Source organism: Lepisosteus platostomus, chromosome 9 (assembly GCF_059453375.1).
Source record: "Lepisosteus platostomus isolate fLepPlt1 chromosome 9, fLepPlt1.hap1, whole genome shotgun sequence".
In the NCBI taxonomy this organism is placed as follows: Eukaryota; Metazoa; Chordata; class Actinopteri; order Semionotiformes; family Lepisosteidae; genus Lepisosteus; species Lepisosteus platostomus.
Window position 1 is genome coordinate 19655409 of NC_142619.1, and position 288358 is coordinate 19943766.

At 36.5% G+C, this 288358-nt stretch overlaps 8 protein-coding genes across 15 annotated transcripts; 4 read left to right on the forward strand and 4 right to left on the reverse strand.

Annotated features, from left to right (window-relative positions):
* Nucleotides 1-1306: 1306 nt before the first annotated feature.
* cdnf (cerebral dopamine neurotrophic factor) lies at nt 1307-9423 on the reverse strand. Its single transcript, XM_088647151.1, has 4 exons — nt 9221-9423; nt 5680-5807; nt 4743-4884; nt 1307-4314 (listed from the first exon to the last, which is right to left on the reverse strand). Exons 1-4 carry the CDS (start codon nt 9297-9299, stop codon nt 4133-4135), a joined length of 531 nt encoding a protein of 176 aa, XP_088503277.1. The 5' UTR covers nt 9300-9423; the 3' UTR covers nt 1307-4132.
* A 142-nt stretch (nt 9424-9565) lies between these two features.
* Nucleotides 9566-16894, forward strand: hspa14 (heat shock protein family A (Hsp70) member 14). 3 transcript variants are annotated; one of them, XM_088647149.1, is made up of 15 exons: nt 9566-9707; nt 10164-10244; nt 10350-10432; nt 10585-10633; nt 10743-10848; nt 11158-11248; nt 11395-11499; nt 12082-12243; nt 12701-12856; nt 12941-13043; nt 13796-14011; nt 14105-14275; nt 15270-15337; nt 15775-15886; nt 16438-16894. In XM_088647149.1, the coding sequence occupies exons 1-14, from the start codon at nt 9651-9653 to the stop codon at nt 15851-15853; spliced, it is 1527 nt and encodes a 508-aa protein (XP_088503275.1). In that variant the 5' UTR covers nt 9566-9650; the 3' UTR covers nt 15854-15886; nt 16438-16894. The 3 variants fall into 3 exon arrangements, with proteins under 3 accessions (XP_088503275.1, XP_088503276.1, XP_088503274.1); XM_088647150.1 differs by having other exon boundaries at nt 16443-16894; XM_088647148.1 differs by lacking the exon at nt 16438-16894 and having other exon boundaries at nt 15775-16139.
* An 800-nt stretch (nt 16895-17694) lies between these two features.
* Nucleotides 17695-28094, reverse strand: dclre1c (DNA cross-link repair 1C, PSO2 homolog (S. cerevisiae)). The gene is made up of 14 exons (XM_088647147.1): nt 27721-28094; nt 27575-27626; nt 27172-27256; nt 25501-25560; nt 24431-24486; nt 24037-24138; nt 23661-23733; nt 22848-22988; nt 22404-22505; nt 21475-21611; nt 21157-21211; nt 20472-20560; nt 20030-20127; nt 17695-19748 (listed from the first exon to the last, which is right to left on the reverse strand). Exons 1-14 carry the CDS (start codon nt 27827-27829, stop codon nt 18730-18732), a joined length of 2178 nt encoding a protein of 725 aa, XP_088503273.1. The 5' UTR covers nt 27830-28094; the 3' UTR covers nt 17695-18729.
* A 119-nt stretch (nt 28095-28213) lies between these two features.
* On the forward strand, nt 28214-31775 carry meig1 (meiosis/spermiogenesis associated 1). Of its 2 annotated transcripts, none has more exons than XM_088647155.1 (3): nt 28214-28318; nt 28771-28937; nt 31258-31775. In XM_088647155.1, exons 2-3 carry the CDS (start codon nt 28785-28787, stop codon nt 31384-31386), a joined length of 282 nt encoding a protein of 93 aa, XP_088503281.1. In that variant the 5' UTR covers nt 28214-28318; nt 28771-28784; the 3' UTR covers nt 31387-31775. The 2 variants fall into 2 exon arrangements, with proteins under 2 accessions (XP_088503281.1, XP_088503282.1); XM_088647156.1 differs by lacking the exon at nt 28214-28318 and adding an exon at nt 28360-28523.
* A 148-nt stretch (nt 31776-31923) lies between these two features.
* LOC148654619 (transmembrane protein 243) lies at nt 31924-41157 on the forward strand. 2 transcript variants are annotated; one of them, XM_088647153.1, is made up of 5 exons: nt 31924-33279; nt 37927-38209; nt 38910-38960; nt 39249-39353; nt 40146-41157. In XM_088647153.1, exons 2-5 carry the CDS (start codon nt 38132-38134, stop codon nt 40266-40268), a joined length of 357 nt encoding a protein of 118 aa, XP_088503279.1. In that variant the 5' UTR covers nt 31924-33279; nt 37927-38131; the 3' UTR covers nt 40269-41157. The 2 variants fall into 2 exon arrangements, with proteins under 2 accessions (XP_088503279.1, XP_088503280.1); XM_088647154.1 differs by lacking the exon at nt 31924-33279 and adding an exon at nt 35119-36370.
* Nucleotides 41158-45266: 4109 nt separating this feature from the next.
* dmtf1 (cyclin D binding myb-like transcription factor 1) lies at nt 45267-65530 on the reverse strand. 2 transcript variants are annotated; one of them, XM_088647145.1, is made up of 17 exons: nt 65195-65403; nt 62769-62884; nt 61908-62030; nt 61494-61588; nt 60112-60220; nt 58950-59026; nt 56479-56636; nt 55764-55796; nt 54164-54273; nt 53528-53756; nt 52706-52857; nt 52040-52249; nt 51020-51105; nt 48698-48856; nt 47753-48133; nt 46710-46857; nt 45267-46219 (listed from the first exon to the last, which is right to left on the reverse strand). In XM_088647145.1, the coding sequence occupies exons 2-17, from the start codon at nt 62875-62877 to the stop codon at nt 46131-46133; spliced, it is 2268 nt and encodes a 755-aa protein (XP_088503271.1). In that variant the 5' UTR covers nt 62878-62884; nt 65195-65403; the 3' UTR covers nt 45267-46130. The 2 variants fall into 2 exon arrangements, with proteins under 2 accessions (XP_088503271.1, XP_088503272.1); XM_088647146.1 differs by lacking the exon at nt 52040-52249 and having other exon boundaries at nt 65195-65530.
* A 9032-nt stretch (nt 65531-74562) lies between these two features.
* Nucleotides 74563-125706, forward strand: elapor2b (endosome-lysosome associated apoptosis and autophagy regulator family member 2b). Its single transcript, XM_088647157.1, has 22 exons — nt 74563-74880; nt 90815-90935; nt 94144-94333; nt 94761-94908; nt 99501-99587; nt 100132-100237; nt 101414-101566; nt 104104-104192; nt 105117-105297; nt 106137-106265; nt 108830-108920; nt 109202-109304; nt 109906-110043; nt 110491-110754; nt 112211-112384; nt 113082-113271; nt 113959-114055; nt 114249-114350; nt 117300-117426; nt 118336-118514; nt 120802-120964; nt 121561-125706. Exons 1-22 carry the CDS (start codon nt 74731-74733, stop codon nt 121627-121629), a joined length of 3051 nt encoding a protein of 1016 aa, XP_088503283.1. The 5' UTR covers nt 74563-74730; the 3' UTR covers nt 121630-125706.
* Nucleotides 125707-126015: 309 nt separating this feature from the next.
* On the reverse strand, nt 126016-198343 carry grm3 (glutamate receptor, metabotropic 3). Of its 3 annotated transcripts, none has more exons than XM_088647159.1 (8): nt 198121-198343; nt 196005-196122; nt 175278-175877; nt 172481-173336; nt 160752-160805; nt 131637-132700; nt 129660-129834; nt 126016-126708 (listed from the first exon to the last, which is right to left on the reverse strand). In XM_088647159.1, exons 3-8 carry the CDS (start codon nt 175737-175739, stop codon nt 126632-126634), a joined length of 2688 nt encoding a protein of 895 aa, XP_088503285.1. In that variant the 5' UTR covers nt 175740-175877; nt 196005-196122; nt 198121-198343; the 3' UTR covers nt 126016-126631. The 3 variants fall into 3 exon arrangements, with proteins under 3 accessions (XP_088503285.1, XP_088503284.1, XP_088503286.1); XM_088647158.1 differs by having other exon boundaries at nt 196005-196160; XM_088647160.1 differs by lacking the exon at nt 160752-160805 and having other exon boundaries at nt 196005-196160; nt 198121-198340.
* Nucleotides 198344-288358: the final 90015 nt, after the last annotated feature.

Sequence of the window (288358 nt, forward strand, 5' to 3'; positions counted from 1 at the left end):
AAAATATAATCTGAGTTTAGATAATTTCGATTAACAAGCCAAAAACAGCCCAAACAGTCATCAAACCCACTCTATTATATACAGTATGTTGCAGGAACCTCAGTAACTGATAAGTATCACAGAGTCTCAAGACAGAGTCTCAAGAAGCTCATAGGCATAACTTCATTACAAAAGTTTCATCATGTTCTTTGGATCCTACTGCAGAAGGCACCATTATGTATTTCTTATCTGAAGAAAAGGTAAAATAATTTCCTGTTCTCAAAATAAATTCGAATTTAATTGTATAATCCATGGTTTATGTGAACAATATTCTTATTGACTGTGAATTGTGGGAATGTGAAGATTAATTTGCTCTGACCTTACTCAGACTGGAATCAAGTACCATGAGATGGTCACTTATTTTTCAAAATCCCATAATCACAGCAACATCTGTTTCATACCGCAGATAAGTTAAGGAACGTCCTCTATGGGATGATAGCAAAGATAAATGTTTCTTTTTTGACTGCACTGGCAAAATGTAAGCACTGCTTACATTGATGAAATGGATTGAGCGATCATTTACTCTAATCATGTAATGCATAACTTATTTAATCAATTTGTGGAAAACATTTAATAACACATATCAGGGAAGACCCTGAAAATAAGACAAAATATGGTGAAGCAATAAAAAAAAAAAATCTTGGGACAAATAGTTAAAAGCCTGGAATGTTAAAATTCTATAATGCACTGGTAATGCCTTGTTAGAATATTCTCTAATATATTGGAAAATATATTAGAGCAGCCAGATATTTTCTGGGGTTGCCCAAGAAGAGCAACCAGATATTTAGCCTACACGGACAGGCTAAAAAACTCAACATTTGTAGTCTTAAACAGAGAAGACTATGAGGGAACATTAAATAATTATTCACAATCCTCAAGTGAAATGACAAAGTCAATGTAGTGGAATTCTTCAGAATCAACAATGAAATGCAAACCAGAGAACACAAGTTGAAAGTATGTGGGAGTGCATTTAAAACTGAGAGCAGGAGGCGGCACGCCTTTGCACAAAAAGTAGTGGGAGTCTGGAACAAGCTACCCAGTCATGATGTCAAAGCCACGACCCTTGTTTCTTTCAAAACACAGCTGGATAAGATCCTTGATCATTTGGCTAGTGCCAAATAGGTTAGAATGGCTCTAATTAATAATATCTCATGTTCTCAAATAATTGAATGAATAATCTCATCCACCCCTTTCTAGCATTCAAGGTAAGTCTGAATTATGTAGTAATACCAGTAGCTGGGTGTAACAAAGGCACTCTCATGGACAGTAACAGTCAGCAGTCTCCAGTTTATTGAAAAGAAATTAAAAAACACACTTAAAATTGTTAAGAAGTAAATTACATGAATTGACACTGGATGACTGAACAATATGTCTTCTAGGCCACTAACTATGAGAAGAAATCTTAATGGGCAATATGCATGCAGAAGGGACTGGCAATTGATACAGAGATGCAGAACATTCAATAAACTCTTTGCTGCAAACTAAATTTAATCACCCAGATACATATACAAATGGTAGTTTGTGTAATTTGCAAATTATTTTAAACACTTCTAATGATTTAAAGTGCACACCAATTACTTGATTTAAATAAACTGTAAATTACAAAATGTAGTGAATATCATACTAATATTAGTTACATTGCTGTGTTTTTATACAAGGCAAACATTTGCAAAACCAATGGAGAGAGGCTGCAAATTTCTGGTCCAAAACAAATTGGAGTCTCCTTTTCAAATCTAAATTGACACATTACCTGCAGTGCTTCCATGCATCAAGCAAACTGAATAAAGCCTCGTGGATAAAATATTAATACAGTCTATTGTAAGGGAATCTGTATTGTTCTATAAAGTTTCCATATCTTTCCCAGGGTGCTTTGCACAAAGCATTTTTTTGTTTTCCATGGAAGGAAAGAGGGAATTTATTTTTTTCACAGCCTTTGCATCAAACCTTCCTTAATTTCTATGTGATCATCATCATCATCATCATCATCATCATTATAGTTTCACCTTTTTTGGCATTTTTGGCATTTCAAAATGGACTAATTTTATAAGGATGTTTATACTCAAATACAGTCTTTACATTTAAATGCAAATTATTTTATTATTTTAGATATTAAAAGTGTGTCATTACAACACTTTCTTTTTAAAAACGTGATCAACATTTTGTGGTGTAAACAAAAGTATCAAATTTTCCTCAGAAACTGTTGTGCACATAGTAATTACTATAGCAGTATACTAATTATATCACAAAGCAACAGAGATGAATGGAGATAATAAGAGGTACAGTAAATACTTAATTATAGTCAATTACTAATGTAGTTTTATTTTTAATTTACAGTAAGCTGTAAGTAATTGTGAACATGATTAATCAACTTTTATTTATGACCTGGATTAGTGAGAGACAGTAAAGATTAAATGTTTTTTATGGTGCTTTTAAAAAATATATATTATACACCCGTACTTGATGTTTCATAAAAAGATGTTGAACTCATTTGAAAGACAAGTTGGAACTCTTCAATAAATGTTTACATTAGCAATGAAATAACATGTTATCTGAGAACTATTCTTAAGTACATAGCCATGTAAACCTGATAGCCTTGTAGTTCAACTGACTGAAATTGGTAGGCTGTTAATTTTCAGTTCAGTTGCCCTTATCTTCTAAGAAGTAGTGAGTGCAGTACTTTGTTTGAAAACATTGATCCTATTGTTATAGTATTGCTACAATCTATTGGCAAAATAGCCTCTATAAAGCTGTAATAAGTAATAAAGTAAGTTGTAAAGTAATATAAATTCCTTATTTGGTAATTTAAACTGGGCCTTCTTTGTGTGTGCAAACCGACTTTACAAAATAAACAGAAACAACAAATTAAACAAAACAGATGCCTAAGAAGCAAAGAATATGACATAATTTTACCTTTACATGAATGCACACTGAGTGCAAAGCAAGATTTATGGCTTAGACCCTGTAATGAAAGCGTTCTTTCAGGACCCTATGCAGATGACACAATCTGGGGATGAGTGAGGAAAACACGGGGAAAAAAGCATGCAGGGGTCAGGAATGAAAACAGGGGGCTTGTCCATGGTGCGCAGGTGTTCTGGGGGGTAAATCCGAGGCAAACAGTCCAAAAGGGAGTCCAAAGGGAAATCCAAGACGAGGCAAATGTCCAAATTTGGGCAGTCCATCCGAGACGAAGACAAACAGGATTAAAAACCAGAGGGGGATCCAGTGAAGGGTCGGTGGGAAAAGGGGGGGAACGGGACCAGGCGCTCCAGGTCCCGGACTCGCCTGGCACAGGAACCAATGCAGAGCCCGGAACAGAGTGAGTGTCTGGCTTTTAAGGTTGGCTGAATAGAAGGCAGGAACAGGGGACAGATGCACAAAATCAACTCAGAAGTGAAAGAGCCAGAGTGCCCTTAAGGGGGAGGGACTACAACCGTGACAGACCCATAAATATTAGATGGTCTTGATAAAGAGTGGAAAGGGGGAAAGTATCTAGCCTTTCGCGACTGCGCTACTGTTCCACCCTATATATAGTATTATTTATTATTTAATCAAGGATAATGTAGCATAAAGCCATTAATTCAGTGCTACCATTAATTCAGGTGCTACCAAAGTAAGCGAATGCTGTGGAAAGTAACTATCTGTGACCCGTAACATTAGATAATATGTACTACATGTAGCTAAAAGAGTACCCATACCAAAATGTTAAAAGACTTTATCTCACCTGGCCCAGGTAGCTCCAAATAATATATAACAGGATTTGCCTTTTCTGTGTCATTTTATCCCCTTCATTACTTACAGAATCTTCAAAATTCATTTTTAGTACATTTTGTATAAAGACTGGCATTATACCAACAACCCATAAAATGTATTGTACCAACTGACCCAGTCATATTGTTGAAGTCGATGCCCTGACGTCTATCAGGAAATGGCCGGATAAATTCTTTGGATCAGCTAACTACCAAACAGGTGAGATGGATCAAATGGCCACCTCTCGCTTGTAAACTTTTTTGTTGAATTGAAAGGAGCGTCATGTAAAAATGTTACTCAGTAATATGTTTGGAGATACTGCAGTTAGACAACACTGTGTATGAAATCACAGATCTGATCTGTGCCCCTGGTGTTTTGTGTGTTTTGGAGCAAGCTCTTGGATGAGGTTAACAAAATCTGTTTTCTCGATGCACGCTCTGCACACTTCACCCCAGGAATTCAGTATGTTCTTCAGCTCTGCTACCCTCAGTTTGGACAAGTCCACAGAGTTGAGTTCAAGCTGTGTCTCTGAAAAACATAATCCCATTAAAATTAATAATAGCAGAAAATTAAAGTGAAATTCCTGTGCATCTGAAGTTTGCTGTTGGGGTAACTTGCTTACATTACATGCAAGATAATGTAAGGACTTACTACCCATTTTTAATTCTCTTCTCATTAGTATGTAAAACACAATTAAATAAACAAATAAAAAGTAATGTTCCAGCAAGATAAAATAGACTAACTTCTTGCAACTGAATGTTTATCTTTTAAAAGATGTAGAGCGATCATATTTATCCAGAAACTAGAATGGTTGGGGAAAAAATTGGAATGTATTTTCTACAGTTAAGCATTACAGTGTTTTCATGTTTAAATTATTTTAATATTTTGACACTTTAAATAAGAATCTACATTTGCAATATATGCCAGTCCATTTGTTATGAGGTTTCTCAACCTACCATATTTCAGTTCACATATCTGACTGTCCATTTTCTTGAGCTTTTCACAGATTTTCTGTACTGGTACATGGAAGCTCATTGGACGGGTAACTTCACTGGTCATCTTTGTGGCTGCATCGGCTGTTGCTCCCAAATAGTAACACTGAAAGAAACGGACATTGTGTGGTTTAAAGGGATTTAATTCAATCCTTTGTGAGTTTTATTTTTTTATTTCCTTTTGGTTGCCCGTCTGAGGATTACAGCTGACAAAGAACGGGAAGGTTAGAAAGTTTGACAATCTGAGTTTCTGTATGTCTGTAAGTCACAATATTTCCCCCACTGTCTTCACATTTGCTTGATGCCATCTTAGTACCCTGGGAAGCTCAAGCACATGGGATGAATGGCTTTAGAAATATTCTTCTTAGAGGAGAAAGCAAAACTTCATAATTATCAACGTTACTTCCACGGCTTTTATTTGTACGGAATTGAAGCATTTTATCTTAGGGAAATGTTTATACAAGTAGAAAGTAGACACAACATAGTAAAAAGAGTGGTTGTCTGAAATGTTGGCTATGGCTTTGTCAACAACAACTCTCCCTCAGAAAGAATGTTTGAAATCTCCATGAAACAAATGCAAACTGATAACACCCCCCTCCCCAACAGCCCTCAGAAGATCACTATCATTACACTTCAAGGAGTAAAGTTTTCCGTCAATTAGTGTCTTAAAAGGAAAAGTCCTTAAGAAGGCCTAAACCCACGTCCTCAAATAACTATCAGCTGAACTTGCATCATATTATTATCTTTTCTGGTAAGCCATCAGAGAATAAGGGTTTGAGAATGAAGATGATATTCTTAATCAAACAAGCCTGCCTTTAACGTAACCTCAGGCAACTCCGCCATGTAATTACTGTAGGCAAGGAGTTTTTAACGTCGACAAGCTAACGGATGCTTAGCTCACCAGTCTGTTTTCTTTCCCCTCGGCATCCATGCAGGTCACAAGCAGCTCTTCCTCCACCCTGGCCGGAGTCAGTTCTGCGTACTTTGAGCTCAGGTATTGGTAAAATTTCCCCAAAAATCCAGTACATACTACAATTAAAACAGCAATAATGATGATACAATTTTAAACAAAATTCTGCAATATAGATTAGTTAAGGGCTTAAAACAACTCAGTTCTCCAGCTATTAATGACAACAGGCCTAGTTTAGTTTAGATATAAGACATAGACATTACAAAGTGTATATGCAGACCTATTGTGTGATACATGGAAAAATAGATACTACAAATGGTAATGTGCACAAAAATAATGTCATGTTAAAATTAATATATATAAAGATGCAAGAGTCATATTAGAAAACAATCACTTACCAAAATTGAAGACGTGTTAGTTTTTAAAAGACCCAATTGTAAATGTTTATAAAATTAAATGATTGTCTAATGCTAGATGGAATTGCTACTTGCTATTTACTCCTGATTACCCTGATAGCCCTGATTAGAACATTATCCTTTGCTTTTGTTTGCACCAGTGAAACTGTTCTCAAAGTATAAACTCCAAAAATCTTTCGGACTCCTTCTCACTGACAGAAATAATTCAGGAAACAGCAAGCAAACCTGCTGTGAAGTAAAAGACATGACATTATTCTAAAGCCACAATGTAGGGATCTGTCTAGAATGCAGGGTCGATGTAGTACACCTCTTGTAAGCGGATTAGCTCAGGATGAATTTTGACTTCTGCGCCTCCCACCCCCAATGTGTCACTCCAGAATAAAGCATCAAAAGAAATCTAGGACTGTATTTAGGCATGATATATTAAGAAATACTTGGATTTCTGAGGGTGATGAAATGTTGTAGGCAATATTTAGATTAATTTATCATTCATTCCTATATGTGCTACACTTGAGTAAATTCAATTATTATATAAGTACTAAATCACCTTATTAATAAAAGTGTTGATTGAGCAATGAGAGAAGTCATGAGAATTTAACCTGTTGAAAGACAAACACAAAAAGGAACCACCGTTCTCTGCGTATCAAGAAAACTGAAGTCTTGTGCTATCAGTTTGTTGGAAACTGCACTGGGTCAACTCAGCTGCACTCACCAGCTGTGGAGTCAAGTTCTGTTTAGCCCCGGATATACTGTAGGTTTCATGTAGAGCAGCCTAACTGATGTCCATGAGTGTCCATGAGTATTCAGTGTGAGTGAGATGTGCAGAACAATACATTAACAGTTGTTTATATCAATCAATAGAGAGAGGTCCAAGTGTGAGTGTGACTCTCAGGGCAGGTTTGTCTATATGCTACAGAACTCAACTGCGTGACACTACATTGATCAAGTTTTGGGTCCTCACTTGCTGCCCTTCCTGTGGACTCATGCTACTTGTATAACAACAGCTTTCTTAAGAGATGACACTTGGACAATTATGCTATGGATGCCCTGCCTGCCGGACTTGAACCTCATTGAATGATTTGCAGGGCAAGCAGAGATGGCATGTGGCATCTGCCGTTGACAGACCTGTGAGGGGGCGCCTGTTTCTACAGGCTCTAGAGAGGAATGGAACAGAATTCCCACTGGTGACATCTGCAAAGGATGTGCTGCAGATGAACAGCTTATATTGCTTTCAGCGATGGCCACACAAACGACTAAACTGTGACTTTCACAGTAGACCCCCTACTGCTCTATTTGTTGATGACCAATGTTAATCAGCATGATACTGTACGTGTAGCTATGTCACATCTGCTCAATAAAATGTTGGTGCAGCTGCCAGGAAGAGATTTTGTCATTTTGCTGACATGTTTGTGAAATTATTGCCGCTATAAGTGATGTTTCTTGTGGTGAACCTCATGCATATTTACTCCTGCTATCCTGATTCATTAATTCATTAATATGTTATTTTTAATTCAAAATTATTTCAATTTTGTTTACTTATGACTATGCATTTCTATTTGTTAAAATGAGTTAGAATTTGTGCTGAAATCAAGAGACAACAGTAGAGGATTTTTATTAATTGATTGATGTTTTTTTAACGTAAAGTGACTTAATTACCTATTTTTAGATAATTGAAATACAATTACAATTACCTATTTACCACCCGTTTGTGAAGCTGGATGGAGCCCTAACTACGTCTGCACACTGCCACCTAAAGGTGAGTATACCAATAGACACTGAATTTGTTATTCTACCGGAATGCAAGTGTAAAGAATTAGGATGGGCATAAAACACATTACATAAAAAATGTAATAACTTCCCATGGTTTGCTTTATTACCTTTGTTTTATGTAAACTGTAAAAATATACATAACGTTATTTTTAAAAAAAAATACGAAGATCAAAATATGCAGTCATTATAATTTTGCAACAAATTTTTAGTGCTCAAATCGCAAGTTATAAAATATAATTTGAGACAATTTTCTTCTTTTGTTGGTATTTTCAATACTGAAACGTGATGATAAGGAGTTTCTCTGATAATAAATGTGAGAAACAAAGCCCTTTTTAATTTAAACTGGGAACATCTGAGATCTGGAGGAAACCTGGAAATGATTGGCACAAACAAAAATGCTGAACTTGCTTAACTGGACAATATGTTTATATTAATGTTTGAAAATGATGTTTGGAAATATAATGCTTCTTTATGATACCGTATCTGGGCACACTCTTGTGATTTAAAGGGGGTTCAACTTTGATTTCTAATATTTGTATTAATAATAATAATCTATCTTTATTTTCATAAAGCTAGATTTCAAAGATAAATAGTTATGTAAGCAGAATATAGAACATAATATGCATAAATAAAAACAAATCATAATTATATATCATACTACCCATTTACAGTGCTCTGAAAATCAAGATATAAAAGTACTATTTCATTCATCTTTAAAGGAGCAACAGAGAGCGTTCCTTAAATGGAGGCATTCCAGTTTTGTTTCTTCTAAGCGAACGTATAATAAACACAACAAAGCAAAGAAAACCTACAATTATACAGGAGTTAATCTAGATGACTATGATTTTGTAGATGAGCAACAAAAAGTAGGGTTTTGCCTTTTTTTTTTACCAAAGCTAAGAATGTATTTTAACTGTTCGAATTGGGAGACATAGATAGGGTAAAAAAGTACAGTACATATCTAAATAAGTAAAATTAAACAAATGTATAATTATGTGCACTACTGACGCGAGTTTATTCTTTTAGTTACAGTACCTTTTTTAGTAATATTTTAATCTCCCCTAGGCTGTACGTAAAACCGCGCAAATATAATAATTCATGGGAAACACTTTTTACCTTCTTATAGTTTTTTAAAATATGGTATCTAGTGTTCTATATTATGAAATGCGGCATGGACTGTGAAAATGTTATTTCTTTTAAGATAGTTAAACTCGTGTTCTAACTAGGATACCATGCACATGCCTTCTTAGTTATCCACCTTTTCAGTTTTGCTCTATCGCCAGGCAGGGTCTATTTTTACATGCAGTCTCCAAACACACACTGCAATGCAAGCATTTACGTCTCACCTTCACAATCGCTAGCACTGGTTGTATTTAGGAAAATGAGCACGAATGTTGCAGTTGTAAAAATGCTTGTAAACTGCATGATATTGTTGGAAAAACAATCTTATTGAGATAAGTACCCTACTCTAAAGACAAATCAATTCACTCCACTACACACCACACGCGAAAAGTTTTTAGTTGACAACTTCCAGTACGTCTTAAATATAACGATTTTATTGGCTTGTAAATTATATGCTTTTTCTATTGGCTTTTATTGTATATTTCGTATTGGATAGCTTTAAAATCTAAGTTTTAATTGGGTACTTGTTAGCTCTAGCGGCGTAGTCTCTTAATTGCTATTGGATAGAGTATGAGAAGCGCTGTTTTGATTGGTAAATCAACGTCACTCCGTTTTACCCGGCTTCCGGTTGTGTGCTAGTGGTTGTTAACAAGCATGGCTGCTATAGGAGTGCATTTCGGTTACACATGTGCTTGTGTTGCAGTTTTTAAGGTAAGTCTTAGGGTATTTGATGTATTAATATATTTTGGTAGGGCAAAAACTCGTTCAGTATTCGTGGATATCAACAGTTTTATCTTGCTTTTTAATTATCTTTGAAGCCATTGTGTACAGTAAACGGCTTCGCTCGCTTGAGTGGTTTGTTACCACAAAAGCAGTTAAAAACTATTAGCATTTCATTTTATATATTGTAAATGAAAGTCTATTGTCAAAACTTTGCATTTCCATTTCAGAAATGCTTTTAAAACGCAACGTAATTAATCCCAACTGATTGTACTTTAATGTTTCTTTTGGGAAATCGTTGAGGCCGGTATACTACTTTCCTTTAAAATATAACATGTAACCGAAATTATGTTGCATCTTAATGCTGACACATAGCCTATCTGAAAGTTGTGAGAGCGGATGTGAAGCAAAAGGATTGTTTTGAATTATTGTTTTTAATTGAACTAGGACGGCAGAGCAGACGTAGTTGCAAACGATGCCGGCGACCGAGTCACACCAGCTGTGGTGGCGTACAGAGATACCGAACAGGTAAGTCTCGCCGCGAATGCAGTGTTGTGCTTTTTGTCCATCATCACGTATTGCTCGTGTCAGTGCTTGCTATCTCCAGTTCTCCTTACTCTGCTTCTTTTTCAGATTGCAGGACTGGCAGCGAAGCAAGGCAGAATACGAAATGCTGGGAATACTGTGGTAAAAGTAAAACAGATCTTAGGCAGAAGGTAAGTCTGTGAACTTTGTTTAATAAATGCACACAGGTTCGTGTTAGGGCTGAGTGATTTGTAGTCATAATGGTAATCCGTTGAATTAGTAATGAATCTTTAATGTTTTTTAATTCATTCCTAATATAATTTTAATCTCTTTTAATGTTTAGTTTTGATGATCCAGAAGTACAGAAGCATAAAGCAGACAGTAAATGCTCAGTAAGTATAGTTTTATTAGAAATGCAGACATATTTTGTGGACTTTTGATCGTGATTTTTTTGTATTGTAGTTATTAAATTGATTAAACTTGTTTTTCATTTATTTGAAGGTGGTCAATAAGAATGATAAGCCTAGGTATGAGATTGATACTGGGGAGGTCACAAAATATGTATCTCCTGAAGAAGTAGCCAAATTAATTTTTCACAAAATGAAAGGTAGGTGCTGCTTTAATATTAGTTGTTGTGATGCGGTTTCTAATTATCATTGCTGTCTGTGCTGCTCTCTTCTGATTTCAGTTTCAAATTAAAGTATGTTTTGTGAGAATGTTTAAGTGGGAGCAAATAACATTAATTAATAGAGAGCCTTAGATTTAATCCATCAGCTATCAAACTGACAGGGTAAAACCACAGCATCTAGTTTGCAGGTGTATTCATGAGTGAATCAAAATGAAACCACAGGAAACTTCTTGCAAATTGCCTTTGGTTTTGAATGGCTTATTTTGCGTATTTTAAAACACTTTTCAGAAACTGCTCAGTCAGCCTTGGGCTCAGATGTGAACGATGCAGTCATTACAGTGCCATTTGAATTTGGGGAGAACCAGAAGAATGCTCTAAGGTAAAGGTTTCAAAGACTATTTAAACAGGATAAGGAAAGGGTTGTCCTTGAATCCAGTTTCATAAACACTGTTTTAACAGAAATTGCATTACATTAAATCTGCTTAAAAAGTAGAAATAAAATGCTTTCCATTTTTTGTTGTAAAGGCAAGCAGCAGAGGCAGCTGGTTTCAATGTGCTGAGACTAATTCATGAGCCTTCTGCAGCGCTTCTAGCCTATGGAATTGGCCAGGACTCGCCATCTGGAAAAAGGTGAGAACTTGTCACTGCTCAGTGACTCCTGTACCTTTTTGGATCAGTCATTAAAAGCACTGACCTCTTGAGCAGACATTTGTTTGCTCTCAGTACAAGTGTTTGGTGGCTCCGTATGCTTCTGCTGAAGTCCGAGCAACCACCTAAGATAATTGGTAAGATTGGTAAGATAATTCCACATATCAGACGTGATGAGCTCCACTGACTGGTTTCACACTTGTTACAAATCCAAAGACGCACTTGTCATGAGTAGGTGGCTCTGAAATTGTAAAAGTCTGCATATTTCATCCAGAAATTATGTGAATTGCAAGTTTACAGAAATGTAAGGTCATATCATAAAATGAATAAGCATTTATGTTTGTTTTGTATAGTTCAGGTGTCACTTTAGTAGTATAGAACCACAGTCCTGCACATTAAATAACTCTTAACCATAGATCTATATTATATAACCTGTTGGAGTTTGATTCTTCATGATGGGGCTTTGCCATCCCTAGTGCATTCAAGAGAGCTATGAAAGTCCGAGTTAACTTATGGGAGGAGAAAGTGGCTTTGATTTCTAACTATTTTTTTTTAAATCTGCAGCTATGTCCTTGTTTATAAGCTTGGAGGAACATCCCTTTCAGTGACTGTAATGGAGGTGAACAGTGGGCTATATCGAGTTCTTGCTACACAATCTGATGATAGCACAGGTGGAGAATGTTTTACAGAGGCTCTTGCCCAGTATTTAGCATCTGAGTTTAAAAGGTGAGCACGCAATGTTTTGATTTTCTAGCATAAAATATGTGAAAAGGAAATAAAATTGTGAACATCAGTTGCATCCACATCCACATCCGTGGCAGGGGTAGAGCCTATCCTGGCAAAAGGTGCAAGGCAAGGTATCCGCTGGATGGGATACCAGTCCACTCAGACACAAACACACACACACCAGGGGCAAGCCAGTATGTCTTATCTACCAGTATGTCTTCGGTAAGTGGAGGACTCCCCATGTTCATGTGGGTTAACATACAAACTCCACACGGATAGCAAACCCTGGGCCCTGCATCGGCATATCACCCTTTTCCATCCATTTCAACGGAAAAACTTTTTTTTGGCACACAACCGCAAAATGAGTGTTGCTGTAAATTAATTGGTGCTGACCTGATGCATGTATTGAAATACGGCTGGAATATCTGTAATCATGTCACTGTTTTTGGTAACGCAGGTCCTTTAAACATGACGTAACAGGAAATCCTAGAGCAATGATGAAACTGATGAATAGTGCAGATGTTGCAAAGCACACCTTGTCTACTTTGGGGAGTTCGAACTGTTTTGTAGATTCTTTGTATGATGGAATGGACTTTGACTGTAATGTGTCCAGGTAAGTGAGAATTTTTTACAGTGTGGTTAAGTAGTTAAGAGTAGTACGTTCTGTTGCTTGATGATCTTTTTTGCTCCATTGCAGGGCCAGGTTTGAACTTGTGTGTTCCTCCCTTTTCAACAAGAGTATACAGCCAATCAAAGGTCTTTTAGAACAAGTCGGCCTTTCAACTACTGACATCAGTAAGGTATGGTGCAAAGTAGTGCTGTTGAATTATCCAAGATATTTGCTTTAGAAAGAAGAGAAAATATCTGATTTAATGTTTGAGCCCTGAAAAAATAGTCTAAGGGTCCTCATGAAGTTAGTCAGCTCGCTGTGCTGTGTACGTTCATTGTTAACACGCTAGAATACAAGGCACTAACATCACTAATGACCACCAGAGGGCACACAGTATGTTCTTATTAGCATAGTACCTTCTAGTGTGTGCTTTTAATGTCCATGAGAATGTTCCCCTGTGTTCATATTTGATTATGTGCCTAATCTCTTTGAACTACGGTGCAAATTCCATGCAGATATTCAAATAAACAACTTTTGTGAGCAAGCATTATGTAACTTGTTTTCTCAAATTTCTGTAACGCACCTCACCTTTTACTGTATATGGCTTCTCTGCCATTGGTTTCTGTTCATTTTCTGCGTGAATACAGTGTGAATGGTCAGTATGTGTCTGATTTGAAATAATTAGGAGCATACCATCATGCTTAGAAATACACTACTGAATGTGCTTCCTCTGCAATTTTTTATCAGCTTTCAAATGTTGTTCCCAATAGATGTGTCGGACAGAAATTCTTAAGTGGTAGTTCTCGTTTAAAACCATAAAGGACTGAGGTGTTATGCTTTGGTGTAGTTAAATGTACACTTACATCTGAAATGATGCATTTGATTAATAAGATGTTTCTCATGGAAGTTGTGGTTTCTGATGGCTTGTATTTGTGCTGATAGGTTGTACTGTCTGGGGGTTCTGCCCGAATCCCTAAGCTTCAGCAGATGATCCGGGATCTTTTTCCAGATGTGGAGCTTTTGAATTCCATCCCCCCGGATGAAGTTATTCCTATTGGTGCTGCCATAGAGGCTGGAATACTGCTTGGGAGGGATACCACCACCCTGGATGAGGATTGCATTACAGTGGAATGCTGTGGGAAGGATATTCTGGTGAAGGTAAGGAGGAGGATAGAGATGTTGTTCGGTAGTCTCACGTTTGTTAAAAATTTGATGTCTGTGCTCAAGCCTGAGATTTTGTCTTTCTGCTAGGAGGCGGGAGAATCCGGAGCTGATATCTACACAGTTTTGTTACCGTCTGGCACCCCTTTACCAGCAAGGCGACAGCACACTCTCCAGAGCCCAGGGAATGCAGCTTCTGTCTGCTTGGAGCTGTACCAGTCCCTGGGACAGACCTGCACCACGGAGGAAAAAGTCGCACAAGTAAGATTCTTGGATGGTAGCCTCTGCATGACCCTGACAAAATGGGGAAGAAAAACCTCACGATTTACAGATCAGATAATGTCTTGCTCAAAAATTCTAAAAATGCTATAATGTAATTTTAATAGCGTTGCGCAGAGTAAAGCCAATTCTCAGAATTAAGTGAAGTCTTAAACACGTGGCCTACATTTTTCACTCTAGTAGTCACAAATTGGAGAAGTGAATAAATGTGCTGCAGTATATTTTTAAACATTCAGCAAGACATGATCCAATTCTTTGTTTTTATCTTATTTTATTTCTAAGTATGAATTAATCTGTAATTCCTAAAAGCATCTTAAATTTAGTGATTTAAAAAGCTATTTAGAAAATAAACCCTCAGTTTTGTGTTCTTAGAAACATAGAGCTGCTCATGTCATTTGGGTAATTTTAGTTTAGCACAAAAAAAAACAAAGGATGTCTGACTCACACTTGGCAGCTGGGAAAATATGCTCATGATGGCAAAAGCAGCTTTTAGTAAAGCTTTTATAGTATTGATGAGTCCATCATTCTGGTTTGGGTAGATAAAGCACCTCACATGGCTGGCTATACAGAAGGGTTGTAAGGAAATCAGGACAGGGTTTTAGGTGTTGCATGCTTGATATCACATGCATTGCATTCCCTTTCTTGAAAAAGCCAAGAGTAAATTCAGTGGGATAATGGCAAGAAGTAGCAACTGGAGGAGCCAAGTAATAGCTAAATTATTTTTGAGGGCTGCTAAAAGAAGCACCATTTAATTACTGTACAGGCTGTGGTTTGTGATAAGATTGCAAGCACGCTGCGTGTAGTAATAACTGAGAATCAATTTTTTTACTAAGCTTATGTTTTACGATGCTTGATAACGGAGCAAAAACCATGAGTGGGTGTACTTTTTTTAAAAAGTCCATCTAAAGAATAACATTGGGTTTTAATTGCCACAGAACATTACTTTCCCTTTCTCCTGGTTTTCTTTGCTTTTCAGATTGTTCTTAAAGATTTAGAATTGAAAGAGGAGGATCATGACATCGTAACTGTCCTTACAATGAAAAGGTAATGCTATATTCTGTAAACTGATTGTAAATATTTAAGTTATGAATTCAGAAATCCGACAATATAAAATAAATCTCAAAATAGCTTTAAAGGCCTGCCGATGTCTCTAGAAAAAGAAGCTTAGAGGAGGTTTGCCTTTTACAATGAGTATGAGTGCTACGTCATATGTGTGACTCTGGACACAGTAGAGTATTTGCTAAGGTTCCTCAGATCTTTCAGCTCCACACCCTGAACCACTACACACAAACCTGATAAGCCCCTGGTCAAAAGTAGTTTCTGCCATAATTTGAGTATGATCTTTATTATTAGGGAATATTAAAAGGGAAGCTTTGACTGACGGTTCTGAGTGAGAATATTCTGTTCTTCAGCTATACTAATCATTTTCTCTACCATTCTTCGGTGAACGTAAGGCGAGTTTATTTTAATGTTTTTTTCAGGGATGGCTCCTTACATGTCACTTGCACGGATCAAGGAAGTGGGAAGTCGGAAGCAGTCACGATAGAAGTTGCATCCTAAATCCATTTCACTGTCTGCAAAAGTCAGAATAAGGTCCAAAAAGACATGGTTTTCCTTTTAAAAATAAGTATATGAATAATATTAAAAAAGGTTTAGAAAATAAACTGATAACTGTTCTTTAGAGTTCATTTTATCTTCTAAACATACCTGAAGCTTCAATATGGATGCTGTATTACACACTATCCAAGATTCTCTGTGATGTCATTGTACTTCTGTTGGGCAGATCATCTATTCCATGTTGTTGTTAATACTAACAAGTTGAAAAAAATAAATATTTATCATCTCAGTTGTGTTTTTAGTATGGAAAAGGCTGTTTTCAGTTTAGATTTGGATTCTTACAATGCATGCCAAAATTTCCACTATGCATTGAGACAGTGGTAGAAAGTAAAATTAATTACTACAATATTTATAGTATGAAAAATGGCTACAGCGCTTATTTATACTGATTTGGTATAGTTGATACTAAATGAAGAAGCCAAGGATCTAATACTCATTGTACATCTCCCATCCTGTTACTAGTCAAACGTAGTTCTTTAACTTCAGGTTGCTGAGTTCCTTATCCATCCATCTTCTGGTTTATCCAGTACAGGAAACATATCCTGACAAGCAATGGGCAGAAGGCATGATACACCCTGGAGGGACTCCAGTCCATTGCAGGCACATGCACACTCACAGCAGGGCCAGTTTTTCCCGAAGGCATTTAACTTCCCTGTATATCTTTGGACTATGGGAGTATGAGTTCCTTATTTTTCCATTATTGGCTTGATTTAAAACATTAATTTTTTGGAACTGGTTTAGTTTGTGATTATACTTGTATTTGATTAAACATTATGAAATATAAATGAGTGTTCACCAGTAGAATTATGTTGTGCTCATTTGTACGGGACTTCATGTTTGAGAATATGCATTTAGCTTATATAGATGAACTTCTCATTTTTGAAATTATGTATATAAAGGCACATTTCTCCTTATTTTGTATTCAGATACAGTGACATGACTTGTTTTTTGCCACTCGTACTTAAAGCCTTCTCTCTTTCTTGATGTTGTCTGCAGCTTCCATTCGTGTTTCTATGCTTCTCCCATTATCAGACTATAGGAACAAGTAAAAGGTTTGTTCTATTTCTATTTTCTATGAAAAGCATGGAATAAATCTATTACTTGTTCCTTTGCAGCCTACGCATGCTGACACAGCTACCCACCTGAACTTATTAGGATATAGATGTCCATCCCTATTTCTACAAACCAGATAGGAACTTAGTAGAATAATTCACCTGAAGTACTTTCTTCCCTAATTTAAGACTGCAAATAGTTATAGATTGGAGAGAGAGTCTCAAAACCATTTCTTTTGATTAAAACCTGAAAACCATGTTTAGTTTACTTTCACTATTGTTTCCCCAGTGAGACCACCTGCACTGCCTTTCATACGGCTATAAGCACGTGTACTGTGGCTAAACGCTTGTGAGAGGAAATGTCAGTTGCAGTTAAACAGAAATTGTACTGCAGCTATACACTTTTATGTTAATCTCTTGTGTTAATGCTTCTTTGGTAATTTTGTTGAAAAAAAAACTACATTTGCTAACACAAAAGTTAAAAATGTGCATTCTAACAATATCTACTGCATATGTGTGTGTATATATTCCTAGCTTCTTTGCATCTTAGCATTCCTTAAAGAATTATAAAGGTAGATACAAATGCATGCAAAATATAATGAAGTTACACTTTGGACAGCTATAAAAAAAGCATAAATTCAAGCTTTTTTCAGCATGGTATTCCATAAAAATATTAAGTTGGTCCCTGTGGTACATAGACAACAGAACAAGGCCAATACAAACCTCAAACAATTTCTAATTTAAAAATTAAGAATAATATTAAGGAAGAAATATTTTCAACATACAATTACTCAGAAAAGACAAATATGAGCAGTTTATACAGACAACAGAGATTCTTAATATTTCTGAATGTTTTTTTAAAAGCAATACAATGCCTTAAAACAAAGATTTGAGGTAACCTAAAAAACTTTGTGATCATACTATGCCTAGTAATATACCCCAAGCTCTACAGCATCATGACATATGCAAAAGGATAAAGGAAGTTGTGAGGTAGGTATATTCTTTGAGCATATATTAATATTATAGATCAGGATTAATCAGCCTACAGCCCCTAGGATCCAGTCTTATTACAAAATTGTGCTCCTACTTCATAATTGGCATCAAAATAGAAACTGAGGAGCTGGCTTTATCTAAGCAATGAAGGAAGGGATAGACAAAACCAACTTGGATAGTCCTTTTCTAGATTGTACAGACTAATAAGCTGTGACATTTTATTGAATACAAAATGTACTGGTTTTGAGCTGCCAATTCCACTATGGAATTTCAAGAATCGTCAAACAAAAACCCTTCACAAAGTGATGTGAAATCTTATTTTGGCAGGTGGCTTAAAGTTTTGCTTAGGTGTTGGCCACTGTCTGATAAATATTTCAACATGACACTGTACCAGCATTCTCTTTGAACAATAATGCAAGACAGTCATTTCAGTCTTTAAAAAGAAAATTATATCCTGTCCTGTGCCTCTACTGTGGATTTTCTGACATCCCATGTGGACCTGAAAACTGTAAACAGGCAATGTGAATTATTTAAGGTACTGCATGGGCAGTGTCAAATCATACTGATATTTTATGGTTATAATGATGAGAATTCTACGCCCAGGAGAATGCTTAACTAATTTCGGATCTAGTGAATAGGCAGCAATAAGATAGCATTTTAAGGGGAGGTAGGTCACTGTTGAAACATGATACATATGGAACACAACAGGTCACTCCATTTTCAACATCTTATTAAATGTGAAGAAAAGTATTTTCCACCTTTCATATAAAATGTTCACTTGATTGCCTGGCTACCTTTCTTGACAAATATTGGTTCCCCAGCAGCTAGTTTCATGTACAGCTCCTTCAGCTCTTCCTCATGAGGGACCTCTGAGTCAGGTGTTGGAGGTATTTCAAAATCAGAAGACGACTGAGATTCCGATTTCACTTCTGAGAGCCCAGTTGTGGGCCCTTGGTTGTTTTTTTCTGCACTAGGATCTGTGTTATGCAAGATCTCATCTGGTGCCAGGAACCTGCACACATTTCCACACGGCACTCCAAGGTTCTCCACATCTGTAGATTTTTGTACGTCTTTATCTAAAGACTTCAAATATTCTACTTTTTGCTCCTGAGATAAAAGCAGCACTGTCTCGGCCTGGCTTCCCCAACCTTCACTGTATGGCTCAGAGATGTGAGTTGACTGAGAAGAGTTCTGAGAAGAGATGTGAGTGGATGCCTCATTATCCGAGTCACTGAAGAGGTCTGGGGACTGAGATCCAGCATTTTCTGTTGACCGCGTCTGACTGTTCTCAAATTCAGAACCTTCGTCCGTCATCACTGGGTCTGGTTTGAAAAATGCATCCCATTTTGGAAGTTCAGATGCAGAACCATTTAAACCCACGAAAGTGTCTTTATTTGTTTGACTGTCATTGATTCCTCCTTCAATGAAAGGTGTTTCATCTTTTTTGTGAATGTACGTTGATGTGGCACAGGATTTGGAGCTGCAGTTTTTACCATGGTTACAAGAAGATGAGCTGTCCATGGTCTTTCCAGTTGCTTCCTCTGGTTCCTCTTCCTCGTCCTCCTCATCATCATTAGATTCCTCACAGTCAACATAATCCACCTTTATTTTAGAGGAGTTTCTTTCATTGCAAGAATGAGGTACCTCTTTCCGGCAGCTAACGGAAGATCCTTTTTGAATATCGCTCAGCTTCAAATCCAAAGGCAAAGATTTCTGATGTTCTTTTCTAGGTAATTTTCTTCTCCAGGGAGTCAGCTGTTCTTCATCAAAAAGCTCCTCCTCACTACCAGAATCTAGAAAATATAAAATGAGGCATCACAAGGAGTTGATGTCAGTCATGCACTCCCTTCACTGCAATATCCAAAATACTTGTTTTTTGGGGAGGATTTTTCACTATAGAAAAATATTTTATTAAATGATCATTTATATCTTTAGAAATATCTGAATTAGTACAGTAAAAACTGTTATCTACAAACTTCTACCTCATGTCAAAAGCTTAAAGAAGGCATCGTACTGCTTTTTTAAAGCTGTATCTAGACATGCACTCTTTAATATTACTTTTATTTGTTCATACCTATAGATGTGCAATTAAGCTTTGCTCTCTTGAGTGTCCCCAATGGTTTGTAAACAATTTCTCCTCTTCCAGAATTTTCCCTACACATGGGCATCAGTCTGCAGAGACAAAAACATGCATAAAGCTGGAAAAACAGCCCCCATAATTGTATGGCACACCTCACTTCAAGCAATAAGAATGACTACTACTATTTTTGCTGCATTCACAAAAACGTCCACTTTTGTTTATATCTTTTACATTTCCCCTGTTACATTCAATTTAAAAATAACACTAATTTTCAGATGCATTTAAAAGTAGTAGGCTAACAATGATATCCAAAGACAAATAAAACACTAGAAGCTCTCCCAGCCCTTCAAGCCATACTTCAGTCAGTTAAGCTAAACAACACAATGCTATATTGTAAAAGAGGAAAAACATTATTAAAGTGGTTAAGTATACTTACATTTCTTTCACATCTTCTATAGTTCTGCCCATTGGGATAACATTGGGATACACACTGACAGGACAAATATAGGAAAGAAATGCTTTGATCTATGAAAGAGGAAAAACAAAACTATTCATATTAATTAAAGCAACCAAATGTCCTTTGAAGTCAATTTGTTTACTTCTACCAAATAAGTTTATGAATAATTTTAATAAAATTCCACTTAATGAACAGGGTACAAACATTTTTTAATTTTGTTTCCATGGTTTAATAGCTGAAGATAACTAGGCTGAGCCTAAAAGAAGGACACATTTAATAGTTAAAAATGTTCAAAGTATGTATTGCATTCACTGACTCAAAAGATAGCATATACCTGACACTCTCTGAGCTGCTTGTTGCTATGAAATCAAACACTATTAGCATCCAAAAGCTATGAATGAGAAACAGAAATGACTCCTTATTTTTTATAGTCTGTGATGCATCATATGATTGCTCAATTTACCTTTTACTGTGCATTTAATCAAGACAGACATTAATGTCATACATATGATTTTACACTTCATAAGTGAATGTGTAACTGCAGTATATTCTTAACAATGCCCACTGTATTAACTACAGTAAAGTCACATTTTCTCAGTCAAAAATAATTTGGCTGGGCACTATTTCATTTTCATTGCTTGTATGAACAATAAATAAAACACACCTCTGAATAGGATGAATGGAAGGAGAAACAGGCTCTATATGAACTTGATCCTGTTCTGAAAAAAGGATCAAGAATAAGTTCAGTGCATTTATCCTGCATTTTTGTAATGACATTAATCAATCCACAGTACTGGTAATACATGAACAAGGGTGCACAGTTGATCCATTGTTTCAACAGAAAATCTCTTTTTTCAAGCATACTTTTAATATAATAATTTAAATTACTTTAAAAAACTGGAACTATGTACATCTGTTTTCGCCAGCTGTAAGCAGTAATTAGATATTACACAGGTCACAAATGTAATGCTAGCACTCTCACCTCACAATGACATTTGTTTTTCTGGTTCTCTCTCCAAACCACATGGTCGAAGGTTTGATGCTGATTATGCGCAGTGGAGTTCCATCTTTAGCTGTAATGCCACATGGCAGCCTATTTGCTCTGAAGAATTCATCATCCTGAAGAAACAAAAAGGGAAAATAACATGTCCTCTTTGAAGTTTCCACAAAAGCAAGACAGTAATAAAACAACACATTAAAACAAATGTATGAAATCTTCACACCAAAGAATTATAGACACTGTACTGAATCAATGTAGAATGTATTACCTCAAAAGTGATTTAGTATAAATCGTTTCATTCAGAAAATACATTTGAGAAAAATAAGTGAACACTCAATCTAAAGGTTTGATCTTCATAATGCTAAGGATAAAGTTGTAGAATTAGAAAACATATACGCTTCTTTATCATCTTATGAAGCAAACTTAACTCTTCTTTTCATTGCTCATACCTTAACACGTTTTTAAACACGTACAGTAAGTTGAGTACAATATCTCTAAAGTATCCTCATGAGACTGTGCAGTAGGCTTGTGTCTTTGAGGCTGCTATCTGCCAACACCAAGGCACCCCTTACAGGTTTGGAAAAAGATGATTCTGTATCATTAGACCAGCTGCAGCCCAGATATAAACTAGCATGTTCACAGACAGGGAGCACAACAGATGAAGGTTCTGGTCCCAGCTGTTATACCACAATAGCCAGAAGATATGGATATTTTTAATCTTAAATATCAAGTTAGAATACACTGTGCTAGTTCCTCTTGGGTAAACTTAACAAGATTTTGTATTCTTATAAACAACAGTAAACCTTCTCCAACTTCTTTAGTGTTCAATACAACCCATTAAAAATCTAATTATACAACGTTGCAACACAGAACATAAAAATCAAAAGCTTAGAGAAACAAGACCATTTTACCCTGGGATGTCTGCACGCGTGTATTTGAGTCGCCCTGTTAGTGGTTACATGGCACAGAATTTCAGGCATCTTTCTGAACATGTCTAGGTTTTTCACGTGGACCTGAAACATCAATACAGCTGTAAGAATTACATAATCAATTATTACATATTGTTTACATATTTGTACATATATTTATTACATATTTCCTTCAACATCACAGATTTTCTTCAAGCTGATTCTATTCAGGTGTGCACACATAGTATATGAATGAAACATTAACACTATCACTCATGGCCATCTCAGCATCTCTCGGAGTCTTGCAACAAAAATAAATATAAATATCTTTAATAATATAATTTAATGATATTTCAAAGTGCCGTTTACCAGCATTTAATTACATGCTTAAAGCTATAGTGAAAAGACAGGTCTTAAATTAAAGCCACAGCTGATGGTTTTACTCACCGGAGAACCAAACTCCTCACTGAGGTTGGTGAAGAGGTACTCATAGCCATAGGCAGCTTTACAGTTCAACCACACAACATGATAAGGACTGAGTGTAATCCAGCTTCTCACCAACTCCTTTATTCCATTTAAACACTCCTCCTGCAATAGGGTAGCATCAGGAAAATAATTAATGACCTGTGTCTAATTAATAGCTTATGCCTAAAATGTTAGCAGAGACTGCATTAATGGTATGCTGCTTTCTGACTTGAGGTTCTCTTTACATTATCATACATTTCCTCTGGTGATTGATAATACTTTCTTATTTGACATTTCCAGAAAGAGCTCTAATGGCGTTCTGTTACTTTCATAATGTACCATTAAAATTATGTTAGTAGATTAAAAATAATACATTTTCCGTAATAATAGTTACTTTAGGGTTACTTTAAAGGGTTACTTTAAAGTGATACAAGCAGTTCTTGATTTCTGTGCATTTCTGGTTTGCATATATTGTCCCCCTGAGCACCCTCTTGCTAGTCATGCACAAGAACGTTAAACTAGAACCTAATTCTTTTTAAATTAAGGAGTGGGTATGTATTCATGACATGTGCTAAACCAAAAATGCACAAATTTAAAGTTAAAAATAATTTACAATTTATATGAGTTTGTTTTATGTTACATTTTTCAGGAACAAATCTACCACATAAAGGTTGAACTACCTACAGTATTTCCTAATCCTCACCTACTAAAGGGATCTTTTTATTGAGCGTAGGCATTGTATTAGAACAAAGAGTTCTGTACTGTCTATTATAATGGTATTTTTAAAGAGCTCACCCTGCTTGGTATCTGGTAGAATCTGGGGTCATAGAATGTTGTGTCCAGATAAACACTCTTAATGTCTTTCACCCTTTGAAGAAAAAAGAACAATGTATGGATAGCTGTAGTTTCTAAGAGTTTGAAATTCACTACAGTTGATACTCCTTAAAATGTGACCAGAACTATTTCAATACGATTTGTCATAAAATGTATTTTATTAACAATTTTCAATTCTGAAAAGAAATCTATTCCTGCAAAAAATCCAGCTATTACTTACTATGATGATTTTTTCAGCATATCAAATTTGTATTTTAATGGAAGACAAAGAACTTTCTGCTACAACAGTAACAGCAGCATAACAACAGATTTTTAAATTTGGTGTACAGTACTGTACCTGTTTCCTGAGTGCAATAATTCCATACGGGTGGCCTCTCCTTCAGGCAATCTGAAATCTCCCGTATAGAGAACTATTCCATTGCTGCCTTCAAACAAAAACCTACACAACACAAAGGAATTGAGTCTTGTGAGAGCTGACAAACAAAACCACCCAAGAGCAAAAGTGAAAACAAATACTTTAATAAATAAATGTTTCTATATGGTGTATAATAGCTTGTGTTCTGTTTCAGTCATAATATCAAGGCATATGAAAAATGCATAAACATTATTGTAGGTCCACAAAAGATACCCTCTGGTGCAACATTTTTTATTTGTTGCTGCACCTTGTAGTTAAAGCAACTAGACTCTGAGGACGGTGATAGCAGTTTGATAAGGCAGGTGTTCATACTCACATGACTGACCCAGGACAGTGACCAGCAGGAAGAAGTGTCACCACAACATCTTCTTTCTGAAGAAATAAAGCAGGTTGAGGACCAACCTTAACTTGGGTAACTGACAGCCATAGAAAAATAACACAATTGTGCTTTTTACAGAAAGATGCTGTTAAGGAATGCTGACAAAAGTAACCATCATAGTAGTTAGGAGTATTACTTACATATAGTCAATGTGTTATACAGACAGTTGCAAGAAAAAGTTTGTGAACCCTTTGGAATTACCCGGATTTCTGCATTGCTTACTCAGAAAAATGTGGTCTGATTGTACAACTGTACTTCTTCTTGTCAATATTGAACACATCGTTTAAACATTCACAGTCCAGGCTGGAAAAAGTATGTAAACCCTTGTATTAAGTAAGTGGTAGAACCTCCTAGACTGTGAATGTTTAAACTGTGAATGTCAGTACTGACAAGAAGAAGTACAATTGTTTGTGTGTTATTAGTTTAAGCAGATTGTCTTTGTCCATTATTGTGACTTAGTTGAAGATCAGACCACATTTTTATGAGTAATTAATCCAGACATCCAGGTAATTCCAAAGGGTTCACAACCTTTTTCTTGCAACTGTAGGACTTTTGTGTACACTTTATTATCCAGTACAAGGTTGAGGCATAGATGGAGCCTATCCGGGCAAGCAATGGGCTTAAGACAGGATACACCCTGGACAGGATGCCAATCCATTGCAGGGCACACTCACACACACTTACCAAGGCAATCTTTTTTTCAGAAATCAATTAGCCCACCAACATGACTTTGGACTGTGGGAGGAAACCAGAACAACTGGAGGAAACCCACCCGAATACTGGGAGAATATAAACAACATACTGGATATTTACTGGATTTACTTTAAGAAATTAGTCATTATGATTTTTCAATATATATAATACAGTATATAACACTGCAGGTTTGGTTTAGAAACAGTAGTGACACGGCTCCTATACACATTGTCTCGCTTGATAGAGTTATAATTTCTTAATAGTTTTTAGAACAGCTTTTGCGTAAAAATGTTTAAAAAAACAGTTCCTTTTACCTCTCCAGATGCTTCATCAATTAGTGATATTTGAGTTGGAGTTTCTACTTCAAGAGCAACCTATTGAAAACAGTAATCACAACCAAATATGACTTAACACACAAATGTTGATGTTCATTATATTTCACTTTCCAGAAAAACACAAGCATTTAACAGCTGATAAATGTAATGTCTACAACTTACTGTACCATCACCATATTTCTTACACTTAACTAAATAAGTGTCAAAATTCGTTACTTTTCTTTTCTAACAGAACGTCAACTTTATAATTAAGGTGATGCCTCTTTAAAAGCCAATGGACTAGTTCCTCAATTCACCTGCTAATTAGGGTATCTGCCTTTAACAGTATAAATTCTGTCTGACTTTAGCAAAATAGGAAAGTAGAAGCAGAAAAGAAAGAAAATGCAAAATGGAAAGAGCTTATTAAATGTGTGTGTTCTAGCAGGTACAGTATGCCTTAATGTCTAGCCCATTTTGAACTAAATTACAAGTATTTCCCAGTCAAATTTAGCAATAGTCTGGATTTAATCTTTAAGGACACAGTATTCACTGACCACTGATTATACAAGAAAATCCAGGACTGACTGTCTATATACCTGTTAATTCCATGCTTGACCATCACCAAACAGAATAGCAACCTCAAGCATGATCTAATTACTTGGCTGCTGGGATAAGACCTTTTCCATATGGTGTCCAGAAAGTTGTTCAGAACAGCTATCATAACTTTGGACTCTAAATTTGGTTTCACAGTTCAATGTTGGTGGACAGGTTGTGTGTGTGTGTGTGTGTGTGTGTGTGTGTGTGTGTGTGTGTGTGTGTGTTTTGCTGTGATGTTTATTCATTATTCTTAATTTTCTAGTAGTACTGTATTAAGTGTTTCCAGCTACTGTTACACATGGATACCCTTGATAAAGATATGCAAAAAAGAAATCAAAATACTGTAACTGGAGATCAGCCTCTGAGTACATTCTCTAGATCAGTTTGGCCAGCCCTGGTCCTAGAGAGTGAGAGAATGTCAGTCACTCTTTTAAATGTCAATCTTAAACCATCCACATAAAGATAAAGAAACGTAAACTACATTTGATCAATTTAGTTAATTGGTTCAATTAAGTTAAGAAAAGCCATCAGTTGTACTATAGAGATACAATGTATTCCTAATTTCATAGCAAATGATTGTCTCTGAACAAAGCACTTGCTCATATGAAATAATTCATTTTCACTAAGTGTTTAGCTCTGTAGCATCCAGTGAAAAATGCCATTTACTATGCATTGTGGCTTGTTACCTCATGGTGAGGAAGCTTAAGAAGTGAGAAAAAGTGAGTTTAAAAAAAAATTCAAAATGTGGGGGGAGTGCTCTTCACGGACTTGGAGAGAAGCCCATTGTATATCCCTGTGCTCTTCCATTATCCTTCTAATAAATATTCCTAATATAAAATAATGAAAGGTGCCAGATTTCGCAGAGGGAACAAACACTGATAAACTTGCTGGATTAGAGCACTCCAAAACCAGAAGAAGGCACCCCTGACATAGAGGATGGAAATATAGAGTATATAACAACAATATTGTAGCTACTTAAAATATGAACATGCAATACTAATATCATGGGAAAGCAAGTCTGAGAGCCTTCTTTCTGAAAAAAAAAAACAACAGTATGAGCTGTTTGCTACTTACAATGTGATTTTCCCAGAAACTGTATCGCGGATTGCTCAGTAAAAGCTCCTTTGTCACGGGCGAGCAGTACAGTCGGACTGTTAGACTGAATCAAACAAACACAAATTCCCGTAAGACACCAGTTTAACAGACCACTAATTAATAAACGCAGACTATTAAATCATTTTTTTTATTTTAAATAACTCCCTCTGCTTTCCACAACAACACCTTACTAAACACATGCCTGACAAATTCTAAGAACCGAGGATTGAAAAAATAAAATGAAACGCCAGAAGTACTCTTTAGATTTTACACATATAGTATGTGGACGTTAATAATCGTAATTCGTGGTAGCAACGACATTGAAAAGTAATGTTGTAATTAAATCATACTACATTCAATAAAAGTCAGCTTCTGACCCTACCTGCATTTTAACCTTCTTTTTAGTGCTGGCCCCTTCAGTCCTTTCATATGGTCTGAAAAAAAACGAGAAATTATTACTTATCCCTCATATATTTACTGCACAAATATGTAAACAGAAGTCATGTCATGTATAGACACAGAACCTACCTTTATGACAGTGAGACAAAAAATATGCTCTTGCATTTAAATTATCTTTGTCAAAACGGTCTAATGATATGGTAGGATATTCTTTCATACGACCTTCAAACGAGCTCATAATTCAAATTACTCGGCAAATATACACTATACAGACTACAACTACTGTTTGAAACATAACACCAATTTCCCCCTGCAACCGAGGAAATTAAAAGTAACAGAGTTCAAATGTAACTAGTACCCTCTAGTGTCTGGAGGTATGTAGTTCTTTTTGTCGTTAGAAGACGTGGTTTTTCAGGAGAAAGTCATGATAAAATTCCCTTAACACGTCCTTTTTGAAAGTAGTATGCTTTTTTAAATATTTAATGGTTATAATCATAAATAACGATGATCAGACATCCATGAAAAATATAAATTGCAAGGCTTAGAATGTTTCTTAAACTCCGTATGTATTTTCTTTTGACCATCAAGTGACGAAAGCTGGTAAAGATTATTCAACTCTGGGTAAACACTTAGTAAACCAGCCAATATGCCGGTTTGTTTTATTTTAGCGTCAATAGTTGCCGGGATACCAGTGAGCAACTGCAATTGTGTCAGGACTCTTTCTGCAGTAAGTCGCATCGTTTAAAATATACCGGGGCTTTTTATGTAAAAATGGTAGTAGATTGAATTTTTCAAAAGTCTCGCTTTGATTTTCTGTGAATACGCCGTTTATGAAATTTCAGATAAAATATGTCACATTAATAATTCGTTCTAATACACTTTTATAATAGGAAGAATAAAGCAGGACATTTTCAGATCTGTTCTGGTGAAAGGTAACGGCTGTTTTAATCCAACAGTGACGAAAAATTATACTTAACGAGTAATGTGGACAAATAATTTGCTCTTGATAATATCCAATGTGTGTTTTCTACTTTAGCTTTTTGTTGCTTACGATTATTTCGCTTTTATAAGTTTTCAAGACCACTGCGTTAGTGATGATTTTAATAGTGTTTATATGAATATACACCTTGATCTGACTTGATATACGTTTTACAAATATTCTTTTGTTATTGCCGTCAGAACCAGTAAGCAAAATGTCCTGTGCAGCCGAAATGGGAGCCATCTCAAAACCAAAATCTATGAGCCGTGCCAAGCAGTGGACTGATGAGGTGGAAAATCTGTACAGATTTCAGCAGGCTGGATACAGAGACGAATTTGAATACAAACAAGTCAAGCAAGTTGATTTGGTAAATAAATTCATTCTTTTGAAGCAAGCCTATAATTCTAGGATAGGAGTCAAGAATGTCTTATTGGTTATTCAGTTAGGTTTGACTTCACATTTTACTAGAACTTAACTCAATCAGATTCTTTACTAAAATGTGAATAAAGGATCAGAATGAGGAATTGTATTCTTAGTTCTTGCCATTTTCAAAATCATAATGCATTTGTTAAAATAGTCAAGTTAACTTTTACCATAATGCCAAATTAACACTGGTTTCCTTTTAAGTCGGAGTGTGTTCATATTTTGGTGAATTATTTGTAAAAAAAAAAAATGAAAGCAAGAATGTGGAAATTGTTACTGTGAGAGTTTGCATACGTTTTTTAATTTGTTAGTCAAAATAGCAGAACATTGTGTGATTTTGCTATGGTAAAAGCAGATAATGAAAAACAAATTTAATTTCACTTAGTTCAAACACAAAGCAGTAGACAAACCCAGAATTTGCAATGTACTGTATTATCTGCAGGATTGGAATTCAGGCCAGTACACCCATCCCTTGATTTATGAACACCCAGTTTATGAATTGGCGCAGTAACTGAGCATGCATTTTCATATCTGATTTTGCAGTTGTGAAGAGATTTGTATTAAAATGAAGGCAGGTCCTTTGTAGCCAAACAGAAGATGCCATCCTCATAGCATAAGAACACAGTTACTGTAGTTCCTCAGTGTTGTCTAGTTAGCTTTTAACTATTGTACTGCTGGCAATTAACTATCATAAACAGGCAATAATGTTCTCACTATATTATGTTAGAAAAATATTTTCAATTCCTTGAAAATCACCTAACATTATTTATGTTTACCCTAACAATCATTCTGGGCTCCGTTAGGGTAAACATAAATAATGTCAGATATCGAAGAAATTTGATTTTCATTTACAAATGTCCAATTTTTTAACAGGTCTCAAGGAACAAATTATGTTAAAAAATCAAGGAATGGCTATTCAACTATGAATGGCATTCTTATTTAATCTCCGACTAGAATTTTGAGACCACACTCACTTTAAATTTCCCCTGATGTAAAAGTAAGGGAAGGCCAGTAAGTAATGAGGTCTTTAATGAATATCAGATTGTTGCTGTAAGTTGTACTGGTGGATCAGTAAGTGGCACTGTTCCCTTTGGGCCAAAATTTCCAAACTGATTCATAGTTTGGTTTTCACAGGATAGTGTGCTATAGTATACCCTAATCTGTTCTTCAGGGGAGATGTTAAGATATTGTTCTGACTGCTTGGTTTCTGTGTCCTGGTTAAATTTTACTCCAGTCTTCCTCCTGTCTTCCCTTTTTAATTCAAATGTATTTTATAAAGAATCTTTGCCATAACGAGTAAAATAGTGTGACGCAAAATCTTTATTTAACCTATGCATGTACATATATAATGAACGCAACAGAAGAGTAATTTAGGAAAGAGACCTAAGAATGTTGCTTTCTTCCTGAGAATTTTCTCATCTGATAAACTGAGTGCATACTGTATGGTCTCTTTGAAAATTTCTGCACATATTGTGCTTTTTTTTCAGGACACCATTGTCCTTTTTTAGTCACAGGAGAAAAGCAAGCTGGAGGACTTGCTCTGTTATTTGCCCCTAAAAGAATTGTATAATAGATGTATAATGCAATGACTGTTGTGCTGCTAGTATTATATAATGATTTTTTTACGAATTAAATTCTTCACTTGTTGCATTTGAGATATGTTGATATTTCCTTTCATCTTATCTTTGATTTTGTTATAATTCCTGCTGCTACAGAGTTTTAAAATGTCTTCTGGGAGCAGAACAATATGAAGCAACTCAAGGAAGGACATCATCGTTTCATAATCCTTCATTCTGTGGGCATCAGACTATTGAGCAATGCAAATTTGCTTGTACTGCGTGACTTGTCAAACTCTGTTTAGAAAAAAAACTGAATTTGTATTTTTTTTCCTCTGGGATAGTTTTATCAGGACAAATCAATGTACTTTACCTTGAGAGATGTGCCAGTCACCCATGTCGTGGGCTTGTGGAATTACACAGGGAGTAGGTAGAGTGCTCTTGAAAGAGACCCCACGGTTTACTGTTTTGAAGAATGCTCATAAACGCATTATTTGTGGGTAGAGCTACTTTTGAAGGTCTTACTAAATATCTCCGATCTGGAGACTTCATTATTTATATGTTGCCTCTCGGGCAAATTATTTGCCATCCGAGGTGATGAAAGTCTGATTGACTGGGAGACCAATAACAAACATACTGTATAGGTCCTGTGGTCAAATGTGGTCTCTTTTAGGATGAAACCCAACTTTTGTTCTTTGATCTTCCTAGATCGATCGATGGCCTGAAACTGGGTTTGTGAAGAAACTGCAGCGACGAGATAACACCTTCTACTACTACAACAGAAAGCGAGAGTGTGAAGACAAAGAAGTGCATAAAGTTAAAGTATATGCTTACTAAGTATTGTCATTTGAGCAATCGCGGTGTTCATTATTGAATTACATTTTTTAAAGATATGGACAGTTTTGGAAGCAACTGCATGAATATGAAAATTAAATCCAATTATATGAAATCCTACATTCTTACAAACTAGATATACTGTACTAAAACCAAACAAGAAATTTGTTGAAATACGTAAAGTGTTAAATTCAATAATAAATAATAATAAAACATAAAACTAAACTTTTATCATTTAACATGATTAATATATTCAAATAGGGCACAAGTGTTGAAGCTTCCTGAAAAAAAGTGCTGACACTGAATGTTATTCAGAAATCGGTAAATGTATCGTCTTGCAAAATGTAGCTTTATTATTTATAAGGTTACATTAATAAAAATAGTTTAAACACGATACTGTTGGAATACAAATATAATATATGCTGCTGCAGTGCTGTGGATTTCTTTCTATTGTAAATGGTGTTTTAAAACACCACTTGTACTTTTACCTTGTAATTCTCATTCATACAGGAAAAGAGGCAAATGCAAAATGTTGAAGTCACTGGACATCCAGAAAGAATATGCTGTCTGTTTGTCTTTGCTCCTATAAACAGTCATCGCATTCATAACACTGACGTACAGTAGCCATGAATTCCATATATAGCTATGTTACATGCAATGAGTTTTCGTAGATCATCAAGATAAGGTGTAACATTTGAAATACATCAGAATTTAGTCTGAAGTTAGGCATGTACTGTATGAATTTTGTCAGCATATTACTCAGCTACAGGTCTGAGAGGAAGTTTAAAGGGACTGGCTGGTGCTTTAAAAAGCAACATTTGCATGTTCAGAACAGACAACAGTTCTTTCCTTACAGTTTACTCATTTCTGTAAAAATAAAAACGTCAGTGAACTACCAATAAGAAATGATAGCTTTCTATACTACATACTTATGCTGAATGTCCATTATATGTATTTAAGAAACTGTAAATTACATTATTGTAAAAGGTGGATTCTAAACGTCTCTAATTTTCAACATATTACACATTTGTGCACTTAGGTAGGTTAATTGTACATTACATCGATTTGTGATTGCCCTAGTTGTCAGTTCTCCATGGAAATCTTTTACCTTTTAAGTCAGTATACACATTGTGGTTAAAGGTACCGAGTTTTTGAAGAGCTAAACTGAGGGCAACCTGTTTATGGTCCATGTGCAGTCTCTCAGTTTTACATAAAATATAATACATTCTAAATTAAATAAGGAACAATAATTACTGTACAAATAACTTATACTGTTACAATTGAATTCATTTCTTTTACATCACATCAGTGAGCACTATTGAATGGTTAATATGCAATCAAATATCAAAGCCTTTTTATAACCTTCTTCTGTTCGTTAATATCTTTTTTAACATAATGTGTAGAAATACGCTTGGAAAAGTATTTTCTTATTTTTGAACAGGTGTATCATTAAAGTATTTTTTATTAAACCAAATGGAAGTAGAAAACATTTTTTTTATCTATGTAAACATAATCTTAATTTCATTTTCTGAAGATCAATAAAATAATTCAGGAAGCTCGGTTTCCCGTAACTATTGGAAAAGAAATGAAAGTTCCACACATGCCATGCCAAAGGTACTTAAAATATTATTTCTGCGTATATGGGTGTACAAGAATATTAGGCCATTCTATAGGTATACGTTTCTTCTGTCTGAAGAAATTAGCTCCCTTTTCTCACTTTGCAATTCATATTCCTGTTAAGTTTTTTTGTCGCCAAGAATAAATTCTCTAAAGTGCTCATCTCGCCTTTAAGAGCACTTACCTTTAATCTCCCCGCTGACCCGATTCAGTGTTAAGTTGAGTGGTTGCGGCAGCTGGAGCAAAGAAACAATAAGATTTTTTTTTCCTTTCCGGCAGGTGAGTTACTTGTTACCAACATACCCTGTGTTTTTAAATTGTGTTTTTTTTTCTTTAATAAAGAGTACACGACATGCATGTGATCTTCGACGAGGCTGTTTTATTATGGTTACATTTCTCACACGTTACTGTTAAATGTCACTAACAAAACAAAACATGTACTAAGTCTATTTTCCTCCGTTTTTATTGTCTTTGAAGTCATGTTTCATGTTGAAATGCATTAACGAGTTCTATTTTATTGATTATCTCGGCCTAAGTAGTTTTAAATTGTTTAAATGAAATGGAGTTTGTGGAGTACTTGTGAAATGATTATTTTTCAATCAAGCCTCGTTTTTTACTCAGCGTCTGTCAATGAGTTTCATGTGTCCTACTCTATTTTTTTAAAGTACTGAGTCATGATATTTTTGCATGGCTGTGTTGTTGAGGTACATGTGTACGGACTGCACGGTAGATTCTTGTCAGTAGCCTATATTTATAAACTACTGTTGTATAAAAATGTATTTTATATTTCTAAAGTAGAGTTTGTGATTTTTTTTAATGACTAAAGATATACAGTAGCTAATGAACGTGCAAAAACAGCGATCCATAAGACACATTGTTACGGTTCTGACTAGCGTCTCATTTGTGTATCATGAGTTTTAAGTGGCTGAATTGCTGGGTAGTTGAGTAATGCTCATTACTTCCAGATTTCAAACAAGGCCTTCAAATTGAAGAGATGTACCCGACAGAAAAAAACAAGGTAAAATCATTACGTGTTTTATCATTAATTACCGTTATGATTTATTTGTAATTTCATCTGTTGTGCCTACGACTGGCGATGAATGTAAGGGACTAAGAAAACCGATTAGCATTATAAATATCTAACCAGGACAGCGTGCACTGGTGTTACCATTTATCCTCTTGTAGCCAGGACAACATAATCCTAATTGTTAAGGGGGCATGATTACAACGTAGTCCACACTGAAACAAGTTATTATATCAATGCCAAGGGTGCAGTAGTAAAAACTGAATACTTCCTTCATGTACAGTCGTGGTACACTGTTTCTGCACTCTGCAAATTGGCAATTGAAAAGGCTTCAACAAAAACAGATTGAATTCATGAATACTGTTAGAGATGTAGACCTCAAAAATGATTAATTAACGTAAATGCAAGGTTTTTTTAATCAACCATTGCATAAATGAACTATGTTCCAGTAAAGAAAATTAAGGCCACATTTTCTTTTTCTTGGCACTTCCATATGCCTCACCTTTCTGGGTGAATTTGTTATTGATCGTAGCATTTTTTAATGAACACACAGGTGTTTTTGTTCACAATACATCCTTCGGTTTCATTAAGACTTACGGGTGGTGCTTCATTTCTTTATATTTGGTGGAAGCATCCTGATCGGATCAAGCCCAGGGATTGGGAAAGCTAGATTGTTTTTTGTTGCTTTTTCTCAGATCTTTATTTTTATATGCAATTGTCTGCATTTACTAGCTGATCATTAGTAAAAGCATGCATTTTCCTTTTGCTTTGCACTTTAAAGCAATCGTTATGGACCCACATCTCTGATTGAAATAAGGAATTCAGCCTCAGCCAAATACAGTATATTATGGGATGGACAACATACAGTAAAAAGCTCTATTTTGATTTAATCAGATCATAGAATTTATTGTGCAGCTTGTGGTTTACTATAGCTGTTAAGACTGCTTGCTTGAAGGCATTATCTTTTATTGGTGGTTTTTAACAAAGTCTTCAACCACAGAATTGTTCATTAAGTAATGTTTCACTTAGTTTTAATACACTAATTCCAGAATCTTTTTCCTTTGAATCCTTACATTTTCTTTGTGGGTTTCTTTTGCACTGTACTCTGTATCTTTTAACATTTTCAACAGGGAAGTTTGAAATATCGATGTGTAATAACGCTGCTTTGTATCTATCTATTCATTGTTTATAGTGGCTTTGTTTTATAGAGGGTTATGGCCAGCCTTACACGTAAGCATGGGCATCTAGTCCCAACCAGTGACACGATGCCACTTCATTACGGGGCACACACATAAACAAAGGCAAACTAGAGACACAAATTAATCTAACCAGCATGGTTTTGGAATGTGGGTGGTAGAAATCCCATGTGAACAGTACAAACTCCACCCAGAACGGATCTAGGCCCAGAATCAAAGCCAGCAGTGTGGATGGCCACACCAATATGCCAATCGTGTACGTTTTTATTTGTGTAATATTTCCACCCTTATTTGTGTTCTCATTCTTTTGTATATAGTCGTCTGCATTGAGTGCCAACAGCAAATATTCAGCGATTATACTGTATGTATTCCAGCTCTGATTTAACGTGTATGGTAACTTCTGTAATTAGTTACTATTCCTGAGCAGTTAGATGGTTAAGTTTTAAAAATAGTCTTACATAATTGCATTTGTTCCCCTCTTAATATTATATTTAAATAAAACATAAAGTTTTATTGCACAGTTTTACGTACCAGTCTTTATTTAAGAATAAAACCATTTTAATTTTACCATTTGCTTTTCAGAGAGTGTGCACAGTAAGCAGGTGTTCACTAATGCTAAAATATCTTGCTGTACAGGCAGACAGCTGCCAGCTTGTTAGTCAAGATATGCTTGTTGCTTGGTATGCAGTAGTTTAATCTGTATTATCATCCATTTGATATAATCTTTGTAGTTGAACCAAAACAAAAATCAAAATAGAAAGCAGTTTGTATGTATTGTTTTAAAATTGTCCCAAAACAGTGTCAGCAGTTGTAAGAAAATAGGTTTCTTTGTTTTAAAAAAAATGTGCCTTTTTCTTTAAATAAAATTTGGTTGGCTAACCCACGTCTTGTTTTGCATATTTGACGTTTTTAGCTACTATCACAAGGTTTAGTTGTGATGTAGCCTCTGGCCTAATGTCTTTAATGTAGTACTTGTTCTGTTTTGTGCAGTGTGCTTTTTTTTTGTGCTGAAACAACACAGTGGAACACTTTTTTTCCAGTCCTTGTAAGAAGGAAGCCATATGCAGCTCATGTGACCCTAGAATGCAGGTGTTTTGCATTTTGAGAGGAAGTGGTATAGCCATATGACAGGCAGGCAACTTCATATAGGGTATGTAGGATTTAGAAAAATGTTTTATTTTACAGTAGTAAATAAAATTATCCTTAGCAGCATGTGATTGATCTAGCAATGAAAACCACAGTGGTTAAATCATATCTCCAGAATGGGCAAATTCTTGTGCCCTCGGAGTATAGTATTCTTCTTGAAGAGCTGGATTGTTTTTTTTTTGTTGTAATTGTTAAACATAATCTCATTTCTTCCAGCTGTTATCCTTTATTTGTAGGAGGGATTTGGGGGTACACTGAGAAATTGAACTCACATTAGTTCATTATCTGTTCTTTACAAGTATAATATAGTGGCTGTTGTTTACATGGTTGCATATACATATAAGAATGTACGGTAAAAACAGAGATAAGGGATGTGAGAGGCAGAGTCTAAGAAAAAGATGTCAAGAAAAACTTGACAATGGATTAGATACTGTCATTTCCCATGTAATTATACATCTGGTGATTGATGTGAACATGAAAACAGTTAAAAGATACCCTGTGCTTGTATTTCTAAAACAGGTAGCCTGTATTACTTATGTCTACAGTAGAACTGTTATTGTAATTGAGTCAGATTTTCCCTTTCTCCACTCTGGCTTAATTGATGACATCTGTCATTTAGGTCTGGGTTGCGCGATACATATGTACATGTATAGTTATAGCATATTTTCCATAGGTGGTGCCATCATAAAAATGATGACCATGAGAAATTAAAATATGACAAATGTTTGAGCTTTTGTTTCTTTTTCAGCTCAGTCACTTGCTTCACAGTTAATTTAATACAGTATATAAAGTTAGACATTCTCGCATTACTATTTGAACTTTAATCCCAAGAAATAAAAATATGCAGGGCCCTGGATGAAAAACAAAAGGAAACATGATTGGTGGTATAAACTCATAAATTTGGAGTCAATTTAAAACAGTTAAAAACAGTTTTTGAATTTGTACGCATTAAACACAGAGAATGGAAAATCTCATTTTCACCTAATTGAGGTAGACTTACATAGTTGCTCAAATGTGGGCACTGACTTGACTGAAATAGGTAACTTGACTTCAGTGTAATGTTCTCTACAAATTGTGGCAAACTAACATTTCAAGCAATACTTGAAATGCTTGTGATTGTCTTTTGTTGCGGGGTGGCATGGGGATACAATGGTTAGCATTGCCACTTTTCATCTCTGGGTTCAATTCCGGACCACGGGTGCTATCTGCACACAGTTTGTATGTTCTCCTTGTGTTTGTGTGGGTTTATTGTGGGTTCTCCAGTTTCCTCCCACAAATTGGTTTTTGGTAAAACTGGCCCTGGTGTGAGTGTGTGTCTGTGTCTGTCTGCCCTACAATGGATTGGTGTCCTGTACAGGGTGTGCCCTGTCTAGCTCCTGTTGCTTTTCAGGATAGAATGCAGCGCCCCTGCGATGGTGATGTACAGTAGATGAAGCGATTAGAAGATGGCTGTCTTTTTGTTGCTTTTTACCGTTAACTGTTAACTGTAAAAAATTAGGCTTTAACTTTATTTCATTAGTGAATCCTTATTCTAATACCTTTTCCTAAAATTGCCCACAGAAAGTCCATCCATGGGAGTGATGTGCAAACTTTAAGAACCTCACCAGCTTGAAGAACAAAGACGGCTTACTCTCTGCTCAGAAGGAAGCTTGTTTACCGGAACCAATGTTTCCAGTGAAAATGTACTGTAGGGACACTTGTGTAGGAGTGTGTTTATTGAGAGATTAAGAAGGTCTCTTGTATAGGAATTGCACAGCTATAAGCCATGGATGATTATACAACCAGAACATATGGAACCAGTGGACTGGACAACAGACCCTTATTTGGAGAAACATCTGCCAGGGTAAAATATTTTTATATTTATTTTGACTGCATGTGTAATGAAACTACTTGTTACTAGTCAAATGCATTAGAGACATTGAATTTGAACCACAATGAATGCAATTATAATGACAATGATTGAGTTGACAAAGAGTTTCTACTGTATACAAGGGTGGATTAAAAATTAATGAGCCTTAGAGGGAAATAGTGGACACCATTGATGTGGCAGTATAGTAAAAGCAGTAAATATTCCAACAGTTGTATTGATTGCTTTGCTCCGAGTACATTTGAAAATAGCAATGAAACTGAATTTCTGAGTGTCCATTATCATCTATAAAAACATGAGGAGCAAAGAACCTGTTATGATTGGAAACTGATTGTTTGAAAATGTGCATCGTTAAATAACAGCAGCTACAAAATAACAATTTCTGATGTTTCCTTCTACGCTACGTTTCAAACCATCCACAAAAGAAAGAAAATCGGTTTGGTCTGTTTTGAGACACTGTTCTCTCGAATCTATTCTACATAATACTACTTAATAACTCTTGCCCAAAACCTGTGTGTTGGAGGTCACTACTTGGTCACTCCAAAAGTGAACACAATGAAGATTGATAGGTGGCTTCTGCTATTTCAGTACCCCCAATTCAACAGAAGCTCAGCATAAGCAAATGTTTTTAGAAACTTGTGCTCCATATTGCATTTTTTTCTTTCTTTTTTTTCAGGATCGAATCATCAACTTAATAGTTGGTGGCCTCACATCTTTACTAGTTATAGTAAGTAATAACATTTCCATTTGACATTGATAACCATTTAAATATTCCTTTATGGTGTAACAGTATTTACTGTGTTTAAAAGAAAAAAAAATGTTTCAGATCATTTAGCTTTCTTGCTAGAAATTGGATAAACCATTTTGTGGTAAATATGTTGGATACATTTAAATGTAGAACTGACATTTTTACAGGTTTTCCCAACCTTTTCTTGCCGGTTTTAGTTTTATGACTTTTATCTGAAAGCAAAAGGATTTCATGTTTCTTTTATCTTTCTTGTATTTCTCTATGCAGGTTACAATTATTAGTGCTTTTGTCTTCCCTCATTTACCTCCAAAACCTGTGAATGTCTTCTTCGCCATTTGTATCATTATGAGTTGCGCCTCAGTTATAGTACTTGTAAGTATGATTGTGGGGAACAACCACATAACCTAGTATTTATGTGTGTGTGGCCTCCTCAATCCATCAATCTCAATCCTTTTGGAGTTTCAGTTTCTCAACCCTGTCTTCATAATTCCTGTGTACTACCATACACACAGTGTATGTGGTACTTAATTAATGATGCAGCTGTTAGCGGGGCATTTGTTTTTAAAACAGAATGAATTTGGGGAAAAAAAAACTCAAGGATGGGTTTCTGCCACAATTTTAAGATCAGTGATTTAGATCAGTGTAGGCATGGTTTATAACAAGGCGTGAAAGCAGTAGGTTTAGCTGTTTTCAAAATGATGCTACAGTTTAGTATGCTGAATCACATTTTAGAAAATAATTTAATGTTTGTATATACTGTATTACACAGATAATGAAAAAATGCAGAGAAATGGCTTTAACATGGAATTTGTTTCCAGCTCAGAGTAGAATGCTGTTATACAATGGCCTTCAATGTTATGTCATGCCAGGGAACTGTAAATGTGTAGACAATTAATGTACAACCCTGTACATTAGCCTGTTGAATTAATTAATAACCTTCTGGTATTTCAGTACCCCAAATTCAGTATTTTTATTGGTGAATTGTTGGAAAGCTGACCAAAACACCCCCATCACAGTACAACCTATACAAAAAATAAATCTATATTCTCAAAGGGTGAAAAAATGGCTAATGCTCTCTTGTATGGTAAGCTAACACTAATGGCACAAGCCTTAAACCAAGTGAAATTGTTGATGTGCTAAAAAAGAATTTCTTGTCTCCCACAGATTTTCTGGTATCGCCAAGGAGACCTGGAACCTAAATTCCGAAATCTGATTTATTATGTCTTATTTTCAATAGTAATGCTTTGCATATGTGCCAATTTATACTTCCATGATGTGGGGAAATGAGAGACAACAAAATGCCTTATAGACATTGTACTGACATAACAAGGAGCTGTTCTACGTGGAGATCTTGTACCTTACAAAAGCACAAAGAATGTAATCTCTGTACAAGAAGCAGTAGTATTATATAATGTAATCATAAAAGAATGGATTAATTGTGAATATATATTTAAAGATCATTTAAATTGAGTCTTTAAGAGTGTCACTGTGTACTGTACAGAGGGATAGAAAGGACATTTTCATCATACTTCTCAGGCATGTTGCAAAACTAGCCTGACAAGAGTATACTGAGGCAAGCACGTGATCTTAAACAGTCAAGACTTTTTAATTGGTACATTCTGAAGTTACAAAATATCTGTTGGGAATCTACATAATTGCATTAGCAATTAAAATACTTTTCAAATCATTTCTTCAGCTTTTAGTAACTTTACAACAACTTTTGTAAACTAATGTAATCCACATTGGCAGATTTGGAATGCTGCGTTTCAGGAGGAATTTAATCAGTTTTATTTCTTCGAGACAATTTTTTTTTGTTAAAACTGCCAACAAGCTGTATGAGCTCTTGAGCTCTGAGAAAAGCCATTATTACTAAAGGATGACGTTTTTATAATTGTATATAAAAGATAAGTATACATTCCAAACTTTTCCATAGTTTTGCAATGGCATTTTTATTATTTTTGGTAAAGTTTACATTCCTTGTAATAAAGCTCTTATGAAGACATTTGATACTTTCTGATAACGGAAAGACCAATTTTCTTAGTTAAAATATTAATTATTGCACTCAGAACCAAGAAAAAAAAACAGGTTCATATAATCAAAATGCTAATAAAACTGTGACAAAAATCTCCCATTTTAAATCTGAAGTCGTAAAGAAATAAAATGCGTCAATACACTACCCCAGAGGTGTGTCTGTGTTTTGTGGATATCAGTTTTTCATTTGAATTAAAGCAAATAGTTGTAGAGAAAGACTAACCAGAGTCTTACTGTAGCAGTATTCAAGTTCATTGACCTAATTATTACCCATGATTGTTTTAATTATTGACTTGTATTGTGTTAATAATAATTTTTCTATCAGAAAGATCCACTGTGTCTAGAAGATTAGTTGTGCAACTAAATCCTAACATATTAGCAAGAAAATGTGTTACCGAATTGTGTTGGTATCCTTATCAAATTCTATTGTTGTCAACAAAGTGAGTGAAATGACTGCAGTTTTCATAATACTTTTATTCTACCAAAAGTATTGGAGGATTTGATTCAAGGATGAAAACAAGCATTATGATAGGTATTATAATAATATAATAATATTATAATTATAATAATATTTCCACTGTGCTTGTTTTACCTTGTGAAGATAATATCCAGGTAACAGAAGAAAATTATCACTAAGAATCATTCAATAGTATGATGTATGCATCATATATTGTAAAATGATGTGGCTGTTTGCAATTTACTATAAAAAGTTACTGCCAAATTTAAAAACAATTACAGTCCTGACACCATCTTGAGGATGAGCAATTTCTAAAAATCAAATAAACTAAGACATGATTTTAATTAATCATTAATCCAAAACAATTTGGAGGTGTAGAAATAAACTTGATATTTCTCTTAAACTACCACACAACTAACACAGGAAATACCTAAAGCTAACATTTTTAAATTACTATTTACATTAGGAGTGAGTTCTGTAATTCCAACACAATACATCCCACCTTTGTCATTTAATCCCTAACACTGGCTATCCTCATGCACCAGAGGTGGGCATACTGTAAATCTTTATCAGGGTAAATTGCTTTCAATATTCATCCACTGGTGTTCCCTCTAAATGGATTTTGCAAGGAGACAAACTGGTCTAAAAATACAAAAAAAAATGCCTGAGAATAAACAGAAGACATACTATGCTAAAAATTAAAAAGGACCCCCCACATACAGTCCATTTCCATTTAACCTTTAAAGAATCATCAATGTTCCTCGACTCCACAAGAAAAGAAATAAAGCAGTTCACACAAGACTCAAAGTGCTGTATAAAGTCTCATTTAATAAATAAACATGACAAAACATAAAAGACAACTTCTTCGATAAATAAATGCACTTGTCTACACGGACATTTGGAAGTAGCTGACAAAATCCTGTAACTACCAAGACAGGACCAGTGCAAAATCTGAATACCTGATAAGGTACATACTGTATTAACCATTAAGGACCACATTCAAGAAATGCAGTTTTAACTAGTTATGTTCTACCTAAATTAAAAATAAATCCAAAATGTGGTAGTTACTTAGAAACTGAACATGTTTGTTAACTGTAGGGCAGTTTAAATACTTCACTTAATCCACACCTGATATTTTAAAGAATGCTTTTATTTTTAGACTTCTCAAATTTTTTGACTTGTGACAAACAAGTACATATATCAGGCATTCTGCATGAAAACATTGGTTTCTGTTTAACTCGAAATACAAATCTGTATTTTTAATATATTTAAGGCCAAATGGACTTCATTTGACAAATTTCTGTTTTTTAAGAATTGTGAAAAACATTTGCCGAGAACCCAACATTTGTCAAAATTGGCACATTACCGTGATTATTAATATGTGCATTTGGGTGTAACAGACTGGAAAAGGCTAAACAGACAGGTATGAGTGGGGATGCAAGTTGTACCATCCCAGCAATTAAAAAAACAAATGTAACTGTGTCATATTCATTGCTCAACAGCAGCACCTACTGCTCAGTAAGGACAGTTGACACTTTTCAGACTGTGCTTAGTCCTGCCAGACAAAACACTAGCAGCTTCCACTAAATTGTGTAAATAAAAAGATTTTGAAGATATAATCACCTAACCTTACCCACTTTCAAGCTACATTAATAAGGCTGAGATGGAATTTAGAATTCCAATCCAGGGTAGAATCAGATCTAAGCACCTTAAAAATGGTTATTGTATTGCATATTATTGTATTGGAGCAGCCAATTACACATAACCCTGTTTAAGTTTTTCATTTGAGATACAAGAAAGTTTTCCACTGAAAATCAATACCCATTGTATTTCATAACCAAAAACTGATTTAAACTGAAATAACTTATTGTATGCTTTTACAACAACTAAAAAAACAGTTAAAACAAAACTAAATTAATATATATGTCCTACCATGTAAGCAATAGAAAACTAAATGAATTCTATTGATGGGGGCAATGACAGGTCTCAAACAGGTCATATCTTTTTGGCTAGGGTCTAAGACTCAAATCATGGTCAGCTTAATGTTAATGTGTTGTTTTTTCAGCTCTCAGTTACACAGCTGTTATAATCATTTAATAAACAGCATGACTGTAAAATACAAAATTTCTCACTAGGCTGGTGATTCATAGGTCACTCTACCTTTTGTGAGTATGCTGGGTAAACAACAATAAATAACCATTAAATAAATCCTACATATGTCTAAGAAAATAATTAGATTAATTGTTTGACTACTCAGAACAAAACAAAAGTTAAAGATACCCATGTTTTACAACATGAGTATATCAGGCACAGCATTGATGGCTGTAATGCAAACTGACTGAAGGTCAATGTAGAAGCCAACGATCCCCATATTAAAAGAAGTGAGTAGGATAATAAAGATGTGAGTGAAATAAACATTTTCGGTTTTGCAAATGTTTCAAATGCTTCTTTCACATGGGGAAAAACTCAAGTCTATTAATAAAATCTTATTTACAAATATTGTGCCATTCTAGTACAAAAAACTCCTAGTAGTATTTTACAACCCACACAATCAAGATATGTGCAAAAATCTATGTTTAAAAGGAAAAAGGAACATGAAAAGACATTGTTGTTGTTGACAAAGTTGCTGAACTAGAACTGACTCTCATAACTGCTATTCAAGTCTGCCCAAAGAAAGAATCAAAAGTAGCAATCGAAAGCTGAAATGAGAGTGATGCAGATTACAGGAATTTTCTGTCTGTCTGGCTAATCTCATATTCACTAAGCAAAACAAAAATGCTTAATAACCCTGCAAAGGGTAAAACACAGGTTAACCTGAAATAAAAATCTAGTAATAATAATAGTAAATAACAAAAATGTCTTGAGGCGTGTTGTGCTTCTTATCCAATTTTTACAATAGTGTATCTGTTAGATGCTAAACCATGACGATCTTATGAAACACTAACAATAATGATTTGTTGGAATGGAAGCACAGACCTGTTCAAGGATGAGACACACCTGCACATACCAAACCAGCTCAATAGCATGGACCTGTTGTTGAGATCAATTCAGACAATACACAGAGTAATTGTTTTCTACTATTCAGTGTAAGTAACAAAAGCAATACTAATCTTGTAACCCTTAAAGGGCACCTGTGGTGGTTCTGCAAAGATACAGAAAAACACTGTGCCAAATCAGATGTGATAATAGACTATTACACAGAGTGTCCATAATGTAATTTTCAATAAATGTGCGTGATGAAAAATACAATTCAAGAAAAAGTGCAAATGTACAGTTTTGAAATAGATCATGTCAAGCCATTTCAGAAAATCAGCATAATAACACTAATCAGAGGAATGCTCCCATTCAAGACTTACACTTTTGTGACCATTTTGACAGACAAGACATTATATTTGGATGTTCCCTACTAGCTAATCCATTAATTAAAAATATGAGTATAACAAAAAAAATTGTGCTGAATTTCAAATGAAATTCATGGAAGGTCTTGGGACTTTCTGTTCCCATCTGAGTAGTCAATTAAATAATTACCCCAATTATTAGTCATACAGTGTTTTACTGTTGACTACTCAAAACATTCACTTCATTAAAGGTACAGTTTCCTGTAAAAAAAAAGTTTGTAGCCTGGCCTCGTAAGAAAGATTACAAATTGTGATTTTAAATAATCAGACCAGCTGTGTAACTGAGAGAAAACTGCAGAGTCTCTAGGAATAGAGTTTGAGACTGCTGTAGATTAAGTCTTGCACCTATAGCTTTTAAAAACAAAATAAAGAAATAATTTATTGCAAACAAAGAGCAAATCATAGGATTTATCCTTATGAATGCCAGGATTTCATTAATAAATACATCAAAAGTCTGTTGCCAGGCAAATACTATCCTTACTGTAAAGATAAGGTTTGAATTGAGGGATAGAATTCCAATAAAGGGGAAAATATTGCATATCAGTGGATAAAGAAAGGGTTAATCATGTTTGTATTTTTCGTATGCTGTACATACAAAACATTTGTGAAGATCACATGTATTTGCAAAATTTTCTATGTGATCATAAATAATTATGCATGAATTATAATAATTGTGTCAAAGTAATACAGCTTCAATGAAGATTATTATTGAGAAAACAAGAGAAGCTTCTGCAAAAACAAGTCTTGTATTTAAACCCTTTAATTTGCTGTGGTTTAATCAATTGGGTTTGTACTGTATCTAATCAAAATTTTCTATTTACTATTTTCTATTTACTATTCATTATGCAAATACTCACTGGAAGCATAGGAAGATAACTCCTCACCTGGAAGCTAATATTTATCATGAAATTAGTAAATATGATATTTACACATTTAAGGACAGACTACATGTTGCAGAACCTTTTTTGTGTTACTGTGTCCTGTTAAACTGTGTTGCAAGAGGATATCATGTGTTAAACCTTAACAATTGCATTTATTGACTGGCAGGGATGAGAAGCAGTGTTTAAAAGCTATGTCTCCTCAACCGAAATGCCAACTTCTGCAGTGCTTTTGACAAAATATGATCTTTACATAATAAAGATACATGTTAACCACAACAGGTACCCTTCACAGAATTAGGTCAGTCAAAATATTACAAAAATTGTAATGTAGATAATACAGAAGACTTAAGCATATTAGAAAACTTAGTGACTTCAGACACTTTCAGTCAACTAATCCATCCATATCTTTTGAATCCACTGGATCATGGCTAATGACATCTGTGCCTTCTTCTTGATGTTCAAGTATTGGATCTAAAAGAAAACAGAAGGCTTAAGCATATGGCTTGTTTTCTCATATCAGTAACATTCAAAGTTAATGGAATACATTAAAAAAAACATAAGTACAAAAAGCCATCTTGTGCCATACAAGTGTATTATTGACTGCACAGTGTAATACTTAAGAGGGCACTACGTGATTTGTGTTTTGATTATTTTATATGACAGGAACATTGTGTTTTGCTTGACAGATAACAGGTGATGTCAGTGTCTTCTTTGTTTTCGGTATTAGTGGGAACATCTTTATATGGAGGTGTACCGAATTTCATGACTCCACAGAGCACAAAAAGCCAGCTAATTTCATGAGCGCCATACACTTCCTATTACTAGGTAGACAGTGTTACAATACTGCCACAGCTACAGCAGAAGCACAGAATGAGCTTTCAAGGTACCTAAGGGACTACATTTTAATATTTAAGATTTCAACATTTTGACATTTTTTTTATATTATAGCCAGCATTTTCACCTGTCAGTGTTGTTAAGGGCAGCACAGAGTCACTGTCGATGTCGTCAGCAGGCTGCATAAATCCGTTAGGCGACGGGACGATAAGAACAGTTCCTTCCCCAATAGCTGATTCACCCACTTGCTCTTCCATTGTTGAAGACCCCAGAGTCTGTGAAAACAACATAGAAAGCAAAAATCAATTGGCAAAATGTTCTCCAGACATTTTGTACAGACTTGTTGGTACATTATTTAAACACAACACATTTCTAACCAAACTTCAGACAAGATTTGTGCGTGTGCTTTACACCTGGCAAATCTATAAATATTTTATAGATAATAATTTTATTTGATAATTTTATAGGTATTTCTAGATTATAATTATAAAAATTAAAATTATGCCCTCCAGAGGTCCTTAATATTATCTTAATAAACAACTTTACCAGTTAAATTACAGGGGGAAATTTTGGTAGGTCAGATTTTGCAGTGGAATTTAACCAGGACACCAGGTTTCTGCATCCCTATTCTTACAAACAGTGTCATGTGATCTTTTAAGTATGCTAAAACCTTAGTTTAATGTCTCATCTAAAGAATGGTATCTTCCTGGTCATCATAACTGGGCATCCATTTCTGTAAATTCTTGTCTTGAGGTGAGAGTAACATCCATTTGTCCAACAACACCACATTCTGCAATAGCTTGATTTTCTTCTGAGATCTGATGAGGTCAGGCTAGAATATGGTAACACTGCTAGCTGATCTGCAAATCTTTCAGGCCAGTAACACAGGGTCAAAAAAGAATGGAAATCAAAGCATAAATACCTCACTTTACAGACTAAAAACCACAGAGTTAAGAGTGAGCCAGAGAAACCAAAGACTTAAATAAATATACCTCATTCAGAAAATTTGCCCAACACCACATCATGTTGAAATTCCTGTGCTTTTGAATGTTTGCCTTGAATCTATTTGAAAGTTCAAAGTTCACAGCATAAACAGCTCTTGAAAAAGATGAGACAATTACTCACTCAAATGTAAGCATCCTGATGAGAAGGTGTGACTGAGACATTTACCTGGGCTGTGTATGTGCCTGTCAGGTCGTCGTGCACCTCGTCTGCCTTGAGCCCAGTCTCTGCTATACCTTCTTGATGTTCTTCCGTACTGCTCTCCAAGTATTTCGCCCTGTGTGAACAGCTGAGCTCTGCCTGGTTTCCAACCGCTGTCTGAGAAATCTCTTTGTCAATCCCTGGCTTCTCCAGAGAGATATGAGAGCTGAAGGAGTCCACTTCAGGAGTTTCCTGAGGGTTGGCCAAGACAGACTGTTCTACAGTCAAATCCGATTGGGTTATGGATTCTGGGGAAGCAATATCATCCGAAGAAACTGCCCTGATTATGACACTGGGGTGGGACATCTGCACGGTGACGTTTTCATTTGGGTTAAGCAAACTGTCGGGCTAGGGTAAGAAACAGAAACATTATATTGTTTTTTCAAGAGTTTCAGTGAATTAGGCCTTTTTCTATGACGTCACTAATTTATCACTCACCTATTTTTAGAACACACCATCAGAGTACTAAAGGAGAAAAGGTTAAACCTTGTGTAAAACATTCCATAAATAAACTAATATAATATTGCTATCTATTTATAGTTCAATATAAAAAGTAATAATATTGATCCATTTAGAAAAGAGCTGGGAGGAAAAAATGAGATTATTTTACTGTATAATATTGCTCAACCAACAATATAACCCATGTTTTAAAAATACGTAGGTATGAAAAACCTTATAACATTTTAAATGAAAACATGACTCTATTAAAATACTGAAACCTTTTATTAATAAAATGTGGTGACTACCTTAAAGCTGAAACTCAATGTTGTTTGATTAACTAGCAAAATATTAAAAAGGTTTCAGGGAATTTGTAAAGTTTGTTAAAAAAACAACAACCACGTGAAACATTTTCAGAAAAGCTCATCACTGAAACACAGCGAAATATCAGAGAAGGCCAGCAAGCAAACTTACCGACAAAGCATGTACAATGATCTGCTCTGGGGATGATGGTGATGCTGCTGCAGTGAGTGTAACTGTGGGGCTGGCTGAGAGTGTTAAAGGGAGGCCTTGGTTTGATCCAGTCTGGATGAAATATGTCCCAGGAGTTCCTGTCGGCTGTAGGTGGAATGACTGAAGAAAGAAAATATAATAATCATGTACTACACAACGTTTTAGACAACAATATACCAACTCACCAACACAGCTACAGAATCAATTATTGAAAACTTTAACTTTGTTTCTTCACATTTTGCCTCCCTTTAACTGATTGCTGATTCACATGTAACATAATTAATTAGTGCTGCAACTATTTCTTCATAGAATAACCATTTGAGGAAAGTAGCTATTTGGGAACCTGTACACACCACAAAATGTTTGGCACTTTTTAGATAACTATTACCCACCTTGTCTCAGTGACTTCTAAAGAGCTTTTCAGAGAACAAAAGCAGGTAAAAATCTGCTACAAATAAAAGCTGGGCATTCAAAAATCAACAATTGTAAGTAAAATGGTATAATTACCAACCAGCCACGAGTGGGCAAGTCAAGAAAACATGACAACTGTTCAGAGAAAACATATCAGAGATATAAGGGAAAACCCTAAAACAAATGTCTGTGAAATCACCAACAGCCTTGAGAGTACATACTGTAGGTGACGGTATAAAGATCCACAGTGCTCAGAAGACTAAGACAGCAGAATTACGGAGACTGCACTGCAAAATTTGAACATCTCATCAGCACTAATAACAGAAAAGACAGATTAAAAGTATGCTGAAGTACAAAGATGAGGCAGGTGAGTTTGGGAACTCTCCTAACTTTTGGATAGATGAGACCAAAATGATGGAAAGGTGAAAAGGGAACTGCAGTCCCAGTTTCTAAGACTGGTAATTAAATCTCAGTCACAATGTAAATTAATTTATCGTATTGCAAAAATGTACACATTTCGAATTAAGTGCATAATCCTGACTTTGTGAAAGTACTTGTATGATTGACACTGCTGCAGGCAGACGAGAAACAGGTGAGAGTGAGAGTTTGCCAGAACTGTGACCTGAAAGCAGCCCTTCCTGCTCACTAGTCACTGTAAGCAAATGAGAAACACAGTCTCCTGATAAAGTTAATTATAATGAGTGTATTTTAGTTGGTTGGCAGGTAGCTCTTTTTTTTGCAAAACTTAAAAGTATCTAAGACGCATATTCCCTTGTATGTGTTTTGTTTCATTAAAATATTTCCTTGGTCTAAAGCATGTTTACAATGTAATAAGGTATTTTTTCATTGTGGTTTTAAAAACACTCATCACTGCCAATTCATTATAATCCCGAACTGTAAAAATAGCATTGCAGTTCCCCTTTAAAGTATGAAGAAGGAAAGGAACTACAGATGCTCTAAAGACTACCACCTCATATGTGAAGGTAGTATCATAACCTGAGCATGCATGACTGCCTCTGACTCAATCATTTTTATTGAACATGTGATTAACAATAATTATGTCTTCAATAAGAATTTAAGAATGAATCATTATGCTTACAAAAACAAATTTTGTTGGGTGCTTACATAGAAGAAAATGCTGCATTGTTGGGTGGTGCTTCACTGTGCAGATTGACTATTCTATATGTATCCTGACAGGCTGAAAGAACTGAACCTTTTATCCCTAGAACAGAGGAGACTACAAGAGTACTGACAAAGTCTACGCACACAGAGGACATCTTTAGAATATACAGTTAAATGTGAACTAGAGGCCACAAGTAGAAACTATGTGGAAGTGCATTTAAAACTGAGAGCAGGAGGTTTGTGAAAAACACACAACTGAAGATTCCAAATTGGGTGGTTATAACAAAGAAAATAACTGGAAATTCTAAATAAAAATAGCTCCAGAGTGTTTCACAATTAATAAATTATCTAAATAAACATTTGGTATAGACATTTGGCATACAAATGTGATGTTCAGAGTTGAAATTAGTATGCCTCATGATGTGCACTATAGATTTGCTTCCAAAACCCTACACATGACAATTTCACACTGTTGGCAATTATGTATTTCCTTCCAAATTGAGTTGGATATTCATTTATTACATTGTATACAGTTATCATAATATTCTGCAAAAAGGTTTATTTAAACCATTTTTTTACTTTGCACTTATTGCTGTTTATAATGTCTACCTTACATTAACAGAAGGTCTTGCATCTCTAACAGAAGCGGCCATGTTCACACTTTTACAGTTCTACAGTTGCGTCAGGACAGTAGTACCACAAATGAGCTGGCATTTTTATACCTTCTCATAAAAGCACACCAATACTTACTGGCAAGATTTCAAAAGTCTGTAGTGTTCCTGTGTTTAGTGTTATTGTCTCCGTTTCATTAGCAGCAACCGAGGTATCTGAAGAAGCTTTATAGAAAGAGGGGAAAAAAAGAGTTGAACAACACCATCATGCTCCACCAAGATTCACAAACTAACATAAAATGTTTATCCTAACAAAGTGCTAAATTAGACATACATGCAGTAAAAGCATAATATTGTAATTCATGTATCGTAATTCAAAAAAGGACCTCTAAAACTCTTCAGTTAAAAGATGTTAAATGAACCATGTACAAAAATGAATAAACAAAGAGGATTTAAGTATATTTGACCAGAAAATAGATATTTTCCTTTTCTCTAAGACAAAGGTATCTAATGACAACTAAGAAGTCTACCACTTATTTTGAGCCACAGAGAAGACTTCAAAATTCCAGTGAAATGAAAGGTACAATATTTGCATTGTAGCTTGAGTGATTGAGGTCAACACCGTGATGTACAAAGAAAGAACTTTAAATGCCCCTTTAAAGTACAGAAGGGGCTTTTTCTTAAGCAAACCGGTCACTTAAAAATAAAGAAAAATAGTGCAGGAGAGTCTTTTTAGCCGTCAGTCAGTTCTGGCGTGAACACACACAGTTCACTGTGTTTCCTTAAGATCCCCTTTGGTCCACAGGCAACTGTACACTTCCCCCCACTCCTCCTGAAGATATAAACAGCCCTACCCCCAGGGTGCCTCCCTGCCAAATCCCAGGCAAGGAAATGGCAACTGCTATAGTATCAAATCAGATTAAAAAATGCATACTAAGGTGTAAATGACAACGGACAGTTTTGTGATCTTTATTTCAGATCACACAATCACAAAACTCATTTAGGTTTGCAAGCGTTACTGCAGTTCCCTCCCCAAATCATCTGATTAGTCACATGCAGATAAATTTCACGTGTGAAACTCTAGATACAGAGGCACAAGCCTGAACATCATTTTTAAACCCAAACCGCTAGAATTGTATCCGCAACAAACCAAACCTACAGACATGAGTGATCTGCACAGGAATCTGCACTGGTATCTGCAGGGCTGTCATGGGGTTTGGAGGGACTGTGTTGCTCTCCTCCAGGCGAGCCACTCGGATCTGAACCTGCTGGACTGGAGAAGGGGAGGAACTGCCTGTGCGTGATCCCACTCCAAATTTACTGTATGGCTGCTGGTTTTCCACCAGATCCTGAAGTCCTTTGAGAAGCACTTGGAGGAAATTTGAAAAATGAGTCGATTCAATGCGATTTGTTTCATAGGTAACAGCAGCATATTTTCTTTCTTTTTTACTTGCATTTACAGCTACATTCTCTCTGCAAGCAAAATTTAAACAAATCACCTACGTGATTGCTTTAGGGTGTAATGAATATCAAAAATGTGATGATGCTCAAATGTATGAAACATGATTACGTGATCGTCTGTTCTGCCTTCAGGATTTTTTAATTCTGAAATCAGGAACAAGGGAAATTAAACCAGCTCTTAGCTCACAGCAAAGAAAATAAAAGTAGGGTCAATATTAGCAGCACCAAGCTAAATGACAAAGCACAGGCTCAGTCAGTCAAACTGCATAACAAAATTCAACAATACATAATGCAATGCACACCGTACAACATGTTGCAGTTTTGTGCACATTCTTGCTTTCATAATTCAGAGGAACAACCGTACCAGGGAAGGGGAGCTCCTTGTGGTTGGAGACTTGTCTTTTAATCGTCCACCATTTACTGCGCAGCCACTGAGGGGAGCGAACACTGCTCCAGCCCCCTGCCAAGATGTCCCAGTTGATGTCATTTTCATCACCCACCCCCATTTCCGTAATCCTGAAAACAAACATGCCATTAACATCCTTTCCTTGGGAGCAGCACGATATCCCCTTAATCACTGGGGATATGTTCCTGAAATGTTGGTGGATATAGAAAAATGCATACAGTTTACTAGGAAAAATCTCTTATCCTATAAATCATGCATCATTTAGTGTACCTAATATACAGTGCAAATCAACAAATATACCAAATAACTAAAGGACATTACAGAAAATAAATAGGGTACTGGATAGTTATCTACTATATAAATATTATAAAAATGAACATAACAGCACTCAATAACTGAAAAGGTATGTGGTTTATCTTCAGGAAGATGTGAAGGTTTTGTGCCCTCTTAACCACTTTTATCCTTTTCCCTGTGATTTCACACAGGAAAAGTTTTCAAACACTAAAGTGCAGAGCAAAAAAAAGGAGTGACCTCTGAGAATGTTCTAGAAGTATGGCTCTCTGGCCAGGCTTGGTCTTACACTGTGTGCATGCGAAACCACAGATGAGGATGAGGAGGAAGGAATGTACACATCATAATCCATAAAGCATCTTCTAAGAAAAACAAATGGCTTCCTTATTACAGGTTCTGCAATTCTATTCTGAATCGAGTAGAAATTGTTTAAGGCCATTGTATAAATTATTTAATCATACGAAATGACAAAAACATTGGCTAGTGTACCGTTTTACTAAATTCATGTCATCCTCCTTTGTCCATTCTGTGCCACCACTCTGCTTCCAGTTGAGGTAGTTCAGCCACTTGGAGCGGCACTGTTTCTCAGAGCGTGTACCCACCAGCTCTGCCACAGCGGCCCAGGAGACCCCCTGGGTAACAGTGTGACCTGGCTCTGTGCCAGTGAGCTCATGGACCACCTCCGCCAACCTGTGCTCCTCTTCTTCTGTCCACTTGCCTAAGCCCAAAAAACAAATACCCTTTTTTTTGGTGGACATGGACGTTATTATCCTGTAGATCCCTGAACAGCTGAGGGCTTGAATATCTCACTTTCTAGCCTTCCACACACGGTATCAAGTCATCTCTGATGATCAGCATGAAATCCACTAATTTCCTCATGCACACATATACAAAATTATTGTCTTGTAACTGGATTTACAGTGATCTCAGCACTGATATGAGACAGCAATTACTCAGAGAATGAAGCGTTTTAGCACACTGTGTTGTGTTGGCAGATTTAGAGGGAGCTTTAATTTTTGGATCAGGATGGGCAGAATGTGCTGAACACGTTCTTGATATTTTCTAGGATGTATATTTTTTCAATCTGAAACACTGAGTTTTTTTCAGTCTGAATAGAGGACTTACCTGTATTGCAGGTATCTTTCATCAACCTACATCTGTCCTTTACAGATGATGCACTTCTTCCAAGAGCTGCACCAATGGTAGCCCAGTCATTACCATGTTTATCTCTTAGTCTGCATATAAACACACAAAAAAATGTGGCAGTACTGATATAACATTTATTTAATTTATTTTTTTAAACTGACTTGGAATATCACATACTACTTTGGCCCTGAACCTCAGTATAAATTTTGCACATATATGTTTAAATTGAACTAGATCACTTACATAAATAATGTATTAATACTATATTAGTTTAAGGAATTAATTATAAAACTCCACTACATTTTAAACAAATGTAAAATCTACATTTCTTACTTCATATACTAAATTAAAAAAAAATCTAAATTCAAAAACATTTTTTAAACTGTAAACAAGCATCATGAGCAAATAGATGGCAAATAGATCATTTTGGATACACACTGACTCAGACTTTTCCGCATCTGGAGTTTCATATGAATTTGCCTGCTTATTTCTTGTTACACATTTCTTTGAATTGATTTTCAAAGCAATACATATTTCACCACGGTGTACACCAAAGAAGAAATAGACAACATGTCTCAGACTAAGAGAAAGGACTAAATCCTATATTAAATTGTATTAGCATGGAAAAAAACAGCCGTGTTGCAGGTGTAAAAAAATACTTAAGACAATGTCCAAGACCTGATGCTATTCTAACAGCTCTACTTAAGGAAACCATGAGATGCCTCTGAAGTTATTCAAAGACATATATTACTTACTGACTGGAAAAATACTAATGTACTGTACTACAACAGAAAGTATAGATGAGGTGGGACTGCTCAGACTGGGGTGATGTAATTAGACACATACCAAAAGGACCAGTGGTATTAGGACCACTGCCTTGCATAATTTATATCAATAATACAGACTCTGATATAGTTAGTGCACTACTCAAGTTCACAGCACCTGGCAGATGATAAGTGGGTGTTAAATGCAGGCAGCCCAAACATTAATTTTATATAGGAATTTTATATAATCCCGAGAACAGGAGGAACGTTTTTATACAAAGTTTTATAGGAATCTGGAACAAGCTGCAGAGCCATGTTGTTGAAGCTGATACGCTAGTGTCTTCCATGAAATAGCACATTGGATCACTTAGCTATGAGCAACCAAAGAAGACAGACTGAACAAATGGCCTCTTCCCATTTGCAGCCATTCCTATGGTCTCTCTAAAGGTTACTAGTTGTTTAAGATCACTTTATGGCCATATACAATTTCTTGCATTAGGAATTTATCTTTTCGCATACCCCAGCTTGCTCTCCATGAGACACACAGGCACACAGACAGGGAGAGAGAAGCTTGGGGTCAGAGCGCAGGGTCAGCCATTTATATGGCACCCCTGGAGCAGCTGGGGTTAAGGGCCTTGGTCAGGGGCCCAACGGAGTAGGATTCCTCTGCCAGCTGTGGGATTTGAACTGGCAACCTTCCAGCCACAGGTGCACATCCTTAGCCACAGTGCCACTGCTCCACCCTTTTTTTTAAGTTTAGCTGCTGTTGTCATACAGTTTACTATAAGTTTTAACAAACAGATTTTAATACTTACTCTTTTAGCTTATCAATTTCCTCTGGGGTATACCTGTGTAACAATAATAAGAAGGGCATTACAATCACATAAAAAAAGCTAAATTCTTTTTACCTAATTTATCTAGAATTAGGTATCTATTGTCCCTTTCTTTGCATGTAACAGATAATTATTTTTATTTTTTCTGCCAATTGCTCTAACAATATGTTAACTAGCTTATTCAGATTAAAGATATATTTATTTCAACAGGAATAAATTCTTACAGTATACATCTGATTCCAAGGCTGTACAGTATGTTTATCAGCCGATATCAGATATAAGTTACCATATAAACATAAACTATTTATCAGCAGGCGATAAACATTATTTAAAAAGTCATTGGTAAAAAAAAACATAAACAATGCAGGAAAAACATGACACATCAAAGCTACAATCTGTGTTAATGAAATGGTCATAAATTGCTGTTTGAAGGCTTTACAATATAATATGAATATTCACAGAATGGTTTAAAAGGACACAGGGGAATTATCCTCCTAACAAGGATGGCAATGAACATCCAGAAGTTAGTCCAACAGAGCCATTTCACTCCATTCCAAACAGTGTAAAACTTAAAGGCCTTAAAGCCTTGTCACACTCAGTTATGAGCAACAGGACAAAGACAAAACTGGACTGGAAATATCAGCTGATCTCAAGAGTTTACTGAATTTAGGCAGAGTACCTTTAAAAATTCACCTACTTTCCAACATGGTTCCTGTTATCATACATGCGCAGCACTCGTCTATAAACAGCAAAGAGTGGACGGTTGAGACCCCAGGCAATGCTCCTGTAGAAGTCCTTCCTCTCGTCCTTAGACATCTCAAAGATAATCTCTGTGGGGTCCTGGATTCCCCGATTCTAGAAATAAAGGTGAGAAGTGTGAGAGGTTATGGGCAAACTTGTAAAATTCTATTCATTGGTTGTAAGTAAATGATAATATTTACCAAAGTTCAATGCAGAAATCCTGCTTTAGGGACACAGTATATTTCTTAATATAATAATAATATTTTATGAAGACAAACACTAAACCAGCTCACCCCAAAGTTTTTCTATGACTTTAGATAATTAACTATATACAGTATCTTTGTAAAAATCTAGAAACAGACTCACATGGTTAGAGTGCTTATATATATATCCCATTATCCATTCCTGTGTGTGGTTCTGCTTGTAACTTACAATGCTAATGTTCTGTCTTCTAGTTTTTATCATGATATTTTTTTGCTACTGTATGTAACCTCAGCACTGTTAATTTCTATTCTTGAGCTGTATAAAGGCATCAGCTAAATATCATGATAATATTTTGACTGTGTGGAAAATATGGGTTGTTAAGCAAGTGGCATAATGTGTATTTTGCATTATTTATAAGGTTTAATGTGTATTAGTTAAGCACCTATGGTTATGGTCTTTGAAAAGTGAGTTTGAGAACAAAAAACAAAATGTTTCCATTGCACGTCTTGATTACCTTACACCACACCTGCATTTGTGAAAAAAATGTTAAACAATAGCATTGTTGTACATCTAACACAGGAAATAACGGTGGAAACAAAGGGAAAAACAAAGGGAAATTGATTATTAGGTAAATTACACAAAGTAATATATTTTGAGTAAAAGATAAATGTTACCTAATACAATGACATTATGATATCATAATGACATTATACAATGTGACTCAGACTAATCACAAAGCACCACACAAGCACATGGGGCCTGTGTAGGTACATCAATAATGCTGTATGATTTTAAATATGTAGTGAGAATTATGGCTTGTTGGAAGAAAATCTTACATTTCAAAAGCATAGAAATCAATGTGTTTTTAAAATAAAGGCTCATCCCATTGGTCAATGAGAAGCCCTTTGTATTTCCCTGTGGGTAACTTAGGGTATTCTTGAAATTAGTAGTGTTGGCAACAGAAATGGTTAGAAAGACCCAGATTCTCCAAAAAGCTCATAAGCTTAAATTCCCTACATTGCATATAACCAGGAATGTTTGTAACCTTGCAGAAATGGTACTGTAAAATGCACTTCAGCACAAAAAGATCTGTAGATCTATAAGATGTGTAGCTGTTTGGAAATCATAAGTAAGGAGGGGCACAAAATAAAAAAAGCGATTCTGCTTCAACAGAAATGAAGCAATGGGATGATCAAACCCAGGTCAAGTTTCATTTGACAGATATGTCTAGAAATAATCAGCATTAGTTCTAATGTCAACTGGAGAGCACTAAATCAGTTAAGCATGGGGAGTGACCAATACAATTGTGGTCCTGTATCTCAGCCAACAGTGATGGGGATTTACAGTAAATCAAGGATGCCTTAACTAACAGCTGATACAGGCAGGTGTATAACCACCATGACTTTTTTCAGCAACAGATCATGTTTGGCAGATTAATCAATCTACATGACCATAACCCCAAGTGTACAATTAATATGGTGAAAAAACATTTGGAATGTGAAGAGGAGAATGGAACATTAACAAAGATGAGACGGTGTATATAAAGTCTTGATTTATATAAATTATAAGTAACCGTGCATAAGTCTTTTCATATTGACTGTAACAGTTGAGCTCGTCCTAAGGTTGCCATCTGTTCTGTATTATAAGAGACATTTCTAATCTGCCTGTCCCTTATTGAATCAATTTTGTCCCATATTTCCAGATCTTAAATATATTAATTTGTGGCATGCCTAACAGACTCATTAAACAACTCTAACATTAACAGTAAAAGTGCTATTTTAGTGGTATAAAATTCCAGCCAACAGTTTTGTGAAGACTTTTCTTCAATCTGCTGTATACTCTCAAACCAGCAGCAAAATTAATTTTCAGAAATATGAAACCAACATATGCCCAGGAAAATCCAAAAAATTAAAAGGCTGTGTTGCTAAAAACATTTGTGGAAAGAGCTAAAAAGTGAGCTTAAGATACACACAAATTTGAGCTGTAAAGATTTCTGTGGAGAGTTACAAAATTCCATGTAGTAAATACCGTACTGCTATTTTACTTTTTTCCTTCTCTATAATAATGTTGAATTGTACTGCATTGCCCCTTACAGTAATCTAAACTGAAGATTCTTATGACTGAAATACATTGCTGTATTTTTAAAACGGTGTTGGCAACTCTTGATGAGACAGCTCTAATTATACACTGTGTGACAGACACACAATATCCACACACATTCACCTTTAAATATTGATCAATGTTGCTCATGAGGATGTCTATCTCTTCTTTGGACCACATCCCCTGCTTCCATTTATGACCTAAACAAATATAATTGGAAATGTTTTAGGTCAGGCCTAGGTCATTGAATTATATAATTATATAGTATGTAAAAATAACTTTCAAAGTAGTATTCTTAGTATCCTTGTGTATGTTTGAATAAGGCTTCTTTATTCTCCATAGTAACCAGACACTTCCAAATTTCAACTAAATTGAAAACTGTAAATATGCATACATAAGTAACTAACTTATTTTCAAGATGTCCTACCTGAAATGTGACATCCAATTTAGTTTGTTTCCTGCAAATAACTGTACACTTTTGCGGATACAGTAAAACATTTTACATCTTTAATATCTCAACCAAGAAAACCATGACATTTTCAAGAAAAGTGGCATGAACACTAAAGAAAAAACATGACCTTCACTAACCATGCAGCTGTTTTTATTAAAAAAAACCCAAAAACAACAGTTGATACCAGAAATGTTTCTGCTAAAGATTGCCCTGTAGTGGACAAAGACTTGGTCCACTACAGGGCAACTGAAATATTTGATTATATATTTAGTTCCACTTGCAATATTCAGGAATCATTAACAGAAAAGTATAAGCAATTATCATATTAAATGCCTGGGTGAACTGCAGTCAAAAAGAAGATGACTATTGTACTGTGAATTTTAAAATTAGCAGCAAATATACAGTATGTCTAGCAGTTGAAAAAAAATGCAAAGACTGTATAAGTGATTAAAGGCTATTTGTCTGCTTTAAAAACATTTTGTTTAACGGTAAAATAAATCTAGAATATGATGTGCTAAGTAATGAAAGAAAGAATGATGTTTCTTGTGAAAAAATACAGCCTTCTGCATAAGAAATAAGTATTTTTAGAGAAAGGTCTCCAGGGTAGTACGCAGACAAATATATTCACTATTATCTGGGCTGTTACATTTTGTTCTACATTTTGTTTCCTGTATTTTTAAAACATTTGTTCAATCTAGGTTTAATGCTGTTTACCAAATGCAAAGGACTGTCTGGAATGTCACCCATTCTTCAATTCATAGTGGATGCATTTGTCCTTAATTTGTCACATTACAATAGAGCACAAATGTCTGTTTAAAAAAAATTATACAGTACCTTTATTCACAAGGGAATCCTTATCTTCTTTTGTAGTGAACCAAGCTTGGCTGACTGGAGACATATCGTCGTTCTTTTGGGGAGATAGTGACCCATCATTCTGAAGAATCTGTATGTCAGAATTATGTAAACCAAGTGAAATGTTAATAATATAAAAATACCACAATCAACGTAATGTAATGAAATTAAAAAAACCAGAATCATTACATGAACATCTCATGTACTTTTTCCTGAACATTCAAACAGCTTCATCAGTACATAGATGTGACATACAGTACCACAGACAATGAGTGCCTCTTTTGAGCAAGAGTCTCCATTCTGACTAAGGTACAGTAGGGACAGCAGTTGGTTTGAAACTTTTTTTCAACCTGAATGACTGAAATCAGGAAACACATGTGGCTTCACAATCTTCATGAGTGTTCCACTTGAAGATACCATACCTTGGTTTCTAACACTTTTCTATTTGTAGCTTAATTATCTGTGAAAACGTACATTCTAAAACACTGGTCCAATCATCCCGCTACCCCTGATACACAACCATCGCATTATTATATTTCTCAGCAAAAAGTAAAAATCTGCTAGTTTCAAACAATGGACACTGCTTGAATGTTATAACACTTCTCGTCTTGTTTGATCATCTCACTGAGGTCATTAAGCTAGCCTTTATGAGGACAGGGTATAGTCAAACTAGGGTCAAGGCAGGATAAACAGAACTCGAACAGTAAACAGGGAGGAATCAGAGCAGAACAAGGAAGAGAAAAGAGAATCCTCCTTCAATAGTCAAAGAGACCACAATCTGTCCATGTAATTTGATCTCTGAGAGTAGAGAGCTTTAAGGTTTAAGAAAGGGACATGTTGTCTTACATATGTTAAAATTAATGATTTTCTAGTTATGGAATCCCCATATTAAAGACATACTGTATCTCCATTGATCAGTGGTGCACTGTGTGGAATAAGGAAATATGTTTCCAATCATCTAGCACATCTTTCCTATTTTACCCTTTTCATCATCTCACTCTGTTTTCCCTGATTACAAGAGGTGCAGGGTATAATCAATGTTAACATTGATAAATGTGCTTACACAGTTGGCTAGTGTCAAGAACAATGTTTGTATAAAATACTATACTATGTTATACTATAAAAATGCAACTGTAAAAATAATGTATCTATTCAATAGCAATTTCAATATTACAATATTAGTAATGAAGAGAATCATGTGGATTTCAGCAAAAAGGATCTCACTATTCAGGTTTGTTATGAGAAATGCTAAAGAATTTCTGACAAATACATAAATGTAATTTTAAACTGATATAAGTTGTCCCGTGAAGGAGTTTGTCAATATAATAGTTATCACGTAAAAGAAGGAGTTTTTGGATTTGTACCTGAATCTGTGCCACAGCCCCTTCACTGATGTCAGTCTCTGTCATTTCAGTGGTGGCTGTCATGGTCACCTCAAAACTCTCATCATTCTCTGAAACTTAAGATCATCAAAGGCTAATCAGCAGTTTTCAAAGAAATATCTATCTTGTGCATTGAATAGAAAACCAGTGATCTACAGGAAACATCAGACACAAGGAAGCTGGAATACATAAACTAAAAACTCTCAAGAGGGCATTTGAATATTTAAACAAATATTATATTATAAAATATAAACCAATTCATGTATTTTAATATTTTATACGCTTGTAGCTATCCAAGATGCATTTGGATTCAGAATGTAAAAGTTTTTGCAAACTTAGAGTAACTGTAACTGAGATGAACCACAGTAAGAAAATCAATCCTAAAAAGTGTCTTACTGGGAAGTGTAACAACAGAAATCCGTGGTGTGGATCCAGGCAGATGCTGGTCATCTTCTGTGGACAAGCGTAGTCTCTTGTGGGAAGGTTCTAAGCTTTCATCTGCCCCTAAGTCTTCAGTATCTGTAAATGGAGTTGCAGATGAGACCAAACACAAAAGAACATAAGAAAAGCAACAAATGACAGGAAGCATTCAGCTAAGTGATGAAAGGATCTTCTCCCACTATTTAATGAAGGAAGACAGAATATCAGCTTATGCCTGGATCAATAGCTTGTTCTACAATCTTGAAATGCTGTGTGTAAAAAATTGCTTTCCAATTTCAGTTTTAAATGGATTTACTGTAAATGTATACACTATATAATGTACATGTTCTATCAGATTAAGCTTCCATCAGGCAAAACATTGCTTTCCTAATTTTCATAATAAAAGAATGACTGGCATCTGTTATCGGTACAGGCACAGTGTTGTCTCTTCAGGATCCCACCTGGATTTACCACTAATATGAGTAGTGTTGTAGATGTATACGTATACACAATTTGTAAAGCAAACTCATCTTTCATATAAAGAACAGGCCATCCAAGTGTTACATACGTATACGTGACAGAATTGTTTTAAACGTTTTTAAAGAGTGAAGACAGTGTTCCCAGTGCATTGAGAACTAATAATAATTAATTCTTTTGGAACACATAAGCTACTGTGTCACTGCAATGTCCTTTTGCAATTTTCTCAACAATCTATGCCAACATGAGTAATTGTAATTTGTTTTGCTCTAAAGTTTCACCATTTGGGTTTTACCATCTGTATTATTTTTTTCTCCCAGTGTTACCAGACAATCTGGCCCAGTTTACAGATTAACTCACCATTCTGTGGGCAGTGAAGTATGATGCTCCCATCAGTGTCCTGAGTTAATGTCACTGAGCTTACGGTTTCCAAAGTCACTGTGCCTGACTCATCCTCAATTGTGTTCATACTCAGCCTAAAATAAAACAAGGTTTATTTGATCTTTTCTATTATCAATTTATTTTCTGACTGTTCATTTAAGAAGCAAAACCACTCACTGACTGGCAATAGTGATTTTGATTAAATGGATAGAGCCCAGTATGTGATTCCCCTATCATCATCACTTAATATCGCTTAATATCACTACAGTTAATACAGTCAGATATTTACTGTATCATGTAGAACTTACTTCTAAAGTGACTTACTCTTTATCCAGGAAATAACAAAAAATGTAAATCATATTTATTGTGGCAAGTACACATTTAAGGCAATGATTTGTATTCACTGAACAAAAGTTACTTTTCAAAAATACAGGTACTCAAAACTCAAGTCTACTGCATAGTGCTTTTTTTATTTACAATCATTAATTGCATGGTGTTTTTATAAAAGTGTTCTCCAGTTAACAAAACAAATGAATGAATTTTCCACTTAAACCTCAAATTGCAGCTTTAGAATGAAGAATATTGAGTTCACGATTCAAAATACCAACTTAAAAAGATACAAATACACAGTGATACCTGCTGTACTATACATCTTTACTTTCACACAAATAATTGCCTTCTGCAGTAGAGATGACATCTAATCTACAGTATCTATCTACTTTTTAGAAATCCGCTTTATCGACTGCAACACACTGCTCTCTAAATGTAATGCTGTATTCTAATAGACTAACTTTCAAACCACATAAGGTTACTATTTTTAATGGATAAGCTATTGTACATGAACCCCTACATATGTCCAGTTAAACCAATTAAAAAATGCAAAAGTCATATATTGGATATTTCAGTCACATATTCAGATAAATAATGCTTGTTTCACACAACAGCTATGTAATACTGAACAAGCAAGATGTCATACATATGCATAAGCTTACCCTAAAGTGTATAAAGTTGAATCACAGTCAGAATGCATAGGATCCCATTTCACAAAGCACACTTTTGTGTCTCATTCCTTTAGCAAGTTGAGAAAACATGTTCCTCAACACCCCAACACCTCAACACTTTAGCTTTTGTGATGTGATTCTTTAAACTGGAGACAACCCTGCTTACATTTAGGGTGTTTGCAGAAAGAACCTAATTCCAGCAAAATTAGACGAAGAAGTGTATTTTTGGTTAGAACAAAATTAAAATTCTGTATCTCAAAGTTTAAGATTTGGCCTTGTCCCTGTTATTTCTTCCCACAGCCCCTGGGGTCTTTCATATTTTTATTATGATCTGCATTCTTCCTATATATTCTCCTGCATAAAACAAGGTTTTACCAACTTTGAATATAACCAATAAAAAGCATTTTATTCACTAATTGTATTTTAAAAAAAGTATTTAATGAGAGGAAAGACTCCCCTGCCACAGTATAGTATATGGAGTGAAAGAGAACATATTTAGTCTTTTTTTATATACACTATACAGAAGATAAAGACCATGGTGCTTTGCATGAAAGGTTAGTGGAGATATTTAAGATTCTTTATTGAAGGTTGGTGGAAATATTTAAACTTCTTTATTGTTTTGGAGTAGGGGAATGAAAGTGTATTGAGGAATAAATTAAGTTCTGTATATCAAAATAAAAAAAGTCCAATAACAAAACAGGGAAACTATAATGAATGAAACGAGTTTGAATTAAAATTAGAATTAGATACACTTTCTTTAGTCTGTAGTTCAAACTAGTAGTATTTCTTGCTGGCACTTTTGGAAACTAAGAATGTAAATCAAGTAAAATTTTGGAGAAGCAAAACATATGGAAATACACAGATTATTAAACCACGTCTGTTGCACAATAGTTTAAATTACAAGTTATATATTTTATTACGTTATTACAAAACGAATCAGACGGTCAAAAACAAATACAATGATCGTTTTTCTCCTACTGATCTGCAAATATCTCTAGCCTTCAACCTTTATCACGCTTTAGATCTGCAACTAGATCTGAAAATGATACAATAACCGAACTGAAGGTTATCCAGCATCTTCACGTGGATTTGAAGATTAACTACTAAATTACCTAAGCATGTTATATACATATCTTGAACACTTCTAATAAAACATACACAAACAAAAAGCGTTTTCCGATTTGTAGTCGCCATGTTCAAAATTTCTACAAATGTAAGAGGAAAAATATCAGACGCCATATTCATCTTGAGGCTTTAGATACTGTTCTCTAGGTAAGAAGCGTCAGTAGTTATATTTCATATTTTGAACTGCATTTGCCAAGCTTTTAGTTTCCCCGGGGTTCACCGTTTCCACTGTGTGTCCCCATGGAGACGCTGAAATTTGGGTTTGATTTTGTTACTTACTTCCTGTTTTGGGTCCGGGCACTTTGGAGAGACCAGGATGAAGAGTTTAAATACCAGGATGGAGGAATACAAGAGCCCTCTTTACCAGCCAGCGGAAATGACAAGACGCCATGGTTTAGTCACTTCCTCTTGAAGGGAATTGTTGTTAGTGGGTGTGCATGAAGTTGTCCAGCAATAGTATCAAGGCTTTTTTTTTATTTACAAAAATTGAAAACGATTTAAAAATCACGAGGAATATCCTGTTCACAATGCATCACTTCATGTTTCACTTTTCGTTTCGTTTTTTTAAGATCGTGCTTATTTCGTTTTGAGTTTTGTGAGGATGTGCTTTTGTCTCTGTGGCGCTGGAACTCTCATGGTCCGTATCTGTTTTTGATTAACAGCCTCGGTGTGTGTCAAGACGATATTCTCTATCTCCTGACTCCTTTTGGAGCATCTGTAGTGGTAGTGGGGCTCCTTCCCCAGAATCTATGGTTGAGATCGGAAAGGTCAGAAGTCAGAATGACTCCCCCTCAGGATAGGAGATGGTCTATTGCAGTGATTACTCACCAGATACGCACCTGGGTACAACAGCAGCATCTGCAGTGGGATGTTGTACCCTCAATTTGTCAATTTTGAGTCCAAAGGCTTATTCAATATACTATTCCATCCCCTTATATGTAAGTGATATAATTGAATTTCTACACATACAGTATGGATTATGTTTTGGATTTAGTTTACGTTAAGGGACGGCATGGTGGCACAGTGGTTAGCATTGCTGCCTTGTAGTGTTGGGGTCCTGGCTTCAATTCCAGACCTGGGGAGCTATATGTGTGGAGCTTGTATGTTCTCCCAGTGTTTGTGTGGGTTTCTTTGGTCTTGGGATACTGGCCCTGGTGTGAGTGTGTGGGTTTATGTCAGTGTGTTCCCTGTGGTGGAGTGGTATTCCATCCATGGTGTATCCTGCCTTGTGCCTGTTTCTTGGCAGGACAGCCTTCAGCTTCTTAACACAGCCCTGAAATGGATAAAGCATTTAGAAAATGAATGGTTTGATGGAATTAGTTTATAACCATTGAACATCTGTGATTAGCTTTGTTTCCTGAATGTATTTAGTTTCTTTTTTTGATCTTACTGGAAAAAAAAATCAAACTAGCCTTAATTTTCAGTTAGAGCATAAGAAAGCTTTGATTACCATGAGCTACTGTTTACATTTCTCAGTAGAAAGCATCAAATGTCCAAGGTTGTGAATAAAACCTGATTAACATGTTAATCTAGTTTAGCAGTAATTCGCTGTAGATCAGGCATGTGACCCCTCCCCCTGTCAGATTGCTTTCTCAAACAAAGCTACCGTACCTGCCTTGTACAATATGTACAGTCTGTAGGAATACTGGATTAAGTAAATAGAAACTCATAGTCACATAATATGGAAATTTGCTATGTATAAATATAGATTCAGGACCCAGAAAACCTCACTCCATATAGAACTACTGTGTGATAAAAATGGGATGTTATACAAATGTGAGGATTTTGACATTCATTTCAAAAACTGTTGTGAAATGACAGTGTGGTTCGGCAGCTGCTGATTGTCTGACTGAAAGGCATTACTGGGGGTGATCAGGTTTACAATTTATTGTCTCAGGACGGCTGGGAGTATTGCTAAGGATAACAATCATCCTTGTTTCTCACTTTTCTCTCCCCTGCTCTCTGATAAGCACATGAAGGCATGTATCTCCAGATATAGAAACAGCTTCTTCCCACAAGCTGTCAGAGTAATGAATTCTACCTCTACTACTGACTCACACTGATGACTTTTTTTTTTGCACAGTGCTTGTGCTGTCTTCTGTTTAAATTGTATGTTATATAAATTTGTTGTTGCTGCTGTTCTGTGTTTAGGTTTGTTTTTTTTCCTTGATGTCTTTGTATTGAAGCATACATGCAAATAATCATTTTTGACACCTGAAGAAGGCTCCACGACCGAAACGTTGTGTTTTTTCTCTCTTTTTTTCAGCATGGAATAAACCTATTACTTGTTCCTTTGCAGCCTATGCATGCTGACGCAGCTACCCACCTGATTTTATTGCACTTGTGCATATGACAAATTAACTGAACTGAACTATTATTTTGAAATTAAATCCCCACACAGGTTAGTGACAAACTGTTAAAGGGTCTTTAATCTCAAAACAAGCTACAGGGCAATTATTTATGTTTACTAGAATCCAAAACCAGAAGCTCAGCTGCGCATTTAGAAAACAAGATCAGGTCTCCATATGAACCACCAACCATTGTAGTCTAAATTAGAGAAGCAAGAATAAAGGCGCTCTCCACCCCACACAGTCAATTGTTAAATGTAATTAGCAATTTCTTCTTTTTGAGCACACAGTCATCTGCTCAAAGAAGGAAGTATTTCCTGGAAGGCACTCCATGCAGAAGAAAAAAATCACAATCACACAGTGGAATGTGTTTCCCTTTGAAATAATTTCATTTGTATTGGTTTTTAACTTCAAGGCAAGAAAATAGTATGTTAGAGAATTTAGGTTCCCCCTTGAGGTGCTTGGCAATAACAAATACATTAATAAAATATATATCTCAGAGATGTTAGGTTTAATTGCAGTTGACGTCTGGATTATAACGTACATATAAACCTACAGTACCTGAAAGTCATATTTTGCCAAGCAGCATGTACTTCAAAAGTACTGAATTGATATTTATGCTTATTGTATCTTAGTGAGAAAGAAACAGCAAATAAAATAATGAAAGAAAACCAGAGGTTTTAGAGATTAATTTTAAAGCCGAATGTAGAGTTCAGAATTTTCAATCAATCCATTTGTTTTCTAAGAGCTTTATTGAATACGGTGCCATGGAGGAGCCAGAACCTGTCCCAAGAAGTAACAGATACAGCCTGGATGGGACGCCAGTCCATCACAGGGCACACACAGACACAAACACACACACTCACCTATGGACAGTATCCCAGGATTCAATTAACCTTCCAGTATGTCTTTGGGCTGTGGGAGGAAACCAGAGCCCACATGAACACAGGGAGAAAGCTCTAAGCAGATAGCAACCCAGGTCTAGAACTGAGCCCCGATGCTGAAATGCAGTCACAGCCCCATAGTGCCACCCAGAATTTTCATCCAAAATATATCATTCATTTCACATATCATTTTAAAAAATAGATTCTCTCATTCTTTTATAAGTATCCATTGAAAGTCCTGACAGAGTTCAAACATAGAAATGTGTTAACATCACTCCCTAAGATTCTTACAATGCTGTTATCAGTTTTAATAGGGTGGAGCCCAAATCCAAACACAGATTCAAGCTGATCAAACAACTACTCAACTTTTGCTTTCTATACACAGCTTACTTTATGTTAAAATACAAAGTGTGGGCAACATCTACAGTCATCTAGAGTGGTAACAAGTTATTTAATCACAATGTTCTTAGGGTTTCGTAAAGAAAAAAGTTTCATTTGAGGTATTTTACTTGTTGAACTATGATAAAAATAGAAGGCCTGGATTTATTAGAGCATTATGTTGTTTCGGAATTTAGAAGAATAAACAGACTGTCACCAAAAAAATAAATTTATGTTAAAGTTCTTCAACACTACAGGAAATATTTAGTTCGACATATTTGATAAAGAAATCAAATTGCCATGATTATTTCCCTCATCATTTGAAACAAAGTGATTTGCTGTTTTGTATGTCAACATGAAGGGACATTTCCAGAAATAATCAATAACAAAAGTCTCTATTAAATAAATTTAATGTTAAAAGCCCTTGTTTCTAGGAGTTGACATATGCTAACCATGCCATTTGGATTTAAAAGCATTTGGTTTAATTCTTATCATATGGATACATTTAATTCAGAGCTAGTTATAGTGATTAAAATGGTGCTTAACTGTTTTAGATGTACATACAACATACACTATGTAACTAGAAACAGCTGTGTTAATTCCCTTTGATTCAAAAAAGATAGCCATGCTATGTGATTTTGATGCAAATTAGTAAGTATAAGAGCGTACATTTTCCTAAATCATCTCTGTAGAGAATTGGTTTGAATGTCAGGGAATAAACCTTTCTCGATCATTCCACGTGTAGTGTTATCACTATTAAAGAAAAAACCTTGCTATTCCAACCGTCTATACAGCTTCTTTCAGTTCTTACATTTTTCTAGCTATCATTAAGATATCCTTAAAATATATTAGCTTTTTTAATAGTTGGATCACATTCAGGTTATTGAATGTATAAAGTGTTTCATTGCAGACAACATCGCTGTATGCTGTACTGTTCGAGCACTGATTGTAAGAATATTTTTTTATGAGGGCATATGTCTGTGTGTGCACTACGATGATATGGCTTCCTGTCTGGGAGTTTCCAGCCTTGTACCCATTGTTTTCTAGGATAGGTTTCGGCTCTCCTGCGCCTGTGTACTGGCAATGTTTTTAGTTGTTTTTGCTTCTTATACTGATGCTCTCTTTAGCCTATAGTTGTATTAACTAATGCTGTCGGCCAGAAATTGATGTCATCAGATGGAACCCAGTTTTTATCAGGTGTTTCAACCCTTATCCATAATGCTGTTCCGCTGGTGGGTGAGCAGTGATAACCAGTCACTGCTCATCTCCTCCTGGCCTGCAGCTTATCTCCTCTCTCCTGCTTCAGAACCAGCATGAGAATATCTCCGCTATCTGTCCCAACCTTCAAACTGCTGCTAGGTCAAATGTAGCACAGGTGTGTTCATTGGTGTTGATGTAGAGCAAGATTGCCTGGTGTATTTTTGCTCAGCCCATAGGTGTTCACCTTTTCATCAGCTGACTGTGAAATGCCCCTTGTGCTAATGTTTGCCAAATGTGACTTGCCCTGTCTTATAAATGATTTTACAGGTAGAAGTGATCATATGACTGGCATGGCTAATTTAAATATCTCTGGGTGTGTTTCCTTATGTCAGATATCACTACACATATACAAGGCTTTCTTGAAAAGCGTGCATTTTGATTTAGTAGAGAAAGATTTCTAATTTTCAGGTTCCGTGGAGTTGCGTTTACATATACCAATAGCCAGTGATGTGAGTTATGACTCACGTGACTGATAAAAAAATTGTCTTCATTGATCTCAAAATATTTTCTTCTGGTTTGTTCATAAAAGAAGCATGAAACTTAGCTTACGATACCAGCAATAACTTTAATCTGCATTGCAGAGATCTGCTGGTGGCTACTTTGCAGTTTTAGCAGGAATATGAGAACATTTGCGACCAAGTTATGTTTGTAGTAGTTCAGGTGAGTAGCTGCGTCAGCATGCGTAGGCTGCAAAGGAACAAGTAATAGGTTTATTCCATGCTGAAAAGAGACGAAAGAAAACACAACGTTTCAGCCGTGGAGCCTTCTTCAGGTGTGAGAAAGACAGGGCAGTAAGCAAAGGTAATTAAAGGTGATTAATTTTAATTAATATTAATTAAAGGTAATATTACTTTTTCCAAGTTATATTTGGTAAAGCCACATTCATTCATATAGAAAATTTCTAGTTCTGCTACTACACTTCAGAATTGTCTAAATATTTTCAATATAATTCTGATGTAGGGTGGCATGGTGATGTGGTGGTTAACATTGCTGCATTGCAGTGCTGAATCTGGGTTCAGTTCTGAATCTGGGGTGCTATCTGCAAGGAGTTAGCATGTTCTCCCCTTGTCTGTGTGGGTTTCCCCTGGGCACTCCCATAGTACATCGACATACTGACAGGTTAATTGGCTTCTGGGAAACCTAGCCCTGGTGTGAGTGTGCGTGTGTCTGTGTGTCCTGTGATGGACTGGCATGTACCCTGCCTTGCGTCTGTTGGTTACTGAGGTAGACTCCGGCTCCCCTGTGACCCTGAATTGGAGGAAGTGGTCAGAAAACAGAATGATTATACATTTCTGCAGGAAAATCAATGTATTCCATTGTTTTAATGGTATGTACACCACATGTTTGAGAGCAAAGCACAAAATCTCTGCCACACTAAACAAACCTATGCTTCATGAACATGAACATTTCTTTTCCAGTGTCCATTGTATTGACCCCCTTACATTTATATTGTATCCTCCCCCCCACAAGAACCTTTGCAGTAGCTCCTTGGCTTATTCCATATAGTAAGGGGTTTCCAAAACCTTTCGACTCATGACCAGGATGCCATTTTCTCAGCCAGTCAAGCTAAAGTCAAGTCTGTATGTTACACTGCTTACCCAGCCCATCACTCCATTTACAGTATTATTGTTAGTCTGAAGCTATTGAACGTTTATTTGACTTGATTTGGCTCTAAAATCAAGACGGTAATCTAATCTTTTACGTTTACTAAAGTAGTGAACATAAGAAGACAAATATTATGTGCCATGTGTCCAGTGCTTCATGCAATTCAGTTTTATGGGTTAGCTGGAGCCTATCACTACAAGCAACAGGCACAGGGCGGGGTACTCATTGCATGGGATGCCAGTCCATCACAGGGCACACACAGACACGTACTCTCTGAAGCCAATTAGCCTACCATTATGTATTTTGATTGTGGGAGGAAACCCATGCGAACACATGGAGAACATAGAAACTTCACATGGATAGCATCCCAGATCCGGAACTGAACTCAAGGCTGCAGCACTGCGAGGCAGCAACACAAACCACTGTATCACTGTGCCTCCCACTATGTGACATGTAACTCATATATGCAATAAGCTGTGTATAATTCATTGTTAATAAAACAAAAATAGAGCACAATGAGAGATTCTACAAAGGTTATGTAACAGGATATTCTCTGTAAGAAATTAATCCACACAAATCAGTACATCAAGAACTCCTACTGTGAACATGGTTTACAGCTATCACTTCAGTTTAGCTGAAGATCAAAGGCTATCAAGTAATTTATGTAGATTTGTACAGAATAATAAGCAGTTTGCCCACTGGCTTTCACAAATAATCTAAAATTATGCACACACCGTGCAAACATAAATATTTGTTGATTTTGCCTTGGGGTGTTTTTTTCTTCTCTTATTTTGTTGATGTATGAGTAATGGCTCATCGGTTGTTTGGGAAGGTATTTGTTCTGAGTGCTCCCTCTGTCTTGGCAGCAGCAGTAAGATGGATACTGGCAATGATTTCAGTTGCTGAGAAAATGGTCAACCTGAGCAATCGCCATGCCTCCATTACTTCACGTTGCACAGGGTACATCTAGCACTGGCACATCTAAGACTAGCACTCGTTAATTTAAACAAAATGTATTTGCCACAGATTTAATGCTTTTGTCAAACTGTACTTCCTTCTGACAAGACAAGTTGAAATAACTGAGTGCCCTTACTTATGTGTGCAGCACCGTAGTTATCTTTTGGTATCCCCTGTATGACATTTAAGCCATCTGTCTGAACTTATAAATGCCATATGTCTATAAACATTCCCTTAAACCGTAGAACTCACATACTTTTCACAGCAACCACTTGCTCATAAAATACACTAGAAATCGGAAAGGCGTTCCTGATATGAACATGGATTTATGGATATACAGTAACCTCGTAGGATACATGTAAATGTATATCTACATGTTTATGTTTTTGTAAACGTTGAAATGTCTTGTAAAAGATAAAAATTCTGATCATGGGTAACCATGTCAAATATCTTTCAGCTGTGCACATTCTTGTAAGTGCTCTTGTTAAATACATACTAAATAAAAATTTCTGTGCATAATGTGGGGTGGCATGGAGTGTGGTATTTAATGGTGTCTCCTGGGTCCTGGGTGTGATTCTGGACTGGAATCTTCTGTGTGAAATTTGTTTGTGAGTTTTTACAAGACACACTAGTTTCCTTTCCAGTTTCTTTTCCAGATGTCCAGGCGTATTGTCTAACACAATGCTATTGCTCTTTAAAAAATCTCTGGATCTGATCTTCAGATGAATTAATTACTAGTAACTAAGTGACCTAGATGGACCAAATGATTTTCTCTTATTTATAAACTATGTTCTTATATTGTCTAGGTTTATTTTTTTTCTATCAAAATAAACTTTATGTCACAAAACAAAATGTTTCACAGAAAGTACACACTAACAAATTATCAAACTCACTTCAAAAGTTGTCAAAAATTGTTTGTGCATGCATGCCCTGCTATGGGCTGTCATTCTATCTAAGGTATAGTATAGTCCTGCCTTGTACCTTATGGTTCTGGGATAAAATCTGGGTTGCAATGACTCTTACAAAGAAAATTGAGCTTTCTGTTACTGGGTGAGGTTATAATCTGGAGTTATTTGGTTTATTTTTCATTAATTGCAGAAAACTGTAAGAAGCAACCCCTTTCTTGTGTTCTAAGTTGTCCAAGAAGCATGACACTGTCTTGTATTCTGAATTTATATTTTATGAACCACTAAAGGACATTTACAATGCAGAAAGAGAAATCATACTGTCACTATTGAATAGATGTGAAGATGTTTGTGTTAGATGTACAGTATGATAATTAGCGACTAAGATGCTATATATTCTGCCAGACAGGAACAAGGATTTCTTTCCTTATTGAAGTAGTATAGTACTCCTATAGAGATGCTCCTATATAGAGATACATTATATGGGAACAGAATCTACTTTCTTTCTTCAAGGAAGAAAATGGGCATTCGTAAGAGAAATGAAGAAAATGTTATAAGGAATTCTGTGACTCTCCATAATTTCCAGCTTCTCTTTCGTCACTGCATTCTTAAGTAAGCTGAAGGAAAGTCGAAAAACACTAAGTTTACTGAATGGCGAGCACGTTAGCTCGGTAGGAATTAAATAAATCCTTAGAAATAAAAAAAACACACCATTAATCATTTCAGCTTGTTTTTTTCAGTCTAATGAAAGAATGTCATTTTGGTGCTGTATATACTATTTATTAGAGTTATTGGGTGACTGATTTAGAGAAGAACCCAATGCCAAAGTAAACCATTTAAACTTCACTGTGCTAAATCATTTCATTAAAAGGATCTTTCCAAAGTTTTAACTCGCTTTCTCTTAACTTTTTAACATCAACGTTTCTATTGAACTACGGTATTTTAGATATTTTAAGACGTGCTCATTTTAATGTGGCGCTTCTGTGTTAATCATTAGCAAAAGCATGCATATACTGCGAGCTGAACTTATTGCTAATCTTCGTAATGTTTAATGCTTTGTAGTATAATGTTCATACATGTGTACTCTATATTTGTATACCGGAAAATAAAAAAAAGACACATTCAGTGATTAAATATTCAAATCTATAATTTTAACCATAAACCTAACACTTTTAAGTAGAAGAAAGTCCACTTTATATGTGTATGTGTGTGGATTGATGTATGCATTCGTTGTTTATTATATGCGGAATTAATTGGGAGTTGCGCTTCTCCTAGCCAAGCCCGGTGACGTCACAATCGGTGTGTCTATCTAAAGCCGGTGGATGTAATTCCAAGCGGAGGAACAGGGCTGAGCTGAGCAGTGGGGTTGGAGGAAGGAAGGTGCGTGTAAAACAGTCAGCACTGTAATCTGAAATAGACTCATATAAACATACGTTCTTGATGCTCCTGTAGAAGGGCCTCAGTGGGTCATAAATGAAATGGAACTGAAGGGATATATGAAACGGCAGGTTTTTTTCTCAGCGTTTTATTTAACGCCTTGTTCCGTCCGGATTCCCTGCGCTCTCATCTGCACTCTGCTGCTCCATTGGGTAACTGTGGAAGCAAAGGACCTGCCTCAATGCACAGAGGTAAGCCTTTATAATACTGGGAATTGCAGCCTGTCAGCATTGTTTATTTTGATGCGTTAAATTGCTTCCAGTATTTTCTCTCTAAATTAGAAGCTTGCTCGGTGATGGTACCTTGAGACCCATAGGCGGTGTAAAGCATTGTTATATTAGTAGGAGGTTAGTCAAATACGAAAATGAAAATATTTTGTTACGTATATTTGAACGATTGATTTAATATCGCGATATAATTTATGGCCCGATTTTAAGGCTGTTACTCTTTCTGAGTGGCAGACACAAAGACAAGACCAGTAACCAGTAACCGAATCCTAATATTCATTCCATAAAATATTTTTTTTCACATAATTGAATTCAGTATAAAGACAACAGTAATTGCTGTAACAGAAATGTTTCTCTACATCAATTTGTTTCAAAACAGCGGGGGTGAAAAAGTTACATAGTAATTCTACGTAATGTGCATACTGATCGAGACAAGGCTTTGCCAGAACAGAGTGACAGAGTATTTGCCACCCAGAAATTCGGGTGTCAGGAATCCCGTAGGATTTTGTCCGTGGTGGTTTATAAACCATGATGGGGATAAAAAGAAGATAGGCTTTTGTTTTGTTGATCTCGCTACTTGCTCCATATAATGTAATATTATGAGATTCGGGAAGATTGGTCAATGTACAGCTCTCATATTATAGTGGCGTGATCCTGTGGGTTTTTCATTTTTCGTTTATGAACACTTGAAAAGTTTGAATCATATCAGTCTTGAATCGAACATCTAGAGGAATGGTAATACGCTTTCTGTGTGTTGTTTTTAAAAACTTGTTTTGTATTATACCAACATTAAAATATGTGAATTGTATTTTAGAAAATGGCTTTAGAAATATATATACAAATAAAAGCTTTTACTGGATAAAGGATATCATATTAAAAACTCTACAATGACAAAAGAGAGACGCCTCCCGGATTTAGAAAATTCTCGGGTAATTCTGTTCCTTGAGGGTTGTTAGTGAATTTAACTGTATTCGTCAGCTGACGGTAACTGTCAAGTCGGCTGTCTACTGCCATTGTTCTCCTCCAGTAGAGTACTTCTGGGTATAGTATTGGGAGCAACCCCGGCCCATTGTAGGTGTTGCTATGGCACACAGAGACAAATCCATCCCTGTGGATTTTTAGTCCAAGCCTGTAGGAGCTCTGATGTAGAAGACTCCCTGCAATAAAGAGTAAATCTCTTGAATCATGTCCTCTGAACATGTTTGTTATCATAGGTACTTATTATAAAGTCCGTGTTGATGTATTTCTTCACACTGCTAAACAGGTACAATATGCATCTGGCCTAACAATTAATAACTGGAAATGAAGAACACCCGGCGTTGTTATATTATATAGCACAAACCCAGAAACTATCAAAAATGAAAGACAATCAGAATTGTCATCGGAGTTTTTGCTGAGGTTGACTTTAGAGATGTTCATCACTTCTTGTGTAATTTTGTTTTTATGTTAGGTCGTTTTTTTGTAAAGAAATATTGAACATTATTTTTTCAGGTCAAATGGCAGAAATAAAATAAAGTTTGTCTTTAGTTTGTACCTGCAAACCAGACAAAGAAAGAAAATACACAGTTTTCTCTTTGTTAGGTGCCTTATGTCTTTTGAAGTCATCGTAAGTTTAGTTTTCTTCTATGATCTGTTTTATCCTACGGTATAATAGATATGACATTTTTATCAGATTGATTGTCATTGGAAGTCCTAATAAACGTATTGTCTATTGAGCACAGTTTTGTCTTTTGTATGCTTCTACTTAAAGATGGAACAGCTGGATTAATTGCTGAAACAATTGTCTTGCCATTGTCTCACATTGTTCAAAGTTGAAGTTTTCCACTATTGCATGGGGGAAACATGCAGCGAGCTTACGAAATGGTATTTCAACCTTCTAGCTGGTTTTCTTTTCTCGTTATTGGGAGATGGTGTGATCTGATAAGGGCAGTATTTGTACACAGATGTTCATGCACAAAAAATCTTGAATTTCTTTGTGCAAACATTCACTCCTTTCTTCCCTGTTATTATTGTTTGTATTAAGGAAAGGCTTGTGTGTGGTGGGTAGGAAAGCAGAAAGGGCACACCTGTTTGTCAAGGGGCGGACTACCTTCTCTTTCATTCATAATGTCATGTAGAACAGTTATTTGTGATATGAGAAAGCTGTTTCATTGTACCTGATTCTTAAAGATAGTGCTGTTTACCCACTGTCTTGGTAAGCATTCTTGGATTGTTCAGAATATCCCATAGCTACAAAACTGTAAAATGCTTTAGTCTGAGGGCTGATACAATTGGGAACTAAAAAAGTAGTTTTTTTAAGCACTGTATTTCAGCGCAAACATACCTACAGTTTCATTTTGATTCTGAATTTGTCTTTAACACATTTTAATGAATCCTGTTAAAAACTTTATTTTAAACCCACAACTACAGTATCTGTCCTTTGATATCCCCATTTGATGAAATTGTTGGCTTGTGATAAACCTTGATCCTAGCCACAATCTAAAGGGATCTAGAAGTTGCACATGTCTTCTGAATCATTCAATGGCAAGCTGTCCTCTTCATTTGCATTGTGGACCCATACTGGTAGCACTTGTGCCTCACAGGTGATTACTGTAAGAAAAAGTAATCTCTTGCCCATTTTCATGCCAATTGGAGAACTTGACCATTTTTCCATTTGTCCCACTCGGGAGACCCTATATGGAAAATGTAAGGAAATCAAGATTAAAAATAAAGTTTTCAGTCTCATGAATTCACTTTCTTTAATGTCTGTTTTACTCCATGCATTTATAGTGTTTGCTTTGCTGTTTATGTGAAAGTTTAGGGTTATTCTATAGTTTTAAGCTCCCTGTTGTAAGGTTATTTACTCTGAAAACCATGTTTTCCAGCTGAAAAAGTGGGTGTTTCAATGGGTGTTGTGCTGTAGCTGACAGCTGTCTATTGTCATTGCCAAAAGAAGGAAGATCATTTGAAACTTTGCATGAATCAAACAGAAACAAATATTTATCTATGTTGGTAAGTTGTATCTTGTATATCACCTATTCATGGTGATAAGAAACTACCATTATTTGGTTTATAGCACAAGAATAATATACAATTAAACTAAATAAGATTAACATACAATCACGGCAAATTGTAAAAGTCCCTTGGTACTTTAGCCACATGAGTAAAAGTTGAAACTAGAATTATACTTACCAAGTTTGGAGTTCAAATATTAATTATACAGCAGGAATTAGTGTTATGGGCCACAATATCAACCATCATAAAAGATGTGGTGGCCAATGAACTGTCTTGATTTATGTAGGTACCCCATCTTCACACATACTCATCCTAACAGTATGAGTGTTATACTGTAGGTATAACCTTTGGATTTAATTGGCCAATTAGCTTTTGTATCAGAGGAGCTTGTGTTTTGGAGCTGGTTTTATCAAACAACCTGTTATAAGTATATAAAATATTGCTGCAAGCTATATTTTAACCTGCAAGCAGGTTAGGGGTAGTGAAACTTGCAATGGTAGTATGAATGTTGCAAACAAAATGGTGGTCAAACGGCAATTGTGGTCAGTTTGTGTTTAATTGTCCAAACTGTCCTGAAATAAAGAGCAGTTTGCAAAAGAGTCTGCATTTTGCCTAGCAGTTGGTATGAACTGGAAATTGATCACTATAACAAGTGAGATGCAAATAAGAAACAGATTTGTTAATTAAATCTACCATGTTTTCATTCAGTTGGTGTAGTGGTTGCCAAGATGCAGCTTGAGGTGTAAGAACCAAATGGCAGCTTCATGTTCATCTTGATACTGTATTTGCTGGATTGACAGCATGCCAGGTATTTGCTAAACTATATTAGTGTTTGGAATTAATTATAGGAAGAGGAATTTATTGCCATATGTATGTGTACTGTACATTAGAATTCTTATTTGCTAAGGTCTTTTGACATGGTACGAAAGACAACACCACACAATGTAGAAAGTACAATACAAAAAAGTACACAATAAATTGTAACAACCAGAACAATTAATATGTGGTAGTGAAACAAAAATGGTAGTCCAAGTCAAAGGTGTATAGTGCAGCAGTGCATCGAGTTCTGAGGCATTGCACAATTGTTAAAAGTAAGTTTTAAACTGCAGAAGGTAGTGTTGTGGCTCATTGAAAGCTGAACAAATAAATGGTGGTTTGGTGGCCATTTTAGTTTACTTAGAAACCCTTTTTAACTTGTAATTATACAAATAAAGTTTGGGTTTTAGCAGTTTGGTTGATAATGTTTCTCCAAGTTGTTACAATCCATTGCAGATGTAAAAACATCATGTAGTAAAGTTTATATAGAAGCTTCTGGGAAAAACTGGCCATGGTGTGAGTGTGTGCATGTTTGTGTTTGTGTTTGTGTCTGTGTGTGCCCTGTGAGAGAAGCATCCCGTCCAGTGTGGATCCCGCCTTGCGCCTGTTGCTTGACGCATTGGTTGGGATAAACCTATGTGGATGCTTGGATAGGCTCCAGTTTCCCAGTGGTCCTATATTGGATCAGGTGGGCAGAATATGGATGGATGGATTTTACAAAGCTTTGATTGTTGAATCTGGCCATTTTAGATTTAATCTGCATAACGCGCTAACAAAGTTTGACTTAGAACGTGAATTTTCTTATAAATTTAAAGACTGTCCCAGTTCCAATATACTGTACCTGTGTATTATGAAGTTCTAAGATTACTTAATCTCTGTGCATCTTTTCTTTTTCAATCACTAATGTGTTGAACAGTTTGAATTAATTTAATGTAAAAATGTGGACAAGTAAACTAGAAGTTTCTTAAGTTCCCTCACTTATATTTTTTTCTTGATTTGAGAAAATAAGATACAGTAGGTATTTCTGTGCACAGTTTACCTTTATGGTTTGTAATTCAACTCCCTAGTGATCCTTTGGATCCCCGAGTTACTACAAAGTCTGCTCTTTCTGGCACAGTGTTGAGTGAAAAGCTTTATATATGTTTTATTATTTAGAAACTATGAGTGGCACAATAATTTAAGATTGATTTAAATCAGTATTACTTGTAGGAGATGATACTTTTTTCTGTTATAGACCATTATATTAAATCTTCAAAACAAAGTTTATATTTGTGATTCAAAAAAGTTATTAGTGCAGGTATTTACTATACAGGTATGTATAGTTACTATACTGTATATACTGTATTCACCCCTTTGTAATTTTTCATAATCTGTCACCATATGGAATCATAATGTATTTCATTTAGATTTTTGGCCATAGATCAACACAAAACACTCTATAATGTCAAAATGAAAACAAAATTCCACAGATCCCCCTCAATTTAATTACAGATATACACCAGAAAATAATTGATTGAAGTATTCTTCCCCTGCCACTGCATTTATGGGTAGCACATTGGTTAGCATTGCAGCACTGGGGCTCTGGATCCAGTTCTGTTTGGAGTTTGTATGTTCTCCCAGGTTTGCATGGGTTTCCTGTGGAAAATGGTAGATTAATTGGCATCTTGGAAAATTAGACACAGAAACTCATACCAGGGCCGTGTTTGTTATTAGTTCTCTCTTGACCCTGTATCGGATAAAGAGGTTAGAAAATGGAAATGGATAGATGCATATTTATGCAAGACTCCAGAAATTGCTCAAATCATTAAGCTTGTCTGGGCAAGATGGGCCTTCTTTTTCAGTAACTTAAATCCTTGATTTAAGGATTCAAATTATTATAACAAGGTATAAATCAGCAGTATTATTGTACTTATAGGTTATACCAGTATTATATAGTGGGATTTATTTTTTTACTGCATTGGAAGCTGATGTCTGAATACCACAATTCTACAATTAATTTAACAATGTACATTTCACATTCAATGACAATTTCTCCATTCTAGAGTTTTCATGCTTCTTTTAGAAAAATTCACTCTAGATTTTCCCCATTCAGTACCATGTTTGCATGATTTTTTGTTGTTGTGCTTCACTTGCTGCTGTTTGAACTACTGTAACTCTATGGAGCTGAAGGCAAAAGAGTGCTTCCTCCGTCTCCACCAAGATCTCAGCTGACAACCAGTCATTGGAGTTGTACTTCATTCTTTTCAAAAAGTTATGTACACTTCAGTTACAACAGGGCAAGAAGGTAGTAGAGCGCAAAAAACTAACAAGGAATTGGACTCAAATTTGGTTAACACTTTAGTTTATTACTTTATGCATGTTTCGTGCTGGGCACATAATGCAGCAAATACTGGTTTTCCCTTCATCCAGTCCCGTTGCCTTTCACTCTTTGTCTGAGCTTGGAGCTTTTGGTAACATTCAGTGAAAGAGCACAGCAAGGACTGGCTAGGGTAATCCCCTTAATGGTAAGACTCATCCTACATTCTAGACATTGGCTTCACCAGATAAACAATTTAAAGCTCCGCTTGTTCAGTTGTTCAGTGTGTTACTTAGGTTTATAGCATGTGACAGCCATTTTGAATGACTGGAAATACTTGCCTTTTATTAAGAATAAATGTTAATAATTTTACATAGCAGATGTGTGACCTGCAGTGCCCTTTTAAACATTCTGGTTTGCTGTAAAGCAGTGGCACTGTAAGGCAGGGATGATGTGGGATAGTTATTAAGTGATTTTATTAATCTTTATCCTCTTGTCTTTTAAAGGATAAAAGAATTGGAAATTTGGGGAAAAAACTGAAAGGAGATGGACTTGTCCCTTTGATTTTGAAGTGTAATCTTGATGAGACTGACTATAAAGACACCTTGGAGTGACTATGGTTTTATGTCACAATAGAAGAGGGAGTTTGTTGTTCATGCTTCTCCTTAAAGAGTTCATTTTGTTGCCATATGTTCCACGTATTCTCATGTGCCACCTATATGTGATGTGATAAGCCCTGGTCTTTCTAGGATCACAAGTGTACACTGTTGTCTGGGGGTTTTCTGATTCTGTTGATTAAAACGCTTGTCATGCTAAACCGGATTGGTACAGCTAGTGTTGTCAAGATGATAATCCAGTTCTTACATATACATGCCTAACATTTTTGCCTGTTCGGAGTTGGAACACTAGAAATTTTGCATTTTAAAGTAACCATTTCCTAGATGTTTTGAGTTATACATCTTAAGATTTTTCTGACTTTAGTTACAGTAAGTGGCCATTCTATAGTTAGACCTTTTTATGTTTTTAGAGTTTTAGCATTTTTAATTCTTATAATTATATATAATATAATTATAAAATTATAATATAATCTATTGCATTTGTAATTTCAAATCCCCTATTTTGATAACGTCCCCTGCTTTAATTTTAATTTTATTTCACACTACTAGCAAAAATTCCATGGAAAGCTGAAATCATTTAAAAACCTAAGCATCTGAGTTTTATTGTTCATAGTAATAAACTTTAGTTTATAAGTAAGAAACATTTTGCACACTATTTACTGACTGGGAAAGACTTGACCTTAAACATGCCTTTTCTTTGTGTAAAGCTCATAAAGACAACCAACTCAACTTGGTGTTTTCTTTTTAAAGCATTTTATTAGTCAGACTTCCCTGAGCTGTGTAATATTGTTATTTCCTCTTTACACATGGTTGTCTTTTCATATATACTGGCTCGTCACTCTGTATTTCTTATTGATTCGACAATGTGAGGTAAGCTGTTGCTGTTGCTCACACCCTCTGTACAAAAAATAGCACGCCTTTGTTGTTTCATTCTCTCTACAATCATTTGTCCTTCTTTTTTAGAAAAAAGTAAGTTGTTGACCAATGTTGGTTAAATGTCATTGCTTACCTGGGGAAGCCCATTTTAAAAATGCCGAACAAGCTCTCAATGTATTATTGAAGATGCAGGCTAGATAGCAGATGTCTTGTTTTGTATTACATTATTTTGTGTTTGGTGTTGCAGATGTCCTTTAATATGCTAGTTTATTTGATATTTAGACATCAGACCTAACCAAGTGTACAGTGAAGGAATCATACCAACAGATTATATCCTCAATGAATTCTTCTTTATTCCACCTTCAGGACTTTGAGCTGCTTCCTGCCATTGTTTTGAGCTGATTGATAGCTTGTAGTTTATATTGCCAGGCCCCTTTCAGAGAATGTTTGAAGTATTGTAGTTCGGGAATTCCATTTTTGTTGTTTTTCATTGGTGGCATTCCAAATTGAATGTGGTCTAGATGCCATATCGGAGAACAATGTTTATTTAAATGAATGATTTCTAACAAATTTTATACGATACCTAGTTTGTGTCAGTAGTACAGTGCATGGAGTATCCTGGAGTTGGTCTGATTGAAAATGCACTTTTTTTTTTTACAGTTTGGTGTTCATACATGTTGTAAAATTTAATAAGCTCCATTGAAAAGGAAACATGGATTTTATATAGACTTCCTTGTCAGCAGTTGTACTGTTCATACTTGTTAAAGGGTCAGGAATTGCAGTTCTCTAAAGGCTTTGTGTTTGTCAGTTTTCTTTTCTGCATATAATATTTAGAGTGTTACAGTTTACTAAATCTTAATACTATTCCTCTTTTCTATTTGACTATTTGTATAATGTGTAGCAGAAGCTGTGCTTTATCTTGCACGTTTCAAAAAAGTGGACACTGGACAGATCTCATATTCATGAAATCAGCTCACCCAGCAGATTAGCTTCAGGGCTTACATGTACTTTTTCATTTAAATCTTGTGCATGGGATAGCCTCTCTTTTCACTACACTGTAAGATATTCCTGCACACTGTAGAGCACATGACTCTGTCAATGCAATGCAATACATTAGATTGTAACAGGACGCATACTGTACGTCACAGTCTTTAATGTGCCTCTCATCATTTCTGTTAATAAATATTTACAGTGACTTTGCTTTACGATTAATTTGTAATTTTGGAATGCCATCATTTGATTTTTTTCATGATTTGTGTTCACAATTCCTAGTATTTTGGAATACTATTTGGGCAATGTTTAATGCGAGATCTGCTGAAGATCTGCTCTCATTCTATTCTATTACTAGTTCTCCAGGACTAGACTGCAGTATTATCTGTTTCCTCCATAACTTCCAGTTTCCTTCCTTTTTGCTAACCCTCATCAAATCTGAATTCAGGATAAAATGTCACTCTTTACTTTCAAAGGACACATAAATGTTGATGAGCAATTCTCTCCTCTTCAGATATACAATAAAAAGAAGTGGTCAAAGAGTATTTCTAAAGTAATGACAGAAAATCTACAGTTTTCTTGTTTTTAGAGTAGTTTACATAGAATAAAACCAGAATTAAGGGTTTTAGGTGTGGGGCAGACATCCTAGGAAATTTCTCATTCGTTAATGTGAACTTGCTTGTGAGATTAAGCTGTGGAACATGGAAAAACATGTACAGTAGATAGGTTTTCTCCCTACACTGCACTTAGAAAAGTGGCAGAAAAACGGCTCGGAAATTTATATTTACAGTATGTACTTAAATGATATGTCTGAAAATATTCCTATTTTTACAAAGGAATTTGAATACAATAGTGTGGGTAAGCGTAATACTTTGCAGTGCAAAGAATGATTTGTACAAAAACAAAGGGCTGCAGCAGATAAGTGGTTTTAATGATGTTTTTCTTTCTCGCTTCCCAATTTTTTAAATTAGGGTAATCCAACATCTGCAGTCCTTTTAAGCTGAATGAACCTGTATACAAACTAGACCTACTGTATGCATTTTGTGGTCATATCTTATTTTGATCTAAAAAAAAAACCTTTTGGATAAAGGCTTTAGAAAATGACACAAGCATTTATGGGTAAAATTGAAATTTTAAGATTGAAAAAGTATGCCTTTCTTTTTGCACTTTGTTCAACAGTTAATCATAGAGAAATGGTATTTCAAATGCTGGCTCATCTTTGGCTGTACAGGTTCTTTAAACAGCATTAAATACCCGTAAAAGAGTATTTTATATGCTTTTTAATGCCTTTTTTTCATCCTCGGCTTAGAATTAAATAATGGTTAGGGTCAAACTATTTTTTACAAATGTGAAAAGCTAGGAGGGAATTAACTCTCAAAGGGTTGCATTTGACCTCAAGTATTTTCTCATTGTGTAACCTTCCTTTGCCAACATTTCATTTAATAGAGCTCTTCCAATAATATTGTATGTGCTTGCCAGTAAATGCATGAGACAAGAAGATATAACATAATGCTGAAATTTAGTTTAAAGTTCAAAGGAAGCAACAGTGGTGGGGCAGTGGTTAGTACTGCTGCCTTACCATTCTGGGACCTTGGGGTCAGTTCTGGACCTGGGGTGCTATCTGCGTGGAGTTTGTTTTGGTCTCCCATGTTCTTGAGGTTTTCCTCCCACAGTCCAATGACACATTGGAGGTAAATAAGCCTTAGGGGTTTGAGTGCATGCGTGTTTGCCCTGCGATGAACTGGCTTCCCATTCAGGGAATGGCTTGCCGAGATAGGCTCCAGCTCCCCCCATGACCCTGTTTTGGCAGAAGCGATTAGAAAGTGGATGGATAGCTCCAACCAGTTGACAGCAACATCATCCTTATCCTCAGTACTTGTGGTGTAGTATTTGATTTAAAAAGAACGAACTTTCATAAATAGTAAAAACTATTACTCCAAGAGATATGTAAAAAAAAATAAGTGGCTTGATTCCTCGTCAGACCTGGGGGCGAGCTATTCCCAATCTGTGTTGAGGGCTGTGCAAATGGTTTTGGCTGACTAGCTTCTCTCAGTGTCTCATGGCAGTGAGCCAATTATGCATGATGGAGTGGAACTAACTGTGAATAAGATAAGTCATTGGAATAGAAAGCATCAAATGTGCCCTGGGTTTCATGGTTTGTTGTTTTAGTTATGATGTTATTAGTCAGTGGGTGCCTTAGTAAAACAAAAAAGGTCTTAAACATAAAACTTTATACATCAAAAGCATTGCAAATGACACACTATAATAGTTCCCAGGGACTTTTTAAAAAAACATTTATTAAAAATCCCCTGCCTAAATATTAAAGTTTTGTGGATGAATTGAATGTTTTTCTGCTAAAATTATTTAACAGTTTTGATGGGAATACAAATGAAAAAAGAGGTTAAATAAGTAATATTTTTAATGGAAGTTAACTTCCTGCTTCTCATTACAAAAGTAATGGTTTAGAACTGTTAAGCAGTATTGGTTAAAAAAAAGTTAGTAGACTTAAAGTTAAAAATTAACTTTATTCTGGTCACAGTTTATTGAGTACAGCCAATTTAGTGGCTGTGTATTGTCCATGGAAACAGATTGTTGTTAAGATAATTTTAGCAGCCGTCATTACAAAGTGATATAATTGGTGAAATTTCACATGGAGAAATTTATGTGAATTGAGCTTTTTCTTGGGCTTCAGGAGCCTCAATAAAGATTTCTTTTTTATTCCAACAAAGACAAGATGTAGCTAAAACTGTATTTAACTGCAAACCACTGGTTTGTTTAGATCTATAAAGTGGTGCTTGTATACTGCAAGACCTGAAGGAGTTCTAATGATTGGAAGATGGAATTGTGGGAGTTCTCCACCACATGCTGGTATTGACCTGTACAACCCACAAAACTTGGTTTTCCACTCTGGAAGTCTAGTTACCCAGGTTGTACTTGTTTGGATCATATTAAAATATCATGCCTGTGTTATTCCTGGGTAAGCCAGAGGTCATCAGAAACCGGGCGCATTTTCATGAGTACTTACTGTAAGTTCTAGCTTGGGCTGTTTGGACGTGTTTAGGCCAGGAGTCCCAACCTTCTCCCTCCAATTAACAGATATTAATTCCTTCATGTTTAGGATATGTAAACCTCGATCTGCCACTGATCCGGTGCTCAGTAATTGAGCTGCCTTCCTTCCCTACTGGGTAATAGCTGGTGTCTCAGAAGGATACTCAACCTGATGTCCTGCCCAAAAGATTTCCTGTCTGTCCTGAACCTGCTCTGCTTGTCTGTAGCCTATTGTTTTAAGGGATGACTGGACCAATGGCATCTACAATTATAGCCCATAATCCTGCAAGGCAACGCAGGTACTCAGCCTGGATCAGCCTTGACGCTGCATTCACTATCTTCCCCAGATCTGCAGCCCCATCTGCAGCCACTCTTTCATCGGCCTTTGCCTCTCATTCTACTTTGCCAGTCCCTGTCGGTCCTTGTCAGTGTACAAGCTTTCTCTGGGTTCTGCTCTTGAATTCCTCAGCCTGTTGGTCAAATGCAGCTTTTGGTTCATCTTAGCACTGCAGGCTAACACTCTGCTTCTTTAATTATCTCTTGACGGGTTGCTAATGTATTTCCTTTCTTTTAAGCGTTCATGGTACAGGCGTTTTAAGCAGATGTTGATTTATTTTTTTAGGGGGTTTTCTGTAGTGTAAATGGTTTATTTTACACTGTAGACCAGGGGAGAATCAATATGCACCTGTTTTATTATTTTGTAGTCATCTGTATTGGATATTATTTAATGTTAAAATTGTTGCGCATTGGATCTAAAAGATTTACTTAAAGACTGGTGAAAAAATAAACATCTGTATACCATCATTATAAAGGTAAATTGCAGAAGGACTTTCAATGTCTGATTTTGGATGGAATAGTGTTCTGTGATAAATCTTATACAGTACAGCTGGTGTACTGTGTGTATATGAACAGCTATGCTTGCCAGATCCATATTTAAATTGCACATGTAAAGCTATCCTCAATTTCGTCTAGATGGCTTAAGGCTTAACCATTAGATATAGTTTTGTGTAAAGTTGATTTATAACAAGTAATTTACTGTACTTTGTTGTGTACCATATGAACGTCAGACATTGGTAAAAATCTGTCACTATGTGTTGAACATCTATAAAATCATTTCACAACAGGATATTGGTTACCTGCATTTTCAGGGTTTTTCTTTCACAGCATTTTCTTGTAACACTTTGCATACCAGATTCGGTATCTCTTGTGAATCCTTACTGTATGTCTAAATCGAGTATTTACTTTCTTTCTGCATCATTGGCATGTTCACTTTTCTAGTAACTTAAGTAGCTTCAGACTCTGCATGTCTACAAAGATCCAACAGGAAGGAATCTGAAATGATAGAAGCTTAATATAGTAAGTGAAAATGTTAGTGCAGTTTTGTCCTCTGTACTGATGAAAGCAGATATTTCCAATTTTTGATTAGTTATTTTAATCCATTCACTGCTGTTTGATTAGTCTGAGTCCATTAACAATAAATATTTTTTTATATTAAGAATGAGTATGTCCTTAACACGGTAAAAGTACCTTTATGTTGCTTTGCAAAATATATATTTTAAGGATGAAAACAATCTCCTTCTCACCTACCATTTACAATTTTAATGTAAGTTAACAGATGTGAAAAACCTAATTCATGTTGCCATATGGAATGTGTAGCAGGAGAGATAAAAAAGTACAGCTTTTCAGAAGAATAATTTAACCGCCTGATCAGTCTTGGGGATGTAGCCTGCACAGATATTGCTAATGATTGTAATAAGCCATTAGCCACGATTTCTGTCCTGAAAATACTAATTGTATTGACACTTAAACCTGTGCATTGGCTGTGCTAGCACAGCTTTCCTCCAAAGTGATAGTAGCAAGCATCCTTCTCGATAAAGCTGAGCATTTTATTTTAGGGATCCTGTGTATTTTTTATATGATTTTGGAAAATGTTATGTATATTCTCCTTGGAATAATTTTAAGTAGTATTCCTAATTTAAGTATAGGTGTTCAAATATCTGATTAAGAAAAAAATAGACCGCGATTATTCAGGTTTGGGGTCACAAAAATAGTCTTACTAGGAGATACAGTATAGAATAGGAGACCATTATCAAACTTTAACTGTTAATTAAAGATTTACTTACTAAAAATGCCTTAGTGATCATAATGTCCAATACAGTCTTGTCATGTAAATGAGACATTTCTATTTATCAAACTCCTGAATTGTTGGCTAAATTTCTGACATTCTCAGTATTAAAAAATATTCTTGTTATGTTTTAAAACAAACTCTAAAAATGTAATTCTCTAAAAGCCAGTAGGGTTTTTGAAAAATCATTTGCATAAAATGATTATATCTGCATAAAGGCTACAGGACATGAATGCAAATGATTGCAATTATTGATATGTTCTTTGTATTGGTTATGTAAATTAAGATGGGAATAACAATCACCTGCAGTAACTACTTTAGACAGATGTACTGGTGAGTTTATGTAGCATCCTTTTATCATGTAAAATGATCTGAAAATAAATCAGCTGACAGGATAAATTTCAAACTTTTGAAATGTGCAAGCATTTGAATAAATAATGGAAACATGATATTTAAGAAATGTAGCTACAGTAAATTGTTGTCAAATTTCATTTTGTTCTAATTCGGAGGTGTTTCATGTGGTAAAGGATCATTTAAGCACACTTTAGAGAAGACGGTTAGGGTTTGGAGCAACAATAAATGCAGTCTTTACAAATAGTTTATTATGTTTGGGTATTAAATTGAATATTTAACAGAAGATGTGCCTGATGATGTTTTGTGACTAATCTACAGTATGTACTAATTCTCAAATTTCAGGCAGTAGCTTTTCTAGGTAATGTATGGATTACAAATTGCTTAATGGACTGGAAACGTAGGGTGCCAGTAAGATCTGTGTACTTGTATAATTAACAGCTAATTGAATTTTGAATGTTACCAACCTCACAGGACAAGCACCTTAAGAAACTTTAAAACAAATCAATACAAGTTAGACCTAATTCAGCACTGAGGAAATACATGAATGGCCGAGAGATCTTCCAGGTATGATGTTTCAAAAGTTTTTCTTTGGGGCTGGGAATCTGGGAAAGTTCTACATTTTCTTTTCAGGTTGAAAAGTGGGAAACAATCAGTCTGAAACTTGATGCTAAATGTGTGGGGGACATGTCCCTTTCCTTGCCTCTTTAGTCTCAGTGCAGGAGTGCGGCTTCCTGTCCTGTTCAGTGACTCAAATAATAATAATTAATAATTGCTTACACTTACTGTATATACCTGTAGCGCTTTTCTGGACACTCCACTCAAAGCTCTTTACAGGTATTGGGACTCCCCTCCACCACCACCACCACCAATGTGCAGCCCAACCTGGATAATGCGACAGCAGCCATAGTGCGCCAGAACGCTCACCACACATCAGCTATCAGTGGTAATGAAGCCAATTCATAGAAGGGGATTATTAGGAGGCCATGATTGGTAAAGGCCAAGGGGAATTTTGGCCAGGACACCAGGGTACCACCCCTACTCCTTTCGAGAAACGGCCTGGGATTTTTAATGACCATAGAGAGTCAGGACCTCGGTTTTACATCTCATCCGAAGGACGGCACCTGTTTACAGTATAGTGTCCCCGTCGCTATACTGGGGCATTAGGGCTTTTCCAGCAGCAACCTCAGTTTTTCCCAGGAGGTCTCCCATCCAGGTACTGACCAGGCTCACACCTGCTTAGCTTTAGTGGGTTGCCAGTTGTGAGCTGCAGAGTGAAATTGCTGCTGGCGAAGTAAAAAGTAAAGGAGGAGTAACTTGAGCTTTAATGCCTGGAAAAGGGGCTGACTGCATCAACACTTCTGTTTCTTATGGAGAAAATCGTTACCTTTCTTGTGGCCAGTGGTTTAATACTTCATCCCACGGGGGATAAGGGCTGTGTTACACCCAGAGTATTTAATTAAACATTTAACCTAATTATTTTCTTTGCCACATATGGAATTTTTTTTCTTTAGGTCTTAATCAGTTCAAGATGAGTCAAATAAGATTTGGTTCTAGAACAACTAGAACCTGGAAAAAACAACTGTGCTGGCCATCCAGACAACAAACATGTACATAATTGCTACGATATCCTTAAACCAATGCAATTTTGGACTTTTAAGTGTATTGAAAGACATTTGTCAAGCAAAAGGCAATGTGAATGAAACATGGAGCCTCATGCATGTGTTTCATGGTAATAACCAGTGTACTGGAACTTGAGTGTCTTTCTCTTGTTTGTTTTTGCAGCGTGATTACTATTTCGAGTACACAGAATGTGACAGCACAGGGTCTCGATGGCGGGTGGCCATACCCAACAAGGAGGGAAGCTGTACAGGATTACCTGATCCTGTTAGTGGCACAGAATGTAGTAAGTTTCATTTTCTTATGTTGACATAAGATTAACAAAAGTCTGATTTATTTTGTTTGTTTTGCTTGGATGTACGGCACTTGGAGAATTGATGTCAATGCTAATGCACTATAGAAATAAACGTTTTAAGTCATTTTCTCTGAATGCAAAACTTTAATAATTTAACTAATAGATAGCATTAATTCAGATGTTATATAAAGATTTACCCTTAATGGAAACATTATATACTCTGTACAGTCTGTGTTTTAATTTAGTGGCCTTAAAACATAAATGAAAATTGGAAGCAATAGTGTTTGTTCTTACTGACTCTCTATCTTATGCTGTTTTGTTTTTAGAATAAGAATGATCCTTCTCCATAGGCAGTTTTAATTGATATTTGGATGTAAAGGAGATGAACAAGGAAGCCAGTTGTAGAAAAGAACTGCACACTTTCACACAAAAGCATGGCACCACTGTGTAGAAGGAGATAAGTACACAATGATAGGAAATGGCTTAAAGCTGAGCTCAATATGAATGTATTTTTCTAGCATTTTCAACTTTGTTTTAAGTCTTAAGTTTCAAGAGATATTTCAAGAGATTGGCTCAGTTTGGTTTAGACCATGACCTGCTTCATTTGTACTCTTTTTGAATTTAAGAATTCCACTTAATGTGTGCCATGTCTTTGGTAATATTATTATTATTATTATATCTGCCTGGTCTTCAGATGGACTGCTTAGTTCAAAGTTTCCCAGATTGAACTCTTAGTAGCATAAACTGCTTTGCTGATAGAAACCATTTAGACCTTGCACATCATTTTATTCATACTTCAATCCAGCTGATCTGTAGGTCCTATGCATATAAAGACAGCAGCTCTTTGTATTTTGTTCTGGTGTGCTTATATTGGGCTTAGCTAAAAGACCATAAACAATAAAACCTTTTTGTGTTTCCATTTGAAAGTTATCTGAATGAAGTGCACCATAAAGAAAACAAAGGAGAAGATAAAATTGTGGGACACATTTTCTCATCTGAATTGTATTGGAGACTAAGAAGAGTGGTTATCTGTAGAGGGCATATGTAAAATATTCAACAGTAACATTCAATTGCAGTGCTTTTCTCTAGCACTAATAGCTTGAGAGAAATCTCGCTTCCAAAATGATCTGCAGGTATTAAGAAATGTTGTTCTTTGCAGTTTAGTATACATTAGATATAGGTATGATTATGCTCACTGTTTGACCATGTACTTTTTATAGGAATGTGTGTATTCATATGCAGTGCCTTGCAAATGTATTTAGAATTTTGTACAGTTTTCATTTTTTTTCTTCATTATTTTAAAAGCTTGCTGTCTTGATACTTTGGAATAACAATTCATCTGTTGTGTATATACAACCTAATTAAAACAGAAAACCCCCAAAAAAACATCTGGTTTTCTTTCGTAAGTATTCTAACCCTTTGTTGTGGAAAACCTCAATAAATTTGCACAACATTCCCTTAATGAGTTCTACAATTAGCTGAGTGGACTGTCTGTGTTCAAAATGAGCAACACAGTGGTGCAGTGATAAGTATTGCTGCCTGCAGCACTGGGGTCCTGGGTTCAATTCTGGACCTGGGGTGCATCTGCATGGTGTTTCTGTTCTCCTGTGTTTGCGTGGATTTCCTCTGGTTTCCTCCCCACAGTCAGCAGACATACTGTACAGACATACTAACAATACAGAACTGCTATAAGCATGTCTGTAAAAATACCCTGCAATGGACTGGTGTCCCTTCCAGGGTGTACACCACTTTGGCCCGTAGCTGGACAGATAAGGTTCTGGCTGTCTTGTGACCCTGTATGGGTTAGAGTGGCTTTTAGGAAAATAAATGGATGATTTCTGAATAAAAACCTCTGTGAGGTTCCTTTGTCAATTAGTCAAAGAATGAAGGAATTGACCATGATAACTAAGGACCTCTGAAAGCAAGTTAAGGGGTATGTCACGATCGCTACTCCTCCTCTTAAGGGCGCTCCAGCCCTTCCTTGTTCTGCCCCATTACCTGCACCTGTTTCTGATTTCCGTTCCCCCTTAAATGCCAGACACAGACGTCACCAGAGGTTCCTCATTGAATCCCGTTTCGTGAGAACCCAGGGTCCTGCTGCGTCTTGCTCTGTTATGGTTTTAACTTTCTGTTCCTGATTCCCCGTCCCGCCGGTCCTGATCCAGTTCATGGTTTTATTCTCTGGATGGATCCCCTGGCCTTGGACTCTACCTTCTGTTTTGGATTCCCCGTCTTGGATTTCGTCTTTGATTGTTCGCCCTGGACTCACTTTCCCCCGGACACCTGCTCACCTTGGACACGCCCCTCTGTCTCCATACCCTTTTCCTGCATGATTTTCTCCCTACTGTTTCCTCACCAACCGGATCGTGTCGTCTGCATAGGGCCAAGAAAGAACCATTCATGACAGGGTAAAGATTCCATCACAGATGGTAATACTGTATGCTGCTATTACTTTCTTTGGCATTATTACGGATGGTTTAAATAAGTTTATATTTTGAAATGCAGGATCTCAAAACTCTTTCCCAAACAAGCCATTAGCAAACAAGCAAGATGAGTGGAATTGTATCCACTTTGAAGTATCTATTATCAGAAAACTTCTTATTCCTGGTAAGAGATGTGGGGGGGCAGCACAGTGGCAGGAATGTTTAGTTTTGTTGCCTAACAGTGCTAGGGCCCTTGTTCAATTCCTGGCATTCTGTCTCCCTGTGTTTTACCTACAGTAAGTAGGTAAGTCATACTAGTAGATTAATTGGTTTTGGGGAAAACTGGCCCTGGTGTGCGTGTATGTCTATGAGCCCTATGATAGACTGGCTTCCCATCCAGTATGTATCATGCCTTTCGCTCATTGCTTCTGGTGTGACCCTGTATTGGATAAAGCAGTTTGGAAAATGGCTGGATGGTTCTGTATTATACACAATCATTCATCGAGGAATATTTCAACAAAAAAACAAATCATCATGCGTTTCGATAGAACTGATCCTTGCAGGTTTGTGTCGGCATGCAAACATGTGCAGCCTGCAGACCAGCTCTTTTATCTGACCTAGTTAATGTTGCTTTTTCCCCCACATTAAATTCTTCAAATATATATATATTTTTTTACATATGGCAAGTAGTACTGGGACTAATAAAAATTTATATTGGAATTGCTTTGGCTTTTCACCTATGCCTTACTTGAAACATGAATGTTCTTTGTTTTCAGCCTTTTCATGTGCAGCCGGAGAGTTTTTGGAAATGTCCTCGCAGCAGTGCACTCAGTGTGCTGCAGGAACCTACTCCTTGGGCAGTGGGATCCGCTTCGATGAGTGGGATGACATACCTGCTGGATTCACCAGTTTAGCTACGTACATGGACAGTGGCCCAGGGGGGGATGAGGCCTTGTCCTGTAACAAGTAGGTGTCTACATGACGACATCTTTCTAATGCGATAAAATATTGACCACCGAAGTGCTACAGATTGTAAGTGCCTCTACATGGAAGCAGAATGATAATTCCAGCTTCTGTAAAGCAGGATAAATGTGTTTGGATAGTTTTTCTTATATATATTTTTAGTGAAGAAAAGAGGAAATGCTTGTAAAAGGAGTAATTTGTTGTTTTTTTAAATGCCTGCTTGTTATTGTGAAGTGACTGAGGTACTGTATGATTTTTTTTTTACTCTGTTCTCCATTTAAAGTTTTCAAGGGAATCCAGGAAAATGTAAGAGTTGATTAGTTTAACTCCTGCACTTTGTTACTGATCTTAAATCTTAATTACTAATTCTAAAATTAGGTTTTGTGTATGTCCTAGAATGTTTTCTCTGATGACTTGTATTTTCTTCAAGCTCAACCTGGGTTCCTCAAGGGAATTACTTGGAATCCAATCGAGATGAGTGCACTGTGTCCTTGATCTACGCAGTGCACCTAAAGAAACAAGGTTCCGTGTCCTTTGAGTACCAATATGTGGACAACAACGTTTTCTTTGAGTTTTTTGTAAGTTTGCATTTGACTTATATGTTGAAAAAACTAAAGATCTTATTTTTAGACTTGTGATTTTTTTTTACTGCTTTGCTTGTCAAGCTTAGGCCTGGTTCTGCATAATTTGACGTGATAAAAGTGCTTCAGATTATAAATGCCTCTACATGGAATGCAGAGTGACAATTTCTCACTGCAGCTGGCAGTATCCCTGAATTAATCCTCTGTTGTGCTTGGCTTTATACAGTCCAATGGAGTATTTGACTTTATTTTAGGCCTACTCTTAAAATGAACCATACAGTACAGGTCACAACCAACAAAATGAAAATTATGATAACTGGTTATTACAAATGGTAAAGTGCACAAAATAATGATGTTATTTTTATTAAATTATCAGAAGTTGCCAGAGTCACTTTAGAAAACAATCACTTAAGAAGTTCAATGACATATAAGTCATTAATAGAAAGAAGATTTATTTGCTTTAGGCCATGATTTCACTTCATTTTTAAATGTTTTAAAATTAGATGTTTGTCTAACTATAGTAGATGGTATTGTATTCAGGAAGCAGGATGCTCTAACTGAAAATGCTGACTTTCCAAATTCAATGGTTCTATACTGCACCAGTCACCTCTAATAGAGGCTCTTGTGTTTCTAAATTTGTCAGAGCAGAGTGATATAAAACATTCTGTTCTCATCGTGCTGCCTGGCACTGAGGCAGGTTACAGTTCCATCACTGGAGGAATCGATGTCGGAAGTTGTAACTGTATTGGTCCTCCAGCAGCCATGCAAGTTGTATTGCATGCATTTCAGCCTGATGACATGGTCTAATAGCATCTTTTTTCTGAGCAACTTTCCATTAGATTGATTTTTTTTCAGTAATGGAACAAAACAAGACCAGTCCTTGTTTCATTCTTTACTGACTGTATAAGTACAAAAAGGAATTGACAACTTTTCACAGCCACTCTGTGTGCCTCCAGTGTTTCTATGCCAGGCAGCATACTTGTGAGCAGTGGAGAACTCTTTGTAAATCACATACTTAAATTCTTTTCCTGGAGGACTTGGTCAGATTGGAAAAAAATCAGAAGAGACCATTAACCTAATTATTTTCTAAATTAGACATGGTATACTTCTTACTCTCCCTTCACGGTTGATTACACAAGACAATCACCACATTAAAAGCAAAAATACCTATAAATAACCTCAGGGTCTAGTTAGGAGTAAATGCAGTTAATGAAATAAATGGACCAACTTTGTCACCAAGAACATGAGTACAACAAGAATCAGAAGACAGCAGGGACTCCAGGAAGTAAGTTTGAGACCCGTGATGGAAATCATTTTAAAATCCCTTCAATTTTGAATTCAAAACTGGGCAAACACCTGGTTGAGGATTTCTAATGTAGACAAGTACAAATGGATGCTTACATGCTTGAAGATGATGCTTTATGGAAAAACACTTAGGTTTTTTGGTTGACAATTTACATCAGAAAATTGTTTAGAAGATGTAATAGTTAAAAGCAAGAATTTAAACTATGGTTAAAATTACATTTCTAAGAATGTAATTGGAATACTGTGTACAGTATTGGTCACCAAAAGGCTTTGTCACTCTTCTCTGGACCAGTTCCAGAGCAACTAGATACCTTCCTAGGCTTGAAGGAATGCCCTCTGCTGACAGGCTGAACCTTTTTAGTCTTGAACACGGAAGATGAAAAGAGGACCAGGTTAAATTATTCAAAGTCAAAGTCAACCCAGTGGACTTAAGAATTAACTTTGAACAGGAGATGCTATCGAGCCATGTTATTGGAGCAAATATACTGGCTTTTTATATGTTTGGATTGGCTAACTCCTGACTGCCACACGGGCTTAATCACATTCTCCTCTCTTATTTTCTTAAGAAACCTGATTATTAAATGGAAGCACATCCAGACCACCCATCCTTGAGCACTGGCATTGTACCAACGGTCCTCAAGACTGCTGCCATTAGTTCCGTGTCAAAAAAGCCTAACATGGCTCTCGACAATCTTAATTTTCACCCCATCTTTAACTTAGCCTTTCTTGCAAAAATTCTAGAACGTGCTGTCACACTTCAGTTACATAACCACCTCATGACAAACAACCTTTTTGAACCCCTCCAATCTGGCTTCCGTCAACTTCACAGCACGGAAACTGCCCTGGTCAAAGTCACTTACGATCTTCTAATAGCTTCTGATTCTGGTTCTCTTTCTATACTCATCCTTCTTGATCTCCGTGTTGTTTTTGACACTGTTGACCATGACATCCTACTTTCTCGTCTTGAGACTGTGTTTGGAGTTTCTGACACTGTTCTCAAATGGTTCAAGTCTTACCTCACTGATCTCTGTCACTTTGTCTCTCTTAATGGGTATAGGTCAGAAATTGGTCTTGTTAAGTCTGGTGTTCCTCAGGGCTCAAAACATTTACATGTTTCCACTTGTTCACCTTTTAAGATCACATGGCCTCAGCTATCATTTCTACACTGATGATACTCATACCATACCTGACAGGGATGTGGCTGTCTCTATTCTATCTAATTGCATCTCTGACATAAAAACTTGGATGGCTCAAAATTTTCCTTCTTCTTAACTGTAACAAGACTGAAGTCATGCTTATTGGCACCCCCCATCAACTTCGTAAAGCCAATTCTGTAACCCTATCTGTAGATGGTACTGTACTTGAGCTTCAGTCTAAATTGAAAAACCTTGGAGTGATATTCGATTCTGGATTAACATTCAACACACATGTGCAGCATATTGTCAAAACATCTTTTTTTCACCTCAATAATATCGCTCGACTTCGTCCTATGCTATCACTAACTGGCTGAAAAGCTGATCAACACATTTGTGTTCTCTCGAATTGACTACTGTAATGCTCTACTCGCTGGGGTATCTAAATCTACTCTGAACAAACTGCAGTATGTCCAAAATTCAGCAGCCAGAATCCTGACCAGGTCTAGTGCAAGTGATTACATTACTCCTATCCTGGAGTCCTTGCACTGGCTTCCTGTCAAATTCTGTGTTGACTTTAAAATCCTTATGCTCACCTATAAGGCTCTGCATGGCTTGGCTCCTCATCACCTGTCTGAACTATTATCGCCCTACTCCCCACCTCGCAACCTTTGCTCTTCAAATTCTGGTCTCCTTACTGTCCCCCAAGCCTGTCTACATTGTATGGGTGACAGGGCCTTCTCCTGTGGAACAGGTTCCTCTGGAACTCTCTGCCCAAGGATATCAGAGAGTCACCTTCTCTAAACCCATTCAAATCCAGACTCAAAACCTTCTTTAGCCTTTACTTAACTGGTTCCATTCTTCACCCCTCTGCTTTTCTTAGTACCACCATCCATGGTCTCCTCTGTATATTGTAATTGTTTTATCTTATGTATTCTTTTTATTTATTATTGTTGACATTCTATGAAGCGCTTTGAGAAGCCACCTTTAAAGGAGCTATACAAAATAAAGTTTATTATTATTATTGTATCCAGACACTCACAAAACTTGTTAAAGGGTGCCCACAGGTTTGCAACTTGATCTAATAGTTGTATTTTTGTCCTCCTTTTAAGCTTAAACCTTTTTTTTCTCTAAAGTAACATGATGTGGAAATAAGAGCTGTCCAATTAATATACCATTAATACTAAGTCAAAAGAAAATGCACAAAAAGGTTATTTTCTTAAGTGGGGGGTTATACTCACATGCATTTACTCAGTTTATTGTCCCAGATGAGAAATTTGCATTGCAGGCAGGTATAAGACGCACATCAATAAGAAACCTACATGCATAAGATGAGAAAAGCAAGTCAGCTTCAGGATCTCATGGACTGTATATGGTTTAGGGCAACATTCATGTCTGCACCTAGAATCACCATGAACAAAACCCAATAGCAGCTCTGAAAATGAAAATGGGGGGAGGGGAAATGTTCTACTAATTTAAATTTTGTCCAGTGAAAGTTTTAATTTGCTTAGTAAATTAACCTGTAAGTATAATAGAAAATGCAGAGACCTGGATTCAGTTCCAAACTCTGTGTGATGTTTCAAGTTTCTTGGGGTTGAAGACGTGCTGGTAAGGTTTTGTTGCCTGCATTGCCTCATGGCCCTGCTGTTGGGCATCCCTTCCAAGAGGACAGCAGGGATGTGTACCTGTACTCTTCCAATATAGGCTAGGGCTTGTTGCCACTCCCACTGGGATATGTGGATTACTGGTATTGGATAGAAGGATTTAAAAATGCTCCCTGTAGGAACCATACATTTCTGCCTTTATGGTATATATCATAGCACTTACATAAACCAATGAAATATTTACTGCATGACAGTTACAAGTACAGGCAGATCTATAGTAAAACTGCAGTGATCATAGTATTTAAACAGTAGGACCAACTGATGACATTGTATGTTCATTTGCTCTCATCTTTCTCATAAAATGTCCAGTTTGTAATAAATGTCATGGTAGGTATGTATATGATGCACAAACATACATGCATCTTGATCATTTTTGCATATTTCTTTTTTTTTCATTTTTGTAAGAAGGACAATTTAAGATAGGCAACCTTAAAGGAAAAGGCAATAATGAAATAATGAGCTTTAAATTGATTTAATTGCCTCATAGATTCAGAATGACCAGTGTCAGGAAATGGACACATCCGATCAAAAGTGGATCAAACTAACAAGCAATGGAGAATGGGGAACTCATACTGTGAGTGGTTTTCTTATAGATTTTTAACTGTTGGGATAAACTCAGTGTTATGCATATGGAGCAAAATGAGATAGGAGTTAATCTAGCTGAAAGTAAAGAAAACTTGGACAGAAACTAAATGCATGAAGTTTATGTGAAAACCTTAGCAAATATACAGTAACAAGATCTTTATAGAGCCTGACAGGTGATTGTTTTTTTTTAATTAACTTCCATTTGATATTTCATATTCCTTCATGAAGAGGTTTTGTTTAGTTATGTGAATCACAAATAAATGCTGTTCAAAGAATTGCTGGTCTTGTATGTTTCTCCTGAAGGGACCCTAAAATTTCCATTTTAAGACTAATTGTTCCCTCTAGTGCTGCTCAAGTGTAAATGCATTGTGTGACATTTGTCTTACCACAGAACATCTAATGAATAATTTATAAAACTGGAACAGTGAAGGAATTGTTTACTTTGGGAAACAAAAATAAGTCATTACAAGTTCAGCTTGGTTCAAGTTTGTTTTTTAATATTTCAATTTGACATGTTTTTGGCTGTCTTGTAGGTAAATCTGAAGTCTGGCACAAATATCTTGTACTGGAGAACCACTGGAATTTTACTTGGTTCAAAAATCGTCAAGCCAGTGCTACTGAAAAACATTCAGATTGAAGGTAAAAATGACCATGTATTGTCTTTTGTGTACGTATGGCTTCTGTTTTAAAAAAAAGTAGAACACTAGACCAGGATAGTGTCATCTGAATATGTATTATCCAAGGTTTGATAGCATATTCAGATACCTGTGCCATGAATAATAATTCATTGCATTGTTATAGTGATTTTTATCTCAACATACTTTGTATAAAACATTACACATTTCATCCAGAACTGGAGTACACAACCAACTAACGTGCGACAGCAAGTGAGAATTGCTTCACCAATTGAATTAAGTGGAACTTGATATAGGCTGCTAGATTAACAAAATCTGAAAGTGGAATTTAGTCAGGACGCTGGGGATAACAACCCTAGTCTTACAAATATTGGGGATCTTTCCTCACAAAGCAGTCAGGACCTTGGCCTGAAGCTTGGTACTGTACAGTACCTCCTACAGCACGGTGTCTGGTATCTGCAGGCTGGGGTATAATAGGTTTTTGGAAATTCTGGTTTTCCTTGGTCATCCGAGTATTGTCCAGAATCAGCCTTGCTTAGCTTCTGAGGTCTGATGCAACCAGGCCACAAGGTAATATAAACTGTTTATAGTGGAGCACAGGCACAGTGGGTCATGGCAGAACTTACCACAAGCCATTAAGTTCACCTTGGGGTCTTCAAGAGTATTCACATGCATTTTAGAAGGGAACAAAAACAACAAGGTGTGTTCACAGTCTTGTGTGTATACATTTCACATTGTCTCATCTATAAGTATAAGAAGTTCAGATTTTTCATAATGCACAATTTTCAAGTTTCAATGTTTGAATAAGAAAAGTCTAGAGTAATCATTTTCTTTGGTAAATGCCAGAATGGACTCTTGGAAAAAGCATGCTGTTAATATACTGGATTTTGAAGTTCAGGAAAGACACTGAAATTTAAACCCTGTAAGCACGTTTTAAGATCTAATGTCTGATGTCCAACTCCTATATTTTTTGCTTCATTTAAATGTTAAATATTTGCTTTTAAATTAGGTACCCTTACTGGTGTGGATACTTTGCAAAGGAGAATCTGTAATCCAATAATCTGGATACCGACTGATGACAAGGGCCTTTTGGCCAAAGGTGTCATAAGATAAAAACTCAGATATGATTTCTCCTTCTGCCATTTTAACTGATCTTCTTGTTCTGGTTGCTCATTTTTAGGAGTTGCTTACACATCCGAGTGCTTTCCTTGCAAACCTGGGACCTTCAGTAAAAAACCAGGATCGTCGTCTTGTGATATTTGTCCAAGGAACACCTACTCTGGCAAAGGTGCTAGCTCCTGTACACCATGCAATGAGGAGAATGAGTATTCATGTAAGTTTTATTAACATTGCTACAAATGTGAGGTACTTTAGGTACTGACACCTCAGTTTATAAACTTGAAATTTTCTGTTCTTCTTTAACATAATTCAGAATTCTAACTTCATTCACTTCAGCAATTTTTAGCTTTGACAAGATCACATTTATATTGCTTTTTTTAACAATTTGAAAGTAGCACATTTTGGATTTATCTGAAATTGTCCCTTCTGAACACCAGTTAATTACTACAGTATTCTTTAAGAAATACATCCCATTTGCTCTAGAGTTCATGATTATTTATTTGAAAAAAACATATGCAATCATTTTTCAAACCCTACGTTAATTTAGGTGCACAAAATGGCTGTAACAAGACATGATGAATTAGGTGGTTTCTGTCTGTGTACAATAACAGTTGCAGTTTTAAAATAAATACAACCATCACTGTAAGGACCCCCAGTGAATTTGAAACCAATATTCAATGGAGATCAGGGAGCTTTCGTAACAACTTGGCTATGGCACAGATCAGGCTTAAATACAGTTCAAAGATCCTTAGGAGCTTGATGAAGTTGATCATTAATAAGTTCAAGGCTCTTAGACCATGCTTAGATCGAGCTGTCTCTCCAAACTTCTGTGTATGACAGAATAGAAAACTACTCCGTCTCAAACCCTGCATTTATAGTAAGTGGTACTGCAAACGTGGCAAAATGTTTTTGTGGTCAAGCAAGACAAAATTGAAACTTTTTGGTGTAAATGCAAACCAATACATCCGACACACATCCAACATAGTGCATCACTCAGTTAATACCATCCCTACTGTCGCGCATTGCAGTGGCAGCATTATTTTCTAGTTCTGCTTCTCAGCAGCAGGGACTGGGACGCTTGTCAAGATGAGATGAGAACAAACCCTTAAGGAAAACCTCTTTTGGACCTAAAACTGACAAAAAATCATCATGTAGCAGAATAATGATCCAAAGCACAAGGCCAAAATAACAGTGGGGGTGGCAGCTTAATAAGAAAGTAATTGTGCTTTGGCCCAGTCAAAGTCCTGACTTGAATTCTATTGAGAATCTGTGGAAAGACTTAAACTCCTGTTCCTAGGCAATCCCCCAAGCAACTTCAGAGAGCTTGAATCTTCTAAACTTGCATCATGGTGGTGAGAGAAATTGGTAGACTTATCCATAAAGACTTGGCTGTAATTGCTGCTAAAGGTGCTTCCATGGCATATTGATCTCATGGTTCTGAAAACATATGCAATCAACATTTCATTTTTTTTCCTCTTTAGTAACTCGAGAAGCAATGTGACTGTGTATGTCACACTTCAGAATCTTCAGCTATGATTTAAGATGTGTTACATATGATCAAGTCAATGGATGCAAGTTTAATCGGTCACAGTGCCTGTTCTGTCAAACTCTTATTTGCTCATCTGTTTTTCTTTTCAATATTTTCCAGTGCAACAAAGAGCACTGCTCCTTGACCCAAATTCAGAGAACTATATGAAAAGCTGATGTTCATTAATAAAAATATTATCAGTAAAACCAACACAAACTGAAAATGGGACATGGTTGTGTAAGATGTTCTAATGAGCTTATTTTTTAGAACAAATTCTTCTTCTGCACATTCTGAATGTGGGTCATGTATTGACTAGATTTTTTTAAAATCAACATTTACATCTTTAATGTGTTTCAGGATATATAGCATATAAAAATGCAGTAAATCAAGTTTCAGACTAAACTGAACTTTGTTTTATAAGATGTTTTTAATTGAGAATAGTAGAACTCCATGGAGTTGTACCTTAATAAAGGTGCACTGTCCAGCTCATTGTACCAGCATTAAATACCTTAAATTTCCACATTAATGTAACATGCATCCACACTACCTTGTGACAACTTATCAACCTTGCCTGTTACTGCTGAGTCTGAATAAAGACTCAGCAGTAACTGCAGTTACTGCAGTAAAAAAGACTTTTTTCATTTAAATAAAGCAAATGTTCGTTGTTCATATATAATTATTCACTAGCTTGTATAAAGTTTCATACAATTAAGGAGCAACTCTGATGCATGAGAGACTGTGGAGTGATTTACAAACGGATTCTGCGGTATTAATTAAAACTTAAATTTCAGTGACATGTTTGCAAACTGCATTGGAATCCGCACAATGAGAACTTGTCTCCCACAAGACCAATAACAGTGTAAATCCTTCTAAGAGGTTGACCTGTGGAACACTGTAGTGTACTGGGCTTTTGCTATTGGCTTATCTGATGTTTTCCATCTGTGAACCTAACGCTAAAACATATTGAATTGCTTTGTGGAAAGAGGTACTAAACAGAATATGGGTACACTTAAATTCTAGTAACTGCAGTGGGTACCATAGCTATTAACATGGGTCTTTTTTGCAATTGTAATATTTAACCCGATTTTAATTATAGATCCAGGATATATTCTAAACTGGTCAGAGGTGGTACACAGTGCATTATTTAGAAATAGGGGATTGAGTGTAAGGTTTCTTATTGTTTTATAAGTGCTTATTGTTAACATTTTTTTTGTTTTCTGCAGCAGAGGGATCGGCAGAGTGTAAAGAAAAAACATTTTGTACAGAAAAGGATTACTTCCAAATTCACACACCGTGTGACAGTAATGGAAAAGTAAGATATTCATTGTTTCACCATTTTTTTTTGTCCGTGACAAAGTATCAATTCATAATGCTTCAAAATTCATTTTAATTTTTCTTTTCTTTTAATATTTACATTTTCAAGTATTTTGACCGTCTGCATTTTGCTCCTTACTTACAAGAACCTGTACCAAACAAGTCCTTGTCACTAACACATAAGAAAGAAATGTGCTTTGAAGACGGTTGTGTTTCTAATACGTCTGAAGAACTGTAATAAGCGCTGTTGGCTAGTATCTGTATTATGGAAACGGCACCTTCTTGTAAAAGAATTATCCTTTTTTCTTTAAATTAGATAGTGGGGTAAATTTCAATACAGTATGTGCACCACTGCAATGTGTGGATAAAACAGTAAATGAAAATAGATTTTACTTTACATAAAACCAAACTTAATTAAGAAATTATAAAACAAACAAAATATGTCGTTACTGGTATGCGTTATTTTAACTTTAAATTGATTTATTTATGATTTAACCGATTCTTTTTTTTGTCTCCACTATAATGCTACGTGGAAATCGATCTATCCTGAAAAATGGCTTTTGGAGATTATTTAAGAGGCACTGAAATGGTGAAAAGCTTAATGGCGTTTCTCAGGTTTAATGCACAGTGTTTTAGAAGATTGTGCAAAGCTGATTAGCTTTCCGTTTACAGTTTCCATTAATATTTTAATAGCGGTTCGCAGGACAAATAAAAATTGGGGGCAGACTTAACGCAGAGATTCTATGACCTGGCTAACAACACAAAATCTGCATCTAAAGTCGATTTGAAGCTGATCTGTTTAAAAGAATATTGGTCTTATGTTTGCCGTACAGGAATTATGACAGGAAATTAATTAACAGAAAGAAATAAAATCACAGTATTTTGAATATGATTGGAGTATATGTAATTTGTTTTTCGGCAGACCCAGATCATGTACAGGTGGATTGAGCCGAAGATCTGCATGGAGAATGTGACGGGCGCGGTGACACTGCCACCCTCTGGAGAGAAGAAGCCATGTCCTCCCTGTAACCCAGGCTTTTACAACAATGATACGGCTACCTGCTCTCCCTGTCCCCCTGACACTTACTCTGACGGAACTAAAGGTTGATATATACTTTATACTCGCATTTATGCAATAATCAGGTGCTGTAAGATTAAGAACGACTGTCTCCTTTCAAACTGTTAATTATCAGTTCAGAACATATGTAAAAATCAAAATAGTTAATGGAACTACCGAAAAAACACCGGTTTCAGTTTAGAATAGGCTTTCTGGAGAAACTGTAAAGCTTGAGGAAATATTTCTGGAACTGCATTGCGTTTTTTAAATGTGATAAATAGCTGCATTTCTGTATGTTTGGCGTTAAATTATTTTTAATGTATTGTAATGTAATGTGGTCATTGTTTGCACGCAAGACCGCTATGCTTTCTTGTAATGGTACTAATTTCCGTACTGTGATGTACTGTATTTGGTAAACATCTTGCTGATGCATCCCGTAAATCTTTTGTTAAAAATTATCATGTTTAGTTGTTCCCCTTCAGTTTATTATTATTTATCTACTTTGGTAATCAAAAATTGCTCATCAAAAGAAATATCTGAGAATAGTTGTGCAACAGTTGCACAGTATAAATGAAATTCAGACAGTGATTAAACCGGGATAAAAGACATGCTTAAATATTTGAACATATTCCAAAATACCTTAAGCAGAATCTTTATGAAGTCCAAACTTGGTTATTAAAAGGTGAAAGTCTATTTTGAGGGTGTAGCACCATCCAAAAACCTTTCTTAGATTGGACCTAGATGTTGCTCAGAAACCTTAAATCCTTCAAATTCTGTGATCTCAAGGGATTGAATAAAAATCCATTCAAAAAAAAAAACCTAGGGTGTACTTAAATTGTATTCGTAATCTTCGTTCACGAGTCCCTTTTCTGCCTTTTTCTCAAGCCTGTCAGGAGTGCCCTGCAGGGACAGAACCAGCTCTGGGATATGAATACAAGTGGTGGAATGTCCTGCCTGCAAACATGAAAACCTCCTGCTTTAATGTTGGCAACTCGAAGTGTGATGGGATGAATGGTAAGGGCATTGAAGAGAAAAAGAGAAACTAGATGGCGCTGCTGTATTGTACAAAAAAAATCACTGAAATGAAATATTTGCAAGAAATGGATGCTTTCATTGATGCTATTTTTTCCCTAAAATGACTTTTTTTTGTGTGCTGATGTCAGCTAATGGAGAGAGAGATGCTGGATGGACAGGGAGCACAAAGAAGCAGGTCTTAAAAGAACAGGTCTTCAGGCAGGGTGTTACAGAGCTCGGTGAAATCTCTTTTCACTGGGGTTAATGGGTTTTGCATTGTAGAGAGAAGCACATTTTTAGTTTTCAGATGTAGACCTCAGGACTTCCACATGCCTCTTGCATATTAGTTTATTTTAAAAGTAAAAATGTAGCCACAGGGCATTCTTTTGATGCAGAAAAATAGTGTTTACTTTAAAAGCTTAATTGATTTACTGCACCATATCAAAATGCACAGAACTAGGAAATAATAATAATAATAATGATAATAAACTTTATTTTATAAAGCACTTTTAAAGGTGGCTTCTCAAAGCACTTTACAGAATGACAACAACAATAAAAAAGAATACACAAGATAAAACACAATTACAATGTATAGAGGAGACCATGGATGGTGGTACTAAGAAAAGCAGAGGGGTGAAGAATCAAACCAGTTAAGTAAAGGCTTTTCTAAAGAAGAGGGTTTTGAGTCTGGATTTGAAGGAGTTTAGAGAAGGTGACTCTCTGATATCCTTGGGCAGAGAGTTCCAGAGCTTGGGGGCATAACAGGAGAAGGCCCTGTCACCCATACAATGTAGACGGGCTTGGGGGACAGTAAGGAGACCAGAATTAGAAGAGCGAAGGTTGTGAGATGGGGAGTAGGGAGATAATAGTTCAGACAGGTATTGAGGTGCCAACCCATGCAGAGCCTTATAGGTGAGCATGAGGATTTTTAAATCAACACGGAATTTGACAGGAAGCCAGTGCAAGGACTCCAGGATAGGAGTAACGTGATCACTTGCACTAGACCTGGTCAGGATTCTGGCTGCTGAATTTTGGACATACTGCAGTTTGTTCAAAGTAGATTTAGATACCCCGGCGAGTAGAGCATTACAGTAGTCAATGCGAGAGAACACAAATGTGTTGATCAGCTTTTCAGCCACAGTTAATGATAGCATAGGGCGTAGTCTTGCGATATTTCTAAGGTGAAAAAAAAATGTTTTGACAGTATGCTGCACATGTGGGTCGAATGTTAATCCAGAATCGAATATCACTCCAAGGTTTTTCAATTTAGATTAAAGCTCAAGTACAGAACCATCTACAGATAGGGTTACAGGACTGGCTTTACGAAGTTGATGGGGGATGCCAATAAGCATGACTTCAGTCTTGTCGCAGTTAAGATGAAGGAAGTTTTGAGTCATCCAAATTTATATGTCAGAGATGTAATTAGATAGAATAGAGACAGCCACATCAGTGTCAGGTTTGGTATGGATGTATATTTGAGTATCATCAGCGTAAAAATGAAAGCTGAGGCCATGTGATCTTAAAAGCTGACCAAGTGGAAACATGTAAATGCTGAAGAGCAAGGGACCAAGTATTGAGCACTGAGGAACACCAGACTTAACAAGACCAATTTCAGACCTATACCCATTAAGAGAGACAAAGTGACAGCGATCAGTGAGGTAAGATTTGAATCATTTGAGAGCAATGTCAAAAACTCCAAACAGTCTCAAGACGAGAAAGTAGGATGTTATGTTCAAAAGTGTCGAAAGCAGCACTGAGATCAAGAAAGATGAGTATAGAAAGAGAACCAGAATCAGAAGCTATTAGAAGATCGTTAGTGACTAATGAGGGCAATCGTGTGAATTAGTGGCTAGGAACCTTTATTAGTAATAAAGAAGGTCCTGGGTTGACATCCCAGGTGGAGCATTAATCAAAATTACTAGAGGACACAAGTGGACTCTATATGAAATGCATTTAAAATGGAGAACAGGAAGCACATATCTACACAAACAGTTGTGGGGGTGTGGAACAAGTTTCCCAAAAATGTGGTTTTGCTGATTTTTCAGAGAAATGATGGTTGAATGAGATCTTAGAATTAACCAAATATGCTAGAAGTGCCAATGGCCTCCTCCAATTTGTAATTTTTCTTATGTTCACTAGAAAAAGTCTTGCACAATTTTGGCTGGTTAACAGGATCTGACCAGTCTCCTTCTGAGCCTGAGACCTTCTGTGGGACAAACCAAAGAAACCAATATAAAAGTAATGATCCAGTTAAAATAAGATTTAACTCACATGGACTGAAATGTCCTATTGGGTGAAGTGGTAACATTTGTCTTTTCAATGAGAAAATGGTATAGGAGAGATAACACAAGCCTGAAATTAAAGTTTCTGGTTTGCTAGCACGTTTTAATCAGTCTTTCTATCTTTGATGTAAACCTTAAAATTTATGAAAGGAATAAAGTATGATATTGGGAACTACAAAAAAAATTGCATCAACTACTGGCTAACCAAGACATCCCTGATTTTTCATACACTTCTGTGTAGTAATGCATCTTTTTGGTTATTTCTCTCCTGTTCTTTTCCAGGCTGGGAAGTAGCTGGGGACCATATTCGCAGTGGTGCAGGTGGCTCTGACAATGACTACCTCATTTTAAACCTTCATGTACCTGGATTCAAGTAAGTCTTCCTTCTGGAAGTGGACCAATAAGACAGATAATTTCATTGCTTTGTAACTGACAATGCATGCTTTAAAACACTAAACTGCATTTTTAAGAATTAAAGCAGAATTGGGTCTGATTGATCCACATTTAAAATTTAAAAAGCAATTCAGGTTTGCTTTGCACAAAAAAGTTTTGCATTATTGGTACAGTAATGGTTAACACCAGATAGTGGGGTATTAAGTTTCAAGTTTAGATTGTCATTTTAATATTTCAGACACAATTGTGGCTTTTCTTTAGGCTTCCAACTTCAGTAACTGGGACTACAGGCAGTGAATTTGGCCGCATTACCTTTGTCTTTGAGACCATCTGTTCTGCTGACTGCGAGCTCTACTTCATGATGGTAAGCAGTTTGAAGGATTCTACCTTTTTAAAATTCCCATTAATACCTATGGTTTATGATATTAAATGGGCTCTACAAGAAGATGAATGCCTTAAAGGTGTTCTGTGGCCCATTTATATACAGTAGCTGTATAAAGAGTACTGGATACAACGTCTGATTCAGCCTTCTTACTTTATAATTATGCAAAATCTCATTTTCGAGGTTGTGAGCGAAACAAAATTGTGAGCTGTGTCATTAAGTAAAACAAAGCATCATTTGACTTTCATATGTCCTGTAACCTTTCTAATACAAAAGACTGTCCCAATACACTATCTCTGTTGAACCCCTAATGAGCCTCTTTGACTGAGCTTTGCAGAGGGAATCTTCATCAGAATAATTCCTTTGCCAGCTAAATGCCATTTGTCCAAAACTGTGTACTGTACATGTGAATCTTTCTTAAGTATTGCTAAAGTTGTGACCTAATAAAATTTGGAGGCCATAAAGGGAAGTTGAATTATATTTACTTTCTGACAAAAATCAACGAATGCCATAGAAAAATCAATCAATTAATGATAATGGCATACTGTGCAGTGCAGCCCACAAATCTCCCTGCTTTTCACAGGATGTGAACCGGAAGAGCACCAATGTGGTAGAGTCTTGGGAAGGGACCAAAGAGAAGCAGTCCTACACCCACATAATGACCAAAAATGCCTCTGTGTCATACACTTGGGCATTCCAGAGGACCAACCAGGCCCAGGATGTGAGTGCAGTGCTAATATAGGACGTTAAATAGTGCAGTCTAATTCTATTATTTCTTCTATAATGGACTTTTTTTAATTTACTGTTTAGTGGCTCATATATTGAAATGTGTTCAGAGTTGTTCCCTCAACTGTTTGTTTTTTTAATGGAAAAGAAAAACATTAACACAGTTGTTAAATTTTCTAAATGTTAGCTGTTATACAGTTGATTTGGAGTGATTTATTTTCTCTTACTAAAAAGTCCAACCCCAGTAATAATTCTGTCACTCTTCTTTGAAACAAAATCTGGGAGCTTTTGGATGTGTGAGTTTCAGTTTAGGAATTGGAGAGCTTTGGATGAGGTATTTTTGAATTGGAATGGACTGTATCCTTGCTTGGGGATAGCCAAGATAATATGGATTTAGTACCTTCGCAATTGACCTGCTGCTCTGCATAATTTGTCTCCTCAGACCAGAAAGTTCGTTAATGACATTGTGAAGATCTACTCGATCACCGTCACCAATGCCCAGGATGGTGTGGCCTCTTCCTGCCATGCCTGTGCTCTCATGTCTCAGCAATCCGGATCCTCCTGCATCCCATGTCCTGCGGGGCACTACATTGACAAAGACACGAACCAGTGCAAAGAATGCCCTCCAGGCACATATCTCTCCATGCACCAGATTTATGGCAAGGAAGCTTGCATTCCTTGTGGGCCAGGCAGCAAAAGCAATAAGGTAGCTTTTAACTGTTCATCAGATGTCTTTACGTCAGCAGTGTCATTGTCCATTCTGCAGACAGTGGCAAGGTGATCTATAGCCATTGAGCTGTGTACATTGAGTGACGTACTAAGAAATTGTACGGTACTACTGCATGCTACATTTCTGTATGCTTCTTAGTCAGAAAGCTGGACTACAGGGGCTGGAACAGTTTCCAAACGCCTAATGTGTGTAAATATATATCGATGTAGACAAACAGAGGCACTGATAAACACACATAGTTCTTACAAACCCTTAAACCAGAACAAGTGTTGCTTCAAGCATTTTGAAAGCTTACAATGGTATCCTGACTGCTAAAATAAGATTATTGGTCCGGACCTCATATACGTCGTTCTTTTGAAGCTAAAAATCACTTTTTAAAATGAAGCAGACTAGCACTTTATGGGGAAAAGGGGGAAAAAAGGCACTCTCTTCCTTTTAAGAACAAGGTTTATTCCATGCTGAAAAGAGAAGAAAGAAAACACAATGTTTCGGCCGTGGATCCTTCTTCAGGTGTTTGTTCCTTTGCAGCCTATGCATGCTGACGCAGCTACCCACCTGAACTACTCTTCCTTTTAGATCATGTTTGTGTTCTTGAGGTGCTTATTCTTCAGTTAGGGTGGTAGCCTATCAGAGCCTTTGAGAAATCAGTATGTTTTCTGGTGGATAAATCTTTTTCAAAAATTTTCTATGTAGTTGCAGACAGAAGGATGGCATAAGTACAATTTTGACATGTTGTGTTTTAAATCAGCCCATCCACTAAAAACTTTTAGCTACTTTTGTTTGGCCAAGTGTTTTCTACACATAAAAAAGTCTTTGACAATTTAGTTTAACAAAAAGTATTTATTGCACACAATCAATATGGAGGCAACCTTGTTCCAAATTGAATATTACAGGACTTCTGTAACGCAGCCAGATTTTTGAAGTGAGGAAGCTATTATAAATATTAATGTAGTCTTTAGTGCCTTAATCTGAAGTACAGTTTGCTCACCACCGACATTGAATTGCAATGTCTTTTCTTATGTCCAAGTATGAAAATAGGTGTCCACTTTTCGTGAGAAGTTTTATTCTTGATTTTATATAACTCCTTTTACTGTACTACACAAACTTTCAGAGCTATACCTGATGCCATTTTTAAGATTATCCATGACAATATAAGCAGAATAAAAGAATTTGACTAACTACATTCCTGTTAAGTTGCTTAACAGAACCAAGGGAGAGCAGCTCTGTTCTGGGAGCTGGAGCTCAGCATTTAGATGGATGATTGAACAATGCTTCCTTTCATCTCGGATACTTTTCAGTTGAATGACATCAGTCTGCCAAAGCAAGCTTGGTTGCTTTCAGCTCCCAGGCAGTCCTGATTTTAGGTACCTTTGCAATTGGTTGGTATTGTTGTCCTCAAAGTGAATGTATTCATGCTTTTGTTTTCTTGAAGGATCACACAGTTTGCTTCAGTGATTGCACCTTCACCCACACAGTTGAAAATCAGACGCTGACATATGATTTCAGCCAGCTTAGCCCTGTCGGATCAATAATGAATGGGCCAAGCTTCACATCTAAAGGAACCAAGTACTACCATTTCTTCAATATAAGCCTGTGTGGATATGAGGTAAGGCTCTCTGTCTCTGTGGCTAAGCTGTTCAATATATTCAAATAAAATGCTGTGATCAAAATTTTAGCCTGAAGGCTCTGGTACACAACTGATGCAGATGAACTTTTCTCTGTTTAAGCTGTTAATAGTTGTAGTGAGACCTTTACAGAAATATTAAAAGCATTCACGGGGGATACTTGGATGGTTTTTGTAGGATTGGGTAATGATATTTTGTCAAATCCTGCAAAGTGTAGGAAAAGCCAGCATTACCTTAGCTCTGTGCTTGGATATGAGGAGACTTAACTGAGATGGAAGTTACCAATTGTAATGTGATGTAGTATAAAGAATTATTCTTCCTGTCAAGATCTGATGTAGTCACCTGTACTAGACCTCAAAAAGAAATTGATCCAATTCAATTTCTTGAATTGAAATTGAAATTGAAATTGATTTCAATTTCAATTTACCAAGTAGGTAAAAAATGAATAGTGACTAATGGCTTGTAATCTGGATTTGTAATCGTGTCAATGTTTCGATTTGGTCAGCCATTAGGTGCCTACCTAAAACCATTCAGGCATTTCATTGCTTCCCCTTATGTTTTCATTAACTCTCTTTTTTTTTTCTAGGGTTCTACCAAACATTTTGTGGGTGACTATTTTCCTACAGTTTAACCTTCACCATATACAGTACTTCTTTCTGTTTCTTTCTTTTGTCCTAGGGTAAAAAGGTGGCTGTTTGTACTGACAATGTGACAGATTTGTCATCCAAGGACCTGCAAAATGAATCGGTTGATTTTGTCAACTTTGTGGAAACCTTTATCTGCCAGTCAACCATCATCCCTTCTGATGGACGTGGGTTCAGAACTGCCTTGTCTTCTCAGTCGATCAGCCTTGCAGATACATTTTTGGGTGAGGCCATGAACATCTACCCATCAGCGAATCAGCCAGTGACTTGGAACAAAGTCATGAATGACCGAGTTCAACATAAGAAATATAAGGCCTGCATCTGAAATTCAGGGTCTTCACACACTCTGACAGATGCTGTTAACAATCAAAGTCGTACTGTACAACTTTGACTCATCCAAGTTCTCCTTTACATTTGGTTGAAGGCGATGTTCAGCTGCATTCCTCATGCAGTGGTTTTGTAAGTCTTCTGGTCTTCAAGGCATTGAAACATGGCCAATTATCATGCACAGTATGGTTGTAAAATGCCATCAGCGGCAGTTTTTGCTGAACACAACCCCAGCCTTTAATAGCAAATTGTATCGTGGGCACTGTAGTGTGAAATTGCTTTCTTATTTTCCATTACTTCATCAAGTTTATTATTCTTTTACGTAGCAAAGGCCTTCTGTTAAGCAGAAATAATTTAGAACAGATATAATATGGATAATAGTTGAAACTTGTTGTAACACCTCTTTAATCTGTCTCCAGTATGTTTTTATATTTGTGTTACATACAGTATATGAACTGCTGAAATAATTTCTTGAGTATTGTGAATATGTATCCATGCAGTTCTTGACCTTCTTGAACCTGACTTGTCACATAGTGATCTTCGTTTTCCTAATGTTCACCTTTGTGTAATAATGTCCTTTGTAGGAGCTACCATTGAAACTACACTTAATGGAGTCAGTATAAAGACAGACTTGTTCCCTGAACCTCCAAAGAAAATACCAGATGTCAATTTCTTCTATCGGTATGTGCAAACAGCTGCAATTATTTTCCATTTTGAGGAGAGGATTGACCTAGGCAGTATTCTGAATAATGTGACCTTTTAAATCTTTAACATGTAACTTAAATTCTTTTATGAAGTAGAAGGCTTTTTAGCCATTTGTTAAGTGCATCCTATTTAAAATTAGGCCTATTTCAGTTGCCCTTTGTTTTCCCAGGTCTCCACAGGCCACTTCCTCTTGTGAGAAGGGCAGAAATGGCATTATTTCCTTGCGATGCAACCCTAAGAAGAGTGGCCAAGGAGAGCTTTCTGTACCAAGGTATACCTGTTAGTGACCAGCCTTTTATTAGTAATCTGTTTTTTTTCAGACCGACATCTGTAAAATTTAGACCTGGTGATGAGACTAGTATCTACATGGAATGACATAAAAACTTTGTTAATTACATTGCAAGACATTAAGGTATTAAGTCACTGTGGCACAGGTACAGTATATGTAGGAATATTGTGTAATAACAGACATGTAATTTGGGATCTGTAATCTTCATTTGGATAGTCATGTTACAGCTTGAGCCTATTATTTCACCAGCTGTCTGTGACAGCAATTTCCCCAAGCAGTTATACAGTTGGCCAAACGGTACGGAGAGTAGACGAGAGCAGTCAGTCACTGACACCTCTGTTACCCTTTCACCATTACCCCTGTAATTTGCTTGTAGGCACGTGGCGAGAAATTGTGGTGAGAAGGTACCTCTCCTCCAATCGGTGTTGAACAACCTGTATGGGGCTGCGGTGCCTCTCGCATCACAAAGGGTGAAAGACTCAAAGGCAGGCTGACAGTTCCTCGTTCTTCCCATGTGTGGGTTTCATTGCTCCAATCTGAGATGCAAAAAACTCATAGCTTGCTATTTGAAATTTGATGGGTACAACAAAAATAATTGCGTTCTCGTTACTTTTTGTACAGTCTGTTTTTGATCACTGGATCGGACGCCAAATGAGGAAGCTTCAGTGTCGCAAAGAGTAGAGAGGTCTGAAAGGGTAGCAGAGCTTCCTCTGTGTTGACCGGGGGACTGGGTTTTAGTATTGAAATCACTTGTGCTAGCTGCTGCTTCTGAAATTTCTCACGGCACAAAAAGCCAGATTGTTTTAAAGTTGAGGATGTCCTACGGTTGGTAAAACAGCTACTGCTTTAAAATAGATTATTTCCTGTACTTTTTTAGAAATGTTACAGTTTGACTTGGAGACCTTTGCCTTAGGATATGGAAGTACTTTGTGGGAATATCTGTTTCCATGTAAACCGACTGAAGGTTATAACTGATTTGGAAGTGCAGTTGAAAATAGTGGTTAAAACACTGCATAAACAACTTTCAGTAGTATATATTTTCACCCTGAATACACTATTCATTCCCTCACTTCATATGAAAATATATTAGGAAAGGGGAGATATGGGGCTGTTCGAAATGTAATTTTCCTTAAGATGAATTCAGCCACAGGACAATTTTGACTTCCTGCTATTATATTGGAGAAAAACTTTCACATTTATCCTTTTGAATGATTTAGATGTGCAGAAAAAAGGAAGATTTGTAGCCATCCACACCTGGGGTGCTATTTGCATGGAGTTTGTATGTTCTCCCTGTATTGGCATGGTATCATTTTTGATACCAGCTTTTTTATGTTCCAAAGCTCTAGAACTCTATCCCTAAGGATATCGGAGAGTCACCTTCCCTAAACTCCTTCAAAACCTTCTTTAGAAGGGCTTTTACTTAACTGGTTATGTTATTTACCCCTCTGCTGCTACCTCATTCAGTGCCTCCATCTGCTGTTTCCTTTCATTGTGTATTTTCCATGTGTGCATACCATGTGTGTTTTTTCTTGTTGTTGTCGTTCTGTAATGTGCTTTGAGAAGCCACCTTTTAAAGTCACTATATATATATAAAAAAAAAGGTTTTTTATTTTTATTATCATTTTTGATTAATCATGACTGACCACGAATCACTTGAGTGACATTGACCACTGTATCAACTGATTAATGAGAGAGTTGGTTGGGAAAAAGTAAGAAGCAATTTTAACCTGTTGAATGTCTAGCGTGCTGAACATCAAGAAAGGGAAACCTGGAAAGGATCCAATATGCCCTACATGTCAAAAGAAATTCTTCTTTGTTTGGAACCAGTAGGCCTTGATCTGGCAGATGAGTCTTGAGCACGTCGCCCAGTTCAATGTGGAGGTCTATGAATAATAAAGGAGTGTCTAGCTGCTACAAACTTCAATTGTAATGATTGATGGCCACCTGCCTGTATGAGTCAGGTAAAGGGACAGTAATCCTAGGTCCTCTCTTAATGCCCTTCCTATTGGTTCATTCCAGCAGAACAACACGCGTCCTCATACAACTTGTGTAACGATAACAAAAAAGTCTAGATTTTCAAACCTTAAGTAAATAATAAGGGCTCTCAAGGTACTTCTAGAGCAGATTGTTTGCAACCACATAGACCTTAAATCTTGTGGGGTTTTTTTGTCTGCATACAGTACCTATAAAAACACAGTTTTATGTCCACCACAGTTTAGGGTTTAAATCCAGCATTTCCAACAAGAGAGCATTCAAACATTATATTGCCTCGTCTTCATATTCTCCTGAAGAACTAGACTCATCGTCTGTTTGATAACCAGTAGAATTAAAACAGCTTCTGAACAGTTGTTCTATCTTTCTTATCGTTTAATCATTGCACTTAATTTATGAATGTTTTAACTCCTGGTAGATCAACCGGCAACATTGGGTAATTAAAAGGTGAAGGAATATTCTGTGTTGTATTACAGTATAATCAATGCAAGATGAAGTAGATGAATGTAGTAATGCAGGTTTGGAGAGGATTAGCTAAGTGAAAGGTTGTTTGTTTGCTCAGTGACATTTGGGCTTGAGAGTAGTGCATCCTCCAGATAGAACATTAAAACACATCTTCAGGTTCTCACTAAAAAAATCATGAAACATGTTAACTTGCACTGATTTTGATATTTCCTTGGATTATCGAAACATATTTTAATTTAGAAATACACACATTTGCATCTCTTCATCTTTTGTTCTCAAAATTTCTTTGCTGTCAGGGGTCTCCTCCTTAACACATGGTAGCTGCCACTCAGTTTAATTATGTTAACATATGTTAAAGTATGTATAGAGAGATGAGCTGTTGCTGAAGTGCAAGCAAGCAGAATAATACAAGCCCAGACTCCAGCACTGACCCCATTATAGCTCCACTAATCCTTGCCTTTCTTTTTCTTTTAGTAAATGTCCTGCAGGAACCTGTGACGGTTGTACTTTCAACTTCCTGTGGGAAAGTGCAGAAGCCTGTCCAATGTGTACAGAAATGGACTACCATGAAATCGAGGGAGCGTGCAAGGGTGGAGTTCAAGTAATCAGAAAACATTTTTACGTCATAACTGATGCATTTTTTTGTGTAAAAAATACTCATATTGCTGGCTAATGTTCCTATTTGGCCTCTGGAAGACCAACCTTGGCCAACACCACTTCAGTTCTGCACTTTTAAGTCTTTTCTCACTGAAAATCTTAACTTCCTCTTCTTCAAAGCCCAGTGTCAGAGCTTATATTTATTCTGCTGGGACTTTCAAATCCTGACAAGCCATGAAGAGTTTATGAAACCGGAAATGTAGTAGTAACAAATAAATATTACAGGGTCAGCGCAGTGGTTAGCATTGCTGCATCACAGTGCAGGGGCCCCTTGGGTTCAATTTTTTGAGGCGCTATCTGCGAGGCATTTAAATTTCCTGTGTTAACATAGGTTTTTGCTGGGTGCACTGGTTTCCTCTCACAGTCCAAAGATATATATATATACTTGTAGATTAATTAGCTTATGGGAAAATTGGCTCTGCTCCGTGTATCTGTGTGCGAGCTGAGATGGACTGGTATCCTGCCCAGGGTGTATCCTGCTTTCTGCCTGTTGCTTGCTGGGATAGGTTCCGGCTGCCCCACAACCCTATATTGGATGAAAAACAGATGGATAACATGGATAATATTGCAGGTCAAACTGAATCTTTGTTTTTGTTTCTCAGCGAAATGCTAACGAAATTGTAATGAAAGTGTCGAAAAGAATCAAACTCTTACGCATAAATGTGCATCCTAATGTGATTTCACAAACTGGGTCACCATTATAGGATCTGAATAGTTTTGAAAGGCACTAGAATACAGATGTTGGAAAGTCTATTAAATTAGAAATCTCCATTGTCTGATTCTCCTGTTTTTTTTAATCATATCCAATCATAAGTGTGAGAAGGAATAATAAAGGGTTTGTTTTTACTCCAAGGACACCGAATATGTATGGAATGAACCAAAGCTTTGTACTAAGGGAGTCTCCCTCCCAGGTACAAAGACCTCACCTTGTGAGGCTATTGACTTCTGGCTAAAAGTTGGAGCTGGAATTGGTGCTTTCACAGCAGTGCTGCTAATATCCCTGACCTGCTACTTCTGGAAGAAGAACAAAAAGTGAGTTGAACTAACTACGTATGAGAATAACATTTTAGTTGTACAACTGCGCCTCTTAAAATGCAAGAATATTGAAAATACGGTACGTTCTGTCTTGTGTTTGCTTGTTTGTTGTTCAAGTGAGTTTTTGCAACAGCATAATTTTCATTAGGTTTTATAGACATTGGTCCGGAAGGGCATTGCTGCCACCAAGGGAAAAAAAAAAATCACAGCTCATTCTTGTGTACTGTATGCGATCAAGCGTTAGCACAATTGTCATACGATACCTGCATAATCAATATCTGACTTTCAGTTTTAAGCAGTGGAATCGATTTCAGGGCACACTTGCTCTTGTTCAAGGATATGCACGATTGTCTTCATGGCTAAAACTGTGTTTACACTAGGTGCAAACTGTAATATTCCATTATGAATAAACCCGATGGGAAGGTAAGTTCATGTGCATTTTGCATCATTGCACATTGTCAGGAACACTAAACCCACAGCTTCAACAAACTTATCGATAGGTTGTAGGTACTGTCATCACAGAATGTAATGAGAGGTTCATACAGTAAAATGACCGCTGCTCAGGAATTTTTTTTCCTCGGTGATAGCAATGTGCTTCCATACATTGGTCCTTTGTCATCAGGTAATTGATGTTCATGTTCTTTTAGAATGGTTGATCTATTTATAGCTACAGTGGCATACATTAATTTATATAACTGACTTAATTTTTTAAATACCTCATGGCTATGTACACTCTGTACATTTTTGCTAGGGACGGGATCAGGAATTTTATACACTTCTATATTAATATATAATTTTATGTGGATCACCCCAAAGGATGTCTTAATTTTTTCTGACAGATTTTCAAAAGCTTATGAAAGTAGGTGGAAAGTCTATGACGGACCACAAATTGGCTCCAGTAGTGCCCTCAATACCATCGCAAACATTTCATCTTGTTGATGCACCCTGTGACTAGATTGTCATGTTCAGATCATGCAGTTGCAAATAAGATTCCCCCGAAGCAAGAGGCCTGAACAAATGATAATCAGGAGGGTTGAGGTCTGGACTGTATGCTGGATAAGAAAGTACACCCCATCCCATCTTTGCAATAACTCTCAGTGTTTGAAATCTTGTGTGAGGCCAGACATTCCTGCCATAACATCACTTGCATGTTTGTGTAAGGTCTTATGTTGGATTTGGTAACCCACCTTCTTACCGTATGCACACTGACAGTATTTCCTTCATACACATTTGAGATGACTGCACATCCCCCTGTATAGTCACAAATTCAATCACAGCTTGAGCAGCTCAGAGTGCATAGGGTGCAGAGCAATGAAACTTCACCAGCCTTGGCAGGGAACACTTGGGTCATTGCTGGTGATTGACAGGTATTTTGTGTTTGTATTTTGACAGTAATTTGCTTCATTGAAAGAGAAAGTATCTTTTAATTAGAACATGCAATGCCCTATCCCTGTGCAGATTTAAATAATCATTCGCTTTAGTGTTCCCCCCATTTATACAGTACACTTTAAGGATTTAAAAAAAAAAAATTATGCTAAGGACTGTTGAACTGGTCATAAAACTTTTTAAATGTTAAATTTAATCTCTTATAGTCCTAATTATAATTCATATCCTGTTAGTTTTATCCAGTTATGGAGTGCAGATTTTTTTTACAATAAGAATACTATCAGCCTAAAGACAGCAATTTGCTTTGCCTTTGGGAAGGAGTGTTTGTGGCGTGACATGACCTTGGCCTGTTTTCCCATCATTCCCCTGCAACACCTCTTGGCTGCGAGACGTGAACATTTCAAAAGAAATGAGCAAATGAAAAGGGCAGGAAGGCTTGTATGAAAGGTGAAGGTCTTCAGCTGCACTTATAAGTAATGTTGCTTGATAAAACAAAGGAGTATGGCAGGATAGTACATGGCACCCTTTCAGTTTGTTTCAAAATATTTCTTTTGATTAAGAACATTCCACTGTGCATCTTTGCCTTTTGAATATTTACAAAGCTTTGGAGACTTTTTTGTTCTGTCACATTTTGACATTAGGGGTCCATTACTGTGCCACTGGCCACAAAAATAAACATAGTGGAAAAAAACAAGCTTTTTAAAATAAACTCATAGATAGTTTTCAACTATGATAGTGAACTTTCATTGTGCTTCTGACAGAAGTGTTTTTAGCTGATTTGCCATCAGTATAAGTAGCAGTTTACAATTCAGCAATTGTTGCTGTAGCTTAGGCGGCTAGTGCTCTTTGTGCTGGGTGGATGGAGGGCTTTCACTATTTTTGTTTTTGTTGGTGGCAGGTTGGAATATAAATATTCACGTTTAGTGATGACTGCTAACAAGGAATGTGAACTGCCTGCTGCAGACAGCTGTGCCATAATGGAAGGTGAGGATAATGAGGAGGAGGTGGTTTATTCCAATAAGCCCTCCTTGCTGGGAAAGCTGAAGTCAATAGCCACAAAGGTAAGTTGTCGCTGAGAATTTTGTAATGATTACCCACATAAGTGATGCATCTTGAAAATTTAAAAATGTGGCAAAGGCATGACAATAGTTCTGTCCTTATTTCCCAAGGTGTGATGTTAAAACTTGTCACGTTGGAATTGCACATTTTTAAAGGAATGTTCCAAGTCCATCTAAATCCTTTTGTAGCTACTCATTAGCTTTCTTTCTAGTGACTAGCATGTGTCTAATCACACAGTCTGTGCCAGGATCTGCATAAAGAACCTAATTTGATGCCATTGCCATGAAGCCATGGACACAAAACAAAGTATAATCACAACAGTATTTTTAAGCATATTAAAGTTTTCTTCTGATCTACTGCAGTATTAAGTATTAAAAAACCAGAGCAATTACTGTTATTTTATTGCCTCATAAATTACATTTTGTGTGAATTGTTCATTTTTTTCAAGCTAAGAATGTGAAAACTTCATATCGGCTTTCAAAACATATTCGGAATGTTTGACATTATGAAAATGATATGTTGGTCTGAATTACTATACTTCTTATTATGTCAGGTTTTGACATTGCTTATGTCTGTTTTATTTTATTTTTTTGTACAGGGAAATGGGGACAACTGTGAGTCAGTCCAGCTAAAATCATCCAAAAATGAGAGATGGGTTTGGGGATAAAAACAAATGCTGTTAAATATATGATGAGAGAAGAAAAAAAACTATAATTAAGAATAATCTGGATGATCTGTGGACCAGGAACTTGGTTGGTGAAGATACTCATGTTTGGTTGCCTTATTACTGGGATAACATACCTTGCCAAAGGGGATTCAGACATTAAATTGATAGTCCAGCTCAGGAAGGGATACACATTTCGTTTGCTTTCTTATTTTGCTTTTTGTGACTGTTTGAAGGTTCAAATAGTACTGCTTGTGTGTAATGAGATCCACTAGGTCTCTCTACTTTGAAATTACAGTAGCTAATTCAAAACTAAATCATTCCCTGTGTGTTAGATACAATGGGCAAGAGCTTTACAGACCACAAAGTAACATGGCTCACTTACTGTACCTGGCTGGAATTGCTTTACAGCTCATTACTCTGCTTCTATTTTTATTCTTCATCAGAACATGCAGTTGTGGCAAAAAGGCGAGTCCTAAAACTCAAGTTTTTTTTTCTCTCTGCCATTTCAGGAGATCAGGCTGTTTATGTGGCATTTAATACTCATATTTGGTTTATGGCTTTTGTCCCCCTTATATAAATAGAACTATCAGTGTATCCGCTGTATACTACCGGTGATGAAGGAAACATTGAATTTATAGTGTTTAAAACCTGTTTTATGTGTGCTTTTTGAATTTTAATTTTGTACATATTACTTTTGTTGAATTTGGATGCTTTTATGTTATTTTTTTTTATCTGTAGTTTTCCCATATAAAATCATTGGTATTTGCAAATCTTAAATATTGTCAAACATGATGTGCAGTAATGATCTTGGATAGTATTACATTTGAATATTAACAGAGAAAAGACCCATTGTTTTGCATTTTTAATTGAAATGTGATTAGACATGAGATCCCATAAGGAAAGAAATGAAACAAGAATGCATTGAGGCTCCTTATCCTTAATAAAATACAGTAAAACCTCTGTTCTAGGCATATTTGTTTAAGGAGGTTTTCTGCATAGAAAATAAAATTATTCATTGTGATGAATATTTCAACAATGGATAAAGGTACTAGAGTCTCCAACCCCACACATATACACACTTGCATAGTGAACAGAGGAAAACGAGCCTGTTAAATGTATTTTTAGGCAGAATGCTTTAAAATGCTGACAGAAAGCTTTTTTCACGTATGTAGAAATGACTTTCCAATTGTGCAATTAATAGGGATTTTGTTTTGTTTGACTGTGAGGCAACTAATCATTCCAATTACTACCATGTGGTACTTGGTAATCCTTAACGATGGATTCCAGTAAATAAAATCTTCTGATGAAAGAATTGGTGAAGATGCCAGTGTTTGTAATGGCTGTTTTATTTTAATATTTTTAATGCAGTATTTGGACAAATTGTTCATAATGGGTTTTTTTCTCCTCCAAATAAATGTTTTTTGTAACGGACAACACAGTCAGCCCCTGGGAATAAATGCAAAACTACAAAGAAAGTACTGCTGAGATGTCAGTTTTCCTTTAAAGCAGGGCTTCGAGCCCATTATAACTCCACAGAGGCTGAAAGCAGTGAGATGTGTACAATTTACCAAAAATGTCATCCTAGAAAAAAAAAATTAATTTAGAACCTGAAAGGCACTCAGATTCACCTATCCTTCCAAACAGAAATAGCAGGAGGTAACACTATTTTGAAATGGGGCTTGTTTTATTATCATGGGAAATGGTGTTATTTGTATGATATTTCTTTTCCCACACATTGACAAATTGTGTTTTTTTGAAATTGCACTTCTTCCATTACTCATGCTGCTTTGAAATGGAGTGTAAGGCAACTTTGAAGTCAACTCCAGATATGTTTGAGGGCTAAAACTCTACAAATATATATTAATTATTTGTATTGTAATGCTTTACGATCCTTTTAACAACGTATCCTTTGAATATACTGGTGAACTTCTTGTGGTCCCAAAACGCATTACTCAACAGGGGATAGTTATTCATTTAATAACTGATTTATGTTTAATGACTTGACGGTTAGGGTCAAAGCTGGTACCGTGAATCCATGTAAATGTTTGACAGAAACCTCTTAAAAGGAAGTGTCAAAAAAATTAGAGGCTGGATAATGTAAGATTCCAGTAACTCATTTGTAGTTGGACAATATGAAGAACCATAACAAAATGAGATGGCATTTTTTCCATTCCTCCACCCATCCATCAATTTTCTAACCGGTTTTTCCAATAAAGGGTCATGTGAGACCCAGAGCCCACTCCGGCAAGCAATGGGCATGAGACAGGATAAACCCTGGAAGGGACGCCAGTCCGTCACAGGGGACACACAGACACAAACACGCACACCAGGGTCAGTTTTTTTCTCAGAAATCAGTTAACCTACAAGTACTCTAAAGAGTACTGGACTGTTGCACTGTGGGAGGAAACATGAGCACCTGGAGGAAACCTACATGCACACAGGGGGAGCATACCAACTTCATACCGATAGCACCCCAGGTCCCCAGTGCTGCGAGGCAGCAAGGCTAACCACTGTGCCACTGTGCTGTCCATTTTATATTCATTTATTCAATTTGGTTAATTTGAATGGCTTTATCCCTGTTTTAAAAGGTGTCATTAGATTTTTCTTGTGTAAAAAAGCTGTAAAAATGGCCGCAGTACCTTTGTGGCCAAACTGACAAAATTCACTTTTGCTAAAGTCACAACACTCCAAGGGTTATATAACTATCACTTTTGAATTTTACAAAATAATTGAAAGAGTGTTTTCTCTCAGCAGCAGACAACAAGGGGAATACTTAATGCTAGTTAAGACAGTTGTTGAAGAGTAGAAGGTGGTCAGTGCTGAAGGAAAGTGAGGAAAAGACTCCACCCCCCTCCTCTCTACAGTACAAACACATCCCTTTTGTTAGCTGTATGCATGTGTGGTCACAGCAGGAGAAAGCCGCCCACGTTTCAGTTCAGCTACTTATTACCCCTTACGTTGTTGTTGGGCCCGTCCTGCCCATGAATGACCTCAATGGAGAAAAAGAAAAGAGAAGCACACAAGAAAAGTGAATGATTTTTTTTATTATGATGCCATCACCTTGCTATTGCACTCATTATTTGAACTATACTGTTACTTGCTGTCCAATCATTCTACGCCAAGTTCCAGGTTGGCCAAAGCAAGCACTGTGGACCATGTTTTTTTTTTTCGTTTTTGGTGGTACAATATCAGAATATGACAGATAGTTAAGCCTTTTAAACAGTCGCAAAATAAACGATTTTACAAAATGGAATTAGGATTGCTGTGCATCTCGTCTTCGTCTTTATGATCGGATGCCTCCTCTGCACTGTTACTCAGGTTCCTGTGGTGGCTGACCTAAACACCACACTTAAACACAACCATATAAACAGTGTGAAATAGCTTAAAAAATGGTTGAGTAATAGAAAGATATTGCCTTGACTCAGGAACAATAGGCTATTTTTGGTTTGTGTATATCACACATATCATCACATTTATACAGAGAAAGTGACTTAAACTGCTCTATGAGCAGCTCAGTCGTTGGAGTGTCCCAGAATTTTGGAAGAAGTAGATTCCATTCATGGTTGTCCATGGCAACTCGACTTTGGAGTAATGTATCCTCGGGCAGCAAGGAATGCACTAACAGATAAGCCTTACAACAAAGAAAAATAATCTCTCAGATGTGTGAGCATAAATAAAATGCATGACTAGGGGCATGAGATTACTTTACATAATCCTCAGCTTCCTGTTGTATTTTGGACACATGGTTTTCTTTGTATTTTTTTTTTCCAACCAATGGAACCGGTGTGCAATTTCTGTTATTTCTCTGGGTAGCATTTTTTACAAAATTTGCCTTGTATATTTTACAGACTCCCAAAGATATTGTTTCATATACAGTACATCCTATTTCATTATGTTACTGCACTGGAAGGCAAAACCAGTTATTTCTAAAGAACTATGTTTGCAGATATGCGAGTACCAATGTTCGCTTTTTTGTATATTTTGTATTGTGGTGTACATTTAAAGCTGTACAAACTTGTGGTAAAATGTTCTTGATTGTTGTCATGATTCTTTAATAAATGTGAATGGCTTTGGAAATGCTTCTATTTTAGGTCACTTTCTTTTTACAAAATATATCACCCTCAAATTATTTCCAAATACTAATGTGATTTGAAACATTAATAATATTGCAGTTGTAAAAAAAAATCAATGCCCATCTAAGTTGCAGTTTAAAAGTGTCCAGTACTGTCAACTTCTTTGTAAATGCAGTACAAATTACAGCATTTTAAATGCCACTTGAAACTTATACATCTTTGTATATACCTTCTGTTACAGTACCTACATGCACAGATCATAATTAAGCTTTTGTATAAAACTACATGACACCAGTTAAGGCACAAAAAGCCATTGTTCAACATTATTAAACTTTACTAGAGGTCACATTATAAGTAAAATGATCACCCATGATTTTATTGTTACAATACACGAGCCAAAGTTCTGAAGATATAGGTAAACCCATTTACTAGGTCAGAGTCTTCCACGCACCATGCACTTACAGTTATAATAACCACTGGGGATCTTATCATCTATTTACCTTCTAATTATAGTTGTTTTGTGTAATACTGTCAGTTTGTGCTGTTTAAACCATCAGTTAATCATAATGTACATATTATATACAACATAGAAATGCATACTTAATTAATTACAACAATGAAGCCTACAAAAAATAAGACAAAGTTTTGTCTAATTTGCAAATGCAGTAGATCAGTGTTACTGCTAAGGAGAATTTAAAATGTATAGCAATGCAGCTCATGGTTATTTACACAGTATAACAAAACTATCAAAAACAAAGTCTGTAAAACATCCTATAAAGTTTTCTATTGTAATGTCAGTTATATGTACAGCCCTTAAAAATAATTTAATACACACTTTCTACATAATTGGTACTAGTTCACTGGAAATGCACAATATGTGCAAGTTTGCTAACAGTCTAAGAGCTGAGATTAAGCAGTTTAAATGCAAATCACAGAGACGAGGTGGTGGAATCGACAATTTCTCTTCCATTGCAGATGGTTGGTACATAATGAGCACTCACAGAAGCTGAAAAGCAAAGAGTAAGAAAAAAAATTAGGACAGTTGTCTTTAGATCTTTTTATATCCTAACATAAAAGATGGTCTTACACATTTACGAGTTCTGAGTATTGGCATTACTTTGGATAAATTCTAGATTGAGACATTTATAGTTTTTCTTGACACAATGAAACATTTATTTTAATAAAAGCAAAAAAAAATCTAAATATCTACAATATCTAAAGCTTGGGTCATGTCAGTTACTAACTGCGACCAGTATTTCCAGAGAAGTGTTACTGTATATAACTAGTGAAACACCACCAGGCCTAGAGCAAGCCTATGTTTCCATGGCTCTCTGTACAATGAAGACTCCCAGGACTTTCTAGGTGCCAGTAATGTATCTCTTAAGGTATTTTGGAGCTCAGACATGTAAGTGCATTATGATAGTCCAAATTAGGGATATGTGGGGATGATGGGATGTACAGTAATGTTTTCCACTGTAAATATTAGTGTGTATCTTGTGGGGTAGCTTTTTAAAGAAAATGTAAAAAGCTATGTGACACATTATTCACTTAACCAGTGGATGGATTATGGATTATGGATTAACCTATACAAATTGGTTATCTTCCAGTAGAGTGCATTTGCTGGTAAACTGATTTCTGAGCTTGTAATGATAAATTCAGGACAAGGTCAAATTCTAATCTCACCCACTTCTGCCCTCCTACATTAATGTATCTTGGCTCAGGGGCAGCATTTTGCACATCAGTTCTTTCACTCTTCCCTCTACTCCACATTCACTTTTGCAGTAGCTCCCTGGCTCATTCCTCCTGAAGGGATTGAGGTCCTGTCAGGTTGCCATTTCCGTAGCCAGATAAGTTACGCTAACTTTTAATACATTATCCTGATGAATTTCATTGCTGCATTGCATTAATTAGGATTTGACTTGACTTCTGAAATAGCATTTAATTTAACCCATTAATGGTGCAAGCTCAAAGTGCAGGTTGAGTGCTACAGTCCAAAGGTTTGAGTCTGGAGTGACTATATAGGGTGGAGGGCACTAACTATCTGTAAGTGGTGATCACCAGGCAGTGGTGTTAAAATGTATCACACAAGATATCCAGCAATGTCTCCTGCGCCTTGTCAGACACAGTACCTGTTAGGTTCATGTGTTGTCACTGAGAGCTGCATCACTCATCCAGTGTGCATTAAAACCATATTTTCCTAACATCAGATGTTCAAACATGGTTCCTTTTCATAAATACAGGTAATAACTCATTGTGATCTTCAAGTTACATTTTTTTATTTAATTTGATTGGTCTTGCCACGATATTGTGTGATAATCAGAAATGTATTTGACATTATTTTTGATTAACACTTATTTAAGTGTCTTGGTATATTTGCAACAATTATAAAACATAACTAAAATGAGTGAAATAAAGAATACACAGTTTCCTGTAGCAGTGATTCATCCAAATGTAAGCATCTAACAGCTTGACCCAATTCAGGGTCACAGAGAGACAGAGCCTATCACAGCAAGAAATGAGCTCGAGGCGGTGTACATCCTGGACAGGACACCAGTCCATCGCAGAGCACACACAGACACGCACAGGTTCACATCAAGGGCAATTTTCCAAAAAGCCAATTAACCCACCATTATGTCTTTGGATTGTGGGAGGAAACTGGAACAACAAACACAGGGTGAAAATGCAGCACAAACCATAGCACCCTAGATGTGGAATTAAACCCAGGTCCCCAGCTCAGCAAGACAGCACTGCTCACCACTGCACCACCTTGTTGGCAATTATTCATATACATGCAAGTTTATGTATGTAAATACAAATATCCCTGCAAGTTCTCACTTCTCTATTAAGAAAATGTAACAGGTTAGATAGAGTTCAAACAACATAATTGGAATAGCTACTTGGAGTTTTATATTGGTTAGGATATGTTTGATGAAAAAATGCTGTCTCCTAATGACACTTTGTTTTTCCCTGAAACATTGGTGTAAAAACATCTTGCACTGCATTTGTAAGGATTAACAATAACTCAGTATTCACAATCACCTTTTTTGTAGTGCAATAAGTATTGACTTAATAGCAGTGCTGTTCAAATAAGACCTCAGGAGCAGTGGCACATAAAAAGGTGCTCCTACATGTAGAACATCACACTCAAAATCTCACAATTCTCTTCACGCAATCAGAAGACCGAAGAGTATTTATATATTATATATTTTATATTGTGCATCACAGAAATATGGGGTTGCCAGTTTTGAAATTTGTCATAATATGATGGAAGGATATTTTTAATTCAAGGATGTTCAATTCCTATAGAAAGTAGGACGTTATAATACTAGAATATTTCTTTGACTGGAGTAGGTTTAACATGTTATATAGGAAATATAAGAACATTTGAAAAATAGTTGTTTTTTTTGCAAGGTTTAAAAATATGTTCTTATGTTCCTACCATTATTTTACTGCAAGAAAATGATTGTGACACATTTCAGTTACTAGGACACATTTGAACATAATAATAATTATAAAAACAGACATGCCAAAGTGAGAACAATATTTGCAGCTAACTGAGAAAATTGGTTGTGGCAAGACAACATTTTGAATTCAAACAAAATACCAGTGAGGAGGCTGTAATAAAAAGAAACACAAACATGCTTATTAAACTGAAAATGGTTACTGTGCACAAAGTACAAAGTACTGTAGTTTTGAAAAGCAAAATCTTTTGCATTTATGAGGCAAAAGGCCTCATAACATACTGTATCTCTGCAGCTTTTGCTTCAGCTTGATTTTTGAAGATAACTTTTCCCTAAGAAACCAATTATGTGGCCTTATACAATTGTGACTTTAAACTGAATCTCATATTTGTTTTAATGCCGCTGAACATAAATGGTTATCCTTGGTCCACCAGTCTCTTTCATATCAAAAGGTGAGGTTAGCAGTACAAGAAGATTTTTTTTTTCAGCTACTTACAATGTGAATATGTCGTTCCTGTCCCACTGACGCTGAATCGGTTCAGATGTAGTCTGTGACTAGTTACATTCTTCTGTGGCTGGAACATTATTATATGGACCTTGGGCGCAAACATGCACCCCAGGACGACAAAGCCACTTAAACTCACTGAAATACACATGGTGGTAGTCTGGACCTACAGCAGAAGAGCAAAAACAGATCAAATTAAAAATGAACATTGATTACACCAGCAATAACTTTTCAATCTTTTCCTTTCCTCCTCTCTTCTTCAATAATTATTCAGCACAAGATAATGATAGTGCTTTATAATTACAAGGACACAGACATTAGTTTTGGTTAAAGAAAGCTAGGTGCTACCCTCTTTAACAGAAAGCAGCCCGATTACAGATTTTGCCCTGATTTATTAAACTCTGGGTTGGGTTTGTGAAACTGGTACACATAAAATAAAATGTGTTAAGGAGGAAAAACCAAACTGTCACAAGTGCCAGTTTCATAAACCTTTATTAGGGTCTCACTTACAGCACTGGGTAAAACATAAAATTGGGTTGCCTCTGTCAAAGGAAGTGAACTTCATTAACTCAAACTGAATTCTACACTCTTTCCATGTGGTATTTTCTTCCCAGGAGCCATAGTATTCACCAATACAATATCTTTGCCTGTATTTGCAGTACATGCTGTAGGTGCTGCAGCAGTGTGGAAATTTGTAATCGGATGCCTGTTCACTAATAACATTATAGCCTGTCAATCTGATATTACATTAGATAATATTTAATTTGCAAACAACATATATCCATTTAAAGAGTGTGATTTGAATGATATAGTATATTTTTTCCTTGCCTTAATAATTATTTCTATCACACACATAAGCTGCATGTGAAGCTGCCTTTTTATTTTTTTGAATAATCAGCATTTCTTGGCAAATTATAGTATTCATAAGACGAAAGATAAAACAACTGCAAATAGTACAACATCATAAGCTCTATTCTCACATATTTTACTAAGTTTATAAATAAACCTTATAATTGCATATTTAATGCAAATCATTGCTTTGAGTATATTCCTAATGGTTTTAATTTTCTCTCACTGGCAACATTTCTAGGAATGTAAAACTGCTTGGAAGTGACTTCTTTGCTTTTTTCCCCTTTCAACATTTCTGCAACAACTCATGTTGGCTGCCTTCCAGTGCTTCAAAAATCAGCTTGATGTAAACTACAAAATAAAGTCTTTTATTGGCTGTTAAGTATTGTATTTAGGTATTGACCATGATTATCTTGACATGTAAACAATGAAAACAGAAAACATATAGTTCAGGTTTAAAAATTCCACTCTATTAATGAAGCAAGAATTAGCCAATTTCACACAAACCAGAGGCTCAAATTTTTACATATTGTTGCTGCTCTTTATTCTTTACATGTAGTTTTAAAATAGAATATCAGAGCACAAGAAGTGGGTTGTGCATCCTCAATTGCTAAAAGGCCACTTTCGACTGACCCTTGATTTTAAAGGACTAAAGGACTGATTACAAAGAAGGAACTTTAACTTACATACTGAGTGTTTAAAATAAGTCGATGACGGTGCCAAATACCTTAAAATCAATGCAGATTTTATGCTAAAATACAAATTTCTTACAAAATCCTTTAGGTCAGAACCAAAGAAAATGTAGACCCACTCCAACTTGTAAATTGAAACACTTTTTGTTTTGGTTTTCAAGAAGATTATTCTTTAAATGAAAAGAGTGTCTGTAACTGAACAATGGGTTTGTAATTCATAATTATTGGGTTAGCTGAAGTTTTGATTTTGTCCAGGCCTGATCCCACTTGTAAATCTATTTGTGCTATTGTAGACGATATCTGTAGCTTATGATAGACTCTGATAGTGGATTTAATATGTCCCTTGAGCAGCATCGAAATGAGTGCAAACCCTTGAGTAGTCACTTGTGAAGTGTGATATTGCACATGGTATGAATAATCAACTTACCCTGTAATCGCTGGAGGTCACATAAAAAATTGGGAGGAAGGCCAGCCAGATAATGCAGGTGGTGTACATTGTGAAGCCAATGAATTTGGCCTCATTAAAGTTTTCAGGACACTTCCTGGTCTTAAAGGCATAATACGTACATAGAATTACAAGCACTACATCATATGACAGTGATATTAACATACTGGAGTCTCTGACATTGCATTTCAAAATAACAGTCTCTCTCTTCTCTGGCAGAGTGAACCTTCTAGTGCCAGGCACTTCCAGCATAAGCCAAACAGACACAATCACAATCTGGACTGATATAAGGCTCATGCAGATAAAGACCTGTGAGCTAGGGCTAATGAACTTGGGCCTCTGTGTTCCCTCCTTCACACCATTGAATATCCTGGCAATGCGGTTAGTCTTTGTAAGAAGAGCTGCGTAGCATACTGCAAAGGAAGTCCCAAGGCCAAGGCGACGTAAGGTACATATTGCTGGAGATGGCTTAGCAATAAAGAAGAAGGTCATGCAGTAGGACATGAAGACACCAAAAAGCAAGATATAGCAGAGTTCCCGACCAGAGGCCTTAACTAGTGGAGTGTTATTGTGTCTAATAAAAACTGCCATTACCATAAAGGTGCAAATAAAGCCAACACAGGCTATGGTAATGGGACCAATCGCCCAGGCATCTTCCCACATGATATAATCCTCAGGTAAATCAAAGCAGCCTGTCAGGTCTTCAGCTGGCCATTGCCCGGGGCTACAGGCCATGCAGGTGAACTCGTCAGCCAAGTATTCATAAGGTTCACAAGGCGTACAAATCCAACAGCAGTATTCCCCTGCCTGCATTTTCTTCATCTCATTTCTGGCACAGGGGTCACTACACTGGGAGGTGGGGACTGAGTGTTTGGGCCAATGAATGATTTCAGTGTTCAGGGTCAAAGTCTCTGCCCACTGCCCCACCCTAACATATGAGTATTTCTCAGTTGTTTTCTGGTAGTTAAATATAGTGTAACGACCCATTCCATCCCCAAAAGCATCAAACTTCACAACGTTGTCCACATCTGGGGGTGAAAAAGGGGCTGTGAATACAAAACATGAATGCAAGTTAATAAAAAAAAAACTTTCTGTTTTATAAAATATGACAATAAAAAGCTCTTCAGGCAAATGAACACCACTTTCTATGCTACTGTGAGGTTCAAAAATCACTAATCTTTCTTGACATGCCACAACACGTGACACAATGCAGAGCATCAGTGACACAGAGATAACATTGCCAGTGTAGACTGAAGAAAAGTCACAAAAATGACATGTTCACTAGACAGCAGCTTTATACCAATTTAAAAAAGACCAATATTTCTGACCCCAATCGTAAACCTCATAATAATATAAATCAATGAACAATTTAGACTATGCTACTGGTATATTAACTGCACAACTGTGATCTCATTGCAAGACATGATACAAGAAACATGACTTACACCCGTTACTTTAACTATCTACCTTTATGATCTATGTAATGATTAACACTACTGGTGAAATAGTTTCTTGTATCTTTTTAATACTAAAAAGGATGTTTGTTGTCTTAGTTTTTCTACTCTAAACCCCTGAGATGGTTTAGATGAAACACTGACTTCACGAATTATAAATATAATGAGACAAGGTGAAATTAATAAATAGGGATAACATAACTAATATTTCACTGTTTGGCACAACACTATATTTCAGTTATGTGGCTGAAGAAATAACATCCCTGGTTATAAGGACAAGACTGCCAAATCCCCCAAAAGGGATTAAAGGAACCCCAAAACACCAATGTAGGTTTCTTCAATGAAGGACCTATTTGTGCATGAGCTTTGTTTGACTGAGTCAGTTCAGATATGCAAAGTTTCAGATTTGACATGGATGAGAGCCACGTACTGTATGACTGCAGTTTATGGCATTTGAGTTAGTGAACAGGTGACAGTAAAGTACACAAAACCTAAATTGCTTGCGACTGGAATTTGTGTTTAGTAGTGGAACATGCTGTACTGATGTCAGCTGCAATGACGTACAGTAGCAGTGGCATACTGTAGGTCCCCGTTATGAGTTATCACTTGCGGAACCCCCAAGGGAAGAAAGAAATAACAGCTAAAGTGGTGCCATTAAAATTATGGCTCTGAACAGAAATATCAGCTAAAGCTATGGTCACTGATGTCCATAGCTGAGGCATATGAAGCCTGTGGAGGGGAAAGAATAGGAGTAAGAATCACAGATGAGAGGGTGGAGGTGGGGAGATGCTCAGGCATGCTTCTAAGAAAGGTAAGGCCTAGTATTGCCAAATGTCACCAGTCTCTAACGATACCGTAAAGCTGAGTACCAAAAAGATGTACCAAAGGAGTGCCCAGCAGGTGAGTAAATACACAATGAGTAAATCAGGTATATATGTACAGTAGGTACTATGTTTATAGTAAGAGAGCAAATGCTCCTCTAGAACTTGTTGGATGATTACCTGCAACCTTTATAGAACTGTACCTCCTCAATAACTGTAATAACGTTTGAAGAAATAGCATAATCAAAACCTCAAACGAAGCAACACTGGTAAGTTCTTTCTAGATAAAACTATACAAATATATCATACATTTATATCTAGAAACCCATTTTGTTTATTTTGTAAAAGTCTACACTGTGTCTGCTTAAGTAGATAGGTAAACTAATGGCATGACCCTAAGAACATTTAAATGGCATTGGAAATTAGTCTTGCAAGCGAAATGATAAAAACCAATTGAAATACAGTCAAGGACGTATCGGGCATACCGGGGCTCAAGCCGTATCGGGTTTACCGGGGGGCGCATGGGGCACTTGGGTATAATTAGGATACTACAGTAGATTACTCCAATTAATCCATGTACCGTTAATAATATCTCTCAGTCAAATACTCCGTTGGGTCATTTCCCTGCCCATCCCAATTGTGCAAAAAAAAATCCCTTCAGGGGCATAGCTACGGGTGAGCCTGGCACACCCTGTCAAAGAGAGATTCCTCTCTGACCCAGTCAATTAAAAGAAAAATTGACGGTGTGACGATTGTCATAGAGTTTCTAACCAATAAAAAAACGAAACAAATAAAATGGGGAGGTCAATGTGATTATAATTGGCTAAGTCGCTAACAAACTCTTGATGTTGAAGTAAAATAAAAATATTGTGGTGCAACATCGAGTGAGCTACTCGCATACCAGCTTGCCAACGTTAATAAGTTTATCATGGAAAACAAATTTGATTTAAAAAAGCACGCTTCGACAGTTCCAATTCTGCAGTTATCATATTCAAAGCCAAGACCCGCCGTATTTGCTTTGTGATGTACACCAAACATCGCACGCCAACTCAAAATACATCAAAGGTAGGGCTAAATTGAATATTAGACTAAATTAGACCTGTTTACATCATGTTATTATTTCCATGACAGCCGTGGCATATCTGTTCGACCTCTGTAAAGTTTTCTAACTTAATTGTGCTTGCTATAATTTCGTTTGGACGGTGTCTACGAATTTCTTTCGTAGACTGTGTGCTTTATATAGCGCATATGGGTGCGTTTATTCACCCGGAATGCCTGGCGGTGCACCGGTTCGTCTTTGATTGGATTCGATTTATGGAAATGTACAAAGTTGCGTGCCGATTCCTCATGTCCCTAATATAAGAGGAACAGGCCTCAGAAATGGACTGTTCAGAGACTGCTGTCAGAACACCACAAAACCATTTAAGCAATGCCTGCAGTAGTCTATTAAATAACATTGAAACTGGCCGTAGTATGCAGTGCTTCGACAGCAACATCTTTCTACACACTCAAAACTGGACCCAGATGTTTTGTTTTCTCACTGAACATGAGCCTCTGTCGTTATTTGTATTAATCACTGGTCAAAATGATTACCTTGTCTTGACTAGTTATATCAGCTAGGCTACCAGCCATGGTCCTCCCACCGCGTAGGAGTAAAACACCTATTTGTATTTGAGATGATTTTAGAGTGGGCAGTGGTTGAGTCTGTTGTTGTGGAAATAAAGGTTGGAATACGCTTTGTGTTTGTTGAGAAGACTCTCTGTGGCGGTGGTAAAAGCGTTTTTGAAGCGGCCGAAATTCGTACAGTATGTCAGCCAGTATGCAGGAAGACTTCACTTATAGTAGCCTATAATATTGTGCTATTAAGAAATGATTCTAACCGGTCTTAAGTTCTGTTTTTGTACGTTTTGAACAAGATTTGAAGTAGGGCACAGTTGTGTTTGTTGGTTGGGAGTGATGTGTGTTGGAGGGGCCTGGGGCCCCAAAGAATACAGTATATTTGAATTCTTAAAACTATTCCATTAAATATTCTACAAGCAAGCTGGCACACAAGATCATAAACTTCTTTTTACACTTGTTTTAAAAATGTAAACATATTGGAACAGAATTGCAGATGGGTTCTGGTCAATGAGCCACCAGTAAGAGTAACTTATTCTCCAAATCTTGTTCCCACCTCTGCAAATGAACAAACTGCGGCTATGATGAAATTATATGATCTTCTGCAATTTCTACTGGAATATCAGTCCCTACTTACCTGCTGGGATCAGTCTCTCCTACACATGTACTGTACAGTATATCCCTGCAAGCCCTATCATTGCATTGATGTGTTTGTTGACTCTACGGGGGTTTGCCTCAATAAAAACACTACCCCATTTGTTTTAGGTTGATTTGTCTGTTTGAAAGAGAGTTACAATATTTCTTTTTTTTAATACTTTGACTGACTGTTGCAATTTAAGTGTTGCCGATATATCTAGATTTCGATTACTTGAGCCTGTGATAAACCACCAGCAAATCATTCATCAATAATGAGAAGTTATGAGTTTTTGAACTCCATAAATCACAGAGACAGTCAAGTGTATGGTGATATATTAAGCTTGTGGAATTTTCATTTCATTTTTTTCCAAGTAAAGCAGTGGGTGTGTTGACAATTCAATTCTTGACGTGTTCTTAAACCAAATGTTCCATAATTATTACAGCTGTAAAAATAGAACTGAAAAACATTACAATTGCTCAAAGTTAACAAGGATGCCAATGTGCTGCACAGCCCTTCCCACATTCATTGATTTGTAACATAATCATGTAAAAACTGATACCTGTGCTACAGTATATCACTATGTCTTTCTAGAGCAAGCAAAATATATTTTCTTCTCATTTCTTTTTCTTAGTGTAGTTTTCCACATACCCTACCATAACTACAATTAAACGTTTAACATTAAATATTCCGCACAGTAAATTTTTAAAAAAGGAATTAAGAAATCGTTTGTTTTGTTGTAAACAAAAAAAAAAGGCCTTAATTGTGTATTTTGTTCATAGTATCTTGGCAGTGCTCTGATGCTACACGAATAGGATATTTTTATCAACTGAAACTATGCATAACAAAAGCAACAATATAAATAATACATACAGTATACGCAGGAAGTGTTATCTTTGAAACGTTAAGTTGAAAAGAAGCAGGCAGCTGTAAAATCCTCATAAAACACTATACATACCTAACAATCCTAATAAAAATACATACAGTACTTAATGTTACAATATAATAAATGATCAAAGAAATATAACCCTATAAAAACATCAAGGCAGTAACAGTATAGTAATTCTTACTAATGGTAATAATATACATTTTATAGAGCAACTTCTTGAAATAAAAAGGCAAGTTGAATACAAGAGAGAACAAAGTTAATTTTCCCCTTAACAAAGACAGTTGTGCTTGTCAACCTTATCATGGATTGCCACTCAGCTGGTTCCTAGTCATTTATGCCTTGTTTAATATGATTAATAGCATTGGAAACCCTGCGAAACACTACACACTGAACAATAGGATGAAAAAAGGCTTTACAGTATCTCCCAGGTGATTAATTTACTTATTAGGGGCTCTCAACTCTACATTTAAAAGGATCAATGAATTAAGGAAATCTTATTCCCTAAACTGTACAACATCCTAAAGATTATCAAAGCACTTTACATATTGAAGGTGACCCACTTCATCCACCACTGAAGTGCAGGACCCAGCTGGGTGCCTTACAGCAACCGTTATGCACCAGCAGTGCACTACATAGCAGATCAGGTGGAGAAGTAAGAATCTGCTTTACCAAACAAATTAAGGTGATGCTTTAGAAAGGCCAGACTGCAGGCTGTGAAGGCCAAGAGTGGAATTTCAGCAAGGACTCCAGAGTTAACATCCCTACTCTTTTGAAAAGGGCAATGAAAACTTCAATAACCAAGTACTGTAGTCACAAGCACTGTTTGATATCTCAGTCTCCCTTGCTTTGCCCTGGATGTGGCCCATTCCAGGACTGACCAAGCGGAGCATTCTTAACTTCTGATATATGATAAGATCAGGTGGTAAGTGTTTTTTGTGGTTGTGGGCTCAAGTTCCTGCTCTAGAAACTAAAGTTGCATTATTTAACGTATAATTTTCCCCATTAATCTAATGTATGTTAATACATTAGTTGTATAAATGAGTGCTAGATCTTATCTTACAATACACTTCTGTAGAGGTGGGAGTCATGTTTTCCTAGAAACTAGGAAAAACTCTGGCCTGATGAGCCTCTGAGCTTAAGAATGCACTTTACTTTTTTACTAAGTGACTGAATTATTAACCTGGACTGAATTCAACCTGGACTCTATTCAGTCTGAACCTATGAATTGTTACCAACTGACTGTGATTAGAACAACACAAGCAGAAGAGCACAATTGTCAGAGTGGTGCCTGGATAGAGTGGACTATAGTCATCCAGGATTCATTTAGCTGTCCATGAAGCATTGGCTTCTGCAACTGGCCTGCAAGCTTATAGTGACAACATCGAGAGATACACTGCTCCACTTGTTGGCAATATCTGTCCCACCAAGCACTATTGAACCACCAGTGTGTCTGCTGATCCTCATTCTCCTTGGGTAGATGTTACTAAAAAACTGAAAAAGAGATTTACAACTGCAGATTACAAATAGGGTTATTAATAAGCATATAATAAAAATAGTAGCTATTTAATTTTTTTAAAATGTATATCAGTTTAGAATGGAAAATGATGATTATAGTATTTGTATTCTGTATTGGTGATGGAACAGATTATGCGAGATTTAGAATGGCATCTTTCGTAATGTCATTCAGAAAAGACTAAATATTATTACGTACACAAATAAATACATAAAAAAATATATGTAAATACTATGTTATGTACAATGAAAATAAAGATTTCATAATTTAAATAACACTGTAACAAGAGCAAGACTTGTTATTTTTTCTTTCAACTACTGGTAATCCTTCCTTCCCTGTACCTTAAAAAAGCATATCAATAAAATATATGTTAAGTTTATGGAAATGTACTTTAAACTCCTTTAGTAACATCGTTGTGACCAAGTTAAACTGTAAGAAATTTGTCAATACAAAACAATTCATTTCAATCGGTTAAGCATCTCATTGCATGGTAGACGATGCTAATTACTATCATCAGTTAGTGACAAAGAAGGTAGGTAAATTAAAGGAACTATGTATTTCTGTCTTACAATTTTAACTTTTCTAAAGCAGTAAAATAAATGTCTGCCCTGGCATTTCATGATAAAAAACTGTCTCCAAAAAGAGGGATTTTGTATAGTTCTTTTATGATACAATAGAGAAGCCTTAACGTCTCCATAATGATTTTTCAGGGAAAACCTTTAAACGGTTAACAGTTTTCAGGAAAAGTTGTTTTTTCCTTAGAAATTTCACATCAAGTCAATAAAACCCAAAAGAAAGGTGATCATCTGCTCTGACCCAGTTGGTTAAGCTTGTGTGCCTTTTACTGGATGGGATAATAATTGAGGTCTTGCTTACAGCATGTAGCCAGTGTAATTGAGGACCTAGCATGTTTATTGGCCACAGAGCTCTTGCTTTGCTTGACAGAGGTAAACTAGAGAGATTAGTTCTCCTCTCTACATGCCAAATCCCACTAATTAGAAGGCTGCTGAGACTCAGAGACGAACCCTTACAAACTTGATGCAGTTGCTTCCTGGCTTTCAGATCACGATCATTTTGTGTGCATGTTTACTTTCTGTGTGCTTATGTAAAATGAGAACAGAAGAATCTTGCTTCTTGGAGGCGATACTTGAATGAGGATAAAAATAATAAAAAAAACAACACCAAAAAATTATCTACTACTAAGGAAACAACAAAATTCATATGAACCAAGTAAATCAATCTGCTTTGTAAAGTTTTGTACCATTGTGTTTATTTGGTGTTTGTTTGGTAAACTGCTACTGTATTTCATCATGCAATGAAAATGTCTTTCAGTCTTGAATTGTTTGAAATGCTTATATAAACAAAGCTAAGCTGTATGAAAAAACAAACAGCCTTTACAAAAAAAACAAAATACAAAAAATGCCAAAAATGGATGCTGTGATACATAAGTGTCAAATGAAAAGGCAGTAGATATTAAATAATAAATACACTTTTGTTCATAATAAATATAAATAACGCAGTACTATTGAGTACCTATCAGAAAAGGCATATTAAACATGGCAGAAATCCAGCTCTGATTTACTCAGTGTGTATTGACCATTAGGTGGCACTATTACATTTAAAACTCGAGGAAGGTTTTGTCAATGAAGAGTTTGTGCATGAAACATGACTTTACACTACAGCTCTTCAGAGTTTTTTCTTAGATCTAAACACAAGCCAGTGATGATATTAAATTGTACCATGTAATATAGATTTATGTGCATATTTTTCTCAAAGTGCAATTTCAATATGTCACTCTTTGGAAAAAGCTAACAAAACTCTGAATTAATAAAGCCATACTTTGTTTTCATGACTCTGAAAACCAGCAGTCCATGGTGTTTCTGATCATATGCACTCTTTGAACAAAATGCCTCCATTAAGAACAGCATGTAAGAAATTCTGAGACAAAGTAAACCATTTATGTGACAGCTATTTTTTACATACTGCATATTGGGGACATATTTAGGACACTCAATTTAAGCTCATGTGGAAAAAGTGTCATTCTTTTAAGTGTTGCAATGTCCAACAGGAGACTGTTAATCAAGTTAAGAGTATAGAGAGTATATTTCTAAAAGGAACCTGAGTATATATAAATATTCAAATGCACAGTATAGAAGCTAGAATAAAAACTGACTGGTGAAATATCTGCTGTTCAATTGTTATATAACTCAGTTTTCCACTAAACACCTACTTATTCTTTCTACACATATATGGTAATACATGCAGTTTCTATTGGAAATCTTTACTACCCAAATAATAACTGAGAGAACTAATCAATTGTTTATATTGAATTGGCAACTTGCAAGGCTCACAGAAACTGTGCACTAGAGAATGGAAACCTATGCCTATTGAATTATAACTTTGTTGGTTACAGAACTTAAAATATTGCTATTTTGGAGACTTTCAATGGTGCTGCTGAAATTGAAAGTTCTACAACTGCAAAATAATAAATAAACAAGGGAATAAGTATAGTAGGTGGAAGCACTGTTGCTTTGAATGAGATGTGGGAATTTTCCATAAATTGATAAAATCCAAAACCTGTTTTTCTGATAATTGCATTTTTGCTTGAGGAATGATCATTTCGGCCTTTATGTGGTCTCCCCAATGTCTCTCGCCAACTACTTGTGTCAAATTCTCAACAATGGTTTCAAAGCATCTTTCTAACCTATAAAACAAAACACAATTTGTGTGGTACTGGTAATAGAGTAGATGTCCTCAGAAAAATCATTCTGTGGTTAGTGATTCAATAATCACAATTAGTGTCGCGGAAGAGAAAATAAGTAATTTGCTTTTGTGTGCAAAAATTAGGCATAAAACCATGGTTTGCTGTGAAATGTCAGCCATCACACGTCGTATTTCAAGCCCATAGCACATGTTTTGAAACTGAGCACTGGTTACACACAGGTAGTTGCTATAAGCCCCCAATACAATAAAAACCAGGTTGAAAACATGCATTTGGCATTGTAAAAGTCTTAAAAAAAATGTTCATCACATTGCATCAGAGATATTCTAGTGAACTTTAGAAAAAATACTTTTTTATTTGTTCTGGAACTGCTGATTATGATAAAAATAGAAGAAATAAATCTTTTAATTTACAGCTGTCAGGCAAAAAAGGCTGAAATACATATTGCTAAAAGAGTCATTCTGGAATGTTCCCCCACAAATGTACATAAACCCTAGAATCATTTTTTTTCTCACCACAGTAAAGTTATGACCTTTTTTTAGCTAAAGTGGAGAAAAGTAAAGAAATGTGCTTTGAAAGAAAGTATGCTACTCATAGCCCTCAAGGCGATGATAATAAACCCCCTAGGAGTGAAAAATGCAACAGCAGAAACTGTAGAGGTGGGAGTGCTTCAGAAAAGATGAAGATGTTCGTAAAAAATGAAATACAAAAACGAAATGGAAACTTGAAAGTACAGTTGGTGTATTACACTAGCTCGGTGCTTCTAATAAGCACTGAGTATAATGCACTGCTGAAGGGTGCAGTGGTCTGAGTTGGAAGAAGGATCCTTGTGCAGGAGAAGACAGGCACAGAACTCAGGAGAGGGGATGACAGGCAACAGAAATGTAAGAGCAGGCAGGGCATGGCAGGGCAGCCATGCAGTGGTTGCAGAGCTGCAGGCACACAGTGGAGATAACCACAGGCAGAGGGACAGAGGGGAAAGCCAAGAAGAATGGTCGTGCAGGCAATAGGAGGGGGTAAAACACAGGAAGACATAAGCTAAGGCAGAGGGAGATCCAGGAATCCAGGTCAAGGGATCAAACAGAGATTAAAGCCCAAGAGGAGTTCAAAACATGAAGGGAAATAATGCAATCATGGGAGAATCAAGTGCCCAAGTGCCAGGTCACAGAGTCACAAAGTCTAAGACTGAGCACTGTCATGCCAGGGGAGTGAGAATAAATACCCTGCTGGTAACAACTGCCATTTAATTATGGGCCGGGGGTATGGATAACCTGCCAAACCACGCTGCCAGGGGCACGGGCAAAGTAGAAGATTGATTTGGTGATTGAGCACTGGCTGTGTTTTCACAGGGGCTGGAAAAACACTTCCCCGGGCACAGACATTAAGCTGAGATACTGCGTTCAAGATTCTTCACAAGTTACACTGGACTACTCATTTTCAAAATCAGTTTGATTCTAAAATCTCCTTAATATGCCCCAAGCCCAATACTTTGACTGTCACCTTTGTGCATCTTAGATGTAAATATCCTGTAGTAAAGCAGTGTTGAAGATAAAAAATGAAATCATAAACATACCCAGGATACACGATTTCCCATTTATATGATGCTTCCCATTTAAATGATGAAATTGGCATTCAGCAGCCTACCTTCCCTATTCAGTAAACCTACAGTATGTAATGCCATGTTTGTTCTGTACACTATTGAATGCTACACAAAAGGCACATTCTGAAACTTTGCCACCTACAGGATACTGATTCCGTGGGACTCCTGTAATTGGAGAGACGTATTTATGCCCTCCCAACAAAGTGGAACTTTTTCAGAAGCCACACAGCCGTTCATGACTTATTTAGACCCCAGTATATCCAATTCATTAGCCCAAGGGTCGGATTTTTAATGTTCATTTACTGTATCACTGCCTTACTATGATAAATAAAGCAACATAATAACAGGTAATATTTAGCCACTTGCAATATTTGTAAAATTTAATATCGGTGAGGTGTGTTTGATTATTTTATTTTGTCCTCTATTTTATCTTGCCAATATTGCTCTGTCTTTTGATTTTTAATTTACTAGTAGAGAAGAAATTGTTCATTTACTGACATTCAATGCACTCTGCAATACTGTAGCTCACCCTTCCCTCCAGCCCATACTGTATTTAGAGCTGCAGCAGCTCATTCCTCATGAGTAAGGGATATCTTATCGGCACTGATCTTAGTCAGATTGACATTTTCTCCACCAGGTGAGTCATCAAATTACGATCTATATAAATTCTGTTGTCTTGTCACATTTATAATTTTAATTATAATAAATGAACTACTGAAATACAGCGAGTGACCAGTTAGTGTGGTCACTCGTGCGACAAGACAATTCAGTACCTGAAAATGTATTTGAAACTTTTAAGAAGATACAGTATTTTTAAAACAACTGATAAGGTAATTTATACTAAGGAGATGACATTAAAAAAGCAAACATCATAAATACAAACAATAAAACTGTTAGACGCAATTATATGATTTTTATCATAGAAAAGAGATGACCAGTAGTATAGAAAAAATGTGTAGCTATTATTTTAATGAACCACATGGACAAAAAAATCTAAAAGCCATCCTGCAATGGATTATACAAATTTTACACTGGGAAAATCACGAAAAAAAACCAAAACATTTCAGATTTCAGTGAATATCTGAATGCGATATATGAAAAGGAAAACTGACATAAAAATGATAAGTAATCTATCTCTGTTTTACTGCATATAAAAAGTCAGTGCTGTAATCTAAAAGAGGTACTTAAAAAACTGAATCCAAAGTCAAAGATTCACATTTAAAAATGGAACTCATAGCTCCTTATGGATAAATCTTGAAGCTCTGAAAAGGCAAGTGTAAACTATCTCAACCCTCTCAGAGAATGCAACCCAGTGATAAAGATATCATGTGTGAAACACAGACAACACAATTTCCCACTGCAGTGCACTAGGTTTTAAAGCTTTTTTTAATGTACATAATTGCTTTAACAGACCTGAGACTTTCTTTGCCACCAATATATTCATATATTTTCCTTCGACTGAGCATCTGAAGCAAAGAAGGATCTCAAGGTAGGTAGCTAATCCAATAAACCGGTAAAGATCCATTTGTAATGCCATCATAACTGATAGATTTGTTTATTCAAGTGCTTTAATGTAATATTTATTATGTGAGGAAGCAGAAAGAATGAACTTTAGAAAGTCAAAACTGAGGTTCAGCAGTGGTAATGCAAGGACACAGCTCTTAATTAATACAGCCCTGGAGCCTTAGTTACACAAAAGTAAAGACAGGTTAAGTTCAAGCCCACAATGCAAATAGATGCACTGGACCCTTGCCACATTTTGTGCCTAGTCTCTTGTGCAGAGCCCAGTCACTCACACGTCTGCTCAATGATAGTTCTGTGCATAGTGGTGTTTACTCTCCTTAACTTAAAAATACTGTACTCTGCTTTACCCATATCCACCTGTGGAAATATTTTACATTAGTAGATATATATTGTTTCTATACTGTACATACTGTATTTTAATATTTTTTTATGATCACAATACTCACTGTAGACTTGGGGGTAGTTAGAGGTAGTATGGTACAGTATGTTGGGAATTTTAACGACAACTACTTGTCCAAAGCCTTGTCTTATATGAATTGTAGATGTAATTCTGTTGGAAGTTGTAAAGGCCACTATGTGATAGTTGCTGTATGTGATACAGGGCCTTAGTCTAGTGTCCAACTCTTACAGAATGGTATTTCCTAGATATGTTCTTAATAAGTAAATTCTTTATAAGTATGTTCTGATAAAGAAAAGTAAATAAGTAAAATTCACAATAGAAAGCCTATTCCTTCACAGCCTTTGTATTTTTATAACAGATGGCAATAAAGAGTTTGTAAATAATAAACCAGAAACAAAATATCATAGCAATAAAAAATGTTTATACTACATTAAATTCTAAACAACAATTTTTAGCATTCAAAGTGGAACCAGAATTTGTTACATTACTTTATTATAAATTATTAATCTCCCATTTTTAATGAAAGTTTTATGAATAAAACAATCTACTTTTAAATTAAGCAAACTACAAAGTGTTTGTTATTATGACTGTAATTTTTGTTTGAGAAGAGGAAATCATGTTGCATTGAGAAAGACTTTTGAGAAACCCCCTGTAGTATAATTCCCACGTTTTAATTTCCATGGCACTCTGAGAGATTCATGTTATACAAGTTAGTGAATGTGCAAGGTAATTTATACTTGCAATTAAACTGCAATTAAAAATTAAATAAACATGATTTTTTACAGCTTTAATCCCACCTTTAGGGGCAATGCAGTAGATACTGTGTAAGCAGAGTGCTGCTGATATATTCCATAATTAAGAATTAGTGACCTTTGTATAGTTATACCTGTAAGGTGAGGCCTGGACACCCTGGAGAATGAATGCTTCTTGTCTAATTACCAACAATTTCTATGAAAATACTGAAATATATCAGCTAAATATCAAGGCACTATATTATCATTTACTCAATTACTGATGTTATCAATGATACTGGGGCAGTACAGTGGAGCATTGGTGAGCACCCTGCTGAAACTCTACATGGAGTTTGTATGTTCTCCCCATGTTCATGTGGCTTTCCTGCAGGTGCTCCTTTTTCTACCCACAGTCTAAAAACATGCTGGTGAGTTAATTGACTACTGGGAAAACTGGCCCTGGTTGTGTCTTAGTGATGAACTGGCGTTCTGTCCAGGGGATATTCTGATGTGTGCACATTTCTTGCCTAGGCTCCATGACCCTCAACTGGATGAAATAGAAAATGGACGGATGGATAGATAAAACCATAAATTCTAGATTTTTCAATGACAATGCAGTAGATGATGGAAAAATAAGGGTATTCATAGGAATTTACGAAAGACAAGTGTATTATTTTATTTCCTAGAAAGACCACCCATTTAAAAGGTTCCTCAATTGCAAGCATCTAGAGATATCTAGAATGAAATATTTCAAATGAATAACTATTTTTCATGTAAGGCTATTGCTTCTATACTTCAAAACTATTTTTATGGTACAATTTTCTCACTATAGATCACTAGGAGATTAACAGGTCCCAGTAGGCAACAAATGAAAGTCTGTTTCTGTGATTTGCTACCTACAAATTATAATTCCTTGCATTTCCATAGTACTATTCGTAGCAAATGATCTCAATATACTGTACTTGATATAGATAGGAGGGGACCCTCTTCATCTACTACTGAAGAGTATCATCAACCTGTGTGATGCCTGGCAGTCATTATGTACCAGAAACCCCACTATGCAGCAGGTCAGGTAGAAAACTAAGAAATTGCTTTACTAATTGGACAGGGAAGAACTTAATAGAAAGACAGATTGTATAAGCCCAGGCTGGAATTAAGACTGGACACTGGGGTTAACACCTTGCTCTTTCGAAATGTGATGTGGGATCTTTGAATGATCAAGTGGACTTTGGTGTAACATTAAATGAGACGGACAGCATCTTCTACAGCACAGTATCCCTGTTAACCATACTGGGTCATTAGTTTAGTAGAATAGAGAACTTCCTATACCATTACAACTTACAGAAGCAGCCTGGTTTATCTTGGAGGTGTGACTATGCACTGTTATGCCAAGCCCTGGTTTTAAGACATCACCAGTGGCAGGAATAAGATCACAAGCAACATTTTCTGAACTCTACCTTCTAGTGAATGCTCAGAGATTCAAGACTGAGCATTTTTTTAAGTACAAATGTCTTGTTTAGCTGCCCAAACATACTCTAATCTGGCTCCTCATTTGCTGCCATTGCCTCTATTTGCCTTGTTTTGTATTTTTGCTTCATTGATTAATGTGCTGTCTGTATTAATATTAATGCAATATTCCTGAATAATATTCCTGAATATTCTGGAGTCCATTCTGCTTATCAAAGGGGAATTGCAACACTATTTTATATTTCAGGGTTAGAAAGAATGATCATTGATGAGTGCATTTCAAACCACAATAAAAGCAAAATGTACAGAGAAATTAAAACCTCCAATTTACATCACAATTTCCAGGTGTGCGCAGTGCCGTGTTCTGCAATTCAGAACGAGGCAACAAAATATCTGGGGATGCGATACAGCCTTATTACATTAAAGAATGCTTTAAAAAGCAGGTTTGTGAATACATCTCTTTTAATCCAACAAAAACATTGCTCTCAACTTTGAGACGGTTTTGCCAGCAAATACTACTTGTTAACTCTGAGTGCAAATCATGTTGGAAAATTTCTGTGGTGAAATGTCTTCTGCACATCCTGTACTTTTTTGCTCGTACCTCACATTACTTTAGTCATTACAGTGCTGCATAGTGTCGCAACTTGTGGGAACACGAGTGAGAATTTGTGACAACACGCTGACTTGCAGCCCTTTCACAAAATTCACGATTTTGTGCTTAGTTCGAAACTTGCAAATATTTTCTTTAATGTCAATGAATCTATTTTGTTACTGAGATTTAATAACAGGTCTGAGAAATTGGGGCTGCACTTACCCTTTTAATGACAGTTTTCTACAGAAACATGAGTTTAAAATGTTACATTACACAATTCATCTACAGTATACGATGCCTTGGCTAAAGATGCAATTTTAACTATTCTAGATACAAACATTAAAAATTAGGGTTGTTAAGTTTTATGTACTGTAGTAAATGCCACAAAAATACTGCATACATGTACTTAATTTTTTGTATCAGAGACAAAATTAAGCTAGTGTAGAAGGGGACTTATGGATTCATTTACAGCAGTGGTGGTTCCCAGTCCTGGTTCTGGTGTCCCCAACAAACTCCTGGTTTTCATGTTTAAGACCATGTTTTTCTGGGTTTACTTACTGCATCTGACCTGGGGGATGTAAGTATCATTATTGCTCCTTGATCTTACTGCTGCTTTTGATACAGGAAATCATTCAGTGTTGCTCAACCGCTGGTAAACATTCTTGTCTATCGGTGGTACTGACTTTAACTGGTTCTGCTCTTATCTTACAAGCAGAAAGCATTTGGTTTCCCTTGGCCCTCATAAATCCCTCATGGACCCAGTCAATCACGGTGTGATGCTGGGTTCAGTCTCTGGCCCTTTGCTTTTTATTATCCACTGTATATGCTTCCTCTCTGTCAGATTATACGCAAACATGGTGTTCGGTCTTACTGTAACACACATGAATCTCAGATTTATATTAAAACTTCTTCCCTCTCTGATCTACCCACTCCGTCACGTATCTCTTATTTGCATGACATCAAACGCTGGTTAACATCAAATTCCCTGAAGCTAAATAGTAGCAAAATAGAATTTCTACTAGTTTGTAGCAAATGTCAGCTGGAAAAGCTCGACAGCTTCACAGTAAAGGTTGATGGCTTCCTCACTCATGTGTCTCCCATAGTTAGGATCTGGGTGTCACACTTGATCCTCTCCTGTCTTTTGAGTCCCATGTGAAAAATCTAATATTTTTTCACCTTAGAAATATTGCCCGCGTTAGGCAATTTCTATTAATGTCTGATGCTGAGTGCCTGATTCATGCATTTATAACATCAAGACTTCTGCAACTCTTTTCTCTATGGGCTCCCTTCTCAACGAGTTCAAATATGTCCAAAACTACTAACTCACACCAAACTTTTAAGGCTTAATAATTATTAAGTTTAATAATCTGGTTCCAAACATTAATTCCTCCATGTTTACACTTCCTCCCATGGGCTCCATTCAGTTGAGGCTAGTCTGTTGCTCACAATAATAAGGACTAAATCTCTGACTTTGGTGACTGCCTTTTCTGCCGCTGCTCCATTATTATGGAATGCCCTTCCTCAAATTCTGTCTCTCTTCAAATCCAAACTCAAAACTCATCTCTTAACTAGGGCCTATGTCTGACTGCCTTATATATTCTATCTACTGTATATAAATCTGCATGCTCTTGTTTATTTTTTTCTTTCACTTTTTATTTAAACTTATTTATTACTATGTACAGCATCCTTGGGTTTGGAAAGGTGCTTTATAAATAAAATGTATTGCATGCTGAAAAGAAGAAAGAAAACACAAAGTTTTGGCCATGGAGCCTTCTTCAGATGTCAAGAAGACTCCACGGAAATGTTGTTTTCTTTCTTCTTTTTTTCAGCATGGAATAAACCTAATACTTGTTCCTTTGCAGCCTACGCATGCTGACGCAGCTACCCACCTGAACTAAAATGTATTGCTACTACTAGAAGAAGTAGTAGTATTCCCTAAAAGCTTATTATTAGGTCAATGATAGGTTTGATTGTGTAACTAAGTGCTCATCTGGAACAAAAACCAACAGGTGTGTGAGTCACCAGGACCAGGATTGGGAACCATTGATTTACAGTACAGCAATGTTAGACATTGGAAGTTCTATCTAGTTATTTGCTGGATTTGAGTTTGTGGTGGGAGATAATTGAGTAAGGCTACAAATCTTGCCTTACTGTGAACTCACCTAGTGAGCGAATTATCTGATTAATTAGTCATTTACCACATTTGTTTTGTTATGGAGATTCTCGTAACTACACACAAACCTTAGTCATTTCACTACATCAGTCCTTTTAATTTGGATTTGCTTTCTTAATTCAATTTAGTTTCTCCTGTAAGGCTGCTAGACTTGAGAACTCCATGACATGTTGCATTACCACCCTTGGTGGCCTTTTAGATTGTTTAGCTCTGGAAAAAAAACATAAGAGTGAGTTTAATTTACACATCACTCCCATTGGTATAACCAATTTAGCTCCATGAAATCTCAATGGACTCAATCTTGAAATAGATGAAGGAACACGGCTCTCTCTGTGTATTTGCCCACCTTTAATCAATTTTAATTTAAAGTTCACAACACCCAAAGTCAGACTGTATCTTGCGATTCCACTTCATAAAATAATTTATACGCTCTCAGGTTAGTCCCATTGTCATGTATATGATTAATTATTGATGAAATAGTTTCCTCCTTTAAGATTGCACTTCCTATCCCTCTGTTAAAAACACAAACATACTTTGTAATTATCTAGCAATATCTAAATTAGAATTTTTGGCAATGGGTTTGGGCTGTTGCTGTTCAGTTCCTAATTTGCAAATATGTTGTATGAGTCATTTCAGTCTGGGTTTCTTGTTGATACACAAAATTTGTGATTTATAGCTAGCTGCTGATGACTGCTGACTCTGTATTTTATCCATCATTGTACTGCTGGACCTCACTCCTGCCTTTCGTAATATTGATCACACCATCTTGATGAATAGATTAGATAGGGTTGTTGAAATAACTAAAATGAACCACATGTTCCTTGGATCATAATCCCGCTATAGTCATGGTTAAATCTTACCTTAATTGATATACTATAAATTAATTTAATAAAATCTGCCATTTTTTTCTCCTCACAAAACACATGCCATGTAATGTCCCATTGGGCCCTGTTCTTGGTCTCATTAATCTTAGTATGAATGTGTTATGATTTTTATATCAGTTTTCATTTCTATGCTGAGGAAACTCGAATCTATTTTTGCATGAAACCTGACTTTAAACAAGCACCACATGGATTTTCACACTGCTCAGATTATATTAAAAAGGGATACAACTAAACTTTTTGTTGAAATCTTTATCAAGTCTACAAACCTTAGTTTGACTACTGATAGTCCTGGAACAAGTTCAGATACTGGTGTCATCTTTGATCTGAGCCTTAAGTCTGAAGCCCATACTCAGAGTATTTTGAAGGTGTCGTTTTTCATCTTTATAACTTCACTCTTATCTGTTTACTGGTTTTCTTTTACGGGCTTGATTATTCTAATGCTGTGCGTTCTTGGGTATTCAAACACATTCCAAAGTTGCTTCTGAAGTTGTGTATCTTATCTAAAAGTAAAAAAAAAAAACTCCAAACACTATGAGACAGTGCTTCCTCTTTTAAGCCAAGGCTTTAGAATGACTTTCCAACCAAGTCATTTCAATATCAAGTCAATCAGCACTTTTCAAATATTAGTGAAAATCTTTTATGTGCCATCTTTTATTTCTGATTAATGTGCTTTATTAATTTTTTATTCCTGTCCATTTTATTTCATTTCTTATAATAAATTTCTTAAGATGATATATCATGGAAAGTGATGTATTATTATTATGCTGATTATTATGACACTGATGATGATGATGACAACCTCTATTCAAATTAAATCTGTTTTTTGCTGTTAAACCAAAAACAATCTCTTTTGTTAAGGACATGAATATGTAAAAATGCAGCATATAATGCTATCAAGAGAATACTAACAGACCACTAATGGTAGTACATGATTGCTTGAGTTCGTATTTTTCATTGTATTTGGGATACAATCCATCATCAACAACATGAATCTCCATATTTTAAGCACCTGGGCACAGGAAATAACCTTTTCTCTAACGCTTCATACATCAATCACATAAAACACAATGAGAAGAAATGATACTGTAAGTTACACTGGGTGGAAAAAGCCTCATTATTTTTAAGCGGATGATTTTAAAATTCTAGTTTAACATATGAATACTCAAGTACACACAATGCAAAGATTTATGAGCTTTGTTAGAACTATTTAAATGGTAAACAATAGGAAAGTACCAGACAAAGAGGAACAAAGACTCCCGCAGTAGTGAATGTCAAAATTATGTATACTTTTTCTGTCTACCTGATCAAGGCAGTGCAAAGTACACTTATCATCCTTTTTTGAAAAAAAAAAAACCTAGATTAAAATTCACACAGGGAAAAAGAAATAATACATTCTGTCATTTCTTACTCGTTATAGTCCCTCCCCTCTGTCCCTCTGCGTGTATATACTGTATACTCTGAACAGGCTCTGCCACTCTCCTTAAAACCTGTCACCATTAGCAATTTGGGGCAGTATAAATTGTGTTGGGTGTTGACCAATTATATCAGTTTTTGTTTGTGCTCACTTAGCATAACAATCCTTCAGAAAAAAACCCATTTACATTAGCTGTAGCACAACAACTCCTGATTCCTCCAACTTCACACCATTATATAATTCTTCAATACAATATGTACCTGGGAACCCATCAGTAACTGACAGTCATTCTTCATAAGATATAATTAATTACTATGATATACTGTACCATTTTTTGTTCTGCAAAACTCCCATTGTCCAATGATATTTACTGCTTTAGCACTATTTTTGTTGCTTTTTGAATAATAGTAATTTTATAATTGATTTGGAACTCAGTTCTTCTAATATTAATGCTAACATATTTCTTTTTAAATAAAATGTCTGTGTTTTCCTTTGTTGCAAGTAAATGAAGACTAGCTATTGACAGAAGGAGGCTGTACTGATATTATTGAGATATGTGGAGGGATTCATCAGGGAGATAATGTTTGCATATTTACATTAATTAGCATTATTATTCTGTTATCTTATAATAAATGATATGTTATCTTATAGTAAAACATCTTAACTAAAACATTGTGTAAGATTATAAGAACTGGACTTAATACAATTAGAAAAGTTATTAATTATGAATCATTGGTTAGTTCTCTTTTTATCATTATATTTTAAAAAGTACTGTAAGAAAATCACATTTTTATGTTCATAGTTTTGTTTGGCCAGAATTGGCACTGTAATGGCAGTGTCAGTTTAGATTGAGTCCTTAAATCCCAAGATAGCGAGTCCCAAGACAATTTTGTTTCTATTATTGAATTACTTTAATCCTTATACTGCTTTTGGGCCTCAGGACACTCCGTTTGGAAGGGGAAGAAGTAACTTTGAGATTTATCTGATATACTCTGTCATAGTAATAGAAATGGGAGATAATGTAATAATGTAATAAAACACTCACTTTATTGAAACGCTTACAACTAAATGCACTGGACTCTATTCTACTTACTGTACATTGCAATCTAGAATTTAGATTCTGGAATTTGGGTTAGGGACAGGCCAGCTGTTTGTGATTATTTTTTAGAAAAACACCAGTAAACATTGTACTACAGTATGTTCTCTGACATGATCATGCTAAAAACCATGACAACATTGCTTAGCAAATAATAGCCCAGCTATGGGTCATATAACCTTATCATTGTAGAGTCAGGCTGTGCTACTTTTCCCGCTTTCTTCACTATTGATTTAAAAAACAACTGGCTGTACACACCATTCCCAAGAGACAGCATCCCAGAACAAAACTGAAGGCCCCAAAACAAAGGCATCATTTAACTGCTCCCTTTATCTCTGTCCTCACACATGACTGTCAACCTCGATCATACAGAAATGTGTTTCATCAGAGAAAACAATGTCCTTTCATTGCCTTTTATAGCAATAGAATGTTGTTCACTGCAGTCAAGTAAGTGGATGACATTGAGTTAAAGGTGTAGCAACACAGGGATGATGGTGAATGGATCCAACAAAATCAGAGTAGCGTAGCTGCTGTCAAGCTGCATCAAACGACCACAGAAATGACAGTAGACATGTGATCTTGCTACCATGATATCACACTTCTTGGATTGTACACAATATTGTTTGCCGAAGTCAACGGATGAATCAATAAACTACATTATGATAAACTTATGTTTTAACTATCTGTAGAGGGTTCACACCAGATTCTGTTCTCCTCAGGTCTCTTTGGTGCTCATTATACAGTAAGACAAGACTTGGTATACTCATCTTAACTGTTCATTATCAGACTACTGTATGTGATATGCACAATTTCTTAAAAACCAATGCCTCTGAGTGTCCATGTTGATCATCTAAATACAACATGCACTTGAATTTCTACAAGCATGTGCTAAATCTTAATCAGCAATGAAATATTTGAGAGATTTGGTTTACTTTACACAGTTTTTTAAACTATTGTTTCTATTGCAGTACTGGCAATGTCAATGTAAGTAATGTTGCAATGTAAAGTCAGTGTTGAAAAATAATATTAATTTGCACTCCTATAGTGAGATTTGGACGATTGTATTCTTCATTTGAAGTTGAGTATATACAGTACAGTACTAAGAGCCATTATGGAAACTGTGTGTGAATGTCAAATAAAACACATTAATTCTAAGTATGTATTTCATTTCCACTCTCCATTTTAGCCTTTTTGTCTTGCTACCTCTCATCAGAAAAGGTTTTTCTGGCACTTACAAATGTCCTGTGACCACTTTGCACTGATATGTATCTAGAAGTAACATTAACACCCAAGCTTTCTGTGAGGTCATTAGTGACATAGTGTATCTTCTGGACTGCCGTCTATCACACAAATAACACTCTCTTAGGTATTAAACATCAATACTGAAAAGCCTGGGCTCTTTGTTTCTACTGTAAACAGTACCATTATATTTTTGCCCCATTATATTTATAAAAATATATACACACACATATATATATAATAAGTGCATAGAAAAAACAGGAACTCTCATACAGTATGTACTGGGGATGGTCTTGAAATTAGGATTTTTTTCCTCTTCCTCATGAACATGATTTATGGGTTTTGATTCATCATACAGTTTAACTTACACTCAACCACAAACAAGGCAAATTTGAAAGTGTAACACCATTTAAAGGTAAAAAGGTGGCAGACGTACAGCATGTTATATATTCCTCTATGAATTTGATTAACATACATTACAAACCCAAAATGAAAAGAATGTAATTGACAAAGGAGACATCAAAATTTGTCAGGAAATAGCATCTGTAGCATGAAACATACTGTATGAACAACCAGATTAACATTATATAAGTCTACATGTAATAGTTAAGACAATAAAGAGGGTATTTTATAAACATATCAGTCTAATAGTAATCCATACACCTTTAAATATTTGCAGATTATGCAAATATTGTTTTAGAGACTCCAGAAAATTCATGCAATAAAAGACATTCCTGGAATATTACATGAGTCTTCTTAGCAGTGCATTGCAAACAAAGCTTGGGAATCATTAGTGTGGGATATCCTCTGTTTTGAGTTTTCAGATGATGCACACCACACGCTGTTATATTCAGAAATTATTACCCTTTTACAAAATGGGGTTAATTTTTTTGCCTGAGGTCATTATTGTAAGACATTATTAACTACATTAGAATCATAAGATGTCAAACAAAGTTATTGCTTTGAAATTAAACCAGGACACTTCTGACTCAAGCCAGACATACTTTATCTCGTGTGAACCTAAAGAAAGTTTATTTCCTAAGCAATTATAATTTGAAAATAACAGCCAAACAAAATAATCCAGGTGCTTTTGTATTTCTTTGAAATTCCATTTGGAAAAAAAAAACAATTTAATTGGCATTGATAAATGTGCAAAATTCATGATCAAATAGAATAGAAATCCTAGGTAATAAAATACTTTTTCAAGAGAATCTTACTATGTTTGAAATGGCTCATTCTTTTATGTACCTCTGTGGAATAGTGCCTTTGCTGATCAATTTTACCATGAATATTTATTGGATGGGTTTGACTTCCATGCAAAAGGCAACAATCTCACAAAGAGAGAATGGAAAACATGCAAAATTATACAGGATAATGTCATAAATGTCTAAAAAATCAATCAGCAATCCATAATGCAAATAATTTAAACAGATTGGAGGACAAAGTCTCTAAAGATTAAGCACATACGGTTTAGGGCATAAAACATTTGGGAGTATTTTTATCTGTGCTAAGCACTGTGCATTTGGGAAATTCTAAGTCATCGTAGATTAAATCAAGCTTATTGAACTCTCAGGATGTACTCTATCCCTCATCATGTCTAGTCTCTCCTTGAGCAATTTCTATAAAATCATTCCAGAAAAATCCACTTCTTTTAATCCATCAGATTCCATAAAAAGAATTTCACAGACTTGGATTGCTGGTCTTAACCAACCAAGTTAATAGCTGCAATACAATTATATATACGGTATATAGACTTGCTGAATATATAAACTGTAAACACAAGAAAAGAGTCTTATATGCAGGTAACCATTCTCAGTGAGCCATTTCACTTCAGAGAAATGAGTGTTAGCACAAGTCTACAGCAGAATCTCCCCGATACCTTGAGCCAGCAAAACATGGACTGGATAGTGCTGCGATGGATGGAGTCAGGTATTCCCCATCCTTCTGAATGGGAGTTACAATTATAATTTAATATTTACCTGCCCTTGAGAATTAATTTGCTATATTAACACGTTGATATCAATTTAATTCATTTACGAAGCAGTAGTTATTTTGAATGTTGATTATGTTAATGAGACTAATTAGGAAGTTAGTATAACTGATGTTACATTAAACATGTTATCCTTGTTTTCATGTATCTCTTCTTTATACTCACTTTAACTTGATAATTCTCATGTGACAAGCTGTTGTCTGTATCCAGACTCCCCTGTATTTACTGTGAATACTTTTATGTACACATTGTTTTATGTATCAATAAATGTTTTCGTGTGTAGTGAATTCTTGTGAAGACTCCTTATTGTTGTGCTGGTTAATTCTTAATAGCCTAAGAAAGCTTCACAAAAACACAATGTATTCTGATCATTTGTTGTTCTTTTTTTTTCTTTTAGTTGGAGAATCTCTTTCCTTTTCTCTTCACGTGACTGTACTCCAGCTGGGCCTATAGCTGGGCCCATGTTGATAGGGTCCTGTCTACCAGTCGTTTCTTCTCTGTACCTACCTGGCAGAACTGAGCATGAAGACTCTTTCAACTGTGTCTCTGCTCTGGACACTCTGGACTAGAGCCTCGGAAAGGTAGCCACCACATGTTTGGCTTTTTCTAGCTCTGCCTGGAGGCTTCTGCTCTGACACCTTCTCAGGTCATTGCTTATTCAGTTGAATTCCTTTGAAGTGTATGTTTGTGTTCAGACTGGTTTAACTGCAGCTTTCTGATCTGTGTCAGGTGGCCATCTCCACATTCTTTTTCAGCTCTTTGCTGGCCTGCAGGGGTTTACTTTCTCCTTGAGCTCACAGGTTTGCTGCACTTTTGATGCAAGTTTTCCGGCTACACATTGTAGATTCTGTTTGGCATTCCAGTGATACAGTTGGTGCCTCAAGCACTGTCCAACTGCAGAAATGCACAGCAATGCACTCCAGGAATGCACAATGTGCACTGTCCAAATGCAGAAAGTCCAGCTGTTCTTTATTTCTATCCTTCAGCTGCTTCTTCAGGCTCATCTAACTGATGTGATCCTGTGCAGCAGTGTCCTCAAACATTCTCATAAAGTGCTCATAAAAGTTCAATTGCTCTTTCAGCTTGGAGTTCAATACTTTCTTTTTGAGTCCCATCCAGAATATTTTGTTAGAATTTGAGGACATGCATGACTCCTTTCTTCACCTCTTAGTACACTGTCTGATGCTCCTCCCTCTACTCTTGGGACATCTGGGTCACAAATAGTTCCTTTTCCCTCACCTCTTGGGACAGAGCAACCCATAGGATCCACAGTCCTCCCCAAAACTTTCCAGGATCGCCAACTGCTGAAACTGAAGCTTTTGAGGCAAGCTCAAACCTCTTCATTAATTTTTAGCTTGGCCACATTCACTTGCTGCAATCATTTCAGCAATTCTCCTGAATTTATCTTTAAGACGTCCATGCTGGTTTTCTTTTCAGGATAGTACTTTTGTGGCCACCAGAGGGTACTGTTTAACTACTGTTGCCACCATATGTGATCAATCCCATTTCTGGTTGCATGCCTCAGGGACCTTGCATTTTAAAACACTGCACTTCAACATGGATAAGGATTTAGGATTTATAAACTATTCTGGCAAAACAAAACCAAATAGAAAAAAGTCTTCTTTTGTGCTCCAGCTAAACTTCATCTATAAACACCTGGGCAGTTAAGCTGCTTACCAGCTCCAAAACACAAGTCTTTCTCTGAGACCAAAACTTACATTTTTTATGTTAGTGGTTTGCTAGTTGTTTGCTTTCATCTCTACTGACTTATCCCTCTGGTACAATTGCATATCAGAAACTCTTCTGGGTTCCTAGCTTGCAGAGTCCAAAGGCCTTTGGGAAGCCTTAGCTTCTTGGTTTTAACCCAAGCAATTGTCTTCCTTTAAATAGTCAGACGACTAACAACGGTCTGTCATTCCCTTTTGCCTTCTGGGGAATGTAGTTCAGACAATAGTCCCCTCTCAGACTGGGTAATTCTTTACTTGAATGAGGCTAACGATCATGATCATAGCTCCTTCATAAACACTAAACAGCACCACACATGCATAAAAGCAATATCATTAAATGAAAGATAACCATACTAGAACCACGGCTACTGAGCTGATCTGTTTACTGTTGCTGAGCTATCCTTGTTGGCTCTCAAGTCCTTAATGGTGTCTTCCTTCATTTTCACCAGACTTCTCTGTACCTGTAGTCTAAGCTTTTGGCTGAAAGTGTGTATTTTTATAAGCCCTTATAAACAACTTTGTGGCTGTATGTCATTTTCACCAGTGGTTGTAAAGGAGTATGCATGTTGTTAGATTGTGTTTTGTAGTGCATATAAAGGAGTTACGAAAGTGTTTTTTAGCTCATTTAAGTAAAACATCAGTATTTAGTGGCATTTTCAGTGGAATTAAGAAATTCTTCATCTTCATCTTCATCTGCTGGCATTCTGAGAACTTAATCAGCTCAGTGCTAGATAGTACAATTTTACAGTATGTTATGACACTTGTTTGACTCTGAGGCCAAATAATCTACTTGGTCATTCAGCATTTTCATAGTAGAGCTGATTTGTCTTCTGTAGTACAAATGTTGCTCTAACTTTGGTGGCTAATATCAGTTTTTCTCCTCTTCAAGTTACATTACGTTACATCACCATTTAACTGTAGAATTGCAGTTTCTAGATGAGAAAGGTTTTTGTTCAGATTAGAAGCAAAAATGAGCTTGTAATACTGAGTACTAATAAAGTATGTAGTAACTTCCCATAAAGAATGAGAGCTGATTTTGAAGCTTTTCTGAAACTTTATTAAAAAACTTTAGAGAAGTACTTTTAGAAGGTCTCATTCTGAAGTAAAAGTAAAAAAAAGCCATACTTGGACTTGGTTGGAAATTTCTGTAGTTTTTGTAGTGTTGAGTGGACTATCTACTTGACTGACAAATTAGATTAATCTTAACCTTATTCAAGGGCACAACAGCAATATTAACAGTCAAAACTTAAACTTGAACATTCCAGTTATGAGCTATGGATACAGAGCATTATTTAAATATAATGCCAGTGGTTAATACAGAACTGTGGCAAGACCAGATATAAGGACAGATATAAGGAAGTATGTCTGTCTTTATGGAGTATGGAGTTAATATACTGCATTAAGGATGGGCAAAACACAAATATACTCAATACAAGCATTTAGAAACATAAAGAGGGAACACATCTAGTGCTGTTTAAAAATCAAACTATTTATCCTGTTATAAGTATACATTTCAGAAAAGCCCCATGTAAAAACTTGATCGAATGATATAAAAAATTGATGACAAGCAAGACAAAATACTGTTAACCATTACCATCAGTTGACAGAAATGACCCTCAGCATCAATGTTAAGCCTTTGACAATATGTTTTATTTATCTTTCTACCACTTACTACAAAAAAATCCTTTGTTTTGATCAGCATCAAAAAATGTGCAATAACTTCACGATAGGTCTCCTAAAGTGAACTAATTTGAATGATTTTATGGTAATTCAACCCATGTGCTTTCCAGAGGTTAAGTCATAAAGAGATTTAATAACATAGTAGTAAACTCACTCTATGAGATGGTATATTACACAACTCGGCAAAAACAATACTGATTCCCCTTGCCAACTGAGAGTTTGTTCCTGAAAACCTCCACAGTTGGCAAAACCATGGTTGGTACTGTAAATATTTGAACATACCAGAAATATAGGGTTAGGTTCCATTGTCCTTGTTATACTCATCAATACCTAACATAATTTGCAGATTGCTCCCTTAACAATTACAAATACTACATATAACATGAATTACTGTATAATTCAACATACAGTAGGAAAGTGGTGAAACATAATAAAACGTGAAACAGAATGTCATTTACCTTGAATCATAAAATTTAAAAATAGCAGAAGAATTGACCATAATTAAGACAACGCTGAAATCATGTTCCTATCATAATGTGAAAAAAAACGGAACGGAATCCTAGTGGAGAGACACTGGTGTGCGAGGGAGGTGAGATAACAACACATGAAACATGAGTGGGTGGAGTTTAGAAGCAGAACTGTGTATGAGCAATGGTGGGAAGGCTTTTACTCGATATGGAAACCATGTATAAGTGAGTTTCTTAGTAGCAGAACCATAATTGGTGAGGGAAATCTATACACATCAGTAAAAGGAAGAAGAAAAAGCATGAAATGAGCATCTTCTACATTTAAGATAAAACAGATTACATATTATAAGATGGGATAAGATGGAAAGGACAGAAGTATAAAATAATATTTCACCCTACAATAGAACAACAGCAAATTTAAATATGAAGCACAGTCTAAAAAAACACTAACGTAGAAACGTACGGTATTGATTTTCAGAGAAACAGCAGCCCTCAACTCTGTAGTGACCTCGCCAGACTGAAAACAAGACAAAGTAGAAGTTTTCAAGCAAGATATACAGTAACAAACCCAATCAAAACCATGGGTTTGCATAATTAGGTATACAAATAAACATATGTTGTTACAACAGGACTATACAATACACCAAGGAAATTAAAGTTAGAAGTCAAGTCGTTGTATCTAACAATATAGCAATAGATGCAATCTGTGAGTTTAATCTTTACTTTTCTGTAGCTGTGAAATTCATTTTACTGCTTCACGTGTTATGTTGAGAATATTTGATTGTTGTTGCTGGATGATCTTCATTTTGGAAGGTCAGTAATTAAAACTGGTGGAGAGATTTCAGCACTGGGAAGATATTTTCTGCCCTATACTGTGACAGTGGAATAATCTACTGTATGAAGAATAGAATCTATGAAATATCCCAATTATGCCGTGGAGGTGGACTTAAATCTAAATTGTGACAATCTGAAGAATGAACGGTTTATCAGTATAGTGAAGACAATTAAAGATTAACGTATGAGGTCAGTTGTAATTTTTATAGCTGATAAAATCATCTTTTTTTTAGCACGTTCTGAAGGGCTGATATGTACAGGCTAAATTTGCAGCTTTTATTGCCAAGTGCGTTTTATTATCCTTATAGCAAAGAAAAGTCTGGTGGCAGAGCCATGGCAGCACAGATTGCTTCATTACCATAAAAAACAAAAGATCGTCATGATTTTTCCCCAGACTGTAGGGACCTGAACCTCTTTGTCACAGCGAGTCAATTTTCAGCAGGTTAGTACAATCACTATTGTGATTGTGTGTTAGTTTTTACCTTTGACCTGTTTGCTTTATGATTTTCTGTAAGCTTTAATGCGGCTTATTTGTTAAATGTGTTGAGCCTTTCACCTCTGTGTGGATCTATTAGTTTCTTATGAATTTAAAATATGGTCAAATGATTTATATGTAAATACATACAGTTTAAATGCCACACAATTACAGTGTTAATACAGAGTAGTTAATGATCCTGTATTTTGAAGTGTACATCACAGAAGTAATCTGTTTTAAATTGTCTTTGTTAATAAAAACACCATTTTGAGTTGTACATAATTTAATTACACAAGTAATGTAAGTATTGGCACCCCCAGTTATATACCTCCACTTGGGAAATGTCAGTAGCAGTTGGTAGATAAAGTGACTCAGGGTTAAAACCCTTAACCATAATTAATACTTTTATGCTCAAACTGAACATAGGTGAAAGAAATGTAAGCAAAACTGCAAAGAAAAATCAAAATGTAAAGTACTGTATGTTGATGGCTTACTGAAGTATTTATTCCCTTGAGCCATACTTGGTAAAAGCACCTTTGGCAGTAATTGCAGCTGCGAGTTATGATAAGTACAGTACCACCTTTGCACACTGATTTTCACCCATTTATCTTTGCAAACGTGTTCAAGCTCTGTCAAGTAGGTTGGGGATTATTGATGGACAGCAATGTTCAGGTCTTGCCATAGATTTTCTATCACATTATAGTCAGGACTCAAGTGTAAATGCCAGATTTATTTTCTGAAAATGATATACAGTAACTGACCACAAAGAAAAAAGATAAGAGCAAAAATTAATTCATATTCCAAGTGTAAATAAAATTCTATAAAATAAAAATAATCTAAATATTTGTTTACATTGTCTGATATTATCTTAATCAATTTGTTGAAAAGAGGTTGTAAATATAACATCCAATAGTAATGCGAACAAAAGTATTTCCTTTTATATACCGTAGATTCACATAAAAAGGAAATTAACAATTTAAAGGCAATACCCTAAGAGCACAATCGAGTCTAAATTGGACCTCATAGAAAAATACATAATTTCACTTTTTCTTTCTTTTCACAGTTACCACACACCCACCCACATACACAAGCTAAATGTCAGGTAACTAGAAAAAATCCCAACAAAGAGTGAAAATGCAGAATATTAAAACTGGATTAAACTGCACCCTTGAGAAAAACTGAGCCTGAAGTTGATACCTGTAAGTATTCTGCACCCATGTCTCTCTCTCCTGTCATTGCTCAACATAGGTCTGAATCTGGCACATCCTGTGATTCTGTTGTATGCATTTAGATACCATTTGAGATTTTCTGACATGTTTTTGAGTCCATGCATTATTTTCAAATGTTTAAGTATCCATTCTTTAATAAAGTCCTCCCTTGTGTTACTTGGCACCTTGGGACATTTATTGGTTTTTACATTCATTGTTCTTCTCATACTAATGCTGAATTCAGATAGTAGTTTCATAAGGAAATTATCATGAGGACACAAACATGCCTTTTCCTCCAATATACAGTCTAACTTCATTCCAAGACGAAATACACTTGTAGGGAATTTTCTGGAAATGTTCCATGCACATCTATAAGAACACATCCCAAGTATATTCCCATATTGTTAAAGTAAACCATAGCAAGTGCTAAATTTTCTAGGGTGGAAACTGCTTTAAGGCAAAATAGCATGTCTAATTTGCTACATAAGAAAACAAGTATGTGACAATGCCTTGATTAAGTAACTGTAACTGTGTCATTTCTGTGCATTACTTTGGAATTCCCCTTTATGTACACTAACTTTATATCTATTATACTATATAAACTAGCTTTTGGGAATTATAATAAATGCAAAACAGACATAAGCATTGTAATTGCCCTGCCTAATCCTGCTCAAAAGAAATGTCTGATTAAGCATGAAAGGTTTTTCTATAGTACTTCTACTGTACTAGTGTCCAAGGTTGGTGAAAAAGTTTTATAAATACAGATTCATATTTACAAGCTAAGAATGATAGGAAACTGGTTTTCAATTCAGTAAGTGGGGAATAATATTTTAAAGCATGGTCCTCTTCTCTTTTTCACCCACAGATCACCATTATTCTCTCAGTTCATTATTGCCCTACAGGCTGTAACTTTAGATACCTAGTTGCATAGCACTATGTGGAAATATTATAACAATAGTAAAAAATAATATATAAATATATCTATATATATGAAGATATATAACAAGATAAAGATATAAGTATATATATATTCTAAATATATCTTGATTTGAGTTTAGTTTTCTCCGCTCCATTTGTGGAAGACGGGGGAGGTGGTAGTGTGTGGGCAGAGGTGTTCAGGCTTTTTTGCTTTAAAAATATGAAACAAATTCTCCTTGAACAACTGCCTTTATAAAAAGCACAATACCCCCTTTTCAACTGCTGAAGTATGATTTTTCAGGAATTGTATTTTTCTAAGTTACATTTCTCAATAACAGATGACTGAATTCTAATACAAATGATTGAATACAGTTGAAATATTTGTCTTAATGATACAACAAATGGAACATTAACGATTACTGTATGTACTGTAGTACTATGCAATATTTTGTCCCTTTCTTCACTGCAGAAATAGTTCAATATCCTCATTTAAAGTATGGAGCTTTGGAGAACATTCAATGTTCTAATACTGCATTAATAATGTGTCAGTACTTTTTACTCTATCAGAGCAAAAAGTAAAACAAATTTGACATTTAGCAAACCTAAATAAAAATAAGTTACACTGTTATTATAGCCCACACATTACACTATATACAAACTCTCATTTGAGCCTAGTTACTTGCTCAGGTAAACTGAGATGAACTCAAAACGTCCTGGTAACAAGACCTTTTCCTTAACTGCTGAAACACAGAGTCCTTTACTTACATTTCAGGCTAGTAACATTTTCCATACATATCATCATATGACCTTAACTATGTCAAACAAGAATGCTGAAAAACTACACTTGTTTTCATATTGGGTTTACTCTGGTTGAATAGTTGAACCCCATTTTTTAATGAAATCTTGACTAACCTAACATTTTCACTGTTGAGAAGATTGTTAAGAACGGTATTAAGAAGCTGAATGTTTGACAATTTAATTTCCTTGCAGGAATATCTACTCAATGCAAAGATTTCACACTGATACTGTCTGTAGAAGGAAAATAGTAAACACAATTCTAGAAGTAGAAGGAAGGCTGAAAGGTAATTGCTTTAACAAACCTGGAGCTAAATGGGTAAATATTGCTAGACATAAGTTGAAGGAGAAACTCAGAGCATTACAATAAAATACAGTAATTTGCTTCAAAAGTACTGCATGTACCAGATTCCTAAATCTCTTTGTGTTTCTGGATACATTTTGTTATTACTTAGCAGTAATTAAAATTGGACCCTAACATCCATGATAGAACAAGAAGGTTTTCTAGTTGTTAGTGTGCTTTTTTAATGATTATTTTGGTCTAGCTGTTTTATGGCCTTATTTTGACACCTGCACTATGATGAAAAGGTGGTGTACTTTCATGTCATGCTGTTTTATAAATAGAAAAGATCTTATCAACTTTGCTACGTAAGACATAAGGGGTGTACAATGCTTGAAGCAGAAACGTGGAGATTTAAAATGTGATCATGCATTGAATCCTCCTAAACATTAACCATTTTCCTTTTTCTAAGCTTTATTCAGTTTCCTTTTTCCTTTATTTTGTTGGATTTGAGTTCATTTGCAATGCATGAAAAGAAAGTGTATTGGTAGAGGTCTTCTTATTGTTTGAGGGTGGGGATTGCTTATACTGTAATTCCTTGTGGAATCTGCTTTATCAGAGCTACAGAAACGTGATGTGTATAATAGAAGTAGTAATGAAGCATTACACTGTCAAACTAATCTGTTTTTTTCATTAATATAATACATTAAACCATCCAATGAATGCAGATATGTTTCAAAATTCATGATTCCTGAAAATGATCCCACAATAATCAGTTTTGTTCAAAATGAAGCTTTAAAGTGTAATATTTTAGATCTTTTTAACTATTTTACTGTAACAAGCAATATTTACATCTGCTGTCTGTCAAATGTAAACATTATTCTCTCATTACAGTTTTAGTTCCTGTGAATCTGAAATGGGCAGGGAACCAAGTGACAGTTCACTGACAGGTCTTACTCTCTATGAGATCACAGGCAGTGAGGGATGTTAGTCAATATTATCAACTCATTGTGTTTTCTTTGAGGAACACTTTGTCCAGTTCTCCCAGCCTTCCTTTCATCTCTTGTATAAAAATAGAGATAGGCTGCTCGGTGAATTTCAAAGTCGATTTGCTGAAGAGTTGCATTATATTTCATTCCTCATATTTCATTACATTTCCACTTCACCTATACTAGGGTTATAGAAGGGTTATACCAGCACCTCCCAAACTGCTTGTAGCTTCTTTGCTACGGTTGTGGAATTCCCAGAGGGGGTTAATTAGTGATCGGTGTGCAGATTACGAGATTATGACAGATTATGAACTGTGAGAGTTAAGGGAATAATCTTACCTTAATAATTAAATCTGTGCACTTTTTTATTGAAAAGTCTCGTTGTGTTTCATTGTTTTTGTATTAAACCATCCTTAAAAAATACTTCAGAATGTCTTTTGGAACTTTATATGCATGGGAGTTAGGAGTGCTGTTTCTGTGCCATAACACATAGCAACAAATACGATAATCAAACTCTGTGTTATTATTATCTGGTATGAACTTGAAGAAACCTTAAAACTGCTGATGTTTCAGACAGGATCAAATTCACTTTTTTTTTAACAAAAAGTAGGAACAGGGTGTTCTGGAAAATGAAAGTATGAGGATCAAAACTGAACCTTCTGACCTAAATGGGGAAGTACTATATGTAATTTTCTGTTGAATGTAATAGGAAATAGAAGTGCCATACTTGTTTGATGTTTATTGTGTAGTTTAAGTCTTCAAATAATTGAGCACTATTTTACTACAAGCCATGGTCAAATTGGCAGGAATCTTCCAAAATGTTCTAAGCTCTGCACACAAAACACAATACAATGAAGTGCCAATTGTAAAACAGCACCAAGTAATCACTAAGGTAGTCAAGCACTTTTAAGGTTAATCTACACTAACAGCTTTTTGAAACTTTTTTATGCACATAAAATATCTATCAGCTGCTTTTGTAATGTACAGTACCTTTTGTAGTCAGTGTTGCAATCTATACTGGCAGCAGAACAAAACACAAGACCTTACATCTTCTTCATTTAAAAAAAATCAATTCTGTTTTTGTTTCTATATGAGTAGGCAAAGCATAAAAACATATATATTAGCTATAAAATGCAATAGAGACATTAATGTTATCATTATATCATCTGAATATCATGTCCCAGATGCCTACTATCCATTTAAAAGAGCTACAGAATTTTTACAGGAGTGCTGGCAATTACCACTAGTTTTTCCAAGTTCTGAAACTCTGTGGCTGAAGTACATGAGGGGTGAGGTAATGGACCATGTACACAGTAATGTGTCAAGATCTTACATCCTGTTTGTGGTCTATGAGAAGTTTAGTTCTAGAATAATTTCAAAGATGGATGATATAATGTATTGAGGTGGAGAAGTACAAAGAACTCTGTGACCCCAGCAATTCTTCAAACAAGAATATCACAAAAAAGATATGATCTGCAATACCATTTACTCTGCCTTCTGTTTAATAAACTACATTACAGCAATATAATGAAATCTCTAAAAAAATATTCAGGAGAAATGACAACAGCCAAGTTCTGTCAATCTTATCTGTCAGGAATTCATAATCTTTAAGTCATTTCCTCACCTATTATAAATACCATACATAATCCCCTTCTCTCCTTTGCATAGTCTTTGTGGTACAATTCTGCATTTGCACACTTCTTCAGTGTTTTGCTGCCATGTTTTTTTCACCTTGTGATGGATACTCCAGCCTACTCCAATGAATGACTTTTTATTCTCGGCCAGGAATTCCCAGCTCCTCGCTTTCAGTCTGTACCTGCAATTGTTCCACCTGCCTCACGACCACATCAGGTTATTTTTCCTACAAAGTTTGGCTGCTCTGTAAGGACAAAGACTCCCTGTAAATTTGGCAAAATGTCTCGTACATTCCAAATCCTTTTCTGCCTTTAACAACTGAACTGTAACAAAACTTTGACAAATTCTCCATGAACATGGAACTGCATTCAAGATATATGGTACATCAACGAAAACTCTTTCTCTTTACCTATTAAAGGTACAGTATACAATAAATAAGTTCCAGGCCTCCAGTAAACCTCCACATCTCCCAATTATGTAATCCGTGATGCTGTACTCCAGTCTGGTGCAAAGACCTCTAAGCTCTCTGTGCCCTCACTTGCTGAAACTTTCCTCACAATTTTTTTCATTCATTGGATCATGCTGCAAAAAACAAGCAGGAATGGGAAAAAAAATGTTTCTTGTTTCACATTCATTATATATGTCCACCATACTCCAACAAAAAGCAGAAAAGCGAAAACAAGACAAAATGAAAGAGAAAATATGCTACTCGGACCTCACCTCCACCTCACGCAGTATTCTTCTATACATTGACCATGTTCCAAACAACAAGCAAGGAAGAGAAAACAAGAAAACAAAAGACCACAAATATGCTAATAATCTTGGCTTCCCACAAACCTGTTTAAAAGGAAAGCACCAAAGAAAGGTCTTTTTTCCTATTGCTGAAGTTTATAATGAGCAAACTGTGATCAGCATGCTTCCACAACTAGTGATGTCATTCAGCACACAGCGAGACAGAAGGACCCCTAGGCCATAGCTGCTTCCAACCCCAGGACTGACCACCCTATAGTACCTTCTTCCAGCATTTTTCGTCTTTCAGTGTTCTTTTTTAGTTATTAATTCTGCTTCTTTTGATTTTTTTTCATCGTCTTTTAGAAATTTACTCCTCAGAACGTTCATTAATTTAATCTTGGCTATTTTTTCCACCCTCTTTTGGTTCCGTACCCCAGCGCCTAATGTGGCCCCTGATTCTTCCCTCTTGGCCCTTGCATAATGCCATTTCCTCAGCTACAAGATCCTATCATCAGCTCAGTCAGCAGGCATCCTGTAAGTTTTAATTATACCCTTCCTTGTGCCAGTATCCCAAGAATGCATTTCGGTTCCAGTTTCTTCCCTTTCAGCCACTGCTGTTCATGATGTTGCCTTCTTGGCCTCAGATCTGTCCTCTGTTCTAAATTCAGTTCAGTTGACAGATGTCCTACAATCTTATCTACACCATGATGTCCAAAAATGACTTCCTTCTGTCTTCCACATTATCAAATTTATCTTTTTAATCAAAATCCTCAATTTCCTTCAAATTCCCAACCTACTGAGTTTCAGGCCCCAGACCAATCCAATCTAAATGATCTTTTTCTGCTCTCATTCAGCCCCAAACCATCACTTTTGGTGTCCTTTACCCTGGGTTTATCTTGAGTAGAAACCCATAATCAATATTCAGCTGACTGGAGGTGGGGGGCAACTATTGGCCCAGAATCCCCAGAGGTTTATTTTCTACCACCACAAGTTTTTGTTTTCTTCTCCACTGTGCCTGCATGGTTATATTCCTTCACTGTCAACCATCCAATGCTTTTGTAATGAGCCTTAATCTGTTACTGTAAGGAAAATTTTAACATTAGATTATCAACAATTAAGTTACCTACATCAGTCTTTAAGAACCTCCACTCCATTATCTTCAGCTTCACATTTTTCAGAGAGCATTTCCCATTGATCCTCTTTTTGTAACTAGTATCTCTGCATGAAGTTCTTACAAACTCTGGATTTGCTTCTGGAAAGTTCTCTGTCCTGATTGGAGTTGCTTCCTCAGCTGCTCATCAAGGCACTCTTTACTATCACATTTGCAGGTCATCAGAAGCCAACCTTGCTTACAAAAAACAAAACAAAACAGACACCCTCAAACAGGCACTCTTCCAGCTTTCTCTCTGTGTGCCAAAACAACCAAGAGTTTAAGCCGTACATCTCAGAAGATTTCTCCCACCTTCTCTATATTTTCCCTTATTCTGCAATGGTGGTTAAGGGTCCTGTTTAGTTCTTTTTGGGGATCCTGCTCTTCTTGTTCTATGGCCAGGAGGTTCACCCTCGGCCAAGCAGGTTAAGCCAAATGTAAAATTAAGTTTTTAACAAAAGTTTGGGAAGGATGACAACAGCAAAGTTCAATTAGCCTCAGCTGTCAGGAGTTTGTAATCAATCCTGATGTCATTTCATTGACTAAAACATTATAAATATCATACACGGTCCCTTTTTTATCCTGGCATGTCTTTTGCATCCCATCCCATCCCCACGCAATGTTCATCTGTGCAGCCAGGAAATCAGACTTCAGCCAGGTGGTTAGGCCAAATTTACTGTGTCTAAAACATTCAAACCTTTTAATGCGCTAATTTCTTGGGTGTTGTTATTCTTTGTGAAATGTAAAACAGAAGGCTCCACAACCGAAATGTTGTGTTTCTTTTCTTCTCTTTTCAGCATGGAATAAACCTTTACTTATTCCTGTATAATCTGATGTACAGGTAGTGAATATGTTGCATAGTTATACTGTTTCATTTCTGTCTATGGCATTGTGCTGAAAAACAAGAAATTGTAAAGAAGAAACAAGGTACACTTCTCATATGGAAGGAGTGTAGATTATCGACAGCATAAAAAAACACTAGACAAGCAGATCACATACTTATTTCTATCCTTTCATCAGAAACTGATCATCTGCAGAAAAAAATCTCAGACCTCCAACTCTTCCACTATACATTGTAATTCAGGATTACTGTCTTAAATAGTGATATTGAATTAAAGTTGTATTACAGCTTTCTGACATTTCTCCACATTACAGATGTTGGAAACTCACTGAAGACATTAACGGAATTTCACTACACTGTACATTAACTATTTAAACACTTGCTCATTTTTGTCAAAATGTTGGCTGTGAAAAACTTTTTTGGGAAAAAAGCCAAAAAGATACCATGAGCTGACAGACTCTCAGTGGGTTTTGGATTTGATTCTTGATCATTTGGATTAATACAATGTGGATCTACTAGGAAAGTGAAGCTGTTGCCTGAACATGTGCAAAGTGTGCTTGCATTAGTAACCAACTGCAAAAGAGAGAACTGATGCATATTTCTTCATTATGAATATTGAATAAACATGCAGGTGAAATTCAGATTCAAAATCAAATTTGAGGTAAGCTGGTATATCATTATTTAACTACAGCCTGCCATGTTAAAAAATATAACTGCCATGAGTTAATTTTTTTTACATGCTAAACTTAAAAGTAAATATCTGTACTTACATCTATAGTAGAATGTTGTTGACTCACAAGTCACTTAAGAGGAAAAATAGTCAATTATAGTATAATTATAGTCATGATTATAATTATAATCCCGTAATTATTATTAAAGTAAAGAACTAAAAAAAATAGATTGGTCTCGTAATGTGGTAGCCATAAAGTACCTTAGGGTCATGTTTACTGTGGAGCACAAAAAGTGACCTTGTCCATAATTTTTAACCTCTCTTTAAGATAAAATGGAAAATCAGAATGTTAAAAAGGTATGTGAATACATACAGTACTGTAAGGCTTTGGCAAAAATCAGTCCTTATTCAATATCATTCCTAAAGATTTAATGAAAAATCTTTTTAGAGTGAACATAATGATTGTTATGATTCACATACTGTATAGAAAACTGTAACTTCACTTAATAGCTAAATGCAAAATGGTTTCAAAATTTGTTCCGCATATACTGTCAAGATTACTATGGAACAAAAATGCCCCACTCTGCTCTATTGAGAAACATCCTTGTTGTAACCTCTGACATGACTTGATACTGAAAATAAATTGGCTTGGCCTATAGTCATTGTGTCTGGCTGTATCTGTTATTGATATTGCTATTAATGACTATAGTTGTTATTATACTTGTTATATCTGAAGCATAGCAAAATTCTGTGTATTAGTTGGTAGGGTGTGCATAAACAACTTTTATACTTTAACTCTTTATAATAGTTTCTCCAGCCTTGATTTACACCTTTCCTTCGGAGACAAAATACACTAGTTTTCAAAGCACCCTAATTATATGCAATCCTAAACACAATTTAAAGTTAATTTATTCTGACTTTTTCCTTAGGAGAGCGCAATGAATTTGGAATAAATTAAAATGTATAAATGTGATGGAGCACTGATCTTCCTTTTTTTCCCTAAATCATTTCTTTCTGCTTGAAAATGAATTTATTGGAGCATAAAATTAGTACCCCTGACCTTGAAATATATTCTTGAGAGTAATAAACATCATGATTTATTTATACCCTTCAAAGATGAAAAGGAGTATTTTAAGGGTTATTTTCAAACAGCTCCATGTGCAAGGAAACTATATAAATGAACTGAAGGGACTTTTTAAGTGGGTAATTTTCTGATGACTCACCTTACTCTTCTAACAGCACAAGGTGACAAAATTCTAAGTGACTGTGAGATCCATTTTTATAACATTGCATCTTCACACAAAATATGAAATGCTGTAATATACTGTATATCCCTACTTTAGACATCGAATAGTTGGCATTGTAACATACTGTAACACATCTTGGAATGAACCAAATATAAAATATGCAAAGCAAAAACATTAATTTTTAATAAATTAAATAGTCTTTGAGTGTCTCAAAAATAACCGTAAATTGCTGTTCTCAATTATACTGAAGTTTTTTTTCTTCTCCATACCTTATTTTAACGTGCACAAATATTAATCTGAAATTCACTCTGTATCCTCTGGATACTTAACCTCCTATGTAGAGTCTGACTAGTACCTACAATTTTTCACACCACAAATGAAAAATGAAGTAAACGTGTATGATACACGAACGACTTACCATTGAAACTGATGTTCAGCAAGTAATCTCTGTATAGTTTCTTTCCATCCAATGGCTTCATGGCGTCACACAGCTGGGTAGTGTTGGAGCACAAGGTGCGCTGCATTTTGTGTAAGGCGTGAGCCATAGCGAATACTGCATTCACCACAAACATAATTTTGGATTCCGGTTCAAAATTAGAATTGTCTATTGCCAGGTGTTTGTCACAAACCTTCTGTTGAGCATTTCCATTCTGCAACAGGCACTGAAACTTCTGCTCCCAGAAATCCTTGAACCATGGGTTACGTCTGTTGTTGATGGGATTGAGATACTGAAAATATCTGTTAAACTCCTTCACAGGATGAGCTGCAAGTTCTAATGTTATTGCTCCATTTGCTATGTTCTCATTCCCCTTCACCACACTTTCTTGTGCCCCCCACCCGTCGCTGGCAATCCATGTGTAAGATGCATTGAGTCTGTTGGCAGAAGCCAGGAGTTCCCTTGTATCATCGCTGCGCATGAAGAGCACAACCACTTTTGCGTTGGGCTTCTGAAGCAGTTGACGAATGATGGCATCGTAAGACTTCTTGACATTTGATCTGCCCACTTTCTCAGACGTGGCAATACATATGTTACGCAACCTGGCTTCTTGTTCAAACGCTTCAATGCCTGTCTCTCCATAGTCTCCTTCAGATGCCACTGTGGAGACGTACGTCCAGTTGAAGTATCTCAGAATCTCGGCCATGGCCTTGGCCTGGTAAAAGTCAGGTGGGACTGTCCTTGCGAAATAGTCATACCTGGATTTATCACTCAGTTTTGCACTAGTAGAAGCATAGCTTATTTGAGGAATCTGAAACAATCTCAGTAAATTTGCAACCTGGGGGAAGAAACAAGGAATTAATAATTAGAAATGTTATCTGAAATGTCTTTCAATTGATTGCTTCTTTTAACATGTAATTCATACAACACCCAACCAATTAATGTGTGTTGTGCTTAGTTATGCAGAGAAATATACTCTAGCATTGTTTCTCATTAATCTGTGGAGCTCCACCCATTTTACTGTATGTAGCTGAGGGGATGCTGCGAGTATAGTGATGCCAGTGATATATTGGTGCAAAGTGAGAAATGCTGAAGAGAAAGGATTAATGACCTGTATTTTTACGAGGTCAAGAAGCTTTTCCAGTGACATCAGTTGGGTGTTGTCTTCTTTTCAAGACAGTGTTTCAGAACTTGAGTTTTCAACATTACACAGTGCACAGGATTTATTTTCAAAGGTGAGAGATATTTTGACACCATTCCATATAACTAACAATTAGTATAAATTGTGTTAATCTTTCTGATTTTTTTTTCTTCACTAAATACCTATATAACCTCCAAGCTTCATCAATAGTGATAGTCCTAGGTTAATTTATGAATAAGATAAATAATTATATAAGGAATTGTACAATCCTCAATATGTTTATAGGTAAAAACATGCACTCCATTTTGCAATTTGTAGAAATAAACACTGGTGTGACATGGATGCTGAGTGTTAAATACCGAATAAATGGTTCTATTTGCTAGGTCTCGGTCTCTTAGTTGGCAATAATATATCTCAGTTTTAAGGAGTAAATAATAAACTATAAAATTACATTTAAAAAGTCTGATACAAAGCAGACGATCAAAATAAAGCTGCCTTCAGCAGAGAGAGAAAACAAACAATAGCAAACAAAACAACTAAAACAATGACTAATTGTTTGCATTGTCATGCTAAATAACAATACTTATCTAACTAGAGTATCTAGTGAGGTCAGATTCTGTCTGGATTTCTTCCAGAAATTAAAGTGATATCTTGAATGGTAAAGAGATTAAGGATTCCACTGCAGATAGGGAAAGCAATCTTTTGTGTCACACAAAGAACAGAGTGAGAGGGTTTTATGCTAAAATATGCAAATACCTTAAATTCTGACACAAATAGCTGATAGAAAATAGCACCAGCACAATACAAAAATTCCTAGTCCAGTTGGGAGGATGGGCAGGAGATGTGGGTTGCAGGGTGCATTTTGAATGGAGGCTGCCAAGAGAATACTCAAAGCCACAGACCTATTAAATAATGTACCAGTTACTTTGTAGTTTAGAAACTAAAGGTTTCAGCTCATCTTAGTCAGGTCAGGTACTGAATGTGAATACAAGACATGTCTTCTTTCAGCACAGTTCATCTGAAGAAATAACAGCAATAATAATAACAGTATTGGTAATGCTACTGCTAACGATAATAATAACACAGATTAAAAGGATATTTTTGGAGGTAATGCCATTTCTGTATTTATGCACTAATTTAAAAGGCATTTTTTGTTACTCTTGCTTAATTTTCACACATTATTGTGTGGCATGCCACTACAGAATTACATTGAAGCTGCTAACCTTAATGCATTATTGCTTAGCTGAACTGTGCTGAAGCAAATTCACTACATTTATGTTGTGTAATATGCTGTACAATATGCAGTGAAAGCACTTAATACAGTTACCAGTTTGAATTGTTTTGATTCGTATCTGAAGACTTAATAGCTATAAAAACATGCAAAGATTTGGTTTGTATATACTGAAGTGCAACTTCCATGTAGATTTTTAGCTTATTATGCTGAAATGTGTGGCATACGTGTTATAAAATAATCTCCAAAATGTAGCAGTGCTTTATTGTATAACTTTATCTAAATGTACTAATTGATTAAACCAAATAAGTTTCAGGAACATATGCATGGAAATGTAAAACATTAAAACATTGCTCCAGCATTTATAATACTCATAATTTGTCTTTTTACAAACTTCAAAACCTTACCTGTATAGAAACACTACTGTAGGACCCTCCAATCACACCTGCTATCACTAAAGGGCTGTTGTCTTGGATAGCATAAGACCCATCAGGACAGATAAACTCCGTTTCATCTACTTTTGTCAGGGATGCCCTGACAAATTCCAAGGACTGTTCTAAAGCGTAGGTATCTCTGGAACATGTATCCAGGATGTGCACACCAAGCAAAACTCCAGGTAGTAAAGATTCATCTCTGTTGATGGAATCAATTGCAAACAGCATGGCTTCCAAACGCTGGATTCCTCTCTCTTCATTTATTCTTCCACATTCGTCCATTCCCATACCTTTTTCATGGATGGGAAAAAGACCTCCCAAAACAAGATCTCCATCTATCTTGATTTCTTTTCTAACAAAGTTTGAGTCACTTAGTGAAAGCAGGCTTCCTCTTGAGAACAGGATCAGGAAAAGAGCCTGGAGCTTGGATATCATTTTTGTAGAGGATTGTGTTACAAACTGTAAGACGCATCAGAGGTAGGACAGCTTCTTTTTGCGGTCCATGGGAAAGTCACAGAGTATTCAGACTGAAAAATCATGGAGAAGAAGAACTTGCAAGATTCAGAAAAAGTCCTAGGAAAAGTAGCAAATACAAATCACATTCAGATATTTATCAAGAATTAATAAACATAAACCCAACATTAAAAATAACAAAATATACAGTAATAAGGTTAACCAGAAACATGGTAAAACAGCCTGTGTTTTCACCTTATCCATTCTTAGGGATTAAAATGATTTACCCAGTGTTTAACCTAAAAGGAAATGGACATCTTTACTAGTAAAAGAATGTCTCTCTGCATAAAATGCAAAGAAAATTGATTGCATAAGAATTCACCCTTTTTGCTATGGCAAACCTTAATTAGTTCCAGATTACAAATTACTTTGACAAGTCACATCATTTGCTGAATGGCTTCAGTCTGAGTGCAATAATAGTGTCCAGCATGATATCAGAATAAAAACACCTGACTCTCTAAGGACCTTCCATCGGATAGTGAATTTAAAGCAATGATTATAATATTAAGACCAAGGAGCTTTCAAAACAACTCAGGGATAAACTTGTTTCTCAGATATACTTCTGAACACTGTGAAGTTGATTATTAAGAAACAAAACGTGTTTTGTATGAGACACTGACAAATAAGGCCACCCCTCCAAAATGATCAGCCAGACAAGGAGGAAACTGCTGAAAGATGCCACTGTGAGGCCAACGATGATGTAGAAAAAGATACAGGTTCAATGGCAAAAGATTATGTTCATGAGTCAGCAATCTCAGTCACATAGCAAACTGAGTGCAAAGTGGTAAAACCATCTCAAATTCTGCATTTTAATTTTGCACTTAAGTGTGAACATGTGAAGAAGATTTTGTGGTAATACAAGACAAAATTGGAATATTTTGTTTTAAATGCAAACTCCAGTGTAAATCCAACACAGCACACATTAGTTGACACAATGATCCTTACTGTAAAGTACAGTAGCATTAATAAATGGAATGGGATGAATTATTTTGCACTGTATGCAAAATACACTGTGCACTTTGTGCACTGTAAAAAGCAGAATGTAGGCTATTACCTCTATTCACTTTAAAAAAAAGTCAAATTTCAAGTCCAAAGGTACTTCTTAGGTAAACACTATAAAATGTGAGAACAATGATTAATTTCATAAAAAAATTAACAAACTGCCATCCACAGTGGATTATTTGTTTAGGGTAGGTTATTTATTTTTTTGCTCTAAGCCTAATATTGAAGGAATGGACTCAAAAGGTTTAACGTTTGAAACAAAACTGCCTTCATAGTACTAACCTGTATTGTTCCAGTGTATTTATTTTGTGCTCAATTAATAAATATGACAGGAAACATTACAGTATATGTGGATAGTCACTAATGGAGATCTACAAACATATGTTCTTTAAATTAAATGTATAATATGAGTAATTTACATACAAGGGAAATAAAGTGTTCCTTATTTTCAAATAATTTTATTTATAGACATTAAAGTGATAGGACAAGCACTGAATTGAAAGAACAGTATTTTGTAGAATACACTAGCCATGTATGATTCAGACCAGATTCAGATTAATGCCTTTTTTGTGTTGATCTAGAAACTTGGCAAAGCCTTCTTAATCTCATTTCTTTTCACAGATTCTCTGGTTGATGGTGCATTTTCGTGTCCTGTGAAACACAACTAGGCTTCATTGCGTTGGCAACAGCACAAAGTCACATTGGCTGCTCAAGGAATTATTCTTCCCTGGGATGACTCTGAACCAAAACTGATGCTATCTTTTCAGGCTGCAGAACACACTGCCTTTTCTAACACAACATGCTTTTAAAGAGGACCTGCTGTTATCGCTTGCTGCAGAAAGGATTTCACGTTAGGAGTCGAAAGTAGTGAAGCAAACAGAAATGGCAGTCAGGAACAATTGCTGACTGACTCAAAAAGAGAATATGTTAAAAGGCTTTTAGAATTTTGCACTGGTTTTCTTTGTGTAGTTTGAATGGTTCTATGCTGAACATATGTCTGCGCTATAAAAAATAGTCCAGCTAAAAAACAATGGCACTGCACACATCTTGAGATGCACTGTTAAATCATGCATGCATGTTCAACCAGCCAATACATTTTTTATGTACCTGTGACATGACATTGTAACACTATTGAGAGAAAAATCCTCCCACGCCATACTTTTCCCTGCCTCTCCAAAATCACAGCATGGAGGCTATGAATGGGGACTGCTGAAAGCAGCAGCTAATCATGGAATAATGTCACATGTATGAAAGCTAGTGTACCAGCTTCTTTGGAAAATAAAATGAAATGACTAAATAACCTTGGGGGTCAGTGGAATACAGGGGCTACATTCATTAATAAAGGTATGGGAAGCACAAACTACTTGGAAGGAATATATAAAGAGGAACACTTGCTGCAGTAGAAAATCACATTTTTTACAGCGAGGAAGTTCCGTCCTTGTCACTGTTCTTTAAAAGTCCACAAACCATAAAAATGAAAAAAAAAGACGTGAAAAAGTCTTAAAAATACATTCGAAACAAAGCTGACTTCAATTACATGAATGTGTAAAACACAATTGACGAGTATGGTCACCTTTAGTACATTAGTTGAGTATCTTGAATATCAAATATGCTGATATTTGGGACCTACAGGCAAACATTTCAAGTTGAACATTAAGTCAGTTCCACAGCAGTACAAACAGCATGACTATAAGCCACTTTCTAAACAGCTATAATTGTGTTATTACTGCATGTACAAGTACCTGTACTCCATTTACTGAATGAATTCCACTCTTGTCCTGTATCATCTGGCATTCTTAAAGTTCCCTTAATTCAACTTGTTATGCATTTTCTCACCTTTCTACCTGATCTGCTGTGCGGTTGGGCTACTGGTGCCTGCAATGGCTCACCTAGGAGGTTGGTAGACAAAGTGTGTCACCATCTACATGCAAATTGCTTTAGGATTCTCTAGGATAGAAAGTGTTATAAATGCACACTTTTTATTAAGAAATGCACATCATTAAAATCATTACAAAGTAATCTCTAGATTAGGAAGGAAACAAATGTGTAAAATGCCACAGCATCTGAAAACAAACAACCACGATGTTATAACAGATTGTCACTTAGCAGATCCATGTGTTCAAAGCAAATTATAGAGTCTAAGGTTGATCTGCATGTTAGCAAAGGCTGCTGCAGTCACTTACAATAGAACCTGCATTTTGGAATACACATGCAATAAGCAGAACAAAAGAGGGTTATGTATGGTTCAGGGTAATATACAGTACATGGAATCAAAGGCAGAGTCCTGATATAAAAGGGAGACCTCATGCTAACAAGCCCTTTTCCTTAACCACTGGGACTGCCTGCTTTCCTAGACCACTGTCACATTGACAATGCTTTCTGTTTTGCTGGGCAGCAATGATATTGAGGATCTCAAGGAATAAAATTGTCTTATTACACTTAAAACAATCTGTTTCCAGTTCTTGAAATGTCCTCATTCATTTTATTTTCAACCATTTACAGTATGACCTATAAACATGGACGCCTACACTCTATTCTTTACACCTCAGATGCACATTCTGTGAAGGTGCTAAAATGTTCGAAAGCTTTTGCAGAGTGTATTTTAAAAAAATCCAAAAGGCCAAAAATACCAATGAGTGGAAATTAGATTGCAATTAATTTTTTTCAAATAATTTCTATGTGCTGTATTATGCTCTTTCAGAAAAATTGTTTCTGAAAGTTTTCTAAAAGTGACACTGAGCATTTCACAAAATTAGTTCACAATGCATTATTTTAATTTGAATATGATGCAAATAATAACTACATTATATTTAATGTAAATGTGCCCAGTATGTATATAATTACGTATATAATTATAAATTTCTCGTTTAAGCTTATTTTTTCTGTGTTTTTTTGTAAATAAAATGTTGTTTCATTTGCATTTTGAACCTAATTATCAATCTATAAACTTTTAGAAGCAGAACAATTCAAAGTGTATTTTTACACAAGCTTCACACAGTGAGTAATGGTCTCTAGCTCCTGCTTCTAACTCATCTTGTGTGAGAGGCGAAGGCTGTTTCATTAGTGTACACTGTTTCATTAGTGTATTGCCTGAGGTTTACTTGGAAAGCTCTGATAAAAGGACGATCAACTGCAAAGTCTGTGCATTCTCTTGCTTGTGTGCTAATTTGTCAACAGAGTCAACGGATTACAAGTGTGATTATTTTTACAGTGGTTGCATCCTCAATAAAAGACAAACAGCTAGACACGTTTGCCTCTTTAGAATAAAGAATGAATGGGAGTGAACTCTCTTCTACAAAAAATAACTGCAGTTCTTCCAGAGATATACTGTATTTATCTTATCAATCTTGTGATTTTATTATCTTATTTTGAATTTGCTGTGTCAGTCTTTTTCCTCTCCATATTTTGGCGCAATATTTTTAATGATTTATAACTGTTAATGTGTTCCTCTGCAGCATCACCTTCTCATACTGTCTAAACTATAAGGCATGTTTGATATCACCACACCATCACCTTATACACAAAAAGTTGCTTGTTTTTTTTTTTCAGCATCTAAAGTTTATTTACATGCCAGGTGCACGAAAAAGGAGGGGTGACAAAGGTTTATTTAAAATAGAGCAACAACATTTAACTTTACACATTCCACTGAACTAATACAGTGAAATTTGTATGTGTAATTTACATAAAAAAATATATAACATACAATTACTGTTATTAAATGTTTAGGAAACAAATATTACATCTTATTGCATCACTTGGAGAAAGTACCCTGCCATATTCATTGATGAGACAAGAAGAAGACTGGCTGGCTGTATCAAAGAACATCTTAGAGTTATGAGGATCAAAGATCTTCCCAATAGTTCGCCACTTCATCTTGTCAGGTTATGGCTGCATTGACCTTTCTGTCTGCATCCTTCCACAGGGATTTAAAGACTCCTTCTCTCGAAGCCAAAATAATCCCCCAGTGATCAACTAATTTATTTCTAAATATCTCTGTTTATTTATGAATTTATGCTTCCTTGGAATTCATGTCCTGAATTTTGTATCTGTATGGGCCCCTTTTCTTCCACTATCTTCCAACTATCTACTCTCACCTCGTCTTTTTTTCTCCTTATCCTCATATTTCTGCTTGCACTCACTCCCTGACGCACCTGAAGAAAGCTGAAACTTATTGTCTTTTTTCATTTTACTTTTCAGCTTGGAATGAACCTCTGCTTGTACCATTAAATGTTTTCTCTTTAGTTCATGTCAATTTCTCGAAGCAGCCACATTTTTTTTTAAATAAAAAAGAAAATATTGAAGATTTTTAAGGTATACTGCATATGTTTTTTAGATTTGCATTGGCAGAGAGTACTACTCCTGGGAATACATGTGGCATTCAATCATAACCTACACAAGGCATACCGTTTTCTTATTCTGTGGACATTTTAACCTATACTCCAAAATCAGACATACTGCAAATCTGGGGGTGAAATGTCCGTATTTTGACACGTATTGACACTTTGTGAGGGAACGGGGCAAAAACACACCCAATACTAATACTGAGATGAATGTTTCTAAAAGTCAAAGTGAAAAAAAAGAGCTCATGATACATTTAGACGGATATTTGTAATCAGCATATCTCAAATCTCAAATCATAATTTTAAATATATTCAAGTTCCTAAAACTGTACTATATTCTACATGTATATATTCAGTTTAATGCTAAAGTATTAACATATTCATAATCTTCTAAATATGAACTTCTAGTACTTAAAACTATGTAAGATATAGGAAGAAGTAGAAGTCTATTTCATGAAGAAAAGTGAAAGAAACATTTTGGCTGTGTAGCCATCTCCATGTAAATTATTCTTCAGCGCGGAATTAACCACCACTTATTGCTATGCATTTCACATGCTAACTCACCACTTATACTATGTAAAATAGAGGCCTTTCTCAAACACAATTTACAGAAAATCACATCATTTCAAATGATAACTTGAATATAGCAAGGACACATTTTACATAATCATATCCATTTTATAGTTGATAAAGCTCGACTCGCTAGCAAAATATTTTTATTATTGTGGAACCTACAAGACTGAAGTTAATATGATGACACATTTTTAGGATGTTATAAGATAAATCAGGTATTTCTAAAATGTATGTAAAATAGCCATTGGTGAAACTATGGAAAATTGCAGCCCTTGAACTAAACAGCCCATTTGCACAAGATTATATTGCGAACACCAAACATTTTCTACTTATTTGGGGCTATTTATCCATTAGAAAAGATTTGGATTTCTGTGTGTGTTAGTTCTATGAACATGAGTGTGTACAAATGTGTGGAATAGTCAGGGGCAGTCTTTTCTCCTTACCCCCAGTGTTCCTAGGGGGAACTACTGTAATACCGTGTTAGGGAGTTTACAGTGGGAGTAAATTGTGTTAGGGAGTTTACAGTGGGAGTGGGAGATTGTTGCAGGTGGATCTGCAAAACTAGTACTGAGCTTTTTGCAAAGAGTTTCAAGAAAATAATTCATTTACTTAATTCCTTTCAACTTACTGCATGCAAACACTTACAATACTAAAATATATACAATGCTAAAATAAATCATTTCAAATTTGTTTTATAAACTGTCATAAGTAATGTTATTATTCATAAAACCTATTAGAAAATAGTCCCATACTATGCTAAGAATCAAAGGAAACCTCTCTTAAATTATCAGATTTACAAAATTAAGGAACAAAACACATCTTTTTTGTTGTGGGTGCACTGCAACATTAATCATTCTGAGCAGAGCTCTATAGAAACCAGGCTGTCCTGGCCACACCATTGAAACTGCTCCTCTCCATTTAACATGGAGAGATGTTGTGACTTGTGGTCTTCCAGATTGTCTATCATGGTCAGATTGTGTTACGATGTTTGTCTGGGCTCAAAATTGCTGGTGTTGAACACCCCAGACTTAGTCTTAACTCATGCCAATTGCATGAAGACACTGTACTCTTAATAAATAGGGCATATTGTTTCCTTTTGTCTTTCTTAAATGTAAACAAATTTAACATTCAACAGGTTAGATCAGTTCATCACCCATGCCTAATGAATTATGTTACTAATGAGGTGATTTAGTCACTGGAGTTTATTGCAATGATAAATGATCAATTAATCAATGCAGTTTTAGTAGGAATTTGATCCTGTATAGAGAACTATTTTCTAACTTGGCAGAAAAACTGCTGCTTTTTTCAGCACAGCTCAGCTACGTTTTGAGCTATTTCTAGGCAATGGTACAGACTAACTTATATTCATTCTTCTCTTTATTAGTACCTGATAATACAGGCGACAACTCCTGTTTCCAACACGCACCTCAGGCCACATCATTCTAACGGGAGTTACATTTTTATAATAAGGCTTCAGGTACAAAAGTAATCTACCATGACATTAACAATTAAGAACTTCCAGGGCCAGTCGGCATCTAATTTAATTCACGTTCTTTATCTTAACATATGCCAACATTCTGAATAAGATTCATTGCCTCTTCTGTGCAAGATGATAAGGGACATGTTTTTTTATGGAAGACTAAACCTCATTAAGCTGTGTTGACTGTTTTGATTAGAGCATCATTTTCTATTTTTGTTTCATAGCTATGTACATTCTTCATGCATGCCACAGAAATCCAACTTTGTTGGAAATATTGTAAAAATATTTAAAATGTGACTTAATTACTTTGTAATGTTAAATATAACCATATTTTAAAATAAATAATGTAAGGACATTTTCTTAAAATGTATAAATAAATGTAAATAAACACCTGCCCAACACAGTAAAGCAGCCATATCACTCTGCAACTTACAACAGGCAACCCACTGAAGCTAAGCAGGTGTGAGCCTGGTCAATACCTGGATGGGAGACCTCCTGGGGAAAACTAAGGTTGCTGCTCGAAGAGGTGTTAGTGGGGCCAGCAGGGGGAAATATTTCCAACACGGCGCACTCTGCGGTCCATGTGGGTCCTAATGCCCCAGTATAGTGACGGGGACACTATACTGTAAATAAGCGCCGTCCTTCGGATGAGATGTAAAACCGAGGTCCTGACTCTCTGTGGTCATTAAAAATCCCAGGGTGTTTCTCATAAAGAGTAGGGGTGTAACCCCGACGTCGTGGCCAAATTTCCCATTGTCCCTTACCAATCATGGCCTCCTAATAATCCCCATCTATGAATTGGCTTCATTACTCTGCTCTCCTCCCCACTAATAGCTGATGCGTGGTAGCAAAAGCGACAAAGGAATACACAGTACTTAAATATAACTGTTTATACACTGCAAGTGTCATTGGGCCAAATAATATATTTTGCTCAGACAGAAAGATTCAAGAGCAAAACATGGGTTTAGATGCAATGTGTAACATCTAGATGCACCTGTCTTTGTTGTGAGATGCACTGCATGTGGTTACATACAAATCACTACTCAGACAAAAACTTGTTTTTAAAAATGGGGTGTGAAATGTTTTTCTCACACTTAAAAGACAAGAGGCAACATGAAAAATGGTTAGGTTTTAAGCACGTAGTTAACTACAACAACAGCACTGAGGGTTCACACTGTTCCAGGAAAAAATATTATAGCAGTCAATATGTTTCCAGGTCTGAAATGACCAAGCAGCTTCCCTCATGTTACTGTACAGAACCTAGAAACCATTTCATCGTCAAATCATTTGTTTTACATTGGTTTCATCCTCGTGTAGGTGGAATACAGGAGGAAAGCTGCCCATGAGCAAGAGAATGGCAGTATCTGTGTAGGTTGTGATAAGCAGCAGACTTTTAAAATATCATACCTTCTGATTTCTGCAAAAGTATTATATTTGGACACATGTCTGGTGCTTACATACATTACAAGACATTCTACCATCTTAGCTGTAATAACCCCAAAAGTTTAAATGAAAAGTGGTTGTAGTACAATCTGTTTCTACCATACAAGCATGATCCTTTACCGATACTTGCCTTTTAAGGCTTCAAAGGACACACAGATCTCTATGGACCACTGAACCCATGGAGAGTGCCTAAGAATGAAAAGCTCTGGATATGAAGTCATTATACATACAATTCTGAAGACTCATCTACTCATAGTACAACTAGGACTCAGTCAAATGAGAGAGAGGCTGTCTAAATTGCATCCTTCATTTAGAAAGTAATTATGTAGAGAATATGATGATAGAGTACTAATTCCTGTTTCTTTTCATTTATCTTCCAGTACAAATTGTTATTGTTCCATATTTATTTGGCTAACACTTTCATTTAAAACTACATATACTGTATACTTCTGGGTATGTTTTTTAATTAAAAAAAAATCCTCAAGTTAAAATTTTACTGAAACATTTTGGATGAAAATGCTTGCTGAGGCGGTACAACCACAACACCTCACATGATATTTGAACTCACAACATTTCAGTATTGAGTCTAGAAACTCGAGTTATTATGCTTTTGCCCTTACAGTAAGGTAATATAATATATTAAGGTACTATTACAGCAAATACACAATCCAGGATTTCATTAAATCCCTAAAATATTTAAGAAGGCATTTCACATATTTACTGAAAAAAATAGGGATTTATATATAGAGTACATACTGTACATCCTATATCCACCCATTTATTTTCTAACCTCTTTATCCTATACAGGAATGTGGGGGAGTTGGAGCTTATTACAGCAAGCAATGGGCATGAGACAGGATATACTGTATCTTGGATAGGATGCCGGTCCATCGCAGGGCACATATAGACACACAAACAGTCACACCAGGGCCTATCAACTTACTGAACCCAGGGCAGCAGTGCTAACCACTCTACTACTGTGACATCCTTCAAATATATCCTATATGATTTTCCTTAATGTGGTATATTTTCTGTTCAAACTTGAGCAATGAATTTCTTGGATAAAACCATCTTTTGTCACTACCATAAAAACAATATACAGTTTTAACATACCTATATTAGAAACACTGTAATATTTCTTAGTAAAGACATTAAACCCTTATTTTATCACACACTAGTAAAAATATATATTTATTTTTTATGCATCTATTAAAACATTAAAAAAATACATTAAACATTATTTATAGTAGTAAAAATATATATTTAATATTTGTTTTTAATGTAAAAGCATGTAGGCTAGTAACATTTTCAACACAATTATTATTGGACCTCAACCAACTTTCAGTTGTGAGTGAAAGAGACTTAAGTGTCACATACCTTTGACTTCTAAGTATTTGCTTCAATAATAGTTCACTTCCTCAACTGAATATTTCTGTCAATTTACAAAACTCTATTCCATACTATAGGCTCTGCTTGGACTGCTTGGACTTTACTAGACATTATGTTAATGGTACCTTCTTTCATGATTAGAACATGAGACGTAAGTCAATTGTACTATGGTGGAATGCATTTTTAGTTGAATATTACAATACATTTCCCAGAGATTAATGTAAAAATCACTAAATACTGTAATAATTTTATTTCATTGGTATGCTGCTGCACCATTAAGAACATTCTCTTGTGATCCAGTATTCTGCTTAGTATGGTACTGAATTGCTTAGTCTATAGTGAGAGTTTTACTAATTTAATACTGTACTTTAATGTCCTTAGACGACAGGAGCTGTTACTTCATGTCTGTTGCAATTGAGAAAAAAATTAGTACAATGCTGGGGACTAATTTCAGCAGCCTACTTTATTGCAATTTGTATTTACCTACTGTACTGGTTTAGTTCACAGCTGAGTACTAATCAGCTAATTAACACAGCTAGATCTACTGTATGAGACAATTAATGCAAACTCCACATTCTGACAGGTGAGACAAATACATTATGGCTAAAATGATGGAAATCTCTTTAATTTGCACTGTAAATCTGACCTGTTTTTTCAATTCCCATGCTTCTTAAAACATTTTATGTTTTTAAACCAATGTTTTATGCATGATAATTACAAAATTATTTAAAAAAAATAACATTTCAATTAATAGTTGAATAACGTACAAATTAAATCATATAATGAACTGGAAGGCCAGAGATGTTTTATAACAATTATGGATTGAATTTCTAGAAAACACTATTGTAATGTGAGAAATGATCCCAATTACCAAATATCCAAATAAAAAAAAAACGAGAATGCACTCAAAATTATATTTCCGTCACCAACTAATTGTGATGAAAAAGTGACCCTTAAAGAATAATCTCACTAAAGAATATTTTATTATTCAAAACACACATGGCTTTGATTTTCAACTCTATACCAATCTTCCTTTGGGATATCAAATATTAATCTTTGTTACTAAATAGCTAATAAGGATTAAAATTATTAATTCTCATAAGTAACAAATCCTAAAATAAAACTAATTTAATAAAACTCACTGTGATAGTTTTTTAGCATTCAGAGAAATTAATCAGTTTTACAATAAAAATATTTACTTTTTAAATGTTTTAAGTGAAAAAAGGATTAATTCCTTGCTTTTATACTTAACTTATTCATTTTACTATATAAACTGTTCATTTTGAAAATAAGTGTAAAATGATAAAATATATAAAATTGTCATCTATAATAATCCCAACATTCGGTATTTCATTTATTCATTCAAGGTATAACACCATTTTTCATACGCAGGTGTGAACATTATTATTATTATTCAGGTGATTTGCAATAAAAAGTATAGAGTGAAATTATTCCATGATTGCTTGAAAGTTAAAATGAAGAAAGTGATTATTTTACTGGAATATAAAACTGAAGGTGGATATCTGATATTGTAGGCCATCAAGATTATTGTTTTCTGTGGGAAATTATTATTGTATATTTCAATACAAGAAAACTAAGATTTTGAAAAATATGATACAATGCAGTTCGTCTGAAATGCTGTGCCAGCACTTCCAAAACATAAAAAAATATGTTTTCTCCAGTACCTTCTGTACTTGTAATCTAGACACAGTCCTGCTGAGGGAGCAGTCAACCAATGTTTGAGAACTGCACAAGCTGATAACTCTCTACATTGGAGATGCTGAAAATGTGCTTCTCCAATTGCCAGATGCAATTGCACCACTGAACCATATCTATCAGCAATTCAAGCAGCCTTTTTAAAAAAAGGCTTCCCAAAAGAAGATAAAAGACAAAATATGGACTATTTATTTTAAATCCTCCTGGGAACACTCACTCAGTCCAAACGAATTCTCCAGTGTATATGTTTTTTTTTTAATTTAGACACTAAAAGAGACACTTGTCTCTTTAATTTGTATTTTGATTTCCAGATGTTGCTTCAAATGTGTTTTCTTATTAAGCAGTTCTCCTTTTTTTTGCATTTCAGCAGTCCCCTTTCCAACCTCATTTAAAAACCTGGAGATGGAAAAAAATAATATCATGCTTTGGAAGAGATTCCCAATTAATGCATGTTTACTTTCACCTTAATCAGAACAAATCTGAAAACTACTGAATTGATTATTACCTGTATTGCCTTACGTATAAAGAGTATGCATTGAGACAATGAGTTGTAGAAACGTCAGATTAGTAATTATTATGCCACGCACAATCGGTGGCCTTATATTTCACCATTTACTATATAACAGGTTGAGTGAGAGAGTCATTGCAAGTGCTGCTGGCCTGTCAAACAAATGTGTGCATAACATTGTCACGCAATTTAATGGCAGTAGCATTACAGCTGCCATGAATCACCCAGGATACCTGTCAAGGATTACACCATGCAGACACTGATAAGACAAGCCCAAAAAGACCCTCTTTAGAGCTTGTCAAATGTTGCAGATGCAGCAAGCAGAAGCAAAGATAAAATTTATTGGATCCTACACATGCGTGGCTACTAAAGGCATGTAGGTAGAAGAATGGATTTGTTGACTACAGCACATTTCAAAGGCTGCTACAATGAGTCAGTATCCTGTGGAGTCCTGGTGGACTGCAGTCTTCATTGATAGATCCTGATTTCAGCCTTTCATCTCAAGCAGGCATGTATGGGTTTGAAGAAAGATAGGCAATGAATTCCACCCCTCCTGTTTGCAGAGAACAGAGAAACATGGAGCTGCCGGTGTCACAGTGTAGGCTGCTATCAGACACAGCGGAAAAACAGATCTGGTTTTCATTTGTGGTTACTTAAATGACATTGGTTGCATCACAGTTTCACAAAGCAACCTCCTACCACTGTTCTGTTGAGGTGTATAACAGGCTCTTCAGTTTACCACACAGTGAAAATTGCAACATCAACATGGAAGTGGACCAAGGTATTAAACCTACAATAGGTTACACAGAACCCTGATTTGAACCCCACAGAACACAAATGGGAGATTCTAGAGAGGTCCGTCAATGGCAATAAGATGGTTTCTTTCAAGAAACACATGGACGACATACTCTATTCAGATCATCCAACCACCCGTTTTCTAACTTCCTTATCAAATACAAGGTCATGAGGGACCCAGAGCCCATCCTGGCGAGCAAAGGGCACAAGGCAGGATACACCCTGAACGTGATGCCAGTCCACTGCAATGCACACCCAGACACAAATGTGCATCCACTCACACTAGGGTCATTGTTTTCCAGAAGAGAAGGGGAGAATAATACAAACCCCAAATATACAAACATACAAATAACACACCAGGAGTTGAACCCAGGGCCCCAGTGTTGCACCATACTCAGATCAATTAGATATTAAATACCAAATGAGCCGGATGTCCACTACCCTCATATATTTCAGAACATGGAACAAGGTGTTAGAACCTAATTAATATCTTACTGAAATGTTATTAAGAATCATCCAATGCGTATATTATTAAAGCTACAATTAAATACAGATGTAAAGACTGCAAATCTGTTTCTGTTTTCACTAAGATAAAAAAATGTACTGCTAGGGTTGCATTCTACATTGTATTCTGCAAGAAAAGTGTGAAACATTCTTTTGGTTGATAATGTATTGTTTACAAAAAAATCTATAATAAAAATAACAACACAGTATGTAAAACTAGGTAGTACACTACATGCTGTATGGTGATGGAAGTAATATCAGTCTAGTAGTATTTATAATTAGTATTTATGACAATGGATGATAGTTTAATAAATTCTTGGTGCAATTTGTTAAATCTTGACAAAGAAGTGCATGTTTTTTTCAGTACAATTTAATTTGACACGTGTCTTTTGATGATTTGGTTGAGACTTTAAAAAAATATTTTTTTCTACAGCACACATCTCAGTTTTGTACAGGCCATTGCCACTCTGAATGGCATGAAGGAACTCAGGACAAACAACATGTCTTCTGCGAATGCGCATCAAGACCGTTTTCTACATCCCTTAATGGATGCAGCAGAGGTTCCGTGCTATTAAAAGGATACACATGGTTCAGATTTATATCGCCATGTTCTCACTGTGTCTGGTCAACTTTCTTTTTCTAATTACAGCAAAGAAAGAACAGAGTATACATACATTAGTGCATGCAGTATATGTAAATATGCGAGTGAAATAGAAGAAGAAATATTTTGTTCTTCAAATTAACTGCGACTGACAGTGACTGTAAGAACATCAGATCAGCAAGTTCTCTGATAGGCTCCTGAATTTTTTATGTGTGGTGTTAAAATCATCTTCATTATAATTGTTTAATATCAAATTGGGATATGAATGTTGCATGCCATATAATTTTGAGGGACAACTGAACTGAATAAAGAGGAAATGTGTTACAAAACATTACTGCAAAGCTACTTTAAAATCGAGCGTTGGAAGTACATTATTACAAAGGCATCTATAAATATTAGACCTAACAGTTTTGGGTATGCTGGATGTTGATTGAGATAAAATTACAGGATTAAGTTAATGGGTTACAGAATTAAATTCATTAAAGCTAAACAATTTTTCAGCCAATATATCCAGTATGTTTATATACACATTCTTTAAGAAACATTGCAAACCCTTTTCAGAATTTTCAGAAACTTTGATTTCAGAATCACAAAATTGCATAATGCTGTTTATATAATCTTAAAATGTTCAGGTGATATTTTATTGTCTTTTATTTTCTGCCATTGATAATCTGAATGAATCAGAACTGTCCTCCAAAATGTTTTTGCTCTTAGTGTTATTTGTAATAGTGTGCATCCTATTTTCCACATGAGAAGAAGGAAGGATGAAAAGCTAGGCTAGATCAGAAGTCCCAGGACAAATTCAAGATTCTGAAGTTAAAAACGGAGAAGCATGAAGAGACCATTTAGATATTTATAGACCACTTCTATGACTTTAAAGGCCACTCATCTGTAAATAGGATGCCAGTGCATAGAAGAACACAAATGCTCTTATTTTGTATTTTAGAATTATCACTATGATTGCTGCAGCTTCATGTTTCATAGAGAGCATTTAAGCGGTAGACTTTAATTTCATCTGTCAAATATAAAATTTTGAGGCTCATTTTCAAACTTAATTAAAAGGGCAGTTAACTGGGCATCATCTACAGTATATAAAAAATCAAAGATACACCTGTTAACAGCTGTGAAATTGTAATTGCACTGCAGTTTAAGCAGAAGAATAATAAGAACTTATTTTTGTACTAAAAATGCTTCCTGATACAAAATGTACTAAAAACACTTCCTGATAATCCTATATAAACCTACAGAAGAAATGTATGATTTAATGATATGACAGTTAAAAGGTGTTCCCAATTAGAGTTTGTAAGCAAAACACTAAATACTCTCAGGGGTGCTGTCTGGGTACTCTCAAAGATGCTAAACAGGAAAACTGATTACCTTGGCACCTCTTAACTGGATAATAGCGGTAAAAGAGAAATGAAGCAAGTTACCAAGTGAGCATTACATTAATGCTGTTAAGACTGCAGCTGCTTTCTAAATAAGTAATAAAACATTCACTGCTTTCAAAACACAAATAAGCACCAAACAAATGATATCCCCCCCACACACAGACACATTTTGATTTCTATACTGATCAATTGTATTTCTAGCCATCCCTTATTAAAATGACATTTATTTCTGTTTAGGGCTTAAGAAACCCAGTTCTTGTCCAAGAACCTTAGAGTCAAGGTGATTTTACACCCTAGATAGATGGCATGCCAGTCATCAAATTTGTTCAAGCTTTTTTAATGCTACATAAGGTTTTATCCCACAGTAAAGAGATAATAGGAATATACAGTATTGCTCACTTCACAGTGGGATATGTGCAATAAGTACCTCATGGTATTGAGGTTTTTCAGTGTATTTTGTTTGTTACAAATAATTCTTCAAGTCAACAAAACTGCTCACAAAGCTGCCTACTGTCCTCTTTTTGCCTAAATGCTCAACTGAATCAAAGAAAAATCAATTGATAAATTCATATTAGCAAGACCAAAAGGAAAAGAAATATGTTTACCTGTTTACACATACATACTGTACTGTACATACACACTAAGGTAAATGTGTGTTTCCCATGGTGCCAAATGTCATTATTGAAATGATCCATATCAAAAGTATGGAAGCACTATGAAAAGGGAGGTTGGGGAAGAACATTGTTACTTTTTCTTTACTTCTATTTCTCTATTCAAACCTATATATGAATACTTGATATCAGTACCTACAGTATAAAAGGAAGCCAGATTTGTCCGCAGCCTTTGTCACCCTTATGAAACATCCTCATCAATGTCTCTAATATATTTTTGAAGAGGGGACAGCTGTTCAAGGTTTAAAGATCTTAGATAATCTAGGGATTATTATTATATACTGTATAGGAACAAATAATAGGTTTATTCCATACTGAAAAAAAGAAGAAAAAAAAACACAATGTTTCGGCCGTGAAGCCTTCTTCAGGTGTGAGGTTCCTTCTCTTCTTCCCTCACACCTGAAGAAGGCTCCACGGCCGAAACGTTGTGTTTTCTTTCTTCTTTTTTTCAGCATGGAATAAACCTATTACTTGTTCCTTTGCAGCATACGCATGCTGACGCAGCTACCCACCTGAATTATTATATATAGACAACAATGTGAGCTCACAACACACAAAATATGTGCTCTGTATATTTTCAGCACTGTGCAGGTACTGACACTTGGGAATTACCAGAAAAGCAATCCACGCTGTGCCCTGCAAGAATGCACTCAGTACTAATACTCTGCACAGCAGTCATTAACTGCTTGATAATTTATTAAGTGCCTCAACTTCCAGCTTTGTACGCTTGTTTGTGTACTGCCTATTAAATGTTTAGTCAGAAAATAAGGATTAAAACATTATAATAGCCATGTTTAAAGGTAAACAATATGTATATTGCATCTACTTATGCCTTCATGCTTTCATTTCTAATTCAGACGTAATGCAATTATATGACGAATATGAACAGATCTGAAATGTTTAACATCAATTTACTTACAATTAACAATTTATTTTGTATGCCTTTACAATATAGTATTTTGGATGTGGACATAGTACTGAAAAAGGATTCTGATAGAAAACTCTTCTATCTCATATTTTGTTCTTGAGGTTCAGGATCATTTAATAAATAAAAAAAACATTTGTTGACACAGCAAACACACCTTATCACCTTATCAACATCACAAAAGCAATACAAAATAGAATTACTATTACTAATATTAAAAAGAAGATGTAATGTTCATACTGTATGTATCCAATAAAACAGCTACTGTACATTACACTGTAATACCACATATGAAACACTATGATGTTTTATATTTTACATTTAAATAATAATATTATAAGAACTATGTAATTTCTAATTTTCTTTAAAGATATCTTGAGATCAATTACATTGTCTTCCCATAATCAGAGCTAATAATCAGTATTAATAATGCACGTTTCCAGTGTATCTCTCCACACTCATTTGCTTCAAGGCAGAATGAGAACTAAGATTAAAATTCTTCTGAGTGCCATGTTCTGTTTGGTTTATCCTTGTAGAGTTGAATGACTTTGAATCAACACTAAGACTTGCTGAAGGTTTTCAATTCAAATATTCAAATTCCTAAAAGGTTACACCAAAGGGATTACTTCATGTTCAGCATTGAAACAACACAGATGTACAAGTGGAAATTAAGTGGAGACGTATTTAAGACAACAAATGCAAGATACTTCAAGATAGAATCACGGATATATAAAAGACACTGCCCTGCCAAGTCGTTGATGCTGATACTCTTTAAACCTTTAATATTTATCTTCATTAAGGCTCATAAAAACTTCATGTACAGTACTGTATGATAGTCCTGGGAGATATTTTTTACTATCATTTCTAGCTAGTATCTTTGTACTTGTAGTAAAGTACATAGTACCATACAATTTCATGAGCGTTCCTACTCTGATGTACTGTAATGTAGCCCGAAGTATCAAACAATTTGTTTAGAATTACATTTTGAAATTATGCTAAGATCAAGGATGTAAAACATTAATACTGATCACCCATCACAGAGAGTAAATCTGGAAGGTGTAACCCCATCCCCCTTGTGAGAATTAGGTTAAGATGAGACTAAAAAGATTTTGGAATTAATTTGTTTCCATTAACCAAACAAGACAAGATTTGAACGTACGTCATATAAAGGTAAAGATTGATGATGTTTATAAAGTATATAGAAGACAATGGCTTTCAGAAGAAATGATTACATATGGAAAAAAGTTAAAACCATAATAAAAAAAGACGTTATTGAACAATATTTAAGTACGTTTATACTGTACTGTATCTGTGAAATATTGTGTCCTACATACAAGTTTTGAAGGATTTCTAAGATTATGTCAAAGTGAATACTATTTCTGAAACTCCTGACAGGTACTTTCTTATTGTTGATTCATGAAAAATCAGAAGCAAAGTAAAGACATTCTGCAGATGTTGCCCAATACCAAAGAGCTTGATGTAGTTTTTAAGAATTATTTTCCTACTGACAGTTCTTTAAAACTTTTAATTTAGGGACACAATATTTTGAAAATCAAACAATGTTTAAAAAGAACACCTTGAAACAAAAAATACCTTTTATCATCTTATTTTTTAAAGGTAATTTTACCCTACTAACAAAACGGACAAAAAAATGACATTTTAATTTGAGCTCTTCTCTTATCGTCTGTTACTGATGTAATGGAATTAGTTGTTAAGTGGACTAGGTGCTACAGTACCTGTTACTGATAATGTGTCTTTTAACATTATGAGTCATTAAAATTATTATGAGAATTCAGTTCGAACTGAAAGATATAAAAAAAGGTACAAAAAATAAAGGTATTATCTTAAAAAGAAAAATCTCAAAGAAATGAATAAAACTTATTCCACTGAACTAGAACTGATTCTAATGCACTTCTTTCCAGCATGTAGTCCTCTGAGTAAAGTACAGATCTGTAAGTGCAACGGCAACATCTTTGTCAGTGTTTCTTACCAAGGTCCATTAAATACAACATTCTCTGCATGAATAAAACAGATTACACCAGTGATCATCAAAAATGACAAATTCTACCTATACTGTATTTTGAAAGCTTGATTTGAATCATTTTCACTTAATCATCTTAATTTTAGCATCCATTCTATTTCCAAGTCCGATTTGCATGATAAATGTTCAAGGGAATTCTATCCCTTAAATCAATAGATGATCTCTTAAATATACATAACACACTGTGTATTTAGATGCAGTGTTACTAAATATTGCTGTCAGCACATAAGAAATTATGAATTCATAACTACATGACTAAAAAGGCCAAGAGTATACTTGATCAAAACCCATCTGAATAGACAGTCATGCACCTGAACCTTAGATTGAACTTACTAACCTCCATTTGCAAATATAATTTAGCAACAGCTTTGATAAATTATACAGGGGATGTGTTTGGCTTCCAGAATGAGGACTTTGGGTGGAGAAGTGTTTGTTAATGTAATTGGATTTCATTTATTGTATTACACGTGCATGCCTCAAAACCATCAAATCATGGGTGTGTGTTTCCATTTAAACATCTGTTTGAATACTGAATAAAGTTAATTATGCATCATTAAGTGCTTTCTGCTAGGGAGTAATACAGGTAGGTACTAAAAGATATTTTAGATTATACATATTTTTAGGAAATAAACTGCTTATTTATTAGTTTGAAGTACTGTACAGTATGTATTGGTTGGTTTATTTGTAAAAAAGAATTACCGTTCTTACAACTTATTATCTTTGTATTCAATTGCAGACAATAAAGATTCCTGTGAAATACTACTTTTTCATTTTTTGTTCTGTTCTTAGACAGATTTACCATTACGCTTACCTGGTTCTCAAGTGCTTGCCTTTGTTTGTTTCTTCTATTCCTATTTCTTTGTTCTTCAAGTCAAAGGTCTGATCAATCCAAAAACAGTAAAAATTCCAATTCTTTGTTGTTGTCTTCCCTAGGATGTAGAAAATCACAGTGTAGAAAATCACCATCCTGTAATACGATACAGCAATTACTGCATAGTACTGCACTTACAGTATACTGTATGTACTGTATACTGTGACATATTAGCCCAATTCAGATTTATAATTTGAAAGTGATATCTTACTGATATATATACTGTATAATGAAGAATAATCATACATTCTAGAATCCGTACCTGGTCTAGAATCAGGTACACCATGATCTACATGGTAATTAGAATTACAGCTGGACACCTGGAGGCAATCACTTTGTTGTCAGAAAAAAAATAAGGCGTTTATTGAACATGCTGAATGGACACAAAATAAGAATGACACCCTACCAATTGTCTCTGCGGTGATACCGTAACAATGCTTACTTTTCATACGTTAATCGCAATATTTGGCTACAATTCAATAGAAAGTACTGTACCTATGAATATTTAAAACGTAGCCTTCTAGTTCTTTTGTGAAAACACATTTTCCCTACGTACATAAATAATCCATTCAAACTGTTTATGGACACACCGCAAAAAACATTCTCATTTTTCATAATTTGTTTATAATAAGCAGAATGAAAATAAACAGAACCAATAAAAACTGTGAAAGTACAATGCCTTATTCTTCGCAATTGTAACATTTAATTGAACTCCTGGCTAACAAATAGAACCTTGTGAATAAAGTTTTAAATTTGCTCGTTGATTTATAATGAGCAAACTTTTAAGCACAGACGCGGAAACACCTAATTTAGAAGACAATTAATTGGAAACTCTGATTCGTTTTATGTACTGTGTCCTACGCTGAAAAATTGTGTTCAGTTGTTTTTGTTAATAAACTACATTCTAAATATAGAATAAAAACACTGAAATACTTGGGCTTGTTTCATTGCAATCGGCTAGGTAAAAAAAAATACGTTTTTTTCTTAGTCTTTTAACATTTTAGCTTTAAATCATACATGAAATTTACATAAATATACATTGACAGAATTGCTTTGTCGAAAGTACTTCCCCTGTAATAAGTATGCTATATGAAATGAGTATATGTATATCATTTTAATGTTAACATTAAAGATTTTCAGGACGTTAATTAATTTGGGAAGCTCAAGTTATTGTTATCCCACGACTAAGATTCAGGTTGTCCAAAGTGCAATAGTCATAGGTCATAGACCTCTAAGGAACTGAATGACAAGTGAATAAAGCTTTGGTGGTCTCAGCGTGGGAAGAAGATTGTAAAACATCCCAGGAAACACCGAAACAACAAACGCATTATGGTAGTCAAGAGAAAAGACTTATACGCACTTTGCCATCGCATTATAATCAAGTAATTCACGTTTTGTAATGTTTGAATAAAAAATGAGTAGCTTATATGTGATTGGCAGTAGAAATACTTTAAGAATCACAATACACAACCTTATTCCTGCGAAACCATCCCTGTCTCTTAAAGATTATATAACATGCGAGATAAGTTCCCACCTTTACGAACGATAACGGTATTGCCAGTTTCGTTGTTTTGGGAGAAATAAAGAATAACTGTACATTTTAACAGTTCGGTCTGTCAGGGTTTTCTTATCATGTAACTGTAAACGTGTTTCATTCCCTTCTTCGTTGTTTAGCCCTGGGGAAATAATGTACAGTACATCGTACAATTCTCTGTTCATCTTTTTTCTTCTGCTTCTACCACTTTCTTCAAGAATTGGCATTCATTCATCTAAACTTTTCATTCGGCACTTGCATCAGTTGAGCGAGGTTAACGCAGCCTTTTATTTATTCCACGTGCTTTTATAAAGATTCTTAATTAGTTTAGAAATAACTATTCCACGTTAGGATGATTCGATGCAAATACCAAACTTGGTTCACATTCTCTCATCTTCTAAGCCTGCGCACATAACATTTTCTTATCTGCACAACTCCTCTGTATTCTAACCCTTCATTTTTCTCATGCAATACAGTTTCTTCTTTTAACATAGTTCAGTTTCATTATTTGTCGTAACTTGCCTTTGCTTCTTCTTTTTATCCACAAGCCTGATTTGTTCCTCCTGTCAATTCTTTTATTCTGGGTACTGGGTACCACCGATTTGCTTAGTTAGGCAGTCCCTTCCAGATCCTTTTCGAGTGGCAGCGTATTTAAGTCAGAGCTCTGCTAGCCTTCGCGAAAGCTTTCGTGGAGGGAGTGGAAGGAGAAAAACACCCAGATCTGAATAGGCTACTGCTCCTTTCCAAAGGATGCTTCTGTCTCCTAGCAACAGCAATCAATCTTGCTGGATATCTATTTTTTCATTGGATAAGGAGAAAACTTGCTCTTTCTCCTCCCATAATCAAATAGGGGGCAAATACGTTTCACAGAAGTCTGCCAGAGCTTACTATTAACAAGTAAAGCAAAGACGCTTCTCATTCGCTCCAGTTGAAGTGGATGCTGAAGAAAAACAAATATTCAGAGCCACTCACGTACACAAGATTTCAAAGCTGTTTGACTTAAATTATTAAGCATTGCAAAGACATAAAGTAAGCCATCAAAACTTTTATTTAAACTGAAATTGTAAATATTACACTCGTGTTAATGAAAATAAATACCATGAATACAAATTGAGATGGATGCTCTCTAGAGTATTACTTATTTTTAGCTATTAAAGATATGCATAGTTTACTGATGTCTCTTCTAACATATACATTGAATGAATATATTTATTATTTACAATATTTCTGTCACAGTTCCTTAAATTTTTAAATGTCCAAACTGAATGTTTTGCACAAGGATGCATTTGAAATTCTAACTCTTATATTTTAGCTTTTTATTGAAACTCTGAGTTCACGCAATCACAATACAGTCCTGTAAACCTAACCTAAGTCATCTTTACTAGTAAATGTATTAAAAGATAATTTATAATATCTATTTAGTCTAATGTCAGTAGCATTGTCACTTTAAACTATTGCAAATAGCAGGTTTCTGCCTTGTTGTCCCAATTTGATTCTGAATTATCTGGTAATATATAGTTAGAAAAATTAAATGAACCTAGATTGATGTGGTCATGTGCATTATTAAAACACAAACCTTTAGAAGCTTGCCTAAATATTGTATCAGCTGTTCTCTGACTATATACATCACCTAGCCAAACAGGAGAAAAAAATGATTTTCAATAATTGTCTTATCTTCTGTCTATCTAATTTATCTATGTGGATTGCTGGCATTGAAGTTTACATGTGACCTTCTCATTTGGCATTTTAATAGGAAAGAATTCAATTAATCAAACAATCTGTATAGATAATATCAAAATACTCTGTGTATTTTGTAGACAGAAATAGTGTGGAGGAACATCATGATATCCTTCACTCTTGATGTTTGGTTTATTTGTAATTGTTTCATCCCATTGAAATGGACTTACAGTATTTATGAAAAAAGAATTCAAGGCCACTCTTAACAAGTGCTTACTCTCTTATTTTTTATTCAAAAAGGTTTGGTTTTTGATATAATTTCTATGGACAGCACTGCATAGTATGTGTTGTAATTGATCAAATGACATAACAATTTGTTAAAATGGAAATCAAAATATAGTATAATTTTCAATAACATTTTAAAATGTTATGAGTCAGAAAATATATGTGAAAATCAGTGTAAATTACTGTACATCTTCATTTTTTATTGAAGTCCATTCAGGTAATATAAATACATTTAGGTAAAATACAATTCAGAATTACAACTAAGTTCTGATAATATACAAGTAAAGATAACAACATACAAAATAATCTCAGTATTTTAAACCAAAATCGTTTACACCTGTGATTTTAATACATTCTTTTTACGTTCTGGATATTTTATAACTGTGTTATCTACTTACTTTTTAGGCTTTGGATTTTCTCAGGAAATTCTCCTTTCTTGTGGCCTCATTTCCACCTAATCGGTGAATGTTCTCTGTGTTTCTGTTTTTTGAATGGATGTGAGCTCTCAATGTGATGTCATGTCTTTTCTGTGCAAAGCTCACATTCAGATGTAAGCATTTTAAGTCTGCCATTCTCCAATGAATAGTCTGTGTGACTAAAACAAGAAAGTCCATGCATGGCTAAGTATGTGAATAGCAAAAGCTTCCTATGCAGTTTGTGAAATGAGAACAGTAATTTGCCTAAGAGAAATCAGAAACAGATTTTTTTGTAACATGTTTTTGTACTGTTAAAATGAGAAAACATTTGTCAACAGCACCAATACTGATAAAAAAAGTGCAAGGGACTTACAATGGCTCCTTGCCAAGATGGTAGTTTAATTAAGAGGTTATCACAATCAGTAAAGATTTTCTAATAAATACTAAGTTTAAATTCAGTTTCAGTAATTTTTTCCTATCTACACTATTACGCAAGCTACGAAGAAGTGTGACATCTTGACAGTAGAGCCTGATATCCCCTCCTCCAAAACTGACAGGAAGAAATCCAAGAAGCAGCTTATTACCTTACCAGCTGCAACTACAGGTACCACACTTTCCTGTGATGAATCAGGGAGGGAACTACTGTGGCTGTCTAACAGAGACTGATAGCTGCTGGTTTTAATTGTGGCTTGGGAGTTCTCTGAAAACTAATCTCTTAACTGATGTCAAAGTTCACTATCACTATCCAGTCTCAGCATTGGCAGTTATAAAAGAAGATTGTAGCTGCTCTGTCATCTGACGACAAAGAAAGTAGTTGCATGGATGTAGGTACTGTAGGTCAGGCAGGTGGTGCAGTGGCAAAACCATGACATTGTCAGATAATCATAGAAGGAGACAGCTCTTTCTGGCCAGATTTTGAAGTACAGAAGTTGGTGATTTAACTTGTGCTTTCATTTTAGCCTCCTGGAGAGTGGCGAGACAGAAAATCCTATTAGGTGTTTACAAATAGATCTTCACTGGCCACCACTAGATCCAGACACTGAATCTGTGAGAGTGGAAAAGATTTACAAGTATTATGGCTCAAGTAGTTGGAGGGAGTGGTCTTGCACCTTTATCTTTGAAGTTCATTACTATTCTGATCAGCATCTCATCCCTCAGGTGGTCAGAACATTAGATACACAATCTTGTCATGATGAAGCTTCACTCTTATTCTTTCTGGATTCTCCCATTTAAGAAAAATAAACTTGTAATACAGTGCTTCCTTTTTTACCATGACCAAGTAAAGTCACTGACCACCTTTTGCTTAACTGTTAGATATTTGAGTTGACAGAGCACAGTGTCATGGTAACTTTTATGACCAAGCAGTGAACACATTAGACCTTTTTCTAGCATCTCATCTGAAGAACGGTACTTCTTAAAGCACATTATCTCCAATCACCCCACTGAGGAACTGGGCCCAACACCACTTACAGCAGAAGTCTGGTTTTCCTTGTACTCCTATTCCAGGACTGACTAGTCCCAGCCCTACTTTGTTTCTGAGACATGACAAGATCAGGCTACTCTGTTGTAATGCTGCTATCTGGTACTAATTAGACAACATAGAATAGGGGTCAGCAACCTTTCAGAAGGGGCATGCCAAGAGTTGCATGCACTTGTTTTTACTCAGGTGGGTAGCCGCGTCAGCATGCGTAGGCTGCAAAGGAACAAGTAATAGGTTTATTCCATGCTGAAAAAAAGAAGAAAGAGAACACAACGTTTCGGCCGTGGAGCCTTCTTCAGGTGTGAGGGTTTTTACTTGTTTTTGTTTTTACTCTTTTGATAATTTTTAATGTCATTAATAGCCCTACTTAAATTTTGACTGCTAACAAGTTCATATCAAAATATAGATATCTAAAATTATTAATAATTATTTTATGGCTTTTAAAGCACTGCAGATATGTTTTATCGCTATGATATTGTGTTTTTAAATTTCTTTTGAATTGCAAATAAAAAATAAAAAGGAAAAGCAATGTCATTCCTTTATTAAAAAAAGATGTTTGTAATACCAGGATTTTGTTAAATTGTTCGAATATATTGCCAGATATTATTACATTCTACACACATTTTACAGGTGTGTACTGTATACATGCACCGTGGCAATAACGCGGGGGCGTGTTCAGTGTGGAGGCTGAGCCCTGGGTTAAGGGCAACGCGTTGCCTTAATAACCACAGCTGCCCTGGCTAATTAAGGACGATCCGCAGGTGCGGGGGCCCCTCAGAGCAACCAAACGCCCGTAAGGCGAAAACATTCCAGCGACAGTCCCGGAGGGGATTGTGGAGAGAGCGTTAAGGCCGGGTTTTCGCTGACTTGTATTTTCTCGCTGTGAGGATGCGCCGTGGCAGGTTGAGTTTTCTTTTGTTTTGGCAACGTTCTCTTTTTCTTCCAGTCTGGATCCCGCTAAAAATGAAAATTCAGACTGGACGCTGAATTCCAAGCGGTGCATTTTTTCGTTTTCCTTTTATTGGCTTTTTTCCTGTATTTGTTGACCTCACACCGGCAAACACAGCCTCCGCCTCCTCTGACGTGTTGCCGACTTTTACCGGTGTTCTCCGTAGCTCCTCCTACTCCTGCACCGATACAGTACGTATGTTGATTTAACAAATAACGCTCCGTTTGTGTAGCACGACATCCACGAAGTAACGCATATGTTGTTGAAGTTTTGTCACGAGACAGGACAGGAGGGGGTTTTAAAGGTCTTAAAGAATGTTGTTTGTGTTTTCACATATAAAAGAAATGCTTCGCTGATTAATAAGAAATTGCACATGAAACTACTCGCTTCTCTCCTAATGATATCTGTAACATTAGTAAACTATTCATTCAAAAGGAATTGTAAGTAATCTTAAACTTTTTTTTCTATCAATATTAAACGTTTTGCCATGTATAGTTACTGCTGAGAGTGGAAATGAGGCCTGCACTTGTTTCAGAATGTAAAAGTGCACTTGTGATGAGGGTTTTTCTCAGGCATATAGGGTGCCTCTCTTCATTGGCACCAATAGTCAACACTAGGGGTCTTTATATAGTCTATTCACAGAGAAGATGCATGTTGCTCCAGTTACCTTGATATGGAATAGAAACCTGGACAAGGAGGATATGTTGGAATTCAAATTAAGGGATATTAAATATTGAAACTTCCTGTGGTTCCTTTTGCTGTAAAGCACATCTCATGAATCAAAGGAAGTCCACAGTTATTACAAATGGTTTTGCATAATAGCCAGTAGCCATGTTACCCCACTGAAGCTAAAGAGGTGTGAGCCTGGTCAGTATTTGGATGGGAGACCTCCTGGGAAAAACCAAGGCTGGTGCTGGAAGAGGTGTTAGTGGGGCCAGCAGGGGGTGCACATTGCTTGTGAAGTGCTTTGACTGGAGTGTTCAGAAAAGTGTTACTGTATATACTGTAAGTATAAGGAATTGTAGCAAGCCTGTGCAAATGTTACACATAAAATCTGAATCTTTAGGCATAAGGTTTTAATGTGGTGCATCTCAAACATTAATTTACTTAATATTATAACTCGGTTTTTGTTATGATGAAATATGAAACTTTACAAATTCTTCTTTACTTCATAACCTCTTCAAGATTAAAGGTGCCATCTGTTCTCCTTAAAGGCCTTTTAATTTTTTTTTTGTCATTTACATATATAACCTAAGGTTGTGGGGATTTTTTTTCTACAAACTTCATATAAGACCCCTGTGTCCTGAAATATGAATATATTTTAGACGTTTATGTTCAAGTTGTTGTTAAGGAATGTGCATGTTTATCTGTAGTCCCAAAAGAGGAAAAACATCAGACAGAACAAGTACAATGAGGGGAAGCTTAGCAGGATTGTTTTATGATGAATGTCTGAAGTGTTACATGTATGGTGTTTCCATGGTAATGTGTCTTTACTGTATGTCATTTAAACCAATAATCACCCAGCTGTCTGCAGTATTTGAGTTTCAACAAAATAGAAATCTACAAGAGTTAAGAGTACTGTAACTGTAATATTTTTTCCCCCAATTACTTTAATGGCTTATAATATTTCTGATTCTTTTTTCCAGTTTCGCAAGTAAATAACATCCTAATGTCCCATTTAATGCAACTTGTATTTCAGGTCATTTACAATACCATTATATAGTGCGTTTACACTGGCACATTACATAAAAACATTCTGAATATTGTTTCTTTTTTTAACTGAATGTAATGTTTTTTTCAAGGCCATTCAACAAATGAAAACCGGATATATTCTGAAATATCAGTATGTCTTGTGTTAAAGTTGGACCATGATGAATACCATTATTATGTCACCAAGGTTATTTGCCAGAGATTTGCTACCCCTCTGAGTGGTAGGCAAGAGCAACCATTTATTAAAAAAATAGTTTACTTGACATGGAAAAAATGACACGGAAAATAAATAATTCACCCACTGACCCTCACAAACTGGAAACGCAAAAACTTTCATTCAACTTCTCCTCCTTTCTCCTGTTTCCAGCCTTACCTCACCACATGCAGACCAGCAGGATTTAATAGTAAATAAATTGTATATTCATCCATCAACTATTAGACTCTCAAAGAAGGGACAACTGACCTCTTATTTGCATCCTTCCATGTGTTCTTATTCTTGGTAAGGTTTATGGCAACCCAGAGCTCATCCCAGAAGGTGGAATTTTTTTTTTTTTACAGGAAGTGGAAGAAGACGGCAGTCTTTCAAATTTTGAGCATGAATGGCTTGCATTTTTAACTTTATGTATTAAAAGCATGCAATATTTAAATGGCAGCTAAAGCTTGAAACCTGATCTGCTAGAGGTGTACTTGTGTTTTGGCTTTGTTGCCATTCATTTTTATTAGGTTAATTCTTTTATTTTCCACAGTGCCAGAAGTAAGTCCTCTCCTCTGAAGCATTTTGTTTACAGGGGCTATTTTGCTTTAGCTCACAACTTCACTTTCTTTCTTACCATCCTATATGCTGTGTTTACAATCCAGCCCACTCATAAGCAAAAAGGAGCCCTCTCCAGCTATACACTATTGAAATGTTGGCTGGCAGGATAATGGGTCCTTTGTGGTTTGTAGCTAGTGTGTAAGCAAAAGCGACCAGCTCCATCCTGTCAGGGACAGCGATACTTAGAACAATTTCTTTTGTACTCTTGTACCCTCCAATGGGCTTACCACATACAGCGGAAGGCTAAAGGATCTAAATTTTCCCATTAACTTGGATCCTAGATTTCTAGTGAAAGGAATACAGTCCCACTCCTATAGAGTTGCCACTTTGGAAATTTAAATCCCCTACTGGTTATTTTGTTTGGGAAGTTAGCATGTGTTGATTTCAGACTTCCACCTCATACCGTGAATCCATCTGTTCATACAGCAATCAAATTATTCTGGTGTGTTTGTTTCATCAGCACAAAGCTCTGTTCGGCAATTGGATAGCCGTCATACTTTTTTTTTTAAACACCTCTATTTAAAATGCATTGTGATGTAGTGTTATGTAATGCTGTATATCATGAGTATTAATTAAATCAAATTAACCATTACATATACAGTAGCAACAAGGTAGTTAATGCTGCAGCCGCAGAGCTCTTGGGGCCAGTGCTCAGTTTTGGATTGGTGCATGTTTTGTGTGTAATTTGCATGTACCCTTCAGGTTTGAGTGTTTTTTTCCTTCGGCTACTCCAGTTTTCTTCCATCTCCCAAAGGCAGCACGCTGGATAAGTTAACTGGAGTCTCTAAATTATGTGTACGTGTGCGCTCTAGACCATTGTTTCTGCAATGGACAGGTGTCCTCTTCAGGGTGTAGTGTTGCCTTGTACCCTGTGCTTCCAGAATAGCCTACAGATTGCCACAGTTCTTCAAGGAATAAGTGACTTTTCAGATAAGGGATGGATCATTACCTACACTAATCTCTAAACACTGTAGCTTGAGACAAATTACATGAGAAGTTTTAAATGTGTGTAGGCACTCAGGGTTATCAGTTTTCCACAGAAGGAAATTATTTAAGAATAAGGAAAGAAAGCCAGTAGTCAAAAGAATTAAATCAAAAGCTTTCACTATTAATTTTATCCAGTTAAAGATTAAAAAAGGGTTCTCATGAAAGTAGATATTTAGGAACAACTGGCCAATAGGCGATGACATTAACAAGCTAGAGTTAGAATATATCGCAGAATGTTTATCGTCAGCTGTTGAAATCGCTAAAACATTTTACTCCATGTAAGGCAATGTTCCAAACATGAAAAAAACACTTAATGTGCCATACAAGACTGCTCGTAGATTCTACTTAAACACTAGCCAAAATTGTTTATTGGATCATTTATGGCAAACGAGTTGAGAAGTATAACGTAATGTCTTGGTAAAAACCTACGGTATTTAATGTCTTGGAGTTCACCAGTGAAGTCCAGCAGGGACTTGTTATATAACCCAATACTACAGTACCTATTGTAGATTACAGTACAAGTTTAAAAATATACTGTTTGTGAAATTAGTCTTGGGAGCATTAATGCCTTACCAGCAAGACTGTTAGGGATGTGACTCTACATGCAGACACAGCAAACACCATTATATACAGTACTTAAGCCTTTTTTTTAACAATCTTCCAAATGAATTTCACACACCACTCAAAGATCCGGTCTTGTGGATGTGGTGATCTTCCACAGTTACAAAGGCAGACAATGCCTATTATGAAGTCTGATCCATGTTGGAGTTTGACTTCCTTGGCTGAAAAGCTTTCTCGCTACTACAGTGTTGTCACCTGACTGTACATCCCATCCTTTTCTCATCATAATTCTTCTATTAACTGGTGCCTTACAAATCTGCCTTTAACAGTGTTTGTTCTTCTGTAGCGTGTGTGGCTAGACCCTGATCTGCACAGACCAAGTAAGCAACAAACGTGTTGCAACAAATACTTGCCAAAGAGATCGTGGATGATCTTGAGAGTCCCTGGGAGTATTAATAAGTTTTCTCTTACACTTAGAAATTTTACATCTCTTGTTAACTATGGTACCACAATATGATCCTGTTCTAACATTTTTAAGGTATAGTACATATCAACATTCTGTTATAGACCTTCACATGCCATCTACAGTAGGGTGTCTAAGCCTGTGAATTTAACATTTGATCTACTGAAGCCTTAAAATTAGTGGAGCTGGAGACTAGGTTCATTTGATGAATCTACCATAGCTAGTCACTGAGCCTCACCCTGCTGTCTGCCCAAGTACCCAATACCCAGCATCTGCATCTCAATGTTGCCTTGTTTTTATATTGTAATGAACACTCCAGGTTCTTTGTCGGCAGTGTGGAGTGACAGGCTGGAGATGACTTGACAGCCTCACTGACAGTTTTATTGCCTGTTTCATTACAGTCTGGCATGATGATCACAGAGGCAGAGACAGAACGTTCTGTGTCCAGTCTGCACTTTACTGTTCTTTGTTTTAGTTGATCAATGTTATTTAAATTAATTTAAAGCTAATGCATTAGTACTCTATATAAGGGGGTGTTGCTTATATTTTGTTTAATGGACTATAAAGGGTTATTATACTGTGAAAGTGTCTATTTGCAATGGTTTTCTGTACTGAAGTCTCTAAACCCTGCTTGTATAGTGATAAGATCAGCCAGATTCAACCAGAAGTCTATGATGTACTGTGGATTGTACTTAACTGAAATGGTGGGACTGCAGATACAATCCTCCCAGCCAGTTATAGTGGACTAAAAATCTCAAAGCAGCTGCTCTTGGGGAAACCTCTGGTCCATGTTCACTATTTTGATGAGTAAATGGCACATGTCAAAATTTATTGGATACAAGGATAACGTTTGGACATTTTGTCCAATGTACTGTAAACTATGTACTGCCAACAATGTACTTCCAACTATGAAGATCTGTTTGATACAGACTGGTTCTGTAAAGTCAATTTCCAACTGTCTTAAGATCTGTGCAGAGACTGATCTTTTTTTCAAGTACTGCACCTTTAAGAGTTGAATAGGTCAAATCCTAATAGAGAGAGAGTTTGGTGCAGCAGACGATGTAGAAGCAGTTCCTTTCTTTTACTAGGTGGTGCTGAGGACATACAGTATTGTATATAAAACAAATTGATGTGTGGTATTCTGAAAAGCGTGTGCGTATGCATTTTTCTTTCCTTCTTCTACCCAGATGACAAAAGCCTGAGAGCCCCTCTGTGATGGATTATTACTGAGCATTCATCATGGCATTTTAATGATATTCCCAAATAGAGAGCAATTATAAAATGGGCTACCTAACCTCTACTTGCACAACTAGTCTCATTTAATGATGCTTATAAAGCCAAGTAGCATCCAGCAGGATAATTTGGTCCAGATGCATATTACTGTTTTAAGAATGTGTGTGTGTATATACATACACATAAGTAGAAAGTGATGTAGACAGTTTTATAACTGTAGCAAGCAGGAGAGGCATAAATAACACTGAATGTCAAGAGAAGAGCTAGACTTTATATAGTTGTCTTAAGTGTTAATGAGCTATTCAATGCTCGGGTGAAGTATTAACACTTCTGGTGAATTTACATGTTCTGTATTTCTGTAATGTAAATTTGCTAGACATTTTGAATATTGCATTTCTTTCTGAACCCTTTTACTTTAAGTGTAATTAGCTTTCATAATTAAGTGATTATTCAGTTTCTGTATGGTGGGGTGGGGGGGAGGTAAGACTTTGCATTTCTCTGACATCTGGTGGTTGTGTGTATAAATCATCAGGGTATCAAGTTAACATTTTAATTCTAAATTATAAACCTTGCAAACTCACCAAGCCAACCTAGTCTGACCTTAGTTGTAATATCCTACCGTAACATTTCAGCTTCAGGGTAAGAACAATAATGGCTCATTTTAATTCTGATAAAAGTATTTATTTACTGTATCTAAAAGGAATAAACCACTTTTTATTAAGATGGTTTTAGTAGGAAATATCTATTGCCCCTACAGAATGGCAGTCTATGCTGAACAAATAATGCCAAAAATTTACCCTTGCAATTAAATACATTTTGATGTTATTTATTTTAATAGTGAGAATGGACCAGTAACAATAATTTTACATGAAATCCAAAATTTTGAGGCAGTCTTTAGTCTTTATTTATGAAGTCTGTTCTATTTCTGTTTTTTTTTTTTCATCTTGCTTATCACCTTGGGAAAACTACATTTTACAAGATCTCATCTAGCCATTTCTTGAAAAATGCCAGGGTTTAAGCTTCACCAACATGGCTGATTAGTTTCTTGGAGCCCTCTCGTAGCCCATTGCATAAAAAGTGCATTCCAGACTCAAGCTTAGTGCACTACAGTATGCTGTAATTCCCACTTGTGCCACGTGGGTCGTGTTTTCATATTAATTTTGTAATAGTCTATTAGGTTGACTTTGTCAGTATCTTTGAAGATTTTGAATGTTTGCATCAGGTTGCTTTTAGTCTGTTGAAGGCTAAAAAGATTTAATTTAGCTTTATTATTAAAATACATTTAGCTGTAAGGGTAGAACGTTTAATTAGGCTTGACCTGACTCTAAAGAGACTCAAGTTGCAATGTCTTTTTTTTTTGTAATATTGTGAGAACTTTCAGTCTTTTTTTAAAAAAAAGTCTTAATTTTTATCTATATATTCCTACAGTTAGCCTTTTTATTGCTTTTCACATTATGTAAAATATTTAAATAATGCATCAGCATAAACGTTTGTCCTGTTTCTATGTAGCTAACTAACTTCTTCAAGATCAGTGTTTCCAGTCTTATCTCCAGTTTAGATGTTTTGGTACAGTACATGAATAGAATACTCTGCAGTTGCCTATATAAAAGGGTTGATGTCAGTATAAGTGCAAATTGAGACAGCAGTCTTCCTGCGATAAATGTAAACAATTTACACTTTCTCTCATGATGTGCAAACGTTTGCAAAACTGAGAAATCAAGAGATGAATAAAGGCACACACACCTTCAGAGAGCAGCCATTCATTTCAGAATGGCAGCTGTAGTACTGTACTGTACCTTGACAAGTGGTGGTTATATTTCAATTATAGCTTATTGACTCATAAGACTTAGTTGCGGCATTCACAAGCAGTTGCTTAAGGTTTTGTTTTAACTATGTATAATGTGTATAATTATTACATCTGCATTATATATGGGGGGGGCGATAAGACCACAATAAATTCTCTTCTCTTCCTTTTATGCCAAAGGCACTTGTTTTCCTGGCTTTGCTTTTGTAGGAAATGGTAGCTATTGCAGATATCATGCTCTTTGCTACTTCCAACAGCGTCATCTGTGATGTAGAAGCTTTGTTCCTGCTGCTGCATTACCACTTGCTTTGGCTTTCTGTTTTGAATATATTTTCTTATTCCAACTACCTTTTCATTACCTGTGCCCCAGTGCTTCTGGTGAAACTGGCTATACTAAAAGGGAACCTGAACTCTTTGTTCGCTAAAGGTATATTAGCCTAAAAGGACTCCATTTTTTCATAACATCTAATAATTCCATACTTGGTAAGATGATACAAGGTTCTGGGCAAATTAATTGCCTCAATATAAGGGAATGTGCATTGTGCTTATTCTGGTATCGCACCCACAATGTCATCTGACAGGTGTTTACCTAGTTCTTTAAATCTAAATCTTTTGCACCTCCGCAGTATACAGCATGTTAAACATCTTTACACTTTCGGTGTCTTCTGAACTTTATTAGGTTACTAATAACAGGTACTCCCCAACTTGTATTATAATGTACTCTTATTCTATGTTTGCACTTACAGCTGTCACAGTGTTACTATGGCAGAGTGGTTCTCCTCCACTTCTTAAAATGATTATTTTCCCTGAACACTCAAAAGTGTTAAGTCCTAAGCAAATTAAGATGGACATTCATTCCATTTTTGTTAAGATGTAGTTTGTGTTTTATACATGATCAGCCATCATGCCCCTTTGTAATTAATAATGAGGTTAACAATGGCTTCATCTAACAAGTAATTTCACTTGTTTTAAAAAAAAATCTTCAAATAAATTTCAAAATTGTGATGGAATACATCATCACTTGGCCCTTAACTTAATGACATTGCTTACAAGCGTGTGACTTGATTGTACCCTTTAGATTAATTGCAAAGATGGGGAGCTTGGGTGCAAAATCTGCTCATTTGCAGTGGAACTCTGTGCCTGAAAAACTCAAGGTTTAAGGCTTTCCACTGAATGGTTTAGTGTAACCAATCACTTGTTTAAAACCTGTCACAAAAAAGTGTTTTTCGCACAAAAGATTACCAACACGCCATTGGTCATCATAATTATAATTATCAAGGTAGTATAATACAAAATTCCATTATAACTATCATTACAGTATACTGCACAGTACTTGAATAATAGAACTGCATTTTTCAAAGCACCTTTCACATCTTTTTAACTTTTTTCAGCCATGACTAAAGGGTAACACTCCAAAGACAGCACAAATTTCAGACTAGACGCACATACAATAAGAAGATAAGCACATGAGGCAGTGCAGATCAGGACTGAAGCTGCATGAAACTTTTCATGTAAAACTGAATCTATCCAAGTTGGATTTCCGCTAGTCAAGAAGTACATGCAAATCTGAATCGATATCATTGATATAAATTGGAAAAATCAGACATCCTAATACAGATCTCTGCGGCACTAGAATTTCATCACTCCTTTTAGAGTATTCAACCTTGTTTGTGCTCCGTTTTCTACTCATTAACCAGTTCTTAATCAAAAAGTACAGTACTGTATATGATACCTTTACTGACAACTGCCTGCAATTACAGAACAGCTTATAAAGACCTTTTTCAAAAGCCTTCTGAAAATCTAAATTCCATATTCTATGCTCTGTAACTATTATAATCTTAAATTTCTTCTGCCTTCTATACCATCACTTCTTTCAGGAAATGGCTGAGTATGTTTTCAGAATAAAATGGCTATTAAAAATCAAACTATGAAGGCCAAATGGCCTCCTCTTGTCTGGAAACCTTATGCTCAAACTTCCATTTTCAATTAACTGAAATCGGCAAAGTTGGCACGGCTGTGCAGTTGTTACTGTAGCATTGCTGGCTCACAGCACTGGTGACCTGTGTTCAATTCCAGACCTGGGCTATTGTGTGTTTATTTTCTGTTCTCCCCATGTTTGCGTGGGTTTCCTTCCACAGTTAATAAATACAGTATATTGGTAGGTTAATTGGCTATGTGTGTGGGTGTCCATCTCATTCAGGTTATACCCCACCTCACGCCCATTGCTTGTCAAGCTTCTGGCATCCCCCCGAATTGGAAGAGTGGTTAGAAAATGGATGGATGTGCATTTAATATATTTCCTTTTCATTCATCACTTTTTCATTTGGATATTTACTGAATGTGTGATGCCTGTCACTATGTATGTTGGTAGGCTTACCGTCAAGCACATGCTTCCATTTTCTTTATTTTTTTCTTTCATTTCTTTAGCACAGGTGTTTCTTGTGAAGAGGAATCCTGAACATTTGCTTGTGAATTTAAAAGGGAGGCATGGGGGTGAGAGTGTGGTCTATCCCTTGATTTGGTGGAGAAATGTGTTGAGATACAGAAGCTATCTGTAAGCTATACAGTAGCAACATAGTCTGCTTCCAGAATGAACAGGATGGTGTTTTTAAATGAAGAATGATGTAGTACACATGCTGGTTCATGTTTTACTGCTTGTAGCATTGGTGGGGAAAAATAACTGTTGAATGCTCATTCCTGTGGAATGAGCCGATAGTGAGGGACTGTAGAAGACAGAGAGAGATAAATGTCGGATACCTTTTCAATAGTTTGAGCCTGCTCTGGTACTGGAGAAGGAGATGGACAGGGAGTTTATTTAGGCTTGAGATCTCAAGGTGAACCTGAAGTGCAAAAGGAGACATAAGGTGATGTAGAGTGGCGGAGCATGTAGTTCTTCAGAGTGAAGAAAAAGGTGGAATTTTCAGGGAAAGAGATGGTAAAAAGGGAATGTGGGACAGAATGATGTAGGAGAGTTTATACTGCTAAGTAGGAGAAGAAAATTCAAGTATTGTGGTGTTGTGAAATGAGGTAACCTTTCACTGTGTCTTAAGGCAAGCAAATGTTCTCTTTTTAAAGCAAGTGGTGCTAAGACTAGTATAACTGAGGATAGCTCAGTGAGTGAAGTGGCTGGTAGTGACACCACCAATTCTTCTTTTACTGGTTTGACTTTCAATTAGCAGACAGGAGGAGGACACAACACAGGTACAATCTGTTTTGGTACGAAGAAGTTGCAAAGTTCCATTGAAAACAATGAAAATTGTTTTATGTGTGCTTGACCTATTTCTTTCTTATTTTCAAGTTTATCTTGTGTGGTCCTTTCTGTACTTTATTAATGCACAATCCATTTTTGGGGAGTCTTAATGTGAATGGGCTAAGCAATAAAGTACAGATAACAGCTCTTTTTGATTGTTATACTGGAAAAAGTTATGCTTAATCTTTTCTGTGTTGAAATCACCAGTTGTAATTGCTAGATAATAAAGGAAAGAACTTCCCTATGTTGTCTGTGGATTCACTGGTAGTCTGGGAGATAAAAAGAACCTATTGTAGGGGAAAAAACGTTCCTGGCTTTAGAGGTCAACATTGTGACACTGACAAATAGTTCAGAACTGATATTTTTGATATTTTGCCAAATATCTACTATTTCTGTATGTGCTAGATGTACACTAGGTGTAAAATTTAACCTAATGCAGTTTCCTTAGCCAAGTTGGATAGATTTCATTACTCTACACCAATTACATTTAGTGACTGGGTGCACCATTTACCCACTTGATCACAGTGTGGTAATTATTTATTTTACTGTTCCTTGATGTAAAGGTTCACAATCATAAAGCTCCTACATTTTTTAAAGAATGTTCTCAGTGTTTCTGGGAAAAGTGGACTAGATAAAAGTATACCTTTCCTTCACTGAGCCTGTAGTAGGATGCAGCTAAAGTGCAGGTGAGAATTTTGTCAACAATAAACTGAACAAGTTATTCATAGTTCAGGTGAGTAGCTGCATTAGCATGCGTAGGCTGCAAAGGAACAAGTAATAGGTTTATACAATGCTGAAAAGAGAAGAAAAAAACGCAATGCTTCAGGGTCCATGGCCAAAACGTGTTTTCTTTCTTCTCTTTTAGCATGGAATAAACCTGTTATTCATAGTACAGCTATACTGTACTTATGAGGCAGTTAAAAGCAGACATTACTGAACTCCCTACAGCTCTCAGGCCTGTTTTGGTAAGAGATTCTTAAATCTGAAGACTAAGAAACAATCATTGCTGACATGGCAGATGTACAAGTGAAGGGGGGTACTGGTTCAATGAGAACTGCTGTTTTAAGTTTTAAACTGGGCTGAAGCTGAGGAAGTCTGGGGTGGACTGGAGGCAAGCTGGAGCTTTTTATGCTGACCTATACACAGCTGTGACTGGGCAAGAAGAGGAGGGGGTTAATTTTAAAGAAACCAGAGCTTGGCAACCTGTGGCACATGAGCCATTATTGTACATTTTTAATGGCACGTGCAATGAAATCAGCAGATGCAATAAAATGTCTAATAAGCCACAAAGATATTAATTTGAAAACCAAAATCTATAATTGACTGTTCTGTAATTCTCTACAATATGAATTAAGAACTCTTTGACATAGAAAAAACAGTTCACTTTGTTTATTTACTGCATAATGTTTAGTGGGGCTAGCCTGTAGTTTTCACAGGGAAGCTTGTAATCTGTACAGCTAATAACATTTTTCACACTTAAGTGTAAAGTCAAACGTTGGAAAGCCATGGTAAGGTTTTGGCATGCATTGTGAACTGTCTTGATGTAATCAAGATCTGTTTGTCAGAAAAAGGTCAAAACTGCCCTGAACTGCACATCACCATGCATGTGAATGAGCTCAACCTTTGGAGTGTACATTTGAGTAATAACATCAAAAGTTTCTGTCAGATTTCAGGATTTCCAACATCTTGGCCTGCTGTTTTCGTTTCTGATTGAACCAGACATCTTTGATACCAGTGATATTGATTTTTTTTTTCAGGGTTTCGGTGAATGAGTGTTGAAGACTTTGAAATACTCAAAGTTTGATATTTTCTTTCATATTCATTTTTTGTAACTTCAATACCATCGTGACAAAACCACTTGGAGATGTCAAACTTCTTGCATTTCGTTGAGGGTGACGTGGTTTTTTCCACTATCATTTAAACATTTTCTGAGACGATGTGAGGAAAATACATTGATTTCAAACTGCAGATGTTTAAAATATAATTTGGGAATTTTTGAGCATTTATATCAATATCTCTGTGAACAGGTATTTTTATGCGTACAGTAGTTAGTTCTTTGTCCCTCCTGTAGCTGGTTAACAACTGAACTCGGCAAGGGAAAGCAAGGAAAAGGATCAAACTAAGAAGTGGGTATTTATTGAGTTTAGTTTGTTTTAATATTAAGTTCTTATTAATTACATTGAGAGTAGGAATATTATTGACATTAAAGTATCAATGGCATGCAAATCAAGTGCATGAGTTAATTTTAGCACACCCCTTCTGAAAGGTTGATGATTCCTGCTCTACACTCCAGGAATTTATGGAATGTCAGTGAAATTTCACCAAGTGTTTTGGTAAATGGTAGGGTGAAACTTGGTAGTCTTCATGGAAAGCATCTGTAGTAATGAGCTGCCTTTCAGATGTTGGTGCTCAGTGCCGTTGCCAAAAAAGGACATTTTTGTAATGAATAAAGGAAGTGGGATGCATACTATAAGATACTGTTCAAGGTGTTTGCTAACCACCTTATGACTGTATTAGTTTCTATTTTCATCCAAACCAGACATTTTGTAACAAAATATCTATTTTTGATGTTTTTTTAAATGTTCTCTTAGATTTAGTTTTGAGGCAGGTTTAATTTCCCTTAATCAAAAGCAAACTTTTAAACATGCTTATACTGTGTATATATATATAACATTTAATGTTTTTTTTTTATTTTGGATCTAATTTGGGGAGAAAAATTAAGCTGCTTGACAGTAACATGTTCAGATGTTCTGCATACTTAAAGGGAACGGTGAGTTGAGGTCTTCTTTTTCCTGTACAGGAGGAGTACCTGACAAGGATTTTCTTTGCCTGAGATATTGTGTTCCTTCTCCATTGAAACCTATTTAGAAAAACTGAGGCATCTTTTACTCAGCTTGTCTTTTTTCTAATGTTCCTACTCAGTCATTTAAAGTGAAGTGGTGGCTTATGCGGATGATGTAGCATTATTCATCTGCAATAGGCAGGATATTGCAGTTTTATATCTGTCAGAAAGTCTATGAGAGGGTATCGTCCATTTCGGTAAATTGGGGTAAGAATATTGCTTTTATGCTTGGGAATTGGGGAAGTGAAAAGACCTCCAGACTTCCAAGGGGGACTTCAATAGAATAAAGATGGTTAATAAAGAGGTTGTGGCTGATGAGGAAGGGAAGATTTCAGATTTGGAGATGGTTGTTGTAAAAAAAAAATGTTTTACAAAGGCAGCATTCTTGTAATCATTAGTTTAGTGCTGTGGGACAAACCGATATCTGATATTTTCAACTGATGTTTTTCTGGGATGGCTTGCATTGTGTAAAACAGAGCTGTGCTGTTTTTGCCAATTGAGGAGGAGGTTAGGGCCTATTTGATATCTGCTCTCCGACTATTCATTGTAGAGATTATTGTACTCTTCTGGCCTCCTGCTCTGGAGAGATCTCTCCTTTGCTTTCTTTCATTAAGTAGTGAAGTTGCGGTTTGATCGACAGTTGCTTTTGCAGGATTCTTTAATTCATAATTTTACCCATACCTGTCCAATGTTACGTTCCTCTTATTTTACTGCCATTTTAGTATGGTAGGGTGTCAAAAAAAAAACTTGTCATTCACTAGACAGATGGGGAAAAAAAGTGTGCTGCTGCTGTAGCCTCTGAGTTGGAAGTCAAATTAGTGTAGTGTATCAGCCTGTATTTACTGAAACTGCTGGTGTAGCAGAGCTAGTTCGGATACGGTGACGTCATCACCTCAGCTGCTTGGGCTGGGGGAGGTCACCTTTAGCTCATGCGGCTGGTTCCCTGTTGCGTTGCGTGCCCTCCACCACCAGTTTCGTCCCGCAACACCTGGAGAGTGAATGAGCCCGCGTGGAAACGCAATGGTTACACGGGCAGCACAGGGTAACAGGTTTGGAGGTGCTCAGAGAGCTCTTTACGGGAAACTTGTAGAAACTGAACCTCGTCTTTTTAATCTGCAGGCACAAGCAAACACAAGAGTTTAGTGGTCAGTTAAGAAAACTGAGTTTTAAGATAGATAAAACTTTTTTTTATTCTTTAGAAAATGTGTACAGAATGTGTACTTTTAAGGTAAATAACTTAACATCTGTTGAAGACCATCCTAGCACACATTGGAGGGAGACGTTGGTTAGGAAAGATTTGAAGATCTGCTGGAGAAGTTTGTATAAGCCACTACAAACAATATTTGGGATTTACAACAGAGTTTTAAATGGAGCTGTAGTTAACAATGGAGCTGTAATTAAGAGCAGAAAACAATTGTGAATAATATGACTTTAGATATGATTAGGGTATATATAAGTGGTTGGGCTGAACCTAGAGTTTGCCTTACAGGCTTATTTATCAGATTGAAATGTTCTTAAAGGGGTGAGCAGTATGAGAAGTGCTGTGCACTGTGGAAGATGGGAAATTTAATGTTTTCACGTTAAGCTCTGTATTGGGGGTTACTTTTTTGTACTTTGTTTGGAGTTTTTGATCATTGCTGTTACTTGTCGAAGAGGGGGCAGTTTCTGATGTTATGATTGACTTTTTCTATCAACAGACTAACCCACTTTTCTTTTGAATAATTTGCAATGAATATCTAAAAAAAATACTTCCGTGCATATCTATAATTACATATGAGTTAAAGATTCTAGGCTAGCTTTATCATATAAAAGCTTCAGGTAGATTAACCTAGAAATGCAGAAGCATTACAATAGCATTGTACATGTCCTCAGGGAAGAATTATTCATCAGAAGTTAAACTTTGAATTCAATGTCAAACATATCAGATTTATACAGCTCTGTAAAAATGCATTTTATGCTGGGCCAGTTATATTTAAATGTACAAGATGTTTAAATGAGAAAATTCTGCATTTGCGTATGAAACATGAACCATTCTACTGAAATGCTTAAGGACACCTTATATGGTCATTTAAGCTTTACCAGGATCATTTTCAAAAAGATTGATTAGTTCAGCTTCCAGTGCCTGTAAAAAAAAAAACAAACAAAAAAAAACTCCCCCACTAACAACCTACATTATAACAATGCATTTTAATATTAACAATGTAATCTCTAAAGAAAATGTTTATACTGTCTTGAATCATATTTAATGGTATAAAAATATATTCTTTACTAGAGACCCTAGGGGGGAATGGAAATGAAGTTGCAAGGGCTACATAAGCATGAAAATAATATTATTTACATTTTATTGCAGAAACATTCCTGTTTCAACAATATTTTCTATATACTAGTACTAAAATACTTCAGAAAAAACCACCTTAATCTGTGTTGTGGTTCTAAAAGCAAAAACGTAATTTCAACAATCTTGTAAACATTTTACTTGTAAAACAGTTTGAAATCTGTCACAAGGTGGATTTAAAAATATGTGCAATAGCTTGATCAGTACCTGATGTGTGCTGCTTCAACTTGTTTGGAAGCAAGCAGCTGGTATGGTCTATTCTGGCAAGGAATTTACTACTTTCTAAAATTAATAGTCGTGTTTGACAGTGATGGACATTAACATGGGTGTCATGCCAGCTTATCCAATGGGTGATCAGTTAGGTGTGAAATATTAGTGATGCAGTTGGCCAAGAATTGTTTTATCCAAGGTTGGTAAAGATAATTTTTAGTAACACTTCCTAAGCATACAAGAACATTATCATATAAAATGAGTACACAAAAAAACAAAGTTGTCAGTTGATGCTGTATAGTGTGACTCCAATTAACAGAAAACAGAATGGATAGTCCCTAAAAGCAATAATAAATAGTCACGTGTACAGGAAAACAAAATTCAGGAAGCTTTTATGATGTCGCATTCATGCATATTCCACATCACTTAGAGTACCCTTAAAATGCTTTAGACACTTGAGATGCTTTTTTTTCCATATTCACTTCCAATTCCAGTGCCAGTACATCTTATTGAGACTTCTTCAGAATCAACATTGGGGGGGGGGGGGGGGGGAAATGAAGCAGATGACACAAGTAGAAACTGTCGAAGAGCATTTAAAGGGGAGCTGCAGTCCCAATTTCTCAGACTGCTTATTACATCTCGGTAACAAAATCAAAATTTGACAAATTCAGAATTACACACAAAATTATTAAAGTACTGTATGGTCTCCATTTTGACCCAAACCTTGTCCTGGCAAAATGAAAACAAATTATAATAATATAATAATAATAAACTTTATTTTATATAGCGCCTTTAAAGGTGGCTTCTCAAAGCGCTTTACAGGATGACAATAACAATAAATAAGAAGACTACAACAATAAATAAGAAAATTTCACAAGACAGGACACAATTATAATTACAACAATACAACAATAACAATAGAGGAGACCGTGGAAGATGGTATTAAGAAGAGCAGAGGGGTGAAGAATGAAACCAGTTAAGTAAAGGCTTTTCTGAAGAAGAAGGTTTTGAGTCTGGATTTGAAGGAGTTTAGAGAAGGTGACTCTCTAATATCCTTGGGCAAAGAGTTCCAGAGCTTGGGGGCATAGCAGGAGAAGGCCCTGTCGCCCATACAATGTAGACGGGCTTGGGGGACAGTAAGGAGGGCAGAATTTGAAGAGCGGAGGTTGCGAGGTGGGGAGTAGGGCGATAAAAGTTCAGACAGATATTGAGGTGCCAAGCCTTGTAGGTGAGCATGAGGATTTTAAAGTCTACGCGGAATTTGACCGGAAGCCAGTGCAAGGACTCCAGGATAGGAGTAATGTGAACACTTGTACTAGACCTGGTCAGGATTCTGGCTGCTGAATTTTGGACATACTGCAGCTTGTTCAGAGTAGATTAAGATACACCAGGGAGCAGAGCATTGCAGTAGTCAATTCGAGAGAATACAAATATGTTGATCAGCTTTTCAGCCACTGTTAATGATAGCATAGGGCGTAGTCTTGCGATATTTCTAAGGTGAAAAAAAGATGTTTTGACAGTATGCTGTACATGTGGGTCGAATGTTAAGCCAGAATCGAATATAACCCCAAGGTTTTTCAATTTTGATTGAAGCTCAAGTACAGAGCCATCTACAGACAGGGTTACAGGACTGGCTTTACGAAGTTGATGGGGGGGGTACCAATAAGCATGACTTCAGTCTTGTCACAGTTAAGATGAAGGAAGTTTTGAGTCATCCAAATTTTTATGTCAGAGATGCAATTAGATAGAATAGAGACAGCCACGTCAGTGTCGGGTTTGGTATGGATGTATATTTGAGTATCGTCAGCGTAAAAATGAAAGCTGAGGCCATGTGATCTTAAAAGCTGACCAAGTGGGAACATGTAAATGCTGAAGAGCAAGGGGCCCAGTATTGAGCCCTGGGGGACACCAGACTTGACAAGACCGATTTCAGACCTGTACCCATTGAGAGAGACAAAGTGACAGCGATCAGTGAGGTAAGACTTAAACCATTTGAGGGCAGTGTCAGAGACTCCAAACACAGTCTCGAGACGAGAAAGCAAGATGTTATGGTCAACGGTGTCAAAGGCAGCACTGAGATCAAGAAGGATGAGTATGGAAAGAGAACCAGAATCAGAAGCTATTAGGAGATCGTTGGTGACTTTGACTAGGGCGGTTTCTGTGCTGTGAAGTTGACGGAAGCCAGATTGGAGGGGTTCGAAAAGGTTGTTTGTCATGAGGTGGTTATGTAACTGAAGTGTGACAGCACGTTCTAGAATTTTAGAGAGAAAGGGTAAGTTGGAGATGGGGCGAAAGTTGTTAAGATTGTCGAAAGCCATGTTAGGCTTCTTTGGCACTGGGGTAATAGCAGCAGTTTTGAGGACCGTTGGTACAATGCAGGTTCTCAAGGATTCATGTATTATATTGAGGACAATGGGACAGAGAGAAGAGAAACAAGACTGGAATAAAGTGGTGGGAATGGGATCTAAAATAGATGTGGTGGGTTTCATGCGCGTAACTAGTTTGTTTAGGGATGCTGAGTCAAGAAGAGAGAAGCTGGAGAGACGGGAACCAGAGAAGTTGGATGAGGAGGGAGGAGGTGTGGAAATTATATCCGTAGTGGAGAGAATGTGATGCCGGATGTTGTCAATCTTAGAACTAAAGAAATCTAAGAATGTGTTGCAAAGTTGTGATGAGGCAGGTAATGTGGTGGGGCAGTTTGGCTTGAGCAGTCTGTTGATGGTGGAGAAAAGATGTCTGGGATTGTTTTGGTGATTTTCAATGATGTGAGAGAAGTAGGAAGTAATTTGTAAGAAAATTACAAATTAATAGCAACCAAAAAGGGTATAAGGACTTTAAAACACAGAAATTCTAAATGCATATTTGTAGATGTGGGCAAACAGATCTGAATACCACATTTGTCATGGAATTTGTGTCAAACCTTTTACATAAAAGATAAATCCCCTAGCTCAGGGTTTGAACGCTTTTGCCCAGGAATGTCAACCTCATTTTCTATTATGTATCTGATACCTTCTTCCATTCTTGCAGTAACCTGGTAGACAATCAACAATGGATAAACATTAGTCTCATTGACAAAAGTCCTTACAGAAGTGTAGAATATGTTCTCAGATCCAAACCTCACAGGCCAACTCAAAGCAAACAATGTACATAGAGCAAAAGCCAAAAACTTTTGAACCAAAATATATACAGTAGACTAAAAAATTCTGATTGTCATGAGAGAAGTGTTGGATGATGGCATGTTGGAAAGAAAAATAAAATCAACCACTTTTGAATTCTACCACATTGCCGCATTATCTTCCCTATATACTTTAGCTTCAGCTAGTGCATATTGAGTTCTCAACTTCCTCCTCTTAAGGCAGAACTGCAGGAAAGCTGCTATATCTAAACCCACCCACCCCAGTTACCACTGTTTCATAAACCTACCAGGAAGATGCTACTAGTCTATTAAAACCAAAACCACCTGGTATTTGAGAAGCTTCATTCCTAGAGTTATCTTTTTGTTTAACCAGAATTCCAAGTTAGATGTGTTACTTTGACAAGTAGTGAGTTTAGTTCAATCTAAAGTTTTGGTCCTTAGGAAAATTGCAAGGGAAGAGCAGAAAACAAAAATATAACTTTTTAAGGTGTTGTCCTGTTTTTAAACAGTGGCATCAATTGCTGAAAAATGCCTCCTTGTTATTTTTTACTCAGTGTGAATATTAGTAAAAGAACATTAGTTTATCAGGAAGATGATAAAGCCATTCACTGAATTAAGAGAATGGTCAATTGTTTAGTAAATTACATTTTTAATGAAGGTCATTCTACTATTTTGCATTAAAGTCTGATGAACTGTGAAGAACCTCATTTAAAAGGAAATTTAGATGTTCACTGATGCAAGGAAATGTGGTGGTTTTGTCAGCAGGTTTAAAGCATTTAGCTGTTTTTAAAATAAGATTGTTAGTCTTCTTCTGATTTTTAAGCTGTATTGGCTACAGTATACATGTTATGAGTGTTCCACACACAAACACATTACATTATCCTAATCATTGTGAGAATGTATACACTTTTTAATTTGGAAATTTACAGCAATCTTATTAAAGCTTCATTAAGAGTTTCAGGGTAAGTAAATATATGCATATACATTGTAGCAGATATTCCTCTTAAGTAGAGTGATCTGGATTACCTACTGTATGTACATAAGCTTTTTTCTCAGATATACAGGAATCAGCCATGCTGTTTCAATCTTTCCCACCCTAGTGTGGTCCTTAGATCTAGAACAGGAAAGTGGAATAGCTTTTAATTGTTTTACAGGCAGATCTTGTCTGGCCACGGATTAAATATCAAAACTGTGATCTTCTTGGTATTTGTTCCCTAATAATAAACTATTGTCTTGTTGAATAACCAAGCTATTATTGATTTATTCCCAAAGTAGTAGACAACCTCCACCAATTTCTCTAACATCCTCGTGCACAATGTGTACTAATTATTTCTGTCTCAGAGGAACTTTGTTCACCCCCAGTGATCTAAAATAAGATCAACACCCCAAATCCCTCTGCTCCTTTAAGATGTATAACGTTAAGTACATATGTACTTTGATGTGCCAAGTTTGTGGTTTACAAGAGGTCAAGTAATCTGCTTTACATTTATAAGGTTGTTTGAATCCTTACTGAACTATAATTGATATACAGTGGTGTGAAAAAGTGTTTGCCCCCTTCCTGATTTCTTATTTTTTTGCATGTTTGTCACACTGAAATGTTTCAGATCATCAAACAAATTGAAATATTAGACAAAGATAACACAAACACAAAATGCAGTTTTTAAATGAAGGTTTTTATTATTAAGGGAAAAAAAATCCAAACCTACATGGCCCTGTGTGAAAAAGTGATTGTCCCTCCCTGTTAAAACATAAATCTACTGTGGATTATCACACCTTTGGAAAGCTGAGTTCAATTTCTCTAGCCACACCCAGGCCTGATTACTGCCACACCTGTTCTCAATCAAGAAATCACTTAAATAGGACCTGCCTGACAAAGTTAAGTACACCAAAAGATCCTCAAAAGCTAGACATCATTCTGCGATCCAAAGAAATTCAGGAACAAATGAGAAACAGAGTAATTGAGATTTATCAGTCTGGAAAAGGTTATAAAGCCATTTCTAAAGCTTTGGGACTCCAGCGAACCACAGTGAGAGCCATCATCCACAAATAGCAAAAACATGGAACAGTGGTGAACCTTCCCAGGAGTGTCCCAGTCTCTTCCCAAGAGACTGGGCAAAAATGGACTGCATGGCAGAGTTCCAAGACGAAAACCACTGCTGAGCAAAAAGAACATAAAGGCTTGTCTCAGTTTTGCCAGAAAACATCTTGATGATCCCCAAGACTTTTGGGAAAATACTCTGTGGACTGATGAGACAAAAGTTGAACTTTTTGGAAGGTGTGTGTCCCATTACATCTGGCGTAAAAGTAACACAGCATTTCAGAAAAGGAACATCATACCAACAGTAAAATGTGGTGGTAGTGTGATGGTCTGGGGCTGTTTTGCTGCTTCAGGACTTGGAAGACTTGCTGTGGTAAATGGAACCATGAATTATGCTGTCTACCAAAAAATCCTGAAGGAGAATGTCCGGCCATCTGTTCGTGACCTCAAGCTGAAGCGCACTTGGGTTCTGCAGCAGGACAATGATCCAAAACACACCAGCAAGTCCACCTCTGAGTGGCTTAAGAAAAACAAAATGAAGACTTTGGAGTGGCCTAGTCAAAGTCCTGACCTGAATCCGATTGAGGTGTTGTGGCATGACCTTAAAAAAGCGGTTAAGGCTCGAAAACCCTCCAATGTGGCTGAATTACAACAATTCTGCAAAGATGAGTGGGCCAAAATTCCTCTACAGCGCTGTAAAAGACTCATTGCCAGTTATCGCAAACGCTTGATTGCAGTTGTTGCTGCTATGGGTGGCCCAACCAGTTATTAGGTTTAGGGGGCAATCACTTTTTCACACAGGGCCATGTAGGTTTGGATTTTTTTTCCCCTTAATAATAAAAACCTTCATTTAAAAACTGCATTTTGTGTTTGTGTTATCTTTGTCTAATATTTCAATTTGTTTGATCTGAAACATTTCAGTGTGACGAACATCCACAAAAATAAGAAATCAGGAAGGGTGCAAACACTTTTTCAAACCACTGTATTATAATTATATATACTTTATAATTATTATACTTATTAATAATACTATATAATGAATAATAATACTTTATAATTATTAATAATTATAATATAATTATATATACTTTTACTTGTATATACTTATAATTATTCTTGATAATTTGGACCCACTGCATTCTTACCCGTCTTATGAATTAAAGACCGTGATAAAGGTTTATGCAGTTCAGATGAAGGTGGTCCAGTTTCCTCAGATTTATGTGATGACAGGTTACATTTCCTGTGGTGACAGTGCAGAAGCTGTTGACCAATTAATAGTTCTGGAAATGAAATGCTCATATGCTACATAGGTATTTTTAAGTGAATGCATGTGACCAACACACTATAGTACCATAGCTTCTTTCCTTGTCAGTTATCTGACAAATGATTGTCAATTTGTGCAAAAGTGTTACTACTCAGGAATGTCCAATGGAACCAAGTAAATATTTCATTGTTAAAGCAGGCAAGGTTTCACTTGAGGTAAAAAGCTAAACAGTTTTGTAAAATTAATGTCATATAAAGCTTGAGCATTCAAAGTGTCATTGTACTGTGATAAAATTGCCTGCAGAATATAAGTGCAAACGCATATTGGAGTGTGACTTGTTTAAGAAATGTCATTGAAACAAGTAAAATCAGAATCATATGGTTTGAGGTTGAGACTTCATCTGTTGTACAGTGAAAATACAAGCACCATTGTTCAATAACCTTGTTTGTACAGTCCATGTCAGAAAGAATAGATACTGTATTCAAAGTTTTTCTGTGGGGGAATACGCTACATTCACAACTCCTCCTTCATTTGGCAAGTATACATCTCTGTATATTACTGTAATCTAGTTTTCTACCTACAGTAGTTACTTACCACAACAAATTCATTAGTAATTGACCACAGCAGCCTTACTCATAAAAAATTAACCACACTGGCATGAATTATTGATTAATGATACCATGAGATATAGCAGATGCACAGGCAATCTGACAAAGTGCATCAATAAAATAATAGAAGCCTGCCACAATCGATATGGTAAGATTTTGTAGGTCTGATTGACATTCTTTGTTATCTTGTCTCCTTGTCTTTTTCCCAGTAGATGGCTGTGATGTGTGCAATTTGTTAATAGGCACATCCGCTGAGCTTAGAAGGAGATGACACATGCTGGCCAGAACAAAATGGGAGTCTTTTACTCAGTGAAATGTTTGTGATGAAAGTAAAAATTAAATAACTCTGTCAAGAAATACCTCTTTATTGATGATAATCTTTTTAGGATCACAAGCCTTTAAGATTTCATTTCCAGTATGAAGCCAACTGCAGTTAAGAACCATTATACTATTGTAGCATTTAGCTTGGAAATATTGCATGTGGTAATAAAAAACATTTCCATCTCTCTCAGCCCAAGGCTAAAGATTCTTTTATATTTTAATATTTTTTTTATTCTGTGCCAATTATTCATTTCTCTAGTTTCCTGTTGTCCATCCCAAGACACTTTTTACAGCATTTCTGTGCTTCATCCAAACATAAGGCACTGCTAACTTAACTCATTGTGGTATACACTTGTATATAACCATGTGGCATCATTTGTTTTACGCAATCCAGGTACGGTTTAAGAGAAATGGTGGAACAAATTCAAATAAAATGCAACAAAATACTTTGAAATACCTTTGTTGTAAATTAATATATTAATTATTTACAGATATTTTTTTTCAGTTTAATTCATAAAATAAATTAAAAAGTAAAGAAATCTGAGATCCTGTTCTTTGAATCTGATATACAGTGTATTCTAAATTATCTGCCAGTGTTAGAGTTGTGATTTTAGTTCATTTTTTATTCTGTGTAACCATTTGACCACAGCCTGGAGAAACTATTCCAGCCTGTTTGTACCCTGTATATACTGCTGTTTTAAACAATTATATACTGTATATGTAATATAAAAAGTTACTACTATACTAGCCTCTAGTTGTAACAAGAGTTATCTTATGCAGTCCAAGTCACTCATATGCAGACCTGATTTTTAAGGCTTTATGTGACCTTTTCCCTCCAGTACTGAAGACATGTATACACATCTGCTTAGATTCTAATAATAGAAATACATGTACATAAATTAAGTAAATGCAGAGAGAAAACAAAACAGTAAGAAGGGTCTTAAAGGTACAGTAGGCAAAAGCCTTAGGTAATTCAATTAATTACAGCTCTCAGTTACTAGAATGTTTTTATATTGTTGATAATCTGCATTTATTAGAAATAGTTATTAAGTCACCATGTTTATGGGGGATTTGTTCAGAAAACAATACTGTACCTTTATTCTGTAAAAAGTTATTCCTCATTCTCTATTTGCCCCAGAACAGCTAATGAAGATCAGCTTACACAGGCAGGCTAATTTGAATAAAGTATCATATCAGGGGCTTCATATTCTAAGGTGTAGGTTTTAATTTTTTTAAACTTAATTTTTTCCTCTGTGTTTTTTTTCAGAGTCAAAAACACTAAATAGCTTCCTTATGAATATGGTAAACAGCTTTTCAAACTGTATATCAGCAATTGGAGCATTTTGTCTTTTTTTTTGCCTTATCCTCAGAATCTTGCATGGCTCCGTTTTGCGTTTTATTATAATTACTGCAAAATCATATTGCATACATTAGAAAACAGTTTAGTAATCAATTTTTTACCAATTTTAATATTTCTAAAGCTTGACATTATTAGATACAACATATGTCTATTCCAAAATTGCCTGTTGCTGTCACAGCTGGACTGCATTGTCAGCCATGACAACCACTGTCTTCCATGACAACCCACAGCGAACATTGTACTGGGTTCTCTGTTAGAGTAACGGGATAATCATCTGCTGTGGATCTGTGCTGGTGAGTCCAGGCTTGGTGAGACGGTTTCTCCTTGGTCTGATAGTTTTGACCATCTCCACTAATGAGGTCTGTAGGATGAAAGGGGATCTTGCTAGTTGATTAAATCAAATGACTAGCCCTTTAAGACTCTTGTTTCATTAACTGATTTACTTAGCAGAAATCTGCAATAAAAATTCCAAATAAGCTAGTATTTGACAATAAAAAAAATAGGTTCTTTCTATTTCATTCACCCTTTTGACTATTTTGTTAGGGATTATAGCAATCAACAACTTATCCTGAAAACACGGGGAGAAATTATACACCCTGAATGAATTAAATCAGCTTTGGAGGAAACCAAAGAATCCTATTTGGGTGAGATTCCTCCAGTTGGTGAAAACACATGGGGAAACTTTTGCATGTAACATGGAAGGGACCTATGTCCAGAATGATACTGTAAAAACAATTAAAATATACATTCGTGGACAAGTTAGTGATGTCATTTGTGACCGTCTTCCCAGCATTTACTACAGTTAAGGTTTAGACAAAAACTACAGAGTAAATAACTTGTAATGTCTGGGTGAGAGGACTCTTGTCATGAAGTATCTTAACTTAAGTATGCTGTGTATATGAGCCAGGGACCTAATCTAGAATGTTAATGGCAATTTGAAATAAACTCAGACGCATTGTCAGTGGTATGGTAATTTTGAATAAAAATTGACGCATGTATCCAGATATTTCTGTTAATTTAAAATGACTATTACTGCTTCCATTAATATTACTTCAGAATTCTTCTCTGTCTACTTATGCATGCTTGTCAAGTATTAATTATGGACTAAACCTCTATAGTAATGAAGAATATTTATCTCTGAAAAGATAAATGTCCTTAAAATGTATGGTTTTCACTAATACATCCCTTAATGATAACTTTAAATGACATGATCATTAGAAAAAATATATTAATATGATGGTATTGTATAACTTGTAAAGGAATAGAGTATGACAAGGATTTATCAGTTTGATAAATGTGCTGAAGGTCAATGGATTCTGTAATGTGGGCTAAGACAAATATCAGTTGTACCAATGTATCTTTAAACCATAATTAGTAAATTCAAAATAGAAACTTTTAGCATTAAAACATATTCATCAATATATTTTAAATATGGGCGTTGCAATATTATAAAGTGTATTTTAATCTTGTGTACAACAAAATTTCATTTTCTTTTCAGCTATTTACAGCGTATACTGAATATACATACAGTATATACTTTTGATAACATCTTGAACAAATGTTAAATACTTTCCTATGTACACAATACTTTGGAAATGCATGCAGTACACAGTGAATGCAAAATATTTATGTGTAAAATTTGTCATGAAGACAGTAATTAATCTAGGATGGATATATGACCCTTTATATCCATGGACAGAAGAGGATCTTAAATTCAAAGTACAGTAATTGCCCTTAAGCTAAATGTACTGTAACTGCATGAATGTGATTTACTATGAAATGGTGATTTTAGCACATGACTTTATGAAACAATAACAATATTGCATAAGTAAATCTTTTTATTTTCTGATAAATAGGAATTAATATCTAAATATTCTCTTCACGTGATCAAAAATTAACTTAGCTGAATGGGTGCAAAGAATGGTGAACAGCTGGTTGGTTTTATGCATTATGTAAATTAGTCCTTTCAAAATGTCCTGGAGATGTATGGTCTACCCTGCATTACATCCTAATAAAAAAAGGGCCATTATCCACCGCTGACATGTCCAAAGACCTGTAAAACCAAGTGCTTTTTGGTCCCTTGTTACTTGCCATTCTGAACTGTTACATCTTTATTTTGATATGAAATTACAGCCCCCAGCACTACTTCTTTTTCTCTTAAAAAGAGGGGCATGTAGAGGCTAATTCCACAATAAAGTAGGAAGTTTGAGGGAGAAAGTGGAAGAGGAGGATTATGAGGTAAAGGAGTAAAGCAGCACAAAAAATAATGCCTTCTGTTAAAGATTCCTCCAGAATTTTTTGTCATTCCTGTTCCTTCTCCCTGGGTCTTTTGTTTTATTCTCTTGTTTGGACTGGTTTGCTCCAAGATCACGCCTTTTTAACCAAGTCCTATTCCTCCACATATGACATTGTAACAACATGGTCTTGAAATTTCCATCGAAAATTCAACCCTTTTTGTTAGGGTTTCCAGTCAACATTCAAAAGCATTACCAACAAAGAAAGGTTCCAAAAACGGAATACTTTGTTCATTTCTTATTCCTTAATAAAAGGTTACTCACACTGACAGAAAAGCAAATAATTTGAAGCAAGCACCTCCACAACACTTTTCATTCATCAACTTTATTGGAACCTTAAATTCCAACCTCTGCCTCTTCCTGAATACTGATAAAGATAAAAACAACTTTTCGCTACAGAATAAATGCAAGTGAACACCTGCTTGTTAGCCTCTCTTACTCTCTCACAAGAGAGATCCCTTATCAAAGGGATTTCTTGCTTTTACGAGTTCCTAAAATACTGGACACTCCAAAGGGCTGGATTTACCTCAGCCGTTTTGAATGTACTGTAGGTTTCAGCTTACAGCTTCTCCATCGAGCCCCACTAACCGGAAGCAGGAAACATAGTAATTGACACCATTAACAAACTTACTTCATTTACCAAAATTATTTTCTATTCCATTGCAGCAACTACAGCAGTAACTTCACCAATTTGCATCCATGTCTCTACTTCAATTTCAATGTGTCCTCTAACCTTCTTTCTTTTCTGGACTTAAATCTGTATTAATTACCTAGGACTGAAATGTTCTGTATATTGCTTCTTTGTTATTACTATTAACATTTTACTACTATTATTTACTATTAATTTAAATCCATTAAGAATTCTGGTCAGAACAATATTTGCAATTTTTTGGGGTGGGGGGTGAATACTGTCTGAAGGCAATGTGCATTGTCAAAATCAGAAGGAGACTAGCTGTTTCAGGAAATGGATCAAACATCTCTCCCAGCTGATGATGACTTATTTTACCTTCCCCTTCCATGACCTTTTTTTCCACAGGGATTTCAGCACTCCTATTCCAGAAAGACATCAGAAACCAAAATTATGCTTAAACTAGGTTCACACCTTCCCTCTGCTTTCAATTTATTATTAAACCTCTCCTTTCATTTACAGATTTCAGCTTTTCACACTTCCTCGAATTTATCTCACAGATTTCCATTTCTTTGGACATTCTTTCTCACCTCCTGTTTCCTTTCACACATTCTCTTTTGTTCTCATTACACACCACTTTCCTTCATATTTCTGCTCTCTCAAACCTGAACTAAAGCATTGTGTTATTTTCTGCTTTTCAGTGAGGAATTACCCTCTACTTGCTCTCTTGCAGTTTGCATTCCAGTGGTGAAAATGGACAACCACTGAAGGCTGGTCACAATTAATCATCTGAAAGTCTAGAAGGCAGCTGGTCTGTTTCTGATGCCACCCTTTTCATGTCTTACAGCAGAGGTTCCTGCTGCAGCATCATAAAGGTGGAGCAGGATTTTGCAAAACAAAAGGGTAATTCATTCTCCCAGAGGCTACTGCTCACGTTTGAATTCATAGCTAAATCACATCAGGTGAAAATCAATCCAGATTCTATATTACACTGTTTCAACTGATGTTATCAATAGATATTCAGTTAATGCACAGATATCTATGCTATCTAGTTACCCTCAACTCTCCATGTTTAGGGGAATTGAGTATACGTTCCATACAATCTTTAGGTCTTTCAAAGAGAAACAATTAAGAACTCAATATACTGTACACTTATAGTATACATTGCATTTAGTTTAAATCTTGGGTATACTGTAGGAGAACCCTGTTTCATAAGTAACATCTTATTTTCTTTCTTTGAACAGATCCTGACTCTTTGGATCTTCTAGTGTGCTGCTACCCAATATCAAGACCCCTACGTTTTGACCCAGCATTAGGAAAGTCAGGTCAGTACTTCAAAATTCTGGTCTTTTCATAGCAAAAGCTGTTGAGATAACTGAAACTAGATTTGCTAATTTGTACTTGATGCAGCACAATGTAATTTAACCTGCAGATTTCCAATATGTAAAAGCAAAATTATTAAATGAACGTGCAAAATTGCATTGCAAAACTGACTATTGATTTTAAGTTGTACAGTATGTTAAGGAATTTAATAGTATCCCTGCGTTCTTTATACCACAAATCAGCTTCACATGTGCAAAAAATTAAAAATAAGTATTCAAAAGGAAAATTTTATAAATCCTCATGTTACAAAATAATCATTTAAAGCAAACATCCTTTAACCTAGTCAAATATTAAAATTGTGTAAAAAATTAATTTGCGATGGACTGCCATCTTGTCCAGGGTGTAGCTTCCTTGGACCCGTTGCTTGTAAGGATAGGGTCCAGCTCCACCATGACCCTGTACTGGACAGAGCAGTTAAAACAAGGGTGGACAGTTGGGGGGGGGGGGGGGATACTATTTCAATTATGGCAAACCCTAATTAAGTAAAAAAAAAAAAAGAGGTGTAATTTGAATAGTGAGCTTTATAGGGGTAACTTACCTGCTTGAGGAGAATGACAACCAATCCATAAAGACAGGGTTGTTAGAACAACGCACCCCCTGTTTTAATAAAAAATAAACCAGGAATCTGTTGCAAGGATGGAGGAGGGAGGGATATGAAAACAAAAGCAAGTGAGCAAGAAGCACGTTATTTATACATAGGTATAAGTGAGCAAGATTCGGTTTTGACCTCCTCTATACAGAATTTGTATATAGAATATGAATTCTATACAGCCTGATCAAACTTCTAGGATGGCAAGCTCTGTTTAGACTAATATTTTTACAGAGATTGTAAACTTGCAATGGTAGCGTAGTACAGGTCACCGAGTGACAAACAATCTTTCCCTGGAATAATTACAGTTACAGTATATAGTAACAAAGTAGAAATACTTTATTACACTATACTTTCACTTATAGTAAACTACATTTGTTTAGAAAAATGCATTTTACTTGACTGCATTTATCATAAGTTAACTTAAACACTTTATAATTGTAATTTTAAATACTATTATCATATTCTATAAGATATGTTTTTTTTTGTAATATTTTCACTCTGGACCTGATGTTGGATCTTTTGGGTTCCAGATCTCTCATGATTATATACTGTATATGTAACACTGCTCAGTGTGGATAAACCTTTAACCAAAGTCATGAGGTTAAATAATAAAACCATATTGGTGTTGGTAAATATACTGTAGCTTGTGTGAAACTCAGGGTAACAGGAGATTTTCATGGGTTGAATTTAATGGCTACTTTCTTACATTGGCTACTTGAGTGCTTTTATACTTAGTTTTATCGAAAAGAAATTGAACCTGATTGTGTTTTTCAAAGTAACAATACTTTTACTCGAGGCACACATGACTTTTACACCCCTGGACTTTGGTCTATATATTGTTTTTCTTTTCTCTTGGGGTTTGCTATCCTCTTCTTTAAAAACCTTTACTGCAATACTAACTAGGATTTTATGATGATTAGCATGCTACCAGCTGAAGTGTGGCTGAGGATATATACAAATCAATCAATTCACTGTTTTTAGTTTAGAACTGTCTTGCATAAAACTGAAGCAAGCTCTGCATATTCATTGTATTGATCAAAATGAATGCTCTGAAATAGGAGCTAATTCAAATTAGATTTTAAAATCACTCAGGATTTTAAAGTCTACGCGGAATTTGACCGGAAGCCAGTGCAAGGACTCCAGGATAGGAGTATTGTGAACACTTGCACTAGACCTGGTCAGGATTCTGGCTGCTGAATTTTGGACATACTGCAGCTTGTTCAGAGTAGATTTAGATACCCCAGGGAGTAGAGCATTGCAGTAGTCAATTCGAGAGAATACAAATATGTTGATCAGCTTTTCAGCCACAGTTAATGATAGCATAGGGCGTAGTCTTGCGATATTTCTAAGGTGAAAAAAAGATGTTTTGACAGTATGCTGTACATGTGGGTCGAATGTTAAGCCAGAATCGAATATAACCCCAAGGTTTTTCAATTTTGATTGAAGCTCAAGTACAGAGCCATCTACAGACAGGGTTACAGGACTGGCTTTACGAAGTTGATGGGGGGGGTACCAATAAGCATGACTTCAGTCTTGTCACAGTTAAGATGAAGGAAGTTTTGAGTCATCCAAATTTTTATGTCAGATATGCAATTAGATAGAATAGAGACAGCCACATCAGTGTCGGGTTTGGTATGGATGTATATTTGAGTATCGTCAGCGTAAAAATGAAAGCTGAGGCCATGTGATCTTTAAAGCTGACCAAGTGGGAAGATGTAAATGCTGAAGAGCAAGGGGCCCAGTATTGAGCCCTGGGGGACACCAGACTTGACAAGACCAATTTCAGACCTGTACCCATTGAGAGAGACAAAGTGACTTAAACCATTTGAGGGCAGAGTCAGAGACTCCAAACACAGTCTCGAGACGAGAAAGCAAGATGTTATGGTCAACAGTGTCAAAGGCAGCACTGAGATCAAGAAGGATGAGTATGGAAAGAGAACCAGAATCAGAAGCTATTAGGAGATTGTTGGTGACTTTGACTAGGGCAGTTTCTGTGCTGTGAAGTTGGCGGAAGCCAGATTGGAGGGGTTCGAAAAGGTTGTTTGTCATTATATCAGTACAAAGAATTGTTCTAGGTATTAAAAGCATATTTCTAACATTAATCGTATTTATTACACTGTGAATGCCTGACTATACATCTACTTTGAATGATCCTTGAAGTCTTGAATTACTCTGCAGTACATTTGTAAACTATATAAAGACATTGCTCTTGTAGCAGTTGCTTTGTTAACACCCACTCTTTCTAGAGTCCAGTGAATGAGTTACTTGTTAAAAATGACAGCTTTAAAGGCTTCACAAACAACTTCATGTTGTTCCTCTTTTTGCCCTAGCTTAATGGCTTCAAGCTTTTCTTTCCCTCACATACAATATACAACATACTTTCCAATATGTAACTCTTGAGATTAATACATTTCAGGCTCCTACCAATTGCATTTACTTTTCTAAAAATGCATGTTTCAAATTTCATTAAACATCATTCAAATAAGCTATGATAATATTATTGATGATTATATAACTAATGGGCCTCTAACCCAGTCCTTATCAATAAATATCCATCAAATCATTAAAGACTTGTGCTGTAATTTGAATTGTGGACAATTTAACAGATGGTAATTACATGATTATCTGAGGCTATTTAAAATTTGAATAGCCTTTCACCTTTGAGGACCAAAGTTTAAGGTTATAGTGAAAACTGTTTTTAAGGTGTAAATCAAAAACATAATAGGGTCCCATGTTACATTTTCTAACTTGTATATGACTTGTTTATACAAAACACTCCCAACAATATCCATACATTAAGATATATGTCAATATGTGTATAATATGTCATCTATCCCCACCAGCCATTCTTGGCACTTTGCTCCAAGTTTTCCAACCATAGTAACTCAAGCATGAGTCCCAAAGCTACAAAAGCTTTCTCCATCTTTTTTCACTCACCAAGGATCTAGGCTGTAGAAAAGTCCTGTGAAAGATATCAATGTAGGATAAAATTCAATAATGACAATTGAACGAATGGAAAAGCTCCATGCATCAAGTCACCATTCGTTTCATTGCAGTGACACCTGCCAGCCAAATCTTTTGCTGCTGCTGCGAGAGGCCAAAAATGGGATTGATCAGAGTTGCTCTCCATTCATCATTCATTAGTTCCTTGTTGTGAGTGGTGGACAAAAAAGGGGACCCTCACACAGCCTAAAGCAGATCTATATCAATTACATCTTAATCCTTTCTAAAGAAATACATGTATAGAATGTACTTATAGGTTTCCAGCAGCAATGGTCCAAAAGAAGGAAAGAGAAAAATGACATTTTCAGAGATCATGTTTGGCTTGTATTATTGCTGATATGCCTACCTCTGCTGTCATCCAAAACCACATTGGAAAATGAGGGTAAAAGAAAATGCCTTGGAAATAGTAATTGTTTATATGTTTTTTCTGCTTTGTGGGAAACCGGCGTCTTTTAATATTACCAGAAGAAAAGGGGGTCAGTGATCAACCTGTTTCGAAAAGCCACATCTGGACAAAATGTATAAAAAAGTGTGTGCAGTGCCCTTTGCACGGAGTGTAACACAAGAGATGAGGGTTTACCTTCATATGTTGGTCTAGGAGAGATCAAATACAGTCATTGAGGAAAGCACTTAATCTATTTAAGATTAAAATTTTGTAAGATGAATTCATATTGCCTAAATTCTGTCCTGCCAAATTCCTTTATCCATAATATTAAAGATCCTACTCTAAATATTAGCAATTGCTATATGAAATCTCTAAAAGAACAGCATAAAGGGAGTCAGTCCATACTAGAACTAGCCAAGGTTTAGTTTACTCCTATGTCCAAAAGATAATGCATTGGGTGTGTAGATAACTGCTTTAACGTCTGTATGCCTGTATTGCAGAATAAGAGAAGACCATCTGCACTGAAAATTCTGCTGGAGTGTGAATCCCTTTATAGAAGCAGAGAAAAGGAATAGCCTGTATAGGATTATGGGAAATAGGACAGCGAGAATGCTATGGCTCTTCAAAGACTTTTGAGGTCTGTCCACCAAACACCATAAGTTGTCATTAATTGCAAAAGCGTAGAACCAAATTCTAATCTTCAATGTTTAAAAAGAATAGTACAAAAATTAAATGACAATGTCTGTTATACCTAGATATGGAAAATATTTTAAGCAGATATACTGTAATTAATAATAATTGTTTACACTTATATAGCGCTTTTTCTTGACACTCCACTCAAAGCGCTTTATAGGTAATGGGGACTCCCCTCCAACACCACCAATGCTGTAGGATATAGTAATTAAACCAATCAGACAGGGATCTCAAAACAAAAGCATAGAAGTAAAATTTAAAGTTTGGTATTAGAGATCTTTCATGCTGCAGAGTAATTTAATATGCAGCCCTTGAATTTGGAAATGCAAGTGTGCAGTCTATCCAAATACCTTAAGGAGAAGCAAGATGAACAGGGCTCCCAATGAGTACCTACATGGAACTATTGCCAAATTTGTATCTTATAAGAAAGTCATACTGTAGTTATACAAGTTGCTTGTAGACATGCAATGTTCATGGAATGGACTTGGAGTGCTTTCATATTAATGTGCCCATAGGAAGGGCAGAAAATAAGGTCTCAGCCTTTCATCATTGCAGCACTTTGCATTTACAGATGCAGCCATTCAAAGTGTGCGGTACAGACACGTACCGCAGGTAATTGGCTGTGGTGTCGCGTATCATGACGCAAGATGACGTTGGGTACCGCGGTTCGTGATTGGTTGACTGACAGGGGCACTCGTGGTCCGTTGGTCTGTCGTAGAAAGACTTACTGTAAACATCTTTACTGTGCCCGTTGTAGATATTGAATTTTACCACTGAAGGGAAATCTTAGTAGCTGAGCATAAAAAGAATAGGAGCATACTGTAACGCGTGTGAAGGCCATAAACGATATTAATTTTGGAACATAAACATACAGTATATAGCTGGTCTTGATACTTTAAAGAAAAAAAATACACACCAGTATTCCATTTCTCCCTAAACATTCTAAGCATCGAAGTCTTTAACTAACGTGATACCGGAGTCAACAAGCATACTTTTAGAATTTGATTAATAGGGAATATAATATGGAATCGCGTATCTAAAGAATTTAATAACACATTCCATAAGAATCAGTGGTTTTACAGTATATATCACCTTTAAAGCTGGCTTCTCAAAACGCTTTACAGGATAAAAACAACCAGAACAGCAGCAACAACAATATTGTATTTCATTTCACTTTGAAAACCAAGTAATAACTTAACTATACAGTACGTGCAAACGTTTCGTATGTTGCTGTCGTGAATGCCTGTGTACCCATAAGTATCTTATTTGCCCTGAGTCCTGTCTACAGTATCTCTGTCCCCCTCCCCCCCTCTCTCCCTCAATTCAATTCAATTCAAGGTGTTTTATTTGCATGACAGATGGGTACAATTCTTGTTGGGAATGTATATTTTGATAGTTACACCCGGCGCGGCACCGAGGGAGCGTCTGCATTTATAACTTAGTTTTTAAAATTAGTCAAGCAATATGAAGCATCTCCTTTTACTTTTAAGTCCCTTAATACATTGAGCACAGCTTTCTCACCATCCTTACACAAAGCAGAAACTTTCCGATGACTCACAGTACAAGTGGAAAGATTGCAGATTTTAATCGTCTTCAATTTTGTCTTTAATTTTGCCTGTGGAGTGTATCTTATTAAGCTCTAAATTGCATTTTGAGCGCGGTTTTTGACTTTTTTTAAATTGCATTTTGGGCGCGGACAGCACATACAAGAGTTAATGAACTGCGCCAAGAAATTTAAAATAGTATTCTTTAGGTGTGAGGGTAGGAGTGGACCGCAGCAGGCATAATCGGCAAACCAGGAAAACAAAGAACAGGACAGGTGAGATGTGTATCCAGAAAGCGAGTGATCAGAAAAAGGAAATGGTGATACGCCCAGGTTTTCGACCCAATTGTTTTAACTTGCTAATGCATCAGACACATTTCCTGGCGTATTGTGTTTTAAATAAAATAGGAGTGTCTTTCCCTGGCATTAGCTCATCGGTATGGTGTAAGTTTTATCTGTACCATACCATACAGTATATAGGTACAGAATTCAAGCTGCACTGTATCGCTTTGGTAAGGGGACGGACAATGACCAAAATCACGAAGACTCTCTCACACCAAATAATGAAGATGAAAAGAAACGGGAAGTCAACACGGGACATTGTACAGCAGTTGGCTTCGATGGACATCTTCGTTTCTGAAAGCACAGTGAGACGGCATTATAAAGGGGAGAGGAGGCAAAGAGAATCTAAACCGAGGACGATTCAAAGGTAAATAAATTTCTAAAAATACCTTTCTTGCATGTAAATACAACTACGCACATTATTTTTAAAACTAACTGCTGATCTCTTTTTTTCAAGTCCTATTGTGCGAGCTATCGACAAACTGACCAATGAAAATGATGAGCTACCGGCGATGCAAGTCCAAAGACGGCTATGGGCTGACCACGGTGCGAATATAAGCCCGACATCGATAAGAAGAGTACGCAGGAGGCTTGGATAGAGATACAGAAAAACCATCACATGCCCCATGATAAGGCTAAAAAACAAAGAGGAAAGACTCAAGCAAGCGCTCCAATGGATTGAACAGGGGGAGGCATTTCAGGATGTACTTTTTACCGACGAAACAACAGTGGCTCTGGAACAGTTTTCAACAATGGCATTTTGCAAAAAGGGGAGACATGTGGACAAGCCAAAGCCCAAACATCCACTGAAGGTTCACGTCTGGGGGGGTATATCTAGAAGAGGCCCGGGACCACTTCTTATTTTCGAAGGAATTATGGACCGTGTATTCTTCGAGGAAGTCGTGGTCACACAGCATGCTGCCCCATATATCAGGGAGCAGTTTGGATCAAGGCACCGTCTCTTTCAAGACAACGATCCGAAACACACAGCAGCAAGGGCGAGGCTTATAGCAGAAGGAGTGAACTGGGTGAAAACTCCAGCCGAATCCCCAGATCTAAATCCGATAGAAATGGTTTGGCATTCGTTGAAAGACTACGTTCGGAAAACTGCTAAGCCCGTCACAAAGCAGGAACTGATCGATGCGATCTATAAATTCTGGGAGGAAGAACTGACCGAACAAAATTGTAACAATTTTATTAACAGGCTTTTTCGTGTTCTTCCTAGGATTGTTGACCGGGGTGGGGGACATTCGGGAATGTAAGTCTGAGAAAGACAGTCTCATGTTTGTGGACAGTCTGTCCACAAACAAAACATGTAAAAAAAAAACAATTACTTTTTGTCAATGAAAACCGGTGTGTGTGTCTCTCTCTGCTGGATGTCCCTCTCACAAACTGCTGAATGAATAAAATAATTTTATTGAAAACGCGTTTGCAATAGTCTGGTATTTACCTTGGTCCATTTTAACTGTTTTTACGGTCTACAGTATTGCTTTGAGACGCCACTTTTAAAGGTGATATGCAAAATAAAGTTTTTTATTATTGTTATAGAGAAACATGATCAGATTTTCCCTGGTTCAGAAAAAAGACGATTAAAATCTGTAATCTTTGCACTTGTATGTTATCGGAAAATACAATCAGTTTCTGCTTTGTGTAAGGATGGTGTGGCGCTCCTCAAAGCGCTTTACAGGATAAAAACAATAACAACAATAGTGGCTGGGCAAACAATTTTTTTTATCGAAATACAATGAGATACTGTATAATGATGTGCATGAACAAAGGTATACTGAAATTTTCCTTAGATACGCGATTAATGCTTCGTAGGAGGAGGCGGTCTTTTCCTCTAGTCTAACAGTCTGTCCACAAACAAAACATTCCTGTTAGACAAGAGGAATTAAAAAAAAAAACAATTTTGTCAATGAAAACCGGTGTGTCTCTCTCTCTGCTGGATGTCCCTCTCACAAACTGCTGAATGAATAAAATAATTTTATTGAAAACGCGTTTGTGATTGTCTGGTATTTAATTTGGTCCCTTTTAACTGTTTTTCGATCTTTGAGATTGCTTTGAGATGCCACTTTTAAAGGCGATATGTAAAATAACGTTTTTTATTATTGTTATAGAGAAACATGATCAGATTTTCCCTGGTTCAGAAAAAAGATCTAAAGTGCTACACAACTTTCTTAATTCGATGTATTTAAAGCAGTGAACTACTGTAGGTGTCACATAACATTCAGAAATACAATCACGTATTTGACAAATAAAAACGATTACAATCTAATCCTTCCACGTTTGATCCCCAAATCCCAAGAAATATAAATCTTGACGGGTAGAAAGCTATGCTGAAAGTTTATTAAGATACTTAGAAGACAAAGATACTGTATCAATTTATGTTGCATTAGCCTGATTATGATTAAAAAAAACATATAATTAAACACGCGTTTGCGATTTAAATCAGAACACGATTTAAATCAATTGTAACGCATACTGTCCAGCCTCCATTTCTCTATAAAAATTTACTCTGTTGCACACACACACACAATAGAAGCAGGAAGCAGAAGCAGGGACCGTTTGTCAGAAGGGAAGAAGGTGACTATTCATTGTTATCAAAAATGACTTCGAATCGATCATGTTGCGATATTTTGAAATATAAAAGTCAATTGATAGTCCATAATATCGCTATTCTATTTTTTCGAAGAAATGTTTGTTAAAAGAAAATTCCAGCACCAGCTGGATTCGAACACACAACCTGCCAGTTGTTAGTCACACACGTAGACCAGTAGGCTACAAGACAGCTCGCATGAACAGGCAGGCCAAACAGCCCTACACAGCCCTGTCGCAGTACACGAATATAATCATACCGTTATTAAATTCTTTAGATACGTGATTCCATATTATATTAGCAGAAAAGCTTAAAACTACCACTTTTTCACACGCTATTTCACATGCTAGTTAAATACTTCGATGCTTAAAATCGTTAGGGAGAAATGGAATACCGGTGTGTAAAATCTGGTATACGGAAAAGAAAGCGTTGATAAATACAAGTGTCTTTTGATACACTCTGCTGTGCTCTTGAGGATCCTTGTGATATTTTAAGCTCTAGTTGAATGATAAGTGTCGCATTTTAAATCATTTTCGTAGTTAGAAATTATGAAACGCCCTGTTAAAAGCAAGGAAGTTTTTATGCCCGTTGAAGTAAAACAAAATGCCTGACAAAGTATGGCTTGGACAGATTCCAAGTGCTTGTACAAATGTGCTAAAGAAATTTTACTTTGAGTATACAGCTTGTCCAAAGTCATCCATTATTAATACTATTAGTAATATCTTCAGTAAAGGCTTTGATGCATAAATATTTCTGATAAAGGTAGGTTGTGTACTTTTGTCCAACTGAGCAATCTTGCTTTCATAAAATATACCAACATTTTAATGACTGATGATTAACATGCTGTAATACACAGTTCAAAATTAAAGGCTCAAATGCTGTACATGAGAGGTTAAGCTCCCCCTGGCGGTTTTACAAGGCGACGCCGGATAGTTTCCGGCAGAGCGTCAAGTGACGCGCGATTAACCGCGTGACACCGTGACACACCCACCGGGGTACGCCGCGAAATACCTCACCCATTTTGAATGGCTGCATCTGTAGATGCCATAAATCACTACAAGTGAACTACTGACTACTGCACATACTTCATCTTAGATCTTCATACAAAAGATGAAAGGATCTTATGTCAAGACTGGTGGTTTCCCATATTGTGGTTAATAATTGCCAGACTGCATTTGTAATATCGTGTGAGGTTGGCAATTTTTAGTTGTGAACACCATAGATATTGAGCAACAGTGTTTTGACAAATTGTATGCAGGCACTGTTTATCGGAGGAAGAGGCAACTTGGTTTTCTTTTGTGTGGTTTTCTTTCCTTGTTCTTTTAAAATTTAACAGGTTAAGTTATCTTAATACCTGTGCCCAATCTTATCACTGTTAAGAAACAGTCAATTGAGTGGATCACAGTCCACAAACAAGATAAATCACACAACATATTTAATCAATATATGTTTTATTTTTATAATAGGAAATACAGTAGTCCTTATAAAAATCTGTGTTGCTCCACTAATTATATAAATATACGTTATGAAGTACAAGTCAGTGCTCTTTAAAACTCCATGAATTAAATGTTTGATTACAAAATATGGAAATATAACCATTGAAATGGTAATACAGTACCACATTTGTTTCATTTGAAGACCGAGTGTCAAATTTCACGTTTGCACCAGCAGAAAGTACTATTAATACAATGGTATAATACCAGCATACTGTACCTCTTTCAGCCCTTCACAGCTCAGAGCACACTGTAAAGTGGCCCTTGTGTGGCGTTAGATGTTACTGAAATGATAGCTTAATTCTTTTTTTTCTTAGTCTAGCCTTGATCGGACATCAATTTTTTAATGTGCCTAATTTCATAGAAATTCTTAGAAATCAAGGAATTTTGTGGATGAATATAAATTAATCAAAATAAATGAAATTGCCATATGAACAATTTCAGATGTGTTAACATTCTGACTGATTATCCTGTCTATCTCTGTTTTCAAACCTTCCTATTCTCTCTGCTAGAACTGCACATGCTTATTCAGGTCCCTCACTCTCTATGCTTATTGTTAAAGAATCTCATTTCCATTTGTTAGATGCAACTTTCTGTGATTCCCTTTTTGTATATCTAAGCTTTTGCAACTATTTATGGGATTCATAAATGCTCTTTTTGGTAAATGTAATTGACAAATGTTTGGTATTTGGTAGCAGCAAGGGACACGGATATTTGTTTTCAGAATTTCAGAAATGATTGTAGTGTTTCACATAGACATACTGGTCTCTTTCATTCATGCTGTCTTGTATATTTTGACTACTAGCTCTCACATGAGGGTACAAAAACAAAATAAATTTACAATACTTTTGTATTTTGTGAGTGGCATTTATTAATTTTACATTTCTAAAATAGTTTAAGAAGTTTAGATGAACTGCTTAAAAAACAGTCTTTTAAAATGGAATATGAAGCATGTAGTTTTTGTATCTGCTCAAAATTAAAAAGTACATTTCTTGATGTCCCACATATATAACATTACCATTTACTATACAGTATTAGATCAAGCAAAGTAATATCAAAATTGGTAAGAGGAAAGTTAATGAGTTAAAGAATTCTGTGAAGTAATATCCATGTCAACCATATACAGTGTATAACCGCCATTTTTTTTGCAAGTGATCATTAAAATTATATTAAAATGCTTCGAGTGATACATACCTCAACTTTAGATGGCAAATTGAAATATTAATAATTTAAATAATGATCTAAATATAGTGCAGGCTTCAACAAAGTGACATCTTGTATTGGCTACAATGCAACTTATGGTATGTAATGAATTGAAATCACTACTCAAAACTTATTTTTATCTGGCCTCTTTTTATTTTTTTCCATGTTTTTTTTGAGTATGTGTTTTTAAAGCCTTTGTAATATATTTTTAGAATTAAAATAAAATTATCTTTGTTCGTTACTATTCATACAAAATAATACACTAATTTTGTATACTCTACGTAACTAAAAAAATGCTAATTCTATTTAGTTTTATCCAGTGACATCTCATTTGGAGTTGTGGTAGCAATGTGGTAACAACATCCTCTCTTAATGTAATTATTGTATTTAATTACATTTTTCATTGCTATTATTTATATAGTATGATTAGGGCTGGAAATAACTAATGGATAATAAATATTTAATACTGTGCTGATTTTGTCTGACAACCACACACAGCTGTGGTACTTTAAGGATTCACTACACCACTTAGAAGTTCTACAGAGTAGTGCAGTACTGCGTCTTATTAAAATCAAATTAAAAAGCAATGCCGCTCTTGAGTCTGTTACATCAAGGTGCCTACCGCAGGTATATGTATGGCTCCTTATGTAGATGTCTAAATCTAGGTTACTGCATCTGTACTGTGTAAACACTGTCTCTGGGTCACGTTTTTGTCAGAAATAATAGAAGTATTATCCTCCTACTACTGGATGTGAGAAAAGAAAGGTGATTTGGTAATGAAATCATATTCATTGTGAAAATCGTTTTGTTAATTTATACATCTCACTACTTATTTGTTTGCTAGATATATGTTCAGGGTTTGCATTTTACTCTTTAGTTGATTACTAGAAAAATACAATTTTGGTAAGGAATACTGAATAATAACTTATTTATTCCTTGAACAGAATGTGATTTATTGATCACATTTTGATGGTGAATTGGGTATTCCTATTCTTTATCCCAAAGTAGGTGGCATCCAATTTTGAGTTTGTCAAATATAATAAGTCTTAGTAATATTGTAATTTCATTCTCCCCACCATTTCCCAGGACTCTTTGTGGTAGTTATCTTGGGTGGGGGGGGGGGATCAGTATTTTGCAATAGCATTCTGTGTGCTGTTATGTGAACTGTCTGGGTCAAGAACTGGGAGGATTTGACTTACACATGTTATTCAGTCAAGATCTCTTTCCTGGTCAGCAAGCCTGATGTGGATTTTTAATTTCCTTGGAAAAGTATTATTACAATCGTAACAATTGCTTAATCTCTTCAGTGTCCGAAACTAGTATTCTAAAGCAATGACTGCAGCATAGCAAACAATTATAGGGATGATGAACAGCTTTCATTTTTTTCATCAGTAGACTCTGACACTACATGTACTTTTTGCTCCATACAGTTATAATTGAGAGAATTGTCCAATTATCTTGGTCCATTGTTAACAAAGTATTGTAATTATTCCAAAAACCCAGTGTAACCTCTTCTGTGTATATATATATATATTTTATTGATGTACTATATTTTATTTGAAATGCAGTATGATGCAAAGGTGTCTTGGATGAACTTTCACTGTAAACAATGCTCAGTAAATGTTGATTTGATTTACAGTCAGAAAGGGAACTGGTTTCTTATCTTAACCTAGATAGGCAATGTGCAAGCTGTTTAATTTCTCTAAAAGGTTTAGATCCATCAACTTAATGGCGGTTTCAGAAGCCATTGATAATGGCACTCCTTATTTTCCCTTACAACAAAAGGTGCAAGTCTGTTACAGATTTTGAAAAAGATACATTTTAAAAAGTCTCAAGCTGACCCAGAAAAATTGGCAGAATAGAATCTGCTACTTCAAAGACAGAACATTGGCATTGCCAAAAGTAACTCTTAACACAAATTTAGATTAAGAAGTTGGTTATTTTCATCATAGGTTTATTTATGGACCTGTAAGATTTCCAATTAAGTGCACAAATTCAATGTCTGTAAATAATTTGAAACAATCTTGTACTGTTGAAGTATTATAGTTAAAATGATTTCAAATAGAATGTAAATAAGTTCCGTTTTAATATTTTGACTAGTAAGTGGAACTAATTAAATAGATCTGATGCACATTGGGAGATATGCACTTGGTTAATTTTGATGCCCAGTAACTAGCAGGGTGCCATGAAATTAATGCAAAGCTTTCAAATGTGCCACAGTATTTTTAGAAAACAGTAAATATGAAAGAAAAACAAAAATTGGGAGAAGTTTTATCTTGAATTAAAGCAAATCTTAGCATGGACATATTCATCTCATAATTAAAATAAGGTTTCATTGATGGCCTTTTCTTTCCAAATGATTGGATGACACAATTAATAAATCTCCAAGGCTTTCAAAATTCAGAATATAGTGCTCTTCATTAACATCTTCCTTAATATTTTATTCTCCAGTTGAATAAAAATAATCATTTATGAGATACTATTCATCACAAATAGTTCCTTACACACATCAGTTAAAACAAAGCCTCCTATTGGTGACTGTATTGGGGTATTATATAGAACCTTCCATCCATATTGAGACATTGGAGCCAAGATTTGCTTTTTTTGCAGTATATTGGATATGAGATTAAAAGATGAATACGAGACGAACGTTGACCTTTTATTTTTGTTTTTCTGTGCTTATACAGTATGCTTTAACATTTAACGTACCATTTTACTGTAAGTACTGCCAGGTGTTTATTGACCAGGTGTTTGTGGTTGCAGTGATCACACATAAAAGAGCTATGAATGTGTAGTTTATTCCCTTCGGTGTCTGCCTTCAGAGTAAGTAGGCCAAAACAAACGTATAGACTAGAGAACTGTCTATGAAACAAAAGAAAGATATTTGGATGCTGAAAGAAAAGGAGAATTTAATCAGGACCATAGCACAGAAAATGGGCATAGCAAAATTAGCAATTTAAAATATCTTGAAAAAAAGAAACCACTGGTGTACTAACAATTGGCAACCAGAAAAATTTATGTTCAGAGTTAGGAAGAAACCCCTAAAATCACTGATGCTGAAATCACCACCAAATTCTATAGTGAAGGGATTAAGGTATCTTAAAACTGCTTTTTGCAGTAGAGGTTGACAGCAGCATTAAAAAGGCTCGTCTCATCAACACCAAAAATAGAAAAGCCATATTACAGTTTGCTAAAAAGTATAGAGATGCGCAAGCAGGGTTTTGGAACAAAGTTTTATGGACAGATGAAACAGCGATAAACCTCAGCCTCAAGTGATGGCAAGTTGAAAGTTTGTAGAAAGGAACTAACTGCAGGCAAGCCAAAGCATACCACTTCATCTGTGAAATGGTGGAGATTGTGTCATAGCCTTGGGCATGCATTACCTTCTCTGGAACTCTGTCATCTTTATTGATGATGTATCTAATGATTGAAGGAGCACAATGACTTCAGAAGTGTACAGAAACATTTTGTCTGCCTATGTACAAGAAAAAGCCTCCAGACTCATTGGCTGGTGTTTCATCATGCAGTGAGATAATGATCAGAAACACTGCCAATGCAACCAAAGCGTTCATCAGGGTCAGAAGATTGAAAGTCTTAGATGGGCCAGATCAATCATCTGCATTGGACAGAGTTTTATATTAATTTACTTTATTTTAAGTTGTTCCAATACTTGTCACCTAAAATGGGGGCATGGAACACAACAAGTGGTATTCTAAAACATTAATACATTCTCTACCTTAGCTTCATACTCATCTTTTCATTTCAAATCCAAATTGCTTGACAACGCAGTCAAAATAGCAGTTGTAACTTTACTGCCCCAAAACTTATGGAGGAGCCTTTTGTTTATTCTTGTACCAGTGTCCACTCAACTTGCTTTGAAAACTAGGTAGTCTTAAGCCATTAGTAGTGTGGAGAAATTAAAAGAAAAGTAGCTTTTTTTGTACATAATTGCAGTAGAAATGCAACTGATGATCAATATTAAAAAAGTGTCATATACAGACCCTGATACACAGATTGCACATGATTTTTATGATTTAACTTAATTCCCTGTTCATTTTAAATATTTATTAGCCAGATACAACTTTCAACTCTTTAACACATTAATAATGCTTAAACTTGAATAAACTTTGCCACTAAAATAAACACATTTAAACATTTTATGCTAATTTGCACGTTTTATAACTCTGACGCTACTTTTTGTGTCTGTGACCCACTGCAAAATAACATTCAGCAGGAAGTAGATTACATATTACAAGTAAATACTTGTGATACAAAACCCGTCTTCCTTATATTTCAGAAGGGGAGATTTAGACCGCAGTTGATGTACACATACTCTAAGCCAGTTTGTAGTTATTTTCATGCTTACAACATTGTCAAAGCAAGCATTAGAAGGCCCATAAGAACACAAGAATGAAGATTAAATGTTCCAAAATATCTGATGTACAGCATATACTGTAGCTGTATATACTGCATTACCGTAAAAGGGAATGTTGTCTATATTTTGCTTTTAGGGCAAGTTAAGACGAAAGTCATTCTTTTCAAAGTCTTTGATTTGGTATTAAAAGCACAGGCATACTGACAAACTCAGACTTAATTGGGTATTCCTGACTCTAAAACCTGTAAAACCCAAAACTATGCTCATTGAGAAAACCATTCAACATGAAATTCACAATAACTGAATACTTTACAAAATTAGAATTTTACCATTGTTCTTAAATTCTCTTTGGTTTGGGCATGTTGTAGTCATTTAAGACTACTACATTGATTCAGTTAATACTGTATGTATTGGCTGTTCCTTACTCTTAACCTATTTAACCCTGAAACAATGCTCATTGAGAACACCATTCAGCACGCAATTTGTAATGACAGAATACTCCTCAAGAAATAAAATTGTAGCACAGTTCATACATTTTCTTTGGTTTAACAAGATTGTTGAGTGTTTTAAAGCTAATATATTGATGCCCTGAGTTATATTTTACACTCAGATGAGTGGAATGTTGCATTGATTCTACGGAGACAATCTGAGCCCCTAACCCTAACCTCCCAAACCCTTAGCTAGGGTTAGGGTTTGGATAATTAGAAAACATAGAGGATGTTTGATGTCATGGTTGTGTTCTAGGACAGAAAAGATTTTTAGGAAAAGTGATATTTCAGTGTTATCATCACCTCTTGTTTCTTGTCTTTATGGCTCTATGCACTGCTTTGCCCTAACTGGGATTGATGACTTAAATACCCTAAAAGCTAAAGTTTGAAAGAAAGGGCTTCAGCTTTTCAGTCTGTTGCATTTGGCATTTAATGCACTGGCATTTTAACAGTTACAGCTCATATGTATTGGCTATTCCTTACTCTTAACGTATTTAACCCTGAAACAATGCTCATCGAGAACAACATTCTGCATGCAATTTCTAATGACAGAATACTCCTCAAAAAATAAAATTGTAGCACAGTTCATAAATTTTCTTTATTTTATCAAGATTGTTGAGTGTTTTAAAGCTAATATATTGATGCCCTGAGTTATATTTTCCACTCAAATGAGTGGAAGGTTGCATTGATTCTATGGAGACAATCTGATCCCCTAACCCTAACCTCCCAAACCCTTTTCTAGGGTTAGGGTTAGGATAATTAGAAAACATAGAGGATGTTTGATGGCATGGTTGTGTTCTAGGACAGAAAGGATTTTTAGGAAACGTGATATTTCAATGTTATCTTCACCTTTTTTTTCTTCCTGTATGGCTCTATGCTCTGCTTTGCCTAAATGGGATTGATGACTTAAATACCTTAAAACCAAAAGTTTGAAAGAAAGGGCTTCAGCTTTTCAAAGTTTTGCATTTGGCATTTAACGCACAGGCATTTCAACAGTTACAGCTAATATGTATTGGTTATTCCTGACTCTTAACCTATTTAACCCTGAAACAAAACTCATCGAGAACACCATTGGGCACGCAATTTTTAATGACAGAATTCTCCTCAAAAAATAAAATTGTAGCACAGTTCATACATTTACTTTGGTTTAACAGGATTGTTGAATGTCTTAAAGCTAATATATCGATGCCCTGAGTTATATTTTCCACTCAAATGAGTGGAAGGTTGCATTGATTCTATGGAGACAATCTGAGCCCTAACCCTAACCTCCCAAACCCTTAGCTAGGGTTAGGGTTAGGAGAATTAGAAAACATAGAGGATGTTTGATGGCATGGTTGTGTTCTAGGACAGAAAGGATTTTTAGGAAAAATGATATTTCAATGTTATCTTCACCTTTTTTTCTTGCCTACAGATGCAGCCATTCACAATGCGTGGGCGATACCACATTATTTTGCGGTAGGCTGTACGCAGTCTACCGCAAGCTACCGGTAAATACCGCGAGTTACCGTAAATTCTCCTATAATAAGACAAGCAAAATAATAGTATCCGGAATTTCCGCAAGGTGGAGCTAATAAAGCTCAACCTCTCATGTTTGAGCTGTGGCCATCAAAGTCTTTAACGAAGATATTACTAATAGTATTAATAATGAATGACCTTGGACAAGCTGTAAGTGTAAACTCAAAGTATTGCCCTGGTCAACATTCTTTTTTTCATTGACTGTCTTTGTAAAAGTAACACCACAGCATTTCGCAATCACGCATTTGTTTCCAATCATGCAAAGTACAGTAATTTTTGAGAATCGATTCACCATGCCTTTCACATGCTCATAAAAGAGATTGATTTAGGAACATAAACATATTACCGTATGAAAACTGTACTGTATACTGTATATGTATATTTAATGTCTTAACTGTGCCCGTTTAAGTATTGAATATTCATATCTAATTTTACCACTGAAGGGAAATCTTAGTAGCTGAGCATAAAAAGAATAGGAGCATACTGCAACGCGTGTGAAGGCCATAAACGATATTAATTTTGGAACATAATCATACAGTATATGGCTGGTCTCGGTACTTTAAAGAAAACATACACGAAACATGGTTTCATTATGACCAGAATCGGTCTTGAGATATTTTTAACTTGATTTACAGTATTTGAGAGGTATGTCTTAATACCGATACTACAGTGTGTAAATACTGCTCACGTATATGTTTCTAGGTTTATATTATGCATTTCATACGGTCAAATTACTTTTGAGCAACTAATAAGAAGCGCGAAACGGTATGCGCTTTAGTTTCGTTTTGTGCTGGGACTCTGCTTTTAACAATGTCGCCGTGGATTGATTAGAGATATCAAGTACATACAAGTCATTTTTTAAATGTTGTAGTTCGTCTTGTAAAAATGTTACGAGTACATCATCTATCAACAATTACACAGGTTCTGTTTCCATATTGCGGATTTTGGTTACGTAATATTATTTTCTAGATTTCACGTTGTGAATATATGATTTGGGCAAACAGAGCCGCAAAGAAGTACATTATGGGTTGTTGGGTTTTTTTTTGCAGTTTTATCTAGAACAAGCGATGCTTAAACCTTTGTCTGATTCTTGTGAAACTATCCACACGACAGTTACAGTACCTAGGAGTTGACTTCAGTGATGTCACTGATGGGATGTTTCTAAAAATCCATCCTCTGTAAAACGTCTTCTCTAGTTGTCCTGCATATGTATTCGCTAATGAAGCTGTGTGTTCTGAGCCTGGATCTCTACATTTCTGTATGAACCAGCTTAGAGGGCTAAAGACAGCTTGTGTTTAAATTGAGTGTAAGGCAATTTATGCTTCTAAAGTCATGGTCAGCATTTATTATTGTACTGTGCTGTAAACTTGTTCTGTGCCTAGTCACATTATTTTATAGCGTTTTTATAGCATTATTAAATCCGGTGGCGCTGTGTGTTCGTTTCCTGACTCCCATGTCTGTGATTGAATCCCATGGAACTATGACTTTATTTTTTAACAAACATTTCTTTGAAAAAATGAAACGTTTCCCTTGGTCAGAGATTAAATAAAACCTCACTCGCACCAGACAAATTTATATTTCTAAATATCACAACATGATTGAATTTAAGTCTTTTTAATAACAATGAATAGTCACCTATGCGTTACAAAATAAACATTTATATTGATTTGAATCGCGTTTTGAACCAGCTACCAGTTAACACTGTACTTCCTACTTTGAAAATACCTGTGAAATTGGTTTAATCCGTCACAGCCAGCACTCCGGCAGAGAGGGGGTTGTACTCGTAAAGTAGAAGCAGGCGAGATTTCCAGCGAAAGACACCTCCCCCCCCCCCCCCCTCATACTATTCAAATTGTATTACAGCATTGTAATTACACATTGTAATTGTATTACACATTGTGCACATGCTTAAAAGAGAAGAGAGAAAATGCAAGCCTTCTTCAGGTGTGAGGGTCTTCTGCTCAGAATGAAACGCTAAAATGTAATGTAGGCTCTGAATGGGTTCAATTATGATTTGGGCTTGATTTAAGGTCGCTGGCTTTCATCTAAAACCCTACTTGAATCCTTCTAAACTAAAAATCAGTGTTAGTGAGTTCTAAATAAAGAGGTATCCAGGTAACAGTGAAACGGGCAGACAGTCTGGGGAGATCGCCCGTTTTCCATGTAAATAGTTCCCTGGTTCCGCACCCCTTGGTGTTTCTCTCGCTCTCTCTTGGGTCACCTGATCATTAGCTCGAAAGATTTGAGTGCTTTGTGTATATTCTAATGGTAGTGGGGGCAGGGTGTGTGGGAACAGGTTTGGTTGAAATTGCATTGGAGATCTATGTTCTTCACACCTGAAACATTTTCTCTGAAAGCATTTTCTTTGCAGTTTAGCCGATCTTGTTACAGCATGTTACAGTTTACTATTATTAACCATATTAATTTTAAGTGCTTAATGCCATTTTTTGACCAGGCACGAATATTCTTAAGTCCATATCTTCGCAAGGGAATCAGTGCGAATTGCAATACTAATTAAATGACCACAGGCACTTTCCACCCCCTCTGCCAGCAGGAACATTCCAATTCTTAGCTCAGCAGCTCATTACAAACCGGGTTTTTTTACACAGCGATACAGCTTTGCGTTGTGAATCTGTTTTTCCGTGTTTACAAAGAAAGTGGAATACAGTGATACTACCTGCTATACAGATATATATGTTTAGATATTTAGACCCTTAAATTAATATCATTATTAATAATAATGATTATAATGATAATAATGATAATCGGCCAGTGAAAGCTCTGTTGTCCTTCACATCAATGCCTGAAACATTTTACCGATCCCAGGATTTTACAGAGAGGGAGGAGGCGCGGAGCTCAGCAGTACAGAACGAACATTCTGCTGCCTGGAGCGCTTATGGCAGCGATCGCGTCTGCATTTATAACTTAGTTTTTAAAATTAATCAAGCAATATGAAGCATCTCTTTTTAAGTCCCTTAATTATCATTAAGCAAAGCTTTCTCACCACTTAGACTACTTTTTGATACCATCCTTAGTCAAACCAGAAACGTGTTGTTCTGTCTAATGACATTACAAGTGGAAAGATTACAGATTTTAATCGTCTTTAATTTTGTTACGTTATACATTTTAGAAACGTTTCATCCATACAAACACCACAAAACTATTTTTGGTTTTATTTCTGAATAGTATGTTACACTTAGTTCACTGTTTTAAATACATCTAATTAAGAAAGTTAGGTGTTACCATAAACTATTAGCAATCAATAATATTAAATTTAGCACTGTAATAAGCTGTTGCACTTTCCCCCACATCTTGTAAAAATATATTTTCATTGTTCAAATATACATTAAGTCTGACTATCATATAATAAGTTAAATACAAAACTAAAGAAAAAATAGGGTTAAATATAATTCAAAATATTTTGCTAACAATGTTAACTGTTTATGAATAATAAAATGTATTAACTAAGGAGTAGGATGGCACAGTTGTTAGTATGCTTTTTGTTTTGTTTCTTTTTCATAAATACAACAGTAGTACCTGATGTCTCAGTGGCTTTCAAAATTAAATTATGCATGCAAACCTGTGAACTAGAAAGATAACTAAGATATCCATCCATTTATAATGGTGGCGAAGTGGTTAGCATTGCTATCTTGCAGCACTGGGGTCCTAGGTCCAATTCCTGCCATCCTGTGTGTGTGGTGTTTACATGTTCTCTCTGGGTTACATGGTTTTTCTCCATATGTGTGATATGACTCCCTCTCGCACTCCAAAACATACTGGTAAGTTAATTGGTTTATGGGAAAACTGGCCCTGGTGTGTGTGTGTTTGTGTCTGTCTGTCCTGTGATGGACTGGCGCTATGTCCAGGGTGTATTCTGCCTTGTGTCCGTTGCTTACTGGGATAGGCTCCAAATCCTCTGTACTGGATAAAGAGATTAGAAATGGATGGAAGTAAAGGCACTGTGTGGATGGAACTATACACAGTGTTAGAAACCCACTATGAAATGGCAGCATCTCACTGAGAATAAAATATTTTATAGTGCTGGCTTAAGGAAACAGCCTTTCCACCTCTCTTGCACATCAGTATCCATACCTAGTTATTTAAACAAATTGCCTCTAATTATAAACATCTTAATATGCTGGCTCTGTGGATCCGCATCAGCTATGTTTGCCCATTCCTTCAATTCATGTGCATCCAACACACAGTTCAATGCCAGCAACTACACATAATCTAAAATACAATCCTTATTTCAGTATCTATGTAAACATATAGTCTGTTAACTTCATCATCTTCATCAAAAGTATGCCTAACCCCATTAGGAAGTGTTCTTGTTATAAGTGTATTCCTCAGCTTTCCCCAAATTATCTTCTTCTTACCAACATCTCTAGTCTTTTATCCTGCAATAACTCAGCCAACACTTAAATCTCCAAAAGCTGCTTGTGTTAATTTCTTGAAATCACAAATATCATGTGTAAATACTGGCCATGTAATACTCTGCATTGTGGAATAATAGTTTATTTTAAAGGGAACTAGAGAAACTAAGAACTAGAGAAATCAAGAAAGGCTTTTTTTTCTAGAATTAATAAATGCACATCCTTTTCACTGGGGAAATTAAATCCACACTGAGCAATCTTCAATATGTTCAGAATATGACAGCAAGAATCCTATCAGGGATGCATTACACCTGTTTTCAAGTCCTTGCACTGGTTACCTATCAGATTTCGAGTCAACTTCAAAATCCTTATCCTCCTTATATACTGTCCTACAACTGTTATTATTGATCACCGAATTATTGTACTTGACATGACTTCATTCAGCCTTTCCTGAACGTCTATGACAGGCAGAGAGAGTGCTGTTTCTGGTGCGATCTTTTGCAGCTGACATTTCACTGTTTTAAACGAACAAGAAATTAGATTGCTCATAAATCAGATATTCCATATAAACACAGCATAATTGCCCTCGGAAAATCCTCTTTTTCTTGTTCGTTTTAGAGACCTTGATCGAAACTGATTTTAGATGTCAGAAAGGATTTATTTTCTCTGTATTTCCTACATTGCTTTGTCGAGATTTTAACTTTATATCTAGGCTCAGATTTCAACTATAAATCGTACGGTAATTAATAGCAGTAAATACTGATGTTTTGTGCCCTCTTACCACAAAAATATGTTTTGTAGTTGGGAATAACTTTATTTCGTACGCGTATCTACTCCGGTTCGGACACCGAACAGTTAAAGATGGCGGCAAATCAGACACCCAGAGAGGGGGGGGGCGTCTTCTCGCCTCCATAACTAAAATGCCAAATAGGAGTGGCTTAAGCGACATACACAGTCGTGTAACTGACAGTTTGAGGTAGCCTATCGTGTAAATTTCGCTTTGTTGCTGATAGGTTAAGCTTTCGAAACTCTGCCCCAAAGTCATGTGACTGATTTTTCACCCTGTTTCGTTGGTTAAACGTAATGATCACAAGCACCGCCATGGTAACTGGGATGTGTAGTTTTTAATTCCGTTTGAATTATAACTGTATGTACTGTCTTCATATTTGGCCAGAGCTTTAAAGAGAAGGCGCGCCAAAAAATTTCGGTGCCGTCGTCTCCGCTTTAAAGGTACCCCCGTGCTGGAAGAATTTGACCTCGGAACGTTTGCCCAGTGTAGTTATAGTTCGCTGGCATTATATCCTAGAAGACACAGACCGGCACCAGACCGGTAAATGCCTGATGAACTAGGGATTGGACAGTTTCCAAGTGCTTGTACAATCGATGGAAATGTTCAAATAAATGTGCAAAAGAAATAAACAAAATAATCATTTATTTCTTTATCATATTGGCTAGCTAATGTCCTTTCTTTGCTAGTTAGTGGCTGTGTTTCTGCGTTGGGTAGCAACGGGTGACTGTTCTCAGGCGGAAGATGTAAACAGCTTAATTTTCGTGTTAAATAATTTTTAAAAATTAAAATTCATTCTATACAGCAATCACATATTTGGGTACCGTTTCATAAAACTTTCATGCTTAAAATGTTTAGGGAGAAATGGAAGACTGGTGTGTATTTTTTCTTTAAACTATCAAGACCAGCCATACACAGTACAGTTTATGTACATACAGTAATGTTTATGTTCCTAAATTAATATCGTTTATGACCTTCAGATGCGTTATGCTCCTCTTCTTTTTATGCTCAGCTACTAAAATTTCCCTTTAGTGGTACAATTCCATATAAATATTCAAAACTAAGCGGATTAAAATGTGCACAGTAAAGACATTAAATGATTAAATCTTTTCACTACCAACCAATGCACCACGAGTGCCCCTGTCGGTCATTTTGGCCAGCCAATCACTTACCGCAGTGCCCTCCGGTGCCCTGCGGGTAGATTACTGTACCGCGGGTTTTTACCGCTCATTTTGAATGGCTGCATCTGTATATGGCTCTATGCACTGCTTTGCCCTAAATGGGATTGATGACTTAAATACCCTGTAGCGGCAATGCTTGTTAATAAGACAGTATTAAGTGTTGGTATGCTGTCCTAAATGAGGCCCCATCTCACCCTCCATCTCTGTGGTGCAGCCACAGAAAAAGTATTCATGCAGGCTGATTTAAGGTTTTCTTTTGATAAGGAACAGCTCCCAGACGGGGATGCACTTAGCTAAGCCTGGCTATCATGATCAATGGTCATCCATTGGCGCCTATCAGTCTAGGGAGTGCCGAATGGACATCTGGACTGCATTCTTAAGTGTCAAGAGTAAGTGACTTATATCTCACCTTGACCAACCAATCAGGGACTGGCAGGGCGTGGTAATACCACGTGGGTCTCCAATGCCCGCCAAACACTCAACCAATCAGCACACATCTGTGTCTTGGTCAAAAAGGGAGCGCAAGCTCAGATTGGGGCTCTCCTTGGCCATTTTCGCGCATCCTCAGAGACAATCACGTGACAACTGCTGTTGTCTGCAAAGGGACTTGGAGATTGTTCTAAGCACGAGGCCGAGGATCCCGTACGTACTCAGAATTCTACCAACGTGAATGCTCCGCTTGATCAACGGCAGCCTACAGTTGGACCCTCGTCCACAACCTATAGCTTATTCAGAAGCAGCGCTGGACCGGGAACGAACCAGTTTCTTCCCAGGCAAAAGAGTGACTTGTGAGGACTCGGGGTCACACTCTGTGCATAGAGACTTTCTACTAGCCAGCCGGACTGCTGGTAGATCCCCTCGGAGCAATGACTGCCCTGCGCGCCGCAGTTAGATTCCTCCGCCCGTCCTACTCCGAGCTGCACCTCGACTGGTTGGCCGGTAGCCAGAGGACGCCGGGACAACGCCATTGGACAACCGCTGTAACAGAGGCTGCAACAGAGCCTGTCAGCTGGTTTGGTGTTCGTGCCGGGAAATTCCAAATCCATACACAGTGGATAAGTAAACCCCATGTTCTACATTGCGTCTCGAGAATTCAATTGTACCTCAACACAAGTTGTTATCAATTTAATTCATGAGTAATGTATTTACTTCCGAGTTTAGAGTAACAGTGGGTAATAACACTGATTAGCGATTTGGTACGTTATATATTGACATATATTCTCTGTTGTGTATCTCTTTGTGTTTGCATCTCTTCGAGATTATATACCTTGTATATTGATAACCCTCACAGTAAGGTTATCTGCCGCTCGTATCCAGGCAGACTAGTATATGTTTGGTGCACAATTTATATTAATAAATGTATCTCGTGTATTGAACCCGTGTGTGTGCGTTGTTAGTTGTTCTGACGATTGATTTTCTAAAAGCCCAACGAACAACCTTGTGATTACTTCTACAATTAATAATTGTCTCAGTAAACCCATCAAACCACTACATTTAATGGCGTCCCTGGGTGGGCGAGTTTAGAATGAAATGAGAATCAATCGCACAGAATAACTGATGTTGCTGTGAGTTCAAGTTCAGCACAGCACCGCGGCTTCTATACGCGAATACCGGGTGTGCTGATAACTGCGTAAAGAAATCCCCCTGTTTTCTAGCGTTTAATGTAACGTGTGCTGATTGGAAATCCATCTGCTCGGGTGTCTAGATTCCATACTGTATTTTGGTAAAAGAAAAAAAAAGTAATACTCTTAAAGTTTCTCTGACGTAATGACAATGGCTGCTAAAATGTCTGAAGTGGAGTCGCTTATAAGTACTATTTCTAGCGACGACAATCCTGGTTACTGGAGCGGTATCGAAAAGTTGTACTTTGATGATATTGAGAAGCTGCAAGTAAATTTAGTAGCTAAGGTAGCGAACTAGCTTAACACAGGAGGGTCTGTGAACACAGTTCAGGTCCCATCTAGTTTCGCCTTGAATCTAGCTAAACAGCTGGAACTGTCTTTGTCCGAGCTGACAAAGTTTCAAAAGCTTCAGGGAAAGCTAGAAAGATATAAGGCGGAGCGAGTTGAGTTGTCGGATATAATCAGAGAAAAGAGAGTGAAAAATGAGGAAAGTGAAGACAGACTCGGGGAAGTTTTAGGTAAATTAGATTACTTGTCTGCTAGAGAAACTGCGGCTGAGGTAGCTAGGAGAGACCTGGAAGCGAGCTTGAAAGAAAAAGAAATTGAGAGTTTAAATGAGCTTAGCGAGGAAAGGCAAAAGGAGTTAGATGCTGCCGTACTGGAAGCAAAACAGGCTAGATCCCACTTGCATGCCAGCCCACCTAGCAGCCCGGAGCGCTTACCCAGCGCACCGGGAGGAGGTTTCTCCCGGCCAGGGTCTGTGTTCGGATCGGCATGGGGGAGATCGCCAAGTCCTGCGCGAGACGCAAGGGCGATTCAATTCAGGCATAGACCCCCTGCTCCTGATCACGGCCGTCTCCCTCACCGCGCAGAAACCGTAAAAATTAACCTCCGCTCCCTGAGGCAGTTAGCCAAAGATGTAGAAAGGTTTGACCCGTCAGTGTCAGGGAATAATGTGGAGACCTACATCGATGAGCTGAGATATACTTTGCAGTTTATGCCCGAAGCGTCCGAACAGGAAAAGGCTATGTTGGTAAGGAAAACTACCAGCCGAGCGGTCCACGAGTGGATGTCTAGACAAGGACCGGAGGTCTGTAATAGCTTTGAGGAGCTGTGTCAGGCAATGATCGGAGAATTTTCGGCTTTTATCGATCCCATAGCTGCCGTGGCCACTGCGCACCATATTAAGCATGAAAAAGCTGAAGCCCCTCGCGACTATTATGAGAGGCTTAGGCGCACTTATTTTGCAGGGCGGAATGAAGAGGGTTGTGAAGAGAACGTGAATTTCAAAGGTTTATTCATTGCTAATCTGCATCCCTCAGTCAGGAAAATGATTGTGATGCACACTGATGCAAAAGCGATGAAAATGGCTGACATTAGAAGGTTGGCTCAAAAAGCCTGGGGAGCTGAAGTCTCTGCTTCCTCTGAGCAAAAAACCTGCTAAAACGTCCGCGTTCGCCACTAAAGCCAGCAGGGTTGACGACTCGCCTCAGCTCAAGGGAGCTGAGGTTCCTGAGCCCGCTAAGCCCCGGCGCAAAATAGGCAGGCAGGACCGCACTAAGCGTCAGAGCCGCCGTGAGCGCTACGGGGAAGGCAAGGGCTCAGGCCAAGCCTATCATAAGGCTGGACGAAGGGAGTCGACTGCAGCCAGCCTGGCCAGGCTTGAACAAGCCCTGCTTGAGAGATCAGGACAGGGTAAACCTTCCGCACCGAATGCCGGAAGTGTGAATGAGCTTAGGGGGACCACGCCCCTTCTCACTGGAGGAGGCGGGGATCCATCCCAAACCCCTCCCTCAGTCTATCTGATTGGGTGGGAGGGTTCCTGCCTGGAAGAAGGCTGTGACTCTGAGTTGGGCGCTGACCCCACCCCTGAAGTCAAAGAAAAGGCAGGCTTCCAACAATTCTTAGGGAATCTCAGCCAGAAAGGCAAAGCAAGGCGTATTTATATCAAGGTTTCTCTTGAAAATGTCTTAGATAGAGAAGCACTGATTGACACTGGGGCTGAAATTAGTTTGATATCAGCCGATCTACTCAGCGAGCTCAAACGAGTAGCGAAAGGAAAAGGCATCAGACTTAAGGTAGAACCGTGTAAGATAGAGATTTCCAGCTATACCCAGGATCATGCCAGGATCACACACCGAGTGTGGGTGGCACTTTGGTTCGGGCCAATGAATGTGGTGCATCCTGTTTATATCTCTAGGTTTAAAACAGAGCCACTACTCATTGGCCAAGACCTGCTTGACAGGCTGGAGCCTCTGGTGGACTGCCAGGGTGGAAAATTGTGGGCTCAGGTCAAAAACCCTAAGCCTGTCGCACAGCAAAAAGGGGGGTTCAGTGGATATGCTGTGCTCACACAGTGACCACTGAACACTATAGCTGAGTTGGAGGTTCCTCCTGGTTCTTCTGGATGAGAAATAAATGTCTCTTCTTGCTTTCCAAAACTACAGGGAAGTCCTGCCCAGGCCAGCACTCCCATGGTCTCCCAACTACAGGAGCAGTGCTCCGAGCAGCTGCTTGACCCCCCAGGTAAAGCACACCCCTTTTTCATCCCTGAAGAAGAGTGGATCTCCCTGTCCGGTAATGAATGGGAGTCCTTTCTGTGCGCCCTGGTAACTTAGGGGGACCAGGACTACCACCCCATGGTGGTGGGAGGGGTCCAGGTGGCAGAAGTGCAGGTTGATGATGTAATTCTTAGCCTCAGCTATGAGAAGTCCATAATCAGTGAAGGTCTGTTCAAGCACCTGTCGCGAAGCCGTCAGGTGACCCTGGTGACGCAGTCACAGGTTCTGTTGTGGGCACCCCCACCTCATAGGTCCATTTGGAGCAAAGGAAGCTGTGTACCTTCCATCTCCATCGGAAAAAGGAAGTTTGCTCACTACTTCCAGGTAGCACATCAGCTGACCCATTCGGTCTGTATTGGTGCAGAACTATTGGTTCGACTGGGCGCCCAGCTGGACACAGTTAACAGTGTGCTCTGGACACGGGTGAACCCAGATGCCCACTCTCTAAGCGGCGACCCCGAGAACATTCGGTCAGGTCAGACGATTCCTCAGGCCTGCCAGGTAGTAAACGAATCAGACCTGATCGTTCCTGCGTCAACAGCAGGGTTTCCGATACGCCTTGTCCTAAAGAAGGGACAGAGAATGGACGCTGAGATGGTTTTCTTCCAACCATCAGCTCAGTTTATCAGACTGAACCTAGCAGTCTGTGGTACCCCCAGACTGGAATGGAATGGCCGAGCCACCTGCCTGTTGGTGCAGAACATAGCAAAACAAGATGTCAAAATCCCTGCTCGCACTGACATGGGACTGGTAATTGACAATGGTTTCTATGATTTCGAACTGGCCATCCCAGTACTGGGGCAGCTCCCTGGTCCCTTGGCCAGGGAGGGGGGAACCGAGCAGCTGTACTACACCTACCCCCGGCGGAGGATTGCAATTATGCCTATAGAGGGATTCTGCAACCAGGAGGTTCCTAGAGCAGGTACAGGAACAGGTTGGTAAGGCAGATGCCCTGGAAACAGAAAGCCAGCGTCAGCAGCTGCGTCAGATCTTCCAGGATTTCCAGGAAGTGTTTGCACGGGACGCCTATGACTGCGGGGTGACGGATTTGCACACAGTGCGCATTCCCACAGCCCCTGGCGCCCGCCCAAACTATGTCAGGCAGTATCGCATTCCCCTCACGGCATACGAGTCCATAAAGCAGACGTTGGATGCTCTACTAGAGCGTCAGATCATAAGGGAGTGTAACTCCACTTATAACTCCCCACTGTGGCCGGTGCTGAAACCCAATGGTAAATGGCGTCTGACCATTGACTACCGGCAGCTGAATAAAGAGGTTCTTTTGTCACGATGGCCAATGATCTACCTAGATCAGGAGTTAGCCAAGGTGACAACAGCGAAATATTTCACCACAGGGGATGTGGCCAATGGGTTCTGGACCCTTAAGGTAGAACCGAAAGACCAGTACAAACTGGCCTTTTACTTTGGAAACAGGCAGTTCACCTGGAATCGATGCCCCTTTGGGTATTCCAACTCCCCAGCGGAGTTCAACATATTTCTGCACAAAGCCATGAGTGATGCAGCCGCCAGGGGCAACCTGGTCTATGTGGACGATATTCTGATGCGGAGTCAGACCTGGGAAGAACACATGGCCGAGATCAGGCATGTGTTGACCCAGCTCTCCAGTGCAGGGGCCAAATTGTCTCTGGCTAAGGGACAGTGGTGTAGGACCCAAGAGGAGTACGTGGGACGATTGGTTGGAGCCCAAGGCATACAGCCACAGTCCAGCAGAGTCCAGGCTATCCAGAATATGAAGTTGCCCACTAACCTGTCTGAACTGCGCAGCTTTCTGGGAGTATGTAATTATTCCCGGCAGTTCATTGAGGATTACGCTGAAATAGCAAGGCCCCTCCACAAGCTGTTGCAGAAAGACGTGCCCTTTGAGTCGGGGGTTTCCCCAGAACAGGCTGTGATGGAGCTGAAGCGCAAACTTGGTAGTGCGCCGTGCTTGGCCTACCCTGACAAAAATAAGGTCTTCTACCTTGAAGCAGGGTTCTCAGAGCACTGCCTTGGGGCTGCTCTGTGTCAGGAATATGACCAAGAGCGAAGGGTGGTGGTGTATGCCAGTCGAGCCCTGAGCCCAGTGGAGCAAAAATTATTGGACTGCGAGAAGGCCCTGTTGTCTACGGTCTGGTTGGTAGAACACTTCCGTAGTTATGTTGGGGGACAAAAGATCATCATCGAAACCTGCCACCAACCTGTGACATTCCTGCATGGTCAGAGACTGAAAGCGGGCAGGGTGTCAAATAGCAGGATTGTGGCATGGATGATGGCCCTACAAGGCTATGAGATAGAGCTACGTTATACACAGAGCCAGGGCCTGGCTTTGGGCCAAGTGTGTCACGGCTGTGACACTGACATGGAAGCTCAAGAAACTATTCCCGCTGCTGAGCTACCGAACAATCATCGGTACTACAGTACGATGAGAACAATGGCCAGGGCTTACCATGGCCTATGTTGACGGTTGCTCTTTTCGCCACGAACAGCAGGTGCTAGCAGGGGTAGGAGTAGTCTGGCAAGACAATACTCCCTGTGGGCCGACCCGCTATAAGCTAGGACCAAAGACTAGTCAGTATGCGGAAGTAGCTGGGGTGCTGATCACCCTCCAGCAGGCCCTGACACATGGCCTTAAACAGTTTGTCATCTGTAGTGACTCGAACTATGCCCGACATAGCTTCGTGTCCCATCTTCCGTATTGGAAGGGTAACGGCATGAAAAATGCCTGGGGCAAGGAAGTAAAGAACAAAGAGTTGTTCCTGGCCAGTGACAAGCTCACGACCGAGCCTGGAATGATGGTTTACTGGAGGAAGGTGAAGGGACACTCCCAGGTGAAGGGACCCGACAAAGACGGGAATGATGAGGCCGACCGGCTGGCCAAATCTGGCGCCTTAGAGGGTGAACCCTGGCAGTTCCAGCAGGAATGGCTACCCCCAGAAACCGTGGCTGAGGTCAAGGCGGTCACCCGACGCAGGGCTAGACAGGATGTCGGAGCTGACCCTCAATCTGTAGTGCTTGGGTCACAGGGTTTTAACACCAATCTTGCGGAAATGCAGAAACAGGACCCAGCAATTTGGCAAATGTATCAGCATATCACTGACCCAGTGCGTCAACCTCTTTCGGAGCAGGTGCTGAGCCAGTCTCCGGAGCTGAAGGAGCTGGCAGAGGTGAAAGACAACCTAAAAATTATAAAGGGGTTGTTGGTTTGTGTACCAGTTGCACAAGGTGTCCCAAAGTGGGTAGTTCCCCGCTGTCATCGGGGGGTTATGATCCAACACGCTCATGACGAACCCTGTGGGGGTCACCGGGGAATCAAGGCCACGTACGACACTATCCAGCAGGTGGCATTCTGGCCTCACATGGGCCGAGACATCGCCGCGTATGTAAAGGGGTGTCTGACGTGTAGCCAGTTCTAACCATCACGACCCTTGCACCGTGCACCACTCCAGAAAAAGGGCATGACATTCCCCTGGTCCAATCTACAAATGGATTGGGTGGGGCTGCTGGTGAGGTCATCCAGAGGGAACAAATGTTTCCTCACTGTTACGTGTGCATTCACAAAATGGATTGAGTGCCTCCCAGCATCCAACGACACGGCAGAGACAACTGCAGTGCTGTTGGTGAACCATGTGTTCAGTCGATGGGGACTCCCCCTGACTGTGGACTCGGATCGGGGAACCCATTTCACAGCTACAGTAATGGCAACCCTGTGGAATATGCTTGGGGTCAAGGCCCAGTTGCATATCTCCTACCACCCTCAATCCTCGGGCCAGGCAGAAAGGGCAAACCTCAAAAACCTCAAAAACCTCCACCAGCAGTAGGGACTGGGACATTAAGCTGCCCCTGGTTCTGATGGCCATCCGAGCTACGCCCCATTGCTCTACGGGGGTCCCACCTTTTGAGATGATGACAGGTCGGAAGATGACTCTTCCTCTACACTGTCTTTATGGGGTGGAGGACCTGAGCACGCCAGGGGCTGCTACGGCCCATCAGTATGTGTCAGACCTGCGAGCACATCTGCAGGCAACCTTTGCTTTTGCCCAGAACAATCTGGGAAGGAGTGCAGAGGGCAGGAAAGCATACTATGACCGAAAGGCAGTTAACCAGGAACTCCAAGTAGGAGACCAGGTCCTGTACTTCCAATTTGCCAAACCCACGGGGGTGGCCCGGAAGTTCTTACCCAGTTGGACAGGACCCCACGAGATTGTCGATAAGGTATCACCGGTAGCTTATCGAATTTGGATTGAAAAGGGAAGGCAATCTCTGGTCTACAAGTAGGTGCATCGCAACCACCTCCGGTTGTATCGCCCACCTCAAATGGTGCCGGAGGACACAGAATAGGGTTAAAAGTCCAAACCCGATCAAAGAGGGGGGTGCCCCTTTGTAGCTGCAGGTAGTTAGGTACTGTAGTGTAGGTCCTGCTAGGAAAATATATTCAAAATTATAGTGGAACTGTACCATGTGCCTCATCTGTGTTCCAGAATGGGAATCCTAAAACTGCCACGGCTGGTCCTGACAGTACTGTGGATTGCCTCGACACAGCCCCTTGAAGTTGTGGAACCCGGTCCTCCTACCGGCATAGTCCTGCAGGACGCTCCCGGATTGTTGTTAACAAATTGCAGAACATATACTCAGCGAGTGTATGTACGGCTGGATCCACATGATGTGTTTCGGAAGCACATCAACATGAACAGTAGGGTGTCCTATCATGGTAGGCAGTGGGCTGGGAATACTATATGGCATGCCCAGCTAGACGCTATACACATGCTCCGCCAGCTGAGGAAGGCAACAGTCACCCAGGAGGAGATGACAGGCCTCAGCCGCCCCAAAAGGTTCTTGGGGGGTCTGATTGCTGCGGCCTCCGCCATGGGTTTGCTATTTTCAGCTGGTCTGTTTGCTGCTAACACTGTCACCCTGACCACCCTGAGAAGGCAGGTGTCTGGGTTACGTAAGGAAATGCCAGAAATTTATGACAGGCTGTATCAACAGCAGCAGCGGCTGGAAAGCCTAGGGAAAACCTTACAGGGCACAATTTTAGCAGTAAACCTTCATGCAGCACTGTTAAATAACACCCGCCACACCGTGGGCAGGATTGTCGACGTGTTACAGTGGGACTATGCTTATGTGCAACAGGTCAGAATGCTGATGCAGGATCTGCTTAGGGAGCTTAGTGCCATGGTAACTAGCCTAGCCATGGGACAGATTCCAACCTACTTGGTTCCACTGTCCTTAGTAGAAGAAGTACTGAGGAAAACCACTTCCAAGATGGTGCAGCCATTGCAGGTACATCTTGCATATAGTCTAGGCAGTGCCATTCCCATACATGTCAACCCCGAAGCCAAGGAAATAGGTGTAGCGGCGAGGCTTATTAATAAGAAAGAATTAAGTGTTCTGAGTCTTCCCAAATGAGGCCCCATCTCTCTGTTCATCTCTGTGGTGCAGCCACAGAGAAACTATTCATGCAGGCTGATTTAAGGTTTCCTTTGATAAGGTTTCCTAGGACAGCTCCCAAAGGGGGATGCACTTAGCTAAGCCTGGCTATCATGATCAATGGTCATCCATTGGCGTCTATCTGTCTAGGGAGTGCCAGATGGACATCTGGACTGCATTCCTAAGTGTCAGGAGTAAGTGACTCATATCTCACCTTGATCAACCAATCAGGGACTGGTAGGGCCGAGTAACCCACGTGGGACTCTGATGCCCATGGAACTTTCAGCCAATCAACGAGCTGAAGTTCCTCCAGGTAAAAACAGGCAACACAGAGAGCCTGAGAGATTCAGAGTGAGATTCAGTGGAGAATTCTGTGGACTTTTCTAAAGGGAATTCAAAGGAGAATTCCAGGGCAAGACGGCCCAGGAGCAGAAGGCTCCCAAGAGCAGGACATTCTCGCAGCGCGCCTCCTGACCATCCTGAGACTCAGCCCGGACAACCACGGAACGGCCAGTGTGTCCAAGTGCCAGAACTTTCCTTTGTTCTAAGAGTCTAGAGCGGAGGTTGCCAGAGAGTAACCAGAGGATCCAACCGAGGTTAGCACCAGCAGCAGGCCTCGTGAACAGGTCGGAACTGTGGACAGCTGAATCACTATTCAGAACTAGCTCATCATCAGGAACGAACCGGTCCTCTTCCTGACTTGCTGGGACCCACAGTCATCTTTTCTCCTGTGCACAAACTTTGCTAGTTAAAGCCAACAGTGAGCATCTGCAGTGCACCGTCACAAGCCGCACAGCACAGCCTGGCGCCTAGCCAGAGAGCGCGGATTGGACAGCAACAGCCTGCAACTGTTTCTTTGTGCCCGCAGGAGATCTGAATCCCCAAAGATTGGATGAGTATTCAACCAATGCATTGCAGCTCGAGAATTCAATTGTTATCCCAACCAGTTGATATCAATTTAATTCCTAAGAGTTATGTACTTGTTTTGAGTATCTAATGTAATGTAGAAGTTATAACCAAGTTCATTTATGAAATGGTCTTAATGAATGATATACTGAACGTATGTCCTCTTGATATGTGTAACACTTTGTAACTGATTGAATATATATCTTTTGTATTCCGATAACCCTCTCGATAAGATCTGTTAGGTTTATATGCATATTCTATGTATTAATAAATGTATCCTCGTGTATTAGTACCTGTGTGTGTGTGCGTTGTTTGAGTTATATCGCATGGTTGGATTCTAAAGCCATCAAAAGAATCAATTTTGTGATTAACTGCTACAATTAATAATTGTCCCAGTAAATGCCCAAACCCTACAGAACTGGTGCCTTCAGAGAGCACACTACATTACATTTCGGCTATGGCAACGTTACATAGGTTTCCTGTTGAACCTTCCCATCGTGAGCAGCAAGGACATCTATAGACTCAAGTCTATATCGAACGTTGGCTTCTGGAGGGGGGACATGCATGTGAAGTTGACCACCCCACCGCTCTTAGCTTACCAGGAGGATGATCCAAATTTGTACCTTGTTCCAAACCTGGAACTGTGTATATCAACCAAGGATATCCACTGGGTATGCCCAAGTAAGCCATTCCTTAGGGACACAACTCAGAGGTTGTGTGGTATCAGAAAGGGGGCTGCCACTGAAAAGTGTAAAGCCACAGTGACGAGCAAAAGTGAACCCCAGGTTGAGCAGGTTGGAAAGAAATGGCTGGTCAGCACACCACAGTTAACTGTTACAATAACCTATGACAGACATGATACAGCTACTGAACTGCAGCTACCCAACCAAACAGTTTTCTACAAGTTCCTGAAGGAGCTACTGTATAGTGCATCTCAACGATTTAGCACTATATCACCGGGAGTCAGAACTGTATGAAACGGAACTCAAGATTGTGGACGCTTTCAGAGGACACAGCGTTGACTTGGATGAGAGAATCCAAGAGACAGTAAGTCTTGAGGGCGTACAATTAGTCGAATTTGTTCTCAACGACACAAACTACACTGGTAGGTCCCAAGCACAGTCGTTGTGGATCCTCTGGGGCGCTAGGAACAGTAAACGTGGTTATCTTGACACTGCTGCTGGGTAGCTGGATCATGGCTGGGGTAATGTGTTGGATGCTGTTCTCTTGTATCAAAGCCTTGCGGGGTAGTTTGAATGAGACAAAGGGAGCAATGGTGTATCACCGAAATCAGGTAACCACTCCCAAACGTCTGCCTGCTGCAGAGCTATCCGATACTGATGGTGAACTGCCGGAAGTTCAAGGTGTAGGGCTAATGATGATGCCCGATGCCTCATTTCTATGTACCTTATAACTGAGAGCAGGTATACGCAATGTTCTTTCCAACACTATTTCCTGTACAAATTCTCGAGAGGTACTGTGAATATTGGGTGGTAGAATCCACCGTGGTACAACAGACAGCACTTAACTCTGTTTTTGGTTTTGAAGGCAACAACGCCTCAGGACCTCATGACCTTCAAAAAGGGGGGATATGTAGCGGCAATGCTTGTTAATAAGACAGAATTAAGCGTTGGTATGCTTTCCTAAAGGAGGCCCCATCTCACCCTCCATCTCTGTGGTGCAGCCACAGAGAAAGTATTCATGCAGGCTGATTTAAGATGTTTTCTTTTGATAAGGAACAAGCTCCCAGACGGGGATGCACTTAGCTAAGCCTGGCTATCATGATCAATGGTCATCCATTGGCGCCTATCAGTCTAGGGGAGTCCAGCTTCTTCCCAGGCAAAAGAGTGACTTGTGAGGACTCGCGGTCACACTCTATGCATAGAGACTTTCTACTAGCCAGCTGGACTGCTGGTAGATCCCCTCGGAGCAACGACTGCCCTGCGCGCCGCAGTCAGATTCTTCCGCCCGTCCTACTCCGAGCTGCACCTTGACTGGTTGGCCGGTAGCCAGAGGACGCTGGGACAACGCCCATTGGACAACCGCTGGAACAGAGGCTGCAACAGAGCCTGTCAGCTGGTTTGGTGTTCGTGCTGGGAAATTCCAAATCCATACACAGTGGATAAGTAAACCCCATGATTTACATTGCGTCTCGAGAATTCAATTGTACCTCAACACAAGTTGTTATCAATTTAATTCATGAGTAATGTATTTACTTCCGAGATTAGAGTAACAGTGGGTAATAACACTGATTAGCGATTTGGTAACCGAACGTTATGTATTGACATATATTCTCTGTTGTGTATCTCTTTGTGTTTGCATCTCTTCGAGATTATATGCCTTGTATATTGATAACCCTCAGAGTAAGGTCTGCCGCTCGTATCCAGGCAGACTAGTATATGTTTGGTGCACAATTTATATTAATAAATGTATCTCGTGTATTGAACCCGTGTGTGTGCGTTGTTAGTTGTTCTGACGTTTGATTTTCTACAAGCCCAACGAACAACCTCGTGAACATTGCAACAATTAATAACAATAGACTCTTAATAGACTCTCAATAGACAATTAGACTCTTAGAACAAAGGAAAGTTGTCTCAGTAAACCCATCAAACCACTACAACCCTAAAAGCAAAAGTTTGAAAGAAAGGGCTTCAGCTTTTCAAACTGTTGCATTTGGCATTTAATGCACTGGCATTTTAACAGTTACAGCTAATATGTATTGGTTATTCCTGACTCTTAACCTATTTAACCCTGAAACCATGCTCATTGAGAACACCATTTGGCACGCAATTTCTAATGACAGAATACTCCTCAAAAAATAAAATGGTAGCACAGTTCATACATTTTCTTTATTTTAACAAGTTTGTTGAGTGTTTTAAAGCTAATATATTGATGCCCTGAGTTATATTTTCCACTCAAATGAGTGGAATGTTGTATTGATTCTATGGAGACAATCTGAGCCCCTAACCCTAACCTCCCAAACCCTTAGCTAGGTTTAGGGTTAGGATAATTAGAAAACATAGAGGATGTTTGATGGCATGGTTGTGTTCTAGGACAGAAAGGATTTTTAGGAAAAGTGATATTTCAATGTTATCTTCACCTTTTTTTTCTTGCCTATATGGCTCTATGCACTGCTTTGCCCTAAATTGGAATGATGACTTAAATACCCAAAAAGCAAAAGTTTGAAAGAAAGGGCTTCAGGTTTTCAAAGTTTTGCATTTGGCATTTAATGCACTGGCATCTTAACAGTTACAGCTAATATGTATTGGTTATTCCTGACTCTTAACCTATTTAACCCTGAAACAATGCTCATCGAGAACACCATTCGGCACGCAATTAGTAATGACAGAATAGTCCTCAAAAAATAAACTGGTAGTACAGTTCATACATTTTCTTTGGTTTAACAAGATTGTTGAGTGTTTTAAAGCTAATATATTGATGACCTGAGTTATATTTTCCACTCAAATGAGTGGAAGGTGGCGTTGATTCTGTGGAGACAATCTGAGCCCCTAACCCTAACCTCCCAAACCCTTAGCTAGGGTTAGGGTTAGGATAATTAGAATGTTTTCTAATTATCCTAACCCTAACCCTAGCTAAGCTTAGAGGATGTTTGATGGCATGATTGTGTTTTAGGACACAAAGGATTTTTAGGAAAAGTTATATTTCAATGTTATCTTCACCTTTTCTTACTTGCCTATATGGCTCTATGCGCTGCTTTGCCCTAAATTGGAATGATGACTTAAATACCCAAAAAGCAAAATTTTTAAAGAAAGGGCTTCAGCTTTTCAAAGTTTTGCATTTGGCATTTAATGCACTGGCATTTTAACAGTTACAGCTAATATGTATTGGTTATTCCTGACTCTTAACCTATTTAACCCTGAAACAATGCTCATCGAGAACACCATTCGGCACGCAATTTCTAATGACAGAATTCTCCTCAAAAAATAAAATTGTAGCACAATTCATACATTTTCTTTATTTTAACAAGTTTGTTGAGTGTTTTAAAGCTAACATATTGATGCCCTGAGTTATATTTTCCACTCAAATGAGTGGAATGTTGCATTGATTCTATGGAGACAATCTGAGCCCCTAACCCTAACCTCCCAAACCCTTAGCTAGGGTTAGGGTTAGGATAATTAGAAAACATAGAGGATGTTTGATGGCATGGTTGTGTTCTAGGACAGAAAGGATTTTTAGGAAAAGTGATATTTCAATGTTATCTTCACCTTTTTTTTCTTGCCTATATGGCTCTATGCGCTGCTTTGCCCTAAATTGTAATGTTGACTTAAATACCCAAAAAGCAAAATTTTGAAAGAAATTGCTTCAGCTTTTCAAAGTTTTGCATTTGGCATTTAATGCACTGGCATTTTAACAGTTACAGCTAATATGTATTGGTTATTCCTGACTCTTAACCTATTTAACCCTGAAACAATGCTCATCGAGAACACCATTCGGCTCGCAATTAGTAATGACAGAATAGTCCTCAAAAAATAAACTGGTAGTACAGTTCATACATTTTCTTTGGTTTAACAAGATTGTTGAGTGTTTTAAAGCTAATACAGATGCAGCCATTCAAAATGGGTGAGGTATTTCGCGGCATACCCCGGTGGGCGTGTCACAGTATCACGCGGTATCACGCATTTCACGTGTGTCACGTGACTAACTATCCGGCGTCGCCTTGTAAAACCGCCAGGGGGAGCTTAACCTCTCATGTACAGCATTTGAGCCTTTAATTTTGAACTGTGTATTACAGCATGTTAATCATCAGTCATTAAAATGTTGGTATATATTATGAAAGCAAGATTGCTCAGTTGGACAGAAGTACACAACCTACCTTTATCAGAAATATTTATGCATCAAAGCCTTTACTGAAGATATTACTAATAGTATTAATAATGGATGACTTTGGACAAGCTGTATACTCAAAGTATAATTTCTTTAGCACATTTGTACAAGCACTTGGAATCTGTCCAAGCCATACTTTGTCAGGCATTTTGTTTTACTTCAACGGGGCATAAAAACTTCCTTGCTTTTAACAGGGCGTTTCATAATTTCTAGCTACGAAAATGATTTAAAATGCGACACCTATCATTCAACTAGAGCTTAAAATATCACAAGGAAAAATACACACCGGTATTCCATTTCTCCCTAAACATTGTAAGCTTCGAAGTCTTTAACTAACGTGATACCGGAGTCAACAAGCATACTTTTAGAATTTGATTAAAAGGGAATATAATATGGAATCGCGTATCTAAAGAATTTAATAACGGTATGATTATATCCGTGTACTGCGGCAGGACTGTGTAAGGCTGTTTCGCCTACCTGAACATGCGAGCTGTCTTGTAGCCTACTGGTCTAGGTGCGTGACTTCCAACTGGTAGGTTGTGTGTTCGAATCCAGCTGGTGCTGGACTTTTATTTTAACAAACATTTCTTCGAAAAAATAGGTAAGCGATATTATGGACAATCAATTGACTTTTATATTTCAAAATATCGCAACATGATCGATATTTGCGATATTTTGAATATATCTTCCCTTCTGACAGTGGTTCCTGCTTCTATTGTGTGTGTGTGTGCAACAGTAAATTTTTATAGAGAAATGGAGGCGGGACAGTATGCGTTACAATATAAACATTTATATTGATTTAAATCGTGTTCTGATTTAAATCGCAAACGCGTGTTTAATTATGTGTTTTTTAATCATGATCAGGCTAATGCATTTCTACATTTTCTGTATGAACCAGCTTAGAGGTTCATACAGAAAGACAGCTTGTGTTTAAATTGAGTGTAAGGTAATTTATGCTTCTAAAGTCATGGTCAGTATTGTTGTACTGTGCTGTACTGTGTCACATTATTTTATAGCGTTTTTATTGCGTTATTAAATCCGGTGGCGCTGTGTTAGTTTCCTGACTCACATTATTTAAACTGCGACACTGATCATTCATCTCTAAATAAACTTTATTTTATATAGCATTTTAAGCGAATAGGTAATTAGATTGCTCATAAACCTAATCACTTTTTCTTCATAAACACAGCGTGATTGCTCTCTGAAAATGCTTTTCCTTTATTTTTAAAGTAGGCTCAGATTTCAACTATAGATCGTATTATTATAAACTTTCTTGGAAAAATGTATTTTATGTAAACCATGTTTGCTATTAATTCATTTAGGGCTAAAATACGTTCATTGTCTTCTAATCGAGTCGAGTTGACATTGGAAGCCTGCCACACCCGGACCGTTAACGCATTAGCACGTCAAAGCCCATTGAGCCAGTATTGGCTTTAGTATCCCCCCCTTCTCCCCTCAATTCAATTCAATTCAAGGTGTTTTATTTACATGACAGATGGGTACAAGCAGTGTTGGGTACTGTATGTATATTGTAACGCTTACGGCAGACAGGCACTGTGTAGGAGCCGACGCACCAGAGCAGCGCCTGCAATTTTTATATTTATAACTTAGTTTTTAAAATTAGTCAAGCAATACGAAGCATCTCCTTTTACTTAGTGCCTGAGCATACTGCAACGCGTGTGAAGCCCATAAACGATATTAATTTTGGAACTTAAACATACAGTATATGGCTGGTCTCGGTACTTTAAAGAAAACATACACACCAGTATTCCATTTCTCCCTAAACATTTTAAGCATCGAAGTCTTTAACTAACGCGATACCGGAGTCAACAAGCATACTTTTAGAATTTGATTAAAAGGGAATATAATATGGAATCGCGTATCTACAGAATTTAAAGACCAGACAATCGCAAACTCGTTTTCAATAAAATTATTTTATTCATTCAGCAGTTTGTGAGAGGGACATCCAGCAGGGAGAGACACACACACCGGTTTTCATTGACAACATTGTTTTTTTTTCAATTCCTCTTGTCTAACAGGAATGTTTTGTTTGTGGACAGACTGTTAGACAAGAGGAAAAGACTGCCTCCTCCTACGAAGCATTTCGTTGATCCGATCACGAATTCTTTTCCAGTCGTACGCAGCAAGGGTTGAGAATCTCCGATTCACCATCGTACTAATGGTTTCCCGGAGATTGGGTTAAAAAAAAACAAAAAACATACTAACAACTGTGCCATCCTACTCCTTAGTTAATACATTTTATTATTCATAAACAGTTAACATTGTTAGCAAAATATTTTGAATTATATTTAACCCTATTTTTTCTTTAGTTTTGTATTTAACTTATTATATGATAGTCAGACTTAATGTATATTTGAACAATGAAAATATATTTTTACAAGATTTTACATTAAGCACTTTAAATTAATATGGTTAATAATAGTAAACTGTAACATGCTGTAACAAGATCGGTTACAAGAAGAAAATGCTTTCAGAGAAAATGTTTCAACCAAACTTATTCCCACACACCCCGCCCCCACTACCATTAGAATATACACAAACATTTCAGCGTTTCATTCTGAGCAGAAGACCCTCACACCTGAAGAGTGCTGGCTGTGACGAATTAAACCGGTTTTACAGGTTTCAATCACAGACCATGTGACATGGGACTCAGTAAACTACAGTAACACCGTATTTGATAACGCTTTAAAAACGCTATAAAATAATGTGACTTGGCACAGAACAAGTTTACAACACAGTACAAAGATAAATGCTGACCATGACTTTAGAAGCATAAATTGCCTTACACTCAATTTAAACACAAGCTGTCTTTAGCCCTCTAAGCTGGTTCATACAGAAATGTAGAGATCTAGGCTCAGAACACACAGCTTCATTAGCGAATACATATGCAGGACAACTGGAGAAGACGTTTTACAGAGGGTGGATTTTTAGAAACATCCCATCAGACATCCCATCATATTCACAACGTGAAATCTAGAAAATAATATTACGTAACCAAAATCCGCAATATGGAAACAGAACCTGTGTAATTGTTGATAGATGATGTACTCGTAACATTTTTTCAAGACGAACTACATTTAAAAAATGACTTGTATGTACTTGATATCTCTAATCAATCCACGGGTCCCAGCACAAAACGAAAGTAAAACGCATACCGTTTCTCGCTTCTTATTGCTCAAAAGTAATTTGACCGTATGAAATGCATAATATAAACCTAGAAACATATACGTGAGCAGTACTTAAGCACTGTAGTATCGGTGTTAAGACATACCTCTCAAATACTGTAAATCAAGTTAAAAATATCTCAAGACCGATTCTGGTCATAATGAAACCATGCAAGGGAGTTTTTATGTCCGTTGCAGTTCTTTTGCAACATGAATATAATTATATCGTTATTAATTTCTTGAGATACGCGATTCCATATTATATTCCCTTTTAATCAAATTCTAAAAGTATGCTTGTTGACTCCGGTATCACGTTAGTTAAAGACTTCGAAGCTTACAATGTTTAGGGAGAAATGGAATACCGGTGTGTATTTTTTTCTTTAAAGTACCGAGACCAGCCATATACTGTATGTTTATGTTAAGATTTCCCTTCAGTGGTAAAATTAGATATGAATATTCAATACTTAAACGGGCACAGTTAAGACATTAAATATACATGTACATATTGTATACAGTACAGTTTGCATACGGTAATATGTTTATGTTACGCGATTAAAAAAGAAATAAATAAAACTGGAAGGTCCAGCACCACCATTATGTTTATATGGTTGTTTTTGTTGGTTGGTTGTTATTATGGTTATTAATAATTCGATCTATAGTTGTAATCTGAGCCTAAATAAAAAGAAAAAGCAAGTGATTAGGTTTATGAGCAATCTAATTACTTATTCGTTTAAAACGCTATATAAAATAAAGTTTATTATTAATTTGCTGGACAGAGCGGTGAACATTATTATGCATAAGACAAAGATAACGATCCTGATCAGTTTAGAAATCTGTGTACGCTGTAAGGTTTTTACTTCTTAAACTTTTAAAATACACGTTTAGAATTGAAAGAAATTCTCTTCCTGGTATAGCAAACCAGCACGTCTTTTTTCTCCAATCAGAGGGGTGTCAGATGGTGTCAGCCAATCACCATTCTGCGTTGGGTAGCAACGGGTGACTGTTCTCAGGCGGAAGATGTAAACAGCTTAATGTTCGTGTTAAATATTTTTTTTTAATTAAAATTCATTCTATACAGCAATCGCATATTTGGGTACCGTTTCATAAAACTTTCATGCTTAAAATGTTTAGGGAGAAATGGAAGACTGGTGTGTATTTTTTCTTTAAACTACCAAGACCAGCCATACACAGTACAGTTTACATACATACAGTAATGTTTTAAATTAATATCGTTTATGACCTTCAGATGCGTTATGCTCCTCTTCTTTTTATGCTCAGCTACTAAAATTTCCCTTTAGTGGTAAAATCCATATAAATATTCAAAACTAAGCGGATTAAAATGTGCACAGTAAAGACATTAAATGATTCAATCTTTGCACTACCAACCAATGCACCACGAGTGCCCCTGTCGGTCATTTTGGCCAGCCAATCACTTGCACTGCGGTATGCTCCGGTGCCCCGCGGTGGCTTGTGGGTAGGTTACCGTACCGCGGGTTTTTACCGCGCATTTTGAATGGCTGCATCTGTATATTGATGACCTGAGATATATTTTCCACTCAAATGAGTGGAATGTTGCATTGATTCTATGGAGACAATCTGAGCCCCTAACCCTAACCTCCCAAACCCTTAGCTAGGGTTAGGGTTAGGATAATTAGAAAACATAGAGGATGGTAGATGGTATGGTTGTGTTCTAGGACACAAAGGATTTTCAGGAAAAGTGATATTTCAATGTTATCTTCACCTTTTTTTCTTGCCTATATGGCTCTATGTACTGATTTGCCCTAAATGGGAATGATGTCTTAAATACCCTAAAAGCAAAAGTTTGAAAGAAAGGGCTTCAGCTTTTCAAAGTTTTGTATTTGGCATTTAATGTACTGGCATTTTAACAGTTACAGCTAATATTTATTGGTTATTCCTGACTCTTAACCTATTTAACCCTGAAAAAATGCTCATCGAGAACACCATTCGGCTCGCAATTAGTAATGACAGAATACTCCTTAAAAAATAAAATGGTAGCACAGTTCATACATTTTCTTTGTTTTAACAAGTTTGTTGAGTGTTTTAAAGCTAATATATTGATGCCCTGAGATATATTTTCCACTCAAATGAGTGTAAGGTTGCGTTGATTCTATGGAGACAATCTGAGCCCCTAACCCTAACCTCCCAAACCCTTAGCTAGGGTTAGGGTTAGGATAATTAGAAAATATAGAGGATGTTTGATGGCATGGTTGTGTTCTAGGACAGAAAGGATTTTTAGGAAAAGTGATATTTCAATGTTATCTTCACCTATTTTTTCTTGCTTATATGGCTCTATGCGCTGCTTTGCCCTAAATTGGAAAGATGACTTAAATACCCAAAAAGCAAAATTGTGAAAGAAAGGCTTCAGCTTTTTTAAAGTTTTGCATTTGGTATTAAATGCACTGGCATTTTAACAGTTACTGTTAATATGTACTGGTTATTCCTGACTCTTAACCTATTTAACCCTGAAACAATGCTCATCGAGAACACCATTCGGCTCGCAATTAGTAATGACAGAATAGTCCTCAAAAAATAAAATGGGAGCACAGTTCATATTTTTTCTTTGGTTTAACAAGATTGTTGAGTGTTTTAAAGCTAATATACAGTACTGATGACCTGAGTTATATTTTCCACTCAAATGAGTGGAAGGTTGCATTGATTCTATGGTGACAAACTGAGCCCCTAACCCTAACCTCCCAAACCCTTAGCTAGGGTTAGGGTTAGGATAATTAGAAAACATAGAGGATGCTTGATGGCATGGTTGTGTTCTTGGACAGAAAGGATTTTTAGGAAAAGTGATATGTCAATGTTATCTTCATCTTTTTTTTCTTGCCTACATGGCTCTATGCGCTGCATTGCCCTAAGAGGGAATGATGTCTTAAATACCCAAAAAGCAAAATGTTGAAAGAAAGGGCTTCAGCTTTTCCAAGTTTTGCATTTTGCATTTAATGCACTGGCATTTTAACAGTTACAGTTAATATGTATTTGTTATTTCTGACTCTTAACCTATTTAACCCTGAAACAATGCTCATCGAGAACACCATTCGGCAGACAATTTCTAAGGAGAGAATACTCCTCAAAAAATAAAATTGTAGCACAGTTCATACATTTTATTTATTTAAACAAGATTGATGAGTGTTTTAAAGCTAATATATTGATGCCCCGAGTTATATTTTCCACTCAAATATGTGGAAGGTTGCATTGATTCTATGGTGACAAACTGAGCCCCTAACCCTAACCTCCCAAACCGTTAGCTAGGGTTAGGGTTAGGATAATTACAAAACATAGAGTATGTTTGATGGTATGGTTGTGTTCTATGAAAGAAAGGATTTTAAGTAAAAGTGATATTTCAATTTTATCTTCAACTTTTTTTTCTTGCCTATTTGGCTCTATGCACTGCTTTGCACTAAATGGGAATGATGACTTAAATACCCAAAAATCAAAAGTTTGAAAGAAACTGCTTCAGCTTTTCAAAGTTTTGCATTTGGCATTTAATGCATTGGCATTTTAACAGTTTCAGCAAATATGTATTGGTTATTCCTGACTCTTAACCTATTTAACCCGGAAACAATGCTCATAGAGAACAATATTCAGCAGGCAATTTCTAATGATTCCTCAAAAAATAAAATTGTAGCACAGTTCATACATTTTATGTATTTTAACAAGATTGTTGAGTGGTTTAAAGCTTATATATTGATGCCCTGAGTTATATTTTCCACTCAAATGAGTGGAAAGTTGCATTGATTCTATGGAGACAATCTGAGCCCCTAACCCTAACCTCCCAAACCCTTAGCTAGGGATAGGGTTAGGATAATTAGAAAACATAGAGGATGTTTGATGGCATGGTTGTTTTCTAGGACAGAATGGATTTTTAGGAAAAGTGATATTTCAACGTTATCTTCACCTGTTTTTTCCTTGCCTATATGGCTCTATGCACTGCATTGCCCTAAATGGGAATTATGACTTAAATACCCAAAAATCAAAAGTTTGAAAGAAAAATCTTCAGCATTTCAAAGTTTTGCATTTGGCATTTAATGCATTGGTATTTTAACAGTTACAGCTGTTGCTTTTGGCATTTATTGCACTGGCATTTTAACAGTTACAGCTAATATGTATTGGTTATTCCTGTCTCTTAACCTATTTAACCCTGAAACAATGCTCATTGAGAACACCATTCGGCAGGCAATTTCGAATGACAGAATACTCCTCAAAAAATAAAATTGTAGCACAGTTCATACATTTTCTTTGGCTTAACAAGATTGTTGAGTGTTTTAAAGCTAATATATAGATGACCTGAGTTATATTTTCCACTCAAATGAGTGGAAGATTGCATTGATTCTATGGAGACAATCTGAGCCCCTAACCCTAACCTCCCAAACCCTTAGTGAGGGTTAGAGTTAGGATAATTAGAAGACATAAAGGATGTTTGATGGCATGGTTGTGTTCTATGAAAGAAAGGATTTTAATTAAAAGTGATATTTCAATGTTATCTTAACCTTTTTTTTCTTGCCTATATGTCATTATGCACTGCTTTGCTCTAAATGGGAATGATGACTTAAATACCCTAAAAGCAAAAGTTTGAAAGAAAGGGCTTCAGCTTTTCAAACTGTTGCATTTGGCATTTAATACACTGCCATTTTAACAGTTACATTTAATATGTATTGGTTATTGCTGAGTCTTAACCTATTTAACCCTGAAACAGTGCTCATCGAGAACACCATTCGGCTCGCAATTAGTAATGACAGAATACTCCTCACAAAATAAAATGGTAGCACAGTTCATACATTTTCTTTGGTTTAACATGTTTGTTGAGTGTTTTAAAGCTAATATATTGATGCCCTGAGATATATTTTCCAGTCAAATGAGTGTAAGGTTGCGTTGATTCTATGGAGACAATCTGAGCCCCTAACCCTAACCTCCCAAACCCTTAGCTAGGGTTAGGGTTAGGATAATTAGAAAACATAGAGGATGGTAGATGGTATGGTTGTGTTCTAGGACACAAAGGATTTTTAGGAAAAGTGATATTTCAATGTTATCTTCACCTTTTTTCTTGCCTATATGGCTCTATGCGCTGCTTTACCCTAAATTGGAATGATGACTTAAATACCAAAAAAGCTAAATTTTGAAAGAAAGGGCTTCAGCTTTTCAAAGTTTTGCATTTGGCATTTAATACACTGCCATTTTAACATTTACATTTAATATGTATTGGTTATTGCTGAGTCTTAACCTATTTAACCCTGAAACAGTGCTCATCGAGAACAGCATTCGGCTCGCAATTAGTAATGACAGAATACTCCTCACAAAATAAAATGGTAGCACAGTTCATACATTTTCTTTGGTTTAACATGTTTGTTGAGTGTTTTAAAGCTAATATATTGATGCCCTGAGATATATTTTCCAGTCAAATGAGTGTAAGGTTGCGTTGATTCTATGGAGACAATCTGAGCCCCTAACCCTAACCTCCCAAACCCTTAGCTAGGGTTAGGGTTAGGATAATTAGAAAACATAGAGGATGGTAGATGGTATGGTTGTGTTCTAGGACACAAAGGATTTTTAGGAAAAGTGATATTTCAATGTTATCTTCACCTTTTTTTCTTGCCTATATGGCTCTATGCACTGCTTTGCCCTAAATTGGAATACTGACTTAAATACCCAAAAAGCAAAATTTTGAAAGAAAGGGCTTCAGCTTTTCAAAGTTTTGCATTTGGCATTTAATACACTGGCATTTTAACAGTTACAGCTAATATTTATTGGTTATTCCTGACTCTTAACCTATTTAACCCTGAAACAATGCTCATCGAGAACACCATTCGGCTCGCAATTAGTAATGACAGAATACTCCTCAAAAAATAAAATGGTAGCACAGTTCATACATTTTCTTTGGTTTAACAAGTTTGTTGAGTGTTTTAAAGCTAATATATTGATGCCCTGAGATATATTTTCCACTTCAACATGTGTAAGGTTGCGTTGATTCTATGGAGACAATCTGAGCCCCTAACCCTAACCTCCCAAACCCTTAGCTAGGGTTAGGGTTAGGATAATTAGAAAACACAGAGGATGTTAGATGGTATGGTTGTGTTCTAGGACACAAAGGATTTTTAGGAAAAGTGATATTTCAATGTTATCTTCACCTTTTTTTTCTTGCCTATATGGCTCTATGCACTGCTTTGCCCTAAATGGGAATGATGACTTAAATACCCTAAAAGCAAAAGTTTGAAAGAAAGGGCTTCAGCTTTTCAAACTGTTGCATTTGGCATTTAATACACTGGCATTTTAACAGTTACAGCTAATTTGTATTGGTTATTCCTGACTCTTAACCTATTTAACCCTGAAACAATGCTCATCGAGAACACCATTCAGCTCGCAATTAGTAATGACAGAATAGTCCTCAAAAATAAAATGGTAGCACAGTTCATACATTTTCTTTGGTTTAACATGTTTGTTGAGTGTTTTAAAGCTAATATATTGATGCCCTGAGATATATTTTCCAGTCAAATGAGTGTAAGGTTGCGTTGATTCTATGGAGACAATCTGAGCCCCTAACCCTAACCTCCCAAACCCTTAGCTAGGGTTAGGGTTAGGATAATTAGAAAACATAGAGGATGGTAGATGGTATGGTTGTGTTCTAGGACACAAAGGATTTTTAGGAAAAGTGATATTTCAATGTTATCTTCACCTTTTTTTCTTGCCTATATGGCTCTATGCACTGCTTTGCCCTAAATGGGAATGATGACTTAAATACCCTAAAAGCAAAAGTTTGAAAGAAAGGGCTTCAGCTTTTCAAACTGTTGCATTTGGCATTTAATACACTGGCATTTTAACAGTTACAGCTAATTTGTATTGGTTATTCCTGACTCTTAACCTATTTAACCCTGAAACAATGTTCATCGAGAACACCATTGGGCTCGCAATTTCTAATGACAGAATAGTCCTCAAAAAATAAAATTGTAGCACAGTTCATACATTTTCTTTTGCTGAACAAGATTGTTGAGTGTTTTAAAGCTAATATATAGATGACCTGAGTTATATTTTCCACTCAAATGAGTGGAAGGTTGCATTGATTCTATGGAGACAATCTGAGCCCCTAACCCTAACCTCCCAAACCCTTAGTGAGGGTTAGAGTTAGGATAATTAGAAAACATAGAGGGTGGTGGATGGTATGGTTGTGTTCTAGGACACAAAGGATTTTTAGGAAAAGTGATATTTCAATGTTATCTTCACCTTCTTTTTCTTGCCTATATGGCACTATGCACTGCTTTGCTCTAAATGGGAATGATGACTTAAATACCCTAAAAGCAAAAGTTTGAAAGAAAGGGCTTCAGCTTTTCAAAGTTTTGCATTTGGCATTTAATGCACTGGCATTTTAACAGTTACAGCTAATATTTATTGGTTATTCCTGACTCTTAACCTATTTAACCCTGAAACAATGCTCATCGAGAACACCATTCGGCTCGCAATTAGTAATGACAGAATACTCCTCAAAAAATAAAATGGTAGCACAGTTCATACATATTCTTTGGTTTAACAAGTTTGTTGAGTGTTTTAAAGCTAATATATTAATGCCCTGAGATATATTTTCCACTTCAATATGTGTAAGGTTGCGTTGATTCTATGGAGACAATCTGAGCCCCTAACCCTAACCTCCCAAACCCTTAGCTAGGGTTAGGGTTAGGATAATTAGAAAACACAGAGGATGTTTGATGGCATGGTTGTGTTCTAGGACAGAAAGGATTTTTAGGAAAAGTGATATTTCAATGTTATCTTCACCTTTTTTTTCTTGCCTAGATGGCTCTATGCACTGCTTTGCCCTAAATTGGAATGATGACTTAAATACCAAAAAAGCTAAATTTTGAAAGAAAGGGCTTCAGCTTTTCAAAGTTTTGCATTTGGCATTTAATACACTGCCATTTTCACAGTTACATTTAATATGTATTGGTTATTCCTGTCTCTTAACCTATTTAACCCTGAAACAGTGCTCTTCGAGAACACCATTCGGCTCACAATTAGTAATGACAGAATAATCCTCAAAAAATAAAATTGTAGCACAGTTCATACATTTTCTTTGGTTTAACATGTTTGTTGAGTGTTTTAAAGCTAATATATTGATGCCCTGAGATATATTTTCCAGTCAAATGAGTGTAAGGTTGCGTTGATTCTATGGAGACAATCTGAGCCCCTAACCCTAACCTCCCAAACCCTTAGCTAGGGTTAGGGTTAGGATAATTAGAAAACATAGAGGATGGTAGATGGTATGGTTGTGTTCTAGGACACAAAGGATTTTTAGGAAAAGTGATATTTCAATGTTATCTTCACCTTTTTTTCTTGCCTATATGGCTCTATGCACTGCTTTGCCCTAAATGGGAATGATGACTTAAATACCCTAAAAGCAAAAGTTTGAAAGAAAGGGCTTCAGCTTTTCAAACTGTTGCATTTGGCATTTAATACACTGGCATTTTAACAGTTACAGCTAATTTGTATTGGTTATTCCTGACTCTTAACCTATTTAACCCTGAAACAATGCTCATCGAGAACACCATTGGGCTCGCAATTTCTAATGACAGAATAGTCCTCAAAAAATAAAATGGTAGCACAGTTCATACATTTTCTTTGGTTTAACAAGTTTGTTGAGTGTTTTAAAGCTAATATATTGATGCCCTGAGATATATTTTCAACTTAAATATGTGGAAGGTTGCATTGATTCTATGGTGACAAACTGAACCCCTAACCCTAACTTCCCAAACCCTTAGCTAGGGTTAGGGTTAGGATAATTAGAAAACACAGAGGATGTTTGATGGCATGGTTGTGTTCTAGGACAGAAAGGATTTTTAGGAAAAGTGATATTTCAATGTTATCTTCTCCTTTTTTTCCTTGCCTATATAGCTCTATGCACTGCTTTGCCCTAAATGGGAATGATGACTTAAATACCCAAAAAGCAAAAGTTTGAAAGAAAGGGCTTCAGCTTTTCAAAGTTTTGAATTTGGCATTTAATGCATTGGCATTTTAACAGTTTCAGCAAATATGTATTGGTTATTCCTGACTCTTAACCTATTTAACCCTGAAACAATGCTCATTGAGAACACCATTGGGCTCGCAATTTCTAATGACAGTATAGTCCTCAAGAAATAAAATTGTAGCACAGTTCATACATTTTCTTTGGTTTAACAAGATTGTTGAGTGTTTTAAAGCTAATATATTGATGCCCTGAGTTATATTTTCCACTCAAATATGTGGAAGGTTGCATTGATTCTATGGTGACAATCTGAGCCCCTAACCCTAACCTCCCAAACCCTTAGCTAGGGTTAGGGTTAGGATAATTAGAAAACATAAAGGATGTTAGATGGCATGGTTGTGTTCTAGGCAGAAAGGATTTTTAGGAAAAGTGATAATTCAATGTTATCTTCACCTTTTTTCTTGCCTATATGGCTCTATGCGCTGCTTTTTCCTAAATTGGAATGATGACTTAAATACCAAAAAAGCTAAATTTTGAAAGAAAGGGCTTCAGCTTTTCAAAGTTTTGCATTTGGCATTTAATACACTGTCATTTTAACAGTTACATTTAATATGTATTGGTTATTGCTGACTCTTAACCTATTTAACCCTGAAACAGTGCTCTTCGAGAACACCATTCGGCTCGCAATTAGTAATGACAGAATAATCCTCAAAAAATAAAATTGTAGCAAAGTTCATACATTTTCTTTGGTTTAACATGTTTGTTGAGTGTTTTAAAGCTAATATATTGATGCCCTGAGATATATTTTCCACTCAAATGAGTGTAAGGTTGCGTTGATTCTATGGAGACAATCTGAGCCCCTAACCCTAACCTCCCAAACCCTTAGCTAGGGTTAGGGTTAGGATAATTAGAAAACATAGAGGATGGTAGATGGTATGGTTGTGTTCTAGGACACAAAGGATTTTTAGGAAAAGTGATATTTCAATGTTATCTTCACCTTTTTTTCTTGCCTATATGGCTCTATGCACTGCTTTGCCCTAAATGGGAATGATGACTTAAATACCCTAAAAGCAAAAGTTTGAAAGAAAGGGCTTCAGCTTTTCAAACTGTTGCATTTGGCATTTAATACACTGGCATTTTAACAGTTACAGCTAATTTGTATTGGTTATTCCTGACTCTTAACCTATTTAACCCTGAAACAATGCTCATCGAGAACACCATTCGGCTCGCAATTAGTAATGACAGAATACTCCTCAAAAAATAAAATGGTAGCACAGTTCATACATTTTCTTTGGTTTAACAAGTTTGTTGAGTGTTTTAAAGCTAATATATTGATGCCCTGAGATATATTTACTAGTCAAATGAGTGTAAGGTTGCGTTGATTCTATGGAGACAATCTGAGCCCCTAACCCTAACCTCCCAAACCCTTAGCTAGGGTTAGGGTTAGGATAATTAGAAAACACAGAGGCTGTTTGATGGCATGGTTGTGTTCTAGGACAGAAAGGATTTTTAGGAAAAGTGATATTTCAATGTTATCTTCTCCTTTTTTTCCTTGCCTATATGGCTCTATGCACTGCTTTGCCCTAAAAGGGAATGATGACTTAAATACCCAAAAAGCAAAAGTTTGAAAGAAAGGGCTTCAGCTTTTCAAAGTTTTGTATTTGGCATTTAATGCATTGGCATTTTAACAGTTTCAGCAAATATGTATTGGTTATTCCTGACTCTTAACCTATTTAACCCTGAAACAATGCTCATCGAGAACACCATTCGGCTCGCAATAAGTAATGACAGAATAGTCCTCAAAAAATAAAATGGTAGCACAGTTCATACATTTTCTTTGGTTTAACAAGTTTGTTGAGTGTTTTAAAGCTAATATATTGATGCCCTGAGATATATTTTCCACTTAAATATGTGGAAGGTTGCATTGATTCTATGGTGACAAACTGAACCCCTAACCCTAACCTCCCAAACCCTTAGCTAGGGTTAGGGTTAGGATAATTAGAAAACATAGAGGATAGTAGATGGTATGGTTGTGTTCTAGGACACAAAGGATTTTTAGGAAAAGTGATATTTCAATGTTATCTTCACCTTTTTTTCTTGCCTATATGGCTCTATGCGCTGCTTTGCCCTAAATTGGAATACTGACTTAAATACCCAAAAAGCAAAATTTTGAAAGAAAGGGCTTCAGCTTTTCAAAGTTTTGCATTTGGCATTTAATGCACTGGCATTTTAACAGTTACAGCTAATATTTATTGGTTATTCCTGACTCTTAACCTATTTAACCCTGAAACAATGCTCATCGAGAACACCATTCGGCTCGCAATTAGTAATGACAGAATACTCCTCAAAAAATAAAATGGTAGCACAGTTCATACATTTTCTTTGGTTTAACAAGTTTGTTGAGTGTTTTAAAGCTAATATATTGATGCCCTGAGATATATTTTCCACTTAAATATGTGGAAGGTTGCATTGATTCTATGGTGACAAACTGAACCCCTAACCCTAACCTCCCAAACCCTTAGCTAGGGTTAGGGTTAGGATAATTAGAAAACACAGAGGATGTTTGATGGCATGGTTGTGTTCTAGGACAGAAAGGATTTTTAGGAAAAGTGATATTTCAATGTTATCTTCACCTTTTTTTTCTTGCCTAGATGGCTCTATGCACTGCTTTGCCCTAAAAGGGAATGATGACTTAAATACCCTAAAAGCAAAAGTTTGAAAGAAAGGGCTTCAGCTTTTCAAAGTTTTGCATTTGGCATTTAATGTACTGGCATTTTAACAGTTACAGCTAATATATATTGGTTATTCCTGACTCTTAACCTATTTAACCCTGAAACAATGCTCATCGAGAACACCATTCGGCTCGCAATTAGTAATGACAGAATACTCCTCAAAAAATAAAATGGTAGCACAGTTCATACATTTTCTTTGGTTTAACAAGTTTGTTGAGTGTTTTAAAGCTAATATATTGATGCCCTGAGATATATTTTCCAGTCAAATGAGTGTAAGGTTGCGTTGATTCTATGGAGACAATCTGAGCCCCTAACCCTAACCTCCCAAACCCTTAGCTAGGGTTAGGGTTAGGATAATTAGAAAACACAGAGGATGTTTGATGGCATGGTTGTGTTCTAGGACAGAAAGGATTTTTAGGAAAAGTGATATTTCAATGTTATCTTCTCCTTTTTTTCCTTGCCTATATGGCTCTATGCACTGCTTTGCCCTAAATGGGAATGATGACTTAAATACCCAAAAAGCAAAAGTTTGAAAGAAAGGGCTTCAGCTTTTCAAAGTTTTGCATTTGGCATTTAATGCACTGGCATTTTAACAGTTACAGCTAATTTGTATTGGTTATTCCTGACTCTTAACCTATTTAACCCTGAAACAATGCTCATCGAGAACACCATTGGGCTCGCAATTTCTAATGACAGAATAGTCCTCAAGAAATAAAATTGTAGCACAGTTCATACATTTTCTTTGGTTTAACAAGATTGTTGAGTGTTTTAAAGCTAATATATTGATGCCCTGAGTTATATTTTCCACTCAAATATGTGGAAGGTTGCATTGATTCTATGGTGACAATCTGAGCCCCTAACCCTAACCTCCCAAACCCTTAGCTAGGGTTAGGGTTAGGATAATTAGAAAACATAGAGGATGTTAGATGGCATGGTTGTGTTCTAGGCAGAAAGGATTTTTAGGAAAAGTGATAATTCAATGTTATCTTCACCTTTTTTCTTGCATATATGGCTCTATGCGCTTCTTTACCCTAAATTGGAATGATGACTTAAATACCAAAAAAGCTAAATTTTGAAAGAAAGGGCTTCAGCTTTTCAAAGTTTTGCATTTGGCATTTAATACACTGCCATTTTAACAGTTACATTTAATATGTATTGGTTATTGCTGACTCTTAACCTATTTAACCCTGAAACAGTGCTCTTCGAGAACACCATTCGGCTCGCAATTAGTAATGACAGAATAATCCTCAAAAAATAAAATTGTAGCACAGTTCATACATTTTCTTTGGTTTAACATGTTTGTTGAGTGTTTTAAAGCTAATATATTGATGCCCTGAGATATATTTTCCACTCAAATGAGTGTAAGGTTGCGTTGATCCTATGGAGACAATCTGAGCCCCTAACCCTAACCTCCCAAACCCTTAGCTAGGGTTAGGGTTAGGATAATTAGAAAACATAGAGGATGGTAGATGGTATGGTTGTGTTCTAGGACACAACGGATTTTTAGGAAAAGTGATATTTCAATGTTATCTTCACCTTTTTTTCTTGCCTATATGGCTCTATGCACTGCTTTGCCCTAAATGGGAATGATGAATTAAATACCCTAAAAGCAAAATTTTGAAAGAAAGGGCTTCAGCTTTTCAAAGTTTTGCATTTGGCATTTAATGCACTGGCATTTTAACAGTTACAGCTAATTTGTATTGGTTATTCCTGACTCTTAACCTATTTAACCCTGAAACAATGCTCATCGAGAACACCATTCGGCTCGCAATTAGTAATGACAGAATACTCCTCAAAAAATAAAATGGTAGCACAGTTCATACATTTTCTTTGGTTTAACAAGATTGTTGAGTGTTTTAAAGCTAATATATTGATGCCCTGAGTTATATTTTCCACT

Bases quoted from the DNA above. Each gene is read 5' to 3' on its own strand.
- meig1 (XM_088647155.1), top strand. From the start codon at position 28,785: ATGTCCTGTGCAGCCGAAATGGGAGCCATCTCAAAACCAAAATCTATG. The intron at 28,938-31,257 runs GTAAATAAATTC...TGATCTTCCTAG, and splicing joins AAGTCAAGCAAGTTGATTTG to ATCGATCGATGGCCTGAAAC.
- dmtf1 (XM_088647145.1), bottom strand. From the start codon at position 62,877: ATGAACACAATTGAGGATGAGTCAGGCACAGTGACTTTGGAAACCGTA. The intron at 61,589-61,907 runs GTAAGACACTTT...GATGATCTTAAG, and splicing joins TTCTGTTGTTACACTTCCCA to TTTCAGAGAATGATGAGAGT. The intron at 60,221-61,493 runs GTACAAATCCAA...TCTGACATACAG, and splicing joins GGGCTGTGGCACAGATTCAG to ATTCTTCAGAATGATGGGTC.
- cdnf (XM_088647151.1), bottom strand. From the start codon at position 9,299: ATGCAGTTTACAAGCATTTTTACAACTGCAACATTCGTGCTCATTTTC. The intron at 5,808-9,220 runs GTGAGACGTAAA...TTTTAATTGTAG, and splicing joins CAGTGCTAGCGATTGTGAAG to TATGTACTGGATTTTTGGGG. The intron at 4,315-4,742 runs GTAGGTTGAGAA...TATGTTTTTCAG, and splicing joins GATATGTGAACTGAAATATG to AGACACAGCTTGAACTCAAC.
- grm3 (XM_088647159.1), bottom strand. From the start codon at position 175,739: ATGATATCCAAGCTCCAGGCTCTTTTCCTGATCCTGTTCTCAAGAGGA. The intron at 129,835-131,636 runs GTAAGTTGATTA...CTTCTGCTGTAG, and splicing joins TGACCTCCAGCGATTACAGG to GTCCAGACTACCACCATGTG. The intron at 126,709-129,659 runs GTAAGTAGCTGA...TTTGCTTTTCAG, and splicing joins AGGAACGACATATTCACATT to CTTCTGTGAGTGCTCATTAT.
- dclre1c (XM_088647147.1), bottom strand. From the start codon at position 27,829: ATGAGCTCGTTTGAAGGTCGTATGAAAGAATATCCTACCATATCATTA. The intron at 21,612-22,403 runs GTAAAATGGTCT...TTGTTTCTTCAG, and splicing joins ACGCGTGCAGACATCCCAGG to GATGATGAATTCTTCAGAGC. The intron at 19,749-20,029 runs GTATGAACAAAT...TATATTTTCTAG, and splicing joins GCTTAATTGCACATCTATAG to ATTCTGGTAGTGAGGAGGAG.
- LOC148654619 (XM_088647153.1), top strand. From the start codon at position 38,132: ATGGATGATTATACAACCAGAACATATGGAACCAGTGGACTGGACAAC. The intron at 38,210-38,909 runs GTAAAATATTTT...CTTTTTTTTCAG, and splicing joins TTGGAGAAACATCTGCCAGG to GATCGAATCATCAACTTAAT. The intron at 38,961-39,248 runs GTAAGTAATAAC...TTCTCTATGCAG, and splicing joins TCACATCTTTACTAGTTATA to GTTACAATTATTAGTGCTTT.
- hspa14 (XM_088647149.1), top strand. From the start codon at position 9,651: ATGGCTGCTATAGGAGTGCATTTCGGTTACACATGTGCTTGTGTTGCA. The intron at 9,708-10,163 runs GTAAGTCTTAGG...TAATTGAACTAG, and splicing joins CTTGTGTTGCAGTTTTTAAG to GACGGCAGAGCAGACGTAGT. The intron at 10,433-10,584 runs GTAAGTCTGTGA...TTTAATGTTTAG, and splicing joins AAACAGATCTTAGGCAGAAG to TTTTGATGATCCAGAAGTAC.
- elapor2b (XM_088647157.1), top strand. From the start codon at position 74,731: ATGGAACTGAAGGGATATATGAAACGGCAGGTTTTTTTCTCAGCGTTT. The intron at 114,056-114,248 runs GTATGTGCAAAC...TTGTTTTCCCAG, and splicing joins GATGTCAATTTCTTCTATCG to GTCTCCACAGGCCACTTCCT. The intron at 120,965-121,560 runs GTAAGTTGTCGC...TTTTTTGTACAG, and splicing joins TGAAGTCAATAGCCACAAAG to GGAAATGGGGACAACTGTGA.